The following is a 288,358-nucleotide window of genomic DNA, read 5'->3' as shown; positions in this document are numbered from 1 at the left end:
TTTCTAAGGATCAATTATAACTTCCTATTAATGTTCTTAGGAAGTGGGAGGCAGGAAAGAGGATAACTAGGGATTACAGATAGAATAGATTTGATCTTAGTAATTTTGCCTACTTTTGACAGCCATTTATCCTTCCATCCACCAATCTTAGTCTCTAATCTATCCAAAATGTGTTGTTGTACTTTACTAGATTTTCTTGCTTTTTCTAGATCAATTCCCAGGTACTTGCACATAAATTTGTTAGAGTAATTATTTGTTCTAACTTATTAATTAAATCACTTTGATTTAATTAATTAAGTTGCTTATTACTCTAGTTTTCTTAAGCTATCTTGTAGGTGCATATAATTAATATTTTATTAATTATATTGTGCAACCCTAGCTTTTTTAGGCTTTAGTTTCCCTTTTCGGGTTTCATGATTCCTTTATAAGGATTCACCTCTTTGTATTTTATTCATTCACTTATTGGATTATATGAGATATTGCTCTTTGCATGTCCATAAGATGGATCTGGCTTTTTGGCCTCCTTGATTTTTCCTTGCCTCTGTTCTTTGCTTCATCCATGTGACAGGTTTATGCATGCAAGTGTTCTTGGGAGATTAGTTTTGCATCTAATTCCAACATGGTATCAGAGCTAGCTTGCTGCTTGCTATTCGTGGTTTGTTGAAGCATTTCAGAAGCTGCATTTTTTGGAGCAGTAGGAGGCTGTACGGACAACTTTTTTGCACTTATTGCAAAAAAAAAAAAAAATTTGGAGCACTTTGGGCTCAAACAGACACTTCCATTGGATTCGAAAGGCCGTTTGCAGTCAAAATCCATATAAAATTTGTCCATTTTGGACACCGTTGGTCTGGGAGGCAAAATTTTTTGTCTGACAGGGCCGTACGATCCCTTGCACGCATTTCGAGGCAGAAATATCAAAAATTGAAAAATATATATATAAAAGTGGCTTTTTTTACCGCAGTGGTTTTTAAAAAACCCCCAACGGTCACCAAGAGTGCCAGCGGTTGGCGGCAACCGCCTGCGGTAAACCGCCGGCGGTCCCGCTGACCGCAGCGGCTCTTGGTGACCCGCCGGCGGCACCTTCCGACCGCTCGCCCGCCCTCCACCGTGGCTCCGCCACTATGGCAGCATGGCCTGTAACCTCCGCCCGTGCACCACTCCGCCGGCGGAGCCGGGGTGGCATTTTTTTTTTGGAGGTTTTTGTTTTTTTGTTTTTTTTTTAATTTTAAAAAAAAAAAAAAAAATTTGAATTTTCAGAGCCCCTAGAGGTTTTTTCTCCGTAACTTAAGCATACGGACGTATTTTTTCAATCTGAAAAATTTGCCAAAAAGATGGTTCCGAGACGGAGATGTTGGTATAGGTGTTTTTGAGTTTTGATGTAGTTTGGTTGCATGTTTTGGCAGTCAAAGCCGGATGTTCTGTTTTGCACTCCGGGAGGCGTATCTTGAGCATCCGATCTCCAATTTTGGACTTCTTTACATCGTTGGAAAGCTCTTTCTATGATCTTTCCAATGATTCTGGTTGTTGTTCCAGATTCTATTCTAGGAACATCCTATTCATTCTTTTGCATTTTAGCATTCTGGTGGATATCCTGATTGTTTCAGGTCCGGAGATCGATTTTGTTGCTTCAGTTGCTTCGTTTTGGGTTTTACCTTTTGTTGTTTTAGCCTTATGTTTTTTCTAATCATTGTTGATATTCATTGTAAGCATTTTTATGCAACGCACTGAGATAAAGTGCCACTCTTGCGTTTCGGGATCCTTTTCATCATTGTGATTCGTTGTACTCGCACTATATTATAAAGTGCCATGGGGGGGATAGTTGTTTGCCGCTTATAGGCCCTCTTTCTCTAATTCCTCATGTAGTGTCGATGACACGTGCCTTTTTTTGTGTTTGTACCTCACTCTCGATGTGTTTGGCTCCTGTGTTGTAGGAGATTTTTGGCCCATCTTTTCAGCTGCCTATCACCTCACCTGCCATAAGGTTATATTGATGGAGAAAATTTTAGATTTTTCTGCATTTACTTTTTGACCCGAGGCTGCCATATATAGTCAAATGATAGATCTAATGTTAAGTGCCTCCTTTGGAGTACTCTCTCCTGGAAAAATAGTATCATCTATAAATTGTTGATGAGTGATGTTAGGGAAATTGTCTGTGACAGTAATACCCTTGATATCCCCTTTGTTGTGAGCATTGGTGAGTACCCTTCCAAAGGCTTCTGCCATGATGATAAATAGGAATGGAGAGAGGGGGTCACGCTATCTTATCCCTCTATAGTTATCAAAAAAGCCTTGTAGGTTATCATTTACAAGGAGAAAAATCTTAGTGGTGGAGATACATTGATAAATGAGGTTGATCCATTGGCGGAAAAACCAAAAGCTTCTAGCGTTTTGCATAAGAATCTCCAATCCACCATATTGTAAGCCTTCTGGATATCTAACTTCAAGAACATACTTTTCATTTTGTTCTTAAAAGCTGAATGAATAGTTTCTTGAATGATAAGGATGCCATTTAAGATTGATCTTCCTGGCACAAACTTGGTCTGTTCTTTAGAGATAATTTTAGGAAGAATATTTTTAAGTCTATTTGCTAATATCTTGGCTAGTATTTTATATATAGTATTACATAGTGTGATGGGTCTAAAATCCCTTGGAGTCTTAGGATTCTCTTTCTTAGGAATGAGAGTAAGAAAGGTGTGGTTTATTTTAGATAGCAACAAGCCACCATTTTTGGATGTTTCAATAGCTTTCCAGAGGTCTACTCCTAGGATATCCCAACATTTCTAATAAAAAAAAGTTTGAAAACCATTTGGACCTAGGGATTTGTCTGGGTTCATATCAAATACCACCATTTTGACTTCTTCCAAGGAGATGGGTTTGTTTAATAACTTGTTTTCATCAGATGATACTACTTTAGGAATACCTTTCAACATTTCTGATTGGGCAGTCTTGTTGGAGTAATCATAATTTTTTAATAAATTCTTAAAATTATTAACTAATATCTTTGATATTTTAATCAAGTCTTCAGTCATATTGCCCAAATGATCTTTAATTTTAACTATTTACTTTTAGCTTTGCTCAGGAGAGTGAAATTGTGGAAGAACTTTGTGTTTTGATCAGCTTCATCTAACCATTTTTCTCTTGACTTTTGTCTCCAAAAGATTTCCTTCTTACCCAATATGTTTTCTTGCCTGGCAAGCAATTCTTTTTCCAACAGGGAGCTCTCATTGTTCATACCTTTCTTAATAACTTTTGTATTTAACTCTCTGAGACTTTCCTCAATTTCTAATTTTTCTTTAAAGATGTTGTTGAAATGATTTTTGTTCCATTTGAGGATATTTTCTTTGAGCACTTTCATCTTTGAGACAAAGATATACATTTTAGATCCTTTGAAATTACTTTGTTGCCACCAATCTTTAATAAGTGCTAAGAAGCTTGGGTCTAAAAACCACATTCTTTTACACTTGAATGGGTTTCTAGCTAGTTTGGAAGGTTCTAAAAGAAGTAATCTAACTAAAAAATGATCAGATCCAGTAATAGGCAGGATTGAAGATTAGATGTTAATATTAATACCGCTTAGTTCATGTTTAAAGAAGAACATGTCCAATTTCTTAGCAATGTACCCAAAGTCCTTTCTTCTATTATTCCATGTATAATTTTCATTATTACACAAGATGTCAATTAGATTATTGTTATCACACTACTATTTGAGGTCTTTAGAAGCTTGAGAGGTTTGTTGAGTACCTCCCACTTTTTCATTGATATTTAATATGGTGTTAAAGTCTCCTCCTAGGAGGATTAGATCATACTTGTGACTTTTGATGAATAAAGTGATTTCCTCCCAAACATGTTTCTTGTCATTATTATAGGTTGGACCATATACATTTACCAAAATGAACTGAAGATTAGAATTGGTGCTTTTAACTTTACTATTTAACCAGTTACTATTGTAGTTTAACATTTCTAAAGTAACTTTCCTATGGTTCCATATGAAGCCTAAACCTTTGAAATCCCCTCTAGACTCATGCAATATGATATTCTAGCTTCTTAACTTCTTGTGTAGCTTAGTACCTTCTTCTTTATTTAACTTAGTTTCCTGAATTAGAGTGATTTTAGATTTGAATAATTTTAGGTTTTGTTTTAGTAGTCTTTTTTTGCTAGGGGTGTTTAAGCCCCTAGCATTCCAAGTAGTGATCTTCATAATTCCTTGGGAAGGAACTTCCCCTTCCCTGCATTGAAAATTTGACTTATCTTTTGCTACTCTCTAGCTTGACTATCTGCTTCTCTAAACTCCTTGAGAGATTTCCTACCTCTTTTAGGTTTCACCATGCCATATTTAAGGGATTTGATTCCTTCCTGATTCATCTAGATACCCAATTGTTCTATATTTTTCTGAGCACTTAAAGCAATTTCAAAATTATTTTCTTCTTTACCCTCCCTGTCTTCACTATACAATACCTAAGATATTTGTTGTAAAATAGTAATATGGTCATCTATAGTTTTGATCTTTGTAGATGTAAACCTCCTTATCTCAATTTCCTCAGATGCCTTGTCTTGTATCCTCTCTGGAAGTCCATTAATTTGTTGTAAAGATTCCTCTTTTTTATCATCTCCTTCTATCTTTAATAAGTCTTTTTTTAGTTCTTCATAGGTATAATTATCCCCTCCTAGTTTTAAAATTTGCTGGATTAAATTCTCCTTATGCACCTCACTGCTTCTATCTATGTTCTCAAAGCTGAAGACTTTAATTAATTCCTCGGTTAAGGCTTCCAAATTGTCTACTTTAGGCTTATCTAGGTTCAAATTGTCTAGCTCTATCTCCCTAGCCAATTCTTTGTGTAAAAAATCTTGGAACTCTTGTGTTAACCATCTTTTTGATACAAATTGATCACTGCTCTTATCCTTATGACTGTTGCCACAGTAATCAGTTCTATCTAGCTTAGTTGGTGGCATTTGCCAAAATTTGGAACACCATCTAATTGGTTTTTTGGTGATGGTTGCTAATTCCTCCCCACCTTCTATTGTATGAACTTGGAGAGCTCTCAAATCCTCATTTAGTTTCATAAAAATCCCATTTTCCACTTTAGCCTCACCAAATAGAAGGAAATTTTCTATTTCTTCTATGTTGCTGCCTACCGAGCCCAACAACTTCTTAATAGGCTACATTTCTAGTTTCTCTGGTGATTTTACTTTCTCAATTGAGGCACTACTTTCCTTATTCTTCTTTGGTGTCTTTGAGGTACTCATGGCTTTCTTTTTTATAATTGTAGTTCAATGCATATTTGTTATTCCCATGTCATTTTGACTGTTTGTCCCATCTGAACTAAAATCTCTAATGCAATGTTTCTCATCTATCTTTTACTGGTTTGAAAGAGGATTTGCACTTTTGTTTTTACCAAAATTTGATTCGCCTTCTTTTAGCATGCTGGGTCCTAATGTTGTGCTATCTCCTTTTTTCATATGCTAACTGTTGATTATCTTATCTTCTTACTTTTTCATTGGCACTTTCTTTTCTATCACCTTGATAGCTGGTGGTAGATTATGACTAGGATCTGACGATGGGGTTTCCCTCTTGGGATTTTTGGAACTTACTAACCCTGTTCTTGGATCTAATCAAGATTTTTTGAAATATTATAAGGGGGCTTGAATAAATCCTTCATTTATGACTGATTATTTTGGTGCTCTCTTTGGTTCTTGATATTAATCATGGGGAATGTACTTCTAAGATCCAAGGTTAATTGCAGAGTTTTTAAGGTAATTTTTCTATCATTATCTAGTCTAATAATTTCTGATATTTTACCTTCATATTTATGTACTTTTTAGTTTATAAGTTGCTCTGTTAGTATTTACTTTAACCTAATCAAATTCCAAACTATTGACTTTACTTTTGATAAAAAGTTTGATATCATTACAGAATTGAAAAGAGTGATGCAAAGGGATCAACACTAGAACTCTCCTTAAGGAATTAAACACTTAAGGGACTCAACAGTGGTTCTTCTCTACATCTTAATAAATTTTATAATAAGGTCTTCAATCAAATCTGCAAACACACTATCAATCAATCTATTGCGGAGAAAAAAATCAATCAAACTGAAAGTAAATTCTCATCTTCATAATAACCACTACACTTTTCAACACCCCAAATGTGTAATAGCTTCTTGAAATCATTTCATATCTTAAATCCATTCTATAAACTGAAACCAAACAACAATATATGACCCATGATACGTACTACAGCATGCATAATCTATAAATTTAATTCTGTCAGAAAAAATGACAAATGACAGGAACTCTGTCAACCTCTTGTTGCAACATAAAACTTCACAGAGCCGACTCCATAAAAAATTTTAATGTAGGTTTCGAATTTCCATATATTTCAACCTCTAAAATTCCACATATATAAGAAACTTTTCCCCTTATGACATATAAACTCTGTGATCTTCCACATACCAATTAATATATGAAATATTCAATCGATTCACATATGTAATCCCGCGCAGCTGCATGTATCCATAACCAAGATAATAGAAAAGAACAAAAAGGAAATAAACACTATGTACATACTCTTCTACGATCTCATAACCGATTGCAGAGAGTTTAATGAGTCTTCATCAGCAAAACGACTCTCAAAATGAGTTTTAACATAGTTAAATATTACAAATCGATTCCCTTGCAATGAAACTCAAAAAATTAGAAAAAAAAACTTTCCAATCTAAAAATGCAAAAAATCAACACAACATGAAACTTTCTATTCCTTTTTCTGAATTATATCCCTCTTGTTACATAAAACTAGCTTTTTAAAACCACTTTCCTCTACATCAAGTAGGGAGATGAAATGTCTACACATGAAAAAGCAGGGAGTCGTTTTGTAAATTATGAATATTCCTAAAACTGCCACCAACTTCTTGTCACTGTCCAGTACTTGATTTGCTTAATTATTTAAACACTCAAAAACTCTGACTAAAATTGAAAATTAACATAACTGAAAAAAAACATACGTTGTCCTAGGTAGCTATAATTGGAGAGCTTATAAGAACGCTATTCCATTTATGCCACCACATTGTACGACATTATTACAAACATTAAACTTTAAAACATGACATTAATGTTTTGCAGAACTTCCTGTAGCAGAAACTATTTGGTCTGCATTAACTTTCTGCATAACTTCCTGTAGCAAAAACTGTTTGGTCTGCCACTACAGCAAAGAGGAGTCCAATCCTATCAATTTACCCAGGGACGACCCTAGCTCCTCAATGATATCTAGGTGAAGGAGTTATACAGGAAGTGATTGGATGCTAAACCAAGTTGGGATAGCAAAGTCTAACATCCCTTCATTACAATTCAGAGCCCAGTTACGAAATCTCATAGCATTGCCCTTAAAAAAACATTCAGAGACATAAAGAAAATCCTTCTTAACAAGTTCATCACTATAGTGCAAATAAACTATTCTATCAGAGAAGTGAGATATACTTACCTACTTCATGCAATAATCTTCTATCCAGTTGCTAAGGTTGAGCAATTCACATTTTGGATCACTCCAATATGCAAAAATGCCCACTTTTTGACATTCTTGCAATCGTTCTTCGCTAGCTCAAGAGCTAATATTGATAGACTTATCTTTAGGTTTGGGAGAATGTACAACCGGAGAAGAATCAAAAAAAAGAAGGGAATCTCTTGTGGGGCTGGCATCTAGAGATCTGTGGTAGGGGGGAACATAGAAGCTAGGAGAACTATAGGGGCTTGACAAACCTGAGGGATCTTGCCTATTGGTTAGGATCTTGCATGAGGGGTTTAAGGCATTGTTGATATGAAGCCCTCACTATTGTGGAGGTAGGTGAAACTTATTATTGCCTAAAGACTTGGTAAGATTAAAAACCCTAATTTGGTTATCCAAGTTGGTAGTAGAGAAAATAATGGGGTGAGGGAAAGAAGGTCAAGGGGTGAGAGGCTTCAAAATATGGCAATGAAACTTTGACTGCTCAATGCTATCCTCACTCAAAGAATCAATGTTGATTCCTTTTCTGGCTTGGGGAGTTGACAAAAAGGCTCAGGCGAACCTTAAATTAAAATGATTGGCTTGATTCAATTCAGGGAACACCTATTCGTAATGCTCACTGAGAATCTTGAATTGATTTGTGGTTTCAATCAGGTAGCTATTGGGAGGCGGGACGAAAATTATAGATTTCCATGGTTGTGACCTTTTTTTGTTGAAGAAATAAGTGGTTGAAGCTGTCGAAGGGTTTCCTAATCTTTTACCAGTCCTTTAGAGGTTACTCCGCTGCTTTCTTCACTGGGATCTTTGATTCAAAAAGTTCACTGAGTTGTTTCCTATTTTTTTCGATGTTTTTCGCAGGTTTTTTGACATTTTTCACAAAGCTTTTTTCATTTCAAAATTGATACTTGCATCTTGATTACAATAGTTTTTGCCTCTTAAATATATACTTTTGTTATTTATTATTTTAATTATAATTTAGAACAAAAAAATAATTATAAAATTAGAATAAAATAATTTTAAATTATTATGAAGAAAAAGAATGTATTTTTAAATGATATGATAATTAGTTTTTTAGTAAAATTTTAAATAAACTTAAACTCAAAATGTTAAAAATAATAGATTGATATGTTTGCAATCTTTGGTAAGAAATATGATTTAGTTATTATTGATTAGACATGCATTTATGTCTTAGGTAGTGAGATGGAAGATAAAATAATTACTTTTTGGAAACTTTGAAAAAGATAAAGCTATCATTAATGCATGTCATTATTTTTGTTGGAAAAATATGTGTATTTTTGTTAAGGAAATTTGATTTTTCTCCCTACCAAAAATAGTATGAACCAATAGAATGAACACAAAATGTCATTTATAAAAAAAGGAAAAAAAGAAAAATAGATATACACATTGTAGGTTCCATATAAACTTTTAAATACATTGATTTCGTAGGTTAATCTAATTGGAAAATTGCATTCAATGAATGCAATAGTATCGTGCCTTTGGCAGGAACTAATAACATGTCAAATAATTAATAATATTAATAAGTAAATATTAATCTTAGTTGAAAGGAATGGAGATTTGAAGGTTAAAGATATACAAAAATGAAGATTCTCAAGAGGGGAGAAAATTTTGAATGTTTCATAGAATTGTAGTATACGATAATATGTATGTACCACCTAATCCTATCAATATGGATTTACTAATTGTAAATTGTCATTAAAATGATATGATAGACAATTTTTATATTTGTAAATGGGGGCATGCCTCCATATTTGTACTCGTGTCTTTAAGTGGGCATGTAAACGACTAAATATCCCAGGAAAGACATGAGGTTTTCTTCACTAAATTCTTTCCTTGTAGTGCTTGCATTGAAGAAAGCTTGTAAATTCTCTTAAGAATAATAAAATAATTTGGTTTCAATCTTTTATCGATAAAAATACATAAATATAAATCATAATATAATTTATTATTATACATTATTAATAATTATCAAATGATAATTATTAATTAAAAATAACAACAACAAAAAAACTAAACTTTTTATCAAAAATTTATAAAAATAAAATAAATTTGTCTTTTATTTATTTATTTAATATTTTGTATATATTTTATCTTTTTAAAAATAAAATTCACCACAAAGGTGGGTTTTGTAGGTCGTGGCCCATGGTCTCCCCTTTGTAGGGGGCACAGTTGCAAATCATAGCCCTGCAACTCCTCCAGTATGCAAGGAAACATGGTACAGGCCATGTGCCCATCCAAGATGAGGTTACTGCAGGTGGGATATTTCCAATGCATTAGCCACCCTAAAAAACTAATTTTAATTTTTTTATAATTATTCATACATGTGTGTGTGCGCGCGCGCGCGCAACCTTATTGGAAAATTTCCAACAACATTAAATAGATATATTTCATGAAGCATATATTTTTATTTGAAAAAATAATGATTATTCCATACCTTTAATAACATTTTTTTTGGTCAAACCCTAGCTAGTTTTTATTTCGCATTTGCTAAATTTTTATATTGAATTCTCCTCCAATGAAACCTGAGGTTTTTAACCATTCAAATATAGCATAGTTTTCTAAGTTTCAAACCAAGGGTTTACCGAATCTAACATTTTACTAGAGATTTATACACAAGAATACACTAATTTTTTCTTCTTCCAAAAAATTGAAACTAATTTCACTTTTCAAATTCACAAACAAAACTATTCATAATTTGAATAATGGAATTCAACTCAACTTGATGAACACAAAGAAAATAATATTTTCATAAGGAAAGATTTGGAAAAAAATTCAAACCCTACTTCAAATCCACTAGTTAAAATCTAAGACAAGATGAGCCAAAACAGATGATCAAAAATACTCTTAAGCTTGAAACACTCTTTAACTTCAATGTCAAATCACGAAAACCTATGAATTCTGACTCTCCAAGAAGAATCCAAAAAAATTGTTCATGCAAATTGAAAAGAAATAACCGTAATATAGGAAACTTAGACCTCTAGGTTTTCTAACATACAAAATCTTAAATTGGTTACTCAACTCAAAATGAAATAATAAATATTTAAATTTATTAATTCTCTCCTGGTATACACTAATTTGATTTTATTAATTTATTTCCATGTTGACTTTATAAATGCATACACTTCTAAATTATATAATTAATGCATACACCTTATTTATAACATGCTAATAATAGCCAAGCTCATAATGAATTATGCATTACATTTTAATTTGTCTTTATTGTGTTATTCAGTTCCCATCTTCCACAATTAGACATTTTAACTAAGCCTTTTAATTAAACATAAGTATTTAATTAATTTCTCATTAATTAAATAACTTTATATTTTAATAATTTTCATATTCCAAGAAATATAATCAATTTACTATTTAAATAATCTTATTTAGTTTCCTTGGCTATTTTAATATCACATCCCACAACAAATCACATGACATACAACAAGCAAAAACACTGACTAATTTCAAAAATTCAAAACCTCATTCAAGGGAAGGGTACACGAATTCACATCACCTTTATGAGTTTAGACGGGTAGTCAATTAGATACTTGTCCACTATTTTAGGATAATGAAGGCTTATGTTGGGATTTTGACTTGAATGTTATATCCCCTCTTTTACCATTGGGATATTGTGATAGGGCACACTTATTCTAGCAATTTATGAAAGTCAATATCTAATACTTGTAATCTTGCATAAAAGATGAGCATGTACATATATAACTATATATAATTGACAATGGTAGGGAGTGGTACAAGATGTCCTGCATGTAAGTACTCTCTCTCTCTCTCTCAACTCCATCATGCACACCAAACAAAAATGTAAAACATACAAGGTATCCATACAAATGAAAATATGGTGTCAATAACCAACAAGTCCATATGCATGCATGACATTATATAAATAAATTCATCATCATGAAAACAACCATAATCATCAAGTGAGAACACATAGTATAACATCATCGCGATAACAACTATAATCACTAATTGAAAGCATATAAATAATCACCACCATACAAGTAATCATAACCATCAACTAATAACATATAATGTCTCAACCATGCAATGACTCATGATATATAAGTCCAAACATAAAGTAGTGCCATACAACCATATCCTCAAGTATCACTAAATAAACTAACAAACACATGAGAACTAGCCTAAAAGAACTTGACAATATGAACTGAAAAATAAACTTTGGGTGAGCACTACAACTTTTAATGTACTTTTCATTAATGTGGCATTATCCATCACGGTTATCATTATCTAAAGCTTCTTTAGAGTGCATCTCATTATTTTCAAATTAACACTTGTCAACAATACTCTACAATCTCTCATTCTAATTATCTATATGCCTGAGGCCTCTCTTATCATAGAATAACCAAATATGCTTTCATCAAGTCAAAGTTACCCAACATCTATATGTCCCTCTTCGCATAGAATAACCAAATATGCTTTCATCAAATATTGAGTCAAAATCACCCAAGCCATCTTCACTCCTAATATAACATTGGCTTCCACATATCCTAAAATATATGACTAGCACTAAGTAGTTTCTTCTACTCTTCTCTCTCCATACATATTTGTATCTCTCAATCTCTCCATCTTTTCTCTTTCTTTATGTCTACCTTATGAACCAAGTCTTGCATTCATAACTATTCAACTTCACCAATAGAATAATAATCCATTGACAAAACACTTTTTCCTAATAAATATTAATATGTTAATTTTTATATGATGAATCAAACCTTTTAAAAATAAGATAGTTTAATAAATATAAAAATATTAATTAAGCCGATAGGCTTCTCCTATGGAGCGATGCTCCAAATTAAATGCGTTGACTATCTCATGCATAGTCATCTATCTCACAAGTAAATTATAATGGATAATTGGATCACAACTATGACACTCCAAATTAAATGTGTTGATTGTCTCATGCAAATTATAATGGATAATTGGATCATAGCTAACTGTTAAATTATTCATTTTAGTCACCATTTACAAAATGGTAAATTATAGTGTAGCAATTTGGTAAATTATAGTCAGCTGTTCATTTTTTGTATCATTATTTTAGATTTGGATCACAACTGATTGTGCGTTAATTATTACTTGTTGTATATTTTGTAGCATTTTGTTGATCATGCACATTCTACTCCCTCTATCCACGTAATCACCTTCAACAAAAAACCCTAAGCTACACTTGCTCCAAGGCAACATGTTGGCAAAGAAATATAGATTTACCCAACATATGGAGTGGAACATGATCACTAATTTCAGAGAGTGTTTGACGAGATTCTCACAAGGGCTCGCAAATGCTAGCTGAAGTCAGAGAAGATGATAAAAAAACTATTTGTGTTTAGTGATATGGAATTCGATGAAGCGTCGTTTAATCTGTGGGCAACAAATTACATGCAGTTGTTAGTTGGTCTTTCTCCGACCTTTGCTCATCTACTCAATCTTCCTAGATTTACTGTATCTTTCCCAACCTAGGAGACTATCCTTTCAATAATAAGTTTATACCTTTGAAAATTGACGTATTTATGCAGTGGTCACATTTTAGTCATTTGTAATTATGGTCAATTGCATTGATAATTATGAAAACTATGCAATTTTTGCCTTGCATTTTGCACCATAAGAGACTTTTTTTTTTACTCCTCCACTTTGCATGGTCAATCATTGGTGCATAATTAAACTTCTCATCTTTAATGTAGTATAGCTGGTTTCAACTTTAACTCTATTATCTGAGGTGTACATGTTTACTCACCATTTACACTACAGATTTCATGACAATTGTAGTCTGCATTCAAATATAAAGGGATGTATGCCATGTCAACAATGGAAGTCTACAGAGCAACAAAATAGAAAGCCATGCCTTACTTGTTATAATTATTTAGAATAAATAAGAGGGGGAGGTGAATCAGCTATTCAAGGTCCAAATGCCATGATAAAACTTTTTCTATTTTCTCTACAAATCCTTAATGGTGCATGACTGAACTTATTATGCATGCAATTTAAATATTGAAACAACTAAGAAAATTAAACATGCATCACACCATAACACTAAGAATTTGATAACCCAAAAACCCTCCAGGAATAAGAAGGTAAAACTGGGGTGGGGATGATCCCCACAAAATAACTGCGCAATTGATTTTAACCACTTCTGATGGTCTGCCCTGTGAAAATCCTGCCCTGTTAAAGGCTACAACACATTGTTAAATGTGACCTTGTTAGAGGATTTTACCAAACTATTAGGAATGGGCCTCGTTAAAGGACTTTGGAACATTTACTTGGAATGTCACCCTGTTAAAAGATTTACAACATGGCTATTAAACCAACCTAAGTCCATAGGTTTTATCTTAACTGTTACAATTGCTAGAGAGTAACAACAATGGTTTTGATCTGATTCAACTTACAACATAACTTGTAGATTACAGATCACACTTTAGTTCAATCCTCTACTTGGCTTTTTAATCACTTCAATTTTGTTAGCTTGTCTTCCTCTCAAGCTTTGTTTCCTTGAGTCTTCTTTACTCATCAAACCAATGCAATCATATATGTGGTCATCTAGCGAAATAGAGTATTCTTTGTTCTCTTACTCCTTAACACTTTTCTTCAGCAGCTCATGATTTCATACTTTCTCACCACCACACTTCTGCTTCGTGACCTTATGACTTCTTAAATAGAAATATGAAATATCTTTCCCACTTAGTTCTCCCTCTCCAATTTTAGGGTTTCAATGGATTAGGTAGTATACAATGTATCTACCGCATTTTTCTTCTTCATCTAGAAACCTTGTCTAGCATCCAGCTGTATTCGCTAAAAAATTTTTACATGGTGTTATGTGTCACCAGCTCATCACTCTTATCTTCTATTTGGTTTACAAACTTCTAGGTAACAACCTTGCCAACTCAAATCTAGCGAATCTTCGATTTCAAAATAATGCAGCAACTTGGCATTATTGGTTTACTGATACTCAGCTTGTTCTGTGTTACTCGACACTTGTATCATGCTCGACATCTATATCTTTACTCAGCACTTGTTTCATGCTCGGCACTTGATGTTTACTTGGCACTTTTTTTTTCTCGGCACTTGATATTTACTCGGTACTTGTTCTCTGTTCAGCACTTGATATTTACTCGGCACTTGTTCTCTGTTCGGCACTTGATATTTACTCGGCACTTGTTTTCTGTTCGGCACTTGATATTTACTCGACACACTCTAAAAGTGAACTTGCTTGGCTTCAACTAAGAATCTATTCGGCACTGACTTGCTTGCTCGGCTCTCTCTCTCTCTAATGAACTTAGTTAAACTTTACAAATGACTTAGCTAAAACCTTACATCTTTGATATGTTTCAGTGTGCCCATTCTCTTTGCCTTAGAGTATATCATCAATACACTTTTTCATCAATGACTTAGTTGATCCTTGTATTTCATTACAACATCATAACTTCAACCTTTCTCTAGGTACTCTAGTTACATCTTATTGATTTCCTTCTCCATGTCAATCAACCAATTGATAGTATTTGGATCACTAAAGCAATTGTCATTCCTGCAAATAGCAAGTTTCACATCAATGACAAAACAATGATTGAGAACATTCTTTACCAGTTCCATTACTTTTTATGTATAATCTCTTCAGTCATTTCCAACAATCTCCCTCATGATCTTTTTCAATCATTTCCAACAATCTCCCTCTTTGGCATTGATGGAAAACCAAACTGATCATTTGATCAACTTAGTTACCATCAAAATTACATACATTTTTTTGCCACTTTCTATTTCTCCCTCTTTTGCTGTAGTTTTACTACTGATCATATATCTTTATTTTTTAGTTTCTCATAAGTCTCCCTCTTTCATATATATCTCCCTCATGAGTATCTTTCTCTTTTTTTTTTTTTTTTGATCAATTTCTTCATATCTCCCTCTTTGACATAAATGCCAAAGATGTAGCATCTTTAACATGTGAAATATAAGCTTTGCATCTCATATTTTCTCCCTCTGTCACCATGCTTGTGACTAATTTGAAGTTTTTGCTCCTGATGTCATCCTTTGCATCATTCTTCTGATATTTCAATGATTTATTCATGTTGATGCAAGGTAGCTTCCTTGTTATTTTTATACTGCTTGAGTTAGGGGTATTATCCCCAACTTGCCTCTAAGATATTCATAGGCATCCTTGGGCAATGGTTTGGTGAAGATATCTGCAGTTTGTTCCTTTACGTGAATATACTCCATCTTCACTTGTTTGTCTTCTACCAATTCTCTAACATAGTGATACTTGATTGCAATATGCTTGGTTTTTGCATGCATTACTGGATTCTTGGATATGTTTATAGCACTTGTGTTATCACAATACAATATCACAGGTTTGGTTACCTCTTCTTTCATTCCTTTCAATAAATGTGTGAGCCACACAATGTTTGTGCAATTGACTACTGCTGCCACATATTCTGATTCTGCAGTGGACTGAGACATGCATTTTTGCTTCTTGCTAGTCCAAGTAACTAATCTTTTTCCTAAAAATAGTGCTCTTCCACTTGTGCTTTTTCTGTCATCAATGTTACCTCCCCAATCTGCATCTGTGTATGCATTGAGCTCAAACTTTTCATTCTTTTTATAATATAGACCAAAGTTATCAATTCCTTTGAGATATCTCCTTATTCTTTTTACTGCTATGAGATGATTTTCTTTGGGATTAGCAAAGAATCTAGCCACTATTCCAACTGATAATGCTATGTCTAGTCTATTATGTACAATATATTGTAGTTTTCCAATCATGGATCTGTACATTTTTTGATTAACTTCAGCTGATACATCATTTTTGGATAGCTTATTTCCTGTTGCCATTGGTGTGCTGATAGGTTTGGAATCTTCTAATCCAAATGTTTTAATTATCTCTTTGATGTACTTTGATTGTGTCATAAATATACCATGTTTTAGTTGATGTACTTCCAATCTAACAAAGAATTTGATTTCTCCAAACATAGACATTTCAAATTCATGTTTCATTTTGTCAGCAAAACTTTTGCAAAGCACTTCCTTTCCTCCAAACACTATGTCATCTACAAAGATTTTAGATACAATAATGTCCTTACCTTCTTCTAATTTGATATACATGTTGCTGTTGTCATCAGTTTTTTCAAATCCGATTTGCACTAAATACTTGTGAAGTCTCCCATACCATGCTCTAGGTGCTTGTTTCATACCATAGAGTGCTTTTTGTAGTTTACAAACCATATCTTTGTTTTTTTCATCAACAAAACCATCTGGTTGTTCAATGTAGACTTCCTCTTCCAATATACCATTTAGAAAAGCAAACTTTACATCCATCTGATAGACTTTAAAACCTTTATATGCAGCATATGCAAGCAAAGTTCTTACTCCTTCCATTCTTGCAACAGGGGCAAATGTTTCCCCATAGTCTAATCCTTCTTCTTGACCATAACCTTTACATACTAGTCTGGCTTTATTTCTGGTAATTTCTCCATTCTCATCTAGCTTGTTTCTGAGTACCCATTTGGTACCAATCACATTTTTGTCAACTGGTCTGGGAACTAAATTCCAAGTTTTGTTCTTCTTAATTTGATCAATTTATTCTTCCATAGCTTTATACTAGCCACTATCTTGTAATGCATCATACACTGTCTTAGGTTCAATTTTGCTTAGTAGACACGATTCATTTCTTAGTCTATTCCTTGTCATTGGTCTTGCATCTTTGTCACCAATTATCTATTTAGCAGGGTGATGCCTCTTCACATATTTGGACAATCTTGGTTTTGTCCTTGTTTCCATATTTGATGTTTCAGATTCAAGATCACTATGCACTTCATTGTCAGGTAGCTCTATATCTTTGTCATGTGTACCGACTTCAGAGTCAGAATGAGCATTTTCTTCATTCTACAACTCAGCTTCTAAATGCAACTCGACATTCACTAGTTGTGAGTTAGCTGAAACTAAAACTTGTTGTTGAATCCCAGTTTGATTGATGGTATCTTTGTCAATGGGCATTCCTTCATAAGAATACACGAAGGTTCTGTAGTCATCCATTTTCTTTGGTTTTTCAACTTGCACATCTACATGCTCATCAAAGTTTACATTTGCACTTTCCACAATTTTGTCAATGTTAGTATTTAAACACTTGTACGCTTTACTTCTAGTGGAGTAACCAAGGAATATGCCTTCATCACTTTTTGCATCAAATTTTCCATTTCTAGTATCTTTAAGGATAAAACATTTACAACCAAATACATTGAAATGCTTTACACTGAGTGAATGACTATACCATAATTCAAAAGGTGTTGCATTTGTACCTTTCTTGACTTGTACTCGGTTCAGTGTATGAACAGCCACACTTACAGCTTCTCTCCAATATTTTAGAGCAACAGTCATTTCCATCATTAATGTTCTGGCGCAGTCAATCATAGATCTATTTCTTCTTTCAGCAATTCCATTTTGTGGGGGAGTTCTTAGGGCTGATGTTTGTCTCTTGATTCCTTTGTCATTGCAAAATATCTCGAATTCATTTGATGTAAATTCACCACCTCTGTCCGATCTCAGGCATTTCAAACTTTTTCCTATTTCCTTTTCAACTCTAGCCACATACCACTTAAACATTTGAAAGCATCAAATTTTTTCTTTAAAAACATAACAGTCATCATCCTGGAATAATCATCAACAAACAACATTATATATTTGTCTCCTTTGTAGCTTTGCACTTCTATTGGACCACATAAGTCAGTATGGACTAACTCAAATACTTCTTTAGATGTATAGTTTTTACTTTTAAAACTTGACTTGGTCATCTTTCCTAGTTGACATTGTTTGCACATGATATTGTCAGGTTTCTTCAGTTTAGGTAAACCTCTAACTTTCTTCATTTTACTAATATTGACTAGATTATCAAGGTTGACATGACATAGCCTTATATGCCATAACCACACATCATCAAATTTTTCAACGAGACAAGAGGTATTTTTCATATCAAGATAAAACATATTACTTCTTGTTTGATCTCCTTTTCCTATCAATCTATCATCAGTATCATAGATTTTTGCAGTTTTATTTCCAAATTCTACTTTGTAACCTACATTGCCTAACTGTGAGACACTTAGCAAATTGTAGTTTAGTTCTTCAACATAGTATGCATTATCACATGAAATTTGTTATGTAAGCTTAATGGTACCTTTTCCTTTGACTTGACATGGAGCATCATTACCAAATCTAACACAATTTCCATCATACTGAGTAAAGTTAACAAACTTACTTTTGTCTCCTGTCATGTGATGTGAGCATCCATTGTCTATGATCCATTCATCATTATTGTTCATGCATGTTACCAGTGCTATTGGCTCTTCTTCATCAGATTGGTCCTTCATGGCCACATAAACAACTTCATCATCATTATCATCAAAATCCTCTTCAGCAATATAGCACTTCTTGCCTTTGTCTTTGTAATCTCTCTTATCATATTCTCTTCTATTTTTGTACTTGTTGCCTTCCTTGTATTCCTTATTCTGTGTACACCTTGCAGCAATATGTCCTACTTCATTGCAATTAAAACAAATGATAGGCATCTTACCTTTGAATCTTCCTTTGCCTTTGTGAAATCTTATAGCAAGTAGTGCTTCCAATTGTTCCACATCTTCCTCATCAGTGCTACTGTCACTGGATACATATTTCATCTTTCTTCTTTCTTTCTTTGATTTCACTTGATCAGCATCTTTTAATGATAGCTTGGCTTTGAAAGTAGATTCAACATTCTCAGGTCTGTAGTTGTCAAAGTTAGATAACTCAAATGTAGTGAGTCTACCTACTATGCCTTCAAAACTTACATTGTTTCCTGACACACATCTTAGCTGTTGTATAGCTGATACTCTAATAGCATAGATAGGGAGCAAGGTTCTTAAAAACTTACTATTAATAGTATCATCATCTAAGTGAGCATTCAAGCATCTTATTGCACTTACCACTTCCTTTATTCTAGCAGCATATTGAACAACATTCTCACCTTCTTCCATTTTCATATCATCAAACTTCCCTCTAAGACTTTCTCTTTTTGCTCTTTGGACATTCTGATCTCCTCCATAAATGTCAGACAAGGATTTCCACATTTTGAATGCAATTTCACATCCTTTGATATCATCAAATTCAACATAGTTGAGTGCAGAAGCAATTTCTAGCATTGTTTGATTGTGTTCCTATTTGTTTTTTAAATCTTCTACAGTAGGAGCACCAGTTGGATCAACATTTTTAGTATCAATTGAGTTTTGGGCATAATCTCCTATGGATCCAAGATGTAGCTTCATCAAGCTTTTCCAAGCAATAAAGTTGTCTTTGTTGAGCTTGAGAGCTTCTCTCTTAGGCATTTTGATCTTTTTTGTTTTTGGTCTTTTAAACTAAATCAACAGTCGAGGCTCTAATACCAATTGTTATAATTCTTTAGAATAACTAAGAGTGGGGGGGGGGGGGGGGGGGGGGGGGGGGGTGAATCAGTTATTCAAGGTCCAAATGCCATGATAAAACTTTTTCTATTTTCTCTACAAATCCTTAATGGTGCATAACTGAACTTATCATGCATGCAATTTAAATATTGAAACAACTAAGAAAAGTAAACATGCATCACATCATAACACTAAGAATTTGATAACCCAGAAACCCTCCAGGAATAAGAAGGTAAAACTGGGGTGGGGATGATATCCACAAAATAACTACGCAATTGATTTTAACCACTTCTGATGGTCTGCCCTGTGAAAAGCCTGCCCTGTTAAAGGCTACAACACCTTGTTAAATGTGACCTTGTTAGAGGATTTTACCAAACTATTAGGAATGGGCCTAGTTAAAGGACTTTGGAACATTCACTTGGAATGTCACCCTGTTAAAAGATTTACAACATGGCTATTAAACCAACCTAAGTCCATAGGTTTTATCTTAACTCTTACAATTGCTAGAAAGTAACAACAATGGTTTTGATCTGATTCAACTTACAACATAACTTGCAGATTATAGATCACACTTCAGTTCAATCCTTTGCTTGGCTTTTTAATCACTTCAATTCTCTTAGCTTGTCTTCCTCTCAATCTTTGTTTCCTTGAGTCTTCTTTACTCATCAAACTAATGCAATCATATATGTGGTCATCCAGCGAAATAGAGTATTCTTTGTTCTCTTACTCCTTAGCACTTTTCTTCAGCAGCTCATGATTTCATACTTTCTCACCACCACACTTTTGCTTCGTGACCTTATGACTTCTTAAATAGAAATCTAAAATATCTTTCCCACTCAATTCTCCCTCTCCAATTTTAGGGTTTCAATGGATTAGGTAGGATACAATGTATCTACCCCATTTTTCTTCTTCATCTAGAAACCTTGTCTAGCATCCAGTTGTATTTGCTAAAAACCTTTTTACATGGTGTTTTGTGCCACCAGCTCATCACTCTTATCTTCTATCTAGTTTACAAACTTCTAGGTAACAACCTTGTTAGCTCAGATTTAGCGAATCTTCGATTTCAAAATAATGCAGTAACTCGACATTATTGGTTTATTGATACTCGGCTTGTTCTGCGTTACTCAACACTTATCCTGCTCGACATCTATATCTTTACTCGGCACTTGTTTCATGCTCGGCACTTGATGTTTACTTGGCACTTATTTTTTGCTCGGCACTTGATATTTACTCGGCACTTGTTCTCTGTTCGGCACTTGATATTTACTCGACACTTGTTCTTTGTTCGGCACTTGATATTTACTCGGCACTTGTTTTCTGTTCGGCACTTGATATTTACTCAGCACACTCTAAAAGTGAACTTGCTCGGCTTCAACTAAGAATCTGTTCGGCACTGACTTGCTTGCTCGGCTCTCTCTCTCTAATGAACTTAGTTAGACTTTACAAATGACTTAGCTAAAACCTTACATCTTTGATATGTTTCAGTGTGTCCATTCTCTGTGTCTTAGAGTATGTCATCAATACACTTTTTTATCAATGGCTTAGCTGATCCTTGTATTTCATTACAACATCATAACTTCAACCTTTCTCTAGGTACTCTAGTTACATCTTATTGATTGCCTCCTCCTTGTCAATCAACCAATTGATAGTATTTGGATCACTAAATCAATTGTCATTCCTACAAATAGCAAGTTTGACATCAATGACAAAACAATGATTGAGAACATTCTTTACCAGTTCCATTACTTTTTATGTATAATCTCTTCAGTCATTTCCAACAATCTCCCTCATGATCTTTTTCAATCATTTCCAATATTACTATGGATAGAGACATAGCATTTTGTTGATCATGTTGGATCACAAACTATTCATTGCCTTTTCCTAAAGTCTCTACATTCTCAGGTTCAATTAATTATACTTGATTTATTTTTTCTATTAACTTCTACTTTCAGCTTAATATTTTTCCTTGCCTTGACAATTTATTTGTTTCAAACTTTAACTATGTCTTCTTGATGTTTGTACTATCGAATATGTATGAGACTTGTGGAGAGAGGATACGTGTGAGTACTATATTTCAAAAGGCAATTTCTAAAGTAAACAAAGGGACATTTTAGTCCTTGAGCAAAGGAGAAAGGTATGTTGCTTGTATGTGCATCCTTTTTATTAGTCATTGTTTAATATTTTACTGTGAAGGTATTTTTGATTGCATGTTTTACACACTTACCAATTACAAATCAAATATGAGAATAAATGGTAGTTTTCCATATCAAATGGAAGTCTGCTGACTACCTAAAAAAAATTATAGGTCAGCCCATTCAAATATTTATTTGACAATATGAATGAATGAATGTTTTAATATTATTTATTTCATCTTTTACTTTTTCCAGAATTCTCATTACTCAAAACATTAGAACAAAGTCATATTAAATAAATATATTTAAGTAAATTAATAAATGACATGACAAAAAAAAATACAAATCTTTCGATTTTCATCCCTTATAACTCTAATTTAAACCCTTGATGGATACATCATTTAGTAATTCCTGCATTCTAACAGATTATACGGTCGAAGTCAATTTCTCTGTCCAGCTTACGATGGTTTAGTAGATTTGGGCAAATATATCATTACTCTAAGCTTCATTGGTCAGGTGGTTCGTTTAGTGGGAAGTTACTATTATTTTAAAATTTATTGCAATGAAATGATGTATTGAGTATTGGTTCATTTTATTTACATACAATTAAAAAATATATTTTTATTTTTCTCTATTTTAGATATATTTTGATTGACATATTTAACTAGAGACTCAATGTGCCAATAGTAGGCTACATTTAGATTTTAGAATTTGCAGAATTATTATGAGAATTGTATAAATACAATATTTTATTTTACACAAATAATATTATCTTGATTATTCTTAATTAAAGTATACTTAAACTAGATATATAAAATATAATTAAGTCTCTCTTAAAACTTTGTATGAAATTTAAATACACTTGAATGTTTAATTATAAGTAAATAACATATATTTACGTTTTAGAGTTTATAATATTGCTCAATTCATAGGTTAGCATCACATTTGTTAATGCAAGGTTCATTCGTTATCAAGCTACTTTCATTTTTTAATCTATAGTTCATTCTACTTTTCTTCTTTTTTTATGTATACTTTTCAGTTTGGTTTTAGTTTTGCATGTAGCAAATAATCATAGTAAATACTTTTTTATAAATAAATATTTGGTAATTATATATATTGATTTATTAATATATGTGCATTTAAATGTGTAAGAGTAAAAAACTATATGGTGCATTCTCAAAAAAAATTCTGGCAAATAAAGTCTATCAATTTTTTTTCCATTTTAGTATTATTATTATTTCGATTTTTCTAAACATTTTATTTATTTCTTGATAATCAAATCTAGGAAAGTTTGAATACATGATAATATAAAAATCGGTTAAAATAATATGAACTAATTAATTCAATCTTTAAAAGGTATCCTAAAAGTAGAATTTTTAATAGTAATATTAAATAAAAATTACAATGTAAACATCGAAATACAATATACATAAATTTTAATTTATAGATTAAATTAAAAAATTCTATTTTACAATGCTTAACAATAAGGTACTTTAAAAAAATAAAAATTAGTAATAGTCTTTAATAATGTTTTTATTTGGTTTTAATGTTAAGGGTAGTGTTTGGAATATAATTATAATAGGTTTAGTTACAAAAGAGTTTGGGTAGTAGTGTTGGTATTAGTATTAAAGCTCAGGTTGGAATTATAAGTAATGCCACAAGACATTCTACAATTCCAACAAAGGTTGGATTGTGATAGTGTCATTCTATTAGTGTAAAAAACTTTATCCATTTAACTTAAATTTTATTGCCTTCTACATGTCAAGATTTTAATATTGATTATAAATATAATATACTTTTAAAATTACCTTTCTAAATAAATAGATGATATTGAATTGCATAGTAATATTAATTTTAAATATTCTATTAATTGATAGGTTAAGTTAGATTTCTTTTAGATGTCTATATTTGATAGATTATGATTGAAGATAGAAAACTTAGGCCGATAGTTATGGTTAGGGTCAAGTTGGGGTCAAGGTTTTGATTAGCATTACAGTTAGTCTTGTGTTTGCATTTAAACATATGGTCAAGGTAAGTTTTACAATTATGATTAGAGTTAGGGTTTATTCTTTTACATTAAATTAATTAATATAATATTGGGTTATGATTAACCATTATATTTTCATTATGTTTAGCATTAGAGTTATGGTTATCGATAGTAGGAGAATGAGCTTGTCTACCATGGCCATAAAATTTTAAGGGCATTAAGAAATATAGCATTGCTTATCGACTAAGCTGCTCTCTAGCCCACTTGGAGAGAAAGGGCTATTCTATTATCTAATGAATAATCGCCCCTTCAACTATAATTGGAGAGGGACCTCTACAATTATGATCTACAGATGCATAGATGTCGATTGAGTATCCTTGTAGGCTTGTCATCATAAACCCGAAGGTTGGGAAGGTAGAACATCTTATTTTTCCATGTGTTATGAACATTACAATAATCATATGTGATAATTTTGTGCCTTATTAATAGGACACAATAGTTATCTAAAAGTACTCATTTTAGTTCAATATTTATATATGGTATGAAAAAAATTACTTTCTATTCAGTTAATGAATATATTATTGGCATTGTTGAGGTGTGAAATTAGAAATACAGCTTATTTAGATATGGGTAAATGATGTTTTCATAGGAAGAAAGGTTGGTTATGCATGTTGATCTTCATATACTATGTTCAATAAGTACTTTTAATTACAATATTTGATTGTGTGAATTAAAAGAAGCTATCTCAAAAATGTTGTTTTTACATTTCTTAATTTTCTTTTTCATATATATTGTTTAATTTTTTAAAAAAATTATAATTATGTATATATTGCACTCCATCGACCCAAAATATTGTACAATTTCTATTCCATCATATATTTAACATTGCAAATATTTTACAAGTCATGGCACATAATCCACTTCAAGACCAAATTATAGATATATTGAGTAGCATGTCTGATATAAGTATTCCACTTTCATCATCTGCCTCAAATTCACCCATCAACTACAAAGGGATTCCAAAAACAAGGATTGAGCATTATGCAAGTTCAATTAATTTGGCTTCTGAAATCAATATTCAACAACTGAAAGTAACATGTCGAAATACATGTGATGTCAAAGAAAGTGAAGTTTTGGCTATACATGAGATGCTTGAAAAAATCTATGCCCATTACGATATATTTACTAGATTCTATACTTTCCTGAGGGAAATGCACGTTGATGAATTCTATCAACAAGGCAATGCTCCATTCATTTGTTGTGCATTCTAGGACTACCTCAATTGCACTTAGCTATGTGTTATGGATTTAATACCTTATGTAGCCTTGAAATAGACATTGGACATTGAAGAACTCATGACATAGTTTGGTTATTCACTTCTAAATGTTGAAATTTTTTTGATCTACTAGATGGTCATATTTCTCTTCTTACATCTTCTATAAAATCTATGTGTACTCACTTCATAAAGAATGTATTTTGATTACTAGAGACTCTTCATCAAGTGTGTCATAAATAATTTATTTCCAAATACATTTTAAAAAAATCCTCCTCTGTCAAATGCTCTCTTTATATTTATACATTTTTTTTCGAACATTATGACAAATTGGAACAAAATTTCATTACCTAAACAACCTAAATAAGTACGCCCTATCAATATAGATGAATATGGCTAGTTGTTGCTACTTATTATATTTAAATAAATTGTAATAATATATTATATTATTTTGCATTTCTAAACTTTGAAAACTATAAAGTAAATGATACTCTTCATTTAATACTATAGTTTTTATCTATTACAAAATAGTTTTTTCATTTTTTCATTTTTTTTTTATAGAATTGTCATATTTGCAAGAAGTTGCATTTTCCTCTATCCTTTCCTCTATCCCTCATTGTATATTCTCCATAATAAAATTGGTCTACTCAAAAAAATACAAGCATTACTATTACTTATTAGATCATTCAAAATAATACTCTTTACACCTAATTTTTTTGGACCATTCAAATTAATTAGTCTATCATTTTATTTTGTCATAATTATTTGTTCTTTGTGGTTGTTTTGTAATTTGTTTAATTGAAGTCTTAATTTATTTTTAAATAATTACACCACTACATTAGTTATAAGTTAAAGTACATTTATTCCACACCAAATTTGGATATTTATTAAACATTTTTATTGATGGTATGACAATTTATTTGCTTTTAAATTATTTCTTTACAAACAAATACTATTAAGCTAAACTATCATAGCCCAAGTTCAATAAATGTTTTTCCATTTATTTCTATTATCTAACTTTGTTTTCCCTCCTTTTGTATTGTAGTATTTATTGTACTTGTCATTTACAAGTTCTACATCATACTTTCATCTACTTGTTTCTTGAAGGTCCCTCTTTCTATCTTTTGCTATGTTTTTCCTTACAAATTACGTTAGCCCAACTTATTACTTATTTATTATACCTGTCTGCACCAGGAATAATTTTCCAACAATTTCCAAACATGTTATTAAATATATGAGAATTTACAATTTTTCTATTGCCTTTCCCTTCATAGTCTTCTACTTGTACAATATTGTTGCTTGTGGTTCTATGTTCAAAAAAACATCTTTTCCTTGCTTTATATCCTTTGCTTCCATGCTCTTTAGTATAGAATTTTTATTTCCTTTCTATTCTAAACAATGTTTAACACCTCTCTACTAATAATATGTTCATTATGAAACCATTTAGTTATGGCTTCATCTCTCACGGAAGATGCTATTAAACTTCTCAATAGTGACAACTTAGATGTGCATCCATTTCTTCAAGTGTTTTCACTTGCACCAATTGGTCATACAACTCAATCAACAACTAGATACAAGTTAGAGCTCTCTAATGGGATCCACTTACAAAAAGTAACCTTGCCAAGAAAGTATAGTAGCCTTGTCACAATAGGACAGATTCAAAAGAGCACTATTTTCCAACTTACTGCATATACTATTCCTACCATTTGTTCATCAAGGTAAGCCACCTATTTTCCAAACTTTCTTACAAACCATTTTTGTTGTTCCAACCAATTACGATCTATACTTAATATACATTTCTTCTCTTTTCTGTAGGTGGATTGTAGTTTCCAAATTATTGGTCTCCTCGGCAACACATGCAATCACCTTGTACTTTAAAGAACCTGAGAAACTTGTAGAAAAGGAACAACCTTCTTCAATTACATTCACAAATGCAAAATAATTTCTAGCATCTGTTCCATGCACTCCTCCAAAATTGATGTTTGGATTGCATGCATCCCTAATGAAAAAATCTCCCCCCACTACTATTTCTCCTATCTAAAGCTTGAATCCATTCCAACCTGTAGTGGATGATACAAGGTTGTATTACTGCAAAGAAGGAGATCCACCACTTCAAAAACAACAAAGGAAATGGGTACATGTTTAGTTTTGATATGATAGACAAAGAAAGAATTGAAGTTCGTGTCACTTGCTTCAATGAACTAGCAAAGCTCCATTTCCAACAGATTCAACTTGGAAGTGTGTATACATTGTCTTGTGGTACTATCAAGTCTATGAACAAATTTTATAATAAGCTTAATAGTGATATAGAAATCATGCTAAATGATGATTCCAGGGTCAACCATTGTGAAGATGACTGCTTAATTCCAACACTACATTTCTCATTTATAAACATTCTAGATATCCTATCTCACAATGTTAATACTTCTCTAGTTATTATTGGTATAGTTATATGTGTTGATCCTTCCACTATAATAAAATGAAAAAATGATGCAATTGAAGTCCTTAGGTGGAGTCTCAAACTTATAGATATGTCTTCATCCATAATAATTGTAACTTTGTGGGGTAAAATAGCCCAAATTGAAGGTAGTCAACTACAAGAAATGTATCATCTACAAAAGGTTATTGTTCTTGCCATAAAAAATAGTTGCATCGCTAAATACAATGGGAAGGTGGTGAATGCGTTGGCAACATCACAATTTTTTGTCAATCTTGATATCGATGAGACAAAGCAACTACAATCTTGGTTTGCATCAAATTGCCCAGATCTCCTCCTTCCCCAAAGAGACTTTGTAGGGCCATCCACCATCCTAAAACAAAATACCATCTCATCTATCACTGAAGATCCTTCAAGGACATTACAACCACTACATTGCATTGTTAGAGCAACTTTGGTTTTTATTAAGACATAAACTACTTGCTATCCAACTTGTCCCAATGAGATTGGGGGTAAACAATACAAAAAAAGAGTAGATCAAAATGTTGACGGGCATTGGTCTTGTTCAATGTGTCTGCTTACTTTTCCAAAATGTAACTAGATATGTTCTTCAAGTAAAGATTGAAGACCCCATAGGTGGTCTTTGGGCAACAACTTTTGATGAGGTCACAACTAAATTCATTGGGATGCTTGCAAAGTGTTGCCCCACTTTTCACAATGTGACCATTTTGCAAAAGTGGAAATTTTGGTGTCTTAGTTAAGTCTAGGTATGTTTGGGTCTAGTTTTAATTTCCCTTAGGTTAAAGAGTCTCCATCAGATTTTCCATCTTTCCCTTCTCCCAAATTTCATAATTGGGTGGTTTCCCTTGATGTTGTGAGTTTATGGGTAGCTTAGTACCTAATTCGATGGAGGTTCTTACTGTTAGAATTGCTTTAGAATAATTGAGAGGGGGGGGTGTGAATCAGTTATTCTAGGTCCAAATATCCTATTCAAACTTTTCACCAAATGTAGTGAACTCATTCAGCCATTCATTCATCCAAGCTTTAACTTATCTAATCAGCAAATTACTATAAATCAACATGCAAGTATAACACACAAGAAATCAACACATGACATAGTGATTTATGTGGAAACCCAATTTGGGAAAAACCACCAGTAACATGCTACTTAATTCTCACCCTTCTGAAGTGATGTCCTATGAAAGGCTTTCCCTGTTAAAGGCTTACAACACACTGTTAAATGTGACCTTGTTAGAGGATTTAACCACCCTGTTAGAAGTGGGCCTGGTTAAAAGACTTTAGAAGTTGGAATGCCACCTTGTTAAAGGATTTACAACTGGCTATTAAACCAACCTAAGTTCATAGGATTTTCAAATCTAATACAATTGCTAGAGAGTATTACAAAATCTTGACCTCACTACAACATACAACTTATCTTGTAGATTTCATATCACTTCTTAGCTCATACCCTTGTCTGGCCTTCAATCTCTACAACTCTTGACAGCTTGCCCTCCTTTCAAGCTTTGTTCCCTTGAGTATCCATACTTAGTGTACCAGTTCAATCATCTCTTCATGACCACTTGTAGAAGTAGAGCCTTTGTGCTCTTCCTTCTCCTAGATGTCTACTCCTTGACACCCTTCTAACCACTTTGCAGACTTGGCTCTTTTGCAGCAACAGTATCAACAACTCTCTACTTCTTGGTCTATAACTTCTTAAATAGAAGTCTTGGAGTTCCTTTTCTCGCTTGATTCTTCCATTTTTCAATTTTCAATTCACATGGATTAGGTAGGATTCATTGCATCTAACCCATATTTTGTTTTCTCCAGAAAGTTCTTGAATAATCCTTTAGAATTCACCCAAAAATGGCTTACATAGGATTATGTGCGAACAACTCATCATCCTTATCTTCCAACTCATTCACAAAATTCAATGTAGCCACTATGTCATCTTAGATTTGGCGAATCTTCATCTTTTATAATAATGTAGCAGGTCGACACTATTGAAATACTGGTGCTCGACATATACTGTGTTACTCGGCATCAACTATGTTTTTCTTGATGCTCGGGACCTGAAGATCCCTCGAAACCAACTAAAAATGTTCTATTTCTCGACACCTGATCTTCAATCAGCACACAATAGAAATGTCTATTACTTGGCTCCTACTGAGAATTTGCTCAACTTCAACTAACTTGCTCAACACCCACTAAAGATTTTAGTCTAACCTTTGCAATCAACCTTGTTACAACTTCTTCCTCCAATGTTTCTAAGTGTGACCATCCTCTATATCTTTGAGGATGTCATCAATACATTACTTAACCATTGTCTTAACTGATCCTTGCACTTCATTATAACATCATAACTCAGCCTTTCCTTTAGGTACTCTTGTTACATCTTGTTGATCAAATCCTCTTCATCAATTAAGTAATAGTACTTGGATCTTATAAGCAAAATATCATCCCTACAAATAGTAGGTTTGACATCAATGACAAAACAATGATTGAAAACATTCTTTTACAACAATCTCCCTCTTTGATCTTCAACAACAATGAACTTTTCAATCAGATTTCCAACACTTACAACATGCAAGATTTATTCGCAAAGCTAGGCTTGTTCATGACTTATCATGTTTTTCAATGAAAGAAGGAAGCTTGCGAAAAATAAAGCATCGCCTTCTCCTTGGTGGGTTTTCAACCCATGAAGGTGATTTTTTGCGAAGACCAATAGATGATGCTTACGGGCCTATATAACAAGACAATGAGTTATTTTATGGAAAACTCTTATTTTTATTAGAATATTCTACCTTGGGAAGCATTTCGGATTTATCACAACGCTCAGAATCATCTTAAGCGAAAAACTCAAAAATGACTTCTCCTCGGTGGACTTTTGACCCATGAAGTCCATTTTCCACCGAAGGCAATTGTAAAGGAAAGAAACAAGGAAGTGGGCTACTTTTTGACTTTCACAGTCCTTTCAAGATTTTTCAAACCCAAAGGAAATATTAACTTAAAGGATAAAGTTTAAAGGAAAGTCTGGACAGAAAAATGGAAATTGTCTTCTCCTCAACGGGTTTTCAACCCCTTAGGATGATTTTTTGCATTCAAGAGAAAATCAACTTTGTAAGTGGATTGGGCCCATGAATTACACATGAAACATCTTAAGATGATAATAGAAACAATCTAGCCATTACAAGAAAGGTATTCTAAGAAAAATCCAATTGGGTAGGCATTTCCTTGCGGGGTACTCTATTCCTAATTCTCTAAAACTTAATGGGAAATGGAAAAGTAAGTATGAAAAAAAGGAAAGTTACCGCTAGACCAATAGAAATAGTGAAAAGATATTGAAATATTTGTTAGAGCTCCTGCATTTACTATTTCAAAGGATTTATCCTTTAATTCATTCATGTGGCACAAATCCTAAAGATCAATGGATGAATTGAGACTCTTATATAGATGGAAACATAACAGTTATTCAAACTACCACTTTTTCTTGAACTGTTATTCTATTAAATTGCACGGCGATTTCAAATAGTCTACATTTGTTAATTCAGTATTCTTTCTTCATCTACATTCGAAATTACAATTTACTTCATTCTCAGACAGAATGGCAACCAAATTTACAGGTTCGATGGGCTAAATGGAATCAAGTCCATATTGTAGAATTTCACAGATACTTCACTCTATTTTTATGACATGCAAGATTTCCAAAGGAGGTTGAAGTCGGAGCCAATTCATCCCATAACTGAGAAGCTCTAAGGAAGTGGACTAGTAGAGGAAGTTGGTTTCTCGATGGCAATCCAAGCTCCAGAATTGATTTATGAATGCATAAATCACTACAATATGGATACCAAACAGATTGTGCTACCTGATCACATAGTATTAATCTCCATTGACAGATAAACTATGATGAATTGCTTTCAGGTTCCAAAATGAGAGGAGTTTTTGGAATTGACAGTAAGAGGAGTAATCTCTGAGTTCTCTGCAAAGAAGATGGTGTAGAGGAAGGAGATTATGTAATCCTAGTTTCAAAAGCCATAGAGCGCCAAGAGTAAGGTCCCCAAAACTCTATTTGGTACTAACCTCAAACCTGAGATTGTAGACATTCTAGTTCTCCTGCACAGATTGAAAGGTGAGGTAGAGGCTCTAAATTTCATTGAACAGTATTTCTTTCTAGTACAAGTTATTTATTCAGATATACAATATATTGATTGGGACCATGAGGTAAGTGAAAATCTTTCCAGAGCTCTCAGCAATGCAAAGTTCTACAACATCTTCTATATGTCTTCCTTTTTAATTTACATGCTAGCATCTCTATAGTTATGGCCAAGCCTTCCAAGAATATAAAACTTTCCTAATGATGTGAAGTGTTATGAGTTCTATCCATGTTTGCAATTGCAAAATAGTTATGCAGAGTATGTCAAAGTTAATGATGCATTTACAATGAGAATTTGTAGGGAACTCCAAGGATGCCTGGAGAGGAGATTCAGTCCGGAGGCAATGGTGGCCATTAGTCAATTCGAAAGATATTTTATCCAGTTCTCATCTTTCTCATATTTATGTCTTGCAGCTTTTGATGGATCCCCCCTGAAGTTTCCCAAGTATCTGAGCGACATGATCATGCTGATAGAAATTGTGAGGCAAGCAATCCAGGTGAACGTGCTAAGTAGAAGCTTGGAGAAGAAGGGATATGAGTTCCCTATGAAAGTAGGAGCTTATAGTTGCAAGTCTCGCTCTAATGCAAAGAATATGCTCAAAATGTTTGAGATGAAATACAAATTGGAGATGTATGAGGTCTTGAGACCTATGTTTGATCTGAATGGATATGCTAGGGAAGTGTTGCAGATTAGAAGTGTGATCAAACACATTACCATTGTTGAAGACCATTGGGTGGATTGTCAAGATGAGTTTGAAAGCTGAGATCATGCTTTTGCCAGGCTCACAGTGGAGCAAATAAAAACATATAATATCAATCTTGATATTTGTAAGAATTTTTATTAGCGCAAAATTCACCCAAGACCAAGGAACTCAAACACAAGCACAACAATAGACCAATGAGAAAGTATGATCAGAATGATGATATATTCATTCAATATGCCATTATGAAAGTACACTAGGAGTGCCTATATATAAAGGCCTCTAGAATGCATAGAAGTCAACAACATGATAAGTCATACAACTAGGCACATGTCCACCAAATATGGGTTATCCTCCATTAAGCATGAGAGTAAGTGCGATGATGTGAGGACAAGCTTACAAATGTGTAGCACGCAAAATAATGTTGTAGACAAAATGTGCTAAAATGGGAGTGTGAATAACTATGTTGTCTACATGAAAACTCAATTAATTATGCAAACTCCAGTGTTGTCGACACCATGTGTTGAATTAGAGTTGCTTACTTCTATATTGTCAACATGACAACTCATAAAAGTATGCAAACTCCTAGGTGTCTCACCTAAATGAATAATAAAATAATGCATTAACCTAAGTAAACTTAACTAAGTGTAAATAGTAAATACTTATTTACACCAACACCCCCCCTCAAGTGCAACTCAAGGGAATGCTCTTAAGCTTATGAAATCTAGGATGCAATGCATGATGGGTCCCAACTACTAGGCCATGTTAGGTACCCATGTACATAATGAAATGCAATCTCTCATAAAGTGGAGAAAGAGAGAAAACCTCATGGGAAAAACCCTCCCCCAAAAAGAGAGATGAAAAAACTAGATGCATGGATGGATGGAGTAATCAAGACCCCCCCCCCCTTATGATGTATACATCAAGTATATACAAAGGAGAAAAATAAGAAGAGGAAGGGAGACAAGGTAGTCTCCCCCACAAAGAAGAATGCTTGCCAGTGACTACTCTGATGAAGAAATTGATCCAAGACTGTAGAATGATGTTCCTCCCCTTAGGAAGTAACAAGGCCAAGGGTACTAATGAGATGCTTTAGCTGTGCATGGAAAGAATCCCATAGGTAAGTGATGTCTCTGAAACCTACTCAAGAACCTATCTCAAAGAATTGTCTGGCTCCTTAGCTAATGAAGAACCCCTCTGCAACTTCTGATCATAAGTATCCACAATCACTTCAACCTGTAATGATCAATCATGTAGAGAATGAACAAGAGGGTCGGATGGAGCCCTCATGACAACTAAAGAAGGTGTTGCTGGATCAAGAAGAAGAGGCAGATCATCAATACTATCCCCCAAATCTGTCACCAATGTTGGACCTAGAAGATTGGATGTACCCTACTATGTTGGACCTATCACTATGGTGATATATGCATGTGGACTATACTGATGCGGTGACCTCTCACTACAACTGTCGATAGAACCCCACATGTTTGAATCTATCAAAGTACTATCGTTGGTATCACTATCAGTTTTCACATGATATGATGTGCAAAGAGGATTAGAGGACAAGTTGGTGAACTTTCCTCAAAGTGTATATCCTTCTCCATAAAGATCTCATGTGTCTTTGGATCCATGAGTCTGTATGCCTTCACACCGTCTTCATAACCAATGAAAGTACAAGGTCGAGGTGACTGTGCCCTGCATCCCCTAGAAGATTTGTTTGCCCATGCAGGACAATCAAAGACTCTAAAGTGTGTCACATTTGGTTTTATGCCACACCATGCCCCAGAAGGAGTCTTACCATCTAAGGCTAGATGAGGAGACTTGTTAAGAATGTGAGTGGCACTACTAATTGCTTCGACTTCAAGGGATGGATCTAGAGACTTGGCTTGTATCATGCAACTTGCCATAGACTTAAGAGTTTGGATCCTCAATGTTGTGGCATCTATCTTATACAAATTGAATGGTGACAGATTCTGAAGATCAATTCCCTCAAGTCTTCAAAAGTTTGTAAGTCTTCTATTCATGTATCAACTTTCATTATCCATTCGGAGAACTTTGATGGCTTTCCTTGATTTTTGTTCAACATGAGCCTTGAAGGCTAGAAATTTGTCCAACACTTCATTCTTATGATGAAGAAAGTAGACCCAAGTGTATCTTGAAAAGTCATCAATGAAGGCAAGTATATAGTGACCTTGGCTGAGTGTTGTTACTACAAAAGGACTTGCTAGTACCATGTGAACCAACTGAAGAACAATTGGTGCTCTTGAAGACTTCCCTTTCTATAACTTCTCCTCCAAATGGATATCCACTAAACCTGTTGAACATTCACCTATGGATAAGTTGATTTTTGGTAGAACTTTGACCATTTTATATGTGTAAAGTTGTCGAAGGCAGTGGAAGGAAAGATGTACATACCTCTCATGCCATAATTTGATGGTTGAATTGGATTGAGAACAAGGCCTGTGAAATAGAATTGGGTACAAAATGGGAGAAAGAGTACAACCTTTTGTCATGATTCACTTTCCCCACTGCAACCAATGAGTCATCTTTTAGACTGTGCACCTATACTGAGTCAGGAAGGAACACAACTCTATGTACATCTCCAAGGTGAGTGATTTGGCAAATCAAGAGGAGATTAGAACTTAGGTTTGGAACATAGAGAACATCTTGAAACTCTCCATTTTCCATTTCCACATTTCCTTTTCCTTCAACTTCCATTTTAGTATCATCTCCCACAAAGATGTGTGGTACCTTTGACTACTTCAACAAAGAAAAATCCTCTTTTGAAGAACCCATGTGATATGAGGCCCCTGAGTCAAGAATCTATTCCTTTGAAGAATTTGAATTTTCCATTAGTGCTTGCCCTTTGCCCTTTGAATCTGAACAAGACCCTTTCTCTTTATAAGCATTAAGTAGTGGAAACTATGTTTCTTCATGATGTTGGTCAATGAATCAATCTTCTTATGATAACACTCATGTTCTTCATGACCCATTTTCTTGCAATAAGCACACTTTTTCTTGTCCTTATTATTGTTGTCCCCCTTCTTGTTGGAATTTGAGGAAGACTTGCCTTGTTGATTGGATTGTGGTGTTGTCTTTTCTACATCCTCTATTTTTTTCTTCCAGTTCTTATTCTTACCCTTTCCTTTATTTGAAGATTGATCAGTTGAATTTTGAGAACCCTTATTGTTGGCCACCAATGCTTTAGACTTAGTTGAATTGAGAATCCCCATTGATTTCAACTTCTTTTCTTCTACATCCAATAGATCAACATATTCATCAAAAAAGACTTTCTTATAGGTAGACCCTAATGTAGTCTTTGAGGTGTTATAAGAAGAAACAATGTGGAATACTCTAGTGGCAACTTATTATGAATAAGACAGATCAACCTATCATCTTTAATAAGATTCCCACAATCAGTAAGCTTTGTCCTTAGTTCATTCACCTTAATGATGAAATCTTGTATAGAATCAAATGACTTAGGATCTAAGGAGACAAGCTCATCTTCAATTTTGAAAACATCCTCTTCAAACACTTTACCATATAGGTTTTCAAGGGTATCCCAAGCTTCCTTAGATGTAGAAGACTTCTTAATTTGATACATGATCTTGCCTTCAACCCCCAAACATATATCACCTAGGGCTTTCCTATCCATTACCATGCAAGCTGAAATATCACTTGTTGATATATTATCACCTACTAGTTAAGAAAGGGTACCATCTACATATTGAGAAACTCCATTGTGCATTAAATGATACCACATTTTGATGGACCATGTAGCATAGTTATGTGGAGTTAATTTTGGAAACTTAAAATTTCCCATAATTTAGAAAATGAAAGAAAATTGCAGTAAAAAAGGAACACAACACCAAGAGCACCCCCCCTTTTCACTAAATCAAGAAACCCCCCCAAAAGAGATGCTTTTGGCACTTTATAAGTAGTGCGATTACAATGGCCATTTGCCAATTTTGGTCTTCGTGGACTTCTAATTTTGGTTGTTACAACCTCTTGAAGGATTAAAAATCTAGAACTTTACAATGTACAACAATTTGAAGTAATACAAAGCAAAGAAAGGCCCTATGTCTGAAAGTGACACTTTTTTCCACACAACCCTACAATATAATTGCAAATTTGGAAAGTAGACAAAAAATAATGCACTTTCAAAAAAAAACAAAACCTATTTTTGTGTCCAGATAAGCCCATACGGAGCAATTAAAGTTGTAAAATGTAGGATTAAATAGGTACAGTCACCAAAAGATGCAATTTCTAACAAATTCATGCACCAAAACTACAAAAGAGATACACCACTAAAAAAATTAGAAAATTCTAACCAATTTCTAAAAAAATTGGACCTGATTTGGAGTCTAGATGACTAAGATATGGCCTCCCAAAGTTGGACTACAAAATCAAAAATCAATCTGGAGAGGGGTTGCATTAGCAAAAGACAAGGTTAAATTTGACGGTCATACAACTGTCACAACAGTTCAAAATTTCCCTAAAATGATGGTCAGATGACCATCAAATTTAGGCTTGTGGATTTAATGACGTCAGCAATTATCAGCCTGGTGATGATGTCAACATGATGTCATGATGTCATCAGCATGTATGGACTATACAAATAGATGACAGGGCAAAGTACGGTCTGCTTGCATATCAATGATGTGTTGTACGAGATTAGCTTCATGGAGGCTGACATGTCCGCTTATTGTGCAAGTGACATGGCATACAGTACACGTGTCCGAGGTAGAGTGTAAGCCACATGTCAAACTAGGATTGGATGACATGGTGCCAGTTGGATCCATCATGTCAAAATTTGTGGCTAATAGGTGGTGGGTCTGACTGTCTAATTTGGAGGGCTCTTTGGCCATGTGGGTGGCAACAGTACACTACCAGGCAGATTTTCTATTAGAGGACGTGGCCGATGCGGGCATCGTAGAGATGCCGCATGGCCACCAAATTTTCTAGATGCAGCAGCATTGGAAACTGCTTCTTTGTTGCCAGATTAAGTTGCAGATGTTAGATTCCTTTTTACAGGCACCAAGTTTTTGTCAAATTATCCCACATTCATGGGGTTAGGAGGGTCTATGCTTTTTATAAAGAAACCTTCACGGGTTTTAAAATAAACAACCCCATCAAAAGTTATTGTGGTCGGGCAAGTGGGTGAGCGCAACTAGAAATATTGGGCCACTCATCGAGAAATGAGTGTTGTTGGGGTTGGCTGGAAGGTTTAGCACATGGCCTTAGCTGAATTGTGCCCCCCGATAAAAATTGGAATATTCCTTGCAATGAAAGAAAAATATCCCTACTTGCAAGGTCGAGGTGTGATTGCCTGGTTCTACAAAAAAAAATTCTCTAACTGGGCAAAAAAACCAAAATACCCAAATCAAGATAAAGCAGAGAATTAAATTAAAAATCAAATATAAACATAGATTCGCAAATTGAATTAGATCAACTCAATTTGCAAATCAGTGCCTTCAAGTGCCGGTTTGCAAAAAAAATTTCCCCACGATCAACTTTAGCCCAACACAAGCAATTTTATAGTTGATCTTCACCGAATCAATGTTTCGGATGTAATGACAAGGTCAAATCTGGCTCTAGATGCTCCCAATTTTTGTAGATACTTTAGATTGAGGTCAAAGTGTTGAAGCATGAATGGTCTTGAATGGCTATGTGTAGATAATTTCCCCAATCTCTGATACCATGTAAGAATTTGCCTTAGGGCAGAATTCACCCAAGACCAAGGAACTCAAACACAAGCACAATAGTAGACCAAAGAGAGAGTATGATCAGAATGATGATATATTCATTCAATATGCCATTGTGAAAGTACACTAGGAGTGCCTATATATCAAGGCCTCTAGAAAGCTTCTAGAATGCATAGAAGTCAGCAACATGATAAGTTATACAACTAGGCAAATGTCCACTAGATATGGGTTATCCTCCATTAAGCATGAGAGTAAGTGTGATGATGTGAGGATAAGCATACAAAGGTGTAGCACACAAAATAATATTCTAGACAACATGTGCTAAAATGGGAGTGCGAATAATTGTGTTGTCTACATGACTACTCAGTTAATTATGCAAACTCTAGTGTTGTAGACACCATGTGTTGAATTAGAGTTTCTTACTTATGTGTTGTCAACATGACAACTCATAAAAGTACACAAACTCCTAAGTGTCTCACCTAAATAAATAATAAAATAATGCATTAACCAAAGTAAACTTAAGTAAGTGTAAATAGTAAATACTTATTTACACCAACAATGTTGAAGGATTGGAGGATGATGGACAAAATATGTATAGTAATACATATTTGACCAAGTTAAGGAATACTACTATCAATTTGGAGCCCTGTGAGGATGTTGAGGAAGATTTAGACATTATGATGGCCTGAATGAAAAGAACTGGGAAGTGGGTTGAATGGACAACCAAAAGAAGCTGAAGTAAAGGCACAACTACTCAAGCCTCTTCAGCAGCTGCAATGCCTTCTTCCTCCCATAGTTCTACACCAGGCGTAACAATAGCTACCACTCAAGGACCAACTCAACCTTTAGGAGGAGGTAATCAACCTCAAGACAAGAGCATTCCCATAGCTAAGACTTATCATGATGGCTCCCTCCCAGTCATTGGAACCCAAACTGGTGCTGAAGAGAAGAAGACAGAGGAGCCAAAGGATAGTGTTGTTACACAAGTTCCCTCTCCTCATGTTAGCTCAATTTCCTCCCCCATCATAGCCTAGTTCCACTAGCAAGTGCTACACTTCTGCAACCAAGTGGCTCCCCAATACAAATATTAGATTTGGGAGATGGACAGAGCAGTAGTAGTGAATCTACTAAATCTGATGAGGCAATGAAGAAGACCTCAGAGGTGGAGAAAGGTCAGAGCTCTTCCAACCTCATTTCTCAGGCCCTAAAGAATCCCTTCTCTTTAACTGTGATGACCATCACTCCAGTTAAGAAGAAGATGTTTAGCATAGAATCACTTGGAACGGCCTCCAAAGTGATAGGCATTGATTCTTGGTTAGAGGATACTTTGGAGAGGAATAGAAAAAGGAAAGATGAAAGCACCCCCACCAAGGATACCATATCCCTTGCAATTTTTTTTGGGTTTGCATTAACCAAGGTAAAGAAGCAAAAAACTTTGTCTACACTTGAGCAAGATCCAGAAACAAGAAACCTAATAATAGAGATAGCCAAGCCCAATAAAGAAGGAAGAATTGAATACATGACTCCTAATTGTTTCACTATGCATTTGATGGACCTTAGAGAAGCCAGACATGAACTAGCATTGGCTTGTGGAAGTCAACCAACGAAGTAATTGAGGGGCAATTGGAAAGCCTGAAATTGTCAAAAGTTAGGATGAAGGCTAAGATAGAAGAGTTGAACAGATTCATCAGACAATTGATTACTCCATTGGAAACTATCTCCAGAGTGTCAGTAACGAGAAATCCTATTGTTGCTGAAGTTCAAGCTCTTATTTCTCAACTTTAGGAAGATAGGCACTTTGGCCAAATTGGTAAAGACTAGATTGGATAGGTCAAAGTAGAGGGAGTTGCCATTATAGAACAAATTGGCAACGTTATCTTAAGATTAGATACAGAGAAGGATAAAATTTTAGCAAATAGAAATAATTTGGCTGGAGAAAGAATGAAGTGCAATGATTGTATCTCTCTTCTGAAGATGATTATTCAAATGAAGGTAAAGGAAGTTGTTGAATCAAAAATCTTGCCAAAAGGAGATGAAGCTATATTCAAATGGCTTAAGAGCATGCAGTTCAAGACAAAAATGATCTTATTAGTAGAAAAAGGACTTAAGGAAATAGAGAATAAAGTGAAGAAGACCCAGGACAGAGGATTTGAACTCATGAAGGGGCTACATAGAGATTCACATGCTAGTAGCCAAGGGAAAGCACTCATTAGGATAAATGTCATGAAGGAGAATTTCTCCAAATTCTTAGATAGTTTGGCTGAAGTGTCTTCTAGTGATCAAAACAGAGTTGCGAAGCTCCAAAAACTCAACGAATGCATACACGTAGCCACAGAGGAATTTTCAAATCAATTGAATGTTGTGAAGGAGTTGGCCAAGGAACATTCTAAATGGCTCTTGAGATACACCAACATACACGTGCCTAACCATGAAGAGCTCATCCCAATCATAGTTGCTACTAAGGCCTATAGGACAAAAGCAAAAAAGGGGAAGAAGACGAATTGATTCGCATTATGTCCCCTTTTCACTTTCTTGTGTAATTATTGTAATACAGCAAACTGGTTTCTTGTCATTTGTCAAAAAAATTTTTTTTGAGAAGATGAATCAATTGCACTTCTATTGTAACGGTCATCTCAAAATCTGATATGTTTGAAATTGAAAGATTAATAAAAGGTCGGTGAATTTTTGGTGTGAAGTACTTGATGTTGCAAAGTCAATTGAATGGTATTTTGTATCAACTATTTTCTTTTCCATTCATGTTAATTGTAGTTATATGTTTCCTCTTTAATCAAGATTGAAGCAAGGAAAGAACAGAGTTTCATTCCCCTGTTTCAAGGCAGCGAATGGATGTGATAAGTAGTGTCGTTGCATGTTCAAAGAGGACTCCATTTAAAAAAATTTCCTTTAGCTAACTTCTTCTTCTCTATAGTTTAGATTCTAATTGTTTCAATTCAGTATTATTTGTTATGTTATTAAGCTTTGCGAGTTCATAAGATGTGTGGATTCATAAACTTAATCAAATTTTCAGAAGTCTTTTTCTGCCTAAGTTAGATCCTGTTTAGGTCTGGCTTGGTTTTACCTCTTTTGTTCTCAAATCTAGAACACACCCCATATTAGTTTAGAAATAAAACATAATCCACTGCAAATCTACCATAGGGAGTTGTACCTACCAATTCAGAGAAAAGCTAGTCTATCCATAAGTGGCTTTTCAACTGTTTGTAATTAGATATTGTTTATAATTTGGGCATTCAAGAGTCATAATAAAAAAAGAACAAATCTATTTACCAATAGATTTTTGGCAAATCTGTTGGAGATACGAATAGTCACTTGATTAATAAGCCTATATCATGAGGAAAAATGATACTACCTCATAAGAACATTTTTCTAGTGCTCCAACCTAACCTTGGTTTTCAAGAAGACCAAGAAGACATAATTTCATCCCTACATCTGTTTGGAGACATAGGAGGAATTTTGAACATTACAGGAATGCTAGCCAAGTATTGGAAGAGGAAGAAAGAAGAGTCGAAGCCTTAGAAAGAGCTATTCAAAGGAGGGACATCTGAAGAGTAGAAAGACAATTGAGACAAGAGGCTCAAAGACAAAACTAACCTAACGCCTTGGAAAAAACAAGGTTCCTCAGAAGTACCAAGGAACAAGGTGGGCAAGACCCTATTTTTGATAAACTTACAGAGCTTGGCTTTCCCATCCTAGACATTCTAAAACAGAAAAGGCGAAAAGAAAAGCTGAAGTAGACCACTCTCCCCTATTAGGAATCAAAGTGCTTCACATACTACATGTTAGGTATTGGCCCTGCACTGAATCACTACTCCCCTAGTTGTCAATTTCCCACCATACCTTGCCAGAAAAATTATGGCTGCTCTGTGGGTTGCAGCAACATGACCATTAGCACTAACATCTTATCATCCACTCCCAGCCGGTTCAAGGAAGAATTTCCCTAAATTTTCAAGTGATGGGAAGGTCACTACAAATAAGCACATTAAGGCCTTCTTTGCAACTACTCACATTTTAGGAGCTGGACATGAGGATGTCGTTGTAAGATTATTTGTGGAAACCTTGACAGAAAGTGCAACAGACTAGTTCTATCATCTGGCTGATGGGTCGATCATTGATTGGGATACAATGAGAATGACCTTTGAGACAAGATTTAAGACTACGGAAGATGAACATGCCTTGTTAACACAGTTGACTTCTATTAAAAAGAAACTCACCATAAGTATGAGAGATTTTGTTGCTAAGTTCAATAAGACTATTAGTAGAATTCCAACTGCTAACTGACCCATAGCTGGTAATTTGAAAAACTTCTTCTGAAAGTGTGATGCCCCTCAGATGTCAATTATGACTTGAGAAGAGCACATCCCATGGATTTAGTAGACACACAAAACAAGGCAATTGAATTTGAAGATGATTTGATTTCCATGAGAAAATGGAAGCGAGAACTTCAAACTAAAGGAAGTTCCAATAATACCACATCATCTGATGAAATGATGCAAAAAATTTCAAAAAAATTAATAGCAATAAAAGGAAATTACCCAGATTCAATAATTACTACTAGTGGAATTATCAAAATTTGCCAGGAAGGAGCAATGATGGAAAATATCTGTAGCTCACAAGCTCGCAACCTAGGTTGCAAATTGAAGCAACACCAAAGAAAGGAAATATGTGTGTCTTTCATTTGACAATAGATCATGATAGTGAGAGTTGTCTGAAAACTACTCGTATGATGTAGTTATTATCCACCAATGAGCTGAACACTGCAACCCCTTGTCTAGAATCAGATTCATACTCAAATGGCGACTCTAGAAATTTGTTTTCAGAATATGAGTCAAATTTTGAACCAAATGGTGAACGCTATGCAACGATTGATGGAACTTCATACACAATATTGACTTGAGGTCAAAGGAAAAAGAATCAATCCTCCAGTCACACTCATAAGAATGATCCCAATCCTTCAGCAAGTAATGTTCATGTTGATCAAGGAGTATCCACATCTCAGACAGGTAAGTACAAAAATCCCTTTGATTTCATTCAATTCTGTGAAGAATCAAAAATCCAGATCTCCCTTATAGATTATTTGAAGTCTCATCTCTCTAAGTTGAAAAGGTTGGTAGATTGTTGCAAAGGGAATGCTATAGATTTAAATCATAATGTGACTATTCAAGAAGGGGATGAAACCTTGACATCTAACTTGTTTAATCAAGAGGATTCTACTATTCTAGCAACCTCTCCTAGGCAAAAACCTGATCTATTCTATATTTCACTATATATAAAAGGATGTAAATTAAGTAATTGTATAATAGATTTAGGTGTGTCAGACAACGTTATGCCTTATTCTATAGCTAAGGCCCTAGCAAGGTAAACTTTAAGCAACCCCCCTTGAAAAAGAGATATGAAAATATTGGCGAATCTTACATTATTTTGAAAAATAAAAATAATTTATATTATTGAATTGGCGAATCTTACACTATTTAAATATTTTTATAACTAAATTTTATAAAATTGTGGCAATTTTAAATATTTTTAAGAACTAAATTATTAGTCAAAATATCCTAAAATTAGCCAATTAGCGAATCTTAGCCACTAAAAAATACCCTAGGCCTTGGGTCTCAACCTCACCAAGGTACATGGAATATGTTATTCTATGGACGCTAAACAGGTACCTTTGCTTGGACAAATTAAAGATGCTCAAGTAGCCTCAGCTTCTCATCCAAAAAAGAAACTCTTATTGACCATTCTAGTGGCAGATATTCCAGCAAGCTATGGGCTTCTCTTAAGTAAGATTTTTTGTCGAGACCTAGGAGGAGAAATAATACTAGACTGGTCTCAAGCAATCATACCCATAGGGAATAAGAAAGTTAAATTAGAACATGAAGAAAAGGAAAAGTTTATTGTCTTAAAATCAGATGATCCTAAAGCTCATATCCTTTATCAAGAGCTGGAGTTTGGCAATTAAATGTTATTTACTGAAAACATTCTAAATGAGCAAGAAACTGAAGGTTAAAAAATGAGAGCCTTAAGTGAAGAACAAGAGTCATCATCTTTATGGACATTGGAGTTTGACGAAAGTTGTTCCTCATCACAATTTGGTGCAGGTGTAGTGTTAATACCCCTTGAAGGAGAACCTGAACCCATGGCTTTCAAACTGGTGGGAACACAAATAACACTGTAGAGTATGAAGCCCTGCTTCTAGGGATAGTAGCAGCGAAAGAAAGAGGAATACTGATCCTAAAAGCTCGAGGTGATGCAAAGCTCATTATAAGACAATTAAAGGGCAATACTCTATGAAGAATCACAAGTTGAAAAATTATAGAAACAGAGTTTGGGACGAAATATAAGGCCTGGATGCTTTTTCTATTGAAGTAGCACCAAGGGAGATGAACACCAAAGCTAATTCCTTAGCGGTTTCTACTTCTCTACTATTACCTCATCCAAAATTCAAGGATAAGAAATACAAGATTGAAATTTTGTATCGAGCCTCTATTCCAGATAATATAGAATCTTGGCAAGTCTTTGAAGATGACAAGAGCTTGTAGCTATTCCTAGAAAATGACAAATCCAATTCTAAACATGAATTCAATGATGATAATCATGAAAACTCTAATTTTGAGAGGAAACGAAATCAAAATGATGAAGTTCAACTGCGAGGTAATATCATTCCTCCATACTTTGTGGCTTTGGAAAAATTGTTTAATAGACATGATGCCTACATAAAGCAAAAGAGGGTAGAGAAGGGACCTACCACTGGTGAGTATGAAGGGGTGAATATTGGAGATACTCATGATCCCAAAATGACTAATATTGGGAAATATTGTTCACCTGAACAGAAAGAAACTGCAAAATGACTCTTCATAGAATATCGAGATGTTTTTGCCTAGAGTTATGAAGATTTGAAAAGCTATCGAGGTGGGAAGATAAAACATCAGATCCCCCTCAAAACTGATGCAATCCCTTTTTAGCAAAAACAAAGGAATTAAAATCCTAAGGTGGCAGATGCCATATTTCGAGAAGTAGATAAAATGTTGAAAGCAAGAATCATCTATCCCATCCATCATTCCACCTGGGTAGCTAATATAGTACCAGTTAGAAAGAAGAACGGAGAAATAAGGATCTGTGTGGATTTTCGTAATTTGAATCAGGCATCTTTGAAGGATAATTTTGCTCTCCCCAATATGGATTACTTACTACAAATAGCGGTTGGATCCGAAATGATGTCCAAGCTCGACGAGTTCTCAGGTTACAATCAAGTTGAAGTGGAAGAGAAGGACTAGCATAAGACAACATTCACTACTCCTTGGGGTACGGTTATATATCACAAAATGCCCTTTGGGATTATCAATGCTAGTGCCACATTTCAAAGGTGTATGAGTAAAATGTTTGTTGATCTAAAGGATAGGATTATAGTTATATACCTGGATGATCTCACTGTATTTTTTAAAAAGAGAAAAGATAAGATACAAGATTTGAGAAAAGTATTGCAAAGGTGTCAGGAACATGGAATCTCACTTAATCCAAAATAATATGTTTTCTGTGTGATAGAGGGGAAGCTCCTTGGCCATATAGTTTCTCAAGAAGGCATTAGAAATTATCCTAAATGAGTTAAATCCATTCAAATATTGAGCTTTCCATCAAATAAAATAGGAGTTAATTCATTCTTCGGGTAGGTGAATTTCTTTAGGAGGTTTGTATCAAATTTTGTAGAAACAACAAAGTGTATTGTGGACATGATGAAGGGAAATTCAAATTTCAAATGGAATGAGGCGAGAAAATAGGCCTTTCAGTATATAAAAATTACTATTGCTAATGCTCCAGTATTATGTCATCCAAATTATGAGCTAGATTTCATCATCTACTATTACGCTTCTAAACACACTTTATCAACAATACTTATGCAAGAAAATAATGAAGGGATACAAGCCCCAATAGCTTTCATGAGCATACCCTTGAAAATCATGAATTGAAATACTCACAAATTGAGAAACATGATTTTTCAGTGTTCAAAGCACTAAAAAAATTTTGATTTTACATCTTGCATTCGCATTCTATCATTTATGTTCTGGATGCAGCAATAAAAGTGTGTTAACACAACAGGATGTAGGGTGTAATGTTAGAGCAACATGGATGGAAAAGACATGAGTATGATATAAAAATTAAACCTACCAAGCTAGTAAGGGGTAATGCTTTGTGCAAGGCAATTACAAAAAACAAAATCACTAAGGAATCAGAAGAATTGAGAGAAAAACAACTACTTTTGGTTGTAGGTTTTCATGATCTGTGGTTTCAGAACATTACTTATCTGCTAACATATGGAGAATGTCCAGAAGGCCTAACTGCAAGACAAAGGAGGGATCTTAAATTGAAAGCAGCTAAGTATGTAATTTGGGATGGCAAATTGTTTAAAAAAGCCATAAATGGCACTTTCCTCAAGTGTGTAGAAAAACAACAGTAGGAAAAACTATTGAAAGCATTTTATGATGAAGCCTGTGGAGGGCATTTTTCATCCTCAATCACGGCTTTCAAAATATTAAGACAATGCTATTGGCCCAAAATGTTCAAGGATGCCTATTCCTGGGTAGCAAAATGCGAAAAATGTAAGATGTTCATCGAGCGTCCTCAATTAGCTACTCTTTCATTAAGACCTGTCATCATCGAGGGACCTTTTCAACAATGGGATCTTGATTTCATTAGTTCGATTAATTCAACATCTAGTGTTGGTCACCAGTATGTGATAATTGTGACTGATTACTTCACTAAGTGGGTGGAAGCCAGAGCAACTAAGAAAACTACTTCTAAAGTAGTATGCCAATTCATTAAGGAAAACATATTGGTTAGGTTTTGTATTCCCATCAAACTAGTGATGGAAAACGCAACCTATTTCTCTTCAATTGAGATTACCAATTTTTGCTTTGAGTATGGAATCACAGCCAGTCATTCATTTGATTATTTCCCACAAGGAAATGGTCAAGCCAAGTCTAATAACAAGAATTTGATAAATATTGTCAAGAAATTGGTAGCAGATAATCAAAAGACTTGACACAAGAAAATTCATGAGGCACTGTGGGTAGATAAGGTAACACCTAAGAGGGCAATTGGCATATCTCCTTTTGAATTAGTTTATGGAACTTAAGCTAATCTCCCATTACCTTTGGAATTGGCTACGAACAAACTTAGAATAGTGATTGAAGATGATATCTATAAAGACGGTTTGGAAAAGAGGATTTTGTACTTGAGAAAGCTTGAAGAGGAAAGAGAAGAAATCGTGGATCACATCACACAACATTAGATGTGAGCAAAGAATTTGTTTGATAAGAAGGCAAGACCATGAAAATTCATGGTAGGAGACAATGTGTTACTCTAGGATAAGCGAAGTGCTCCAAAGGGTATGCATAAAAAGTTTGATACCTTGTGGAAAGGTCCATTCATAATTCATCAGGCATTCAAGAATAATTCTTTCGAATTGACTTATCAAGATGGTGAAGTGCTACCTCTGACCTATAATGGTCAGGATCTAAAGTTTTATCAAACTTCAAACTGAAAATAGGTAACCCTTGTATTGTATTATAGTTACATTTAGTTCCTTTCCGTATTTTCCTAATTAGTTTTCCTTCCCTGCCTTTGCTTTCCTATTTTAGTTTTGTTTTGTTGCCACCTTTTATTTTTGTGAAACTAGAGATTTTGAGTTCCTTGCCTAGGTATAGTCTACCTAAGTCCCTAGCCAAAGCCAGTTGTTGCTCCACTTTTCACCTTGTGACCATTTTGCAAAAGTGGAAATTTTGGTGTCTTAGTTAAGTCTAGGTACGTTTGGGTCTAGTTTTAATTTCCCTTAGGTGAAAAGAGTCTCCATCAGATTTTCCATCTTTCCCTTCTCCCACATTTCATGGCCGGGTGGTTTCCCTTGATGTTTTGAGTTTATGTGTAGCTTAGTACCTAATTCAATGGAAGTTCTTACAACATGCAAGAGTTGTTCACAAAGCTAGGCTTGTTCATGACTTATCATGTTTTTCAATGAAAGAAGGAAGCTTGCGAAAAATTGAGCATTGCCTTTTCCTTGGCGAGTTTGCAACCCATGAAGGCGATTTTTCATGAAGACCAATAGATGATGCTTACAGGCCTATATAAGAAGATAATGAGCTATTTTATTGAAAAACCTTGTTTTCATTACAATATTCTACCTTGGGAAGCATTATGAATTTATCACAATGCTCAAAATCATCTTAAGCGGAAAACTCAAAAATAACTTCTCCTCAGTGGGCTTTTGACCCATGAAGTTTGTTTTCCACTAAAGGCAATTGTAAAGGAAAGAAAGAAGGAAGTGGGCCCCTTTTCAACTTTTGTAGTCCTTTCAAGATTTTTTGAACCTAAAGGAAATATTAACTTAAAGGATAAAGTTTAAAGGAAACTCTGGGCAGAAAAATTGAAATTGTCTTATGCTCGACAGATTTTCAACCCATGAGGACGATTTTTTGCATTCAAGAGAAAATCAACTTTGTAAGTAAATCGAGCCCACGAATTACACACAAAACATCTTAAGATGATAATGGAAACAATCTAGCCATTGTGAGAAAGGTATTCTGAGCAGAATCTAATTGGGCAGACATTTCCTTGTGGGGTACTCTATTCCTAATTCTTTGAAACTTAATGGGAAATGAAAAGGTAAGTATGAAAAAAAGGAAAGTTACCGTTGGGCCAACGAAAATAGTGAAAAGACACCGAAATATCCGTTAGAGCTCCCACATTTACTGTTTCAACAAATTTATCCTTTAATTCATTCGTGTGGCGTGAATCCTGAAGATCAATAGATGAATTGAGATTCCTATATAAATCAAAACATAACAGTTATTCAAACTATCGCTTTTTCTTGAATTGTTATTTAGTTAAATTGCACAATGCTTTCAAATAGTCTATACTTCTGAATTCAGTACTTGTTCTTCATTTACATTCAAAATCACAATTTACTTCATTCTCAGACATAATGGCAACTAGATTTGTGGGGTTTGATCGGCTAAATAGAATCAAGTCCACATTACAGAATTTCACGAATACTTCACTCCAATTTTATGACATGCAAGATTTCCAAAGGAGGCTGAAGTCAGAGCCGACTCATCCCATAACTGAGAAGCTCCAAGGAAGTGGACTGGTAGAGACAATTGGTTTCCTAATGGTAGTCCAAGCTCTAGAATTGATTTATGAATGCATAAATCACTACAATCTAGATACCAAATAGATAGTGCTGGTTGATCACACAATATTAATCTCCATTGATAGACAAACTCTGGTGAATTGCTTTCGGGTTCCAGAATGAGAGGAGTTTTTGGACTTGATAGTAGGAGGAGCAATCTCTGAGTTCTCCACAAATAAGATGGTGTGGAGGAAGGAAATTATGTAATCCTGGTTTCAAAAGCCACAGAGCACCAAGAGTAAGGTCCCCAAAACTCTATTTAGTACTAACCTCAAACTTGAGATTGTAGACATTATGGTTCTCCTACACAGATTGAAAGGTGAGGTAGAAGCTCTAAATTTTGTTGAACATTATTACTTTTTGGTACAAGTTATTTGTTTAGATATATAATATATTGATTAGGCCCATGAGGTAAGTGAAAATCTTTTCAGAGCTCTCAGCACTACAAATTTCTACAACACCTTCTATATGTCTTCCTTTTTAATTTACATGCTAGCATCTCTACAGTTATGGCCAGGCCTTCCAAGAATAGAAAACTTTCCTAATGATGTGAAGTGTTATGAGTTCTATCCATGTTTGCAATTGTAAAATAGTTATGCAGAGTATGTCAAAGTTAATGATGCATTTACAATGAGAATTTGTAGGGAACTCCAAGGATGCCCGGAGAGGAGATTCAGTCCGAAGGCAATAGTGGCCATTAGTCAATTCGGAAGATATTTTATCCAGTTCTCATCTTTCTCATATTTATGTCTTGTAGCTTTCAGTGGATTCCCCCTAAAGTTTCCCAAGTATCCGAGCGACATGATCGTGCTGATAGAAATTGTGAGGCAAGCAATCTAGGTGAACATGCTAAGTAGAAGCTTGGAGAAGAAGGGATATGAGTTCCCTCTGAAAGTAGGAGCTTATAGTTGTGAGTCCCACTCTGATGCAAAAATATGTTCAAAATATTTGAGATGAAATAAAAATTAGAGATGTATGAGGTCTTGAGACCTATGTTTGATCCGAATGGATATGTTAGGGAAGTGTTGCAGATTGGAAGTGTGATCAAACACGTTACCACTATTGAAGACTATTGGGCAGATTGTAAAGATGAGTTTGAAAGCCGAGATCATGCTTTCATTAGGTTCATAGTGAAGTAAATAAAAACATATAATATCAATCTTGATGTTGAAGGATTGGAGGATGATTGGCAAAATATGTATAGTAATACATATTTGACTAAGTTAAGGAACACTCCTATCAGTTCGAAGCCCTATGAGGATGCTGAGGAAGATTTAGACATTATGATGGCCCAAATCATCAAAAGAACTGGGAAGTGGGTTGAATAGAAAACCAAAAGAAGTCAGAGTAAAGGTACAACCACTCAAGCCTCTCCAACAGTTGTAATGTCTTCTTCCTCCCATAGTGCTACACTAGGCATAACAATAGCTACCACTCAAGGATTGGCTCAACCTTCAGGAGGAAGTGATCAACCTTCAGACAAGAGCATTCCCATAGCTAAGACTTGTCATGATGGCTCCCTCCCAGTCATCGGAACCCAAACTGGTGCTAAAGAGAAGATAGAGGAGCTAAAGGATAGTGTTACTACACCAGTTCCCTTTGCTCATGTTACACCAGTTCCCTCTCCTCATGTTAGTCCAATTTATTCTCCCCATCATAACGCAGTTCTGCTAGCAAGTGCTTCACTTCTGCAACCAAGTGGCTCCCCAATACAGATAGTAGATTTGGGAGATGGAAAGAGCAGTAGTAGTGAATCTACTAAATCTGATGAGACAACGAAGAAGACCTCAGAGGTGGAGAAAGGTCAGAGCTCTTGCAACCTCATTTATTAAGCCTCGAAGAATCCCTTCTCTTCAACTGCAATGACCATCACTCGAGTTAAGAAGAAGATGTTTAGCATAGAATCACTTGGAACGACCTCCAAAGTGATAGGTATTGATTCCTGGTTAGAGGATACTTTGTAGATGAAGAGAAAAAAGAAAGATGAAAGCACCCCCACCAAGGATACCATATCCCTTATAGTTCGTTCTAGTTCTGCATTAACCAAGGTAAAGAAGAAAAAAACTTTGTGTATACATGGGCAAGATCCAAAAATAGGGCACCTAACAATAGAGATAGCCAAGCCCAATAAAGAAGGAAGAATTGAAGACATGACTCCTAATGATTTCACTATGCATTCAGTGAACCTTGGAGAAGCCAGACATGACACTAAGGTTGACTTGTGGAAGTCAACCAATGAAGTAATTGAGGGGCAATTGGAAAGCCCAAAATGTCAAAAGTTAGGATGAAGGTTGAGATAGAAGAGTTGAATAGATTCATCAAACAATTGGTTACTCCATTGGCAACTATCTTCGAAGTGTCAGTAACAAGAAATCATGTTGCTGCTGAAGTTCAAGATCTTATTTCTCAACTTCAGGAAGATAGGAACTTTGGCCAAATTGGTAAAGACTGGATTGGAAAGCTCAAAGTAGAGGGAGTCACCATTATAGAACAAATTGGCAATGTCATCTTAAGATTAGAGACAGAGAAGGATAACATTTTAGCGAATAGCAATACTCTGGCTATAGAAAGAACGAAGTGCAATGATTGTATCTCTCTTCTGAAGATGATCATTCAAATGAAGGTAAAGGAAGTTGTTGAAGCAAAAATCTTGCCAAAAGGAGATGAAGCTCTGTTTGAATGGCTTCAGAGCATGCAGTTCAAGATAGAAATGATCCCATTAGCAGAAAAAGGACTTAAGGAAACATAGGATAAAGTGAAGAAGACCCAAGATAGAGGATTTGAACTCATGAAGGGGCTACATACAGATTCATAAACTAGCTGCCAAGGGAAAGCACTCATTGGGATAAATGTCATGAAGGAGAATTTCTCCAAATTCTTAGATAGTTTGATTGATGTGTCTTATGGTGATCAAAACAAAGTTGTAGAGCTCTAGAAACTTAGTGGATGCATACATGTGGCCATAGAGGAATTTTCAAATCAATTGAATGTTGTGAAGGAGTTGGCCAGGGAGCATTCTAAATGGCTCTTGAGATACACCAACATACACGTGCCTAAGCATGAAGAGCTAATCCTAATCATAGTTACTACTAAGGCCGATAGGACAAAAGCAAAAAAGGGGACGAAGATAAAGTGTTTCACATTTCATCCCCTTTTCACTTTCTTATGTAATTATTGTAATATGACAAACTAATTTCTTGCCATTTGTCTTTTTTTTTTTTTGAGAAGATGAACTGTTTGAACTTCTATTGTAACGGTCATCTCAAAATCCTATATGTATGAAATTGAAAGATTAATAAAAGATCAACGAATTTTTGGTGTGAAGTACTTGATGTTACAGAGTCAATTGAATGGTATTTTGTATCAACTATTTTCTGTTCCATTCCTATTAATTGTAGTTATATGTTTCCTCTTTAATTTGGATTGAAGTAAGGAAAGAACATAGTTTCATTCCCCTATTTCAAGGCAATGAATGGATGTGATAAGTAGTATCATTGCATGTTCAAAGAGGAATCCCTTAAATAGGTTTTCCTTTAGCTAACTTCTTCTTCTCTATAGTTTAGATTCTAATTGTTTCAGTTCAGTATTAGTCGTTATGTTATTAAGCTTTGTGAGTTCATAAGATGCGTGGATTCATAAACTTAACCAATTTTTTAGAAGTCTTTTTCTAACTAAGTTAGATCTTGTTTAGGTCTAGCTTGGTTTTACCTCTTCTATTCTCGGGTCAAGAACACACCCCATATTAGTTTAGAAATAATACATAATAGACTACAAATCTACCATAGGGAGCTGTACCTACCAATTCAGAGAAAAGCCAGTCTATCCATAAGTGGCTTTTCAATTGTTTGTAATAAGATATTGTTTATAATTTGGGCATTCAAGAGTCATAATAAAAAAAGAACAAATTTGTTTACCAACACAAAGGAACTATATATGCTACAATTTAATCACGACAATGAACATGTTGTTGAGTTTTTCATTAAAAATCTACAGTATCGTCAATTCCATTTTACCCTTTCAAACCACATGGAAACATACAACAATGAAACACATTTGAAATCAACTATAGATGATGTGACAGAATTTGGTTTTACTGATGAAATCAACTTTTTGTTACAAGGTATTTCTTCATTTTGTTTTTCGAGTGATGCCTAACACCTCAATCCTACATACCTTTATATGTACCACTTTACTTATTTCTTCTTCCATACACTATTACTTTTACTTCTTTGTGTACTATCTATATACAGGGTTTCAAGGCCCCTTCAAAACTTGTTACATACAATAGACATATAGATAACACTTTATTTATGGTTATATTAAAGCATCAAATGTAGATACTACTTCTCTTGTATACATATCTATGAGTCCATTTTAAAAATATTTGAACTTTTATTTCCACACACTTTGGAATACTTAATATTCATACTTGTTATGTTTAACTTTATAATTTTGCTTCTTTCTTCTTCTTCTTTTTTTTTTTTTTTTTTTTCTAGCTTACAATTATATAATTTTTTATACAAACTAATTCATTCTACATTCACATAGATTACTACTATAACCTTTATCCTACAATTCATAGTATAATTTTTAGTCATTTTAATCGATAACTACACATGATTAATCGTAACACATTATACCTCGCTATGAAATTTACAACTAGTTTTGTAGCTACCATACATGCTCCTACAGTTGTATATTATATTAAGGATTAGAGTTATTGATCACTTCTATTGTATCTTTTATGGACTATAGAAAATGGACTCAAATTTACATGATTCTGATGGACAACCAAACTTAACTAGCCCAGTTGATCTTCGATCATGTGAAAGAAGTAGGTTGTATTATGCTAGCCATAGAGCTGGGATTAGTGTACGACATAGGATCCATTGCATATCTTCCTCCCACGCCTCTCTTATTAATACACCCCAATCCTACTCCCATCCTTCCACTACCACCCCACATCAATTAGCCAATCCACTCATTCCAACAGTACTTCCATCACAACCCCCCCACCTTCACTTTCAAATGTGCAAACTTCTAAAAGCCTTTCACACTTCAATAGCCCCATTCAACTACATACATGTAAGAGAAGTTGCTTGTATTATGCTTGTAATAAAGAGGAAATAAGTGCTCGTCGAAAACTCCAGCGCATGCAACCACTCCAACATACATCAAATCAGCCACACAGTTTGTTGACAAAAGCTCTTCCAACCAACCATGTCAGCTCTTCCTGTAACCCCTTTCAAACACACCATCCACAACATATGCCACCCGATCCACTCCCACATACCAATATGGATTACAATGTCCCCTCTTCCTTTGTAGATGCAACTAAGACATTTAAAACTAGGCTAGATGCATTGTGCAACTTACACACATGTCATATATGTAATGAGTGCTACTCAGGTATGCTTGTGCACTCTTCACACAAAGGCATAGCTTGTAGAAGATGCATTGTTGAGAAAGGTCTTTGTCGTTTCTCACTCGCTAACAATATGGACCCACTTGAACAACCAAATGTTCTTAAAGTTCTCACACAAGTGGAAGAGATGCTCATTGCACATGTTATTCCAATCTTACAAGTAACACATGCCCACGGTGCACAATACAAATATAGTGGACATACAATAAGCTTCTCCCAAGATATAAAACTCATTGCAAAAACATTGCCACATAAGCTTCAAGAATTGGATGTTTTAATAGTACGTGAGTTGAATTAACATGGGAAGGCTTATGATTGTTATGTCAATAAAGGTCATGTCCACAATGCACTGCAATACAAAATCAAATATGACCCTTATTACAATTACGTGATAATCTTGAGACCACATTATCACTACTTCCAGATACTACTACTGATCTCTCTGAAATGCTTCACTCATTACATAGTGAACATGTAGAGCCACATTCAACCAACAATGACCTTGAAAGAGTATCGATTGACCACGAACAATTCACACAAAATTCTACCTCATTTATGGTCAGTCTACCAAACAAACAACATGAGTTACAAATCATTAAGGAATCATTGCACCTTGACCATGAACCTAACACCAAACTTGATTGGCCCCACATCAGTTCAACATTAATTAATGAGTACACCACTGAGGGATTGTTTGACATGGCATTTCCAACTCTATTCCCAAATGAAACAACACAACCCATGCAACCACGAGCAAGAGATGTGTAACTTCACGAATATGCTCTTCACCTTATGCGTTATCATGACGACAGGTTCAGTCAACACCTACAATTTACATACTTCCTCCTTAACCTTATGATGCACCATTGTAGCCAAGCTCTAGCATTAGTGTATATTAAACGCAAAATTGAAGATAATATACCTTCCACTATAGAAAATCTTCACTCCCACTTAACAAACCTGGCCGATTGTCAATTAACTAAAGAACTAATGCATTTTGGATCCACCTTGTGAGGTACATGCTCATACTAGAATAAACATTGTACAAATCTAATAGATTTGATTACCCAAATAGGTTCTCCCACATTGTTCTTCACTTTAAGCGCAACTGACACAAAGTGACCTTACCTACATGTTATCTTATCTCCAGACGTAGCATTTACCGACCTAAACAACAAACATCACATACATAATGTCATTAGGAACCCTCATTCAACAACATTATGCCTACATCAATGTTTCATGCAATCTTTCATGAAGAGGTCATGGAGAAACTAATGGGGGTAGTGAATTATTGGTACCGTTATGAGTGGCAAAATCGTGGGTTTGCTCACATTCATAGGTTTATTTGGATTAAAAATGCACCCAATATGAATACATTGGATTGGGGTAATCCAAATGAAGTAAAAAAGGCCAAAGGATTCTTTGACCAATATGTCATTGCTTGGAACCCTCGAGCCAAATGTGATATTGAAAATGTTATTCATTAGGTTCCAATTGACGATCTGTGCTTGCACAACACACATGAAATATATGCCACTAATCCACATGATGACTATGAAGAATTGGTTAATTGTGTACAACGACACACCAAATGCATCGAATGGACTTGCCTACGAAAAAAGACCACCAACTAGAATGCATGTATAAAGCGCCTTGGAAAGAATGTGATGAGTCACAATTGAAATGTGATGACTCAAGTCACAAGTCATATGTGTCCACACACAATGATGATAGGGTTAACATACATAATCCACAAATGCTCTCTATTTGGAGGGCAAACATTGATTGCCAACTAGTCATGTCATAACTTCTTGTTCTCAAATACATTGCCAAATACGCTTTTAAAGCAGAGAAGAAATCTGAGAGTTGTGTTAATATGCTATCAAGGATATGTTTAGATGTTAACAAATAAGATAATGTTGTCAAAGCATACCAAAAATTCAAGGCTGAAATTGTTGCAGAGTGCGATATCAGTGCACAAGAAACATGACACATGCTACAAAAACTTCCTCTTGTTATGTGCAACCGACATTTCATATCGCTTAATGTTGGCAAAAAAATGTTTCATCGCATTAAACCAATTGCAAATGGACATGAGATACAATCTACCTACATACAAGCCTACATAAAGCACCCAACATACTTAGAGCAAATTTCACTCATTAATTCTGCTAGATCATATACATATTCAACCAATCGTAAAGGGTGCAAATGACGTCCTATAAATGACAAAGCAGTTGTACAAGTCTTCCCAAAATTTTATATGGTTCCACCTAAAGACTCTGACAATTTTGAACTATTTTTTTGGAGTGAGCTCCTTTTGTACAAACATTTTTGATCATTGACAACAGATATTGGTCTTTCCAAAGAAGAAATCATTTCTCACTGGAAGGCCATGTCATTGTAAAAATACCATGTATGGCATATTGATCGCAAAGACCAAATTGAAAATGACTTGGGAGAAGATAATGAAAGTGAGGATGAGCCATCTCTACAAGACCCACCCCAATTGCACAAGTGGGAACTTATTTCAAATATGTCTCATTCCAATAATTTCAACTTTAATGAACTAGACTTGTTGGGAAAACGTGATTTTGACAAAGACCATAATTGGGAAGGTCACGATGTCCCTTCATAATTGCATGAAGATGCAAACCAATTTGTTCATAGAACTAAGATATCTCAACAGGATATTCACCCCCCAACACATGAGTTCAATCGCCACTACAAGTTGTCACCTAAACAACATTTGGCCCTTCAACTAATTCTAGACCATTCCATTGCGAATAGTTATATTGAACCTTTGTACATGCTCTTGCAAGGAACAACAGGAGCGGGCAAGTCATATCTAATCAATTGCATACACACGTCTCTTCAAAATAATTCCCCATTTGGCTTAACTCCTATCGTTGTTCTTGCACCAATTGGAATTGTTGCATTTAATATACATGCAACAACTATACATGCAACCCTTAAGATACCAATTAGAGAAATGAAACCACTACAAGGACAAACGTTAACAACTTTCCAAGAAGAAATGAAAAACATCAAATATATTTTGATCGATGAGATGAGTTTCATAGGTCCAAAATTGTTACTTAAAATTGATTCGAGGTTATGTGAGGCATTTCTCCACCAACAACACATTTCTTTTGGGGGTCTATCTATAATTCTAATTGGAAATTTTGCACAGCTTCCTTCTATTATGGACAAACCTATCTATGTAGCATACACAATAGCTCAAAATCTTTGGCTCAAGTTTAATATCATTGTAACATTACAAATAATATTTAGACAAGACGGTGGTGACTCAACACAAATAAAGTTTCGTCATGCATTACAAAACATGCGCAATGCTGAACCATCCGAGGATGACTGGAAATTACTAATGATGCGCACAAACAAACACCTTCCACCAATTGAGCAAGCAAATTTCAACCAAGCAATACATTTGTTTGCCTATACATAATAAATAAAAACTCAAACAACTAAATGCAGCTATTGCACTTTGTGTAGCTGTAGATACTCAATGTAATAATGTTGAAACATATACAGATGGCCAACTCTCACAAGAAGTTCTCATATGTAGATTCCAACGTGTCATGCTTACCACAAACCTACGGATACAAGGTGGCCTTGTCAATGGATCCCTTGGTGAAGTTAAGGACATTATATATGCCCCATCCTCTAAGCCTCCTTAGTTGCCAATATATGTTACTGTCACATTTGATACCTACAATGGGCCACCATGGGATGCCAACAACCCAAAAAAATATCAATCCATCCAATTACCTGAGGCAACTTTACCCAACTACCACTAGTCACTGCTTGGGCTATCACTATACACAAATCACAAGGCCTAACCCTAGAGTGAGCCACAATTGATATTGGTAAAACTGAAAGACAAGGCCTCACCTTTACAACCATCTCAAGGGTTAAATCCCTATAAGGCCTTCGAATTGAACCTGCCTTCTATTTTAAGCACTTTTGCAAAATGAAAAAAAACCCCTACAATATTATTAGAAAGATAGAAGAAGCTCAATTGTTCTTGCTCTCACTTTGATATGGTACTTTTTCATATTCACTCCCTCCCTTCTATACACTTTTCCTTTTTTTCAATTACATAAACTAAGAATGTCCTTTGTTTGTTGATAATTTTATCTACTTCTCTTTTACAAGTTCACTAGTTACAACAAAGAGACAACAAAACTTATTTTGACTTGTCATATAGATGATTGATCAATAAAATCCAAATATAAACTGCTCTAATTTTATGGATTATCCTACAAGTTATACCCATACAAATGCATTGTACTCAAATTTGGCACACTTACTTTTACTTATAAACAATGCTTCTATCAAATATCATGTATGTTTCAAATGGCAATTTGCAATTATATTTTTGACTACTATTTAGCTCCACAAATAACTTACTTGGCAAACACCTTTATCAAACATTTTACATGGTTCTAATGTTAAGTTACAATTTTATTGTAAACTACTCTTCTACTTCTAAAATACCATTATTGTTATCCATTATTGGACCACTCTAAACATCATACTTTCTTAACAAATAATGTTCACTCCCTCCCTTCTATACACTTTTCCTTTTTTTCAATTACATAAACTAAGAATGTCCTTTGTTTGTTGATAATTTTATCTACTTCTCTTTTACAAGTTCACTAGTTACAACAAAGAGACAACAAAACTTATTTTGACTTGTCATATAGATGATTGATCAATAAAATCCAAATATAAACTGCTCTAATTTTATGGATTATCCTACAAGTTATACCCATACAAATACATTGTACTCAAATTTGGCACACTTACTTTTACTTATAAACAATGCTTCTATCAAATATCATGTATGTTTCAAATGGAAATTTGCAATTATATTTTTTACTACTATTTAGCTCCACAAATAACTTACTTGGCAAACACCTTTATCAAACATTTTACATGGTTCTAATGTTAAGTTACAATTTTATTGTAAACTACTCTTCTACTTCTAAAATACAATTGTTCTTGCTCTCACTTTGATATGGTACTTTTTCATATTCACTCCCTCCCTTCTATACACTTTTCCTTTTTTTCAATTACATAAACTAAGAATGTCCTTTGTTTGTTGATAATTTTATCTACTTCTCTTTTACAAGTTCACTAGTTACAACAAAGAGACAACAAAACTTATTTTGACTTGTCATATAGATGATTGATCAATAAAATCCAAATATAAACTGCTCTAATTTTATGGATTATCCTACAAGTTATACCCATACAAATACATTGTACTCAAATTTGGCACACTTACTTTTACTCATAAACAATGCTTCTATCAAATATCATGTATGTTTCAAATGGCAATTTGCAATTATATTTTTGACTACTATTTAGCTCCACAAATAACTTACTTGGCAAACACCTTTATCAAACATTTTACATGGTTCTAATGTTAAGTTACAATTTTATTGTAAACTACTCTTCTACTTCTAAAATACCATTATTGTTATCCATTATTGGACCACTCTAAACATCATACTTTCTTGACAAATAATGCTATATGTCATTAGAAAATTATGTTTAACCCTTTCCTATTCTATGCAATTTCATACAATGATAATTTTATTAGTTCCTGCCAAGGCAGGAATACTTATGCATTCATGTCAATGCAAATATGACATTAAAACTAACTAATCAAATCAAATAATTTAAAAGATTATATGAGATTTCAAATGTTTATATCTTTTTCTAATTTTTCGTTATTTTATAAATCACATTTTTCATCTATTCTATTGGTCAATACTATTTTTGGCGGGGGAGAAAATTAATTTTTTTCAACCAAAAATACAAATATTTTCTAACTACTTCATCTTGCATTAATGAATGTATTAATTACAACTTTATCTTTTCCAAATTTGTGACAAGTTTATAAGATTTTATTTTTTCAATCATTTTATCTTCCACTTCACACATGTCTAATCAATATTAATTATCACAATCTATTAAATATTTTTAATTTCTTATTTTAAATATATTTATTATCAGTTTTACATTGATGTTTATTTTTGACTATTTGATATAATTTGTTTCTAAAACTTCATCATGATAAGTGTGTGTGTGTGTGTGTGTGTGTGTGTGTGTGTGTGTGTGTGTGTGTGTGTGTGTGTGTATAATTTCAATATGTTATATCTTTGTATTCGAATTTCTAATTTTTATTTTTATTTTATTTTTATTAATAAAAGTAGTTAAATTATTACTATTATTTTACTTTTATAAAAATAAATTAAACAATATTATTTTTTAATTATATTTTACAATAGTGTTTGTAATATGTATAATTGATAAGTGTTACAATTTATAAATTATATCATTTATTATTATTATTATTTTTTATTTAAACAATTTATTATTTAGTTTAAATACATTTAAAACTTAAATATATATTTTAATATTAAATTAATAATTATATTTTATATCAAAATGTCATGCCCAAAACTTGAAGGCAAAAACACACACACAATTTTTTTGAATTAATAATTTAACATGCCCTAGGTTTGAAATGATTGATAATAGTTTCATAATGGGTTTGCTAAAACCTTAAATGTTTAAAAATTTATACTAAATATACTAAAACGGATAACCTAAAACCAACTCAAAATTACACAACATAGTTATCAACTAACTTAATAATTAAAAGATTTAAAATAATTTCAACGTTAACTTAAAACTCTATTAATTTAAACTAAGTACACTTTAACAGATTAAAGTTTCATTCTAAACTAACTATATAACTAAGTGGTTATAAATTAACTTCATATGTAATGCTAACTTAAGACTTGATTTAAACAAATTTCTCTTTACAACTTTAAACTAAAACAACCTAAAGACACAACCATCTAATAAATACTAAAATATCTAAATCTATACTAAAACATATTCTAAAATACTAACTACAAATATAAAATACATAAATAAAATAATATGTATAAAATGATATTAATAAAGAGACTAAAACTAAGGAATTAAATAAACTAACCTACACCTAAACACAATTAACTCTACCCTACTAACTCTAGTCTATCCTAATCCCAGCTATCCTACCCTAACCACTAATCATAACACTAGCTTATGTGACAGATCGATTTGACCCCTCCCTATGCCTCACCCTAGGCCCCACGCAACCCCAAGCCTGCACATCAGGAAGAAGGTACGCAGGGAGGATGAGGTCTGAAGTTTTTAAACAAACATTCTCTAGGACATTAATACTACTCCCAAGCTAGGCCAGCGTCCAAGCATTAATGTCATGTGTTGACATTGATCTCTCCTCCCAACGTTTCCACGTAGCCCAAGGAAGGGGGACGCAATCCCAAGGGTGGGCACGTGATCATAGATGAGCAAGGGAAATTTTTTTTGAAATAAAAGTGACCAGCACCATACCCTTTTCAACATAAATGCCACTAATCCAACCTGGCCGCTAGGATGGGAGAAGGATGGGGATGGGACAAGGTGGCAGGGTGACGTCACCCACCCATCCCATCCACTATGACATGAGGCAGACATTAAAGAGCTTGTTAAAGGCAAGCTTAAACTGACGTGCAAGGCCAAGGAGGCAATAAAAAACATAAAGTTTTATAGGTGAAGAGGAGATATTTAGATATTGGCTTTATTTAAGAAAAGTATATATATATATATATATATATATATATATATATATATATATATATATATATATATATATATATATATATATATTCAGAATTATGTACCAAAGAGATTTACATAATATTTATCTAGTTTCTTTATTCACTAAGGAAGGAATCTGAACAAGAATGTGCTCTGTGGCTTGGAAGCAATGAATTCTTTTTCCCCATGTATTTTCCAGAGAGTTTTTACTCCTGGGAGTGCATGTTTTTTTTTTTGAAAGCAAAATTTTTGACAAGGCATGATCATGCTATTTTAAGCATTTCATTCATGTTGCTAAGGATTTGAATAAATCTATTATTAACATGTTTCCTTAATACAAGTATTCCAATGCAAAGGAGTACATTAGGTAAAGTCTCTCAATCTCTAGTTAAACATGCATGTTTAATATTAATTCTTCAAGGACATGGTATGAGTTCTATGTTCTGATTATTATTATTATTGATTTCAAGAATACAACCTCTCAGTCCAATTGATCATATTTGAAGATCTTAGAAGGTGAATGATACTATGCACATAATAAAAGAGAAGGTGGTGGATTATTCTCATTCAAAATTTGATTGTAACCACCATGAAATTTATCAAGGAATGAACTATCTTTGATTTCGTAATATATGGTTTTGCTCTTGATTGATCTCATCATAATACTTATACATCAAAATTGAAACTCACTATATCAATTCAACTCTTCATTATCGTAATTAAAACTTGAACATTCATAAATCAAGACATTATCTATGATTCTATTTTCCCATATATATATATATATATATATATATATATATATATATATATATATATATATATATATGCAAATTAATTTATTCTCTTTTGATGAGCACTCATACAACTGAACGTTATGAACAAATATTAAGAGAACCAAATACACCATCCATTACTTTATTGGCTAACCTGATTCAAGGGCTCAGCCAGGAAAGAATCAGGAAGAAAACCCAGCTTCGTTGCCATATACAATAAGGATTAAAATTACTATTTACAATAGGATCTCAATCCCAATTACAACAATTTTATCCAATTTTCTTCATGGTCATCATCAAAATTTTGTAATGTTTTCTGAATCTCATTTCAAGAGCCATGGAAGAAACCAATAACTGATCGGGTGACAATCAAGCATAACCAAAAGAACATCAAGCATGCATAATCATACATGGTTTACACAATAAGATTCACAGTGAATCAAGACTAGGGAGAGGTGGATTCTTCCAACTGGAGAAGTCAAGCACAACACCAATTCAGATGCCCAATCAGGGCCAATAACCAAGAACTTCCATTCTTCCATTTTAACTTGCCATACTCATACCAGGTTTGTGCTGACGGGTAGAGGCCCATAACACCCTACCCTTTATCCCTCTTCTCATCCTGAGAAGAGACTCTACACAGGTTGGAGTCCAACTAAACAGACCTCTCCCAAAATTGGTCACTTTTGCCCTCTCCTAGGGTGAGTAATACCAAAACACCCATGCAAGGAAACTCAAAATTGCAAACATAAACAAGAAAGGAAAACAACCAAAATAACAAGGTTTACAAATCTTCCCAACATACCCACAACCATACAACAGTAAAACAACAACAAGGTAACAAGAACATGAAACAAAACATAAAAACTGAATAAGGGAGATGGGAGTTTCCTACCTTCTCAAAGAGGTAATGGCAATGGAAAAATTTGAGTAGAGTATCCCTCCTTCCTTCAAGCTTCAAGAAATCTTCTCTAAATGTAGAGATTGGTTAACCAAACCACTAGACCAAGGAAGGCCTCTAATAAGCCTCCAACTCAACCACCCAAAAAGAGCAATAACTATCTCCACCCACTTAGCCACTCTAGAAACTCCTAACACAACCTACACCATGGTTAAACCCTAAAAGGAGGTGGGGTAAGACAACTCATGACAACCGCTTGCAATTTTCGCACAAAATGTCATGCCCAAAACTTGAAGGCAAAAAGGGACTTTTTGAGTGCCCTCAAAAGTCAAAGCTAGGGGCTTAGGGGTTGGAAAAGACCCCTAACCCATACCCACACCCATAGGTTAGAAAAAAAACATGTTTTAAAGCCTTAGGGAAGAGGTTAGAGTCAAAATAAAATCTAGAAATAAAATAGGTCCATCTAACAACTCTAACTAGCAAATTAAGCACATAAACATTTTACGAGTGTCAAGCGACACTGAAAGAACACAATTACGAACAATAGGGTTTCCAAATTTTAGCACATGGAGATCAGTTTTGTTCCTCCGTAGGGTTCCTCGGCTAAATATCTGCACACTCATTGCACCCATCAGTAGTCCCGTAAAATCACATGTATATAAACGTATATGTATCAGAAATTTTCATAATTTAAAACATACATCAATAAAGTTTCTTCATCCTTTATAATTCTTAACCATTTGAAATATCTTAAATCACATCTCAATCCTACATCTACTGATTTCGTCAACATACATATACATGAACATTAAATGACAATCATCAAATATATCTGGAAATAACATCACACAACATGAAATAATAAAATATATTCCAAGCATCAGATAATGTCTCGACATCTCGAGTCGTGAATAACAAAATAAGGGTAATGTATCACTATGCCACAATGGGTCGGGGCGAGGCCTCACATCCTCCCCCACTAGGCATGAACTTCCTCCTAGAGTTCATCAAAAAGGTACGGGTACTGAGATCGCATCTGCGCTGCATCCTCCCATGAAGCTGTGACCTCATTGTAACAATCCCATTGGACCCTAACTTGGTCCAGCTCTCGGCCTCGAAGTGCTAGGCTCCGTCGAGCAATAATGCAGATAGGCTCTAGTGCTAGTTTCCTGTCTGACTCCACCTGTAAAGCATCCCAATCGATAATATGAGACTCCTCATAAATGTATCCTCTAAGTACTGAAATATGAAACACATCGTGGATGCGTGACAGGCTAGGTGGCAAAGCTAAACGGTATGCAACAGGTCCTATCCTCTTAAGGATCTCGAACGACCCAACAAACCGGGGTGCCAACTTAGAGCCCTTTCTGAATCGAATCGGACTCTTGTGTGGTCGTACCCTCAAGAACACTCTATCACCAACCTGATACTCTTGCTCTGTCCTCTTCGCATCTACATACTTTTTCTGCCTATCCTGCGCCTCTTCCAGGCGCTGTCTAATCAGGGTCACCTGATGCTCCATCTCCTTTACTAACTGGGGACCAATAGATACTTGATCCTCGATCCTATCCCAACTCAAGGGTGTCCTGCACGGTCTCCCGTACAAAGCCTCATACGGCGGCATACCTATGGAAGAATGACGCCCATTGTTATAGGCAAACTCGACAAGATGAAGTTATTCCTCCCATTTGACCTGATGGTCCATCACGTACATATGTAGCATGTCCTCCAAAACCTGATTCACTCGCTCGGTCTGGCCATCGGTCTGAGGATGGTATGCTGTACTAAAATTGAGCCTAGTGCCCAAAGCCGACTATAACTCTCTCCAAAATGAAGAGGTGAACAGAGAGTCTCTGTCAGATATGATCTTACGGGGAACACCATGAAGCCTAACAATGTCCCACAAGAACACCTGAGCTATGTCTCGTGCTGTAAATGTAGTACGCATGGGTGAGAAATGGGCAACCTTGGTCAATGTGTTGACTATCACCAAAATGGCATCATGGCGACGAGATGACATAGGAAGACCAACAATAAAATCCATAGATATAGTGTCCCATTTCCACACTGCAATCTCATGCGGCTGGAGAAGCCCTCCAGGATGACGATGCTCCGCCTTCACCCTCTGGCACTTGAGGCATCTCGCAACTGTGCTAGCAATCTGCACTCTCATGCCTGGCCAATGATACAACTGCCTCAAATCTGCATGTAACTTCTTAACACCGGGGTGCGCTGCATAAGGTGCTCTGTGAGCCTCAAGTACAATGAGCTCGCGCAAACCCCCAATGGAAGGTACATAGATACGTCCCCTATGTCGCAAAAGTCCATCGGACTCCAAAGAATACTCTGCAAACTTCCCTTCCAAGGGTCTCTGAGAATGTACCAACTGACTTACTTCTGCATAAAGCTCATCAGCTGGTAAGTGCTGCAAGATCCGTTCTCTCAAGTCGGTGCAAGTGGTCACAGATGAAAGTTCATGGCGCCTTCTGCTTAGGGCATCTGCAACCACATTCTCCTTTCCCCTGATGTAATGAACATCAAAATCATACTCACAGAGGAACTCCATCCACCTCCTTTGCCTAGCATTAAGGTTCGGCTGAGAAAATATGTACTGCAAGCTCTGGTGATCGGAATGAAGCTCTCGAATCTATGACCCAGAAGGAAATGTCGCCATCTCACCAAGGCATGAACCACTGCCGCTAGTTCTAGGTCATGAGTAGGATAATTGAGTTCATGAGTCTTCAACTTCCTAGACTCAAAGGAAATAGGCCGTCCTTCCTGCATAAGGACTGCTCCTAAACCATCTAAAGATGCATCGGTGCACACCATAAAATCTGCAACAGGATTTGGTACTGCAAGAATTGGTGCACTCGTGAGGGCTTTCTTGAGCTCTTCAAAAGCTCTACCACACTTCTCCGTCCACTCGTACTTCTTCCCCTTCCTCTGAAGAGAAGTGATGGGGTGTGCCAACCTAGAGAATCCTAAAATGAAGCGTCGGTAGTAACCTGCTAGCCCCATAAAACTCCTCACTTCGGTAACACTGGTGGGTGCTGGCCAATCCATGATAGCCCTGATCTTTGATGGGTCTACTGAGACACCATTACCGGATATGACATGACCTAAATAGTGTATCTCGGGCCTGAAGAATGCACACTTCGACAAGCTGCCAAACAACTGATTCTCTCTCAGCCTCTGCAATACCTGTCTCAAGTGCTCTTCATGCTCTCTCTCATCATGAGAATAAATCAGAATGTCATCAAGAAACAAAACCACAAACTTATCCAAAAAGGTACGAAATACTCCATTCATGAGGCTCATGAATACAGCTGGAGCATTCGTAAGGCCAAAAGGTACCACGGTGAACTCGTAGTGGCCATACCTAGTACGAAAAGCTGTTTTGGGGATATCACTATCCACAATCCTCAATTGATGGTAACCCGACTTTAGGTCAATCTTTGAAAATACTCGGGCACCCTGCAACTGGTCAAAGAGATCATCGATTCTGGGAAGAGGATATCGATTCTTGATGGTCACCTTGTTCAATTGCTGATAATCGATACACAACCTCAGTGATCCATCCTTCTTCTTGACGAAAACCACCGGTGCACCCCAAGGTGACACACTAGGTCGTATATGTCCCTTCTCCAAGAGTTCTTCCAACTGAGCCTTTAGCTCACTAAGCTCATGAGTAGTCATCCTATAAGGTGCTCTCGAAACTGGCTCAGCTCCTGGCACTAGGTCTATGTGGAAATCCACTGCCCGCGGTGGAGGCATGCCAGGAAGCTCTGAAAGAAACACATCTGCAAACTCCTGAAGGATTGGAAAATCATCAAGGGATGGCTCCTTTTCTGATTCTTCCTCTCGGTCACTGATAGTGATAGCAAATAACTGACAACCCTTTCGCATGCACCATCTAAGCTGCATAGCGGAAATCATACGAAGGGACACTGGCCTCTTCACTCCGAAGATCTCCCTAGAGATACCATCATCATCCACACATTCCACCCTCTTCTGTTGACAATCCACCTTGGCGCTGTGGGCACAAAGCCAATCCATGCCAAGGACAACATCATAAGAACCTAGAGGGGTAATGCGTAGGTCAGTCCTAGTGGACATGTCTCCAATCTGTATCTGACAACTCCGCACCATGGAACTAACTGACACTCTAGCTCTTGAGGCTAACTCTACCTCCCAACTAACATCTTGTCTAACTGCCACTAGCCCGCAACGCTCCACTACAAATGGAGATATAAAAGAGTCAGTAGCTCCGGAATCAAATAAAACTGCAACCATATGGCCCTGTATAATACCTGTAGCCTCGATAACTGTGGCCTGATGCTCAGCCTGGCGGTTGTCAACCGCTGCAAAAAATTTATGGGATCTACCCATGTCACCAACTGTCGGCTCTGAAAAAGCCCTGCTCTGACCACTGGATGCCTGTCCCTGCGGACACTCCCTAGCTATGTGACCCATGCCACCACAAGTGTAGCATGGTCCGCGAGAATAAGATCGTGCGCCCTGTGACCCAGACTGCTGTGGGCCTCCTGATCTGCTAGAGCCGCTGAATCCTCCCCTAGAAGACTGCTGAGTCTTCACTGACTGAGACTGTGGAACCTATACTTTCTGCTCCTGCCTAGGACCCTGTGACTGCCACTGCTTGGGCTTAGAGCCCTGATAACCATGAGAAGGTTTCTGCTGCTGCTGCTGAGGTTTTGGCTGTTGAGACTGTTGGCCCCTAGAGGACCCTGCTGTATAATTCTGATTCCCTTTCCAAGGGGGTTTCTGCTGGAAGGAGTTTCGGTTCTGAGGCCGATCCCGTGACTCCTGCCTCCCTCGGGTATCCTTAACAACCAGTGCTATCTCCACTGCCTGCTTGAAGGTGGTAGGGAAAGCCATCCTAACTGGGCCCTGAAGAGAGAAATTCAGACCCATGATAAAGCGATGCACCCGTAGTTTCTCGTCCTTCATGTATTCCACATAGGGAAGGAGCTCGAGAAACCTACTCTTGTACTGAGCCACTGTAAGGCCTCTCTGATAAAGAGAATGGAACTCCTCTATCTACTTCTGCCGAAAATGCTCTGACAAGTATCTCTCTCGGAATCTTTCCAGGAAGGATTCCCATGTGAGGGTGTCCATCCTCACTCCACCAATGATCTCCTCCTGATGCCACCAGTTGGAGGCATCCCCTCTCAACTGATGAACTGCTAGTCATGCTTTTAGATTACTCCCATAAGGGCATAACCCAAAGCATCGCTGTAAGCTCTGCAACCATGCCTCTGCTACTGAACCCTCAGTGGTACCGGTAAACAATGGTGGTTCGAGTCGTATCAATTCCCTGATGTCATCCCCTACATGCCTAGGAGGTCTGTCAACAGGGGGTCCTCTCTGGTGTATGGACTCTTCCTTGTGATCACCCTGACCCTCTATTTGTCTCGGTGGGGGACTCCTAGTCCTCTCTCTGACTCTGGGCCCACCTCCTCCGGGTCCCTCTGCTTCCACTACTGGAATCTGCTGGACTGGCTGAACTATAGGTACCACTCTCTGTTGAACTAGACCGATCAAAGTCTGGAGTGCATCAATTATGTCCTGGTTTGGGTTCGGTGGTGGTGGAGGTGGTGGTGGAGGTGGAGGTGGAGGTGGAGGTCCACCCTCTTGTCCCGCTCTACCACCCCTAGTCTTGTGACCTCTGCCTCGCCGGTTGCGAGTAATAGGCGGCATCTACACAATTAAAAGTTTGAGTTAAGTTTAGGAAGCATAATGGTTTAAGGTTCCTAGTGTTGAAACACGGGCTCTGATACCAAAATGTCATGCCCAAAACTTGAAGGCAAAAAGGGACTTTTTGAGTGCCCTCAAAAGCCAAAGCTAGGGGCTTAGGGGTTGGAAAAGACCCCTAACCCATACCCACACCCATAGGTTAGAAAAAAAACATGTTTTAAAGCCTTAGGGAAGAGGTTAGAGTCAAAATAAAATCTAGAAATAAAATAGGTCCATCTAACAACTCTAACTAGCAAATTAAGCACATAAACATTTTACGAGTGTCAAGCGACATTGAAAGAACACAATTACGAACAATAGGGTTTCCAAATTTTAGCATATGGAGATCAGTTTTGTTCCTTCGTAGGGTTCCTCGGCTAAATATCTGCACACTCATTGCACCCATCAGTAGTCCCGTAAAATCACATGTATATAAACGTATATGTATCAAAAATTTTCATAATTTAAAACATACATCAATAAAGTTTCTTCATCCTTTATAATTCTTAACCATTTGAAATATCTTAAATCACATCTCAATCCTACATCTACTGATTTCATCAACATACATATACATGAACATTAAATGACAATCATCAAATATATCTGGAAATAACATCACACAACATGAAATAATAAAATATATTCCAAGCATCAGATAATGTCTCGACATCTCGAGTCGTGAATAACAAAATAAGGGTAATGTATCACTATGCCACGATGGGTCGGGGCGAGGCCTCACACAAAAAAATATACTAAAGAAATAATCACAAAAAAGAAATATAAATTATTATTATGTTTTTATAGACTATGTATTAAAATTAAATAGTTATATTTTATTTCTTATTTATTACATCATATTTATTCATCAACATCAAATTTATATTTATTACATCTATTTATTATTTACAAATGTACATATTAAATTATATAGATATTATTTCATAATTAAGAATTACTTAATTTTATGAAAAATTTAAAAATACAAAACATTAAATAGTAAACCTTATTTAATTGTGTAAAATTAAACAATTAGTTTTACTTATAAAATATTTTTATATTTCAATACATTTCATTTTTTCTTATAGAAATGTGAGTTTTAATATAAAAATTAAATTCTTAGTTTCATTAATTAAAATATAATATATTTTAATTATTTATTATAACCATGATTTTATTTTGACTATTTGTTTTATTAAAAAAAATAATTATATTTAATTCTCTCTCTCACACACACAACTTATGTTGTTATCACTCTATCTTACTATTTTATCTCTCTTTCTCTTCCTCCTCTAGATTATCTATCTTTTTTTTTCCCTCTGCATATATGTTTATGTTGTTATTGTTGTATATTACTATTTATCTCTATCTATATTTCTATCCTAGTTTTTGTCTAGTGCTAATAATTAAAAATAGTGCGAGTTCCATTTGATAATCAAGATGAGAATAATACATAGTTGGGGGAGTTATTCCAACTACTTATGGTTCTCTAGTAGCATGCATGGTATGCTTAAACATATAATGTGATACTCCAAATGCTTCATCACTTCTTCAAGTTCTATAATTCAAATATTGGTATGGATATCTTTCCTCATTGCACATAATTTAAGTTGTCAATGTAGAATGTGCAAATTTGTCTAAAGCATATGTATTGATTGTAGTATGATATTAAGTACTTAGTGTTATATTGGGGACTTTGGCCTCTTATTATAGGGCTTAAATGCCCAAAGATATAATAATATAGCACGAGAACTTAACAATAAAATATGAGCCATCCTATTAAATCACAAGCGCATTTCTAAGACGAGAATTTAACAACAAAATATGAGCAATCCTATCAGATCACAAGTGCATTTTTAGGCAAAAATTAATGCGTTCACAATGTTAATTTAGATTCTCACTCATCTACACTTCTACAACTATTATGCGATCAGATCACAAGTGCATTTCTAAGCAAAAATTAATGCATTCACAATGTTAATTTAGATTCTCACTCATCTACACTTCTACAACCATTATGCGTTAGGCAAGAACTATGACGCATTGCGTCTCTCGTTAAGTTACCCTTGAACCTCTCAAGGGTACAAGTAAAATCTATTTTAAGGGGACAAGTACTACATGAGATTTTCGCATTATGATTAATGAACGAAATTGTCAATTAATTGAATTGAGATTTTGACAATTGAAATCTTTGATTCCTTCATTGTCGGCAAACCACGACGAAGTATTGACATTGGATGACCGGTCAACAGAGGGGCGCACAACGACTGAGACACGTAGCAGACCATTGTAGGGAAAACAACGATATCCTGACTGCGCAACCTTTTTCCGGTCTGCTCCCAAGGGTTTCAGCTTGCTGTGGGTGGACTCCAATTTGTCACTTCTAATCCACCTCTAATATGCGAAGGCAATATTAAATCTATATTTCTACTAGCTTCAAATCAAGTGGGGGAAATTTGAAGGGCTCGAATACGGTATTTGTTTCGGCCAATTTGCTTGGACTCTGGAGTATTTTCGAATAATTTAACAGAGAGAACTCTGGAGGACTCGCGGATATTGTTTGCTTGGGCCAAAGATGGAAAACGCGGAGACTATTATGGCGGATGGAGAGGCTGGGGTTGAAATTAGAGGGGATTTAGAGAAGGGCCACAGTTTGCAGGGAAACTTAGATAAGTTAGCAGGAGATAAGGATTCGAAATGCACGGGGAAAAATATTTGTTCACACGAGAAGCCCTCGCTAAGAAGTGTACTCACAGACCCTCTTACGTATGTATTGCAGTTTATTTTTACTGCATTATGCGTTATTTTGGTTATTATTTATTTCCAATTTCCCGGACGCGAGACAACCAATTGTTGCAGATGGTTACTAGGGGTGAACAGGCCTTGGCTCTTATAACAACGATAGTTTATATTTTCTATTTATTCTTCCATTATAATGTTAATTCTTTTTGGGTGTTACTTTTTCTTTAATTTCCATAACATTTTATAAGTTAAGGGCAACTTAGAATACTACTGAGATGGGTTGTAGTGGCGAGGAATCCTTACGCTTCTAGGGCAGATGTTTATGTTTTATTATAATTTTTGCCTAATCGTTATCTCTAATTTAAACTAAGTGTAACTACTGTATTTTTATTTTTGAAGAGATGCATATTTCTTGTTGTTGTTCTTTCATGGTTGTCACGTTGCCATTCTGATTGGAGATTTTGATTTGGGTTCATATCGTGAAATTGTGATGTTGGAATCGTAACTTCACTTTTTCATAAACGCTCCGCTTAAATCATTACACTGGAACACTTCACTTCAAAGTTTTCATAGATAACTAGAAATGGCCTACATTAAATCGTGAAATTGTGATGTGGGAATCGTAACTTCACTTTTTGATAAATGCTCCGCTTAAATCATTACACTGGAACACTTCAAATTTTTCATAGATAACTAGAAAAGGCCTACATAAAAAAATTCACAGGCTTGATGCGTTCACAATATTAAAATTGGATCATATAATTGGGATTGTGATTGTTATTAGGTGATTTGATTTCATTCGCATTATTGTAATTTTAATCTTGAGATTTGGACTCGAGTCATTCTCGTTATGAATGCATCACTAGGTTATTACACCACAAACCTTTGCAACTTTTTAATCAAAAAATGCCATAAGTTAGGCCAATAAACTTCAAGCTTCTGCCATCTATAATGCCAGGAACACAACATCTGAAAGAACTGGGTACATAGTGTTGGGATTTTGATTTCAGTCAATTTCCTTACAAATGCATCTTCTTTTTCGTATGAATAATGTTTCGAATAATTTTATCGATCAATAAAAAGGGTCTGTATTATACTTCAGACAAATTATTCCTTTTTTCAAACCTTAGCCCATGAGAATTTAATAGGCTAATTAATCACTCAGGGCTACTCTACAGAAAGAGACATTACAGTAATATGTTGGAGATGCAACACACAATTCCTGTTTATCTTGTTAACCACTTACATTTGCTCAATTCTGCTGATATTGATTGAGATGTAATCATTTTTAAAATAATGAGCACCAACATTGGATCACACATGACATTATACAGGAAACAGCATTCTAGAAAATAGAGAATTTTCAGGCTAAAGACTAGTCCAATGGTTGAATGAATGAATGAATGAAAGATTTAATAACGTCCCCGAGGCCAAAGCAGCCTATGGGACCACCTAGAAAAGCACACCTCCCGAAAAGGGCGAGAGAACACTAAGCCTTTTGAAACTGCTTCTTTAGGTCTGCTCGTCTATAATGAATGCTGATCTTTAAGTTTGCTGTCCTGTCTAGCCGTGTTTCCTCAAAAATAGTATCCAAATTGCCAGTTGCTAGGATGTTCCTGTAGCTGGAGTGGATGTAAATGTACGCTGGGCATTTCCATGATATTGAAAGTGTGGCAGGAATTGAAGCTTGACTGGAGCAGGGAGAAGATGCGGCACCCAAGGATTCCTTATTCATAATGACACTGCTAAATTAGTCACAACAGTTGTTAGTAGACGATGGCGGCTAATAGAAGGAAATGGTATTTAAAAAAAAAAATCACTTTGAAATGATAAGTTAGCTGTGCTAGGTACTCAACAAATATAATAAGATAAATAATATTGGTGGTGACAAGGAATTACAAAACCTCCCAAATGGACATCAATCTAGATAGCTTGCACTGTCAATATGTTACAAAAAGTCTTCATAATTGGATATGGCAAGTTTAATGAAGCATGTATGAAGAAAAAGGCTGATTGCAACCTTATTAATAGTCAACAACCTTTCATTATCTGAATGCCATTTCCTTATTCGTGGTAGCCAACCATTGTGATCTGCTCAGACGCTAAAATTATTAAGCCACATCTCATGAAAAAGAAACAAGTTTTCATCAAAGATAAATTTCTATTCAATGAATCTTCACATAGGAAAATATGATCCTGAGATTTTTATAAAGCTTGTATAATGACAATCTAAAATACTGAAAATCGTATAGAAATATTGAAAACCTAGAGATCTAAACACATTGGAATAAATCACTCAAACTTGAAGATATATAACCAAATTGAAATCCATGAACAATTGGAGCACTGAAACTGAAAATAAACTTTGAGACCAGACACAAAATTGGAGCAGTTAAAATAAATATTGGTGAAGTCTGCTGTTAATCCTTGAATGTGATTGCATTGAAAATTAGGACTTTTTTTGCCCTCAATGTCTTGAAATTCTAGACGCTCTTTATCCCTGGGAAGAAAAGAACATGCATTCCTTGAAAAACGAAACAGCTTCTAAAAGTATGTGTAACCCTTTTTTGAAAACACTCCGCAGATGTATAACCTTTTTGAGGAAACAGAATGACATTTATTTCATTTTGACAAAAAATCCTCAATGTTTTAAAATAAATAAGTGTCCTTTTTATCATGTTTTTGCACAATACCTTTTGACAGTTTAGTTAATTGTTTATAACACCTCTTAAAATAATTATGTACAAGTTGTCTATTAGTTTTTAGTATTTGACAGCTTAACTATTAAATTTGTTTTCCCTTTTTGCCCTCTCGTTAACCAATAGGAAAATTATGGAACTAGGCTAAGAGTCATGAAGGGAACACAATAAAATAACTCAAGAGCATTACTTTGTGCTATGCCAACATTCCAGGTAGATTGGGATGATGAGGCTAGGGAAAAACGGAAACAAGAACTAAAGATTTAACAATTCATTCATGGTTGTCATCAGACCCAAAGGCATTTGATTAAAATGTTTTTAGAGGGGATTTTCTGTTGTACATAGATTGGTTATCTCTTTGCTGAAACTCAATTTAGGGGAATTTATCATTGATGTCAAATAACAGATGTAAAAGTGCTTGCAGATGTATTTGACGAGCTTTGAATTTTGTTTGTTTGTTTGTTTAACAGCATACAAATTATTTGTATAAACAACTTACAGTAATAGTTTTTAATTTTCTGTTGAAGGGATCGAGTATGAACAAAGATGTCTGATTTTATCAGACTCAGTTCGCTGATTGGAAAGGCTGCATGATTCTGTATTATTTTCAGATCAAACTGTGTGTACTGGAGTATGATATAGTTTATTTGATTCAACTACAATATACTGGGTTGTTAGAAGACTTGGTTAGATCAGCTTGGTTTGGGTTAGAAGGCTTGGTTGTAATTGCCAACCAATAGTTTAGTTGTAACTGTAGACTGTTTCCAAACAGTTTCTAGCTGTCTTGTAAACTGCCCATCTGATGGGAACCAATGCAAACTCTATTTAAAGGATGTCAAGGTTTGATGAAGGGCAGAGAATTGAGTGTATGTGTGTCATATCAAGTCCTGATGCCAAGCAAGTTGTGATTGTGAGGTTGGTTACAATTGTAAAAAACATTAGAAATATATCATGTATATTCCATTCATATTGTAAGATGTGAGAGTCATATTGTAAAATCAGACAATGCCATTGTAAAATCTGAAAGTCATTTTATCCTGTCTGATTTCTTAACAGTTAACAGTCATGAGCTTGATAGAAATGTGTAACATACCGATTTTCCTAAACTAGTTTTAGTCTTGATTCAAACTGATTTCCTTTTTCATTTCACATGACTATGATTTCCATCAACTGTTTAAACTGAAAAATAAATAACAGATGTTCTTGTAATGAATTATCTAAAAATACAAAATGAGATTTTATGTAATTGCAATCATTTAACTACTTCTAAATATTCAACTGAATTTTAAAAAAAACAGATGTTCTTGAAATGAAGTATCTATCAAATTACAAATTAAGGTAATTGCGAACATTTAACTTCTTCTTCTAATTTAAGTAATAGCTATTTGTAAAGTAAATGACTTTCATCTTGAAATGAAATAACTAAACATTTATAAGTTTAAAGAACATAAAGTATAATTTGTGGAACTTCTTTCACTTGTTGTCCAAGCCCTGGCATTGGTGAGAGGAGAAGCATTGACATAGGTTTAACATCCCAACTGCGGACCATTACTTATCCCAACTTATTCTAATTTAATAGAATGGCCCTCTCTACTTCAGAATCGGGCTTGGGATGTTCATAAGTCCAGCCATCAGAGTATTCAAGTGGGTTGAAGTCCCAACAGTTATTCGCCAAAATAATTGAAGCGTCTGAACAATCAACAAAGATCACTTGTTCAACAAATCTGCCTAATTTCACCCTGGCCAAGGATTTCAAAATGTGGGTTGACAAACTTGATCTCCACCACTCGGCTTGACAACATTCTTCATGAATGGAACATGCATGAGCTAATGCATTATTTATCTTGTTATTTATTTATTCTGATGTCATTCTTGTTTTACAGATTCTCTACACCTCCTCACCTTATTCAGGCCTCCAAGCCGGTGATTCCCAGGTGCTATCATTCTATAATTGCAGTAGAACATTTCACCTTCTTCACCATATTCTGGCATCATCCCCTAGTGAATTCATTGGTGTTTTGTTTTGAGATATTCTATTCACCCTTATGGAATATGATTGGAAGTATTTGGATTTAAATATATTTATCAGATTACACAGCAAGGTTTCCATTATATGAAGCTGATTACAAATGCATATTTGTCTATTTCTACCTATCATTCCTTGCATTCGAATGGAACTATCATGACATGGAATCGGTATTACATTCTCCTTGCTACTGTTGTTACATTATGAAAAAGAAAATTGAGAACCAGCGAAACTTAGAACATATAAACAAACTTGGTTTACTGTGCATCGAACTTGGCAACTAAAGAGAGTAAACAAGAAGCTATAGGTGGCTTACGTGACTTCGCCAAATGACTTTGAAAGGCTTGCGCTTGGATAATTCCTTGAACTTTGATCCGCGACAAGTGTGATATGAAAAGTTCAGGCAAATATGATTTCAAATTTTGATCTCTGCTACTTGGGGGTTTCGGCGGCAAGGGGTTTGAAAGGCTGAATCGAAATAATCGAATGCATGATACGATTTTGGGAGTCAAAGAATATAAACAAAAGCCTGACTCTATGGCTTCCATCCGTTACAAGAAACCATTTGAAACCATTTCAAATCGACTTAAAGAGTAAAAAGAAAGGAGGAGGAAAAAAAAGAAAGAAAGAAGATGAAAGGTTTTAAAAGTTATAATTATTTTATTATTATTATATTTTCTCATCTATGCTTGTGTACTTAATGATAGGGTGGCATCTTGGGATATTTAATTTATAATATAATGGTGTCATCTTATTATTATTTGCATATGATCATATTTGAGAATGTAAAATAATAATTAAATAATATTAATATTTGATAATTCTTTATAGGTAAGAATTTATGTTTATTTTACATTATTTATTATAATGTTCCACTTATAGCTCATGCGGTTCCACCATGGAATATGTTGCCAAGTTCTAGTAACCTTGCCAAGATAGTTTTAGGTCAAACCTGTCGATTTTGATGACTGAACTATTTGACCACCCCCTTCTGATGACCCTGTTTAGCAATGCTTCCCCTCTCCCTTTAGTCTTCTTCCTGTACTCATTCAAAACAACATTCTCGCCATGACATCAATTCAAGATTTATAAATTGCTAATTCAAAATCATCAAGTGACCGTTAGGGATTTCATCAATGTCAGAATAACTAACTCTACATGCTCATCATATATATACAACGGCTATAATTAACTAACTTACTTTCACATGATCATGAATAAATTGATACAACGGCCATAATTAACTAACTCACTTTCATATGATAAATAAATCGATACAACGACTATAATTAACTAACTCAATTTCACATGATCCCAAGCCCAATCTCGAGGTAGGGAGGGCTATTCTATTAAATTAGAATAAGTGGGGATAAGTAATGGTCCGCGGTTGGGAGGTTAAGCCTATGTTAATGCTTCTCCTCTCACCAATGCTGGGGCCTAGACAACAAGTGAAAGAAGTTCCACAAATTATATTGTATGCTCTTTAAACTTCTGAATATTTAGTTGTTTCATTTCAAGATGAAAGTCATTTACTTTACAAATAGCTATTACTTAAATTAGAAGAAGAAGTTAAATGTTTGCAATTACCTTAATTTGTAATTTGATAGATACATCATTTTAAGAACATCTGTTTTTTTTAAAAATCCAGTTGAATATTTAGAAGTAGTTAAATGATTGCAAATACATAAAATCTCATTTTGTATTTTTAGATATTTCATTACAAGAACATCTGTTATTTATTTTTCAGTTTAAACAATTGATGGAAATCATGGTCATGTGAAATGAAATTGGAAATCAGTTTGAATCAAGACTAAAACTAGTTTAGGAAAATGGATATGTTACAAAATGTGTTGCATCACATCTGCAAGTCAAAAAAGTCTGAATACACATAGTAATTTTTTTAATGAAGTTTCATTTTTCTCTAAGGTAACTCACTATTTGATTGTTAAAGATTGTTCAAACAATTATCTCCAATTTATATAATGAGTATTTTTATTGAAAGCTCTGATCAAGTCCTTGTTTTTTCAGTTTGTTAGCCTATACTCGATTTTTGAGTGTTTGTTTTGATTAATTTTACCTTTTTGTTTCCTTCAATCTCTTGCTTTTGGTCACGCCCTCGTTTTGAGCTAGCTTGGACGTTAATCGGAGTTGTCAGTCAAAAGTTATTAAGGTTTAAGTGCTTATGTAAGGGGGGTTTATAACCCCCACTGCATATTTTAAATACGGAACCTTATAATTTGATATTATATTGCACTTTATGAAATATATGACTCAAACTCACTTTACGTTTTGTTTTTAAGTTATATAGTTTGACTTTTTGGCTTTAAATTTATAACTTAAGTGATTTGAGTTATTAAAGTGCAATTTATAGTTTATTTTGATGTTGAGTTGCACTTAAATGTTTTAATTTAAATCACTCAAGTGAAATTTCACTTTGTCAACCTATTTACACATAACATATAAAAATGTTAGCGTAAATATGTAATGGACCCTTTAAAGTGAGATTCACTTAATTGAATCAGTTAAACATGTTCTAACTTGCAACTTTAAGTCCTGTAAGTTTCATGCACATGTAATTGCACCCATGAATCCCCCATTTTGCTTATATTCTCTCACAAAAAGAAGCAAATTGTGGTTAGAAGGCCAATTACATGTTGTATGTGACATGTTTTGAATGTGCAATGTGTAAATGGTTTCTTAAACCACGTTTTGGCTTGCAAAACTACTTTTTTCTCATCAAAACAATTAACTAGGTCGTTTCATATGCATTTTAAGACATGCATTTCATTGTCCAAACCCCATTTTGCTCTTTTACTTGCAATGAACAAACATGTAAATACATTTTCAAACCACAATTTGCCTTTGCTCTTGTTTTTCAAACATGTAATGCAACATTGAAACCACGATTTGCATGGAAAGAGGTTATTTTAAATATGTAAATGGGTTTTTAATCCCCCCTTTCAGTCACAAGTTTGCATTTTATACTTAATCTTTCGTCTCCATTTGGGCGTCCAAGTCTATGAGTGCATGTGTTTGCCAAATGCATCACAATGTTAAAATGTAATGGGTTCTTCAAACCCTGATTTTTCTTGGACATGGGTTTTAGTGCACTTGCATTGCATATGTTAAATATGCGTTGGCTTCCAAGAACTCCGATTTGGGCATTTGAAGGAAGACACTACATGTAAAGGGCCTTCTAAAATCCAATATAAGGCAAAAGGTTTTAGTTTGAACATTTATATCATCCCCAACACATGCATTTGTATCTCTGAACCATGATTTTAGCATTCAATGCAAAAATGTTACATGCAAGGAGGCTGGTAAAGCACGTTTTGCAGCAAGACTTCCATTTTGTATGTGCAAAGCATTTCCGAAACCCTGCTTTGCTTAGACATTGGGTAGGAAAAGGATTTGGTGTAAATATTTACTTTATTTGTGCACATGTAATGCAACATTCAAACCTCTATTTGCCTAAACAAGACATTTTCAAACATTCAAATCATTTGGAGAAGTGCAATCTACACTTAGGAGGGCATTTGCAAGCACATTTGCATCATTCATCACATGCATTTGCTATTACGAAGTAATTGGAAAATATTTGCTTGTTATTAACAGAGACTGAGAGGTCATTATATACAAAAGAATGGAACGATGTTTCCTTAGGAAACGATTGTAAAGAATACAAACATTCTATTTTATTTGAAAGAAAGCTAAAAAAGCGACAACTAACTAAAGCTAACGAAAAATTCGAAAAGTTCTAATATTTACACTAGATTACAAATAGATTACCATTAACTAATAATAGACGATTAACTATTATTGTAATACCCTCCATTAATGGTTCATCTATCTACAACACCAAACTGTCCTCTGAATTTGACAAACTTTCAGGACCAAGAGGCTTGGTGAGAATGTTTGTGGTATGATCTGTGGTAGAAACATACTGCAAATTGATTGTCCCGTCTTCAACTAGCTGTCATATGTAGTGACATTGAGCATCCACATGCTTGGTTCGTTCATGGAAGACTGGATTTCGTGCTAACTTGATATGCCTTCGTTATCAGCAAATAGAGTAGTTGGTCTCGTTGGTGACATTTGCATATCCCCAAGCATTCGATGAAAGCCAAACAACTTCACATCCTGCCTTAACGGTCCCTCTGTATACAGCCTCTGTAGAGAAGAGAGAAACTGCTTGTTGCTTCTTACTTGTCCATGTGATGGCACCGGATCCCAAATTGAACACGTATCCAGAAGTTGACTTTTTATCATCAACACAAACTAACCAATTTGAATCTGTGAACCCACAGAGTCTACGATGAGAACTTCGAGAGTAAAGAAGTCCATGCTCTAAAGTGCTCTTCACATAACAAAGCACACGCTTTGGTGCCATCCAATGATCAGCCTTAGGAGCTTTCATAAAGCGTGAGATGTAGCTGACTGTGAAGTTGATGTGAGGCCTAGTAGCAGAGAGGTAGATGAGGCTGCGTATTAGTTGCTTGTATGTAGTATCATCAACGAAAGGAGAATTAGACTTTGTGGATAACTTGAGACCTTTTTCCATAGGTGTAAATGTAGGCGTGCAATCCTGCATACAAAATTTGTCTAATAGGGCCCTGGCATATTTGGACTGAGAGATAATGCATGAGCTCAAGGACAGTCATATCAAAAGACTCGCATAATTTCTATTTGATTCCCTGAATTAAAGATGCCAAACTGCCAGTAATGATCAAATCATCCACATAAATAACCAGAAGGATGATGTCCCTATCAGTAGTCTTGATGTACGCATTTGAGTCCGAGGAACTCCTTTGGAAGCCTTGATCATTGAGGTACTTATCAATTCTTATGTACCATGCCCGAGACGCCTACTTTAAGCCATAGAGAGCTTTACCAATCTGAGAACTTGATGGTCTTTACCAACAACCTTGAAACCAAAAGGTTGCATCATGTAGACTTATTCATGGAGATCGTCATTCCGGAAAACACTCTTGACGTCCATCTAATGGACCTTCCAGCCAAACTGTGCTGCCATGGCTAGGACTAATCTGATGGTGCTCATCTTTGCAATAGGAGTAAAGGTCTCCTCATAATCAATACCCCGATGTTGAGAGAAGCCCTTTGCAACTAAATGAGCTTTCCAAAGTACCATCAGATTTGTATTTGATTTTGTAGACCCATTTGCAACCAATGAGTTTCTTCCTTGGTGGAAGATCAAAAAGGACCCAGGTGTTATTCTTTAATAGGCTTTGGTGTTCAGATGTCATGGCATGTACCCACTCTGGAATTCCTTTAGCCTCGGAATATGTTTGAGGTTCAAACACACTATGAATGTTGGCCATCAGAGCAAAGTTGATAGACTCTGTAGGTTTGCTCTTTTTTTGAGCAATTCTCCCATCAATGAGCTCATCATCATGAAGATCAGCAAGTGCCTTAGCCCACAACTTAGGCCGGCGAGGAGAATGACCAACATTAGTATCAGGAGATGCTTGGTGATCAAGTTTCTTATCAGAAGAATCTGGATCAAACTTAGGTGAAGCATCTGTATAGGAATCACTGGTATAACAGAGCCCTCCTATCAGGTATACCTAATGAAAGCCTAACTCTCAAATCATGAGCCTTCATAAGTTTGTCTACTAGATCAGGAACATGAGAAACAAGCATGAAAGGTCCTCGCTGCTCATCAAAGACTACATCATAACTGAGATGAGACGAGATGTCTTAACATTGATCAGGCGATAGGCTTTTGTTAGGATTAAACCACAGACAAAAAATAACAATTACATGCAAATATAAACAATATCAGGAAATAATAGATCACACAGAAAAGAATACAAGACACCAAGATTTAATGTGGTTCACCCAATCCTTGGGCTAGGTCCACCAAACAGCAAGTCCAATATTATTACGATCTAGTGATTACAACCTGATTACAATCCGTAATCCCTTATAGCTCAATACCGCCACAAGAGCCAATTTTCGCATCACACCAATGAAACAATCCCTAACCCTAAGCCCTTCTATATAAGTATTTTTACTGCTTTAGGGTTATAATTAATAATTACATGTCATCCCAAAATCTCGATAAAATAGGGCCCAATTTTTTTTGAAGTATGTACAGTACTTTCCTGATTAGTCACCACAAACTAACAGCTTTGTGAAGACTACTGTGTCTAGCAAGCATGAGTTTTTGACTCTTGGCATCCAACTTGGTACGTGACACATCAAGGATCCAAACAAAAGCAAGGGAGGCAAAAACCTTTAAGTGACTAATTCTGGGCTTGTGACCTGACGAGGCCTCTTCCAGAGTTTTACCTTTGACCGCCATTGTGGGTGACCGATTTAAAAGATAAACTGCAGTGTTGACTCCTGCCCAAAGCTTCTTTGGAACATGTCTGTGTTCGAGCATGGATCAAGCCATCTTGGTGATTGTTCTGTTTTGACGTTCAACTACACTGTTGTGTTGTGGTGTGTGGGGTGTGGTTAATTGGGGTTTGATGCCATGAGTATCCAAGAAGCTAGAGAAATCATTAGAACAAAATTCCCCCCCATTGTCTGATTTGAGAGTAATAATAGATTTCCTAGACTCTTTGTCAACTAAAGGTTTAAACTTTTGAAATATAGGAAATGCATCTGATTTCTTTTTAAGGAAATACACCCACATTTTTCTATTGAAATCATCAACAAACAACATAAAATATATGAACCCAAGAAAAAGGAGTGGCCATAGGGCCGCAGATATCGGCATGAACAAGCTGAAGTACTTGAGAAGCTCACCATGAATCACCACTTGTGAATGATGTACGATGTTGCTTCCCAGCCTGGCATGCATCACAAACTCCAAGTTGTTGAGTTTGAATATTTGGCAAATTGAGGACAAGCTCTTCCCGAACAAGCTGAGAGAGATAACACACATTTAATTGCCCATATCGCTGATGCAAAAGTGTACTAACAAAAGACCGCCGAGAAGCCATAGCAAAGTCACGAGAATCATCAGAATCAGTAAGTCGAAAAAGACCATGATCCTCAAGACCCACTGCAATAGTAGACTGAGTCACCTGATTAGTGATGGTGCACTAATGTGAATTGAAGGTGACATCCAAGTGTGGAGAATGTTGTGGTAACTGACTGACTGAGAGTAGATTTGGTTCCATCCTTGGAGCATAGTATACATCGAGGAAAAAGAGATTCATCCCAACAGATTGAATCTGAATGATACCTTTGCCAACAACAGTCTACTCTTCTCCACCACCAAAAATAACAAAATCTAAATAAGGCTGGTAGTCGGTAAACCAGCCTTTACGGTGAGTGAAATGACGAGAGGCACCTGAATCAATGTACCAGGCAAACGACTTGACATGATCTACAGGTCTTTTAGCCATGAAGGCATAAAAGGCAGATCTCGTCTACTCAATGTGCTCTGCACTGTTCGCTTTGGGTTGCGAACTTGTAAGCGTTTCCAACATTCAACCTTCATGTGACCAAACTTGTGGCAATAGTTGCATTGAATGTTCTTCTTTCAAGAGCCATCTGATGCTGGAGTAGAAGACTTAGCTCTGATACCATATTACAAAGTAATTGGAAAATATATGCTGCTTGTTAACAGAGACCGAGAGGTCATTATATACAAAAGAATGGAATGATGTTTCCTTAGGAAACAATCGTAAAGAATAGAAACATTATATTCTATGTGAAAGAAAGCTAAAAAAATGACAACTAAGTAAAGCTAATTAAATATAGAAACATTCTAATATTTACACTAGATTACAAATAAATTACCATTAACTAATAATAAATGATTATCTATTATCATAACATTTGCATCTTCGAACTATGATTTGGAGGTAGAGTTTGAATTCTTCAAAGCATTTGACCTACACATTCAAACACATCTCTAAAACCCGATTTTGGAGAATAGAGTTGCATTCCAACTTCTTCTTGCTCCAAGTTTTACTCTTTGCTCACCAAGTAAGTGGAAGATTTTGGTTTTGATTGCATTTCTTGATCATATTGCTTATTTCTTGCATTCTTTTGCTCTTTGTCTTCCATTTGTTTGAATGCAGCCCTAAACTTTTGTATCATCTTACGTAATACTCATTTCTTGCAAATGGAAAAGGTTCTTCAATTAAAAAAACAAATTTGAGTGCAAGATTAAAGTGTTGAAAATTATCAAATCGAGTCAAAGCTAGAGGTATGTTCTTTATTTTTGGTTTTTGGTTTTTGTATATACTTTTGTTGCTTGTTATTGTTTGTTTAGGAAGAAAAGTTGGAATTGTCATGAAAAGAATGCAAGTATACTCCATGCTTTCATCTTCCATATGTAATCTATGTCTAAAATACATCCAAACTCCACATTCCTAAATATGCAATCGCACTTTCAAAACCCGGTTGCATATTTAACAAGGTAAAAATAATGAGTTTTCACTACATGTAGTTACACTTCCAAAACCCGATTTTGATAAAAACTCATCCTATATACATCCATATGCTTCCAACCTGCATTCTTATCCATTCAAAACAAGAGCCCTAGTTTGCCTACATGCAATCCACTTTGTAAAACCTAATTTTGGTCATTTTTGCCCAAAATAAAAGCTGTTTGAGCCATTTCCAGCTTTACTAAGTGTTCAAAAAGTATCTTAATCATACTTTGAATACTTATCCTCCATGGACCTACCATCATTGTTCGCATCTTGAAACCCTCATGGATTCAATCCCATTGAAAGATGTTTTCACTCTTTGAAATTCTCATGTTGCAATGACCTCTTCAAGTCAAAATATGTCACAATTTCTTCAAAGAATAGAGACATCCTATCAAGAAGATATGCTTTGAATAAAAGAAGCAATATTCATTTGGTCTCCATTTTCTCAATGGCTGCTCTAGACCCGAGTTTGTGTGAGATTGTGACAAGCATTTTGACTAGACAATTTTTTATGTTAAAGATGTTGATGGGAAAGTTGTCCTGAGTTAACATTTGGACATCACTGTGAGGTTCTCAAAGTGCTGGAAACTCCAAAATGTTCAAATCCAACAAAAGAGAATTCACAACAACTATGGAATGAGAAAAGCTTGATTACATCAAGTTTTCAAATGACAATTCATTAAAGAGAATCATAGGCTATCAAAACATGCGACACCACAACTATCAAGGTGAATGGGGTGGCACGAAATATAGGAACTCTTGATCCTAGGGTCATCCACGATTGCATCACCAAGTGTAGTGTTCCTAGGTCTGATTTTACCAATTGGATTGCTCGTGTTGAATCTGATAGACACCTAACAACCAGAATATTGCGTATACTAGTCTTGGTAGGCGGTATGGTAGGTACAGGGGAGGTACGGCTAGTTGAGGGCCTGAACTTTGTATGTATGGTGGTGGGGGAGCAGCCGTATGGTGATGCAGGAAGGCCATACAATGTATGCAGGGAGGTCGCACAATGTATGTAGGAAGGCCGTACGGTCAATTCAGAGGGCCGTACGATGTGTCTTGGGGAGGTTGTACGGTTGAATAGTTGGCAATATGGTGGCCGTACGGAAGAGCAGCCAAGGAGTACGGTGGTAAGAGGTGGCCGTACGGTATGGATAGGAAGTTGTATGGCAAGGAAAGATACGGAGACATTTGACAACTCTATTCAAGATACAAATGTAATATATGGAATACAATAACTTGCAGATAATCAAAGACCAATTAGATACAGACTTGTGCCAAATGATAATAATATTCCACATACAAATGATGCTTTGATTTGCCAGATTTGAGCCAAACAATACATAGACGGAATAGGGTGAGGGTTGAATTCCGTTGAAACTGGAATAGCCAAGTAGGGAAGATCTTTCACTTCCGAAATGGTGAACAATAGAGAATCCCAACTGGAATTTGCAGTACAAAGAAATAATCCAAATTGCATACCCAAAGACTACCTACAAGCCGTGCTTAAATACTCGTCGGGGAAAAACATTTTGAGGGTGTACAAAGATAGCCAACGACGATAAAAATGGGTTTGAGATATATTAAATCAATCGGCCCATTAACAATAAATTAATGATTTATTTTATAATGGGAACATTACACCAAGTACAAGGCCTTTGCCGGTAATCTATAGGATTGATTCATTCTGAATCAACAGTTTCAACATTTTCTCAAGTGTATTTTCAGCTTTGTAGATACAAAAAGATAGGTTGTGTGTAATCCATTTGCATGTAACCCGATTATGCATACCTTCAGTCATGTAATCCAATAAATCTTATTTTTTGTTCGACTTAGTCAAGGTGATTGAGTTTCTTCCACCTTTTTCTCTTGTTTTCTTTCATTGCTTTGCCTATATAAAGGAGAGCTTTCATTGTAAATAAGGATCCTTTTTCATATGCAGGAGAGGTTTGCCATTTTTGTGCAAGCATAATTGTGATTTGTAGTACAAATTTGAAAGAAAAGTGAATATAAAGAGCAATTTGTTTTGAAGCTGTGATTGGAAGCAATTGTGGTAGATCGAATCAAATTGGAAGTTGTGACTGCAATTTGAGTTTACTATCTTTAATTCATGTTAAACTTGTATGTGTATTAGACAGTCAAAACCCTGGTGCACCCGGTGCGCGTAAGCACCCAGTACGGGTGCGTTACGCACCCGAGTACCCCCGCCGAGAGTTTTTCCGTTGCCGCACCCCCGCTGCACCGGTCAAGCACCCGGGGGGGACGTGGTGCTTGGGTGCTTCCTGGGTGCTCGCGGGGTGCTTCCTGGGTGCTCATGGGGTGCTTCCTGGGTGCTTCCTGGGTACTCACTTTGATATGGCTATGATACATTATTATTATTTCACTGTTTCATGCTATTCGGCTCATTGTCATCACGAGCATCTTTATGATATATGATATTCATAGAATCATATTTGAAGAATGAATTTTGAATTTTGCAACTTGAACTAAGTTAATTTGTTAAATGGTCCTTAGTAATAGTTATGAGGTTTCATGTTTCAAGTTTGAACTTATGGTTTGTGAATCACATTTCAATTTTCTCTATTCATTGTATTCGACTATATTTGGTATGCTAATGTTATATAATATATTGAAGTATCATTTCATAATTAGCATTCACTCATATATATTATATATATACTATGCAACCCCCTCCCTCCACTCCCCCTCCTTCCCTACCCCCCCCCACCCCCCCTTCGCTCCCCCATCGCCGCACCCCCGCCATCCCCAAATTGAGGCTATTTTTTTCCCGCACCCGAAACTTGTCCCGACTTCCCGCCGCACCCTTGCGCTGGGGTAATACTGGTATTAGATAAAAGTGAGTACAAGAAGCAATTTAATTTGAAGCTATGATTGGAAGCAATTGTTGTGATACAAACTAGAAGTTGTGACTGCAATTTGTATTGTTATCTTATATCCATGCAAGTTATTATAATTAAGTTACTTTCATGTCTGTTAACCGAAAGAGCTTATAGGCTTAGAATTTATAAATCATCTACTTTTGGAAGTTTGTGTGCCCCAATATTAGTGATTTGCTTTCATAGTATAGAAAAAAAAACATAGATCTGAGCCGGTACGCTTTCAGTCAGCTTGTGAGTTATTCGCTTCAGTCAGCTTGTGAGTTATTAGAGTTAAATCTCTATTTTTGTTTCTCTCTTCCGTAGATTTACCTCTATTTCTAATGACCACTCTTCTTTTATGTTTCCATATTTTCTCTCTGTTCAATATGGAAACTTTCTCATTCTCTCTTTAGAATGTTTCTATTTCTCTCTCTTTGTTCATTATACAAGCATTCTTGTGTATACTTGTATATATAGATCATTTATGATCTTTATGTAATAACACTATTTTTAAAAAAAAATAATGATTTCATTATTGAAATTTTCAGAGTTATTTTTCAACCTAGGTTTTGAAAATCTTTAATTTCTTCATGAAATTTAGACTAAAGATTTTCAACATCCTTCGCGTGGATGTGTTCAAAATTTTGTTTGCAAGGATATTTTTCTAAAATTTGTCTAGGGTTTTTGTATATGTTTTTCTCTGGGTGGTTTTTCTTCTGCAACTTGTGCATCATTTGCCTTTCCCCTACCCATGTGACCAACTTCTTCTGAAAAACAATTGACTTTTTAGCATTTTTGGGCTTGCATTTGATTTTTGTTGTGGCCTTTTTTTTGCAATTTCGTGGTCTTCTATTTGGGCATTTTCCACTTGTATTTTTTTACAAATCTTCTGCAAAGGGCGGCCTCTACTATGTCTTTGATTTTCGTTCAATAATTTTGTTTTCCACCATTTTTTTATAGTCAAATCTGCCAATTTTTTCTGGGTTTTTCAAAAATAGCTAGGTTTTTTTTTGGAATTCTCTTTTTCCAAGACAATTTTAGAAACTTGTTGCAATTTCTTGGTGGGGTTTTGCAGATCTCAACTAGGTTGGTCTTTGTTTTCTGTGGGTGCATTGTTTTTCGTGCCTCGGTTTTTGAGCTAACAGATTCATAATCTAAATTCAGATTCTTTGTGGGGTTTTCGAGCTCTCTTCTAGGTGTCCTTTCATTTTTTCTAGGTCTTTTGTCAATCTGCCTCAAAGTATATGCCTTTTCAAACATTTATTCTTTTTTTGCATAAAAAACATGTCATGGCATCTCTCATCAATCTTCTCTTAGAAAGTAGTCAACGATTCATGGAAAGAACTACTACACCTGGAAGCAGAGAATGATGACAATCTTTGAGTATCGTCACCTTGAGGCGCTTGTTTTGGGTATTGATACTCGTCCTACCACAGTCAATGCTACGACAAACCAATATTGTAGAACATATGTAGTGGATTCCTTTTATTTATTTTTGTTTTGAAGTTTTAGATTGACCATTAAGGGAGGGGATTAGAGTTATTAAATCTCTCTATTTTTGTCTCACTTTTGTGTAGATTTACTTCTATTTCTAATGGCCACTTTTCTTCTATGTTTCCATATTCTTTCTTTGTTTAATATGGAAACTTTTTCTCTCTCCTCTCAATGTTTCTATTTCTCTCTCTATTTTTGTCTCACTTTCTTGTAGATTTACTTCTATTTCTAATGGCCACTTTTCTTCTATGTTTCCATATTCTTTCTTTGTTTAATATGGAAACTTTTTCTCTCTCCTCTCAATGTTTCTATTTCTCTCTCTATTTTTGTCTCACTTTCTTGTAGATTTACTTCTATTTCTAATGGCCACTTTTCTTCTATGTTTCCATATTCTTTCTCTGTTTAATATGGAAACTTTTTCTCTCTCTTCTGAATGTTTCCATTTCTCTCTCTTTGTTTGTTATAGAAATATTCTTGTGTACACTTGTATGTATAGATCATTTATGATCTTTGTTTAATAATACATTCATTTTATGATATTGCTATTAGAATTCAACTGTGTAGTTTTTGAGTCAAACTCATTGATCCGTGTCTCATGAAACATGGGTCAATGAGTTTGACTAAAAAAACTACATAGTTAAATCCTGGTAGCAATATCATAATTTGACTTGCTGTGGAAATTATCTCCTACTTACCAACACATTCATTATTTTACCAGAATACAATTTTGAGGGTTTCTTAAAATTCATCATTGCTTGCTTCTTTTGCAAGACCTATCTCTAGTATGCTATTGTAGCTGCGATAGGGTTTCACAAAATTCTTGAGGTTCCCAAAATTTTGTAAGTCCCTTGATGGCGGTCACTTTGCATTACTTCAAAACTAATTGGCAATTTTACGAGTTCATGAGCTCCTCGAAACCTTGACAATTTACTCTTGAAATTTTTTGTATTCAAATTCTCCAATTTCCGAACTTCTAACTCCCCAATAAGTTGTTCTTTTCAAAAGTTCTAAAACAACTCAAAGTTCCAACAAACAAAGCATTGAAGGATTTCAAGGTTTGTGAATCTTTGAGAGTGTGGACAAAGTTAACTTCAAGACCAAAGTTCTAGCTGAAGGTTACCAAGACTGCATTGATAGGTTCACGAGTTTGTAAAATCATTGGAAGGCTGACAAAGGCTCCATGCCGATGATAATTGTACCAAAAGAAGCTTCAGGGGTTATGTGTTGACAAGTTTGAAGTTTCTGAAATCGTTGAAAAAGTTTCGAAAACCTTCAAATTCTCCAATGGGTGTCAAAAGATTACAATTTGTAATTCATGACAGAGCATTGGTATTTTGAGTAGTACAAGTAGCATAAGATTGGTATTGTCTAGAAGTTTAAATAATACAACATAATGATAAATGAGTAAATGACATAAAAAGTTAACAAAGCCACTTCATTAAAACTTGGAATACAAACAAAGCTTGTAGTTACATTCAAAGCACTTTAACTCACATTATCTTTACAAACATTAGATGGTACAAGCTATAGGCAGTTTTTCCATTTAAAGCTACACTGACCCACTTAACATGTACCACATTACAAAACTTCTAATATCCACTAAGAATTATTCAACTCACAAAGACACAACACAAGAGACAAAACAGTTAACAATTTGAGCAACAAAATAGTTATGTTAAATTCTATGTAATGATATTGAATAATTGATAAGGAGACTGCATATTTTCTTTTTTTACAATGTACAACATGAAAAATAATATAAAAACTAACTTTTCTGCCGTAAATGTGTAACAAGATTGTTACAAAATTCTGACCACTAACACTAAGCCCTAACTTGGGAAATCTTCAGTTCTGTTTTTGGCAAGGATAACTACAAGCTTTAAGCACTTTATATCTGCTGCAACATAACATTATTCACAAGAAAGAGGTTTCATTTTAATTTTTTGCATTTTTACTTAATCAGGGGATTACTGATGGATGATGCAATGGTAGCTCAATGTGGGCATTCATTTGGCCTTCGTAGTCTGCAGTGTGTCTTGGAAACAGTAAGTAGTTACTATTGCTATCTTTTGAATATCTTTTCTTTGAAACTGGCTGTCATATCCTTACTGTATGTAGGACTATCCTTAATATGAGTGTTGCATCTCTCTAAAGTAATTTTTCTTGATACTAGACATGCACAAGAGTTTTATGTGGAATGATAGTTTTAATTCAATTGGTCAATATGATATTGAAGATTGAGATATATTGTGAATTTTGGGATTTCCAATGGGCTAACCAGTTTCCTGGGAAGATGTGCTTCTTTCTTAATAATATTGCCATATCTCACAATGTTCGTTGTTGGAAGTTCTAAATCCATTGAGCTAAATTACGTTAAGTTTAATCATTTATATGATATAACACAGTTTATTTTCTATCTAATTAATTTCAATACATTTAGTATCCTTCCCTTCTTAATAATTGCTGCCCATTGTCTTAAACATAGTTTGCATATTTTATCAATTTTTGGAGATTTCTTTTAAAAAACTTGTTGAGGGTAAACATCGATGGTATATGTGTTCAATATGCTTGATTTTCATATTATTGAAAATTTAGAAATGACCCTTGCTTTGCTTATTAAGGACTGGGTGCTGCAAAGAATTTATAGTCTCTTTCTCAGTAGCATGTTCAATTTTATTATATGTTTCAAATGTTGCAACATGTATGACTTTGACTAGCATAGAGTATTCTTAAGTTTCAGCTTGATACTTCCTCTTATCTGTTTATCCTTCAAGAATCATAAGTCCTTAGAGGCATGGCTTCAAGGAGATCACGGTGCCTGTAGAAAATGACCCTTAAAATAACAAATTTTTATCAAAATATGAAGTATCCAGATCGTAAAATTGCATTTCAAATTCATTTCAAACATCTTGATTGATTTTGATAAATTACAGTACTTGCAACCAGCTTTAGCAAGCTTCCAAAAATGGAGTTCAGAGCAATGAAGACTTTTTTTTGGGTCATAAAACTGAAAGATAATGTAATAGAAACCTTAGGCACCACTCCCAAAAGTTAACCATAAAAGTAATGTCAAAGCCTGATTGGAAGCTCTAGAAACTCAACATCACACCCAAGAATGGTATGGCCAGCTGCAAGGATGGTACAGCCATCCAAGGAAGATACAAACAACAAAGAATTCTTCAAAATCTCCCTTCAAGGGACTCCCACAAATTTGATGTGCAATAATCTCTGGCAAAACTAAATAGGAATTCCACAAATAAGCTCAAATATGATTCGTGTATGAAACTACCAAGAAATCCTCCAGATTGGATCTTTCACAAATGGAGAAGATGTTCCTTGCAAGGATTTTTGGCCTGACAAGCTCTGAGACAGACCAAGTGCAATCTGCAGAACCACACAAGGTTTTCTTAACGATAACTATCAGAAATCATATTGCCATGTGAGCTCCAAGAAGTTCCTTTTTAAAATCACCTAAGTTATTAGGCCTTTTGACTTCAAAAAGTAATTTAGCTTATGTTGAAACATTTCTGGCTCTTGAAGTCACTTTTAACTGTCACGTTATTTGAAACTTCCCATCCTCTTTCTAACAAGCTATAACAATGGGGTCCTGATAAATATATTTAATTTAATTGTCAACCATAGTAAATTTAATTAAATATATCTCATCAATACAAGTAGCAACAATTATTAAAATGCATCGGAATTTACATCGGACTGTGTATGAGTCATCCTGATGATGAAAGATGATAAACAGACCTTCTGGGTGACTCACAAAATTATATGCTCTCTTCAAGATTGTTGGGGGCCAAACAATATGCCAAAAATAACATTTGAAAGCATCATATTGCTCTTCTAAATCCTACGACCTCACTAGAAACATCAATTTACCCCTTTGAACAAATTTACACAAGCCCAGAAAGGTAGTGACAACTGCATTGATGTATTTACAAATCTTAATTTCTTTCTTAAGTTTGATAAAGTTGGATAATATTTTGGTTCATCTTCAATTGTTTTGGATAGTCTAGTTGGGAGTCATACTTAATCCAACTAGCCAGGCTCTTATGATCTAGAGCTCCAATTTGAGGAGAACAGTGATGACATTTTAATAGCATGAGATTCAATTAATGTATGTGAATTGTCCTTTGATGATGAAACAAAATATAAATATAAATATTGAATGGCAATTATATGGCTATATTGGTTCTAAAGTAATGAAAATGTCCTGTAAAGGTGAGAAAATTGTGTCATATATATTTGTTTGTATGTTTTATAAATTCTGTATCCAGCTGCATCCATATTTGTGTGTATTCAACTTTGGCATTTTTATAACTTTTAACATCCATTTTTATCTATATATACACCTGGAATAAGAAAACGACTTTTTTTCCTTTGTTTTTACATGGAGTACGTTGTTATTTAGTTCTCAACTTTTTGCTGAAGTGTTTTCTGGTGTCAGAACCCAGGTAATTGAATTTCTTTTGTCCTTTTATGGTACTATTTCTGTGATGTGTAAATGGAATGCTACAATGCCATACACAATACAACTTGTTCGGGAAAAATGATCAATAATATTTTTAAAAATATTATCCGATTTAATAATCTGAAAACAAAAACTGTACTTGCAAAAAAAGTATTTAAATGCTTCTTTTGCTTTGTTGTATTTGCATAGTGCCTAGGGACTATTTCATCCTAGTACTTTGCTAGTATACCTCTAAATACATCTAGCCTTCCTAATTTAGACTTGGTCAGGACACTAATATTATTTATTTTATTTTATTTTCTTTCTGTGTACTGCTTCTAGAGTCATCCATACGAGAAATTCAAGTGTACACTATACTGGATATGTTCCACGTCCATTTCTTCACATTTTTAAAATATAGCATATTAACTTTTTTATTAAGTTCATGACTACTTTTTTTTTTTTGGTCAGTAATAATAGTATTTTATTGATGTTAAGAAATATACAATATAAAGTGGGCCTCATATCCATGGCCTTCTACTAAAAACTGCGGATCACACATCACCTTCCTATACCTATAGACATATTATCTATTTATATTCCTTCAATTACAAAAAGATTCAAAGGCAAATAATTGACTTAGTCACATCAGTCCGATAATTCCAAATCACCCGAGGCTTCTCTAAGAAGCTAAAGCATGCCGCTGAAGTGACCTCCCTTTCTTACACTGGTTCGAATCCCAGGCTTTCTTTTAATAAAAAGACCCTTCTACAACATTTTTGTCCAAAGCTTCGTCCTTGCTGTCGCTGCTTCCCTTAGTCCAAAAAACGCCTTGGATCGCATTAACTTTCATCAGGCGAGCAAAAAACCACCCTTTCTTCAGATTTGTTTTACAAATTTTCAAAAAACAAACAAATGGAAATCTAAAATTTTGCAGAAAATTCTGCCCCTCCCAACCTTCCCGGAATCATATTAAAAACCAAAAAACCAGTCACATCTTCGCTTACTCCTCTTTATAGAAAACCCTTACGCTCATCTTGCGGCATCGTGGAATTACAGAACGACGACGACGACGAGAGGCCACTGGGAAGCTGAAAATCTGCTTGCCCTTTGCCTCTTGAAAGCATCAAATCTCCATCTTCAACTTCTCCCAAGTCACAACAATTCCCTTCTTATAATAGGCTTTCTGATCAAAATGTGTTGGCCATTAGAGAAAAGAATAACGACCCACCTCCATTCCTTCTTCTGGATTCGCAAAGCATTCGCTATAATTGAAACCAAAGCTCGACGCTGCCCATTCTAATGACTCAACACCTACAATCAAATTACGAGGTAAAAGCGACTCCATCACGCATAGCACTACTGCCACCTCCTCATTTAATTCCAATCCTCATGCCATCATCATCGCCGCTATATCTGCATTCACTTTCCAGTGGGGTTTCGATTCTTGGAAAAGTGGCCCTAAAGTCTCCATGACTGCCTTCATTACTCCCTGTGATGGGCATTTTAGGAGTAATTTCAATCGATGATCCGTCATTAGACCAAAAAGGGCTTTCTGTTGTTTCTTAGTTTGAAAGGTGAAGGTAGGCTCCATCACAACCTTCTGTCTCCATTGTAAACAAACTTCAAACTTCTGCCCAAGGCAAAAAACAACTTTGCAAAATCTTCCTGCTTCCCAGAATTTAATGCCCTGTCTCACGCATTACCTGTCCATTAAAGCATTAAGTGCTCTGTCAGTTCATAACAAATCGCCACCATCTATTAGAAATAATTAGTACTTTCACACGAGTAAATAAATGGACACTTAAAGGGCCAATCCACTATCCTTATCCATGGAATCTTTCAAATTCCCAATTTCCTATAGATTCAAAATGCGTTGCCCTTTTAAACAAAACATCCGCTTCTCTATTATCTTCCCTTCTAACATGGCAAAGTCTAAAATCTTCAAAGCTATCCAAATTACTCCTTACCTCCTGCAAAAGATTCATCAAGTGCCAACCATGTATTTGATTCAGTCTAATAGCTTCTACCACTATCATCGAATCGCCTTCTATATGCACCTTTTGAATCCCCGTTATTTTTGCACATTGAACTGCCATCAGAGCAGCCTTGAACTCTGCCACATTGTTTCTTCCCTGCTCGAGCTTCTTCGCTGCCATAGCCAAAGTGTCTCGTTTCCAGTCTTGAACAATCGTCCTTGCCCTTGAGGGCCTTGAGTTGCTACTAGCTACCCCATCAAAATTTACTTTAACCCATCCCATTCAGAGCCTCCCAACGCACCACCTCCTTTGAAACCTTCTTTCTTTTCTGATTAAAACATCCCTCCTTTTTTAATCTTTATCCCTGGCCGCATGCTCTGAATCAAATTATCACCTTTAGTAAAACACATATGCTTCACCTTGCATCTAGAGGTGGCAGCAGACATAACTTCTTTAATTGAGTTATCAATCCTCCACATAATACGTTCCAAAGACTCTTCTTTATCCTGAAAAATGTGTCTATTCCTTTCCTTCTAATTTCCCACACCACAATTGAGGGGATCACCACCCATATGTTTGACAAAATAGATCTGGAAGTTGGTCTTGGCCAACTTACAAATAAATCTTTTACTGAATTTAACCATGTGCCCTGCCAATTTGACTTCCTTTTCACTCCATCCCAACATTCCTGAGCAGTTGAGCATCTCATGAGAAGATGATTCACCAACTCCTCTTCATGTTTACACAAAACACACCTACTTGGACCATTGAAGCCAAACTTCCTCCTTCGGTCATCTGTCAGGATGCATCCTTTCACAACTAACCATGCAAAGGCCCTTGCTTTGGCAGGCAATCCGTATTCCAACACAAATCACCACCCTTAAATTCATTATCCTATCCTAAAGCAACAAAACGATAGCCCAATTTAACCGAATATTCACCATTTGAAGACGCACACCAAAAGACCTTCTCCTCGCCTACTGTCTTACACACCTCCCTTTCTAAGAAAATGCTTTACAAAAGCTCTTCCTGCTTCTGAAAGTTCATCTCCATCATAACACTTCCACTTCCATTCAGCCCTATAAGTCCCATCTTCTAAAATCCAATAATCTGCACTTTTCGTCCCTAGTGTCATGACAAGACCCTTCTTATCTCTTCAAACCGTGGATTGTCAGCAAGGGCAGGGTAGCCATTCCAAAAGTCATCCCAAAAATTTGATTTCTCCCCGTTACCCACGAACCAAGAGACACAATCTGTTGTAACAGGTTTGCAGGAAATCACAAAATTTCAAATAGCCACTCTTGCAGGAGGATTTCTGATGGTTGAGATCCTCTTTGGTTCAAGCGAATCCAAATACGTTGCTCGGAGGATCCTTACCCAAAGTTGATCTGAACATTTGTAAATAGTCCAAACTAACTTTGCTCCCAAAGCAGTATTCATCATTTGCAATCTCTTAAACTTGCCCCCTCACTTCTTTTTGACTGGTAGATTTTCTCTCAAGCCAAGGACGCTTCTCTTCCTCCCCCACTCCAAAAAAATTTCCCCATCTTCTGTCCTAGAATTTTAATAACCTTCTTTGGGATATTCAAACACATCATTGAGAAAATCGGCACAATTAACACTACAAATTTAAACATTTAAATGCGCCCTGCTAGAGTAAGCCACCTGCCTTTCCAACCCTCCATCTTCTTTACACATTTGTCAACTAAATTCTTCCACAAATCTGCCTTGTTGCATCCTTGGGAAAGGGGAATGCCCAAATATTTACCTGGAAGAGAGCCACACTTAATGTTAAGGATTCTGCCAATGGCCCTTTGCTTATTAATTGGAACATTGGAAAAGAAAATCTTTGACTTGTTCCAGATAATCATCTGTCTTGAAACCCGTCCATAAAGATCAAGTGTTTTCTTCATCACTCTAGCTTCCCTTTCGAAAGCTTCCCCAGCTAAAAAATTATCATCCACAAATTGTAAATCCGAAACAACCTCTACTCCTTGAGCGACATTCACTTTAATCCAAGCACCAGACACTCTGTTTAGTGATCAATGTACCTAAAACTTCTGCCATTATAATAAAAAGAAAAGAGGACAGTGGATCCCCTTGTCGGATATCTTTATCCATTCCAAAGAAACCTTGAGGGCTTCCATTTACCAAAACTGAGAATCGGGGTGTAGAAATACAACTACTTACCCATCTCGTCCTCTTTTCATTGAAACCAAATCTCAAAAGAACTTTAACTAAGAAATCTCTATCTGCTTCATCATAGGCTTTCTTTATATCCAACTTTCCCATCATCTTCTCCAACTTTCTTAGCTTTATAGAGGGAATCATTTCTTGTGCTATAATCACTCCATAAATAGATCTTCCCAGGGAAAAACCACTTTGTTTAGTAGAAACCATAGAGTCTAAAATCCTTTTCAACCTATTTGCCATAACCTTAGAGATAATCTTATAAATAGTATTACACAAAGCTATCGGTTTAAAACCCTTAAATTTTGCCACCACCTCCTTTTTTGGGATTAGAGCAATGAAAGTGTTATCTAAATACTTTAAAACAAACCCATCTAGGCGGGATTCCTCCACAATCTCCCACACTTCTCTCCCAATTACATCTGAGAATTTTTGAAAAAAAGAGTGCAGAGAAACTATCAGGTCTTGGGGCTTTATCCCTACCTAGACCCCATTAAGCCTTTTTAACCTCCAACTTTGACACCTTATCTAATAACATTGCATTTTGACTATCAGACATTTGCCTCAAAATTACATCTAAGACCTCTACCTCCTCCGCCTTATCAACCTCACTTTTTTGTCCATGATTTTGAAAAAAGGCAACTACTTCCTGATTAATATCCTCTTGTGTAGTCAATAGCTGTCCCTCACCCGAATTAATAGAGTAAATATTGTTTAAAGCCCTTCTCATTCTTACCAAGTTGTGAATTTTGGTGTATTCCTATCACCATCATTAAGCCATGTCTTTTGAGATTTCTGTCTCCAAAACACCTCTTCCCTAACGAGGACCTCTACATATTCCTTACTCAAAAGTTTTTCCATCCCAAAATCCTCCTCTTGCATTCCTGAGCGAATAACTTTTATCATTTGAAGCCTTCAACGAAGCCTCTAAATAGAGCTTATAAAAAATAGCATGGTAGTGTTCTCTATTCCAAATTTTCAGCTGGTCTTTCAAGAAGTGCGATTTCTTGAAAAAAAGGAGGCTTTATTACCTTTAAAAAAGGGAGCTTGTAACCACCACCCTTTCACTAAATCTTTGAAACCCTTCGCTCTTAGCCACAGCTTCAAATCTGAAAGGATCTATCCGGGGAAGACTCTTGTAATTTTAACGTATAGGAAAATGTTCCAAACCTTGAACTGGTAGGATCTTAGCATTACAGGTTCGTTTGCAAGCAGACCAATCTCCAAACAATGAGAAGCGGTCCAATTTTTGAACAATATTCACAAAACCTCGCGCTTCAAATTTGAAAGGACACTTGTCTAGGGAAGACTCCTCTTGTAATCTTAAACCTATAGGAAAATGATCCGAAGTATGAATTGGTAGGATCTTAGCATCATAGGTCCATCTGCGAGTAGATCAATATCCAAACAAAGAGAAGCGGTCTAATGTTTCAACAGTATTCACAAAATCCCGCCTTATATTTGTCCTAGTGAACTCTCCTTTTTTGAAAGGGATGTTGAAAAGCCCATCATCCATCACGAATTGTTAAAATATGTTTGACTAGCACATACCCAACCCCTTACCCCTCTCTTCTCCATGTGACTTGGATGGCATTAAAGTCACCTTTGAGGATACCAATTTCATTTTCTATCAATTGAAGCACTCTTGTCAGAGTTCTCCAAAGATCCCTTTTATATCTATCTTGGATAGGGCCATAAATATTTAGAAGATCGAAACTCGCATTAAGCTATTTGGGAAAATCTCTAAACCATTGCCAATATTGGCCATACTGAACAACCTCGATCTTCATTGATTCCTCCTTCCATAAGAGCCCCAAGCCTCTAGAAGCCCCTAAAGCCTCAGTCCAAAAACTCTTCCATCCACCAAAACATCGACCTAAGAAAGCAAAATCATCCTTTTTGATCTTTGTTTCTTGCAAGAGAAAAACATCCGATTTCACTTGATCATCCTCATTTGATCAAGGTTTGTCAGGGGCATTGCAACCCTTGATATTCCACGATAGGAGCCTCATTGCTTCTAGGAAGAGGGATAACCCCTTCCCGATCTCAGTTTGCTTTGTCTCGTTGCACTGGCAGCCTCTATAAGCAGAGTCTTTTTACTTTTTCGACCTTGCTTCTTTTTTTCCCCAACTTCAACTTTAGAGTCCTTAGCGTTTGTTTGGGATAAAGATATTTTTTCATAAGACGCAAATCTCCTCTAAATCTAGAAGATCCTCTTCATCCTCGTGTTCCATCCTCTGAGTCTGACTCAATCATTCGACCACTAGAATCCCTTACTGAATCAAAATAACTCTCCAGGTTCCGCATAGGTGAGATCTGGATATCTTTAAACCCTTCAACATCCTGACCCACTCCATCTTCTACATCGCATCCAGATTCTACATCATCTTGACAGCTAAGCTTTTGAATATCTTCCTCTGATTTCTCCAATCTACCTGAAAGCTCATTTCCTCGACATTCCTCATTAGAAAGTTGATCTTCTCCTTTTGATTTTGAGGATGGGCAGTTTTCTTCAAGAAACCTATTTGTATCATGTCTACATTCCCCATACTCCACTCAAGCTATTTGCTCAGGATCTTCACTCCTTTCTTCCTCCTTTGCTTCATCAGGCTCGCCTTCTGCTACATCCTCCCCGACATTCTCCACATAGTTTCCTTCTAGAAAGGCTACATCATCACTTATTGGCTTCATAGCCTGCATCTTCAGCCCACTTCCTTCCCATCTATAGACATCCCTATTGTGTGCTTTCCTCTCCCCATCTTTGTAAAGTATCGCTCACTCCCACCTTGCTGCTCTCTCTAAACATTCTTTATAGGAAGTTTCTTTAGTCTTTTGGGAGGTGGAAAGAGTGATCACTCTTTGCAACAATTTCTCCTCTTCTAGGCTTTTCCTAGTCCCAAACCATCCTCCTCATGGTCTTCGCTTAAATATTCCATACACACCATTAAATTTTCCTCAATGGAAAGCGGTTGTCGCCATACACCTTCTATAGTGTAAATGGATGAAACATTCCATTGTATGCATATTTGTAGAAACATTTGCAAGGTCACCTTATGCACCATCTCGATGGACTTAAATGTATCTACCCAACTTATCTCCTATCAGCTTGTAAGAGGTTTCATTCCAGTATTCTTGTCGGAGTTTTCTCAATCCTATCCGGATCGGGAAAGTTTGAATAGCCTCATTTGCATGATCAAAGTTTTCTATCCAATGTTTCATATAAAAGCCTTTCCCTTCAAGCATGTAAGGACCAAGATTTAAGATCGAGTCCTTGTCATGCTTGCAATCTACAGTCACCATATAGAAAACATTTTCTAGAGTTTTAAATCCTTTAACCTATCCCCAATGTTTATCACACCAGCTTTTGACCTTTTCAAACACAGGCCATTCTCCACCCCATTTGATAAAAAAGGTATGGCTTTTAAAAAAAACTAACTGAATCTTCCCATACCATGATGTTTTGTTAGGAACCTGTGTGTTCCTTCTGTTTATTTTGTTACAGTAGAGTTGTTGGACGCATATGCTTTGTAAGTCGTTCCGTGAGTTTATTTTATTATCCCACATGCATAGGTAGTATTACTTTTCTAGATCGTACCCAGTATATAAGAATAGGTTGAGGCCCTTGATGGGCACGGACGAATTTATTGTATTGAGCTTGCTCAAAGGAGGTTACCCCCTCGAAGTGGCCTGCGATCAGTAGATTTATTCTGAGTTCTGCTATCACTTTGTATTCTGTTATTTCGAGCATTCTCACGATATTGCTATAAGGAGGTTCTTCTCATCTGGTATCAGAGCACTCTCCTGGGCTCGCTGGGTGGAAATTACATCAAATTTTTTTCTGTCGTGGCCTTCAGGTTCCTCTCACTTCTAATATCTCTTGTTATTGCAATAACTCTTTTCAGTTGTTCTGTCTGTGAGTGAATTTTTCTAAGTCGACTGTTCAGGAAAAAAACAAAAAAAAACAAAAAAAAAAAAAAAAAAAAAAAAAAGAGTAAAAATTTTTCTGTTTTTTAGTCGTAGCTTCCTTGTTTGCTTTCTGTTTCTGCTCATACTTCCGCAGAACGTCTGCAATATCATTTCGCATACTTCCTTCCTTGGCGATCCAACCCCAAATTTTACATATCAAAGCCCTAAATCCCTCATTTATCTAATTTTAGGGTTTGCCCTATCTTTTTCACCTCTCATCCAATCGCCACCAAACTGAGCCACAAGATTCAATTCCTCATTTTGCTCCCTTATCCCTCTTGGACTGTTCGCCTCATTTCGCCTCCCTACCCTTGAAACCCTCATTTTTCTTTTTCCCTTGTCCCCAGATAGTCTCCCACCACCCGTCAAACACCCATTTCCTATATGAGTTTTACCCAAATCCAAGTTTGCCGTAACTAAAAAAGTTTTTGTTTCTCATCTTCTACCCATTTCAAAAAAAAAAAAAAAAAAAAAAAAAAAAAAAAAAAAAAAAAAACAAAAAACCTTGTTTTATGGTTGTTACGCGTACAGGAGCAAAAATCATGGAAGAGGAAATTGCATCCCTCAAAACCAGACTTCAAGATCTGGATGACAAAATTCTGGGTCTTAACTTTCAGCAGTCAGCCATGAGCCGAAACCATTCAGGAGATACTGGGTCCTCTTCTGGCAATTTCCGTGGACCAAAGCTTGATTTTCCACGCTTCGATGGTTCTGATCCGACTGGATGGATCTATAGGGCAGAGCAGTATTTCAGCTTGCATAATACTTTGGATAACCACAAAGTCTCCCTTGCATCTTTTCATTTGGAACATGAAGCTCTTCAATGGTTCCGTTGGTACATCAAGGCTAATGTAGGCCCAACGTGGAGCGAATTGTGCACCCTCATTTTGGAGCGCTTTGGCCCTAGTTCCTTTGATGATTTCACAGGAGCACTCACTAAACTGCGTCAAACAGGCACTGTAAGAGAATACCAGACAGAGTTTGAAAAATTAGCTAATCACACAGAGGGCTTGTCTGATGAATTCTTCCGTAGTTGTTTTGTCAGTGGTCTGAAGGATGCACTTCGCTCAGAAGTCAAAATGTTTCGACCTACTACAATGATGGAAGCCCTTGGGTTGGCTAAGTTAGCGGAAGACAAGATTAGTGCTCTACAACGCTCCAGATCTAATTTTGTTCCATTCAGAAATACAGGTTCTCACAACCCTCCAGTCATACCAGCTCCCAGAACTACTCCGATCAAGCACTTGTCTGAAACAGAGATGCGAGTTAGGCGAGACAAAGGGCTTTGTTATAATTGTGATGAGAAATGGTCTCGGGGCCATAGATGTGTTCAGCAAAAGCTCTATCTCTTGGATGTGGATTCTCCACCGGAACTGGAAGAATATGTAGATGCTCAGGAAACAGTGGATGCTGAGGTTGAGCCTCACCAGCCTGAACCTCCTTCCCCAGAAGCTCCACCAGAGATATCTGTCCATGCTTTGGCAGGAGTCACTACTCCACAAACCATGCGGGTCCAGGGTTTCTTCAAGAAGATCCCTCTTACTATACTCATTGATTCTGGTAGCACTCATAACTTCATTGATCCACGAATAGCCAAACAGGCTGATTGCTTTATCCATCCCTGCTCTAGCTTTGAAGTCATGATTGCCAATGGGGGCACTTTACCTTGTAAAGGGAAATGTCGCAATGTGCGTCTCTCTATTGGAGATTATAACATGCGCTCTGACATGTTTGCCTTACCCTTAGGTGGTTGTGATGTGGTTTTGGGTGCCCAATGGTTACGCACTCTTGGCCCCATTCTCTGGGATTTTGCTGAACTTTGGATGCAGTTTTCAGCCGAGGGGCTCCAACACACTTTGAAAGGCTTACAACCAGGGTCTCTCAGCATCATCAGTTCACACCGTATGGAAAAACTTCTTAAGAAGAATTCACATGGTGTCATCGCTCAGCTCCATTCCATTCAGATGCAGCCATCAGCAGTCTCTAGCACTCCTGCCGATCTCCAACACATTTTGGACAAGTATTCTGGTATATTTGCTGAACCTGTGGGATTACCTCCTTCTCGTCCAGAGGACCACCGTATTCAGCTCCTTCCTGGCAGTGTTCCGCCCAACATCAGGCCCTACCGCTACCCATTTCATCAGAAGACCGAAATCGAGATACTTGTCCGTGACTTACTGAAGCAAGGTATTATTCGCCCTAGTACCAGTTCCTTTTCTTCTCCAGTTCTGCTTGTTCGCAAAAAAGATGGGTCATGGCGACTCTGCATTGATTTCCGAGCACTTAATCATCTCACTATAAAGGACAAGTTTCCCATTCCAGTTGTTGATGAACTTCTTGATGAACTTCATGGGGCTCATTTTTTCTCCAAGTTAGATCTTCGTTCTGGGTATCATCAAATTCGGGTTAATGAGGAGGATATACCTAAAACTGCCTTCCGCACACATGATGGTCACTATGAATTTTTAGTCATGCCCTTTGGCCTCACGAATGCTCCTTCAACATTTCAGGCAGTGATGAATAACATATTTCGACCATACCTCCGAAAATTCATTCTGGTCTTCTTTGATGATATCCTCATATATAGCAAAACTTGGGCTGAGCATCTCCATCATCTGAAGCTTGTCTTGCAACTTCTCTCTGATCATCAACTCTGTGCAAAACTATCTAAATGTGTGTTTGGCCAGGAGGAAGTGGAGTATCTCGGGCATATTGTTGCACACCATGGAGTGCGGGTGGATCCTACAAAAATAGATGCCATGAAAACTTGGCCGCATCCTAAAACTCTCAAGAGCCTTCGGGGTTTTTTGGGGTTGACTGGCTACTACCGCAAGTTTGTCAAAGATTACGGGAAAATTGCAGCACCATTGACAGCTCTGTTAAAAAAGGATGCCTTCTCCTGGACCCCTGTTGCTGAGACTGCATTTGAACAACTGAAACAGGCTATGTGCAGTACACCTGTTCTCGCGATGCCAGATTTTTCCAAACCCTTCACTATTGAGAGTGATGCTTGCGGCAATGGATTGGGTGCTGTTCTCCTGCAAGATGACCATCCTATTGCGTTCACTAGCAAAGCCCTCTCTGGTAAGAATCTAGCCCTCTCTACTTATGAAAAAGAAATGATGGCTATTTTGCATGCTGTACAGAAGTGGCGGCCATACCTCTTAGGGAGTCATTTTTGCATCAGAACCGATCACCAAAGTCTGAAATACTTCCTGGAACAACGGGTATCCTCTCCTCCACAACAGAAATGGGTCAGCAAACTCATGGGGTATGATTATGAGATCACCTACAAGAAGGGTAAGGAGAATATTGTGGCAGATGCTCTTTCTCGCACATTTGATAATCAAGCTTCCCTTTCCGCTATTTCTAAGCCCATTCCCAATTGGTTAGCGTCTGTTCAGCAGGGCTATGACAGTGACTCTTCTTTATCTCCAATCATTCACCAACTAGCCAATAATCCTTCTGCTATCCCACATTACTCTTGAGATGGTGCTTCTCTTCGATACAAGGGTCGGCTAGTGCTTCCTCAGAACCCAGCTCTACATCAGGCTATTTTTTATGAACTCCATGCTTCTCCTTCAGCAGGGCACTCAGGCTTCCTCAAAACTTATGAGCGAGCAAGGAGAAACTTCTTTTGGAAAGGGATGAAACAGACGATTCAACAGATGGTGGCTGAATGTGATACTTGCCAACGCCACAAGGGTGAAACGACCCTCCTTCCTGGCTTGCTCGAACCATTGCCCATCCCTACACGGATTTGGACTGATATTTCTATGGATTTCATTGAAGGGCTTCCTAAATCCGGTGGCAAGACAGTGATCTTGGTTGTGGTTGATCGTCTCTCGAAATATAGTCATTTTTGTGCCCTCAGCCACCCCTATACTGCCTCCTCTGTTGCACAAATCTTCATGGACCAGATATTTCGTCTTCATGGACTCCCTTCTTCCATTGTCTCTGATCGTGATGCAACTTTTACCAGTCATTTTTGGACTGAACTGTTTCAGAAAACTGGCACCAAACTGAAGATGAGTTCGGGCTATCACCCACAAACTGATGGTCAAACGGAAATTGTCAATAAATGCTTGGAAACTTATCTTCGTTGCTTCACTTCCGAACAGCAACATCAGTGGGCCAAGTGGCTCCCTTTAGCTGAATGGTGGTATAATACCTCTTACCACACTGCCTCTAAAATGACTCCATATGAAGCAGTCTATGGTCAGGCACCTCCAGTGCTCCTTCCCTACACTCCCAACAGCTCCCCAGTCCAGGCAGTTGACATAGTTCTTCGCAGCAGGGATCAGATTCTTCGTACCTTACAGGATAATCTTCACATGGCCCGTAATCGGATGAAACAGCAAGCAGATCAACACCGTTCTGAGCGCTCATTTCAAGTTGGGGATATGGTTTTTCTTCGTCTACAGCCATACAAACAATCCTCCCTAAAGCTGAAAGGGCGTCATAAGCTGGCCCCAAAATTTTATGGGCCTTATCAGGTTCTGCAGAAGATTGGTTCAGTTGCTTATAAACTAGAACTTCCTCCTTCTTCCCGCATTCATCCAGTCTTTCATGTTTCTTGTCTAAAGAAAGTTCTGGGTACCACTGTCAGAGCACAAACTACTCTCCCTGAAATGGATACGGAAGGATCCATTATCCTGGAGCCGGTGGCAATCATTGACCAGCGCACTCGCCAGCTTCGCTCTCGCTCCATCTCTGAGGTCTTGATTCAGTGGCATGGCATGCAACCAGAGGATGCTACCTGGGAACCCCTTCTTCAGATGCAACAACAATTTCCACACCTTAAGCTTTGAGGACAAAGCTTTTTTCTAAGGGAGAGGGGATGTTAGGAACCTGTGTGTTCCTTCTGTTTATTTTGTTACAGTAGAGTTGTTGGACGCATATGCTTTGTAAGTCGTCCCGTGAGTTTATTTTATTATCCCACATGCATAGGTAGTATTACTTTTCTAGATCGTACCCAGTATATAAGAATAGGTTGAGGCCCTTGATGGGCACGGACGAATTTATTGTATTGAGCTTGCTCAAAGGAGGTTACCCCCTCGAAGTGGCCTGCGATCAGTAGATTTATTCTGAGTTCTGCTATCACTTTGTATTCTGTTATTTCGAGCATTCTCACGATATTGCTATAAGGAGGTTCTTCTCATGTTTAAGTCTAGACCTACCACTGTGCATGTTGTTTGAGTTGGGTCATCCGTGATAGCTTTCTCCCATTCCTTTGATATTTTAAGCCTCCAAAACTTTTGAGCCACCACACTAAAATCCACTTTTCCTCCCAAATTTGTTGAAACAAATCGACCCTTTCCTTCCTGTGAAGCCCTTCCTTTGGTTTCTCGCATGGCTCCAAGAGAGCCTCTCTCTTTCTTTGAAAAACCTGACATTCTTGATCGTTATACCATTATGGAAGTAATTGGAAAATATTTGCTTGTTATTAACAGACACCAAGAGTTCTATATATACAAAAGAATGAAACAATGTTTCGTACGATCGTAAAGAATAGAAACATTCTATTTAAGCTGAAAGAAAGCTAAAAAAGCTACAGCTAACTAAAGCTAACTAAATATATACAATAGATTACTATTAACTAATAATAGATGATTATCTATTAGCGTAATACCCTCCCTTAATGGTTTATATATCTCCAACACCAAGCTGTCCTTTGAATTTGACAAACTTATTAGGACCAAGAGGCTTGGTGAGAATGTTTGTAGTCTGATCTGTGGTAGGACCATACTAAAAATCTATTGTTCTATCTTCAACTGTCTTACGTTGTGACAGTGAACATTCACATGCTTGGTTCGTTCATCAAAGACTAGATTTTGGGCTATCTTGATAACGCCTTTGTTATCAACAAACAGAGTAGTCGATCCTACTGGTGACATTTGCATATCCCCAAGAATCTGATGAAGCCAAACAACTTAACATCTTGCTTTAGTAGTTCCTCTGTATTCGGCCTCTTTAGAGGAGAGAGAAATTGCCTGCTGCTTCGTATTGGTCCATGTGATTGCACTGGATCCCAAACTGAACACATTTAGAAGTTGACTTTTTATTGTTAACAAAACTTGCCCAATCTGAATCTGTGAACCCACTTAGTCTAGGAGTAGAACTTCAAGAGTAAAGAAGTCCATAATTTGAAGTGTCCTTCACATAACGAAGCACATGCTTTGGTGCCATCCAATGATTAGCCTTAGGGGCTGTCATAAAGCGGAAGATGTAGCTGACTGCGAAGTTGATGTCAAGTCTAGTAGCAGAGAGGTAGATGAGGCTGCCTATTAGTTTCTTGTATGTAGTATCATCAACGGGAGGAGAATCAGACTTTGTAGATAACTTGAGACCATTCTCCATAGGTGTAGGTGCAAGTTTGCAATCCTGCATACGGAATTTGTCTAACAGAGCCCTGGCATATTTGGATTGAGATACAAATAACTAGAGGACTGTTGCCAAACCTCAACACCTAGGCAATAATGCATGAGCCCAAGGTTAGTCATATCAAAAGACTGACATAAATTTTGTTTGATTCGCCGAATCAAAGATGCTAAACTATCAATGATGATCAAATCATCCACATAAATAACCAAAAGGATGATGTCTCTGTCAGTATTCTTCATGTACAAATTTGAGTCTGAAGAACTCCTCTAGAAGCTTTGATCACTAAGGTACTTATCAATTTTTATGTACCATGCCCGAGGAGTCTACTTCAAGCCATAGAGAGCTTTTACCAATTTGAGAACCTAATGGTCTTCACTAGTAACCTTGAAACCAAGAGGCTATGTCATGTGCTAGGACTAATTCAATGGTGCTCATCTTTGCAACAGGAGCAAAGGTCTCTTCATAATCAATGCCCTGACGCTGAGAAATGCCTTTCGCAACTAAACGAGCTTTGCACTTATCCGAAGTACCATCAAATTTGTATTTGATTTTGTAAACCCATTTGTAGACAAAGGGTTTCTTCCCTGGTGGAAGATTAGAAAGGACCCAGATGTTATTCTTCAGCAGGCTCTAGTGTTAAGATGTCATGGCTTGTTCCCACCTTGTAATTCTTGCAGCCTTAGACTATGTTTGAGGTTGAAATACAATTTGAATGTTGGCCATCAAAGAAAAGTTAACTGACTTTGTAGGTTTACTCCTTTTCCGAGCAATTCTCCCATCAATGAGCTCATCATCACGAAGATCAACAAGTGTCATAGCTCACCACTTAGGCCGGAGAGGAGAATGAAAAACTTTAGTATTAGGAGATGCTTGGTGATTAGGTTCCTCATCAATAGATTCTAGATCAAACTCAGGTGAAACATGTACAAAGCGAGATGATCTTGCAAGAGAAGCTGGAGGTGTTTGTACAGGTATCACTAGTATAACTGGAGCTGCAAGAGCTATTGGAGCCCTCCCATTAGGCGAACCTAATGGAAGCCTAACTCCCAAATCACGAGCTTTCATAGGTTGGTTTGCTGGATCAGGAACAGGAGAAACAGGCATGAAAGGTCCTCGCTGCTCATCAAAGACTACATCACTACTTTAGATGAGACAAGATGTTCAACATGATCAAGCGGTAGGCTTTTTGAAGACTATAGTATCCAACAAGCATGAGTTTCTGAGTCTTGGCATCCAACTTGGTGCGTGACGCATCAGGGATCCAAACAAAAGTAAGGGAGCCAAAAACCTTCAAGTGACTGATTCTGGGCTTGCAACCTAACTAGGCCTCTTCCGAAGTTTTACCTTTGATCGCCACTGTGGGTGACCGGTTTAAAAGATAAATTGCAATGTTGACTCCTTCTGCCCAAAACTTTTTCAGAACATGTCTATGTTTGGGCATGGATTGAGCCATCTCAATGATTGTCCTATTTCGACATTCAATTACACTGTTGTTTTGTGGTGTGTGGGGTGTGGTTAATTGGCATTTGATGCCATGAGTATCCAAGGAGCTAGAGAAAACATTAGGACAAAATTTCCCCTCATTGTCTGATCTAAGAGTAATAATAAATTTTCAGACTCTTTTCACTAAAGGTTAAACTTCTGAAATACAAGAAATGTATTTGATTTCTTTTTAAGGAAATATATCCACATTTTTCTATTGAAATCATCAATAAACAACAGAAAAGACGTGGACTCAAGAACAAAAGGAGTTGCCATAGGGCCGCAGATAGCAGCATGAACAAGCTGAAGTACCTGAGAAGCTCGCCATGGATCGCCACTAGTGAAAGGTGTGCGATATTGCTTCCTAGCCTGGCATGCATCAGAAACTCCAAGCTGTTGAGTCTAAATCTCTGGCAATCCAAGAACAAGCTCATCTTGAGAAAATTGTGAGAGATAATGCACATTTAAGAGCCAATATCGCTGATGCCAAAGTGTGCTAATAGAAGACAGCCGAGCAGCCATAGCTAAGTCCCGAGAATCACCAGAATTAGTAAGTCTTAAACGACCATGATCGTCAAGACCTAGTGCAACAGTAGACTGAGTCCCCTGATCAGTGATGGTGCACTGATGTGAATTGAAGGTGACATCCAATTGTGGAGAATGTCGTAGTAATTGATTGACTGAGAGTAGATTTAGTTCCATCCCTGGAACATAGTACACATCGAGGAAATTGAGGTTCCTCCGAGCAGATTGAATCTGAATGTTGCCTTTGCTGACAACTGTGTACTCTTCTCTGCCACCAAAAATAATAGTTTGAATAAGGTTGGTGTTAGTGAACCAGTCTTTGTGGTGAGTGAAGTGACGAGAGGCACCTAAATCAATATACTAGGTAGATGACTTGACATGATCTGCAGGTCTTGTAGCCATGAAAGTGTAAAAGGCAGATTCCATCTGCTTAGTGTGCTCTGTATTGTTCGCTTTTGGTTGCGAACCTGATTACTTAGATTGTGTGGCTAAGCATCTCCGACATTCAACCTTTATTTGCCCAAACTTGTTGTAGTAGTTGGATTGAATGTTCTTCTTTTGGGAACCATCTGATGCTGGAGTAGAAGACTTCTGCTGAGATGGCTGCTGAAACTTGCCTTATCCTTCTGAAAGGATTTAGCAACGAAGGCTTGCTCTGTGGAGGCGGAGGTGGAGCTGCTACCGAATTGTTGTTTCCACTGGTCTTGCTGAAGAAGTGTGCAAAGATCAATGAACTTCAGATCAACACCGAAAGATGTGATGTTGAGTCTTGATAAAATGCTCATAAGACTTTGGTAAACTTTGAAGAGTGATAACAATGACAATAAAAAACAATGTTCTTCAAAAAGAAAGCTCTGCTTTTGTCAGAAGTCTCATGAAGACTTTTGAGATGTGTCTAGATCTCGGTCGCTGTCTTGTCAGATGGAATTTGAGAGAGTTGATCATTAGCCATGGATATCTTGAGAAGCATCACTGCCTCCGGATTATTTGGATCCCATGTATCCTAATCAGGACCAGGAGCAGTCAAACACTTTGTAACACCCAAAACAAGTTGATCGGTGTTTCGATATTAAAAAATTGCGATCATCCGCTACTTCCAAGTGCCATAATTTTGACCATTGAATTTGGAGTTGTGCTCAAGCAGAATGGTTGTCAGAGATGCCATGGCATTTTTTCAATGAAAAAAAGTGAAAATTTGTGAAGGCATGTTCTTCAAGGCAAAAAAATAGAAGACCCATAAAATTTGGAGAGTGACCCAGAAGAGAGCTTAAAAAACCCAAAAGGAATATATTGCCATTTATTGGATTTGTAGCCCCAAAAATTGAGGCACAAAAATCGAGAAACCCACCAAATTTGACAACCCATTTGAGCTCTCAAAAAATTGACCAAGAGTCTAGAACCAGAAAAAATTTCGAGGTAAAAAAACTAGGGGTTCGAGCAAAATCCTAGTCGTCGGCCATGTAGGTCGAATTAGAAAAAAATGGCAGAATGAAGGTATTTGTTGCCCTGACATCTATGAAAACTTTTGGACTGCTTCAGATGTAAAAATGAAGGGTTATGGCATGTTGGTGTTTTAAACTACCAAGCAACAAATACTTGATACCAAGATGGTGAAGAACAACTTAGTCTAAGGGTTAGCTATTTCCTATGCTCAACTAAGAAGTCCTCAGATCTGGACTCAACTTCAACAAAACCGCAAGGATTTTCTACTTTTTAGGTTCTGCAAAACTAAGGCAGGTGCATGTAAGGGATAAAAGGATACAAAACTGGATACTATCTTCACACCACATTCACTTACTAATATTCTTCTACAACACTTTCCCCTATCGTAGATATTTGGTCAAAATTCTTCGTAGATTTACATATAATTCTGAGTAACATCAGCTAACCAAAACACAAAAATTAAATGCAACGAAGTACTGATCAGCTATGATATTCTTCATACATTAAAGTAAAATTGATTTGATTTTGAGAATTTGCTTGATGCTAATCCATGATCTCTTCATACGCAAACTGAAATAATTGATTAGTGCCTCATTCATTGGGATTCAGAGTCTATCCAACTATTTTGACCTAATTGATTGCATTACAATTAATATCATTAGTAGTTTACCCTAAAACTCATTCTTATGCATATCCTTCTTATTGCCTGGAAATCATATCATATCACTGAAGCATTTACATAATTCGTTGAATTAAAAGCAATAGCAAACTGATATACAACCTATCCTAGTTGCATTCATTTGAATAAGTTTTTCCCATACAACCTCAAGATAACCAGTTAATAACAATGGAAACAAGATTTAGAGAAAATAGATGTGATATTTCATCTTTGTATTAATTTTCTTTGTAAATCATATAACATTGGAATGGAACTTAGAACAACTCAAGACAAGACAACATGATCCTTGAATGTTAATGTATTCTCGGATTTGCAGAGAAAATACATCACAAAAATTTACATCAACAAAACTGGACCAAATGTAAACATAGCAAAAACTAAAAATTACATAATAGTTCGGACCCGTTCTCTAGCCTTGGGATCTCATTTATATAGCATGAGATGCAACAAGCTTCAGGCTTAGAGAACAATGACAGCTGTCCTTAAGACAGAAAGATATTTACAAAAGGTTACTGTCACAAAAGACAAAATTTGGTGCAACAGAAAGGTCTACATCATGAATATTCCTTTTGTGGGACCACTTCTGTTGCGGCTTCTTTGTTGTTGAGGAGTTTGTGATTTGCCTTGATGTAATTATCATTCCTCAGGGTGTGTGATCATTGGACTTATTTGTGATGGACCAGTTTCTAATATTTGAAAGCTGAGTTTAACTTGTGGTTCTCCATCTAGGCCATCATGTACTGACAAACTAACAATTACACTTGATTCTTCTGCTGCCAAGTCTGCAGTTGATTGTTTGTTGTTTTCTTCTTCTGCTTCAATTGATGCATCAATTACTTGTAACTCATCTTGGTCTACCCCATCTTCATCATTTCCATCGAATCCTAACTGTTTTGAATGTATGAAATCTGCTATCCACTTGTTGAAAAGTGTATCATCTGGCCAATTAAATCTCAATATTTCATGCTGCTTCTTTAAAACATATTCTCCCAATTTATTTATTTCAACAAATTCCTTTCTCAAAGAATCATAAAATAATTGAATTTTGACAACTTCCTCAGTTGTTTTAGCCAACCATGCATTCGCGTTTTCATTTATCACTTTATTCAACCTGAGGCACAACAAATCATTTAATTCTTGGGCCCACTCCTCTTTATTCTTCAATTTATCTATTTTCTTAAGAGCACGAGGGAACAGTTCGAAATCTTCTTTAGATATTTGGAAAAACAATTTATGATCCTTTTTTGCAGAGTGACTCTCTTGTCATCAAAATCAGAAAGGTCACTAGTTATGTCAAAAGTTTTCTCTATTTGCTCATAAGACAAACTAATAACTAAGAAGCATAAAAGAGTGACATCCCTGTTCCTATTATTCTATTTATTCAAAATTGGTTTCAAAGTGGCCTTATTGCTTTTCAACTCATCCCATGTATTCATTATGCTTGTCAATTTTTCATAAAATGTAGGCCAATCAATCTTGTTTACCACATACATAATTGTTTTTCTTATCTTGTCCTCATATTGTATATCCAATTCTAAATGCAGTGCCCATAGTTTGCTCTTCTCCTCTTCAAACTCTTCAGCTATATAAAATTAAGGTCTCTATAGAGTATCTGGTAGCTCCATGAAGGGAGTTGACTTGAAAGGCTCTATTGGAGGACGAGGATAAGTAATTTTGGGTTGGCTGGATTCTCCCATTATTCTTTTTCCAAATTGCTTGTTCATTTGAGCCATTTGAGACTTGAGTCTCCAATTGATGTATCCTATTTCTTCTTTCCTCATATGCCTTTAGCATCTCTTCAAATCTAGCATTGAGCTCCAAGAATTTATTCTCGTCTTTTGCAGCAACAACTCCAAAATCCACCATTTCTTTGGTCATCAGAGATACCTTTTCACTATCTACCTCTTCTACTATGAGGCTGCCTATATGTTTAGCATTTGAGGCTTCTTGTACCTTGGTTTTATCCTTTTTCTAAATGGACCATATCACCAATGCTTGATGATCATTACTATATTTCAATTCCTTATGGGCCTGCAACACCTCTTCTTCAGTCTTGAACTGAGTATCTTTTGCTTTCCTCACAGCGTCAAAAACCATGGCATTTGCAATATCTCATTCAAGTAATATCAAAATTCCTGAATCCTTCTACAATTGTCTTCCCCCTTTAGGGGTTATATGTGCAAACTCCTCCATGAAACTGGCTCTAACTTCTTCAATTTCAGAGTCCTTTTTACCAGGTTGCTCTACTCTGATCACTTTACACTTGGCCTCAAAATTATCAATATTTCTTCTCCACAAGAATTGAGCAAATGCTCTGGACTTTACAAAACTCTCATCATCAATAAATTTTTTAGAGGCTTGTGCTATTACAAGATCCATTTCCTCACCTCTGTAATCTTCCACAGTAAGAGCTAGTGTTGGCATAGGAGGCTCCTCAGGCACTCCTTCTATATCTGCTGTTGTAACTACAATATCTCTCGCTCCTCCCATTTGTCTTAGCTGCTCTCTCAAGGATATTTCATCATCTATTCGGAGTAGGGTCTAGGTAGGGGAGTATTCTTCAGCCTTAGAAGATGATCCTTGCTCCAATTTCTATTTCTTAGGTGCAGATGCAGCAGGTGGGCTTTCAGAATGTGGTCTTTTGTATTGAGGAACAGGCTATACACTCTTGGGCATTGTATACCTGGCTTTTTTTTGCAATGTGTACTGCCCTAGATTCAAAATCATCTTACTTGCCAATCTCTTCTCTACCTCAATGGCCTTATCACGATGTGCTTGGGTTAAAATTTCCTTCTTTTCATTCAGAGTTTTCATAAACCCAACAAAGTTATCCATCAACATATCTCTTTTCATACCCCAATATTTTCTATCAGCAAGGGGATCATAGTCTGGCTCAAAAGTATTTATAAAATTCAAAATCTTGCTATATACTTTCCATTTCTCCTTCGTAAGTTCCTGCTCTTGTAATGAGAACTTATTGCTAAATATATCCTTTGGAAAGTATACCATATGTTTATGAGATTTGGCTTTAGTTCTTTCTCTGAATAAGTCATAAAATCCCTCAAGGTCTATAAATAAAATCCCTCAAGGTCTATAAAACGGGCATGGGATTGAGCCATTTGATATTTATCTAAAAACTTCTCCAAATCCCTACATCCCTTTTTTTTGACAAAAACAAAATTATGCCCAATAGTAATTTGGGGAAAGAAAGTACCTTTGGATTTTCCCAACAATTCTCTTTCTTCCACTGATCCTATCTGCCACAGAAGCTCAACAATTCCTACTTTCAAAGGCACTTGATAGGGTATCACATGTGGTTTTCCAAGAAAACCATAAACTCTGAATATAGTAGACATTGCATATGGGATGATGTCTCCCCAATTGTGACTTACTATCAACCATTTGGCATGATCTTTAGGTCTAATCAATTCTAGTGAAGGTTGAGGTATCCTAGAGCTATACCCTACTAACAACATTCTAAGCCTAGAAGCAAAATACCTGTCAAATCTGACAAAGCTTGCATAAGTTCCTCCCATGTCAAGTCCGCACTCCATAATTGAACAGGGAGTTTTTCTCCATCTCTTTCCAACTCCTTCATTTCTTTAGAGAAAAAGGTAACTCCCTTATACAAACATATGTACATTGGCATGGAGTACCAACAGAAAGGTTTATTTACTTTAGCTTTTGCAATAACCATTAACGCAATATGAATTTCTTCTAGCAAGAGAGTAGCAAAGTCAAAAATAGAACTCATAGCGTATTGAAGGGTTTGAGCAATGACGAAGACGATGGTCTTGCTCATCCATACCAAAGATCTTGCAAAGAAAGAAATACGATGCCTGTGCTCTGGGGTTGAAATATTTTTTCAATAATGGCTCTAGAGTGTTTGGTGTAACCAGGGGTAATGATCCTATTCTGACAAAATGTTCTTGTAATGGTCCTCCCCTTAAATATACCCTCTGTGTATCATACCCAGCCTGGAAGTCTTCCATATCTATCTTCTCATGGTTAGGGTTTAATTTGAAAACTTCTTTGATCAATTATGGTGAAACCCAAAAAAGATTATCACCAGCATGATTCTTCACAATCTTGGTTATTGGATTATATTTCTTTGACATTATTGCAAGCAAATCATCATCAGAGAAAATTTTCGAGATAATTAATTTGCCAATGTCAAATTCCCATACATTTTTTAGGGGAGTATCTAGTCTTCTCTTTACAAACCATTTACGGAAAAACTCTAATCCTCTAATAGATACTTCGGCATCTCTCAACTAGTTTGCTTTGTCATAAAAACCCTCACTGACCAATAACCTACCGTTTTTTGGAATAAATTCTTTTCCCCTAGCAAGCTCATTCATGGATTGTGGCATTTGCTCTAAGAAATCATCATGTACAACCCTTTTTAAGTAATCTATCTTCCCTGAAAAATTCCCTTTGTGGAGGCATGTTTAATAATTAACTTACTGTAAATATATTTTCTCAATTTTCCAAAAACCCAAGATACTCACTTGATTTTCTTGTTTCTCTCCTTTGAAAATTGCTTAGCAGCAAATCAAAACCCTCAAAAAATTTGCACCCTTAACTTTGAAAATCTTCCCTATGTGAGAATTCTGCAACTTTAGTATTCAATAATGGAAAATTGGAGTTCTTATTGCAAAATTAACCTCACACGAAATAGCATTGACCAGAATTAATGCCCCAACAGTCATATTTCATTTCGCATTGTGAAATTTGAAATTCAACTATCGATCTTCATAAATCAGACGACTTAGCTTTAAACTCAAAATGACGTTGCCTTTTTGTGAAACTAGCCACACGTCAACAAGGCGCTTCCCCACATTTGCTAAAGTTCGAGCAAGTTCAAATTACGGGAAAGCGCCAGTCGTTGATCTTCGATCATGAAAAACCTTTGGAATTGCTACGTTCACTTTTACTATTTCGGGCCCACTTATATAGTCACCCTCCAACTCATTAAACACATAGACTGCTCAACAAATTAGTATAAGACATTTCGGCATGCGTCCCAACTCAGCATTACTAGGCAACCCTTTGAACGATTGGCCCCACCTGTCCACATGTCAGTCAGGCGCTTCCTTGCTTTTGTTAAATATCGAACATCTTCATAAAACAGGACAATGCTCTCTGTCGATCTTCAAACGATTGACGGTTCCATAAGATTTACCTTGTTTAAAACCCTAGTCAGCAACAACAACCAATGAGAATTAGTTAACCTTTCTAGCGAGTCCTGACAACAGTCTGACAACTTAGAATTATCCTGACAGGTCCAAGCTTTGCGGCTTATTAAAGAACTGACATCATCAAGGTACACATGTCATGTAGGTGCTTCTCCACATTTGCTAAACTTCGAGCACTTTCAAATTGCGGGAAAGTGCTCATCGTTGATCTTTCTTTGATCAATGGTTTGTAAAGGTAAACCACACTGTGGTCAAAACACTTTCACATAACACTAGTGGGTTAACATGAGGTTAAAACCATGGTTTAAAACAAAGGTTAATAACAAAAAGAAAATCGGGATAATATTTAAAAATAAACACGGAAAAAAGTAAAAAGAAATTCTTAAACTGAAAAGCTTGCTGCGTAATATTTCAAAATAAACCAATACATTCCTCTTTTTTGAAAACTAGGGCATAACGATAAGGGTTTTATGAAACTTAAAGTTTTCATCTAGGGTTTTTTGACACACCCTACCTCTAAAATCATAAATCCACTGGGTTTTCACTATTACATGCAACAAAATTATAAAAGGTGAAAAACTAGGCTAACATGGTAGACACTTGTTTGCTCCAAACACAACAAAAAAACAGCCAATCCTGAGCTGCTCCAGATGTGGGTATTTATAACAAAATGCGATTGTGAAAAATGACGGCCAAACACGAAAAGAGTTGGTCTAAAAATTCAAGCAAGAAAAAAGACCAGAGCCATAGTTGGAGGAAATCACGATTTTTATACAAAACAACCCTTGCAATAGCTGAAGACACAATTTATCCAGTCGATTTGTAGAGAACAAAACACGTGATTTGCATAGAGGGTTGAAATCCTAGCTTGAGACTATAGTATGATTTTCATTCGAATTTCTCAAGGTAGAATCCCTAGATGGGTTGTAGAGAAACTAACTGAAATAATTTCGAAAAATTTAAACAAATAATTTCAAAAAGAAATTATAAATTTTGTTGAAATTTGTTTTAGTATTGGCTTTGATGCCATATTATGGAAGTAATTGGAAAATATTTGCTTGTTATTAATAAAGACAAAGAGGTCTATATATACAAAAGAATGAAACAATGTTTCCTTAGGAAACGATCGTAAAGAATAGAAACATTCTATTCTAGCTGAAAGAAAGCTAAAAAAGCTACAGCTAACTAAAGCTGAAACCATTATGACGCCTGAAGGGACCCCTGCCATTCCTCTATTGCATCAGATAACCATTTCCAGATGGCTGTCACGGTCTTCTGTGGTTAAACCTTAAACCCTGCAGCTGTCGTTCCGCCATTGAGATTAAGTTCACGACTACTACTGTTTATTATTACTGCAAAATCTTTCAACTCACTCTTTTCCTGTAAACTTTATTAGAAGTTGACACTTGTCTTTTTATACATGTAGCATTTATATGTTTGCCTCCTTTGCAAGGAAGGCCGTTCTTAATCTGGCTGCTATTATTCCTATTTCTTCATGATGTTCGAGAGTGCTAAGTATCAATATTCATGTACCAAAGGTTTCTCATCTTTAATTCTTTTTGTTTAACATACAACCACGATGGCTTCAAAGTATCCATGTGAAGACCACGATGGCTTCAAAGTATCCATGTGAAGCTTAGAAAGATTTTTTACTATAAGGCTATCTGTGGTTACTATCTATTTATCAAAAATCATATTATTTTTCTAACTTGAACCCTTTTACAAAATCCTACACTTGGTTATGAAGAAGTTAAAGAATCTGCTTGGTGCATATTTTGGTCTCTGCATTTGAATAATATTTGAGCTACGTTTATTTTTTGAGACCGTAATTTTGCTGGCACATATCTTGAAATTGCTATTTTTGACGTAAAACAACAAAACTTGGTATGCAAGCCAGTATGATGTTGAATGAAAGTGAAACCAACAAAAAATTGTGAATAGAATATTGAATGATGCATGTGAGTTGGTAACATTGCAGCCATTGAACTCAAATTTTACTATTTTTGAAGTTTAATAATAAAATGGGATATGCAAGTGAATGCGATCTTGCATGGAAACACTGAAAACTTACATAGATTAGATACATCTTGGGAAACAAATTTTATTTTTTTATTCATTTAAAAAAAAAAGAATTCTGAAGGGTTTTCAGTGTGGTTGCAGAATTTATGCATAAGCTGTGGTGTACTTGTTCCGCCCGAATCATTGGTTCCAAACTATGGTTAGTATTGATGACTTAATTTATTCCCTTTATTTTTCTTTTGTTCATGAAAATGGTGGGTAAAATTATTCTGAACAAGTGCAATTTGAATCCTGTTAATATTTGTATTCTAGCATGGGACAATCTTAAGAAAATTTGGAGGATTTATACATTGCCCTAAATTCTCTTGTAATTCAGTTTTACTCATATTCTTCTCATTGTCAGAAGCTGTCCATGCATCAAGGACTATTTAGAGATGCTTGGTATTTGTTGCAAGATAAGGACATGTCAATCATGTTTGCTCTTCCTTTTCATTACCTAATTTAACCACAACTAGTGAATGTTCCACAATGAAGGATGAGGAGAAACCTGCAATGGTTGTTTCAGCTGGGAGTAGACAGGAAAAATAATGGAGAAAGCATGGATGTTCTTGAATAATGAGAAATAACATAACCATAAGACTCTTGTCCAGAAAATAAACATTAACAACAATAAAAGGGAAAATAAAGATGCACAAAAGACATGAGATTATCCTAGGGAAAACCTTTCACTTAAAGGGAAAAAACCAGTCACACTAGAAAAATATAAATATCTCTTTTACTGATAATAAATGTCCAAGTACAATGCTTTCTACTTGATGCCATGCATCATTACACTAAGCAATCACATAAATAGATTGAAATGAGACTCTTTATATTTCACCCAAAGGTTTTTTCAATTTCTAAAATTAAAACTCTTCATATTTTCATACACATGCCTCTTTGCATGACACATGTCTCTACATATTATCTCAAATATTATCATAAATGTCTTATTCAGTTGAGGATGGCCATAACGGTTATATTTCTATTTCATAAAATCAGAAATAAAGATCTCTATTGCAGTTACAATATTCAACGCTCTCTCTTAGTAAGAGAGAGATCTTTAGTATGGCAGGCACACATAGTTGCTACCAAAGATGTGAATGATAAATTCTCATAAAAACATGTTATCTCAGCATAACATAATTTACCATAGTTACTTCATAAGCTCTTAAAATTACTGACATGTGTTGTCCTCCATTTTGTTATCACAAAACGAACGTAATAGTACGCAACTTTTCCAATTGAGTTTCACATTGGCAAAAATTGATGATTGTGATATTGCTATCATGATTTAACTGTGTGATTTTTGAGTCAAACTCATTGACCCATGTTTCATGAGTAGTGATTCAACATGAATCCATCTCTCATGAGAATAAATGAAACACTCAGCACTCATTGGATCTAGGTGATGCTCACAGGGGTGAAGCACTGGGACTTCCCGGGAGGTCACCCATCCCAGTACTACTCCAGCCTGAGCGTGCTTAACTACGGAGTTTTCTCCATGGTTAAACCCAAAGCTTGCAACCCCATTTGCAAAACCTTCACCAAGTGTTGTGCCTTATGAACCATTCATTAGAAAGCCCCTTAAGCTCATCAATTGATAAGTAGGAGATAATTTCCACAGCAAGTCAAATTGTGATATTGCTATCAGGATTTAACTGTGTGATTTTTGAGTCAAACTCATTGACCCATGTTTCATGAGTAGTGATTGAACATGAATCCATCTCTCATGAGAATAAATGGAACACTTAGCACTCATTGGATCTAGGTGATGCTCATAGGGGTGAAGCACCGAGACTTCTCGGGAGGTCACCCATCCCAGTACTACTCCAGCCCGAGCGCGCTTAACTACAGAGTTTCCTCCATGGTTAAATCCAAAGCTTGCAACCCTATTTGCAAAACCTTCACGAAGTGTTGTGCCTTATGAACCATTCATTAGAAAGCCCCTTAAGCTCATCAATTGATAAGTAGGAGATAATTTCCACAGCAAGTCAAATTGTGATATTGCTATCAGGATTTAATTGTGTGATTTTTGAGTCAAACTCATTGACCAATGTTTCATGAGTAGTGATTCAACATGAATCCATCTCTCATGAGAATAAATGGAACACTTAGCACTCATTGGATCTAGGTGATGCTCACAGGGGTGAAGCATCGGGATGGGTGACCTCTCGGAAAGTCTCGGTGCTTCACCCCTGTGAGCATCACCTAGATCCAATGAGTGCTAAGTGTTCCATTTATTCTCATGAGAGATGGATTCATGTTGAATCACTACTCATGAAACATGGGTCAATGAGTTTGATTCAAAAATCACACAGTTAAATCCTGATAGCAATATCACAATTTGACTTGCTGTGGAAATTATCTTCTACTTATCAAAAATTGATGAAACAATTGTTACCAATTCTTATAATGAAATGTTTTACTAAATGTTGTCATCGAGTCTTTTTTTGTTTTTTCAGTTAGTTAGTCTATACTTGATTTTTGAAGCTTTCAAAGTCCCTTTTGCATTTTTAAGTGTTTGATTTGATTGTTTTTTTCTTTTTTGTTTCCTTCAATCTCTTGCATTCGATCATACCTTCGTTTCTTATTTGTCAAAAGATATTAAGATTTAAATGCCTAGTGGGGTTTGCAAGCTCAACTACATATTTAAAATATTGAGCTTATATTTTAATGTTGAGTTGCACTTTAAAAGAAAAATAACTTAAAACCACTTTATGTTATGTTTTTAAGTTACTTTATGACTTCTCATTTATCACTTAAGTGATTTAAGTCATTATAGTGCACTTGATGTTATATTTTGATGTTGAGTTACTTTTTAATTTATCACTTAAGTGACTTTATCACTTTATAGTCTAATTTGATGTTGAGATTTACTTGAATGTTTTAATTTAAAACATTTAAGTGAAATATCACTTTTTGAATATATTTACACATAATATGTAAAATATATTAGTGTAAATATGTATTTGACCCCTTTAAGTGAGATTTGCTTAATGTTAGAAAAAATCCATATGCAGGATTGCAAGCCTACATTTACACCCATGGAGAAGGGTCTCTAGTTATCTGCGGAGTTTGCTTCTCCTCTTGTTGATGATACTACATACAGGCAACTAGTAGGTAGCCTCATGTACCTCTCTGCTAGTAGGCCTAATATTGGCTTCACAGTTAGCTACATCTCACGTTTTATGACAGCTTTGAAGGCTGATCATTGGATGGCAACAAAGTGTATCCTTCGTTATGTGAAGGGCACTACAGATTATGGACTTTCAACGTTCTAATCCTAGACTCAGTGGTTTCACATATTTAGATTTGACAAATCTCACTTGAAGGGGTCAAATACATATATTCCACTCCCACGCGTTCTTAGTAGGTGCCATTTTTGGTGTCAATATCCTCAAAATCTAGTGACATCTCTACGATTCTTGTAACGTCTTTGTGGAAAAATTGGCTGCTTGCTACTTGAAATCACCGTTTTTGTTGCAAAGTTTTCTTTCCATGGCCACTGACTAGGGTTTTGCACGAAACCCTAAGGGTCCGCTTGGCTGTGGGAATAAGAATATGGGAATAGGAATACATATTCTGAAATCGTTATTCTAGAATAGAAAATAAAAATCCATATTCCTATTCTTGTTTGGTTCAGTTGGGATTTGATGGGGAATTCACGTACTCAAAAATTTATGTTTTCTAAAATAAATAAAACTGGAATAGGAATACGTATTCCAATTCCACCTATTTAGGTGGAATTGCAAGTGCTCATTTTTGGGCCAAAATTGGAATACGTATTCCTATTCACAATTCCGATTTGGTGCACCCAAATGGAGAATTTGAAATTTTTGAGAATTTACATATGCCTGTTCCACTCATATTCTTGCTGCCAAACAGACCCTAATTTTTTAAATTACGAATTCTTGGTGGGTTTTTCAAGAACTCAACTAGGTTGTCAGACTTTTTGCGGTGCCTCGATTTTTGATCTAGCTGAAACAGAAATTGACAACATATTCTTTCTGGGTTTTTCGAGCTATCTTCTAGGTACCCCTTCAATTTGTTGGGTCTTCCGTTTTTTTTTGCCTCGAAGTACATGCTTTTATAGATTTTCACGCTTTTTCATTGAAAAATGTGCTATAGAATCTCTGACGAATTTTGCTCGAAGGCAATTCAAAATTTAATGGTCGGAATCATGACACATGAAAGCAACAAATTCTAGCAATCTTTGAATATCAGAATACTGATCAGATTGTTCTAGGTGTTGCACATCGTTTGACTGCCCTTGGTACTGATCGAGATACATGGGATCTAAATAATTGGGAGGCGGTGATGCTTCTCAAATTATCCGTAGCTGATGATCAACTTCCTTAGATTCCATCCGGCAAGATAGCTACCGAGATATGGGCGCATGTTAAGAATTTTTCATGAGACTTCTGACAAAAGCAGAGTTTTCTTTTTGAAGAACACTCTGTTTTCTATTATTATGGATGAGTGAAGATCATTCCAGGCTCACATGAATAGGTTCAGGAAATCCGTGATCAGTTGCTTGCCATTGGTCGCAAAATGGAGGAAGAGGACATTGTGCTTATTGTTGAAGTATAGCTTCAATCAAAGTAAGACTAAACATTTGAATCTGATCTTATGATTATATTGGAGGAAATAATAACAGATACATATATATATGTGTGTGTGTGTGTGTGTATACACATACGTGCATACATATATATGTGTGTTTGTGTGTGTGGGGAATTAATATCTTTGCCACCGATTATTATCGAACTTCACTTGTTATTAGTCATATTGCTATCACGGATTTATATCGGGATTTATACATTGGTTGTTATATGTATCGGGTGTGATTACTGCCACTGATCTTAGCATTATAATTACATTGTGTTAAGTGGTAGTTATGCCCACGTAGGATTTAGAGACAGATTCAGAGTCACCTTTCAAGAGGACAAAGTTCTATCTTGGCCAAAGAACTCTAACATTAAGAAAGCTATATCTATTGGGTTTAGAGACAGAAGTCTATATAAACTTTGTAATTATCAAAATTTAGCCCTAAGTCATGTAACTTCAAATTCTACCGAAATTTGGCATAGGAGACTAGGTCACCTTCACTTTCATGCATTATCATCAATAGAAAAAACTGTAAAAGGATTACCTAGTCTCAAAACTGATCACTTAGGCATTTGCAAAGGACGCGCCCTAGGCAAAAACACTAAGCAATCCTTTACTAAAAGTGTCACAAATCAAAATCTATTCTTAAACTTATTCACATTGACCTTTGTGGCCCTATGTCTGTGCCTTCCCTAAATGGGTATCTCTATTATGTAATTTTTATTAATGACTACTCTAGAATAACTTGGATCTACTTTCTAAAACAAAAAGAATTAATTGAAGCATTATCAAAATTCAAGGAATTCAAAGCTCTAGTTGAAAACCAGTTAGGATAGAAAATAAAAATACTAAGATTAGACAATGGAGGTGAATACATCTCTGAATTTTTCAAAGATTTTTGCATTACTGTTGGGATTAAGAGGGAGTTTTTTTGTAACATATAATCCTCGACAGAATGGAGTTGCAGAACGTAAAAATAGATCAATCGTTGAATCAGCTAGAGCAACGATGCACGATCAAAACCTTCATACTTCTGTTTGGGCTGAAGCATCTGACATTGTAGTTTACATTCAAAACAAATGTCCACACTTAGAATTAGAGAACACCACTCCTGAAGAAGTATTTACGGGTACCAAACCAGATCTAAGTCACCTAAGAATATTTGGTGTCCTATTTATCTTCACATTCCTAAAGAGAAGAGAACAAAACTAGAACCATCTGGGAAGAAGGGGATACTCGTTGGATACAGTGAAACAAGCAAAGGCTACAGGATCTTTATTCCGGGTCAAAGAACAATCGAGATTAGTAGAGATGTTAAATTTGAAGAAGATATTGCCTTCAATCTTTCTAAAAATAGTGATGAATCACATGCAAAACTTGTCACTGAAATAGATGAAGATCACCCAGTAGAAATTGAGAGGGAGACTAATACTGAACCTTCTTCAACCACTACCTCAAATCCTGAGGATATCGAAAATGTTAACAATAAAAAGAGGCCACTTTGGGCTAGGAGAATGATAGAAGAGAATCATGTTGAACCTGATGAAGTAATCCAAGAAAGTAAAAGAACAAGAAACCAGTCATGTTATGTAGCATTATTAACTGAACTTATCAAAACAGAACCTTCAAATATTGAGGAAGCCTTATCAAGCAAATCTTGGAAAGAAGCAATGATTGAAGAATATAATTCTATACTAAAAAATGATGTATGGGATGTTGTACCCAGACTTAAAACAAATTAGTTGTTTCTTCTAAGTGGCTGTTCAATATCAAACATGCACCTGACAACAACATTGAAAAGTACAAAGCTAGATTTGTAGCACGAGGTTTCTCACAGAAAGAAGATATCGATTAGGAAGAAACATTTGATCCTAACTTATATTTCAAGATAGATGGTGATGACATGATTATTCTTGTATTATATGTTGATGATTTATTGATAACAGGTGAAGAACATCTTATAAAGAAGTGCAAACAAGAACTAACAACAGAGTTTGATATGAAAGATCTAGGTCTTCTCCACTACATCCTAGGATTGGAAGTTTGGCAAAATGGTAACTACATTTTTCTATATTAGGGAAAATATACTATTGATATTTTGACAAAAGTTGGAATGATGGAATGTAACCAGCAATTACTCCTATGGAAGTCAACCTACACAAGTTGAAGGATGATATGATCAAATCCGAATCTACGGATCCTACTTACTATAGGTAGATTATTGGATCTTTTATGTATTTGGTGAACACTCGTCCTGATATATGTTATGCTACTAACACCTTAAGCCAGTTTATGTGTGCACCAAAAAAGATACATCTAAATGCAGCTAAATATATCTTAAGATATCTAAAAGTCACTATTGGCATGGGAATCAGATATGATCAAGTAGAAATCAACCTTCATGGATATTCAGATTCTGATTGGGTAGGCATCACTACTGAATGTAAAAGTACTTTTGGATGTTGCTCCAGTCTTGGATCTGGTATGATTTCTTGGTTCAGCAGAAAACTATCCTTAGTTGCATTAGGCTCTACTGAAGCAGAATACATTACCTCTTCCTTAGGAGCCAGAGAAGTTGTATGGTTACGAAAGTTACTAGTTGATTGTTCAAAAGGCCCTTGAAGCCTACTGTGATTCATTGCGACAATCAGAGTTGTATTAAGCTTTTAGCTAATCTAGTTTTTCACAACCGTTCTAAGCATATTGAAATTCCTTATCACTACATTAGAGATATGGTGGATCGAGGTGTTATCAAATTGGAGTGCATCAGTGCTAATGAGCAAACAGCGGATGTCTTTACCAAACCTCTTGCTAAAGTGGAGTTGGAATACTTCAGAGGAAAACTTGGTATGATTAAATTGTAATATTGGATATTGAATTTAAATTTTCAATTCATGTGTATTTATGCTTCTATGGTTGTTTAGTTGCATCAGATATGTAATGAAAAGTGACGATCTTTTATGGACATAAACATTCAAAAGGTAATCCTTTGTAAGGTGACGATCTTGCAAATGATAGGCTTGTTATTATGACGCTTGTTCCAGTTATGCCGGAAGTCATTGGTAACGAATGCATTATGATTACTCTAGATATTGTTTCGGACAATTAGAGATCATAATATATGTTATGATAGTGTTCATAGCATGGTGTTTTTAATTATTTGACTAGTCACTATTTCAGAGTGTTAAAGTTAGATAATGTGTTATGTATACACACATTTTGTATTCTTATATCTATTAAAGAATTATTACTTTCCCTTTCTAAGAGGTAGTGTTGAAGTATAGCTTCAGTCAAAGTAATACTGAACATTTGAATCTGATCTTATGATTATATTGGAGGAAATAATAAGAGATACATATACCTATATATATGTATACACATATGTGCATACATACATATATATGTGTGTGTGTGTGGAATTAATATCTCTGCTACTGATTTTTATTTGACTTCATTTGTTATTAATCATATTGTTATCACCGATTTATTTTGGGATTTATACATTGGTTGTTATATGTATCAGGCATGATTACTGTCGCTACGTAGGGTCATGACCCTACGGGGACATGACTCCTCATTGAATATAAATATTATCATGCATCGGTGGGAACTAAATATATCAATCACAAGTCATATATGCAGTCTTAGCGATCTATTCCTCTTGTAGATTATTGAAGAACAACTATCCATTATCATTTGAGTAGAAGATTCTCCAAGCATCTAACACTAGTTTGAATTGAAGATCTGCAATACACAAATCTGAGAGTAAGTAAGTTATATATTATAACTCTTAGGAGTTTACCCAAGCTACGAGCATTTTATTGAAGCTCTCAATATCACTTCTACTGGTGTTGATCTGAAATTCACAGATCTTAGCACACTTCTGCTTAAGAAAAATCAGTGGAAAGAACAATTTTGTAGCAGTTCCACTCCATCTCAATAGAGCAAGCCTTTGCTACTAAATCCTTTTAAAAGGATAAAGGCAAGTCTCATTCTTAGCAGTCTTTTCAGCAGAAGTCATCTGCTCAAGCTTCAGAAGGTTCCCAAAAGAAGAACATTCAATGCAACTATTGCCACAAGTTTGGTCACATGAGGGTTGAATGTTGGAAATGCTTAGCTACCCACTCTAAGCAATCCGGTTCGTTGTCCAAAGCGAACAGTGCAGAGCACGTTGAGGATAACGAATTTGCCTTTTACACCTTCATGCCTAAAAGACCTGTAGATCATGTGAAGTCGTCTACCTAGTACATTGATTTAGGTGCCTCTCGTCATTTCACCCACCATAAGATTGGTACACTGAGATTTTGTTATTTTTGGTGGCGGAGAAGAGTACTTTGTTGTCAGCAAAGGTATTCAAATTCAATCTACTGGGTGGAATCTCATACTCCTCGATGTGTACTACGTTCCAAGGATGGAATTAAATCTACTCTTAATCAATCAGTTGTTGCAACACTCTCCACAATTGGATGTCAACTTCAGTTCACATCAGTGTACCATCTATGATAGGGCAACTCAGTCTATTGTTGCAGTGGGTCTTTTGGATCATGGCCTTTTCCAACTCATTTATTTGGATGATTCTCAGGATTAAGCTATGGCTGCTCGGCGGTCTTCTGTTAGCACAATTTGGCATTAGCGGTATGGGCACTGAAATGTGCATTATCTCTCTCAACTTGCTTGGGAAGAGCTTGTCCTTGGTTTGCCAGAGATTCAAACTCAACAACTTCGAGTTCGTGATGCATGCCAGGCTAGGAAGCAACATCATACACCTTTCACTAGTGGCGATTCATGGTGAACTTCTTAAGTACTTCAGCTTGTTCATGCTAATATTTGTGGCCCTACGACCACTCCTTCTATTCTTGGGCCCAAGTATTTTTTGTTGTTTGTTAATGGTTTTAGTAGAAAAATGTGGGTATATATTCTTAAAGAGAAATTAGATGTATTTATTGTATTTCAGAAGTTTAAACCTTTAGTTGACAAAGAGTCTGAGAAATCTATTATTACTCTTAGGTTAGACAAAGGGGTGGAATTCTGTTCTAATGAATTATCAAGCTTCTTGGATACTCATGGCATCAAGCGCCAGTTAACCACACCCCACACACCACAACAAAACAATGTAGTTGAACGCCATAAAAGATCAATCACCACGTTGGCTCACTCCATGCTTGAACATAGACATGTTTCGAAGAAGATTTGGGTAGAAGTAGTTAACATTGTAGATTATCTTTTGAATTGGTCTCCCATAATGGCGATCAAAGGTAAAATTCCAAAAGAGGCCTGGTCAGGTCACAAGCCTAGAATTAGTCACCTAAAGGTTTTTGGCTCTCACACTTTTGTTTGGATCCTTAATGCATCACATACCAAGTTGGATGCCAAGAATCAAAAACTCATGCTTGCTGGATACAGTAGTCTTTAGAAAGCCTACCACTTGATCCTCTTGTATATTCGTGATGTAGTCTTTGATGAGCAGCGGCAACCTTTCATGCCTGTTTCTTCCGATCCAACAGACCAACCTATGAAGGCTCATGATTTGGGAATTAGGCTTCCATTAGGTCCACTTGATGGGAGGGCTCCAGTAGCTCGTGCAACTCTAGTTATACCAGTGATCCTTATGCAGACACCTCTAGCTTCTCCTGCAGGATCACCCAGATTTATAGATGCTTCACCTGAGTTTGATCCAGATTCTGTTGACAAGGAGCTTGATAGCATCTCTTGATACTAATGTTGGTTATTCTCTTCTCCGACCTAAGTGGTGGGCTAAGACGCTTGCTGATGTTCATGATGATGAGCTCATTGATGGGAGAAATGCTCAGAAAAAGAGCGAACCTACAGAGTGTTAACTTTGCTCTCATGGCTAACATTCATAGTGTGTTTGAATTTTAAACATATTCCGAGGTTTAAGGAATTCTAGAGTGGGAACAAGCCATGACATTTGAACACCAGAGCCTGTTGAAGAATAACACTTGGGTGCTTTGTGATCTGCCACCAGGGAAGAAACCCATTGGCTGCAAATGGGTTTACAAATCAAATATAAATCTGATGGTACTTTGGATAAGTACAAAGCTTGTCTAGTTGCAAAGGGCTTTTCTCGGCGTTAGGGCATTGATTATGAGGAGCCCTTTGCTCCTACTGAAAAGATGAGCACTATCGAACTAGTCCTAGCCATGGCAACACAATCTGGCTGTAAGGTCCATCAGATGGACGTCAAGAGTGCTTTCTTGAATGGTGATCTCTACGAAGAGGTCTACATGATGCAACGTCATAGTTTCAAGGTTTTTGGTAAAGAGGTTTTAGTTGAAGGATCAGTGAAAGCTCTCTATGGCTTGAAGTAGGCCCCCAGGGCATGCTACATGAAAATTGATAAGTACCTCAGTGATTAAGGCTTCTAAAGGAGTTCTTCAGACTCAAATTTGCACATCAAAACTATCGGCAGTGACATCATCTTTCTGACTATTTATGTGGAAGATTTGATCATCACTGACAGTTCGACATCTTTGAGTTAGGGAATTAAATAGAATTTATGATAGTCTTTTGTTATCACTGACCTTGGGCTCATGCATTATTGCCTAGGTGTTGAGGTTTGGCAACAGTCTTCTAGTATATTCATCTCTTAGTCCAAATACGTTAGTGCTTTGTTAGAAAATTTCCATATGTAGGATTGCAGGCCTACATCTACACCCATGGAGAAAGGTCTAAAGTTATCAACCAAGTCTGATTCTCCTCTTGTTGATGGTACTATATACAAGCAACTAGTAGGCATTGTCATCCACCTCTTTGCTACTAGGCTTGATATCAGCTTCGTAGTCAGCTACATCTCACATTTAATGACAGCTCTTAAGGGTGATCATTGGATGGCAGCAAAGCGTGTGGCTCTTTATGTGAAGGGCACTACAAATTATGGACTTCTTTACTCTCAAAGTTCTAATCGTAGACTCAGTGGCTTCACATTCTATGGGGTTATTCTCATGTGCTTGTATGGAAAGCTTCACCTTTTCTACCATGGTGTCCATGCCATCGTACACATCCCCCAAGGAAAGTGCATTTGCATCAGCAAAGCATAGCATAGTCATGATAGGCTTGGTGGAATCCAATACAAATCACAAATGAGCTACCAATGCTCATCCAAGGCCAAATCCTTGACCTTCAGGGCTCTCTCTGAGTTTGAAGCCTTCCATACACCCCATTGGTTAGAAATAACCATTTGGCTCAATGTCGTTTGCACCTTGAGGAGTCATCTCATAACAACAATATGATATGCAAATCTAGTCTCAGCAACCTAAGCAAGTTAACAATATGACACCAAATATGGAGCAAAGTTATAAACAAGTAATAATTTGATAATCGAACATGAATATAGAACTTATTTGAAATAAATAAATGAATGAAACTAACTAATTACAATTTTAAATTTACCTTCAACAACTCCAACTTGGAGAATGATCTGAATATGGATTGTGACATGTGATGGTCACACACATTTGTATCTCTTCTCCCTCTTGGTAGATTTGCTTCACCCAATCTATTTGGGGGCCAGTTTGTTGCATGACCAAAGTGAGTGTATGATGCATGATGTCCAAAAAATATGGTCGTATCGAGACTCAACCAAGTCACTTGCACCCTTACAATTTTTGGCATTATCTGTGACCACGTGGACCACATTCTCACTGCCCACCATCTCTATTGCCTCAATGAGAATTCTAGAAATGAGTTGTGAATCCTTAACTTCTCCTTCACAATCAACTGCCCTCAAAAACATTGCGCCTTTGGGGGACATTGCAATCATCAATGGTCATTTTCTTGTATCTTGCCATGCATCAGACACAGTAGTTATATCAGAAGTTTTCCAAGAAGTTCTAATTGGTTGAAGAGCTTTGTCTATATAAATATTTTCTTTTTGCAAAAGTGTAATATGCACCCTTTCAAACCTAGGACTAGTGTAATCAGCTAGCGCTTTATGGATGGTTGCAACCAATTCCTTCCAATATGGTGATCTTGCCAAATTGAAAGAAAGATCATTGGTACAAAAGCAATGTGCAATTGCTTCATTAGCAAGCTCTCATGCCTCTTTTTAGAATGCTTGATCCAATGGACCTCTTTTGCAAGTAATAACTTCTAGTTCATCTTCCTCTCCCACTTGCAAGAATGGATGTTTGGAGGATGCAACCTGATCGGTGGGCACATTAGCTTTGCTCTTTGTGGATGAAGGTCATAGTAACATGGGGACGTGTCTCCCCCCCTTTTGCCCCACATCTTGGAGATGAGGACGCAATACAAATGTGGGGACTCCGTTCCCCATCCCCAATGGTGCCCACCTCTGCCGAGGATGGGGGACGTCTCGGGGCTAACTATTTTGCGATTCAACTATTTATGTTCAATATTTGATGTTTCAATTCAATGCAATGTTCAAGTATTTACTCTTTTACATATTTATATCTTATATTACAATACATCTTTTCGTACCTAGCATTTTATGTACCATATGTATAGTATATACAACCCTCGCCATCTCCCGCAGCCGTTCCCACATCGTCCCAAAATTAAGGCCCTTTTGACCCCCCATCTAGGAAATTGTCCCCCCATTTTGCCGTCCCCCATCCCCCCATCCCCCAAGTTGGTGTAATTGTGATGAAGGTTTATACAAACTTGTTTTTGATTAGCTCACTAAACGATCAACAACTTCTTGTTCTTTTGTAAATCTGGCTAATTGTGCATTGCTCATTCTTTTTTCATCTTTGCTTATCTTGCACAATCCTATTCCTTTACCAGTAGGGCCCATAAAATGAGCTTTGATCCAAGAATATGAGCTATTGAATGGTTTACGATGACATACATTGCATTTCTAAATGTATGACCCACCCCTTGAAACCTGTGATAATCTTGTGGTGTGCCTCCATAATGGAGATGCTACTCAATATCGAAGTTATCACTTTGTTCACCTTGTCTTGCTGCTGAATTTTGACTACCAGTTGTGGCCATTCTTGCACAGTACAAACTATGAATCTAATAAGAAAATAAAAAAATAGAATTAGAAATACTTAAATAAACTATGAACATCAAACATACAAGTGCAAATATACGACACAAAAATACCCAAAAAAGATAGCTAAACTAGTTCCATAGTTTTTAAAAAAAAAAAGGAAAAAACTTGGATTTTTTTTTTCCAAAACTTCAAAAATTCATGAACATCGCAAAAAAGATTAATAAAATATCTCATGAAATGGATCAAATGCTTACCTTAGATGCTTAGACTTCCTTTGTAGAAGCTATTAGACACCCTACGGATGATCCTCTTAATAAATAATGTCATGCCCAAACTACGGGCAAAAACACACAACAATTTTTTTATTGGCCAACCTGATTAAAGGCTCAGCCGGGAAAGAATCAGGAAGAAAACCCGGCTTCGTTGCCAATCCAATGAAGTTTGAAATACCAATTTACATAGGATATCAATCCCAAATTTTAACAATATAATTGAATTTTTTTCATGACCCTCATCAAGGGATTTATAATGTTTTCTGCAACACATTTCTAGAACCATGGAGGGAACAAATATCTGATCGGGTGGCAACCAAGCATAACCAAGAGACAATCAAACAAGTATAATCATACATGGTTTACACAATAGGATTCACAATGAATCAAAACTAGGGAAAGGTGGATTCTTCCAACCACTAACAATTCTAGAAACTCCTAACTCAACCCACACTATGGTTAAACACTAGAAGGAGGTGAGGTAAGGCAACTCATGGTAACCACTTGCAATTTTCGCACAAAGGTAAAATGAGACTTTTTGAGTGATCTCCAAAGTCAACAAAAGGGGCTTAGGGGTTGGAAAAGACCCCCAACCCATACCCATACCCCTTGGGTATAATTATTTCATGTTTTGAAGCCTAAGGAATAGGTTTAGAGCCAAACAAAGACTAGGAAAAAAATTAGGACCAACTAACAACTCTAACAAAGCAGATTAAGCACTAATCTGGATTAGGGATGACTAACCTTGATTAAGAACCAATTAGCAAACTGACACTAACTTAAACCAACTTGGGTCTAAAGGTTACACAACTAACCCTAATCAACACACATCAGTAGTCCCAAAAATCACATGTACATATGTATATATACGTATTAGGAATCACATAAATTAAAACATACATCAATCAGGGTTTCTTGCATCCTACTTAATTCTTAACCATTTAAAATCTCTTAAATCAAAGTATCAATCCTACTTTTACTGATTTCATCGACATACATATACATAAAACATTAAAAGACAGACATCAAATATCTGAAAATAACATCACACAACATGAAATAATATGATATGTTCAAGTATCTGATAATGTCTCGACATCTCGAGTCGTGAGTATCAAAATGATAAAGTAATAACTAAGGCTATGCAGGGTCGGGGCGAGGCCTCAGATCCTCCCTCACTAGGCATGAACTTCCTCCTGGAGTTCATCAAAAGATAAGGGTATTGAGATTGCATTCGTGTTGCATCCTCCCAAGAAATCATGACCTCATCACAACATTCCCACTAGACCCTAACTTGGTCCAGCTCTCGACCTCGGGGAGCTAGGGTCTGTCGGGCAATAATATGGATAGTCTCTAGAGCTAACTGGCCGACCAACTCCCCCTGTAGCCTCAATAACTGTACACTGATGCTCAATCTGGCATTTGTCAACTGCTGTAAAAACTATGTGGGACTTGCCCATGTCTCCAACTGTCAGCTCTGAAAAAGCCCCTCTCTGACCACTGGATGACTGTCCCTGTGGACACTCTCTAGCTATATGACCCATGCCACCACAAGCGTAGCATGGCCCTCGAGTATAAGATCCTGTATCCTGTGATCCTGACTGCTGTGGGCCTCCTGATCTGCTAGACCCACTGTATCCACCCCTGGAAGATTGCTGAGTCTGCACTGATTGTGACTGTGGGGTATGTACTTTCTGATCCTGCTGTAACTGCCACTGCTTGGGCTCGGAGCCCTGGTAACCTTGTGAGAGTTCTTGCTGCTGCTGCTGAGATAGTTGGCCCTTAGAGGACCCTGGTGTATAGTTTTGATTCCCTTTCCAAGGGGGTTTCTCCCGGGTAGAGTTTCAATTCTGAGATCGATCTCGTGATTCCTGTCTGCCTCGAGTATCCTCTGCCACTAGTGCTATCTCCACTACCTGTCTGAAGGTGGTAGGGAAGGCCATCCGAACTGGACGCTGAAGTGAGAAATTCAGTCCCATGATAAAGCGATGTACCCGTAGTTTCTCGTCCTTCATGTATTCCACATAAGGAAGGAGTTCGAGAAACCTGCTCTCATACTGTGCCACTGTAAGACCTCTCTGATAAAGAGAATGGAACTCCTCTATCTGTTTCTGTCGGAAATGCTCTGACAAGTACCTCTCTCGAAATCTTTCTAGGAATAATGGGTGTCCATCCTCACTCCACCTATGATCTCCTCCTGATGCCACGAATTGGAGGCATCCCCTCTCAACTGATGAACTGCTAGGCGTGCCTTTAGATTACTCCCGTAGGGTCGTAATCCAAAGCACCGCTGTAGGCTCTGCAACCATGCCTCTACTACTGTCCCTTCAGTAGAACCGGTAAATAATGGTGGCCCAAGTCGAATCAATTCTCTGATATCATCTCCTACATGTCTAGGAGGTTTGTCAAGTGGGGGTCTTCTCTGGTGTATTGACTCACCTTTATGCTCATCCTGCCCCTCTAATTGTCTCGGTGGGGGACTCCTAGTCCTCTCTCTGCCTCTGGGCCCACCTACTCCGGGCCCCTCTGCTGAACTGGCTGAACCACAGGTACTACTCTCTGCTGAACTACACCGATCAAAGTCTGTAGTGCATCTATAATGTCCTGGTTCGGGTTAGGTGGTGGTGGAGGTGGAGGTGGTCCATCCCCCTGTCCCGCTCTACCACCTCTCGCCCTACGACCTCTGCCTCGTTGGTTGCTTCGAGCAACAGGAGGCATCCTACACAATTTAATGTTTAGTTAAAGTTTCAGAAGCGTAAGGGTTTAAGGTTCCTAGTGTTGAAACACGGGCTCTGATACCAAAATGTCATGCCCAAACTACGGGCAAAAACACACAACAATTTTTTTATTGGCCAACCTGATTCAAGGCTCAGCCGAGAAAGAATCAGGAAGAAAACCCGGCTTCGTTGCCAATCCAACGAAGTTTGAAATACCAATTTACATAGGATATCAATCCCAAATTTTAACAATATAATTGAATTTTCTTCATGACCCTCATCAAGGGATTTATAATGTTTTCTGCAACACATTTCTAGAACCATGGAGGGAACAAATATCTGATCGGGTGGCAACCAAGCATAACCAAGAGACAATCAAACAAGCATAATCATACATGGTTTACACAATAAGATTCACAATGAATCAAAACTAGGGAAAGGTGGATTCTTCCAACCACTAACAATTCTAGAAACTCCTAACTCAACCCACACTATGGTTAAACACTAGAAGGAGGTGAGGTAAGGCAACTCATGGTAACCACTTGCAATTTTCGCACAAAGGTAAAATGAGACTTTTTGAGTGATCTCCAAAGTCAACAAAAGGGGCTTAGGGGTTGGAAAAGACCCCCAACCCATACCCATACCCCTTGGGTATAATTATTTCATGTTTTGAAGCCTAAGGAATAGGTTTAGAGCCAAACAAAGGCTAGGGAAAAAATTAGGACCAACTAACAACTCTAACAAAGCAGATTAAGCACTAATCTGGATTAGGGATGACTAACCTTGATTAAGAACCAATTAGCAAACTGACACTAACTTAAACCAACTTGGGTCCAAAGGTTACACAACTAACCTTAATCAGCACACATCAGTAGTCCCAAAAATCACATGTACATATGTATATATACGTATCAGGAATCACATAAATTAAAACATACATCAATCAGGGTTTCTTGCATCCTACTTAATTCTTAACCATTTAAAATCTCTTAAATCAAAGTATCAATCCTACTTTTACTGATTTCATCGACATACATATACATAAAACATTAAAAGACAGACATCAAATATCTGAAAATAACATCACACAACATGAAATAATATGATATGTTCAAGTATCTGATAATGTCTTGACATCTTGAGTTGTGAGTATCAAAATGATAAAGTAATATCTAAGGCTATGTAGGGTTAATGCGAGGCCTCACAAATAATGACCTTGCTTTCAAAATGCCAAAATGGAGACCAAATGAGAAGAGAGCCCAACTACAAACAAAATGAGAAGAATAAGGAATGAATGGCCTCTTTTAGGGCTGTTTAGGGTTTTGGGGGAAAAAAGAGCAAAAATACAATTTAAAAAATCAACTAAACACATGTTTTTAAAAATCACTTAAATGATAGGGCGTTGAAAAACCTTGGATGCTCTCTAGATTTGATTGGATATTATCTGATTCTATTCGGATGCTCTCAAACGCATTCCGTGTGCATCCATAGGTGTTGGACAAGTTTCTTGTGAACACCGGTGCAACATCCAAACACATCCACATATCCGAAAGCACTAGAACCATCATCGATGATTTCCTGGACACACCAATATCTTAGTTTTAAAAGCTTTAAACATAACATCAGATTCTAGAGAAGTGCCTTGCTTTCTTTTATCTTCCCGGAGCTTGGTTTTGGGCCTAGACGCTCCTTGACGAGCATTATTAGATCTTATATTGGTCCTTTCATAGTGATTTCTGATGGGACCAATGTATAGTCTCAACAAAGAAGTTTAATGAGACCTGTCTCTTATTTTTCTAATATTGCTCAATTTATTCTCTTAAGGGATGTTGTTCTGTCTACTTGGCTATTTGTATTGGTTTTGTATAAGAGACTAGTTGGATGCTTTTCCTTATGAGGGCTTAATAGGGGCAATACCATATTGCGTGTGTTCATATTGCGGGGGTGGGGGGGTTTAAAATGGGCAAAAACTAGGGCAATAGATTACCCTACGTTGGGGGGGGTAGGGGATTGAGAGGGCTCATAGGGAAAAGGGGCATGTGGTATATTGGGTGGGAGTTCGAGGGGGTGACAAAAATGGAGTTTGGGGACATAAGTAATATGACTGAGGTTCACTATGTGAAACTCTTGTGCTTTTCATATAGAAAGTACAGTATAATGCCAAAAGTATGTTGCATTGGCATGGCATAAGAATTATGTTTCTATATGAACCCTATAGTTATGCCCATCAATAGCATTCTTTTTCTCCATGGGGTATGGTTGCTTTTTTTTCTTCGTAATTTCATGCCCCCTTTTAATATTACTTTGGAATATAAAATATTTAATAAGGTCATGGAATTAATTAATTTAGTTATTTAATGTTATCCATCAAAAGTGAATCATAAGGGTAATATTATTTAATTAACTTAACATTGTGTCATTGTGTTTATAAAGTCACTTTATTAGTATTTCACTATTTTCCTAAGTTTGAATAAAATTGAAAGAAAGTGGAAATCAAAAGACAAGGAAGATCGAGAGATAAAGCAGAGGGAAATCCAAAGGTTTCTAGATGGGCTATTAAAAAGGGGAGTTTAATTCAACGCAGACTTGATTTTTGTTATTTATCTTGGCTGTTTTGGGAGCTTTGGCTTTCATTTACACGAAAGCTTGTGGACAGAAACACTTGGGAATTTCTTGGTGGATTCATTTAGGGTTCACCATTGCAATTCATTGTTCGGTTCTGCAGTGGTTTCAAATTTGAAAAGTCTTCATTGGAGACATTTGTAAGATTTTGAGTTCTTTTCAGAAATAATAATTTTTGACTTATGTTTCTTATTTGAGAAATTAAGATGGCATATTCTGAATATTTGAACTTTGGGAGAATAACTGTGAGTGTCTGTTTTCTCTTATTTATTGTGGCACTTTATCAATTCGGAGAAATAAGTTCGATTCAGAGCAATCTTTGGAGGCTTGGCTTATATAAAGTTTCGATCTGTATTTGAGAGAAATGCTTTGAGTGCTTCATTTCAAGCTGTTTTGAAGGCTTGAATTTGGGAATAGTCTATATTCATTGGCGGAAGATTTGATAGAGTTTGTTGCTACGCGTGGGAAGGGAATTTGAAGTTGACAAGAAGTAGGAGGAATATTTGAGATTTATACGTGCTGCCGTATGTTTTGGGTGTTCTTATACCTATATTAGAATTGGAGGAGCTGGAAGACTGCTGTAGGATTGTTTGCTAACTGCAAACATGCATACTTGTGGTTTATGCAAGTATATGGGCCTGTGATAAGGGTCTGACTGATTCAATTAAGTTGCCTTGGTGTTTGGTGCTGCTGATTAGTTCTGATTCATACTTGTAAAGGTATCAGCTGTATTTTGCTTCCGAGTTTCATCTTCAGCAGAATCTATGCAATTAAAGTTTCCACGAAATATGGGTTCGAATAGAAATTTGAGCTTGCTGTGCTTGCAAATGAGAATAATTCTGAGTGCTACATAATAACTCCAGAAATAGTACAAGAATGTATGATGCTGTTTGAGGCTGAGCTATGCAATCTTTTGACTGTTACAAACTTTGAAAGGTCAGAAATCTTTGCTATCTTATCTGCTATGTAAATTTTGATTGCTGTTATGATTATATATTGAATTGATATACTTGAAACACATTGAAAAGAAATACAATTAACTGTAAGCAGACTCCTTTATACTATATGCACTCAAACCGTTTGACAAAATATGTCAAGAGTATAAAGCAAAAAAATTGGTAGCAAGCAGGGGTAGCTTATTACATTTTTCATTTTTGCCATAAATTTCAAGATAATTTTTTTGTGATCAATTGTTTATTCCACCATATGGGAAATACAAGATGTGTAAATTAAATGGTGCAATGGACAGACAACTTACACTTGAAGAAAACTATCCTTACTGGAAATTCTGACACTGATTGATCTTGAATTTGCTCGTGTGCTGTTCACATGATGCCATAGGCACAAATGCTTGCATTACATCTCCTAGAGAAGAGGCATTATCATTATATAAGAAGACTGGCTTGACTGTTAAAAAGAAACACATTCACATCAGTCAAGCTACTCTTTCAGATCCCCGGTTACTTGTATTATACATCATACCAAGAGTACAAGCATGTTAAAAATAAACTGTTGAAATTTTAGGCACGTGGCTATTTCATGTAGACCTCTTCAGGAGTACAGAATCTTGGTAAAACAAAATATTCCCAGTTACCTCATTTAGTGCCATGCTCTGTACAATATTAGAAATTACTTTGAATTCCATGACTTTTCTCGTGACCAAAGAAGCTATAATAGATCATGCCATGACTTTCTTCTGCATGCTTGTAACAAAATAAGAGAGAAAAGGAAGTAAAAGAGCCGACCTGACCTTGTTAAACAGCATCAAAAAGATTGTAGAAGAAGCAGAAAATTAGAACTCATGAGACTGGCTATTTAAGGGGAAAGTAATGCAAGTTTTCTCATTTCAAAACATCAAGAGGTACCAGGGGCCAAGAATTCCAGCTTGCTTCCATGAAATCAAAGTTGGTTTCATGTCTCCGATTGAAGGTAGAATAAGCAATTACTAAAGTTGCAGACAATATTTTTTATCTTGTTATGGCAAAAAGTCATCTCTGACAAAATAGATCAATAAAATTCAATTGCTCTCTGCAACGTGACTGGCTAATATTATCTTGGACACTATCAACCTTTTTTCTATGGAGACCCAACAGAAAATATTCTAGCCCTGTAGTAAATCATATACTTCCTCTGAAGTCAGCAGTGTTAACAAGAAATTTAGGTATTCCTAATTTATTTGATAGATGCATTTGGAATTCCACATAAAAGGTGGTGGGTTGGGTAATTGGCTGTATGTTCAAGACTTAAAACCTAGTTTTGCGATTTTGATAAATTTGGATCTTGATCCGCAGCTCAAACCTAGACTAGGTCTTTACCAGGAAAATCATTTCAAGCCATACCTATTAATATAATGAGGGATTCTGTGGCCAACAAATATTAAATGCTAATGAAGAGGTAAGATTTATGGGGCGCCCACCATATAAAAAGGTCATAGATACAGAGATCTTCATTTTGCAGATAATACATTCTATTCTTCTCACTTGTTATTCTGGAAATAGAGCAAATCATTCAGATGCTGAGCAAATGAAGACTGGGTGCAGACATCTCATCAACAATCATAACTCTGTTTCTTAAGTACATAAAGCTAGCTCTGCAATTCTCTTCTACTATCATTAGCATATCAAAATGGGTATTACTAACTCTATGACTAAGTCTTTTGGGATTTTCTTTCCTGAAATTGAGTCCAGTAGATTCTGAGATTGCAAGAAATGAACTTTGGTATGCAGCTTTGCGTGCTGCTGTGGAAGCTTATGGACGAGAAGATGCCACACCAAGCAAAGGACTCCAAGGAATTAACAGGCAGAAGCAATGTGAGCAGACTAATGTGTCTCTGTGCAAGACTGGGAGCAAGACATCACTGGTATGTTTTATGGTGCTATTTTGATGACGATAATGATAAATTTAATGTGGACCTGTCATTGTGTATCATTCAGATATACATTCTTTTTTGTTTTTACCAGATTATATTGTTTTAGTTGAATGTGACTGAATTTAATTGTAGCAAGATAAATAAAAAATAGAAGAAACTATTTTTATTTGTTTAATATTGTAATGCCCCTGTTTTTGTGTTAAACTTGTAGTTCAGTCGGATTAGACATATATATGAAATATATAAATAATAATTTATGAACATTCTAAATATGCAATAATTTTTGTATATATCTATATATATAATACAAACTTTAAAATATACATTTCATATATAAAATAAGGGCATATTATATCATTATTGCTCGCCAAACAAAAGTCTAAATTGACCAACTATCAAGTTAGTCTGTGGCAGGCTAAAACGGTCAACATCTAATTAAGGTTGTTGTAAATGTTTAAAGTGATGTGGAAAGTCACCACCCAGTGGGTCATGATTCCATGTTGGAGTCACCCCATTGGGTAGTGACTCCCCGTCACTTATTTATAATCCTCTAAACCTGCATTTTTACATAACCGAACATACACTCAAATATCTGTCTTTTACTGCCATCAGCGAACACATTAAACTTTCACTGCTTGTTACTGATTGACAGTTGTCCTTCATCAGAGAATTGAGAACTCATACATTGCAATCTTTGTGAATCTTATCTGCAGTCAACAGAGGTCAAAAAATAGTGAAGTCAAATTCATATTTTCTTAATTTAAGTCTTCAGTGCCTATATTATAAGTAGTCATCAAAGCAATAAATTAATAGTTTCTACATTAAGTCTGCAATCAGACTGATATATGTATTGAAACCAAAGTCTGAACTTAGACTCAATTAAACTCTAATTTTGTATCGGTATGTAAATCAATACTATACAATATACATATTTTTATCAATCTATATAATCTGATCTTCTCAAAACTAACATGGTATCAGAGCCAGGTTAGAAGAAAAGATCAGATCAGATTATTGGAGATTATCATAATTATTACTGAAATAATCACACTATTTCAAAATGGTAAACAACATGAGACTTCAAGACAGACTTGAAGGCGCTTCTGATTTTGAAGCTTGGAAATTACGGATTGTGAAAAAACATGACCTAATAACTTTAGTGAGTTCTCCTAAACCTGAGAAAGACAACGAAAAGAATCAATGGGAAAAGGACATCACGAGAGCAATGGAGTTATTGTTGGATGGAGTGAAAAATCATTTGCTACCTGTTATCACCAAGTTGGACTCTGCATATGATATGCTAAAAGCACCAGTAAGACATATTTGAAATTAAGAACACTAGTAGTTGTCTTACCCTAAAGAACCAACTTGCTACTATAAAAATGATTAAAAGAGAAACCATCATCTCATACTTTATGAGGATAACGGAATTAAGAAACCAACTCTTAACAATTGGTCACATCGATGATAGCAAGGAATTAACTATGGTAACATTAAATGGACTCCCTACTTCATGGGAAAATTTTAGACAAGTAGTATGTGCTCGTTTCAAACTCCCTATATTTGAGCGACTAAAGGCTGACTGCATTCAAGAAGAATGTAATCTAATATCCAAAGGAATTAGTAATGGATTCAAAAATGAAGATATTCAGATTCTCACCACTAAATTAAAAGGAAAAAAAGGCAAGTACTCTAATGGTAAACATTTGCACAAGAGACAAGGAGACTGCACCAAAGTACAATGTTACAGATGTGACAACTATGAGCACACTGCGACCATATGTCCTGACAGACTGAAACACCAAGCTTCCTTCCCTAAAGTCAGTAATCCAAACTTGGACTTGGAGAATTCTCTATTCTAAAGAAATATCCTTAAAGTTAATGTATTATTGGATTAAGAAGGAGTTCACAATCATTTACCATCCACACCAAGCCTCTGAAAGTGGAACACTATAGAGGTAAAACTTGGAATGTTGTAATTATTGAGAAGAGTCTCAAAATATTTGATTATTGTAGTAATGAATTAGTTTTTTTTCATATGGGCCCTATGTACATCATGAGGAAGTGACAACTTCGAAATGATGATCATTTGTATTTGCCGAAGTTATTTAAAAGTGACGACCTTACAATAACTTAACTTCTATTATGATGTGTAATATCTTTCATGGTGGATTAAGTTCCTTAAATAGACTGTGGCCTTCTATGGTGATGCACATATCATGATGTTCATGCAGATCGCAATGGAAGATATCTTGCATGGTGGATTAAGTTCCCTAAACAGACCATGGCCATCTATTGTGATAAGATATTTATGATGTTTGAAGTAGATCACGATAGATGATAAATTGCATTGTGGATTAAGTTCTTCAAATAGAACATGGCCATCTATTATGATGGACATATTATGTCTAAACCAGATCACAATAGATGATATCATGCATGGTGGATTAAATTCCTTAAATAGACCATGGCCTTTCTTCATATTACGATGAGGTAATATTTATCTTTTTATTCTTCATTAAGAGCGAGTGTTAAAATTTTAATTCAGTCGGATTAGACACATATATGAAATTTATAAATAATGATTTATTAACATAAATATGCAATATTTTCTATATATATATATATATATATATATATATAAACTTTACAATATACATTTCATATATAAAATAATTGCATATTATATCATTATTGCCCACCAAACAAAAGGCTGAATTGTCGGACTATCAAATTAGCTTGCGGCAGGTTAAAATGGTTGGCATCTAATTAAGGTTGTTGTAAATGTTTGAAGTGATGTGGAAAGTCACGACCAAACATTGGAGTCACCCCATCGGGTAGTGACTCCCTGTCACTTATTTATAATCCTCCAAACTTGTGATTTTACATAACCGAACATACAATCAAATATCAGTCTTTTACTGCCATCAGCAAACACATTAAACTTTCACTGCTTGTTACTGATTGACAGTTGTTCTTCATCAGAGAACTCAGAACTCATACACTGCAATCTTTGTGAATCTTATCTCCAGTCAACGGAGGTCAGAAAATAGTGAGGTCAAATCATATTTTCTTAATTAAAGTCTTTAGTGTCTATGTTATAACCAGTGGTCGAAGCAATAATTAATAGTTTCTATGTTAAGTCTGCAATCAGACTTTATATGTATTAAAACCAAAGTCTGAACTTAGAGTCAATTAAACTCTAATTTTGTATTGATAAGTAAATCAATGCTATACATATTTTATCAATCTATATAATCTGATCTTCTCAAAACTAACATTATGAAACAAGCCAACTTGAAACCCAAAACACCTACCCTACATTTTCCTTGCGTTTCAAGAATCTTGCACTAGGGGAATGGAGTTATAATAATAAATTAGGAGGGTCATATTTCCACAAAGTGACATTATAAAATGAAATTAGAATTAAGAGTGCCTCAAGTTAAGGTAAAAAGCCGGAATTGGATGACATAAATCGTCGATTCTTTGGGAGTGATTTCTCACAAATATGACTAGTGTGCAGATTTTATTTAATTTTTCTGTGTGCAATTTAAAGAATATCCTTTCAAGTCAACAACTCATAATTGGTTTGCAGCAATGCAGTCTTCAAGGTTGCAGTGATTAATATAGTCTGAAACTCATTTGAGGTATATGACCTTCTAGGTAAATTGATCTGCTGTCTAAATGGGCCGATTGTATCAATTTGCAGTGACATCAGTCATCAGCAGGTTTCAACAAACATATTGTGTAGGGGGAGATGGAGTTATTAAAATAATTAAATGTTTCATTAATGTCATCGTAGTTACTTCAGAAAGCTACTATTTATGATTGTTTTGTTTACAAACATTGTTATGTAATCTGTTATAAGGGAAGCCTTTCGTCTATAGTATATATATCAATTGGTAATGACATGGTATCAGAGTGGGTCAATGGGGTCCTTTTTAAGGTTTGATGAAAATTCAAGTCTTCTCCCTAGAATTTTTTCGAGATTTTATTTTTTGATTCTTTTAATGAAAAAATCATTGGAATTTTTTTCCAAAGAAGTTGTCTCTACAATTTCCAGGGGTTTCTGAGGGGACGCTTCTTTTGAAGGGCAGCATTTTGTGCTTTTAGAGATCTCTGATTTGCTTATTTTTCCCTTGCCCGTGAAGGTTCTCATGCTGTTTTGAAGGGTTTCTTTTTGGCTGTAATCAATCATTAATCAGAGTTTTTTGAGATGCAACCAGATTTTGAGACATCTTTTTTCTTTGCAACTTCGTTACCTGGTTCGAGCTGTTTTTCTATGTTTAATAATGTCAATTCTTGTAGAATCGAGCTTTTTATTGCGATCTTCATTTTCTTGTGCCTGCCCATCTTTTTGTTTTGTGACCTTTGTTCTGCGAATTTCTTTATCCCATGCCTAGGGTTCCGTGGGTTTGTTTTGCATAAAAAATTGTTGGTTTGCTCCCATTTGCTTGCAGCTAGGGTTTTGAATGATTTCTTTGCTGCTAGGGTTTTTCGATTTTCCTCAAAATTAACAGTGCGTTTTTTGATCTAGGGTTTTCAACCTTGGATGTTTGAAGCTAGTGCTATTCCTATAAGCACATGTATATATAAGCACATATATGTATATGTATATAGGTATATATATATATTATTCTTACGTACAATATAATGCACAAAACCAGATTCAAATGTTCAGTATTACTTTGATTGATGCTATACTTCAACACGTAGAACCTCAGATTCACGTTGACATTCAGCACAAGAGAGTTTTTGAGGTCATACCTTTGGGCATTCCCCTAGATAGAGGGTTTGAGCATATCATCGAGTTAGAGGAGGGCACCAAACTCGTCATCACGACACCTTATCGTCATCCCGGGCACTATAAGGAGGAGATCGAAAAGACGATTAAGGAACTTCTAGACATGGGACACATCAGACCTAGCTCCAGTCCCTTCTCTTCTTCAGTTGTATTGGTGAAGAAGAAGGATGGTACTCTTTGGATGTGCATCGATTACCGTGCTCTCAACAAGAGGACCATCAAGAACATATACCCAATCCCTCGCATTGATGCGTTACTGGATGAGTTACATGAGGCAATTTACTTCTCGAAGATTGACCTTAGATCAGAATACCATCAAATATGGGTTCGCGAGGAGGATGTGCAGAAGATAGCCTTCCGATGTCACCATGGACACTACGAATTCTCGATTATGCCATTTGGACTCACTAATGCGCCAACTACATTTCAGTCATGTATGAACCATATGTTTAGAAAGCAGCTGCGGAAGAGTGTATTAGTATTTTTTGATGACATCTTAATTTTCAGTAGAACGTGGGAGGAGAACTTGCAGCATCTAGATGAGGTACTCAATATCATGGAGGAGCACTCATTATTTGCAAAGGAGTCAAAGTGTGAGTTCGGATTGATTGAGATTCTTTACCTTGGTCACGTGATTGGTGCGGATGGGGTAAAGGTACATCAAGAAAAGATCCAGGCAATCCTAGATTGGCCACCATCGAGGAACGTATCGGATATGAGGGGATTCATGGGTCTTTGCTCTTACTACAGGAGGTTCGCTAGGGGTTTCTCACAGATAGAATCCCCTCACCGATCTCACACGGAAAAGGGCATTCAAATGGACAATGGAGGTAGAGGAGACTTTTAATAGGCTCAAGCAGGTGATGAGCACATGCCTAGTCTTGGCACTGCTCGATTTCTCTCGACCGTTTGTTATTGAGTGTGATGCTTTAGGGAGCGGTATTAGCGCAGTTCTCATGCAGGATAGGCATCCCATTGCTTATGAAAGCTGGAAGCTCAACGATGGCGAGAGATTGTATTCCACTTATGATAAGGAAATGTTGGCCATTATGCATGTGTTAGCCAAGTTTAGACAGTGCTTGGTGGGTGGAAAATTCACAGTTAAGACAGAACACAACAGTTTGCGCTACTTCTTAGAATAGGAGGATCTAAATGGAAGACAACAAAAGTGGGTCATCAAGATTCAGGCCTATGATTTTGACATCGAGCATGTCAAGGGTAAGAACAATGTAGTTGCTGATGAACTTTCGAGGAGACCTTCAGTAGCAGAATGTTGTGCTATTTCCGATGTAATATTCTGCAGATTCTGATAACAGGATCTGAAATCAAGATTAAAGTCAGGTAAGACTCAGAAATAACCTTGATTCAAAGCTTATATTCAGGTCTGAATATTCTGAACTGTAAGATGACTATAATCCTGGGATAATCACAAAACTGGAGTGTTGAAATTGATACTAAGAACCAGTGAGGTTATGTATGCTTGAAAACCAGACTGTAAGTGTGTTGTGTGTTCTCCAAATTGCATATAAGACCCGTCTATATATCCTCATTAGAGGCTATGTCCCTTAAGGGACATAACCCTTGACATGCACCAATTAGTTAAATGTCTCTAAGTCGGCGACTTGGAATTGTTAGCAAGACTTAACTAAAGTTAGTTAAATGCCAAACTAAACCAATTTCATCCTGATCGCTGGCACCTTTAGAGAGAGTATAAATAATATAAAATGTCATTCTTGGAGAATATAAAACAAGGAGAGTCAGGCACGATCTGCACCCATAGACCTGTAGGTTATCAGGTTAATTTCGTAACATCCAAGATATCAACAGATACGTAGTCACATGCTTATTGGCTGAAAAGATCTCGAAATCGCTAGAATTATAAGAATACTCAAGCACGTCAAATTGTGGATGGATAGCTTCCAGAAAACATGTACAAGGTAATTGATGATGTGATTTTGTATAAGGACTTACCTCGTACCAGGATCTAAACTCAAGGGTAAGATTATGGAAACTCTACATGATGCACTATCAACAGGATACCTAGGGTTCTTCAAAACCTACAGATAGATCAAGGAAAGATTTTTGTGGAAGGGCCTCAAGGAGGATGTCCTCTAGCATATTAGAGAGTGTCAGACTTATCAATAGAACAAGTTAGAGCATGAGTTTCCAGTCGGGTTATTACAGCCTATTCCCATTCTAGTGCAAAAATGGGAGAGTATTTCCATGGATTTTATTACAGGATTGCCTAGGGTGTAGGGCAGAGATTCAATGTTTGTGGTGGTGGATAGATTGACGAAATTCGTTCATTTCTTTGCCATAGCATCAACATGGTCAACCTTTCAGGTAGCTGAATTATTCTTTCAGGAGTTTTTTCATCTACATGGTCTTCCTCGCACCATTGTGAGCGACAGGGATAACAAGTTCCTCAACACTTTTTGGCTGGAACTATTCAAATTGACAAGCATGGAGTTGATACCCAGTATGAGCTACCACCCCCAAACGAACGGGCAGACAGAAATAGTAAACAAATGGGTAGAAGGTTATCTCCAGAGCTATGTAGCAGGGCAGCAGAGGGCTTGGGTTAAGTGGTTATAGCTAGGGGAGCATTGCCACAACTCCTACCACATGTCCATCCAGATGACTCTATTTCGAGCTCTGTATAGCAGGGAACCTCTATCTTTCGTAGATTTCGCTTTGCAGGACGATAGGGCACAACTAGCTGTGGATTGGATACATGATCAGCAAGACATTCTCAGGTCCCTTTGGGAGAACATTCTATAGGCTTAGAATCAACAAAAGATGTACGTTGATTGCGTCGGACAAAGTGGAGTTTTGAGTTGGGGGACATGGTTTATCTTCGACTCCAACCGTACAGACAGTTCCTTGAAGAAGAGTGGGTTTCAAAAGCTCCAGCCTAATTTTAATGGTCCCTATCGCATTACTTGGAGAGTTAGGGAGGTTGCTTATGAGCTGGACTTGCTAGATGACAGTAGGATTCATAATGTTTTCCACGTTTCTTGTCTCAAGAAAGTGATTGGTCAGCATGTAGTGCCCTCCATTGGATTGCCTCCACTTGATGAGGAAGGGAAGCTAGTATTAGTTCCAGCAGAGGTGATAGAGGTCAAAGAAAGGAAGCTGTGTAATAGGTCCATCGAGGAATATTTGATTCGCTAGAAGGATTTGCCATATGATGATGACACTTGGGAAAGCGAGTCAATCTTGTAGCATCCATCATTGCGATTGTTTGAGGGCAAGCAATCTTGGGAAGGGAGGACTGTAATGTCCCCTTCTCTTCGCTAGACCTATTGGCGCCTAGTTGGTCTATCTTTCCATCCGGATAGGCTAACTGCATTTGTTTTAGGATGCCAGCCAGTCACATAAGTCTTATGGTTTCAGTAGGGGAGATACTTAAGTGGGAAATTAGGAGTTGAATGGATTCATTTGATTTATAGGAAGTTGGAGTCCTGATAATAGATAGATGTAACAGAGTTTCCAAGGTACTACCAGTTATTAATAACATATAGGCAGCAGGAGCAGGTGGATTAGAAAGTAAAGGACAGAAGGCTAATAAGTCTATATAGCTGAGTTACGGTGGTATCTTAGCATTTGGATGCCAGTCGTTTTGGGTGATTAATAGACCCAACGCAATCAATTCAACATCAAATTTGATGGCAAGTTGCGGGTAAGAGTGGAAATCAAATAAGGGGAGAAGTGAGCGCGTGATTTATAAGGTAGCATTTGTAAAGTTTCTACAAATTTTGAACTCGAATCAGACTTAGATTGTACCTTTACTATGCTTGCTATAGATAATCTTCAATATATAGTCTTGTTTTAATGAAGAAATATAATTCTGGAATTGCTTTTAATTTCTGCAAGTTGTCTTAGGGCAGTATTGATTAAGGAGTAGACTTCTATGTTTTGTGTGTCCTTAAACCTTCAACATCACCCTATCTAAATACCATACCAAAGGGGCATGTCCCTATAAGGGACATGACCCTATCTAGGTCAGCCTAGAATGCCTCCTCAAGATCGTCGCCCAATCAAGGTAAATAACATGTAAACAAACTTAACTAAAACTAGTTAAGTTTTATACAATTAATTACTAGAAGGGACATCGATTATGTCTAGAAGGAACAATATATATTCTAGGCATTTCATAAGGTATTTTAACAATGCTAAGGTCTGTGCAATTTGCACATTCAGACCAATATGTGATCAGAGTTATAGTTTTAACACTCCCTCTTATCTTGATACTCATACTGAGAGATAACATATTTAGCATCATCAATTACGATGAATAAGCATAGAATGATACTCTATATCTATTTGAATCTTCTTCTTAGCATGTGGTATTATTGAACACATGATCCTATGTCATATTACAATATTTGTGATATAACACATCACTTATACTAGTGATAAGAGTATTGCAATGAATACAATATACAAGATAACATTTGGAGAATAAATAAATTCTTCATTTATCCAAGTTGTGACTCATAGGTATTGGCATTCCTATATCACAACATGATTCTGAGTTAAGATCTAATAGAACATAAGATAAACTCCAGAGAATAATAAAATTCTTCCTTTATCCAAATTGTGACTTATAGGCATCAAAATGTCTACATCACAATATGATCTTGAACTCATCTAGATCTGACAATAGATCTCTACTATTTAGCACATTATCTAAGAGATCGTCATCTCTCATAATGTCTTTCATATAAGTGTTCATTATCTTAGAGATCGTCACCTCTTAGATAATGAATACAAATGGTGGAGCCCATAATAGTCAATAGCTTGACAATAAAACAATTTTATTAATAATCTAAAGAATACAAACATTTCATAATTCAACCATACCAAGTCTTTTCTTGAAGTGATCTATCTTCACTCGAGAGAGAGGTTTGGTAAGAATATCTGCTGTCTGATCTGCAGTACAAATGTATTCTAATTTTACAGTATTCCTGTCTACCATATCTCGTACATAATGGTAAGGAATTTCAATATGTTTGGACCTGTCATGAAAAACTGGATTCACAGAAAGCTTGATGGAACTCTGATTATCACAATGAATAATCGTAAGATTCATGGCTTGACCAAATAGTCCCACAAGTAACTTTCTAAGCCAAATTGCTTCCCAAGAGGCCATCGCTACTTCAATGTATTTGGCTTCTGTGGAACTTTGTGCTACTAAAGACTATTTTCTACATATCCATGATATCATTGCTGATCCTAAACTAAAACAACATCTTGAAGTCCTTTTTCTATCCTTAACACTTCCACCCCAATCTGAGTCTGTGAATCCATGTAAATCCAAGTCAACTTTCTCATATTTGAGCCCAAGGTTAGGAGTGCCTTGTAAGTATGTCATAATGTGTTTGACTACAACTAAGTGAATCTGCTTTGGTTCACACATGAATTGACTTAAAGCGTTAACAACATAGCAAATATTAGGGCTTGTCTTTACCAAGTACATAAGGGACCCAATCATTTGTCTATAGAGAGTAGAATCTATGGAAGGTGATTTTGCTGCTGCTTCTTTAAATTTATATAGATTAGTCTCCGTTGGAGAAAACATAGACATGTAGTTCCACATTCCAAATCTCTTCAAGATATCTCATGTATACTTACCTTGATTAAGTATAGTGCTGTCAGAATTCTGCCTTACTTCTAGTCCTAGGAAGTAATGAAGGATTTTAAATCTTTCATCTTGAATTCTTTGATTAGATCTTTCTTGCATTGATCAAAGAGATGATCATCTCCTATTATTAGTAAATCATCAACATATAATATCAAAATTACCATATCATCTTTATCCCTTTTATAATATAGATTTGGATCAGCTACATTTTTGGAGAATCCTAAATTGGTGAGATACTTATCCATTCTTTCATACCAAGCCCTCGGAGCCTGTTTAAGCCCATAGAGAGCTTTCTTGAGTCTGCAAACAAAAACTTTAGGATCATGAGTTTCAAATCCTTCAGGTTGCTCCAAATATACCTCTTTTGTAATTTTTCCATTCAAAAATACTGTTTTTACATCCATCCGATGTACTTTCCATCCTTTCAATGTTGCAATAGCTAAGACTGCTCTTACAAAGGTGTATTTGGCAACAAAAGCAAATGTTTCTTCATAATCAATCCCTTCTTTCTGAGAGAATCCCCTGGCTACAAATTTGGCTTTATATTTTTCAATGCTACCATTAAAGCGTGCTTTATTTTAAACATCATTCTTCATAATGGATTGGTATTCTTCTGTCATAGCACCCTTCCAAGCTGTATGTTTAATAGCATCTGAAACATTGGTTGGTTCTGATTTGGACAAATCATTCATGTTTGCTGTATAACTAGAAAATCTTTTGGGTAACTTGCTTTCTCTGATTGTTCTGGATGGTGCAATGAAGTCTAATGCCTCCTCCACTGTATTAATGGCCCAAAGTGGTCTTTTTTTAGAATTTTAAGTTTCTTCAAGATTGAGATTTTGAATTTCATCTTCAATTTCTTCAATGTTCTCCCTCTGAGACTTAGATTCAGTATTCCTTTCAAAAGGAGAGGGATCTTTATAACTTAGGGCTCTTTTGAATGCTAAATCTTTTTCAAAAATTACATCCCTACTAAGTTCAATATTTTTCTGACCAGGTATGAAAATCCTATATGCTTTACAAGTTTCCCTATACCCTACAAAAACTACCCTACAAAAATACCTTTCCTCTCGGAGGGTTCTAACTTAGTTCTCTTTTCTTTTGGAACATGTATATATATTGGGCACGCAAAAATCCTAAGGTGACTTATATTGAGTTTAACCTTAGTAAAGACTTCTTCTGGAGTTTTATCTCTAAGGTAGGAGTGAGGACTTATGTTTTGAATATAGACAGCAGTACAAGAGGCTTCTGCCGAAAGATAATATTCTAGATTTTGATCAAATATCATAGCTCTTGTAGCTTCTATAATTGTTCTATTCTTCCTTTCTGCTACCTCGTTTTGTTGTGGGTTATAAGGAATGGTATACTCCCTCTTAATTCCTGTTTCTTTACAAATCTCTTTAAACAAATATGAGGTGTATTCCCCTCCATTATTAGTCCTAAGAGTTTTAATTTTATGTCTTAAAAATTTTTTAGTTAAGGTTTTAAATTCTTTAAATCTCTTAAAGATTTCTTCTGATTCTTTGCATTTTAAGAAGTAAATCCAAGTTTTTCTAGAGAAGTCATCTATAAAAGTATATAGTACCAGAATCCTTCAAAAGAAGGAATAGACATAGGTCCAGATAAATTTGAGTGGATTAATTCCAAAACATTTTTAGTTTTTCTAGTGTTATTATGAAATGGACTTTTGGTGTTCTTACCTAGAGCACATCCTTTGCATATGCTTGAGTGATCTTTATTCAGTTTAGGTAAACCAGTAACCATCTTCTCCATAGTTGATAAGGTTTTGAAATTTAGATGTCCTAACCTTTTGGGCCATATTTCGTTTATATCAGCAACTTCATGAATTTAGGCTTGAATAGGTCTACTAGGTTTTGAATTCAATTCATACAAGTACCCTTTTCTTTGACCAATCAATTTTGCTTTCTTAAATGAGTTCTTAGCCTAGGTTATTCTTTACCGTCCATGAATGCAACATTATGTCCATCATCTTCAAGTGTTGTAACCAAGATTAGATTCCTTTTTATTCCTGGTACATAGAGTACTCCTTTGAGAAGAAGAGAATTATTAGACTTCAGTTTCAAGGTGCCATTTCCAATTCCTTTGACGAAATGTGTTGAATTATCACCGATGGTGACTTCGCCATTAACCTTTTCTGATATAGACTCTAGTGCTTCTTTGTATCTTATAATATGTCGAGATGATGCACTATCAACCACTCATGCTTTGCTTGAGACTTCATTTGATAGTGTCAAATACAATACACGATTCTCAAGATCATAGTTATCTTCTTCCCTAGTAATGTTTGTATAGTTCACTTGCTGTGTAGAGTTCTCAGGGCAATTAGATCTGTAGTGTCCAAACTTTTCGCACTTGAAGTATTTTATTTTGGATAGATCTTCCTTAGGTTTGTCATTCTTTTGATTTGCCTTTTTCTTCTTGAAGTGCTTCTTCTTGCCTTTATAGGAATTTGTATTAAGAAGATGAAGTTTTTCATCTTCCTTTCTTAAGTATTCTAAATTCTTCCTGAAGACAATCTCCCTTAAGTCTATTGAAGTTAGTAAGATTATCTCTGGCACTTACTCGTGCGAATGTTTCCCATGAATCTAGTAATCCATCTATAGCCATTAGTGTCAGTTCTGTGTTATTAATGATGGTTCCTGTACTTGCAAGTTCATCTCTTAAACTAGCAACCCTTAGGAAGTAAGAATTCATTGATTCTCTATTGCATCCCAAATTTTGACCTAATTTAAAAGATAGCCATTGAGGTTCGCATGAAATCAGTTGGTAGTTTAATTTGTTGTAATCTTGCAAAATGGTAAGATGGTTAGTCATTATAATTTCTAGTAAAGATAACAAGCTAGTTGATCATTTATCACGAATTCATGTAATTGAGAAGATGGTTACCCATTATGATTATTTATGATTAAATAACATATAATTTAATTACGGAGAATTTCTTTATAGAAAACACATCGAAGGGGTGGAAGCATTGTCAGGAAAAAATTGGACATAGGAGCATCACCATCACTGGGCAAATGGGTTGAGAACCTAGCGACTTGAAACATGATACATTTGTGAGACTCGTATGAACTATTTAAATAAATAATTTGAGAAACATAAATAATTGAGTTAAAATATAAAATGTACCTCAAAAGATTTAATATGATCTTTGACCTTATTATTATAATAGATATATACGTGTGTATAAATATAAAAATGATATGGCACCATTTTATTATAATAATTTAATAAAGTGATGTTACCTTGTTAATATATTTACATGTACATAAATAAATATAAGATTATAATAATATTCAAAATATAATAACATTTGAATTATAATATTCGATTTATAATCTTCCAGCTCTATTCTTTCCATTTAAATATCTTCCATTTAAATTTCTTGCTTTTAACCGATTAACACTTGACATGAAAATCAATTTAATATTTAGCAATTCGAATTGAATTATAATCTTTCCAACTTCTCTTCCAACCTTTTTATTTTCTTTTCCCTCTCTTTTTCAAATCGATTTAATACTTGGAATTCAAATGGGCAAATAATCTTTTTGTAACCAGTGGGAGCCAAGAAGTCACGGCTCGTTCCTTTATATGGAAGCCAAGAGAAGTGTCAGACGCATTAGCTCCATAATTTCGGATTCCTTCTACAGTTTTATTTCCAGATTTCTTTAGCCGACTTCATAGCAATATACAGTGATTTACCCTTGCAAATATCAATTAATAACTTGAACAAATAGAGTGATATCTATTCCTTGCCGTGCGAGTAATTCTGGTTGAGATTCACGGCTGAGAGCACTGAAGGTGATGTCTCAAGCAGCTAAAGAGATCGAATAGAGTTCAATATCATCAAAACATTTCCGAATCATTAACAAGTCATGGGATTACCATTCCATTATGTTTATTTATTTTTATAGCAGCTGGCTAGGCTCAGGATTATCTTTCTTACCCATTATTACGTTATAAGTTTGCTGAATAATCCATGATATGATTAATGAATCTTCTTCTTACTTCATAGTTTCCTGATTCATCATAAAAGAGTTCAATAGTATCTCTTATGGGAGAGTTTTCCAATGCAATAAACCTGAAATAAAAAGTACAATAACATTGAATTTCATAGCAGCAATTCTCAGCATTTATCATAATGATATCTTGTTTGAATTTATAGATTGACCTTCTTTAGATTTAACCTTGTTCATGGCAAGTGAAAGTCAAGTAACCATGGTATGGATCCATAAATTAATATGCTAATGGATACTAGAATCAATTTTGGAATCTTTAAAGAACATAATCATGTAATCATAGATTGTCAAATGCTGGATGCATGTAATCTTCTTATTAAATTGACAGAGCCAATTGCTCTGAGATTCAAACACCTAAGATTCACCGGCTGTATAGCTATGGAAAAGGGTGAAGAGGTGAAATGGAGTTTGTAATGACTTAGAAAATGAAAGTTAGATATGATACATCTAATCTAGAATAATATCATTTAATAGCGCTTGCATAGCGCTTGCATGGTCATGTTATGGTCATGTTATTGTAATCTTCTACTGTCAAGTCGAGTGGTATAGATACCGGGATTGCTCGACAGATGACAGATGTTACAAGTCCAAATCTGGGTAGGGAGGGCCTTTCTTATTAGAGATTGTGTGAGGAATAAAGTTATGGTCCAAGGTTGGTTGGTTAAAGCCCTTGACAATGTTTCACCTCTCCCCAAGTTGTCGGAGATACAACAAACAAAGATAAGCTATGCATTCAATTGTTTTTGGAAACAGGTAGTTTTACTTTTATGTAGTATATGCAAGAAGAGGGTAAGATTAATTGAGTTTTCTCATCATTACAGTTATTTTACATTTAGATGGGAGAAAAAGATTTATCTAATGGATTGTTATATCAATCTTTCATTTATATGAATAATAAATATGAGCATATCTTCTAATCTTATGTTATTGCCACAATTAAGCAATTAGAAGGAAAATAAATGATATAGTGGTTTCTGAAACCCTAATTGAATTAGTGGTATCTGAAGCCTTAAGTGATACAATGGATCTGAAGCCCTAAATAATACAGTGGTATCTGAAATCCTAAGTGATACTGTGGTATCAGGAGCCCTAAATGATCCAATGGTAATTGATGCCTTAATTGATACAGTGGTATTTGATGCCCTAATTCTATATAGTGGTATTTAATGGTAATCGTCATTTAATTTCGATGTAGTGGTATTAGATGGTAGTTGTTATTTGATATTGTTATAGTGGTATTTGCAAACTGATCTAGATGATTGTAGAAGCATTCTTATAATGATTTATCGGTTCAAATTCCATCGTATGTGATTTTTAATTTTTACAATAAAATCATTGATGGCATTTTAAGGTCGTAGTTAAGAAATTTTATTTAACTGAATTTAACGGTAAATCCCATTCACATGAGCATGATTGGTATAACTGTCTTCATATGGAAATGAAGTAATAATTGTATTCTATGAGTATGTTAGTTGTTAATTAAGATCCGGGAAATCTGGTTGTTTACTTTCTCCCCTCTTTATTTGTATATGATTTAGTTGCCTTTTTAGTGCTAGAGCTCTAGTTGCATTGTTAACCTCATATGCATTTAGTAATGCATTCATCATATCAAATGCTGTTTGATGTTTCGTTAGCATGGTTTCTATATCATTTTTAACCCCATCTAATATGATTTGTATGGCTTTCCTGTTTCCTTTACTCTAGATAGTTTTGTTAGGTTTTTAAAGAAATTAACCTGGGTAATCCACAAGTCTATGGGTGCAGATCGTGCCTTACTCTCCTTGCTATATACTCCATTGAGAAATGGCATTTTGTAATTATTTATACTAGCCCTATGGGTGCCGGTGATCTGGGTGTAATAGGTTTTAGTTTTGTGTCTTAACTAACTTTAGTTAGAACGGACTAATAACTGTTATGTAGTCGCCGACTTAGGGTAAACTAATTACTAGTTAAATGCTGAGGGTTATGTCTATTAAGGGACATACCCTCTGAAATAGATATATAGGCGGGCTGTGAAGACAGTATGGAGACACACAGCACACCTACAGTCTGATCTCCAAGTCTTCATAGCCTCACGGGTTATCTGCAACATTTCAGTACTTCAGTTCATACATATCCCAGGATCTAAAGTTATCTCATCTGCATATTAAAACCTGAATATAAGTTTTATTGCCAAGGTTATTCCTGTGCCTATTTAGTCTTTGCATTTGAAGTCTGATCCTGTTATCAGAATTTGCAGAACTTCACAAGGTTCAATGGTAGGTTGTCTGAATGCTGAATCAACAAATTGTTTTACATCATTCTCTTCAAGAATCATCATGATTCTGAATTTGCAAGCATCAAAGTGTATTTTCCCATTAAACTTGTCCTCGGGTCTGATTGTGTATGCCATTGAAGATAGGAGAATGATGCTAGATATATATCAAGTCCGATTATTTAATTTGCAGAGCCTAAGTTCGACTACCAGAGCTCTAATACCATGTAAAGTTTCTGCAAATTCTGAACTTGAATCAGACTTAGATTGTACCTTTACTATGCTTGCTGTAGATAATCTTCAATATACTATTATACAGTCTTGTTTTAATGAAGAAATATAATTCTGGAATTGCTTTTAATTTCTGTGAGTTGTCTTAGGGCAATATTGATTAAGGAGCAGACTTCTATGTTTTGTGTGTTCTTAATCCTTCAACCACACCCTACCTAAATACCATACCAAAGGGACATGTCCCTAGAAGGGACATGACCCTATCCAGGTCAGCCTAGAATGCCTACTCAAGATTGCCGCCCAATCAAGGTAGAGAACATTTAAACAAACTTAACTAAAACTAGTTAAGGTTAACACAATTAATTATTAGAAGGGGCGCCAATCATGTCTAGAAGGAACAATATATATTCTAGGCATTTCATAAGGTATTTTAACAATGCTAAGGTCTGTGCAATCTGCACGTTCAGACCAGTATGTGATTAAAGTTATAGGTTTAACAGCATCGAGTTCTTCTCACAGCAACAGTGCAGACGTAGTATCCTCCAGCAGTGAGCCCATCCCTCCACATAGTCTGTGTCCTCTCTGGTATAGCAGGTATTGGGGGTCAGAGAGTAATATGGCATCCATCTGAAGAAGTGGCAATGGTGGTTGGGTGAACAGCAGGAAGCAAGGGTCATTCTCAAACCGCAGTATCAGCAGTTCGGGTCTGCATACACCTCTCCAGGTTTCTTCTGTTGTAATTCATTCAGCATTTTATAACTGTCATTTTATGATAAGTTAAGAAGCATCTCAGTAAAACTCGTATTTTAGTTGTTTTTTGCTATCAGCTCTTATATTAGAAGTATACATATCAATAAAATAGTATTGTCCTCCTTGTGCCACCATTTGTATAAATTATCTTGGACGTTTGCATATTGTTTGTTTGGTCAATATACCATTAGTTTTAATAACAGTCCCTGCTGAAAAATCACAGTGAGATCAGAGCTTTCATTTTGAGTTTACACACAAACTGTTTGTAAAAATGTCACTAGATGAGTTCTGAATTTCCGGCAGTTCTGAGTGTTGGGATATTACATGGCAGTGGATTTGATTCTATATGAAGTACAAATGGAAATATCATTGAACTCCTACTATCATGGATTAGAGATCACATGCAATTGGTTAAATAGCAAGAAAATTAAATACACTGAGCCCAACGAAGGACAAACCACAAAGATTATTTGGAGCAGACTAGATTCATGATTAAACAGAACATGGAAAGAATGACGTAATTCAACAACATCACAATTCTATGATTTTAATAGGGAGTTTCGAATCTAAAAGAACCAGAGATGATTTTCTATGGTGAAGGGTCTGGAATTGTTGGCTTAAAAAATATATATATTCATCTTTCAGATTGGGAATGAATGAGACATTTCCACAGGCAGCATATGAATCAATACAGAGGCAAGAAAAAAAATTGGACAGTGGTATCAAGATGAAAAGACAGATCATTCATGCCAATCAAGAGTCTTAAGCTGCACATTAAAGTAACACTGTGAACACTGAGAATTGTACGCAACATTCTTCCAAATGGAGTATGGTCACTGTTAAGAGAAGATTGTTCCAACGATGTTCATTCTACATCGATAACTGAAAGAAACTTGCACACTTCATACAGCAAGCCTTTCATGGAGGAACCCGTGGATTTGGTCTTTGGTTATATGTTTGATAGACAGGGATCCAAGAGTCAGTAGGAAGAAGATGAAAGCCGACAACTCCAATAGGTTTATAATGAGAAAACAAAATCAATCCTCAAGCATGAAAGAATGGCGACATCCATGTTGAGGACTCCCAACATGCATGATGATGGGACGGCAATAAAAAATAATATATTCATATTTGTGAATCCACGGGAATAAAAACATCTTCGACAACATGTGCTGTGAAAAATCCAGCAGTGAAGAGGTGTATTGAAGGAACTAATCCTCTTGGAGATGCTTGAAGTGAATGTGGCAAAGTTCATGTAGCCAGAAAATGAGTGCACCCATCATTCAATATTTTCAAGCCGACCACATAAGGATGATTGCGGATGTCACCCGACAAGATTGGAAGTTCTCCAAACATGATGGAAGCCTTGATTTCATTTGTTCGATTTACCTGTTGGCACAAATAGGAGGTGCATATAACTATAGCCGAGGGATGAGATGTCTATATTCAAATCTATAATGTGTGCTTTGAAGGACTTTTGTTACATCCCAAAATTTTGACCTAATTTTAAACTTGTTTATAACCGTTGGATTTAATGGATTATCCTTTCACGATCATGTGAAATAGGTAGTTATTTATATACATTGTATTAATTAGTTAATAAAGATGGTCGTTAACCATTAACTGTTATTAGATGATTAGTAGTTGCTTGATTTAAAATAACGATTATTATGTTTATATGAATTTTTATTATGGCAGAAGTGTTTTCATGGGTGATTGTAGGAGAAGATGAAGAGGGGGGAAGCATTGCTAAATGGGATCATTGGAATGGGATGTTCGCTTTGTTCAGTCAACAGGATTGGCAGGTATGACCTTAAACTCCTTTGGAAAGGACGCGATGATTTGATTATAGGATGCATTTATGGGACCTGCATGAGCTATTAAGAAAATAATCTAGGAAAACTCAAAATAATCTAATTAAAATATAAAACATACCTCGAGATTTTTAATTGATCTTTCATCATATTATTATAATAAATATTTATATATGTACATATAAATATAAAAATGAAATGACACCATTAAATTATAATAATTTAATATAATGATGTCACCCCATTGATATACTTACATGAACATATGTAAGTTTATATTATAATAATAGTGAAACTATAATCTTTCCAACTCTTCTTTCCAACCTTTTATTTTATTTGTCTTTCTCTCTTTTTTCTTAATCGATTTAATACTTGGAAACTCGAATAGTATATAGTCTTTTAACCGATGGAAGCCAAGAAGTCACGACTATACTTTTAAATGGAAGCCGTGAGGGGAGTCGAACACCCGCTGTCCACATTTCCGAATTTCTTTCTGCTGCCGTCTTCAAGCTCCTTGCCTCTATAGCACTGAACTCTATATCATTCCCAGTATTTTTACTTCCGCCAACACCCCCTGCAATTATCAATTTAAACCTTGATCAGACAGTTTGATTTCACGTTAGCCGAGCAAGTATTTCCGGCTAGAATACAATGGTATAAGTGCTGAAGGTGACGTCTTAAGCAACGAAAGGGAGCCGATCAGGTTGCAAGTTCCTCAAGCAATACTTATCAGGTCATGAGTTACCATTCAATGTTTTTGAATATGTATTCTATTGCAGCTGGCTAAGCTTAGGAGTCTCTTTCTCTATGACAGTGATCATATTATTTAACTTGCTGAATATTCCCTGTGAATTATATTGAGCTTTCTTTTTATTTCATTGTATGCAGAACCATCTTAAAAGAAGTCGAGTAGTATCTTTTAAAAAGCAGTCTCAAAATGTAATAAGAACCTTCATGAATGTTACTGATATCAATAACAAGTTTTATGTTGTCTTGAATTATGATAAAAGATATCAAGAGAAGATTGCTCATAACCTTTCTAAAACACCTGGGATTCACCGACAATATAGCCATGATGTGGTGAAGAGGCGTAAAAGGGCAGAGTGCTCATAATCTTTTAAGCACCTAGGACTCACTGGCTGTATAGCCGAGTATGGTGAAGAGGTGGAATAATCTACAAGAAAGCAAGAGAGAAATCAGAGATGAATAACTTAAATGATAATATACTTAATAGCTCATGCTCATCCCTATAATGAAACCTGTTGTCAAGTCGAGCGGTGGTGATTAGGTCGTTGAACCCATCGGAAATTCTTTGGCCAAGGTAGTTTATAGGCATGTTTGCCATCTAATGATCACTTAATGTCAGTAGCGCCAGCTATGTAAGCATGTTCGTTTCATAACTGAGCGGACATTCAAAACACCAGTATGCTTAGGTGGCTGGACTGAAGAACATCCCATGCCCGATCCTGAGGTAGGGAGGGCCATTCTAATTTAATAAAATGTACGGGAATAAGTATAGTTCGAGGTTGGGAGGTTAAGCCGACGTCAATGCTTCTCCTCTCACCAAAGTTGAGGCTTGCACAACCAACTAAAAATCCTCCGATGATACTTGTATGTTCCATTCCTTCTGTTCTTGATAAGTATTTACTTTACTTGTATGTCTCGTTATACAATGATCATGAATATAGTTATTCTAGTTAGTCGTTAATCTAGATATTTTTAGTTGATCATGAATGCAGTTGTGAATAGTTAATCATTGATCTAGTTATTTTAATTGAACATGAATACAGTTATTTTCTGTTAATTGTTAAAAACAGTCAATGTCATATGATCAGGATTCAGTTATCTATTTATGAATGATGGGTGTTTTCAGTTTAATCCGTCTTTGTTTTAGATATGAAAAGCCATTTGTTACAACTTTGCGATGGATTCAAACTAGTTTCCCATATTCGATAATGGTTGGATATGTATGCATGCTCAATGACCACGTAGAAGTCAGGAGCGAAAGAATTACAAACTGATTGCCGACAAAAGAATTAACAATGATTATTTTCCCCAAAGATATAAATTAAGAAAATAGAGGGGCGTAATTAAAGTTGAAATGTGTAATTATTTTTAAAAGATATGACTTTTCATTTGAAAAGTCACATTTTCCAAATAGGATAGATATATATATATATATAGAAATAAACGTGAATGAGAGAAAGGGGAATAAGAAGACACATTCAATATAAAACATTGAGACATTCATATATTTATTTGTTTGGAGGAATAAGGAGTAGAATATGACTTTGTAATATATTCTAATATTATATTTCAAATTTTTAAAAAAAGTTTGTTTCTTTTTTGATTATTTAAATGGCATGGAGAACTAGATTGTAGTTGATTGGTCCTATAAGTGGACGAGGTCATCTATGGCATTTTAAACTCAATCATTGTAGATATTGTAAAATATTTAATTATTTCCAAATTTGTGCCCAGTCTGTCTCCCCGAGCTTAGGAGTTAAAGCGCAATCTTGACTAGTTTAGAGTTGCATATTATATTTGATCCGTCATATCTTGATTATTAAACTGTTTATAGTTTATATAATAGAGCATTATAAAGTTGTATGTTATAATCTTCATTGTAGTTGACTCTATTGCCCGAATAAGCTAAAGCACTAGTCTTTTTTCATTGAAGTATTGGATTTATATTTGAAGTTAGAAAATCTATAACTTCCTTCTTACAAACCTCAAATTCATTGTTAAAAACCTTATACAAAAAATTCATTTCAAACTATCACATAACTCCATATTAATTGAGTTCAAAGACCTTGCCAGTCAGAGAACTCCAAAGCTTAAATTCGTTATAGAAAAGCCTTGAACCAAGCAATCAGCTTTTGAGGTGAAGGTCTACCCGCCTGGGTGTAGCGGAGCCTAAAGTGCAGGGGAATCAAGGTGATTCTTGTTCATTGGCCGAAATTGATTGCAGAATCCTATTGGAGAATTGGCAAGCTCTTGGATTTCCAATCTATGGTTTTGGGAACCAACATTAGGCACAAGAATATTAAGTAAAAATAAAACATGGTTATATAAACAAAGTTATAAAGTTTTATAAAATATAAAAACTTTTATTTTATAATTTATTTCAAGTCTTTGTTCCAACACGCGAGGTCTACAAGGGAAAAATTAATATATAATAGCTTTGGGGTTAAAATATATATATTTTAATTGTAAACTTTTAGTAGTCCCCAAAATGGCTAGCAAACAAAAAATAATCCTCAGGACGATCAACGAGATTCGGAAACTCATTGACCGATTCTTAAGTTTCGAGGAAGCGTTGCTAGTTTTTGTGACTAGGTGGGGACGGCTTGGAAATGTCCCCTGCCATCCCTCCTTCCCCAAAACCGTCCCCGTTTCCAAAACTTGGGGATTAGGGGTGGAAACGAGTCCCCAAGTAATGTAGGTTTTCCCAACATCAGGTTGAAAGGATTCTGTCAAACTTCTGGTCACATCCAGAAGTTTGACAGAATCAAGGAGGTTCTTAATTGTATGCTCATTTTGTAAAGCATTTTCAAGAGAAGTGGGCAGCCTTCCGTGCATTCATGAGCATCCTTTTATACAACAAATATCAGCTTTTACCACGCCCAAGAAGGCCGTCAAATGAAGAGGTCATTTGTTGGTGGATGTGGCTGCACTTGCAAATTGGTAAGATCATTGTAGATGGTTGCTGTCAAGGATATTAGGTTGTTGCTCATGATGTTTTGCTCAGGGTGCCAAAGATATGATAACTTGTAATGAGCCCTGCTGGCTCATGCTCAACCTATGCTGAAGAATTATTTTTTTGTATTTTGCAATTTTATGTTGTTTTTTGTGTTTTTGCAATATATGAGTTTATTTTGTTATTTTTTGGAATATATAAATGTCAATGCAAAGTTAATGATCACACTTCAATGCCAAATTTATTTGCTAAAAGAGCTTGCAAATGCTATATGCAATAATCTAATTAATTTAAATAACCTGACAAATGGAAATGTCTGACGTTGAATCCATATAGCTGATATAGGAATTAACAATTATCTTTGGCACCACTTGCAAACCTTGTATGCTCCATGCCACCTTCTAGACACCAATCGCAACCTTCCTACTGTAATGCCCCGCCAAGGAATCCAAAAGAAATTAACCTAAAGTTTTACTAAGTTTGACAAACATTTTTTTTAAAGATAAAGATACAACAACAATTATAGTATAGCGGAAGCAATAACATACACTCATACATCAACAATACAAAAACAAGTTACAGATCTCAAGGATCACAAGGCGTTGAATCACATTTAAATTTAAATAATATTAAGTCCAATAAATCACACATCCACATGAAAGAATAACTACAAGTTCAATCCATTTAAATAATATACATTTGTTCCAAATGCCACTTGGCATTAATTCGGAATGCATAGTCATCCATTGTACATGTCATAGGGTATGAGAGGTTGAAATAATATACATCATGAAATAAATTACATCATCTCTTAAGATCTTATGAAATCAAATACAATACAATAGTACAACCATCCATCATAGAAATACAAGAACAGATAGAAATGAACATCTGCACAAACACATCCAGCAGTGGCATCCGATGGTCGGATCTCAATGGTATAAGAACCACCCGACTTCTTGGAACCCAAAAAGGCCCACTCCCATCGTGCTGAGTAGATAAACTCAAGTCACAAATAGGATAATAAACTCAAAAGTCAAAACCAATAGCTAGGTTCAAGGAATCACCTAAAAGCAAACTATCTCAAGGGTATGAAGACACAAGTATCGACTAATCCTAGAGGCAACATAGACACGTAGGAAATCTACTATGCATGTGGGCAAGTGTCATCGCACGAACCAACTCTAGGGTTACTTGGCTAGTCTTTTAATCCTCCGACCCCCTAGTGGCTCTATGCGGCACTAGTATCTTTTCATATTGACAAGGCATACTAACGAAGCATGGTCACAATCAAGCGTCCTCTCTACTCTCATCCTAGCCTGCACTAGCACTCAAGGCATGGGTGAGGAAAACAATGACTCTTATTAATTAATTTTAAACCCATTTAATGAAATGTTATCTCTTATTAAATAACTTACAATGGGTTACCTGTCAGCCTCTTTAGGGCCTCGGCCTCCATTGCAAGTAACTTCCCAACATGACATACAGATAACCTACCCTAAGCTTAGTAAAATAAAAAAGATCACAAAAGACCACATACCATGCATCAATTCTTAAACAAGCAACTGACAAGTACTGAAAATCATTAAATCACAGATTCCACCAATATGATCATCCTAACAGGACTGATCCCAAGTCAAGTGCACATAAACTAGTCCATGTCATAACATAACATCACCAAGAATAAATCATACAAACACCTCAGTGCTATACAAGTGACTGGAAAGCAATCCAAAAACAATTGATCAAAGATTCAAAAGTTATATTAGATAGGTCACACCATTCACCTCAGTTTCACACAAGAACACTGGGACACAATAACAATCAATAGATCAAAACACCTTATAGAGCATACAAGACACATTATCATGGTTGAGTATAAAAGATCGTGATCAAAACATCATCATGACATCACAAAACAGAACTCCCGAGCCTTTGGTAAACATCTTGATTTGGTCAAAGTTCTAAGTCAACTCGATACCTGACAGTAAAATTGCATGTCATAAAAAGAGTACATACAAAAGTTACTTTCACAATATATTAGGTTTTGAAAATACATTAGTTCCATTTTCACTTATAGGTTTTCAAGTTTTCAGTTTCGTTATCAATATATCAGTTCATAATGTTTGCTATCTCAAACAGGGTTTTAGTTTTCATTTTCTCAAAGTATTATAATTATTAAGGTTTTCGAATAATAAAATTTCCCTAGTATTACAAATCATTTTCATATATTTGAACCATATAAATACATCCAAGTTTATAAAAGAAAATATTAATTTTCCCAATTAGTTTCTTTGATTCTTAATTTACTTTTGAATTATATTTAAATAGTAAAGTAATAATTCAAATTTTCACAATACTTATTAAAATTATTAATAATAATAATTTTTAATTATTACCATAATAATTCTAAATTTATTAAACTTTGGGAAAACTTTCTCAAAAAGGAGACTTGCTAAAAATAGAAACTTCCAAAAATAGAAACCTGCTAAAAATAGAAGCTTTCCGAAAATGGAAACCTACGAAAAACAAACTTTTCAAAAATAGAAACTTGCTAAAAATAGAAACTTTCTTGAAATAGAAACCTACTAAAAATAGACTTTTCGAAAATGGAAATCTGCTAAAAATAGACTTTTCCAAAATAGAATTCTGCTAAAAATAGAAACTTTCCCAAAATAGAAACATACTAAAAGTAGAAACTTTCCAAAAATGGAAACTTACTAAAAACAAAAACTTTTCAAAAATAGACTTACTAGAAATGAAAGATTTACAAAAATGGAAACTTACTAAAAACGAAAAATTACTAAAAATGAAAACTTTCCAAAAACGAAAAATTACTAAAAATGAAAACTTTCCAAAAACAAAAATTTACTAAAAATGAAAACTTTCCAAAAATGGAAACTTACTAAAAATGGAAACTTTCCAATAGGAATCTGGTAGAGAAACCTAGATCAATTAGTTAAAATCTATAAAATAAAATTCATTTTCTTTCCAAAACTCAAATCCCAATTTCAACATCCAATTACGAAATACCGAAATAATCAAACAAGGGTTTTCAATTTAACTTTCTCAGATGTATTCAAGAGTAGAGAATAGTAAATTTTAACATGAGGGTTTCAAAACTTTAATTCATTCACAGATATTTTCAAGAATGAAAAGCGATAATTTCCATATGAGGGATTTCAAATTTTCAAAGCATAAACAAATATTTCTCAAGCAAAGAACAATCAACTTGCATACAAGGGTTTCAACGTAATAACATTATGAAACCAGAACACACGACAGACACGGAGAAGACAAAAGTTTGAAAAACGAAAAACTACTGTTCAAATAAACCACGAGATCCTACTTGGATCTGAAAAACAATGAACTCACAAAACACGTAACAATTCCCTTTTTTTGAAAATCTTCCTCTCTGAAAATTGCTCCTCTAAAACCTGTGTAATTGCATAACGAGCTCTAGATCTTTGATAAAGAGTTCTCCCTTAATTTGGGGCTTTGATTATGCAATCGTGCGATCTCTGATAAAGAGTTCTCGCTTAATTTGGGGCTCTGATTGTGCAATCATGCAAGGGAACTCGTTGATCAATTACTGTTTATTACTTGTTATCATTTACCTTTTCATGCACAACTCTTAGCAATTTTAAAATATCTTTATTAAATTGATTTTCTTTAACACTTTATTTAATTTGTTATATTTTAATTTCATGCATTCGCTGTATGCAATTTTATTAAAATGAACTTTTATTAAATAATTGCTTACTTTCATTAATTTTCAAATCATTTTTAATAATATATTTATTAATTTAATTATTAACATTATTTAGAGTTTATTATTAAAATAAAACTCCTAAATAATTATCATTAAATTAAATAAATATAACTATGCCATGATTAGAACTATAACTTTATCTTTAAATGAATTCTTTTATTTAATAAATTCACGAGACATTTGTTGATGTGAGTTTTTGTACCACTACATAACATATTAGTAATTGAGTATTTGATACGGAGTATCAAACACACAATTCCTCTTTTGAAAAGTTAATGCTCATGGGATATGAAAATAACTCCAATGTTCCTTACACTTGTGGATACTCGCTCAGTTTATCGATGTGATTTGCTGGTAATCACGTAGCCGACCTTATGTAAATTGTTGAGGATGACTTGGGCTTTGGTGTGATGATGGAGATGGTGATTCGGGGTGAATGCTAGATGGTGTTGATGGAGAAGGTGATGGTGATGGAGGGTGAATGGTTTTTATGACTTACGCTCCTGTAACTTATTCAAAATTCTAACTCCTAAACTACTTGCTATTCTACTCCTACTCCTATGGATGGAAGATTAGCAAATGGAGTGGGATTGAATCTAATGAAAGTTAACCAGCGGCTCCACCTCCATAGATGCAATGATTCAAAGGAAAATAAACTAGTTTGCCACACAAGGCTTCCCAACAAGCCGCTAGGATGCTAGTGGCCTAGTATTGATCCCTATCAAACATCTACTAATGCTACCATGCAACTATCCATCTACTCTTAATCTTAACAACTTGAAATGCAATCCACTTTAACAACTTGAAAAGAAATTTTACTCCAACTATTCGGAAGTAGAAACCTTGCAATAATACCAAAGGCTCTTAATCACCATGCAAGTCATAACAATGAGAAAGAAATAGCGAATTTTGACATTATCTTTGCAACAATTTTCTCCGACCATTACAAATGAGAGCAAATGGCCTTATATAGAGGCCAAAATGTACAACCGACGGTAGAGATAAAGAAGCAAAACCGACGATCCAGATTGAATCCTAGAAACCCTAATTAGGGTTGCTACTCCATCGGCCAATGAGAAGATGCCACCTCACCAATGGACCAATGAAAAAAAGTGGAAAAGTAGCAACCAATGAGAAGGCACCAAAATGGTGGCCAATTAGAATTAGACACTTGTCCTATCCTAGAAGAAAGAGAAATTGCCACTTGGGCTTACATCAAATGATCTTCTAATATAAATCTCCCTTTTTCTTTCATTCTTTTAGCTAAGGCAATGACCTTAGCTAGTCTTTCATTGACTTCTTCCATGGGAGGACAAAGTGTATGCTTTATCTTGAGCTCAGCCGATTTCATCATGCTGCTTGCTACCTGTAGTGTCTTTTCATGATCCTTCTCATACTCTTTTGCATATCCGATAAAGGCATTGAGGGAGGAAAGGTTGCCCAAATGTTTCTTCTTGATAGCAACCTGTCCTAACTCATCCAATCTTGATCCAAGTCTTGTCTCATTGATATCCTCTTCTTTGGTGTCTTCAAAATCATGTGCCACCCCAATGTCGCTCATCATGGTTGAAATGGAAGTGTCGACGCTTGGGCTATGTTGTGCAACTACCTTCTGTATATCTTCTTTGCCAGGGGGGAATTGTCTTTCCTTTAGTCTGTCCTTTACCTGTATCATGTTTATTGTTTATTGTACCAATATTGGTATCAGTATCGATATTGGTATCGGTTACTCGCTTCATTTTCGAGAAAAATGTTGTTTTGGGCATCATATCCTCTTTGTCTTTCTTAGTGTTTGTTCCCTTAGGGTTCTTGCTTGCACTAACATCTACCATCTTGTCAACCTATGATGGGATGGTGAAGTGGTGGATGATGAATACAAGAAGAATCAAGGGAGACAATACCTAGACAAGAACGAAAGAGAGAAATCATTTTAAGGACCCCTTTCAACTCTAAATGATTTGAAATTACCTTTACCAATAGCTGGAGCTTCTTTTTGAAATTTAGGATCAGACTTCGAGAATTCCAAACCCCTTGCAAATCTTGAGGCCCTAGCTGAAAAAATCAGAATTTAGTGCTCTCGGAATTGTCCACCATTTGCTTCAAAAAATCAGACCTTTGATCACAATAACCTCTTCCAAATAAAATTGTCCAATATAAAGTGCAAATCTGCTCCACAAAGAAAATCGCCAAGCATAGGAGATCTCTACCATGAAGAAAAATCACCAAAAAGAATGCCAATCTGCCCTTTCAAAATCGTTTGAAGGAGAAGAAATTTGGCCCAAGTCAAAAATTGCCTAAGCAGCAAAGAGGAGTGAGAAATGAGGAAATGAGAGGAAAGAGTTTCCTCTTATACCCAACTTGCTCATCCTCCCTAGCTGGCCGATTGGGACCCTGGGAGCAAAAAAATATTAATTAGAACACAAGACATGGCCCCTAGTTAAATGCATAGCTAAAATTTAACTTTGCCAAGATGAAATTTATTTTTAAAAATTGCCAATTAGACCAAAATTGCAAAAAGAAAGTAAATAGTGCCTTGGAGATGCTAAATGTTTCCATTTAATGACGATTTAGCAATTATTATATCATTAAAATCGGATTTTGGCTAGCCAAAAGCCATTTTTTCAATAATAAATTACCAATTTCATTAAAGTTGTAAAATTTTTCAAGGCAACTTTAATCCATTTAAAGCCAATTTTTTGCAATTCAATTCAAATCGATTTTGCCAAGCAATTTTAGTTTTGACAAAAATAAAATCATTTCTAGAGTCTAAAATCGATTTTGCAATTTGATTTCATCTTCACAAAAGAAAAATTTTTCACCAAAGAAATTCAAGATTTTCCAAAAACTCAAGCCTAACAAAATTTCATTTTTTTGAAAATTATCTAAATTTATACAATTACATTCAAATTTTCAAAAAAAATCGTCGAAGTACAAAATCTACAATTTTATCCTGCCAAGTGTTGCTCTTTGAAATTTTGTCCGGCCTAAGGATGAAATTGGTTGTTCTGAAAAATCAAGTTGAAATCCAGTGAAAATAAATCTAACCCTCTCCCTCTTGACCTGAAGGCGTCCAAGAAGTAAAATTTTCTAAGATCGGCAATTTTTGGACAACTTCAAGAAATTTTGCCAAGGCAATCTAGAAAAAAAGGGGCTCCCCAAAGTTTTTGGGGCGATGGTGTGAAAACCTTACAACAACGTTTTAATTAATATATTTATTAATTCAACTAATAATATTATTTAGAGTTTATTTTTAAAATAAAATTCCTAAATAATTATCATTAAATTAAATGAATATAAATGCGTCAAAAATAGAACTTTGATAGATTCATTTAAATTTAATTATTTAATTTAATTAATTTCTCAATTAATTAAATGTAATTAAATATTGAATTTTGTTTATTAAATTATCTTTTAATTATAATAGAAAATCATCACACACCCACAAAACCAAATACGAAAACTCATCATAAAGCCCAGAATACCAAAACAAACTCTAGGGTAAAAATCACGAATTCACGTCACTTGATGAATTTAGATAGGTGAAACTAAGTCAGATACTTGTCCTACTTTCTAGGACAATTGGCTTAGGGTTTAGGATTCGGACTCAAGAGTTATCTCCCCACTTATACCATTGAAATACTCTGATAGGGTACGCTCATCGTGGCAATTCAGGGAAGTCGATACCTGGTACTTGCAATCTGCGTAAAATCCATGTATGTACAAACGCAATATTCTAAACCAAATAGGAAATGGTAGGAAGTGGTTCATCGTGTAGATCCCGACTAGCAGGTGACTACGACTGCTATCCTCAACCACATCAGAAACGTCAAACACAAAGAAAACATACACGCACACCATACACATGCAAGTATGGGGTAAGTATGCATAGAAACCGCATAAAAATCATTCATCTAACTAACATCATTCAATAATTGTAAGTCACTACATGAACATATATATCATCATTGAAACAATTATGAAATAACTAGAATAACTAGTACTAAAGTAACTCAACACATATATTAGCTGAATATGAAATACAATTAATCAATTCCGGTAACCCAGCACTGCTAATCATAAAACATAATCATAGAATAGGTCTTAAAGAATCCGGTGAAAACAAATCAGAAAAGTCAAGTAGGGGTAGGCATTACACCTACTGTGAAAAGGCTGCTCCAAATTATGGATTGCAGCCTGTAATATTCCAATGCAGGCCCTGTACTACTGATTGCAGACCCTCCAAAGTCATCCAATGGCTTCAAAGTGCAGTATATAATAGCAGATATTGGGCCGCCCTTGATAGCCATCCCTTGTCACTGTGACTGGCAGCAGATAATAATTAATTTTCAGCAAGAACAAATCTTTCAAACCCCAGATCAAATGGCAAACCAGTAATCAGATTATGTGGCACAGTTCATTGGCAATTTTAATCCAATTCAAAGTGCTGAATACTGAATAGAATTCACAAATTTCTCAACCAAACACTTTGAAGTTCTCAATTCACAATTCACAAACATTAAAACTCAAAGCTCATACAATGGTTTGAACTTTGCAAGAGGTTGTATTTATAACTTTAATTCAAAGCTTCTTCATAACACCAATCAGCTAAGGCTTATTGCTCACACCTTTCACTTAAGAGACTTCTTCATCCCACTTTTGATTTAAGTTATAATTTTGCATTTGGAAACATGTTCAACTTTTAAATATAATAACTCCTATACAACTCAATGGCTACAGTCTTCTTGTGCACACTTCCTACTAAATAGTCTTCTTGTGCGCACTTCTCACTAAAGAGCCTTCTTGGACACACCATGTAATTAGAACAACAAACACATAAAGTTGGATTTAATTAAGTCAACTTAGTAAATAACCTCCATTATGCATCTTATTGTCAAGCTGTATGAACAAACTGAGATAGCATGACCCAAGCTGTCAACACTGTGCACTGCTAAAAATATTAACTCACTCTTCTGACTTACTATAAATAGTAAGTCACAGAAACAGAGACCCTTAAATCCAAGTGCTAGCTCACAAGGGTTGCAATGATGGGCTAACATACCTGAACTCCTGAAACCTGCTAAATTGTGGACGTCACATAACTGGTACAACATAGAAATTCAAATTTTTGCATGAAGGAATGGAGAAAAGCCAAAGGAGAAAAAAGCTGAACATGGATGGCATCCAAAGAAGAAAAGCTGAGATTCTGTCCGAAGTGTTGCACTGTTTCAATGGAAATTCCAGCGGTGGGGAGCCAATTTGGCAGAAAATGGCTACAGTATGACTGTACATTGGCGGACAGCATTGCACCTGCGCTAGTGTTCAGGTACATGGGCAAAGATTTTGCAGAATGGAAGCATCCCATCAGAAGGATGCATTAGAACATATACATACTACAAACGCATAAAAAGGGCCTAGGGACATGAACATATAATTAAGCTGGCATGAAGGGGTAGAGGCCAAGGCTGGGTCAAATGAAACCTAAAGCATGTTAAGAGGAATGGATGCTAAATTGACCTGAATTTCTAGTGTCAAAATTGTAGGTATGTGATTTTGACAAGAGATTAGACACCAGAACTGATATCTTCATGCACTCTCAATCTTAGATTTGGATGGGTGGGAAGGTGAGAACTACATGTTGGATATGCATAATTCTTGGTTCTGTTATGATAGACATCTGTGTTGTGAGATTCATTTGACATGATTACAGACCCACATTTTCCTATTCATGTACCTGCCATTTCTTTTTTCAGAAACCTCAGCCAGAACTCGTTTATTTTAATGAAAGTTTCCTATTGTTTTGTTTTTGTTTGTAATAATCCAAAATTGAATGTACAAGGTTGTGGTAAGCTTTGTAGTTTCAGCAATATCATTATTTGAATTTCAGTAGGAGATGGGATTCGAGTGTCTAGCATCAGTTTGCATTTATTGTGCTCATTTGGATCAATAGGCAATGTTCCGTCCATTTGCAGGCTCATCTCAGTCTTGCTGATGATAGTGCTGAAGATGGATGTGACTCCAAGGAAGATAAGGATGCCTTTTTAGTGGATGATCGTGTAATAATAAAGGTATCTCTAAATGTTAATTAATATTCAGGTCTTATCCAAGCTTGGTTGCAGTAGCTGTTGGATATTAAGATGCATCTGGTAATCTAATAATCTTCAATGAATTAGAATTATTTTGCTTGCAAGAATGGTATGTTATATATTTTGTCAATAATTGTATACATCTGGAGTAATGTTTGGTATACAACAATGACTAGATTGGTTTTTGTGAAAATTCAGGCTAATAAGCACATACCAGAGTGCTCTGTTTGCCGACCAGCAGTAATAACTGCTAAAGCCTTGGATGGATGGTAGGTTTTCTATATTCTCTAATACGTTCTTCAGGATATATTAGTCTGTAATTTATGTTTCAAAATTTCTCTATATTGGACATGTAATTTTGAGATATGTATTATGGACACATGGCTGCAGTGTTATATAACATTTTTATTGAAGCTTTAAATCTGCTATGAACCAAACTAGACATTTTGGAATTGACATTAATGTTTTTGTAGTCAAGTAAATCTCTAGTCAGAATGCTATCAACTTGGAATACTGTAATATTTATTGAATAAGCAAAACTAACTTGATCTTAATTTTGCTCCAGGTATACAGTGAAGACACTAGATATTGGAGAAAGTATCCAGTTACCTTATCATTTTCTGCAGAAAGCAGGAGGTTAGCAGACTGGAGTTCTATCCAACTGATGGAGATAGCTCTTGAAACCCTTTATTGAACTTCTGTTCTTTCATGGTCTAGCTCTGTTTTCTTGGACTTGATCTAGATTAGGCTCCTTCAGAGAGGACTGTTAATGGCTTGAAAGAGTAAAACAATAGATGTTTGACAGCAATAGTAATTTTTTAGGTACATGCAGAGCATATAAAAGGAATAGTATGCCATTTTGCTAAATTGTTGTAATACTCTCATCTCTTCAATAAAACATTCTTTCTATTTGGTTACAGGCCACGAGTACTATTGGCCAAAAGTGGGATTTGCTTCAGGGTTTTATTGAAAACTACTTTTTTTAATTGTTTATGATCGTTAATAATTTAATTTTAATATGGTAAAATGTGATAAGTAGGAGATATTTTCTGCAGCAAGTCAAATTGTGATGTTGCTATTAGGATTCAACTGTGTACTTTTTTGACTAAAACTGTCAAACTCATTGACCCATTTGAACAATAGAACTGGAAAAGACAACTAATAGTCCCTGTGAACTATGAGGCTACATGTTATATTGCTCAGGTAATTAAAGGGATTGTTAAATAAAATTCTCTATGTTGAACACTTTCTTTTTGTCTCTGGGCTGGATGAGAAAGGAGACAGTTGCTGCTAGTCTTTTATTCCTTGAGTGTGTTTTTGTTCTATGCTGAGTGTTAGTGTAAATGTTTTGTAGGTGTTATGGTGGGTCCAATAAGTTTGGTTATCCTCTTTTATGCCCCTTGGAAATTGTGTTCCAAGTTGTGGCTGTTTCCTGATTTTCTTGGTCATATGCCATTTTAACAAAAGAATTGGGAAATACAACAAATGGTCCCTGTGAACTATGAGGCTACATGTTATGTTGTTTAGGTATCTAAAGGGAACGTAATATAAATTGCTGTATGTTGAACACGGTTGCTGCTAGCCTTTTATTGCATGGGTTGCCTCCATTTGTTCTTTTTGGTTGTGCTTTTGTTCTATTCCGTGTTAATGTAAATGTTTTTTAGGTCTAACAGTGGGTCTAATAATTTCCTTTTCTACTTTTTAGCCCCTTGGAAATTTTGTTCCAAGACTTTGCTGTTTCCTGGCTTTTGTGTGTTTCCCTGAGAGGTGAGGTGATGTGCAATGGCAATGCTATGCTGCTGGCAACAACGTCACTACCTGGTGAAGGAAGAAAATAATGGTGTTTCGGGCAAAGTTGTTGGAGGGAAATCTTTCAAGAATGCATTCGCTTTCGATGAGTGTGACAATCCCTAGAGGAGGTGCATCTGTGGAAAATGCAAGATTTAGGGAATACTGTAATGTTGCATATACCAAGCTAGTATTTAAAAAAATAGAAAGAGAATCAATTAATTATTTAATATTTTGTTAAATTAGCTGGTAATTTTGGAGTGCCTATGAAAATGGAGAGTTCATAGAGTTATGTTTGTCATACAAAATGCAATAAATTGCTGCTAAATTCCATAAAGAGCATGTTTCATGTAGTAGAAATAAGTAAAGTATTTGAAAACTGGAGTTGTATATGCAATTACTGGTTATCCCAAGGCAGTTAAAGTGTTTTCATGATATTTGTAGGGTCATTTCCCATGCAAGAGAAAGAAAGTGATTCTTTTTTTGGCCCTTGTAGACTAGATTAGCAAAATATGCATGCTTATTCCTTTTAAGAAAATTTTAACGGGCCATGAAACAAATGATTTTGGTTCACTGATGTTTTGACTCACTTTGGTTTATTCCTGGCCAGATTTGAACCACCCCATAGGAATGAATGAAAACCAAGTGGAAGAGATTAAATGCTTTCATTCCATAAATTTATAGCTAAACAATGAGTAATTGCAGCACTGGTTCAGATATTGATTTTTTTAGTAGGAAGCACGAAGATTTTGGGATGAGAATTCAACATTCATACAATAGGGCACTCCATATTTCTAGAAATAAATCTCTTGTTGAACCATATTATATTTTCTTATTTCTTTTTGGATTGCACATTTAATGCTGTTACAAGACAGTGAAGAGAAATTAAAGAAATAAATTAAATCAGACAAACATTGGTTTATAAAAGAAAGGAACTAATTCTGAAGTATTGAGGGATACATAATCTACTAACAAATTAATATAAGTTCATCTTAAGTATATGCCAAGTTGGAGTATCAAGCATGATTTGAATAAAGCTAAGAATTAGTTTTTAACTTTATGTAGGAGAAAATTGTGGTTTTACAAGAAAATAAAAATTTCAAGCCAATCATAAACACTGAAGACACTGAGGTATAACCCATCTGTGCTCATTGTCAAGAGGTTGCCATGTGCCAACACATTCAAACTTAATGTGCTTCTTTATTGGCACATATATTCAGGTGCAAATGTGGAGAATTTCATTGTCTTGAGCCTTTTGCACTAGATCAAGAAGACCTATTCTTGCCTTCTAGAAAATATTTTACACCCAAATTGAAAGAAGACGAGGACCCCAAAAAAGAGATAATTTGGGCATTGGCAGATCAACTTGCAAAGACAGCTTACATGCAGAGCTAAGTGCTGTTTTAAATGGCAAAGAAGGAAATTATAGTTTCGTCTTTTGAGTCCTGAGATCTATGGGACCAAAAGTTTCTATAGTGGAGACTTGTGATTTGAAATGAACTATTCACAATCACTTGCAATTATTTTTTGCTCGGTAATATTGATTTTATTTTATTAATAATAATAACAATTCACATACATTCAAAATATCATCTGGTTTGTCCATGCCGTATAAACCCTACTGACTTCATCGATCCATCTGCTGAATATACATGACCGAAAACAACATTCCCAAACCCTCCAAAAACCGGCACACATTCTATTCCGAACTCTTGACAGCCAACCTTCTAGATCAGAGGTAATTTAACAACTATAAAAGGCACTTGTTTACCCGATATTTTACTATCAAAAGTATGACAGACAAGACCCAACCTACTATCAAATGATAGAAGACTATTACATATGTCTGGCAGCCAATCTATCAAACGAACATCAAAATTCTATCTATCCTCCAAAAAACATTAGGAACATCATTGCGGATACTCTGAGACAAGCTTGCTCCTTTCTATCGTCATCTTTGTTGATAGGTTTCCTCACTTCATGAATTCCTGGAGCACTCCTCTTCAGCTCCTTTCTTGAGAGGAGATCATCTTTTAGAGTGTAGAACACGAATTTTCTACTTGTGAACTGGGATTGATAAACTGACAAGCATAAAAAGTTGGAACAGAATAAAAAAGAAATCAACCGCACATAGAAGCCAAAACACCTGAAGACGAAACCCAGGAAGGGTGTAAAACCACGGTGAGAAATGCTGATAGGATTTACTGTCCTAATTCAGCCTCACAAAGAAATAGTGCGTACAATTTTTAAGGGCACCAACCCTAAGGAATCACCAAATTCCTTGATTGAGAGCATCAACTGTGACAAAAGCATGAACTTCTTAAACTGAGCACCAACTCGATGTGCTTGAGGCATCAACCCTCTAGTTCTTTTGCAAACACTATGTTTAGTAAGACTTCTCTAATTTGGAGATGTATTGCATTACATTTCTGTCAACCTGATGAGTGTCGAAAATTAGACATAAGTTCTCTCTCAGGTCATACAGTGTCAATGGCACCCTCAAAGTTTACTATGTTCCAATATCTCTCAGATTTTACAATATTTCAATAGACTCTACATCATAAGCCTCTAATATACTTCATATCTGCAAATCTCACAACTACAACTTACTTTGCATTGGGCCTTGATATTTCTTATGAATGATGCACACACTTGACAAACACCTTCAACGAACTGTATCGCTGCAGCCTTTATATCATTAAGTTCACTCACAATAACCATTCCATCAGGCCTCTTCATTTTTTAAATAAATGTCTACTAGTATTGATTGTATAGTTTATTTGTCTAGGCAGTTACAACGGAAGCAGTGGTCACAGAACACCTGTAAATTTCTAATAACTCCTTTGATATTGCTGAATAGGATACCTTAAATCTCATTTAATTTCTTTGCACCACCGAATAGGAGACACTTCTTAAGTGGCGATTATCATAAAAAATAACAAGGAAGTTTGGTTTCTACCAAACCAACAAACACTTAACCCATCACAGAAGGATGCCTACAGATCAGTCAGCACATTTGATTAATACTGGATATATCTAGATCAGTTTTGAATATAATATTTGATTGGACCAACTATATCGATATTACAATATATCCACAGATGTCTACAAATTCTGATCAGTAACAAACGCATTTACAGAATAAAGACCTTCCATTCCACGGATATCAATATTTTGTTTAATACATTTAATACCATCATTTCATCTTCCAAATCTGATAAAATCAGACATCTCTGTTCATACTTGATTAGAACCGTTGATTTTCGTGGGAGATAACATTAACAACTTCAGAGCAATCACTGTAAGTTGAATAAAAAATAATATGAACATTCAGGTGCTGTTAATGGACATAAGATAAAACAGTTGTTATCAAGTACAGCATCAATGTCAAAAACTCAGATTCCCTATTATTACTTTGCTGCTAGGAGGTTATCTGCAGTCAAACTAGGGTTTCACAAAATATCTGCAAGTTACATCTAACTGCTGCATCTTATTGACACTTTTATATCTGTTATTTGACATCAACTGCAAATTCTTCTAACAATCTCCCCCTTTGTCATTGATGGAAAAATTTCAATCTGAGCACAACCCGATTTGCAACAACTCCAAAATGGAAACCACCCAATCTGCAATGACTACATCAACCATCAACAAACACCCAACCACAATCAAACTTGCATCTGCCTCAATATCACTTTTCCCCTCCTTTGACATCAATTCCAAAGAGCAAAACTTAAAAACCTCACCATCGAAGGATATAAAATAAAACAGTGAAATACTCTCCCTGAGCAGATGCTTGCTCTTGAATTGAATTAGAAATAAGCCAAAACCCCGAGCTTCCTTTAATGCCAAAGCCGATTTCCATCAACTTGCCCCAACAAGCAACTTTTGTCTTTTATATCTCTGAGATCATTGACATTGCTTTCCATTTGTTTCTCTTCAGCAATCAATCTTCCTAAATTGATAGGGGTATGTGAGACTTGGAGATGGGTTTATAGGACTGGGGGAGCAAGGGCCTAAATTTGGGGATGACAAGGGGAGGGTGGTGGGATGCTGTTAGAATGCTGGTGGGTGGGGTGGTTGATATACAAAATGAGGCGAATTGAAATCTGCAAGTCAAAATCTGCAATATGACATCTTTGTGAGTGCCCCATTAAAAGCAAACTATTTTTTTTGGAGTTAAAGGGTTTCAATTAGTATGTAATGGCTTGTGCCATATGGTAATTGACTTGGCGGGATCGTCAATGGAGGTGGCAGAGGTGGTGGTTTGTGGGGGACCATTTCCCCAACTCCAAAAGTCTCAGAAATGTCACCCTACAGGGTTCACATGTATTTTGTGGTAGATGCGTCCGTGTACAACATTGCACAAAAGCCAAAATACCTGAAGTGCGTGGAAAACCTAGGAAGGGTGACAAATGAAGGTGAGAAATGGTGCTAGGATCTACTGCCCAAGTCCAGCCTCATGAAGAAATAGTGTGTACAATGTTAATGGGCAGCAACCATAAGAAATCACCAATTCCCTTGCTTGAAAACACCATCTTGAACAAAAGCACCAACTTCTCAAACTGAGCACCAACTCAGTATCTTTGAGGCACCAACCTTCTGGATGTTACAATCTTCTTTTAGATGTATTACACTACAGATCCTTTAACTTGTTGACTGTCAAAAAAGTATAAAGAACAAGTTCACTATCATATTTTACAATATCAATGTCGTATCATACAATGTCAATGTCTTTTATATTTGACAATGTTTGAATTTTTTAATAGATTATACATCATAAACCTCTAACATACTTTACATCTGCAATCTCACAACCACAACCTACTTTGTATCAGGCCTTGATATTTCTTATCAATGATACACACACTCACCACACACCTTCAATTAACTGTATTTCCGCAGGATTTGTGTCATTAAATCTGTTCATAGCACCCATTCCGTTGGACCTCTTCACTTCTTACATTGATGCCTACTGCCATCAGTTCTATAGTTAATTAGTTATGAAGGTTTACATTGATAATTAGAAAAGATATTTCCATTGATAAATTAATCAATCTCTACTGTGGCAAGAGAAATAGTTCATGACAAAGGGTGACTGTAATGTTCATCCTAATTAATTGATGTGTTTACTTCTGTTAGGTCAAACACCATTTATATTCTTTCTGTAAAGAAATCAGTAATTACATCTAATGGTGAGTTATCTTGAAAAAAAAAAACCAGTATAGTGCTCTGCTCCGCTCTGAAATATATCGAAAATGCCGAATTTTGAAAGTTCCAATAAAGTCCACGATGCCCAAATAAAAAAGTCAAAAGCAAAACTGCACCATGGTCAGAGCTCAGAAGGAGAAACCCCAAAGTTGGCAGATAAATTCGAAATTAAAACCTCTAAAAGGTTTTCCGCATTGAAAAATATGGAAGAAGAATCGCATCCAGCTGGCTGTGAATGGCTTCTGGACGAATCCACGCCCACCTCCACTTTGACCAGCTTCCGTTTCCACCTCCAGCCTGTTGGTATTCAGGGTTACAACTATCTAGGCAGTTAAAGTTGCAGCAGTTATCAAATAACTCAATGCTTCTTATATCTCCTTTTGTATTGCTGAATAGGATACATCATATTTCAGCTAACTTATTTGCATTGTTGAATAGAATACACTTCTCAAGTGGTGATAATCTTAAACCGTAACAATGAAGTTTGTAGTGTACAACTGAATACAGGTAGGGAAGACAGGTTCAACCAATTTAACTGACACTTAACTTAATCCATGACAAAACGGCACCCACCGATTAATCTGAATATGTTGTCAATACCCTATACATACAGATAAGTTTTGAATATGATATTTGATCAAACCAACAATGTCAATTTTACGATATATCCATGGCTAGCTGCAACAAATTCTGATCGTAAACAAATGTGTTTTCAGAATAAGGACTTTCCATTCAGCAAATATAAATATCAATACTCTGTTTAATATATATATATATATATATATATATATATATATATATATATATATATATATATAATACCATCCTTTCATCATTGAAATGTTTCATCTTCTGAGTCTGATTAAAATCAGACATCTCTGTTCACATTCGATTTGAACCAATTCATTTTCGTGGGAGAGATGAACAACTTCAGAATAACCACTGTAAGTTGGATATGCCAATAATATGAGCTTTCAGGTACTGTTAATGCACAGTAGGTAAAACAATGGTCAACAATGATAGCATTGATGTCTGCAAATGAGATAACGTACTATTACTTTGCTGATAGTAAGATATGCACATTCAAACTGGGGTTTCACGTGATGTCTTCAAGTTTCATCTAACTGCTTCTTGTTATTAGCACTTTTACATCTATTGTTTGACATCAATGACAAATTCTTCTAACACAAAGCTGCTAGGTGGCACATCGATACACAATACATTTAGGTAACTTGGACCTCCCTTTGTGTGCTGCTTAGTCTAAAGCTTTTATTTTATGCAAAACATTCCTTATAGGTGGATGCTAGTATCTTTTCTCATCCTAAATATCTCTAGCATCATTGGTCAGATGAGCTGATGTTTTTTCTTGACCAATTGTGTGTGTGTGTTTGCATTAGTTATCGGTTGAAGTAGATGATCATATTCTTTTCCTAGATTGGATCTGTCATCTTTGATCCATCTAGGAGGTTGAGATTGAGGAGCATTTAATCTTGAGATGCCCCTTTAGTATGAGATCTAGGGGAAATATTGCAGACTCTATAAAGACTTAAACAACTATCTCTTTAATTTCTTAAAATATCTAGACCAATAGTGCATGGTTTTATCTACGGGAGATTTCACTCTTTAAAGTAGATCCTTGCTAGGGTTCGTAAGGGATCTTAGAGTGATGTAGGAGCTTCCTGTGCATAGGTGATCACGCATCAACCAAAAAAAATGTTGGTATGCTATATCTCAATTTTGGTTTACTTTGGTGTTCTAATTTTGAATGGATTCCTAGCCTCCTTGGCTTTGGTTTGTTCGCTTATTGGCCTCATTGTGGGGTGTGAGCATGGTGGACTACACCCGTGCTGGTTCCTCTATCATTCCCATTTTCAGATGCTTCACCACACCCGCCTTCCCCTCACTGACCATGCTCGCCTTCATGACATCCTTTCTTGCCAGCTTGATAAGAGGCATATTCGTGCAAGAGGGTGATGGGGTTTTTGACTAGATTTCCAGACCATGGACCACATCTCGACTCTTAGATCTATTATTGAGGAAGCATGTCATCACTCCTTGAAGGTCTATTGTTACTTTGCAGACTCCTGCAAGGCATTCAATTCTATGCCTAGGGCAGCCCTATTTCATAGATTGCAGAAAATCAATATATCCTTTTCTACACCATCATGAGACTTTACAAGATGGTGGTTGGCTGTATCAGGACCCCTCACGGGATGTCAAATTTCGTTCGCAACACCACTAGGGTGAAGCAAGGACACCCCCTGTCTCCCACCTTTTTTTGGGCTCTACATTGATGAGTGGGAGGTGTTCCTCCAGACACACTCGCTTCCTAGGTATGGTTAACACCAGGTTTTGATCTCTATCTTGCTATTCACGGATGATGTGGTCCTCATGGCCTCCTCCCTAGAGGGACTTTAGAGAGTCTTGGATGCCCTTGCTTCTTTCTGCGATCTATGACAGTTGAGGTGAACTTGAGTAAGACCAAGGTGATGGTTTGTCATCTTCATTTCTTATTTCAAGGTGAGGAGATTATCTCCTTATGCACTTATGTGGAGGTTAGGTTTTCGGGCCCTTGTTTTAGCTTGTGACACAATTCAACCTCGCATCAACAAAGACTACAGTGCTTTGGCCCTTGTTGAGAGACTATGCTTTAGAAATTACTTTCAGGATTCTAGATCCAAATTGGCTCTTTTGGACACTCTAATTAGACAAACTGTGCTCTACGACTCGGTTGTTCGGGGGCCATCTTTACTAGAGTCTAACTGGGCTTCTGTGGAGAGGGTCTAGACCCTTCTTCTCCAATGGATTATTAGATGTAGACAACATTCACCTCATTGTTTTGTTCTTATAGAGTTTGGGGCCCATCCCTTGAAACTTGGTACTATCTTTGATTTGATCTAGTTCTTACATCACCTGTGGGGTGTCACAGACTCCTCAGAGGGGCGACACAAATATTCTTACTTGGCTTATTGTTCTCTAGAGGCTATTTCACATTTAGACCCCACTAGTCGAGCTTGTTCTTGGTTTTCTTAGGCCTTGACCCTGTTGGGTGCTATTGGGATTGATTTTGACCATCTCTCTCCCTTGTAGTATTCCTTGTGTTGGTAAACAGATTTGTCCTTCAAAAATGAATATACAAATTGACTCCAAACGCCCAAAATGAAGGACAACGAGCACCAACTGTTGGATAGATTATCATTGCATTGATAATCTTCCTCTGAATCGAGAGGTACAACTCCCTTAGAAGATAATCAATGAATCTATATGCCTTTAACCAGAAGATACTAAGGCGTATCAACACCCACCCATAAACATGGGATGAATGTGGTTATCAGATTTATAATTTGAACAAAGAGAGAAAGACCAATAAACAGCCACAAGACCACTTATTAAGCGTTTCACATTATAGAGGAAATGAAAGGAATTAAATATCTTATTCTCCAAACCATAAGGATGTAACCCAACTAATTTACGTACACACATGCACTTGACAAAACTGTATTTAAAACATAAAAGTAAAGACCGCATGATCAGTTTCAATCCAAGAAACCCACATTTAGACCTCAAGATTTGATACATGTAAATTCCTTGTCATTTCATGTAACCACATGATTATTTTATCCCTGCATTTACAATCCAGGTGCAGAAAAAATAGAATAAATCCCCTATTTCTCTTTGCTGCAATCTCAAGACTTGTGGAGCAAAAGAAGAACCCTCTCTCCATTATTATTTTGCATATTTAAACTTCTTTCCATAGTAACAAGAATCGCAGTGATTCATGTGATTCGGTGATTTGATTCAAGCCAGACGATTTTTTGTGAATTGGTGAATTGAATCGGCGATAAAGGGTTTATGAAATAAGTTATTAAATTTCAAGGGTTTTTTAAATTTGCTGATTCGTGGCCGATTCGATTCCGATTCATGGCCGATTCGCTATTCAATTCGGCCTTGCTGATTCCGATTCTCATTACTTTGCCGTTCTTTCTCTTCAGATGGTCTTTTTCAGTTATCAAAATTGATTCCAGTAAATCATCTCCCTCTTATCACTTTATAAAACTTTAATATTTCACCCATTTTAGAGTTACAAAGATAATAACAAATATGTTTACCAAATAAAAATTAAGCCCATATATATTCTTGGACAGGTGGCACATGTTGGTGACAAAGTGCTGTCATCATCTTATGACTGTCATTGACAGTTCAGATAGTGTTGTACTCCGACATTCATAGCTTTTAATTTGTGATGAATTTTGCAAAACAGCTCGGAGAGAATTTAGAAAATTAGATTTCCCAAAACATATCCAAAATTCAGCTTGATCCAACGGTGGGATCATGAGTTATGCCCCCTGCATTAAGACTTATTTTTTTTCAGTTTTTAGAAAATCTGTTGTTACAGGTTGCTGCTGTTAAAATTGAACAGTTTGAACGTGCAGATTTTGAACCTTCAAACTTGAACTTGCAAACCAAAACTTTTGAACCATGGTGATTCTGAACTAAATTTGTTGTTTGGGGATCTTGAGTCAAATTTGGATTTTGAGACTGAACTTGGATCTGTACTTCCGAACTAGTGAACTTGACCTTTGACCTTGAACTATGCGTTCAAGGTTCAAGTTCAATATGATAACTTGCTGATCTGAAACTTTGAAGATCAATTCTGAATTGTTGGAACAGCCGAGTCTTTGAATTTCTAAACTCTTGAGCCTCAAACCTAGTTCTGCACTTCTAAACCAGTGAACTTGAATTCTGATTCATGTGACTTGCATTGCAGGCTACTAAATCTGATTCTGGAATATCTAATCCAACATTTTGAGCTTTAAAACTTTAACTTGACCTTGAACCTTGAAGTTGAACTTCTGAACTGACCAACCTGCGTTTTGAACTTTGAACCTTGAACTTTATGGTTTAGGGTTCAAGTTCAATAGTTCGCCTTCGATGTTTCTTCTTACAAACATAAGCTTCACAAGAGTATTATTATTAGACTCCAATGCAAGACATAAGAAAGTTGAGTGTACTTTTCCATGTGACTAAATTTTAAAATTTTAAAAGTTGGGTGCTAAAGGCAAGTCAACACCTTGGATGCCCTTTTTCATCTTCTGCCTCCCTGACATGAGCTTAACATACATATCAAGAAAAATATCTAAAGAGAGTATATTCATATTACTTGGACTGGCTCTTCTGGAGGACTTCCATTTGGTGCTCCTGTTGTTCAATAGGTTGCCGCTTTGTCTTTGGCAGTCCCTTGGGCCCTTATGTTGGCTCTTTGTTGGACATTAATAAGTCTTATCTTGGTATTTCTCAACATCAGGGAAGCTTTGCTTTTAGTATAAAGAAAACAATAGATATTTTTTCATTTGGATGCAGTTTGAAGGCTTCACAATCTATTTGTTTAGAGATAATTATTTATAAAACCTATGAAGGATACATTCAAATTATTTTATATGGTTATTCTTGAATAATGCGGAAAAGGTTTTGCAGCCATATCTCTCACCATTTTTGAGAATTTAATACTAGTAGTTATGCTAACGGTTCTATGGAAATTTCAAAAAATTCAAATTTCTAAAGGCTGGAGCAAAATCCTTTGGAGAGAAGCATTGTGATGTCATTCCACTTACCTTGGCCAAATTTTAAGAAAAACGGAGCTTTTTAGCAAAAGCTACATTTCAGCATTCAATTGCACACTTTGAAAGCACAATTTTGATGAATTTTTTTTGGCTTGATAGTTGTTGCCATGATTCCAATCTCCCATATTTTTTTTAAACTTCTAGGTTTTGAGTCAAGTCAAATGTTACTGTCTTGAGTCTGAGTCTAAATTGCCTATAGGGTGGCTTTCCTTCTCATCATTCCTTTGAGCTAACCTAATGCGGGGAACCATATGAGCAATGCATCGGTCCAAAGCTAGGTGATTAGGGTTTGGAGGGTTTGTTATGCGTCGTCCTGATGAGAAGAAGGTCAAGATCTATTGATTTGTTCCTAACCATGTTGAAGATATAGATTCAATAATGTGTTGCAGTTTCCATGGAAGACATTGTAGATGATCAAGGATTAGTGAGCAGAGAAAGCAATTCATGCCGAAGAGAATAGTCAAAACCCTTCTGAGATCAAAATATGGGGATGAGTAAATATGCGCCGTTGATTTAGTGCATGAATGGTTTAAATGTGATCATAATAGGCTACGTGATGGAGAAAAGTCAAATGAATGAAAGATTGCACGCCATTGGCCAGAAGAAAACTCAAATGCTTACCTGTCAGTTGGGTTTAGTCAATTCGTTTCAAGTGATGCACTAATTGTAAGATCGGAAAAGGGAAGAAATCGAGTTACGATACTATGAGGTCATTGTCAGATTGCAAACAATGGAAAGTAAAGTTAAGATGTTATGATGATGGAGATATCGTATGATCGAAAGGTTAAAGTCAAAGAGTTGAGATGCTGCTACTAGTCATGATCGCATTGTCGTAAGTTTGGAACCCGCAAGAGATACAATAGGATCGGGAAGCTGATTTGAAAAGGTTAAGATACTAGGCGGCTATCGTGTGATTGTATCATCAGCAAGTCGTAGATAATCAGATGCATCGTATCATCAGGAGTCTTGAATGGAATAATTATTCATATCATAGGATTGGGAACTTTAAAAACCAAAGATAAGATGCTACGCAGTTGTTGTGAGATCATCCTGTCGTAAGATCGTAGAATACAAAAAACTTCCGAAGTTACAAAGTGAAAGAGTACGGAGGATCGTAGAAGGTAAAAAAATGACTTCTGATCTCACGAAGTTCAAGGTTATCGTAGCATCACAAGTATGATTTTCGGAGGCTAAGATGCTATGACATAATTAGTATCATCAAATTGTAAGTGCTTTAGGTTGTCGTAAGATCAGAAAGACTGGAATGAAGAGTCTTGATTATACAAAGTCAAAGAGCATTGTAACATCATATTATCGTATCATCTCTAGATCGTAAGATTGTGAGATCGCAGGCACAATAATAAAAAAGAGTTTTCAGCTTCCTTGGCTTCTGTCAGATTTCAGTTGATCTATAGTTGGTGTTTGCACACTTTTGAACGATGACTAATGTTTAAGTAATGTGGGAAAATGATCATCTGACACATGGAATAGGCGGGCCTGCATTTCAGAATAAACAAGAGGGTTTAAGTTTCATCAATCTCAATCGTCCAACCCTGAAGATCAACGATAGTTGTATCATCGCCAGTAATCATGTAGTTGAAAACCTTCAAGTTGCAAAGCGGCGAAGAAAACTAAGGATCGCGTCATCGCGTTGCAAGAAGTGATTTCTGTTCCTTTGATAAAGAGTTAACCATGGTAGTTAAGGATTTAGATATCGCATGATTGCATAAGGCTAAATGGAACCTTGAGTTAACCCATTGGTAAAGTAAAAAACTAAATTGAATGCAGACATCGGAAGAACCATAGTTGCGACTATGCGACGAGAAAGACAATTTGTAGCTTTTATCCCAGTCGTTAGATCTTTGAGATCAATGATGCTCGCTTACCCGCTTTTCGGAGATTTATGAAAGATAACCTAAATGGGAATACGAGAACTTGACACGTATACACGGACGGACCCACGGAGCAAAGAAAACGAAGGGCTAAATGTCTTTATTCAACACCACTAGATCAAAAGATAATCAACGCTCACATTATGTCACTATGAAAAGTTGCAAGGAAAATAATCTTAGCGACATAACGATGACTCAACTCAGGGTGAGCCATCGAGGAAGTTATAAAGGAAGGTTATAATGTTTTAATCACGATTGTTGGTTTAAGATCAATGACTCAAATTCAAAACTGCAGTGACTGTTACAATATGAATAATACAAATTTGGTGCCAACAATAGAATATGAAGGAAATGAAGAGTTTAGTAGGGTTTTCTGAAACTGCGTGAAGATGAATGGTTGTTGAGTGTTCTTAGAGGTGCCATAAGATCAGGATATTGTCAGGACTGACATCATATGTCTATGCCATAGTGAAAATTAGATATTTTTCATGTATTATTTTATTTTATTTTCTATTTTGTGACTGTTGCTCTGCTAAGCTGAAAGACAACAACAAACTATAAATGTAACCTTATTTGACAATACACAGGTTGGCAAACTTGATGGTGAATTGGTCTGTAATTCCATTTACCCTATTTGCTTGTCATGTTTTGTTGCCCAATACTTAGATTAGTTCTGCATGAAGAGTTGAAGGACAATTATATGTGATTCTGTGATAGTTAGGTGGATTCTATTTCATTTTGATATTTACAGCAGGAGTGATTCCATTTACTTTCTTCATATATGATTCTGCTTCCTCTCTTGTTCAATTTATATCATGTTAGATAGTTTCATTGGGAATTGAAGAATAGATGTGTATGAATCTATTAGTAACTTGCTGAATTCCATTTCATTCAAGTCTAGTAGTTAAAGCAATTCCATTTGCCCTCATGTGCATCTCTTTTTCTATCCCTCTTTGCATTTAGATGGTTAACACTGCATTTAGAATAGAAGTAAGAGTCAGGAATCTCAAGATAGTCTATTACAGTCATTCCATTGGGTGTGATAGGTTGTCCAAATTTATTTTGCCTGAATTGTTTGTGCCTACAAACAATTTGGTTATCCTTTACTGCTCTTAGGCTAAGAGCTTATAATGTCAAGACTTCTGATCTCATAAAAACATATTCATTGCATATCAATGCAAATCATAGGGAGCTGTACCTAGTCAATTCAGAGGGTAGTGATAGAGTACATACATTGACCCACTTGTTGGTAAACATCCTTTTGTCTCTGCAAGCATTGGGTATCAAAGAGTCAAGATTATAAAATCTAATAGGAGAGCAAACTGTTAACCAACAATTGTGATATATTGTGGCAATTGAATCATTGGATTTTATTCTTTGATGCTTTAAAAAAAATTAAATACACACAATATCACAATACAAAAAGACTTTCATGTAGACCAGTCACAAAGCTTTCAGGTTTTGTCTAACAGCACACTATCATCGGAATTAGGACATTCAATGACCCACACTGCTGAGTTAATACATAACAGGATCCAAAACCTGGCAAATCTGAACCAAGATTTGACAGTGAAACATCCTAACTGTTGTCATCTACTTGATTTAGTTTCAGTGTATTTGTCCCACTCCCAGTATCCTAGTAGAGGGGTGACAACTGGTACATCTTTATTAAACCCGATCTCTATGTCAGAGTTCCTACTGGAATTGAAGTAGATTCTTTTATGCGTCATATTTACTTTGCATAAAGAAATCTAGGTATTAAATTTGTAAATGGGCCGAAAAAATATATTTTGAGAGCTCAAAAAGGTGTTTAATCCCCCTTAAAAAAAATAACTCATTTCAAAAAATGTGCTGCTCATTAGTATTACTATTTTCAAACTGTAAGTTGTATTTAAGTGAGAAAGGTAATGCAGAATTTAAATAAAAAGAAGGAAGGTAAGGGAGTGGATGTTGACAAGTGGAAATTGAAGGTACGTGAGCTTCTCTTGAAAGCTGTAATTAAAACATCAATAAAATATGAATTAGAATGACAACATGGGGGGAAGGGGCGGGGGGAGTAGATGCAAATTTGAAAGCAAAGAGGAAGCTGCATGGAGTTGGAAAGAAAATGGAGAGAAAGAGAGATGAATAGTGAGGGGATATGAAGGGCCATTTATGTATTTTGTTGCAGATTTGTGATTTGATTTATCAATTATGTTATCAAAAAAATTGGCAGGTGTTTGTATTTTTCTATTATGTCGTGAGTTATATGGTGTAGCGGCAGAGTGTCTCCTTGCATCATAGAGCCCTGAGGTCCAACACATCTAGGAGATCCACAAATCTATCTGACCTTTAGATACTGCCACTTAACACAGACACACAGACTTGGGAGATAATGTCTTGCACGAGTTTTACATTTTCCCACTCATTATCATGGTTCTATTTCTTCTCAATAGCATGGTTCAAATCCATGATGGCATATGTCTAGTCCACTTAGAATACCCTCCAACCGCAAGGGCATGCACATATTGACAGCTTCTTACTGCTATGTGAGTTACTTATGTCTTGGATGTTAGGTATGATTCTAAGAATGTCTTTTATGCCTCTTGGCCTTGGGCACTCCCTAATGAGCACTATCAAAACTTGTATTGGGCCCTTCATAGTGTACAATGATGACACCATTGTATTATCCATGTTGGGTGTAGACTGTGATGCTTAATGAGATGACCTTTTCTTTTTAGTTCTCCTTGGCTTATGCTCTTTAGAGTCTCGTTTTCCCTTTTTGACTTTTTATATTGGTTTATTGATCATCTATGTTGGCAATTCCTTATTGTTTTGAATTTTTTTTAGTTCTTCCCTTTTGTAGCGCCTTGCTAGGAATTGTCCTATAACTTTCCTTGCAAGTTGGTATACTATAGAGTCCCATTGATCTACTTTTGGTTATCTATGGACATTAATATAATCTCTTTTGATTTTCTTTTCTAACAATCACACTTGGTCTGACCATCTATGTTAGAGTTTTGGTGAGTAGCTTCTTTGCTTCCTCTAAGTTATACACATGAGAAATACATTGTTCCCTTTGAGTACGTTATTGTAAAGTTTGTTCAGCTTCATGCTCTCCCTAATTGTTGCCCTTAAGATCATTATATGGTCAATTGCATTGTAAAACTATCCCATACCATTGATGAATAAGATTTTTCCTCTCCTTTTTGTGTCTTTTCTTGTGAGAGTAACTCATCACACTTAGCTGCTTTTCCAACTTTCTATATTACTTTAACTATGTCTATAGTAAGCTTGTTGAATTTACTTTAGTTATTAAGGGTTGAAATTTGAATTTTCTATAGGCCAAGAAACTGTATATTGGTTCCATATAGGCATGAGATGTCACTGAACTAAAATATGGAACATATGAATAAGGGTACAGCCGTATCATATTTAAATATGTTGTGGGCACAAGAACAATATAAGGTGACTATCCATGAAGCGACGTTTCTTGGTGGCTATGTTGTATAGTTTATTTTTGTGTATAAACCTTCCTTTCTTTAAGCACTACTCTTATTTTTATCATCGTGTGGTCTAAAAGTCACATTGACATTGTGCATTGTATTTGAGTTATGTGTTCCTCAAAGAATATGATTTCTTTCTTTCATTCATTCATTGTTTCTTTCATTTTCTATTAGACAACATTCTAGTTTAAGGTCATTTGACACATTTTAAAGCATAGTCCTATGTGGGGGCTGTTGCTTATATTTGTAAGACAAAAATGGTCCGTTGCATACATTTTAAGCAACACACAATGAACCGTAGAATCTTTATGTTATGAGGCATAACCAGAATAACTACAAGGAGGATCACAATGGTGTGTTAAATAAAACTTAATATAAATTTAATGACAAATGATACATGCATACATGCATACATACTTATATTCTATTTTTAAAATTTGCACATTATTCATAGATTTTTTTGTGAGGGGTTGGTAATGGGGGACACCCTTCCAACATACCCTTCACAATACCCTACAATTTAACTTACGAAGATTGTACTCTTAACTACTGCTTCCTCTTCAAGGATACTATTGTATGCTCCAACTTTTGTAGGGATATTGCTCCAACTTTTCATTGCACTTGCAAGGATACCACTTCATGCTCAAACCCTCGTAAGAATGCCACTCCAATTGTGGGGAGATTGCTTCACTTGCGGGGATAACATGTTCAACATACTCTGTGCTAAGATTTTACTTTTGATATATGAACTTGGGTCTCCATCATGAGAACTCTATGGCCATGCCATTAGGTTACAACCTCTTTAACTTGGTAAGTAATTTTTAAAGCTATATAAATTTAAGCTTTAATAGTAGCGAGTCCAAACAAAGTTCAAGGGAGGATATTTGTAGACCTTGTTAAGCACAATGGTGCTAAGATATTAATATGGAGATTTAAGCTTCAATATAAATTCTTGTTCACGAGATTAGAGTGTGTTCTGTTGGAACTAAAAGGGAGATAATAGCGAGGCCAAAAAAAGTTCCAGGGAGTTTATTAGGCGACCTTCCCTTGAGGATTATATCAAACATAATTTTGATGGGGCCTCATGAGGTAATCTAAGCTTGGCAAATGAGGATTTCATTCTTAGAAACTTGTATGGAGAATTTGCAATCTAACAACGAATTGTAATGGGAAGGATGAATAGCTTGTTTGACAAAGATTTGGTAGAAGGTAATTCTTTGGTAGTGATTTAGGCCATTAGCAATAGTAAGCATCTGAATTGGAAATTAAATAGGCATATGGAAAAAGTGGTGGCCCTTCCATATATTTTGGAGGAAATCAATAGTAGATGACTTGTCAAATGTAGGTGTTGATCAAGTGCCATAACAACAATTAATGGTTTCTTGCTGAACCCATCATTAGATTTTGAGCAACATGTAAAGTACCATTACATTCTTTGGTAGTGATTTAGGCCATGAGCAACAGTGAGTATCTGGATTTGTTAGTTAAGGTCTATGCATTGATTGTATGGTAACACGTGTTATTATCACAGTTGATAGAGCATTAGGTATAAGCTTTGGTAGTTTAAGATTCCAATGATGGCATTCGGAGCATGGATGTTGAAAGCCATATTGTCATAGTGAGCTTACTGTGAATATGCACAATTTGTGGTGTATTGGTGGTTTTCTTTGTTTCATTTATTTCTTGCAAGAAGGCTAGCTAGGGAGGGCGAGGATGGTTAATAATAGTATGGATAGCAAGAGCAGAGATAACAGGTATCGTGACCACTTGGTAGATGGCCACTTGGTAGATGGCAGAATCAAGTGAATCTTTTGTTGTGATTTGTAGTGGATTGAGGTTTTTTATAGGTGGTGCTAGATGAAAAAGGTTTGGAGTGATATGCCAAATTAAATGTTAAGGGGAATTTTCATAGCAATCTTGGGCGTGCAGTTGCAGTTTGAAATTTGTACTTGTGGATGTATATATATTTTTTGAATCAATTAAAGACATGGAACCGATTAAAGATACTTTTGTGTATGGCAAAGAGAAGGAGCTTGTAGTGTTTGAAGTAGGAAAATTACCTATTGAAGGCTTATTATTGTGACATAGGTAAGATGATGACAAGATTACACATTTTGTGTGAGAATGGAAGGCTTGACGTGAGTTATTATTCCACCATCCTAGTGATTTGTAGTGCCTCTATCCATCTGCAAGGATGTTGAAGGGAGCTTAGTAACGGCATAGTTTTGGCAGGGCTGATTTCATTTTAGAGCCAAGGCTGCTTGAGGGGAGTGGCTGGCATTGCAAATGAAGTGTAGGAGTTTGTTTTGGACATGTTTGAGGGCATGGAGAAATGACAGATGACAAAGGTTTTAGGTATTACGTGTTTATGTTATGTTTTGCATGGGGTAATTTTGTTAGCATCCTGGGCTCTTCTTGTTTAGGCTGGTATATTACAGTGTATTTAGGCTGATCAGCTCTTATGTGTGTTTCTATGGTTGCCTATGTGCTGGGCTTTAGTGCTATTGTATATGCTGCTTTGCGGTTTTTAGTTGTAATATTGGATGTACATATTCGTTCTTTCAGTGGACAGGGGCCCTAGCAAACCCCACTAGATATTCTAAAAATAAGGTAATAATTATACAAATAAATACAATTTTATGTAAATAAATAAATATTTTGTATAATTAGTTTATTATATTATATTGATATCTCATAGTGTCTTATAGCTAGATGTGGGCATGGTGGATCTCTGTTGCTCCTGGTGTCTTAGTACTTCATGAATAGACACCAAGTTTTATCTGTGTTTATTTGGCTTTGTCCTGGGCTCAGGTTTTGTATATTCTTCTATTATTAATATAAAAGTTTAACCTTGTGTTCATTTATGCATTGCAGCAAAATTCACAACTAGCTGACCTCATGACACATTCAACTTACTGGATAGTTTACCATGATCATACAGTTCAGCTCTAGACCTAGGTTGGTCTGGAGCCTGCTGAATAGATTTTTAATTTTTAATTCTTTTTGTTGATAATGTTGGAAATGTTTTGATTGCCTATTTATTTACCTCCTCACTGAATATTTTGTGCGTATGGCTGAATTTGACAATTTTGAAACTAGTTTTATAATCTTCCCCCATTTGAAGTGTTCAGTACAGAAGGGTGCAGGAAAATAGGCTGACTATTTGCGAATTGCTGGCAGTATTCTGCTTGTTAGTTATGAATAATAGCATGGCTATATATATTAGCTTCCTAATTTTTCAAGAATGTTAATGGATACTAGATATGCAGTTGTTCAGCAAAAACATAGCTAATATAAGCAATCCATTTAAATCTTGCAGATGGGGAGATAGTGAAGAATCCTGAGTCTGGATCATGTCTTGGGGAGCATATAGATGTTACACCAAAAGTGGTCCCTTCTGATGTTTATAAAGGTTATGTTCTTTCCTAACATGTTTGCCAATTTGCATGTCCAGAAGAATGAAAAATTTAACTGGATACTGCTGTTATATTTATTATTCACTGTAGTTTTCTTGAGATGACAGCTTTCTTAAGATGACCATAAGCAAATTGATAATGTGCAGGGAAGGGAATAATACTTAATGGTCAGACATCTAGCAATTCCTTTCATGATTTCGTTGAAGATCAGGTCATTCCTCAATTGAACTTCTTTTTTTATTGAGGCCCTATCCAGTACAACCAATTTACTGTTTTATGAGTTCCTTATCAGCATGTCTTTTTTCCAATTATGCTCTTTTTGTGCGTTTTGCTTGCTGATTGTTTCCAGCAATTCTTGGTTGAGTTTTTGTGGATAATATATTTCCATGTAAGCTACAATGGAATGATGCTATATTTTGAGAGAAATTAAGGTGTAATATTCTCTTTTTTTGTGATTCTTTTTCGTGCTTGCTGTGCATTGCATTCAGGATGTACCGAAGTTATTAGAAATACATGTTAATGGAAACGCACGTGAAAATTCAGAAGATGATAGTGGTGTTAGCAAGATGGTGAAAGTCTCTTCTCAATCAAAGCATGATGGAGGTGGTGATGATATCGGTACAGGGATGAATAAGTTTAGCCCTGAGGGCACTTCAGGTCCATCTGGAGCAGATACTGATATTGGAGAAACAAGGAGACCGAAAAGAGCAAGAGGTAACTTTTTTATTTTTATCTCAGACTGTATTTCTTATGATGGGCAGATTTCCTTCCTTTATCATTATATTAGTGCCATGCTGTTCTTGAGGTTCGGATTGTGTTTTTAGATTCTTAATGTTTATGTTTTTGAGATAGTTTATTTAAAGCTTTGTGGACAATGTAATTTATTTTCTTAAACATTGATTATTTGTTGCCCATGTCTTTTGAGTTTAATTTTCTGCATAACATTGATGTACATTGGGAGAATCTTTCAGGGTGAGAATTATTGTTTTGAGGAAGTTCTAGATTGGAAGCTATTACCAGGAATTTGAAAGCATTTGCAGCTTGAAGCTACAATTAAAGTAATCTAAAAAGATCCGATGATTTGTGTTGAGGTTTTGGCATTGGCTAGTAAAGAATTCAATGCAGCATAATCATTTTTCAGACGGGAAAGCAAGAATATGCGTTGGACCACATTTTGTGGCCCAACCTCCTCAATAGCCTACATAAGGATCTCAAACTGAAAATGAGCATCTTTGCGATGCCTGGAACAATCAACTGCCCCGAGAATGTATGGGCCCTTTGAACATGTAACTATGATTTTGATGAATGGACAATTCCTAATGTCTGTCCACCCATCCATAACTATGCTGCATCAAGACTGTGTCCAACATTCCCTCATCTGCTCCATCAAAGCATTGATCTTGGCATAGTTTTTATCAAAGATTGTGGTCCTCAGTTTTTGCTCATCTAGTGGCAGATATGATGGCCCCCCCTCCGCCCTCTGCCAATATCAAAATTATCTCAATAAGGAGATTGAGCTACATGCTATGGGATGCCATTAGCAAAGAAGAACTTGCCAATGGAATCATCTATCTGATCTTTCAGCTTCAGATTGAACAAATCAGCTATGGGGCTACTTCCTAGGCGCCTTGCGTTTGTCCTTGCTTCAGCCCTCCCTTGCTGCACTTTGAGTGGATGAAGGTCAGGAAATAGTCTAATCCTTTGAAAGATGACACTCATGAAAGTGGGGGCATTACACTTTCAGATGGCTCCAAATTTCTTATTGGAAGGACCCTGTGAAGTTGATCATCAGTGATGGAAAATTTGATGAGCACGACAACTTTTCGATTCTGCTCATTAAATTTATCCTGCTCTTTATGAGTAGTCGTGCCCAAATCAATTTTGTCAAGACATCTGTATTCAAAGATTGTCATCATGTATTACTTCCATGTGTTGTTCTGCCATTGAATTTTTTACCGCCTTCTAACAGGATGTTGGTCAAGATGCCATTGCATGCTTTTTGAGGCACCTAGATGGTTGATTGCAAATCAGGGAAAAATTCATCTTATTGAGATGTTCTAATTTTCTGGTTGGCAGCTTATTTGATATTCATTAATAATTTGTGTTGTTTTAGTGAAACATATTTGCAGCAGATTATAAACTTTTTCTTCCTAAAAGAGCTTCATACCATTAGAGCCACTACATTTGTTAGAATCACCAACTGATGCATTATAGTATTAGAATCTGCAATGACATGTTTTGTGTGTCAATATCATGCTCTCAACAGTTTAGATTTCTTGTTGGCATAGTGATTTAGCATATGGTGGTGACATTCATGGATGTAGTATACATTATAACAGAGATGTGTTAGTAGTTTTGATGTGATTTCTGGATTATACAAATTATAGACCGCTAGCTTTGCCCATTATTTGACATGGTCCAGGCACATGTTTATCTCCTTTGTTGATTGCTAGAGTGAAGTATCTGAAGAAAATTCAGTTGTTAAGGCCCCAGATAAGTTGAATGAATATGCTATTGAGAATACTCAGAATAGATGGCTAAACTGTTTTTTCTGGACATTAGTCCTGTCAAAATATAATAGTAAAGAACCAAGTGCCAAAGCTATAGTTTGGAAGAAACAACTGCCAAAACACTAGTTTCAGTTAGTATTAATGTTGTACTGAAGATTGGTAGCTGCTGATGCTTGATAGAAAGAATTGTGTGAATGGTTTAAGAAAATAGTTAATTGATGCTTGAATGATTCAAGAAAATAGTTTTAACAGATACCTGCTTTAATCGAAATTTAAGATCTATGGTTTGCAAAATTGTATTCAGTAGACCAATCACTGTCAGGGCGAAGGTCTCCAAAACTGACATGGTATGTCCTTTCTCCTTTTGTGGTCTCATTTTACAACTGAATTCAGACAATGAATGAGGAATTCTAGAGGTCGATACATTGTGGCATTGATATTTGTATGGGTTGTAATGTCCCCAATATTTTAGTAAGTGAATTAAAGTCATTGAAATTCAATATTACTTTAAAAAGGATGACTTTAATTTAATTAAAAATAAAGTGAAATAATAAAATAAGTCACTTTATCAAATAAAGTTCTCTAGTTGTGACCAATATAAAATGCGATCTAATTTTCTCGAATTGGCGGGAGTTCTTTCTAAGGAGGCTCCTTCACCATACAAATGGAGTGGTTTCTTTGTATTCATTGCTGCTAAGAAATGATTCATGCCCCAGATAGAAACTAGAAAAACCGAAACCAAACATCCTCAAAGTATAATGCGTTTCACTCAGTCAATGAGATAGCTGTATCCCGAAGTACAATAAAAAAAAGTCAGTAATGGAAAGGTTGATGGATATCACCCCATAAATGATTTTTTACCTCCAGCCGGCCCAGGACTAGATGCCTTCCTTGTGGGCATATGCTTATGGTTTTTGATATGAAGATTATGTTTGATTCTTTATATGAACTTATTGCTGAGTATGGAAACCTTTCGATTAAAACTGAGTGAATTCATGGCACAGTTCATAGATGGGCCAAATTTGTAAAGTCTACATTAAAGACAAATTTGAAGAAGTTTGGGGTTTGATTCCTAAATAAGAAATGGATGTGTTACCAGATTATTATATTTTCAGAATGAATGGCTGAATATTTGAGATCTAATTTTATTGCTTCAGTATTATTTGAAGTTTGGTGTATCATTTGTATGGGACAAGTCCTTATTTGGGTCTATTTTTTTATAGTTTGGTTCATATAATCATTTATTTACAACATTGCCGTGAGTATGCTTTGCAGCCAACTCATTCAATATTGTGGATTCTTCCTTTTGATAACTGAATTTAGAACTTAATGAGAGATATAATTTTTTTTATGGGGCTACATTAAAAGATTGGCAATCATATCAGAACTATGAATTATATTAAATCAGAAGGATATAATTTTAGATGCTGGGCGGATATGACATTGACAAGAATTGTATTGCTGCATCCTATCAGCACACAGGAGAGTCACAAATACATATTACCTTCAAGAAAATCAAAGTCAGGAACAGAACTATTATTGTGGGCATGAGAAGATTTAACAAGTTGGAACAAGTTGGCCCTGTGATGTAGTGTATATGCGTGTTGCACCTATATCGGAGTATTGAAAACCATAGAGAGCCTCATATGTTGCGAGGCCAGGTTGAAACATATCACATCTTGCAGCTGTTTGTTGTCTTCATAGCATTCTTTCTTTGGTCATGATCAATCTTTACATTATGGTGCAGCTTGGTGTGACTGTGCATTTTTCTGTAGCCTTTCACTTATCAAGAATCAAAGCTGCATACATGGAAATATCCCTTGGCAGATTTTACTAAGGTACGGCTGAAGGATGCATATCAAGGGCCTTGGCCAATGATGGATTTTCTGGTAAATTTCCTCTCAGCACTTAGGGAGACTAAACGCTAATAATATCTTATATCTGCTTCCGTATTTTCTGAGTATTATTATGGCAATGAAATATCTTGTCTTCACATAGATATGGTACATCTCAATGGCAAAATGTTTGCTTGATTTTTAAGGAATTGTGTTAATGATTGTAGCTTCGATCGGATGATTCCAATCGATGAAATTGAATGTTTGAATGGCTATTGGCCTTTAAACATATGATATCTATCATTCTCTGTTATAATCTAACATACCGGTGCATCTAGGAAATTGTCGGATGCTGGTACTGGTGTTTTCGGGTGCGTGGATGCGTTTGGATGCTGCACAGACGCTCACATGAAGCTCATCCAATGCCTGTAGATGCACGCGGGATGCATTTAAGAGCATCTGGAGAGAATCTAGACAGCATCCGGGTGCATCTAGAGAGCATCCAAACTTTTTCATCACCCAGCCACTTTAAAAAACTTGTTTAATTGATTTAAATTTTTTTTTTTTTCCTCCTTTTTGCCCCAAAACCCTAAGATGGCACTAAATGAGGCCATTCATTACTCATTCTTCCCATTCAGTCTCCATTTTGGCATTTTGAAAGCAAGGTCATTATTTCTGAAGAGGATCATTCATAGGGTGTCCAATAGCTTCTACAAAGGACCAGCATCAACATCAGAACTAGCATCGATAACTTAGATTATTATTATCATGGAACATTATTATTATTGATAATAAATTATTAAGTAGATATATTATACATTTACTTACTAAAATATGTGATAATTAATATGAGTTAAGAAGAGACATGTTTCTATGGGAGACATGCTTTGTAGAATGGAATTACTAGCCAGATCTCAAAATACAGAACTATGTTAATCATATAGAACAATTCAATTTATACACAAGAAGTAAAACCTTGTAGATACTATCTTACCATAATAATGATAGGCAAGGAAATGATCTTTCTTTATTAATACCGAAAAACCACACCAGTACATTACCAATGTTCCAAATATTTATAGACGGTCGGTCAGTTGGAAACCAACCGATGCATTTCCTCACCGGCTAACTACCCAACCTGACCAGATTAACAAGTACTAAACATAACAAGTATTTTATTCCGACTACATCTATCCCCCCAAAAAAGAAGAAGTCGTCTTCCAGACAACTTTACAACATGAAACAAAAACAACATGAACTTCAAGAAGAAGGATTGGAGGACATCCCTGTGCTCGGAGTTCCCCTTAGCTGTTGTAGGTCGCATTCTGTTGTCTTCTGCTTTGCCTGCACGCCTTGTAATACTCGAAGTGTGTCCATCTTTTTAGCCTCCGCCGCAGCAACGGTGCACTCCAATTCAGTTTTTTCCTTTTGCTAGGCTTCTTGCTGCTGAAGATTCTTTCTTTCCTGCTCCCAATCCTTAGCTAGACTCTTCTCCCTTTGAAGTTTCAAAAACGTTCCCCAGAAGGCAACCTCCATTGCTAGTGCTGCTAGGAGAGGCAATTGTTCCTGTCCCTTGGAAGTGATAGAGTTGCCTGTCCATGTGGTAGCCATGTCTTCATAGGAATAACCACCCTGTTCAAGTAGGTTCCAGTCTGTGTGGCAATCAGTGTGCATAAAGGTGGCCAATGCCTCTGCCGTAGTGATGATGGCCTCCAAATTCTAAGCCTTGGCCTGTTGCATGATCCTCCCAGTAGAATGCTCCATGGCATGAAGCTCAGTGAGAATTAGTTCAGCCTTGGCTACAAAGGATGCTGAATCTGATGGTTCGCCGCGCTCACTTTGTATGTCAACGTGGTCCTCAGCAACTGGTGCTAGGGGTGAAGACACCAGGCCTTCCTCCTCAAGTAACTTGTCTGCTTCCTCCAATACCGTATCTGTATCCGTAGCAGCGAGTGTCGACATGCTATCCTAGGGGTGAATTTTCCCAGTTGTTTCCTTGCCTCCTACTAGCTGTACGACAAGAGCAACCGGATGGACTACCTCTGGACCACAGGGTGTTTGTACCCTTACTTTATGAACACATTTGGTTTGGCACCTCAAATCAATGACCTTAGTACCAGAAGATTGCTCCTGAAGGATAAGGGGCGCCATCTTCTGAACAGATACTTGGGAAGCCCCCCATGTTGGGATTTGTTGCCTACCATCTTCACTTGTTTTTTCCGCGACTCCTGCTTGCTCTGGATCACCAGATAGTTTTTGGTAAAGTTCTGAGGGTTTTGCTACCCCTGTTGGAAGTGGTCCCTCCGACGGTGGTAAAAACGTTACTGCCTGCAGAGTCCCCTGGAGATGACTTAAACGAATTTCTACATCCTGTGAGTCGGAAGAGGATGAATCCATATCGCTGCCTTCTTCTTTTGAACTTTCATCATCCTCATCCTCTTCTGCTTCTGCTTCTTCAGTCACCACTGTTTGTTTCAATTTCTTTTTCTTGGGCTCACCACTATTATGAGATCCAACATCCAAGGTATCTAGATGGAGCTAGTAGTTCATAGCTGGTTTATATGGTTCTACTCTACTCGCTGGAACCAGTGTTCCCTGGTGTTCACTATCCACCTACGTGTGCACTACCTCCAAGAACAAGGCCACTGTATGATGACGCATATAAAAAGCCTTATGCTTCAACTCCATAAATTCTCGAAGTCTGTCCGAAAGAAATTTAGCCTAGTTATATATCTGTCCATTGTATAATCCATCCACTATAGGCAACATCCATACTGCAATGTCAGAAGTGTGGCTGCCCGTAGTGAGCTTACTTTTGACCAAATCTACCACACAATGCCATTCATTATTTGTTAGAAAAATTTTCTTCAAACCTCGACTGTTCTTGAGGATCCCTTCCCATTCCGCACTTGTAATGTCTTTTCGGCACATCAATTTTAGCAACTTCTTCTTGTCTGCTAGTGTCATAGAAATTCTTTCCACTTCTTGTCCTCTGTTAGGAATTCCGAATGCCCTACTTATTTCTTTGGTTTCATGAGAAATTGTCACCTGTTGTTGAAAATGTTGTATTATAGATTTATGACTTGATTTCTCATATCCTGTTATTAAACTTCGTAGGATAGACTCAAATCCTTTCAATTCAAAAATGGGCATGAAAATGATTTTATCTACCTTGGTTGTACATAATGCCTTCCTCAGGGTATGGTCGGCCGCTGCCTGCTCCCAAGTCCTGCAGTTGCCTCCCAGCACACTTTCAAATGTAATATTTTCAGCAGTAATGGTGATTTTCTGTGTGCCTTTCCCTTTGTTCTGTGTCATCTTCCTCGGCAATTTCTTCTTTTTAGGATCGATTATGTTTCCCTTGCTCGGGTTTCCAATACTTAGTTTCACCATTGTGTGTTGTTGTGTCAATGCCCAGATCTTTTTAATTGATTGTAGATGCCACCAACTGAATTGTAACTGGTTGTTGCAACTTTGCGTTACCACTCGTTGATGCTGTACATAATTTCTTAGTATGGAAATCTGCTGCTGTACTGGTGTTTGCCGTACAAAATTCTCCTGACCTTGTAGTGTTTGCCGTACGAAATTCCTCTTTCCTCCAAGCTGACGTATGGACTAGTGCCACCATACAGGAATCCTCTGTACGAACTCCTTGTTTTGTTGCCGTATGGGTATCTTTGGTGTAGTATGGGTGAGAGTTTGTGGTACAAAGGTCTTGTAATAACCCCGTACGATCTGTTGTTGACACACCGTATGGAAGGTTGGCGTATGACTACAACTCTGTTTATGCTTTTCCCTTGTACGATCGTCCGTACGGACTGCCCTTGATCTTCCTTCTCCACTGCTCGTACGGCTGATGTCCATATGGACTGTTCTTGTCCTTCCTTCTCCACTGCTCGTACGGCTAATGTTCGTATGGGCTGTGCTCGCCCTTTCTTCCCCAATGTTCATACGGCTGACGTCCGTACGGGTACTTCCTTATCTCCTTCCCTTGCACGTACGGCTAGTGCTTGTTGTTTCTCGGCTGCTATGACAAGTATCTCCTTATATAGATTTCTCCTAATTTGTTTCCCTTCACTACTCGTGCCTTTTATTTCACGTACTCTTTCTTTTCCTTTTTCCTTTTCTTTTTGTTTTAAAATTGGTTGCTTGTTGACTCGTTCCTATCTTTATAGGATTTTAACTTAGACCCATTTACTAGGTCTCTGATAGGTTTGTTATCCAAAGTAGTTAACTTTATTGCTCCATTCTCCTTTACTTCTGATATTTCAAATGGTCCTAACCATTGAACTTTAAACTTTCCTGGTTTTATTTCATTTTTCGCGTTGCATTTTAGTACCAATTGCCCTTGTCAAAAATCCATTTTCTTTAAATGTTTGTCATGCCAGAATTTTCGCCTTTGCTGGGCCACTTCCGTACTCCATTGAGCAAAAGTCCTCCTTTCATCTAGTTTAAGTAAAGAACATAGCCATTCTTTGAGGCTCTCCTCATACCCCGTCCTGTTATCGACTGCCACCTATAAGCTTGGTACTACATGTTCCATGGGTACCACGGCCTCCTGCCCATACATAAGGTAAAAGGGTGTATGTCCATAATGTCCTTATACGTAGTCCTGTATGCCCAGACCACGGCCGGAATGCGCTCCTCCCAATCTTCCCCTTCCACTTCACAAGTTTTATAGAGGATGGACACTATCACTTTATTTGTGGCCTCTGCTTGGCCATTCGCTCCAGGATAATAAGGACTTGATAAAGAATGAAAAATTCTATACTCACTTGTCATCATTTTGATGGTATGATTGATGAAATGTACTCCTCGGTCACTAGTTAGCTGGAGTGGAATTCCAAATCTGGTCATGATTTGCTCGTAAAAAAATCTGGCTGTGCTGAGGGTAGTATTGTCTGGGAGAGCCTGCACTTCCACCCATTTTGTTAAGTACTCTGTTGCCATCACTATGTATTTACATCGATGACTTTTGTTCATGGGTAAGGGTCCCACAAAATCTAGTCCCCACCGTTCAAATAATTCTTGTGGTTTAGACGGAAATAATAGCATGAAGTCTCTTTTGAGTGACCTTCCTGCTCTTTGACAAGTGTCACAACTCAGTACTCATTCCTTGGCATCTGCGAACAATATGGGCCACCATAGTCCTCCCAAAAGTACCTTTCGTGCCGTAGCATCTGGTCCCATATGACCTCTTGCCAACCCTTCGTGTGCCTCACTTAGGACCCCTGGAATTTCTTCCTCCATTATGCATCTTCTCAAGATTCCGTCTGGTCCCATTTTGTATAAAAACCCTTTGATTAACTAGAATGTGCTACTTTTTAAGGCAATTTCTCTTCTTTCTGCTGTAGGCATTTCCTTGGGAAAAGTTGTTGTCGATAGGTAGTGTCCAATTTTTTCGTACCATTGGGGTAAGACTGTAATCTTAAACAGGTGTGCCTTTGGAAAATCCTCACACACTCCTCTGCTGGAGGCTTCTCCTGACTTAATCCTTGACAGATGATCAACGATCACATGAGATTTTCCCGGCCTCACTATAATTTTGAATGAAATTCTTGCAGTAGGATTAGCCATCTACTCACTCTCCCTTGGATCACCGGTTTGTTTACCAAATACATTAGCGCTTGGTGGTTGACAAAAAATGTGAAGGGTGTAGCAAGTAGATAGTGCCTGAATATTTGAACTGCATAGACCATACCAAGTGCTTCCCTCTCCGTGGTATTGTAGTTCGGCTCTGCTTTTGATAGAAGCCTACTGGCAAAATATACAGGGTGATCCAACCCTTCCTTCCCTGTTTGGGCCAATGTGGCCCCTATAGCATAGTTGGATGCATCTACATGAACCCGAAATTCCTTGTCCCAATCAGGATAGATAAGGATTGGTGCTTCCACAAGTCTTTTTTTGAGTTCTTGAAAGATGTCTTCCTGCTCCTTCCATTCAAACCGTTCCCCTTTCCTAGTTAACTTTTCTAGCGGAAGTGATACTTTAGTGAATCCTTTGATGAATCGCCGATAATACCCAACATGCCCTACAAAAGATTTGATACCTGTCACATTCTCCGGAGCCTCCATTTCCAAAATTACCCTTATTTTGTCTGGATTTGTCTTTAAGCCTTATTTACATACTATATGTCCCAGAAGTCTACCGTGTGGGACCATGAATTGACATTTCTTACGATTAAGTGCCAGTCTCGCTCTCCAACATTTCTCCAGGCATTCTCCAATAATTTTAAGGTGGTGTTCCTTTCCGCTGTAAACCGACCAATCATCAAGGAATGCTTTAAAATTTCCTATTGACATACCATGAAAGATGTGTAGTATAATCCGCTGGAAGATAGCCGGTGCATTACATAGTTTGAAAGGCATCCTATTATAAGCATATACCCCATCTTCCACTACAAATTTAGTTTTCAGCTTATCCTCGTACGCAATACTAATCTAGTTATTCCTAGAAAATCCATCCATAAAAGAGTACATCTCATGGCAAGCTACTTCTTCTAAAATGCTGTTTGTAAATGGAATGGGAAATGGGTCTTTTATGGTCACCGCATTTAGGCTTCTGAAGTCTACACATATCTGAATTTGAGTACCATCTTTCTTGAGTGATATTACAATAGGAGAAACCCATTCGCTTGTCTGAACTTTAAATATTATCCCTGCGTCCAGCATCTTTGTGATTTCCTCTCCTATCCGCTCTGCATAGTTCCTCTCCTACCCGCTCCGCATAGTTTCTATTCATTCTATAAGGCCGTTTCTGCACTGGCCTTGCTCCCGGTACGAGTGGAATCTGGTGGACACACACCTCAGGTGGTACTCCTTTCAAGTCCTTGTATGTCCATGCAAAAACGTCTCTATATTCCATAAAGACTTTGAGGGCTGCCACTTTCAGCACAGGATCCCAATCATCACCTATAAAGATTTCATTGGTTTGCCCTACTCCTAGGTTTAAGGCTTGGAGGCTAGCCTCTTTGTATTCCACTTTTTGGTAAAAAATATGGGCAGGTGTCGTGTTCAAGGCAGTTACACCTTCTTTGTAGTCTGTATAGCCTTCTGGGTATCGTTTCTCCGATTCTTGTATTTGTAACATGTTGCAATTTGCTTGGGAGACTTCATAATCGCCCATCTGCTAGTGAAATAAATCCTTAAGGGAGTCTGTGTCATCCTCCAAGTACTCTCCCAACCTGAGTACTCCTTCCTCTTCGGGTTCCATCCCTTCATACTCTTCTTCTTCAGACTCAGATGCCAAGTCCTGACTTATTGACTGGTTTTTGAGATCAATAATGTACTTCCCTCTAATTCAATAGAGGGTGTTTCGTTTCAAGTTGTGATTGGCTTTTGCTACTACTAGCCATCCCCTCCCCAATAAAGCATCATATGCTTTTTTGACCAAGGTAATAACCACAAAATCTAAAACAAATTGTTGGGTTCCTATTATTACCTTTTGCGCTATCAAGGTGCCAATCGATTTGATGCCATGTTGATCTGCACCTACCAATTGAAATTTGGGAGGCCACAAGGTAGGTTTCCTAATCGCCTTCCAAGTATCTTCTGATAGAACATTCACCCCCGAGCCTCCATCAATTATTGTGTTGGAGAGTTTGTACCCCATAATTTCCATCTCTACCATTGCTGGCGCTGTCCCTAGACCCGTTGTACATAATCTATTTTCTTCCTTTTCCACTGAAGTTTCTTCTTGTTCTACCCTTTCTGCTTCTGGTTCCACTTGTTCTACTATTTCTGGTTCCCCCTGGGGGTCTTGTTGCATTGGCCGCGTTCCTTGTGTCAATGCGACTTGTAACTGTGGTAGAGTATCCAGTAATTCCCCAATGGAGACCAAAATGGTAGTTTCTAATACTTTCCTTATGATGTTAGGTACCCCCTTGCCCCTAGGGGTCTTGGCTGGCTTAGCTGTTGTTTCTCCTCTCAACTCATTTTAGATGGTCTGCTTTGCCTCCTCAAATCTTGTTTTTTCCACTGTCACCTCCGGGTACATAGCTTTCTTGGCTTGCATCCTTGTTATTGCAAGTACCTCCCTTTCTGATTCTTCAATATCTAGCATGTTCACACCTTTTTGCTTTGGGCAATTGGCATCCTCATGGTTGCCCGACCCACACCATTTGTAGAGCATTCCTCCATTCTGTCCCCCTCCGTTTTGACATTCTTGAGAAAAATGGCCCCATTCGTTGCATCTTCTGCATTGGATCATGGGCCGTCCTCAAGAATCATATTGGATTGCCCGTTGGGGTGTGTTCATGTTGCTATTGTTATTACTATTATTGGCACTGCCTCTTCGGTTATTCCTGTACCCTCTTGGTGAAGCTTCTATATTATTGTTCTTTGGGGGAGTTGCTGGTGGTGCAGACTGTTCTCTAGTAAACAGTATCTGTGCGTTCCTTGTTTTTAGGTTATAAGGGCAGCCTTTGATTGCATGACTCCCTATCTGGCAAATCTCGCAAAACATCTTTCTCGGGCATGCTCCTTTGGTATGACCTTTTTCGCAGTCTGTACACCATAGGTCTTTAACTTCCTTCTTCTCATCCTTAGTTCTGGCTACTTCATTAGCCGTTTGAGGTCCTTTCTCAAGGCTTGGATCGTTTTCTACTCTTCCTCACTCTCCTCCGAACTCTCACTAGAGCTTCCATGCTGTCTCCTCATGGAGGTTTTATTTTCACTTTCAATGTCCATGGCACGCGTACAAGCATCTCCAAAAGTGGATGGTGGGACTATTTTCATTTTTTTTCTTAAGGATAGGGTGAGGCCTTCAATGAACCATCTTTTCTTTAACCCGTCCGTAGGCTTATTGTCCAATTTGCTGATGAGCTCCTTCAGTCGCTTGGTATAAGCCTTCATCGATTCCTTCTTGTCTTGCCTGGTGTTATAGATTTCTGTGACAATTTCATCGTCATCTCTTAGCAATTTGAATTCCTCCTCAAATGCTCCACGCAAGTAATCCCAAGTGTTCTTCTTGCCAGCATCGAGGTCTGCATACTAATCTATGGCAATCCCTCTTAATGTGGCAGGAAATGCCTTCAACCATTCATTACTATCATTCTCCCCGTTCTCTTGCCATATAGTTATATAGGTTTTGCAATGGCAAGTAGGGTCCTCTAATTTCCCCCATGAATTTGGGCAATTTTTGCTTATCAACTGCCATTTTCTTTCCTTGTTGCCGCCTTCCCAATGGAACCCTTCCTCCTGAGGGAACACCACCACCCGGTGGAACCCTACTTCCAGATGAGACACCACTTCCTAATGGAACACCCCTACCGGATGGAACCTTGCTTCCCGTTGGAACACCCCCTTCCGATGGAACTCCACTTCTTGATGGAAGTTTACCTCCCGATGGAACACCACTTCCTGATGGAAGTTTACCTCCCGATGGAACACTACTTCCCGATGGGCTAGACTCCTAACCCCTTATCTACTCTTGAGAAAGTTCTTGCCGTTCAGGGGTTTTCGGTTTTCGTCACCTAGATTGCCTTTCCGGTGTGTCTGAAATAACCAAATTGGCTGGTTCCTCAATAGTAGTTCAATCCACCCTTCCTGACTCTGATGGGAATCCCCTTGTGCTCTCCAGTTACGATGTCTCTCTTCTTGCTGTTGGAGACATAAGGTTCTTAGGGCAACTTCCTCCTTAGTTTCATCTTCTGGTACTGTACTTTGGTATTTCTTTGGAATTAGGGGCATGAAGTAATTCAGTGCCTATCTCCCTCTCTTGGCTTATTGGGTTCCTCTCCTTTGGAATTCCGCGCCCTCTCAGCAAACCGTTCAAGAACTTGTTGCCTTCTTCTTTCCCTCTCGATTTGTGCTCTTTTATCCTTGATATGTACGAAATTCCTTGCCAAAAGCCAAGGAATTTGTCCTAGGAGATCATGCACTGCTGGTGGCATAAAGAGTTCGTGGCGTACTGTGCTCTCAGGAACTGTCCTCTCACGGGCTTCCCTTTGCACATATTGCTTGACCACAACCTCCCATGCTGTCACCAGGTCGCATGTCAACGTATCCTCCCTAGTTATTTCCTCCTCTCCATCACTATTAGTAATTTGGATATAAGGTATAAATGGTCTTCCCATTAGTCCATCCTGTCAAGCACAATACCTCCAGATCCGAACTTAGGCAACGATGCCAAAAATGTAGAATGGAATTACCAACCAAATCTCAAAATATAGAACTATGTTAATCATATAGAACAACTCAATTTATTAACAAGAAGTAAAACCTTGCAGATACTATCTTACCATAATAATGATAGGCAAGGAAATGATCTTTCTTTATTAATACCAAAAAACTACACCAGTACATTACCAATGTTCCAAATATTTATAGACGGTCGGTGAATTGGAAACCAACCGACGCATTTCCTCACCGGCTAACTACCCAACCTGACTAGTTTAACAAGTACTAAACATAACAAGTATTTTATTCCGACTACATGCCTCCTCATATCATATACATATGTCAGTGTAAGAGTGCCTTGAAACACAGACATAAAAGAGTGCTATTACAAGTTACAGCATATCCAAAACCTGTGATACTTAACATGGTACTATAGCAGATTCGAACCTCTAGGAATTTGAATGTTTTTGAATGATGAATTCTTATCTGAGAATGATCTGGGGATTACAAAATATTGGACCAGCTGAGTGCTTTCCTATTAACATTTTTGTAATCACCGTTGTTGGTGGTGTAATATTGCTTGCTCCTCACTTTGTCCCACACATTGCGAATACCTCAGTGACGCAAACAGTTGTGAGCCTTAATGATGCGAGATCGACAAAATAAGTACAACAAAATCAGAATTATCAACCTAGTGTTACTATAGTTCAATGCATTTGTGATAATGCTAAGTATGTTGTTTTGGACTCTTGCAAAGAGCAAATCCCATGGTGTTGAATGTGGACACGTGTCCCTTTTTTTTGGCTGCTTGCATTTCGGCCAGCATAGCGAATTATTCATGGGTCCTCCTCAGCTTCCTCATATTTTTTGGTTATCAGATGTTACATATCTATTTGTCTGCTTGACGTTTGTATTCTATATAGACCTAGTCCATGTAAGAATGAATAACACATATATTGAGTTTTGAAAAGAGGATGAAGGGCATGGTGATGTTTTTGGTAGCGGTAACACTTTTTTAATCACATATCAAGTCTATCAGCAAATGATTCGGTAGTCATGAAATGTTCGAATGTGTATCAGTGATGATTGCTTAATGGTGTTAATTAATATCTGTTTGAGATCAGTTTAGAAGATAAGATTAGATTGCTTGAAGAAGGTTGTAATGGACAATGGTAGCACGAAGAAAACGATATATTCTGACAGCAATGAAGTATCTAAAAACACAAAGACACGCGAAGGACAGTTGTCGAAGCATATCTTTATTTGCAAACTTGAATGTAAAATATATCCTGATATATGTGCAAAGAGAGTCTCATGATGACTCTGGAGATTTACAAGGGCTGAAGGTAACATGTGCTGTGACAAATGGAGTCCACTTTCTGCATCACTGACTTTGAAAGAATACCTATCAAAGTGCATAGTATATATGAACATCGAATTCCATGGGTTTCTAAAAATGCCAATAACAAAACAACATATATGAGGATCCAACTAGGCATTTGACTCAGAGGAAGACACACAGATTCAGGAATACTTATTAAACGGTCTGCAACCAAGATGGGCAGAGGTCCCTGCAATGTTACAAGGGCAGTGATGTAAAGAAATTGATGGCGTAGTAAGGACATTAAGTGTAATATCCCTTTCCGGATATCCACTAAAAATCCTTGATATTAAACTAGCAAATTTAAAACTAAACAATAAACCAATATTTGATATAAATTCCAGAACATTAATCGATTTATAAGCAGCAGATATGCATAGGAGAAAACCCAGAAAAGTGTGTTTATTTCCTCCAATATTCAGAAGTACATATTTAAATCAGCAATTAACACCAATAGTTGCCAAATAACATTACTGTATTATACAACAGCAATACAATAACACACAACAATTCAGAAAATCCAATCTTATAAACAAAAATAACAGTCAGATTGGAAATATAGATAAAACCTGTAAAAAGCTAGGTTTGCTTACAACCTCCAAAAGCTTTTTCAAGGGTTTACGCCTTTGAAGAGATAACCAGTAACTGTTTCCAGCTCCCAGATTAGTATTTGTTTTAAATATTATAATCTTCATAACTTCCCATGTGGAGTCTGTTGTACCTTTATCACTTTTCCAAATGTGATGCACGCTCTTTTAAGCAATGTGGGATAAAACACCTTTTTTGTCCTTTAGTCACTTAAGTGAACATAGTACCTTTTTAAAATAAAGTGACAAGTTAAATGAACTTTAAAAGTCACTTAGCCAGTAAACTATATAATCATCAGGCATCAAAATAACTGACCAAATGAACTCGGCTAAACATGTGCAATAGCTCGTTGGAAAGCTCTCGGCGAGACGCTTCCAAACCAACACTGAGATATCAAGAATTCTGAGCCCTGTTTATTTACTAAAAATAGTAATCATCCGGACAACCTACCAAAACTACTCAGATGGGTCTGAAATTGGAAATGTCTAGGCCAAATCTCGAACTGAACCCCTTAAAGAACCTTTTCTAGGCAAAGTGAGCCGGCAACACTAAATTATAATGTCCCAGGAAAAAAGGGGACATTACAAAGCCTCCCTTCTCAAAGATTGCTTGCCCTCAAGCAATCTGCTCATACTTGTAGAAACCAAATGCCGGGATCCCATACTCGCCTCGAGAAAGAGGTTCTACACCTCGACCAATGTACCTCGACATGCATCTTCCCTAACTTGGAATGGTGAAATAGTACAATAGGAATCAATGTGCCAAATAATTGAATGCCAGGATCCCAAGGCTCGCCATTAAGGGACACTAGCTGCCATATGCTGCTGCCTTGTGTATCAATACCCTCAGTCAAAAAGAATGCCTCACTCCATGAGTGACCTTGCGAGTCTCTGATATCAAGTGAAGATGGGGGCTCAACAATATACCAATATCCACCTCGAGATGATAGCAACCGAACTCTCCACCTAGCTCCTCAATAAAAAGCAATACATAGGGATGCTCCACCTGGATCCCAAATGAAAACTCGTACGCTGTCTTGGATACCATTGACCAGCTCCTGTAATATCTGTGCCATTGTACCACTGTACCACTCCTGCAATATCTGTACCGATGACAATGACAGAGCTGGCCAATCTAACTCCACTGCCATATCACCTTGGTGAAAACAGAGTAATCCTAATCTTTGGAACTCTGATGTGTTAGAAAGCTGAAACACACCGATCGTAATCCTGTGACTGTGTAACACCACAACATAATCCACCAGATGTAATATACTATTAACACTTGGGTCCCTAATTACCCAATCAACATGATCCTAGGTAAAGGAAAAAGTGGTTGGTGAATCACCAACATCATGAATGCTAAAATTGTCTTCAATATACTGCTGAAATAAAAATGGAGACACCTCATGTGGTACGTAGGGTAATGTATGCTCTCCCCACTCATCTACAAATAACTCATTGACCCTTAAAGGCCAAATAGAATCAACGAATATACTACCAACATACATAGGCAAATCACTACTAGCAGGATTATACCAACAAGTAAAGTCACCAATCAACAAGTAGGCTGTGGCCATCTCATAAGAGCTAGGTGATAAATCTCTAAGTAAGTTGAAAAATCCCTTAGAGCATGCTAAGGATAAATATGAACTTCCTACTCCACCATAAGTACCCTCGCTTATGTCAAAGTCTTCATAAAAGGAAGGTTCGCCATTAATTGAAATTTTTGAATTATCCTCACTTGTTGTATCACTAACCATGTGCTTTTGTGAAAATGTACAGCCGCTTTCATAAAAATCAGAATTTTCAGACTCATCAACTTGCTGATCCATAAAATTTTTCTCATCATAGAAAGTCTCAGATGGGGAACACGTAATTGAATTACATTGTTTTCCTTCACATCTACCCGCTTTATGAATTTCTTTAATGATTTGCGTGATTTCTTGTGCCCTTGAACCACGGTTATCTTCTTCATAAGTGGCTGCCCCACTCGTTTGATTTTCAGCTTTGTGGATGGAGTAATGTGTTAAGCTCAATTGAAGGCATAGCTCATCTACCTCACTCTCCTTGTCCCTTCCAAATTTTATTGCTATATCTCTATCCATTAATAGTTGCAAGTAGTCATATTTTATCATTTTCGAAGTTTCAAAAATAGTATGTAAAAGAGGACTTGTGATACCACATGCATTCCCATGCCTCTCTTTTATCACAATCTTCCACATGAGATCCTCCATCAAATTGGAAGAATCATCCATCCTCGTCAACACTTGGACAATCTTGTCCTCTTTGACCAAAAGCATATCCAATAAGTCAAGGAGTGATAATGGTTTTTGATCATCTCCTTTGAACACAAGCGGCCTGTTCTCCATATAATCTCTTGATTTTTCATCACCTAGGGAGACAACAGTTTCAGATATGTCCTCTAACTCAATGTGTGCTAATCATCTATTTTGCCATCATTGCGGTCCATTTGCTCCTTATCAAAACTTGACATAATTTCTAGCCTAGTATCATCATAAAATTTATCCAAGTTAATTTCCATGTCACCAAATAAGATGCTGGTGTTTTTCATAACTAAATAAGATGGGGAGTTGCCAACGTTGGCAATTTGGTTAACTCTTCTACCTGGGCCATCAATATGCTCATCAAAAGGACTAGTGTAAACAACTCCATAAGATACTTCTGTCTCCCAATTACTTGTTAGTATACTTGTGCCATTATTACTACTACTATCAAGTTGATTGATATCTTACCTATGCAAATTTCTGTAACTGTCCTCTGCAAGGAGATTTCGAGCCAATTCATAGTATTTGTTTCTTATCATATCCGTCCTGTTTTGCAGCTCTAGCTGAAAGTCCACATATTCCATGAAGGGTAATTCTTTTTGAATCTGTGGAGGAAATTTGTTGTACTCATCATATATGCTCATTATTTCAGTCCTCATATCGGATTGGAAATTTTGGGCTAATTGCTGTTGCGATTTAACAATGTCTTTCTGAGTTAAATGATCAGGAACAAGTGCAATTATTTATCACAATCTGTAATGTAAGCAATATGACTCTGACTGTGCATATCATGACATCAAATTATGATTCAATAATGTCAAGAATAAGAAGCAGAGTTGTACAGGACTGTCATTCTTGATTGATGCTGACTGACATCTAAGGTTTGTAAAAGGAAGTCCCAGACCAACATCTACAGATATGATATCATTTGATAAACCAATCTTCTCAGAATTGCAGTGGCTTTCAATGAATGGACTTTGACTGTGGTGACTTGAAGAAGCCATGGCTGGGAAGTCCTTGTTACGATAACCATAATCTAAATATATCAACCCAGATGAGGATCGTGACTTGGGGAAGCTATGGTTGGGAAGTCCTTTTCACGATAACCATAATCTCATGTCCAATAGAAGTATCAATAAATATGGTCTAAACTCCTCTGGCTATGTACAGAAGATGTCACTTAGCATTTCAAACACCCAAAGACCTGTCCAAAAAGCCCTACACATCTGCACATAATATTCTAATGCCAGTACACATCCTTAAGGTGGCTATCACGGAAACGGTTCAGCTATTTCAGTTCAACAAGATGTAGTTTAACCGCTCAACACCCAACTTATGTAATCAGTTTCTTAAGTCTACCTCCAACCAATGAAAAGTCAACAGAACTATGCTTGTTGTGGAGATGCATTTGCAATCTACTATTATACGTCACTTTGTCTATTATACCTATCACTGTCTACTTCACGTGGTAACCTTAAACTCGTCTCCCCTCCTTGTATTCTGCAACTGTAACCGAGTTAATGGTGTGACAATGGGAGGTGTTTGACTGTAGTTCTGAGTGCATAGTATAAATTCAATAATACATGTGACATACGCAAATGAAAGGGATGAATGGATGAACTTTCACAGAGCGAGAATAATCTAATAATTTGAACTTCGAGGTATTATGACAAATAGTTGCCGTGAAATCATAGATTCTCAGAATTCATGCATACAGTACTCAGCATCTTGCTGAAATAATGGCTATGGTATGGTATTCAACTCGACCAAGTGGAATAATACTGTAATCAAATTTTAAAGAGCTATGCCCAACATTCATGATAGTATACTTACGTGCCTTGCTCAGACTCATATAATAGACCCACTCACGTTATAAGAGTACATAGACATGTGCAAGGAAAATGCCATTGAAACCTTTGGTCTGCTCTACGCATACAACCCAGTCTACCTTCTTGATTTCCGTCCAACCTGTTGTCGGCAACAATATGGTCTCAAACCGTGGGGAGTATAACCCAAATTGCAACGTCTGAAGCTTTCATGAATAGTGCGAAGTGTCGTTGGTAAATATTGTGTAATTGACGGGTTGATGTCGTCGGTAATTGTTATGTAGCCGATGGGCCCCTTCGGGAAGGTTCTTGTTATGTAGCCGACGGGTCCCTTCAGGAAGGTTCTTCGGAATGGTATATGTACAAATTTGGATCATGGTTGTAATCATCATTGGAAGCATTATGTAATCTCTTCGGCATATATGCGAATAATACAAGGAGTACTGCGGTGTTACATGTTCTTATTTATTGTCTGTATGCATTAATCTATTTACCCCCTATGGTAACCAATTACAACCATGATCTAAAGTTGTACATATACCATTCCGAAGAACCTTCCCAAACAGGCCTGTCGGCTACATAACAGGAATCTTCTCGAAGGGGCCCGTTGGCTTCATAACAATTACCGACGACATCAACCCGTCAGTTACACAATATTTACCGACGACACTCGACACTATTCATGAAAGCTTCAGACGTTGCAGTTTGTGTACATAACAAGAACCTTCCCGAAGGGGCCTGTCGGCTACATAACAATTACCGACGACATCAACCTGTCGGCTACACAATATTTACCGACGACATCATCCCCCCCAAAAGAAAAAGTCGTCTCCGGACAACAATTACAAAATATCTGAGACAGATTAACAAAACATAATACATTAACTGACTAACTACAACAAAATAGATATGTTTTTTTCATACCACTTTCACATTCGTCCCGTGCTTGCACCAAACTAGTCTCCAAAATATGTTGCATTTGCAACTTTTGCTAACACAATACTGTTTCCTTAGCTGACCTTGATGGCCACCTGTGCCACTTTCTCTGCTTCCAACTCCTGGGTACACTGAGCCAAGTGTCGCTGTACTGCCTTCAACTGGATGATTAGCTCCTCCCGAGCTCTCTATGCATCCACCAAGATAGCCTTACGTCCAACACCTACTCAGAGTGCCTCAAAACGTATCACCCCTCTCGAAGGGCTTGCTTCGTTGATCTTTCCACCTCTGGCACACTATGCGTGCAGTAGCTCCAAGTCTCATCAACTAGTCACACTTCCCATGACATAACTGAATCGATTGGGGGTAAATGAATTAATGCATATAGACGATAGACAAGAACAACAATACTCCTTTTATTATTCGCATATATGTTGAAGAGATTACATAATGCTTCCAATGATGATTACAACCATGATCCAAAGTTGTACATATACCATTCCGAAGAACCTTCGCGAAGGGGCCCATCGGCTACATAACAATTACTGATGACATCAACCCATTGGCTACACAATATTTACTAATGATAGTAATCATCATTGGAAGCATTATGTAATCTCTTCGGCATATATGCGAATAATAAAAGGAGTATTGCGGTGTTACATGTTCTTATTTATTGTCTGTATGCATTAATCTATTTACCCCCTATGGTAAACACCGAGCTCACCCCGTGATCCTCAGCCCGTGCTATTCTTGGTGGACACTGGAGGATGTTGATTGCTTGTGGAAGATGAACCTGATCAGCATTACAACCTACTATTAGGGCCATCATTAGCTTGAGGCCGTGGATCATTCGATTGGGCCTGTTTCCTTGCCGCGGCAACACAACTATTCCTCACGCCTTGTCATCATTGGATGATCACTGGTTTCCAAGGCCACGTTAGGAGGGAGAATGTCCTGCAGAGATGACGTAGTTGGGAGATGTATGGATGCAACTTGCCGTTGTGATATACTCGACTCTTGTGATGTTAAAACCGTCCTTCCTGTGAAAATAGACTCTCACCGGATGCAAATGCCCAGACGATAATAAAACCTCCCACTTGAGCTTCAATCAAATGCAGATGCTATTGAAAATTTGTATGCCATACCCGCCTATAGACGTCCAATCCTGAGATTTGATGTGAGCTTGCTTTGGATTCGTGATCCCTCACTGAATACTCTCAGCCTGTGATTGCAACCCACGGGTTCCAAGTAAAACTCGTCACTGACCTGACATGATGACCTTTAGATTGATGCTTCACTTTGCCAATAGGGTAATAGCAAGTTGGTAATGAACAGTCGTTAACAACCCAGTGAATGATCGGAATGTTGTTTTTCCTCCTATCTGTAACGCCCTTTAGTAGCTATGATAGTACTTCGAAAATATGAAAGAGTAGACTCATTTAATCCCTTCATTGAACATTCTACCTTGCGGCCAGTATAACAAACTTCCAAAACATGCTCAGAAAATGTATTTAAAATACATAAAGCCAGGTATTTAGTCTGCACATACCTCCAACTGACCCAGATGTGATTCTTATTCATCTTGCTGATTTCTGCCTGTATTATGCATTAACTTTGAAAAGAGAAAGAATTGGGGTGACGTCCAATCTTTCTTGGAAAACTAAACTTGAAGGATTTCGTCCTCAGAGTTTTCAGAGCAGTCACATTAAAGCAACTAGAATGTGTCAATATATTGATTTCCTATATTCATTGTGTGTGATTCCACAGGATGGTAGGATTCTTGGTTCTGATACCACTGTAATATCCTTTTTTCGGATATTTACTAAAAGCCCTTGATATTAACCTAGCAAATTTAAAAATGAATAGTAAACCAATATTTGATATAAATTCTAGAATGTTAATCGATTTATAACTAGCAGATATGCATACGAGAAAACTCAGAAAAGTGTGTTTATTTCCTCCAATATTTAGAAATACATATTTAAACTAGCAATTAACACTAATAGTTGCCAAATAACGTTATTGTATTATACAACAGCAATACAATAACACGCAACAATCCAAAAAATCCAATCTTATAAACAGAAATAACAGTTAGATTGGAAACATAGATAAAACCTATAAGAAGGCTAGGTTTGCATCCAACCTCTAAAAGCTTCTTCAAGGGTTTGCGTCCTCAAAGAGATAACTAGTAACTGTTTCTAGCTCCCAGTTTAATATTTGTTTTAAATATTATAATCTTCATAACCTCCCATGTGGAACCTGTTGTACTTTTATCACTTTTCCTAATGTGATGCATGCTCTTTTAAGCAATTTGAGATAAAGCACCTTTTTTGTCCTTTAGTCACTTAAGTGAATATAGTACCTTTTTAAAATAAAGTGACAAGTTAATGAACTTCAAAAGGCACTTAGCCAGTAAACCATATAATCATCAGGCATCAAAATAACTGACCAAATGAACTCGGCTAAACACGTGCAATAACTCGTTGGAAAGCTCTTGGCAAGATGCTTCCAAACCAACACTGAGATATCAAGAATTTTGAGCTCTATATACTTACTAAAAATGGTAATCATTCGGACAACCTACCAAAATTGCTCAGATGGGTCTGAAACTGGAAATGTCTAGGCCAAATCTTGAACTGAACCTCTTAACTAACCTTTTTGCCCCTGAAACCTAGGCGAAGTGAGCCAACAACACTGAATTATAATGTCGTCGAAAAAAGGGGAAATTGCATTGTCCAGAATGCAAATAAATAATCAGAGATACATCACAGATAATGATCAATTGAAAAGAGAGCTACGAACTTATATGCTTTGAGACGAGCTTAGGCTACAAAATGATGGTGTTTATGAATACTTATTATTTCTTAGCGTGTTTAATTAATAAATGAAAGGAACGTGATTTCTCCGCAGGAGCTTATCTATGAGAAATGAGCATATATGAAGTCAAAACTATTGGAAGAGGTTTGATATAATCATTGTTCATCATATTGGTACCGACAAATACATAGCCAGAGCGGAGATCATAGTTGACATGTTTTGATAAAGACTTACAATTATCGAGAGCTTGACATTTCGTTAGAGGCAAACATGGAAAGAGAGCGAGCAGATAGAGGATATGTTTTAGTTGACTTTTGATGAACCTAGTCATATTCATTCAAATGGAGTAGACCATGTCGAGATGAACTCTCTAGTGATTGAGAAACTGTAGTAGTTAGAGGATTATGATTCATGAGATGATATGTGCAGACTCAAAAGTCTTTATGCGAATGCCTAAACCATAGATGGGCCCTGTGTACATCATGAGGAAGTGACGACTTCCAAATGATTATCACTTGTATTTGTAGAAGGTTTGGAAAGGTGATGATCTTACAATAACTTAATCTTCTATTATGATGGATATCTTATGATGTTTAAGTAGATCATGATAGATTATATCTTGCATGATGGATTAATTTTCTTAAACAAACCATGAATATAATGTTCATATGGTAAGTATTATTGAGGATACATGTGCACATACCTTATTGACATTTTGAGTACTTGGTGAATATCACGTGACTTGATATTCTGAGGCCATTAATCTTAATATCATGAGATGATATGTAAATGGTGGGTATCTTCTAATAAAAAATATCCTTAATCATGCAATCTTGATGTTACGTTGAGGTAATATCGAATCATGTGTTTATCCTCCCTTGCTAAGAGGAAGGTAACATATAATCATGTATGTAATCTTTTTATATATCTTACTTTTCACACTATGTTGTTTATTTGGATATAAATCACTCTTCCTAGCTAAGAGGGAGTGTTAATGATTGTAGCTTCCATCGGATGATTCCAATCGATGAAATCAAATGTTTGAATGGCCCTATTGGCTCTTAAACATTTGATATCTGTATTTCTCTATTATCATTATCATGGAGCATTATTATTATTGATAATAAATTATTAAGTATATATATATATATATATATATATATATATATATATATATATATATATATATATATATATAGTATGTATGTATGTATGTATATTATACATATGAGATATATTATACATTTACAAATATTATTTGTGATAATTAATATGAGTTAAGAAGAGACATGTCTCTACGGGAGACATGCCTCTTCATATCATATGCATATGTCATTATAAGAGTAACTTGAAACACAAAGACATAAAAAAGTGCTATTACAAGTTACAGCATATCCAAAATCTGAGATCCTTAACAAATTGGAATAATGATGAATTAGTTGATATTAATTCCTGATGTTAAGTTTCGAACAGCTCTATTACCTAGAAATGCATGATATAATTGATTTTACAGGATAAGCAAATTGCCTTTTCATATATTGATTTATCTCATGTAAAAGATGTTCTCTACACAGTTCAAGAATCAGCTGCAGTGTACGTCTGGTAAACATTGAAGTGTGCTCTTTTTCCATCATCCAGGATAACTCTTTTAGATCTTGTATTTAGTATGCAAAAGAGTAATGGTTACAAATTATAATTTGTGAATATTTCATTTAGGTAGCAATGGTTGGCAAGCTGGTGGGATTCTTGGAGGCAAAGCTGGTTTAGATGTTGTAACTGTAAGATCAAAACGAAGTTCTCTTGTCACAAGAGGTTCCAACATCAGAAGTGGATGCTTATCATCAGCAGGTCCCAAGGTGAGATATTATTTAGTGCAGATCAATGTTGTCCAATTATGACTTTTGTTGGCAGAGATATCAAGTTGACAGGTTTGATATGCAGATTTTGTTGGCTGATCAATGCTATCCAATTATGATTTTTGATGGCTTATGCCCATTTTAAGAGTTCTATTTCATCTGTCTATATTTTGATTTTCTTACAATATTGCTGAAATTAAAATGTGAATCCAGGCATTTATTTCTGGTGCACGAAAACGATCTTATATTGGAAATGGAACTGCACTCCATTCACTTGTTGAGAAAACAAAGCAAATTAGCTCCTTCAATACAGTAGACACCAAAGAAAGAGAAGATGTCAAGGGTGATGTATGTAATACAAGAACGATTCAATTGGAGGTTTTGCAAATGCTTAAAAAGGGCATGGCTAATTTAGAGAAAGATATTCCTTGGATATGTTTCCAAAGAGCGTGGAGGAAACAGCGGTCTCCTTGGTATAAGGGGCTGCGAGAATCTACTACTCTTCAGGTTTGGACTTTATGATCCCTTCATGAAGGCACTTTATTCTGTTGATGGATATGGGTTCCAGAATTTATTGAGTGATTTACGTGATGGTTTCTGGTAGGATTGCCATGTTTTTCCACTTCGACAATGCCTTGTTAAGTTCACTTTCTGTGGTTTTAATTTGCACTTTACAACACTTTTAGTTCTTTAGCTGCACTAATCTACATTGGGGAATTTAAATCACAACGATAAGGGTAATAAGGACTAAGATTCTGCTGCATAGAGTTCCTTTTACTAATCCTAAGCTGCTTCCTGTTATCCTTGTTTAATTTGTGTAGCCATAACAGTGCTTTAATTTCAAATTATTTAGTAAATTTAGAAAGTTGCTATTTATCCTAGAAAGCTTAATGCCATGAAAATATTGAAGAAAGTTTAGACTGAGCTGCATTGTATGCCATTGTGCTGATACACCCACATGAATACAGCATATCTAATATGCAAAAAGCATGGATATGTATCTTATATATCAGTTTTTTGTTTGCATAAAAGCACATACGGGTTACTTGAAAAGTTTGTGTGGTAACTGGATATGTTTCACTGTATCTATGCAGTGTTCACATAGGCATAAAGGTATACCGGTTATATAAGGTTACAAGGTCAATGCACAGAATCATACAAGTATTTTGAGCTATATAAAAATTCCATTTAAAAAATTGGGTGATACCTAGATCAAAAAGAAAAACAATCATATGCAAATTTTGCTGATTCTTGTGGTCAAGACTGCATTACAGATTTTTTGTTTTTGTCAATTTATTGGTTCCGTACCTCATCAGCTTTGGACCATGGCATAATTGGATATTCTTTACACATGTTTTCAGCATTCATAAGCAAGCAAAACTGTTGTATGAAAAATGAGGCCTGAATGTGAGAGAATTAGATGGTTCACACTCCAATGAGAGCTTGTATTTGTGGGAAGTTATAGTGGTTGTAACTTAATGTAAGTTATTTTTAGATAGTCTTCTCATTGACTTCAGCACGAGCCTTTGATTAATGAATCTGAAATCATATGCAATAGCTGACTGCCAATGAACATCTGCTAATATGTAGGCATTACTAAATTGGGTTTATGGAACTAGTTGTCCTAGGACACATAAAGCGATATAATTATAAATTCAATTCAACTGTAAAACATAGGACAAAGCTTTGACCTTTTAAACCAAGATTATCTGTATATTAAAATGAAACCTTAACACTAGAGCAGCATCCATGCTGGACAGATATTCAAACTAGCCCTAGGCAACGTCCTCTGCCAAGACAGCAAGTTTTTGATAAAAAAAGCATTTGCAAATTGTCTGATCTTATAATACGGAAGAGAACCAAAAATGGGCCAGAATTCGGGATAAGGTATTACCAAAATCAAGCCTTATGTTTGGACACGGAAAATCACCAAAGGTAGCCCCCAGGTATGGACAGGCCATCTATTATAATCAGGCCTTATCTTAACCGAAGAAATATATTTGTAATATTGATGATGAACAAATATACGTCAAACAGCATCAAACAACCAAGATGACCACTATAAAATGACATAAACAAGGCTACATAAGTCCAGAGTTCAAATTCAAAATTCAAATCACCAGTTCAGACTACAAGTGTGAGCACATATGATAACCAACTGCCACCAATAGAAAAATATCATAAAAACTGTTGTACATTGGTCCTTCAATATAGAAGTTGCTAATGCAAAATATCCATCAAAAGAAACACACCAGTGGCAACAGAACTGGAAAAAGAACAACAATATTTTAATCTATAGATTTTATAGCTTTCTTCATCTTTTCCTTGGCTTCAAAGATGTCAATAACCTTTTTAGCCAACACCTGAACTAGACTATTGATTCCTTTTCTAATCCACCACTCTGAGAAAGTAAAAGAATATCATCAAAGCTGCAAAACTTTGAATATCATATCCCCTGTAACATTAATCTCATCATCCTTAAAACCATTTTCCCCAACATCGTTATCAGCTTCATGAGTGCTTGTATCATCCTTGACCATAGTTGTAATCATGACTTTAAATCTTAGGCTTAGACGCTCTTCGACCAATTGTTAGATGCCCTCTTCAGACTTGCTAATTTTCTCAGACAATTGCAAAAGCATGAGAGAAACTGCCAGTTCTTTATAAAAGTTAGTAACATTTCTGCATTCACCCTGAAAAACATGCTTATTTCTGCTAAGATGAAGCAAAGCACCTTAGCAGACAGAAGAAGCAAATCTTATGGATTGACTGATGAAGCAGCGTTGGAGCCTTTGATAGAGCCAAACAAGATATGGCATCAACAGATTTCCCAAACATTCCTATAAAGGAGCAAAACATTTTTAGCATAAAAACAATAGAAAGAAAAAAGATGAACAATTGTTTCTTGCTCTCCACAGACTAAACAAAGACTGTTATCAAGCAACCAGGAGATCCCCATCAGCAAGCCTCAAATAGAAATAAAACTATCTAAAAAAACACTTATTGGGTATAAGCAGTGAAACATGGGGACTCACATCTGCCAAAACCTTGAAGTACCCATCCCCGAGACATCCCCACACTGGGTGCTTGAAGTACCTGAGAACCCCCACCTCTGCCATTCCGCAACCACACCGCCACTGGGATGGGTACTTGAATTTCTATTTGAATTTTGATTTTTGAATGTTACTATTGGGTATGTAGTATGTTACTATGTTGAATGTTTCTAGTTCATGTTGCGATTTTTCTATGTTCAAGTATTTTAATTTTGTATGATATCCTGAAACATCATTTCATAACTAGCATTTTAATTTCTATATGTATAATATACAGCACCCCTCCCTGCTCTGTCGTCCCCTCCCTGCCATCCCCTGGTTTTTCCCCTGCCGTCCCAAAATTGAGGCCCATTCTCCCCCCATCATGGAAACTCGTCCCGATGACCCCCCCTCTTGACATACCCCAACGCCGGTGTTACATTGGGTATAAGAGAACTAGACCAAAGAAAATTGAGCCTATAAGTCCACATAGCTTTTGATTCATTCTGCTCTGGGAGGTAATGAAAAATATCCAGTTTGGAAAGCATTTGATACACATTTTTGACAACAACATCAATCAATATACAGCTAGAGTCGCAAGAAAAAATGTTCCATAACTTTGTATCATGATGAGTCTTAAAAACAGGCACACTTTTAACAACCTTCATTATCAAAGAGTAATTTCTTTACTGAGAACATTCCATTGGATGAAGCTGTTATAGTTAACAATGTTTCTGAAATTCTTAATCCCTTTGTAAAACCAATTTAGAGCAGAACAACCCTTATGCACACAAGATGCTTACCATTTATGTTGACCTGAGGGGGCACCCTATTTCCTATTTCTTATTTGAGAAACACTAATTGATTTGAGCTTTTCCAATTTTCAGCCAAGCCCACTTTCCCTCGCTTCTGCTTGTCTTTACTTTTTCTTTGTTCCTCTTGAGAAAAGCTAAGCAGCCCTCTATTCCTAAGGACAACATTTTTATATGCGTCAAGACAAATATAGCACACCTCTCAACTATCTGGACCTGTAGATGTCTTGATACTGCTGCAGAGCAAAACAAAAAACCTCTTCACTGCTGGTTTGTCTCTGCTCTGGTCTACTTTGCCCTGCTTCCAACACCGCCTGCCTAGATTTGCTGCCTGGTTCTTGTCAGCCTGTTATGTCAATTGGTGACATAAGAATTATCTTGAGCAATCTTGAGGTGTGACCAGCAAACCTCACAACCTTAAGGAATCTATCTTAAATTTTTTCACATCCCACCCAACAGAAAATCCCTTTACCTTGGTCCACGTCTTCCAAACAGACTTAAATAAATATCAGGAACTCACTAGTGTCAATGTGGACCCTTTTAGAGGACCCAAGCACAAAAAGGAAAGCTTCAATAGAAATAACAAACAGAGAAGCCAAGGGACTTCCTTCCCTAATAGATCTGTGAAGGTGAAAAGGGAGAGATAGAATCCAATTAATGTTGAACTGAGCTAAATCATCCTTGAGAAGAATTTCAATTTTCTGATGCAACTTAGCTTGTCACTTAAGGTCTTTGTTGCATCCAAAATTAAGCTCCATTCTGTTCCCATCAGACGCCTTTTCAAAATTAATCAAGACCATACAGCCACTCTGCCCAGAATCCTTAATCCGATTCATACATTTGTATCTTGTTAACAATTTTTCTGAAGTAATCCACCCTTGACAAAAGTAGTTTGAGGAAGAGAAATGATCTTAGGAGGATGACTTTTAATATATTAGCAATCATTAGAGCTGATTTCTTATAAGATACATCTAACAAAGTTTGTCGTTCTCCAACTCTTCAATTGATTCTTCAACCAAATAGAATTACCTTACATGGAAAGTAGTTTAATGATAACTTTGTTATGTCTTTGCTCAATGATCTATTCTAATGGCCTCATTATACATCTGAAGTGGAATAGGAGAGAATATAACGATTACTTGCCTTAAAAAATTGTAGGTAAGCCCCTTGGCCCAGGCATTTTGTCATTCTAAAAGAACTAATGACAACTTTTACTTCCTCCACAGAAAAGGGCCCATATAACTTTAGAGCATTTGAAGCCTCAAGTTTCTGAGACAAACTATGGCTCTACATTTTACATCTATCCTGGCCGAGGTTAGTAGATCCTTATAAAAATCACTATATGCATTGTTGATTTGAACTTTATCGTGAATGAAAAGATCATTCACTTCAATGATTAATCCCATAAATTTCTTCTCTAGCAAAACAAATGAAATCTTTTGTCACATCCTTTGTTAAACCCTAAAAGTCTTATTCTATGCAGATAATAATAGGAAGTTGACCTCAGCAAAGATACAACACATGGAGGCCACATTTTCCAAATGCAATGGAGAATGTAAAGCATTTTTACTGTGAATAAATATCAAAGCTATGGAAACGTCAAATCTTATACTACTGATCACTAGGCAGAATCGTCAGGAAGATTAAATGGTCAAAGGCCATCAAAGGACAATTAAGTTGATCAAGCAATATTATTAGTTAGATGGCAATAACAGCAATTAACAAAGGACATTGACTTGCCAAAGGAATAAACAATGATATGTAAAAGTCAGAGTCCCTTGCTGACAATCAGTGATTGGATAAATCATAAGGTGACATGATTTAGCGCAAAATCAGTGCTAAAGCAATGACAGCAACCAAAAGATGAAGGCATCTAGATTAGTCAGTTATTAATTGATATCACAAATTGATTTGATATTGCCAGAAATTAATATAAATAATAAATGCTTAGCTGAAGGGGTGTGCTTACGGATCACCAATAAGATGATTCGATTTATCGGTTAAGTATCTATTCATCGCCTAAAGGAATAACCAATGCATCAATTAGTAGAAAGGCTAACTATTAGCAAATCGATTGTGATTAAGGGAAACGTTGGAAGAAGATTGCGACCCTTTGCCTTCAAAAGCTGTCACCTTTTGGATTTGGAAGATATAAAAGAGAGTCCCAACTCATTCAAGGGGCATTGGGAAGGAATCAGAGATTGTTAATTTTTTTTGGACCATTGGATTGGGAAGAAATAGGAATTATGAATATATTTGGTATTCCTCAGTTCAGAAAGTAATGCATATCAGCAGTACTTAGAAAAAGAATTGAATTATACTTAAATGCTTACAAATATTGAGTAACAGCAGTGGTATGCTATAATTTAAGCATCATTATTGATTGGCAGAATGTTATATCAGGATGTTTTATAATAGTGATATCAAGTTTTATATATATATATATATATATATATATATGTCTCTGTGTGTGTATATATATATATATACACACATATGTATGTATGTATGTATATGTGTGTGTGTGTGTATTGAGTAACAGCAGTGGTATGCTGTAATTTAAGCATCATTATTGATTGGCAGAATATTATATCAGGATGTTTTATAATAGTAATATCAATTTTTTTATAAATATGTATATATATATGTGCGTGTGTGTATGTATATGTGTGTGTGTGTGTGTATATATATGTATGTATGTATATGTGTGTGTTTATATATATATATATATATAAAATTGTTTGTAATCTATGCAAAGTTAGTACATTTCTAGCTATTCTTTAATCACTCACTATAGCCCCTTAACATGATAGGCTGGTGTTATATAGGGAGAGGTGGAGTAAATCCTCACAAGGCAGGTAAGTCCCAAGATGGGTAGTGACATGTATTTCCTACGTCTTGAGGAAAAAGTCCTGAGATAGGTATGAATATGCATTCCCAATACCTTGTGGGAGCCTGCTTGTAATTTTTGCCCAAACCAGTGCAATCCTGAACACAGTCAAGATTGGACAGCTCTGAAACTTTGAACAGTCAAAGTACTTTGCCTCTGGTGTGGAAATGACCCAAAAGGGCTGAGAATACCAGGCTTGAAACACATGGAAAAACAAATAAAAATAAAAGCTCCAACATATACTCAAAACCCAACCAAACAAAGAACCGAAAAAATGAAATCAAGCAAAAGACCAAGTAAAGGTTAACATCACATCGTCAGACCAATCCCACCATTCGCATGTCCAGAAACCTTCTTCTGAATCTTAAATTCAAGAAAGAAATATTTTAGGATTGAGTCAATCATGGTAAATAAATTTCCAGCCAAAGAATACCTCAAACAGTATAATAGCATATTCACATCGTTATCTAATTTATAATAAGGCAAGAAATCATCACTACATGTATTTGAAAATTTGAGAATTGGTTGAACAGTCTGTGTTCATTAGCAAATTATTCATCTACAGTAGATCTAAATAGTCAACAATAAAATACTCTAATGGGCACAGCAATTAATGTAGTTAATGCAGGTACATCAGTGGTCACAAACTAAATACAGAATAAATTGGCCAGAGCATCTATCCGTCAAGTCAAACCTCATTGGGAGTTTCAATTCAGTCCTAATGATCAAGACTCAAAGCATCTCTTCAGTGACATTAGTTGTAAGATATGCTTTGAATACTCTATTTCTGTCCCTAAATTTGTCACATGTCAAACAAGAGGAAAATGGTCGAACCAGAAACTTAATGTTCTCACATGACACAAGTACCAATTTTGTCAGCTCCTGAAATGCTATAGCATCAAATGCCAATCTGCAAGCATAGACTATTAATGATCTTTATGTTCAAAATTAGGAATTTTTTGGAAATAAAATTCGATGTTGCATCTATTATTTTCATGCTGTGCTCAAATGCTATCTTTGGATTTGTCTCCCATCTCACACAGCCTTTTTTGTCCAAAGCTCTTCAAATAGTTTGAATGTACTGTTGTTTTGTATCTGAGAATTGAAGGGTTGCTGATCGCTGTAAAGTTCAGGACACTGGGAATGTTCATTGATATAAGGATAGGGCCTTTCACTATTCATCAGATATTAGCAGCCAAAAATATTTTCCTTTTAAAATTTTCTTCTTCTCTGCATAATTAATTTTATTAATATTACTGATTTGGTACCTAAATATCCAGAATAAAAAAATGAAAAGCCTAAAATTTTTCAACTATGGAAATATTGAGAACCACAGATCCATGTTTAAAGAGAAAAAAGAAGTGAATGATGTGAGGTTTAAGGTGATTCTCAGTTTGGGTTTAAAGTGTCCACTGAACAAGCAGCACGTGGGGAAACAAAGAGTGCTATATGCTCTCAATCAAATGCTTTGTGCCGATATGAAGTGTGCTGTTTGATCCAACATAGCTCCTTGAACTTGCCAGTAATTCTCCTTAATTTGGAGTCCAAATCATGGTAGGTATGTGTTAAGTGTGCATTATTGTCAGCATATTTTAAGTGCAGTTATACAGCAGTGAATAGTCACTTTTTGGGATGAAATGCTTGCACAGATGAAATTAAGTGCTATGCAAAATATAAAATTATTGGGTCACTATGGAAATATCTGTCTTTTAAAGCATAATGTTATTTTCAGTAGACATGCTATCACAGCTATAATAATGATTATTTTGGAGGTTGTTTTTCATGAAGCATTCTTTCTTTTTCCTGTGATCAGTTATATATAAGCTAATGCTTCTTGTTGCTTCAGGAGTTGGGAATCAGACTTACAGAGCTCCGCAGTTCATTGCTTTTGGCATCTGCAGGTGGGATGCCAGATGAAGAATGGGAGAAGCAATTAAATACTGCCAACAATTCAGATGATACTGATTTGTTTTTATACCTTTGGAGGAACTTCAATGATGATGTTTCAAAATGGATGACAGCAAAAGCTAAGAGAAATCAAGTGCACTTGAATGAAAAAATTGATGATGATGAATATGCCGACTTGAAGAAATTGTTTCCCACCCTTTTAATTGAAGGCTTCTCGCCTGCTGGAGTCACGGCTGCGGCCGCTATTGCTGCTGCTGAAGCCTTTTCACTCGAGGGTTCCAAAAATACAGAAGTAAGTATCTTTATCAAATCCTTCTGAGGAGATCCATGGCATGTTACTTCAGAGGAGTATTTACATATATTTAGAAAATCTATAGAGGGTTTCTAAATTCCAATTTTCATCACAGGAGGACTAATTTGTAATATTGTGAAAAGCTGAAAGATTTAAAATTTGCATTCTCTTTGGCTCTAAACTGCTTCTCATAGTTTTTTTTTGCCCTGTACAATTCTCCTCTTATTAAGGATTTATACAAATAAATGATCTTCAATTGTCAACTGAAATGTGTGAGTATTTAACTTATAAATAAATGTTCTGGAAAGCTGGTTTGAGGTCTTTTTACAAAAAATGTAAATATGCTTGCTCATTACGCTTTGTATATTTTGTGAATATTTATGAAAAATAGATGTGAACTTGATATGATGATAGATTGTCATTGTAGGGTATCATTTTGTACATGATTGATAGGTTATTTGTTTGAGCAGGTCAGTAATATAATGCGATAACTACTGGAAGATAATGAATTAGGATGGAAAAAATTCCTACTATGTGAGCATAAAAGACAGCAGTGTAACTTCGAATTATCTTTTTTTGTATTGTTGTTGTAAGACTCCACATATTACTCCAAAATCAGAAGTCAACGAATTGGAATACAGACTTCATATTGTGACAAGGTACAATAAGTAATATACACAAATGACAAGAAGGGGACCACAATAACAAACTTTGAGAGCTAAAAATGGTACCTGATATTTGAAATGAAAACCCTAAAAGTAATCAGAAACTTAAAATTCAGGAGTAATGTAAATATGAAGACCGTAATACAATCAATGCAATCTTAAGGAAGGAAGTTCCTATATTATGAATGGCAATTGAGACTAAAGCTCTAATTTGCAAAAAATGAAAGTAGAAGAGGGACTCAAATAATAGTCTCTTTGTTTTTGGAGGAAGGGAATCAAAATCATTGTGCATTAACATCATCGAAGAGGGCGTGGCTGAACAATGGCAGTGGAAGACCAAATACTCCTAGTACCTCTCCTAACATCGTGGACAAATGATACCTTATTCAACCCAATTACCTAATTTGATTTTTTTGCCAAATAGGAGTGGATGATAGATATATTTGAGTCTTTGATTGGTTAATTGTTCAATTTGGTCTGCACTTTTTGGTTTCTATAGAAAGTTTTCTTCTTTGAAATTATGGATTTTCAAAATTTTATCAACCTCCTACATGAATTAAAATTATTAAACCTGGTAGCAATGTATATGTATGAGATGAAAAAACTAGTGATATGTGCATGTGCCCCACAGTAGAATTAAAAGAGAATCTTGATTGGCAAAAACCAATATTATAACCAATAGTAACATGGGGACGTGTCCCCTCCCCCACCCCCAAAAAATAAATATAAAAATAAAAAAAAGTCTGAACATCTCTGAGACGGGGGTGCCGAAGACAGGGGGATGGGAAAAAGTCCCTTGACCTCTCCAAGGGACAGTTGGGCATCCCCTCTCCAACTCAAAAAAAGAAGTTTGTTTAAAAAAACAAACATTTTTTTAATATTCTATTGGTTGTATTGAATATCATATCATGTTGCTCAATGTAACCATCTTTATGATGAGATACTCATACTTTGATACCTATGACTTATTATTTAATATTTATATGATAGAAGTTAGAACCTTTCCATTTTCTGATTTGAGTATTTAAAATTTTAATTTTAATTTTTCAATGTTCAATGCAATGTTCTAGTATTTAAATTTTACGAAATTATTATTTTTATCTTTATGTTTTATATTGTTGTACATATTTTCATAACTATCATTTTAGTTACCACATGTATAGTATATAGTATATACACGCCCCCTTCCCGTCCCTCGCCGCCATCTCCTCACCATTCCCAAATTAAGGCCCCTTTGTCCCCCTGCCCAAAAACCTGTCCCCCCTGTCCCATCATCCCTTGTTCCCTATGGCGGTGTAACTATGATTATAATGTAAAAAAACTATTAGTAATTTTCATCTAATTAATGCAGAATGCAAAATATAGACAAAAGGAATGTTGATTATAAACAAGTGATATAATCAACATATAACAACTACTAGTATTAAGGATTCCCCTCTTATTACATCATTTTGTCAAGAGTACAAGTCAAAAAACTATCGAAAAGTTTCAAACATCACAATTGGCAATGATTTGATGAAAGTGTTGTTACACTGCTTCTAAGTAGAAGAAAAGTGTAGTTTAATATTATATTGTTCAACATGTTTATAGATGTAATGACATTGAAATTCAATGTGCTTTATATGCTCATGAAATACTAAATTGCAAACAAGTTCCAACAAATCTCTATTAATTACAAAACAAAATTGTTTGTTTCTAAAGTAATTCCCATTCTTGTTAATATGCAACAAAGTTGTGTTTCATGAACAACTTCACTTGTCGTACAATATTTTTCTTTCATGGAAGATTGCAAAATAGTGGTTTACTTCATACCTCCCAGTAAGATCAGATTATATCCCAAAAGTAAAGGAAATCTTGGAGTGGGTTTCATATCATCCAAGAGAATCTGTGGACATAGTGTCTGTGTATCATGTCAGGAAAAAATGATCAGTATTCTTTTATTCCAAGAAATGTTCCATCATACCATCCATGTACCTCAACATATGCTTCGCTTATTTCTGTTTACACACTTGGGTTCTTGAATGAACATTGAAAGATAACTCACAGTGTAGTTGATATCTGGCCTTGTGTATGTTAGGTAAATAAGACTCCAATTAGTTAGTGATAGAGAGTTAAACTGCTCTAGACACAGTGGATTTGTGCATGGTAGTTGCAAACCTTTGTCCATTTCTGTTGGTATGGTTTACATTCTACCTTTCTAAAATTAGTCTGTAATGTTTTATAAGAGAAACTTATTAACATTGGACATGATTAAAGACATAAACCCCATTTTCACTCTTGATCCACATATTCTCTTCCTGAGAAGGAAAATCGGTGCTCAAACAACAAATCTATAAGTCTAGTAGAACACCTTCCACCCTTAGGTGCTTCTCTACTATTGTTTCCTCAACCTTTTCTCTGATTTGCCAATCTATGCTAGTTGCTTCTGCCTTAGTCACCTTTGCATCTTTCAACCCATGTCTTCTTCATTCTTTGCTATTTGACTCCACCTCTGACATCATTCAACAACCTCTCAACCTATAATCCATACATGAGATTTTGCTGCACATCCGATACCACAGCTCCGGTAACCTGTTGTAACATCATCCAATTGTCACCAGTCTTCAATTCCATCAGTTTATATACACTCATCAGATTCTTCAGCAATTGTACAACCTCAGTAACCTTCTTAACCACCTACTGCAAATCCTTTACCTTCTAATTCGAAGCAGTCTGATCTCCTAAGGTGTAAGTTCTCATCACATAGGTTCTTAACTTTGCTTCCTCCCTCCCTCAAAGGAATAGAGTAAACTTTCTGCCATCTTTCACGATAGAAACAACATTTCTATGGCAATCATGAATAGTACCAATGTCATATTGGTAAGGTCTACCCAAGAAAACATAGCAAGCACTCATGCTAACCTTACCACATAATACCTCATCCCTATATGGCCCAATGTTGAAATTAACCGAACATTGTTCTTTTGCTTCCACAATATGATTATCTTGAAATGAACTTATCCCATAAGGACAAGGATGTTTGAGTCTCCTTGACCTCAGCTTATGTACCATTTCCTCAGATACAAGGTTATTACTACTTCCACTATCCATTATCACCTTGCAACATTTGCCTCTTGACTTAGAAATATTTCAGAACAATTGTCTTCTTTGCACATGCTCTAGTTCCTTCTTACTCAACACAACTTTCCTAAACAGTAGAGATTCTCCCATCTTAGGTGCAACTTTTCGACGAGTTCAGCTTTTTGAGCTTGCTACTCATGTGCCAGTAGACTTTGCTTTCCTCTGCTAGGACCAACCGTAACATTGGAAAGCTCTATGTTCAACATTCCCACATTTGAAACAAGTACCTTTGAAGTCCCCATTGCCTTTGTCCTTTCCATGAATCTTCTGATTAGGTTCCTCTTCAATCACATGTTCATCTTTGCCATTATCGAAAATTAGTTTATCCGTAATGATAGGGGTAACGTCTTCTCTTCAACTTATCTGTAATGTCCCCCGTTCCCTCGAAGGAGAGGAAATAGTCGAAACAATGTTATATGGTCCTCTGTTGTCTATTTGCAAACGTTGTATGGTATCAAGGGAATGTGCAGGAGAGTCCGTACTGTAGCATTGGAGTTGTATGGAGAAGTAAAAGGCGGTATGGACGGGATGGGGTGTGGCCGTACAATGGGAGAGTTAAAGGCCGTACGGAAGGGATGGGGTGTGGCCGTATGGTGGGGAAGTGAAGAGTCGTACGTTGAGCAAATACTTGGGACTGTCGTATAAAGGAAAATATGGAGGCTATATGTTGGAGAATGGCAACCGTATGGTGGAGAAGTGGCTGCAGGGTTGTAGTTGTGAGGGCTGAATAGTAAACTTAACTAAGCTTGGAGGCCATAACATGTGAGGCCGTGGAGTGGAATGGAATGTAGGAGTCCGTATGGACACAAAAAGTGATTGCAGAACAATTGATGGTATGAACAACAATGAGATTCAATAAGACAAACAATAGATGAAATCGCACAGAACAAGAGAGTAGAACTAATCGAAATACCAGGGTAATTTGCAATATGATGGTGCTCCGATTTGCCAGAGCCGAGCAAAGTGTTACAGATGACGGAATAGGGTGAGGTTGAATCCCATTGAAACTAGAATAGCCAAGTAGGGAAGATCTTTCACTTCCAAAATTGTGAAGAACAGAGAATCCCAACTGGAATTCGTAGTACAAAGAAATAATCCAAAAATGCCTCCCTAAAGACTACCTACAAGCCGTGCTTAAATACCTGTCGAGAAACTTTCCGAGGGTGTACAAAGATAGCCGACGGCGATACAAACTATGGAAAACAAAAAAATTGGGTCCGAGATATATTAAATCATTGGCCTATTAACAAGGTTTAATTAAATACATTTATTTTATGACGGGGACATTTCATTATCTTCTATCTTCAGAGCATACTGATAAGCATCCTCAATTGTACTAATCCTCAACATATGTAACTTATCTTGAATGTTAAATTTCAAACCATTAGCACACGTAGCCACATTCTCCTTCTGATTGTCATTTTGTAGAATTCCTCAGTGTACTTTACTGTCAAATCTTTCTACTTCAGATTTAATGATCTCTTAAACAATTACAATTCATAATCCTTAGTTATGAACTTGGCCTTAGTTTAGAAACCATAGCCTTCCACCTAGTGATCCCCTACTATCCATCATCACCATTATCTTCTCTATCCTTCTACTATTTTTTCCACCTTAAGGCAATATGACCCTTCAACTTTGTTTGTGCTAACCTAACCCTTAGTGGATCTCTAATATCTTCAAGCTCAAAGAAATCTTATAGTTCATCAATCCAATCTATTAATTCCTCTAGATGCTATGAACCAACAAAGCACGAAGCATAAATTCTGAGGCTCCTACCCATTTGTGTCATAGCTTGCAAATCTTTCTTCTTACGCGGGAATCTTAACTTCAATTGTTTCGAGATCTTCAACAAATTCCTCAAAATTCATCTTCAGTTTAAAGGTTTCTCCTAACCCTAGTCAATGCATTTTTTAATCTCAGTTCTCATCTCATTTTTGAATTCCTTCATCATTTTCTCTAGCCTTCTAGGATTCATTCTTCTAGGCAACATCCTATCAAACTTGAGGAATCTCAGGTTCTCAATCTCCTCAGGTTTGACAATCTGATCACAAATGTTGATTGCCTCACACGAACAAGCAATCTGCCAACACCAAAAATATGCCTCAATCAATGGATCTACATAGTCCTAAAATCACCAAGTTGTCACTCAACTAATTCACTAGCTCTTCCTTGTGCAATCCTCTATAATTATAGGTTAGATCTATCAGATGTTGCCCAACAATCAAGATTTCTAGGCAACGAATCCTATTCCTAATGACCTTGCACAAGCCACCTATTGATGTATGTGAGATCCACAACTTGGCCACCCCACAAGCAAAGAGTAAACAACTTCACAAGCTCAAGAATCCGGATTTGCAAACCAAGAATCGTAACTGTGCTTTGATACCACTTGATGCAGTCAAGGTCGGAGAATCCCCAAAAGGAGATGTCCGATCTTGCAACAAGAAACACCAAAGCCGAAATAACAACACAAAGCAATAGTAACACCAATCAATAAGGAAACAAGAATTTCAGTTATAATCAACTTGGCCTCCAAATGTAAATAAAAAATTTAGGACACACATTCTTACATTCCAGGCAGATAGGTCTAATTATATAAAAAATCAGATGCTAGCCTCTAAGCTATCCTTTGTTTACCAATCATCAATTCCTTACCCTAAAACAAGGATTGCTGCCCTACTTGTATACAAGATCACCAATGTAACATCTGGTTTCTCGGGTCTAAATTAACATCTATCATACTCAAAGAATACAATTATTGCTTCGTTTCATAGGAAGACAGTTATATCATTCATGTTCATGTGAATAAGATTTACCGTTAAAATTAGTTAGACAATTTCTTAACTATAAACTTGAAATACCATCAAATGAAATTACTACAGAAATTGAAAACCACATACCTCAAAAAAATTGAAATTGAAATCAAACTAGGGATGCTTCTGTAACCACTCGGGTTAGTCCACAAATACACTAACAATTTCACATGACGACTATCATCTAAAAACCGCTCTCTCAAAATCAAATGATGATCACAATTAAATACCACTATATTTAAAATTAGGGCATCAAATACCACTGTAACAATTAGGGCATCGTTTACCATCGGTTCATTTAGGGCTTCTGATACCACTGATTCAAATAGGGCTTCCCCACAAATTCAGTTAGGGCTTCTGCTACCACTGATTCAAATAGGGCTTTCGCTACCATAGATTCAATTAGGGCTTCTGATACCACTGATTCAAATAGGGCTTCCGTTACCATGAATTCAATTAGGGCTTCTGATACCAGTAATTCAATAGGGCTTCCCCACGGATTCAATTAGGGCTTCTGATACCACTGATTCAAATAGGGCTTCTACTACCACGGATTCAATTAGGGCTTTTGATATCGCTATATCAGTTAGGGTTCCTGCTATCACTCAATCAATTAGGGCTTCAAAATTCTTTCCTTCTGATTACTTAATTGTGACAGTATCTCAAGATTAGAAATATACTTATTTTCAATATTCATATAAATGAAAAGCAATCCATGAATCTATCTCTTATATCTAGGTGTAAAACAACAATGAAATAACTCAATTTAATCTTACCTCCTCATAAATAAAAGTGATAATACTTGTTTCCGTTAAACAATTGACTGCATATCTTATCTTTGTCTAACTCATGACTGACATCTTTGGGAGAGGTGAAACATTGCCAGGGGCTTAATCACCCAACCTCGGACCACAACTTATCCCACACGATCTCTAACGAGAAAGGCCCTCCCTACCCGGAATTGGCAGGGATCATCTTGCCATCCACTGGGCATTTTGGTATGTAACACACCATACGACTTGGCAGCAGGAGATCACAATAAAAGGAATATACATGAGCTATTACTTAATTCATATTAAAAATGATAAACGATGTTATGTCATATCTGATACTGAGTCATATTATTACAGATTCCTCTCTTTCACCTTGTCACCCCATTTCTTGGCTATACAGCCGGGTGAATCCTAGGTGTTAGGAATTCTCAGATCAACCAGTTCTGTCAATTATACTAGAAGATTACATACATCCAGCATTTCACACCCGGTGATCACATGATTATGTTCTTAAAGATTTCAGAATTGATGTTTAATAAATTAATTAATCATAATTGATTTCTCTTTAACTCCACCTCTTCACCATTGATGACATCATTGTTGGTGACTTCCTTGGTGTTTAATTACATGATTTCATCTCTGTATGATATGAACAATTATATACATTTTTATGTTTTTATTTCTGAATCTGAGATATTTACTACTCATGATTGATATGCTAAAGTAACTTCATTGTTTATCAGATTCCATACGTTATGATCTAAATGCTATTACTTGGAACTCGGTCTGTATGGAATCTATGCATGAATGGTGTGATTTATGGAATAAAAAAGCAAACACGTTACTGTGGCATGTGCATAGACCCTTGAACTCTATATGAATCTGATAGACTTTGCATTGTATACATTTGGAAGTGTGCGATTCACAACTCAGCATTTAAGAAGAATATATGCTATAAAGTTATGTGATTTATCAGACTTAGCAGTAAGGACATAATCATACATAATGGAAACATGCGATTTCAACAGTCTCAGTATTAAGAAAACGTAAATAGCATAATCTTGGTTCCGTTGTATTCTTATTCGGCTTCGCAGGTATATCCTTGAATGTTCTGGTTATGCAAATTCAATGACTCTGATTTCCGCAGCATGGGACGTGGAAGAGAAGGAAAAAGAGTGCAGTGATTTCAATCGGTATAATCTCAATTACTTAGAGAGAGACACCGCTAGTAGGGAGAAAGAAAGAAGATGTCTTGCCATACGAATATGAGACTCAATAATATAGAGAAAGCTCTCTACGGCTTCTTTTGGTTACAAGAACTCATTCAAATACCATACAAAATCGATTAAAAAGAAAAGAAAAGGAGGGAAGAAAACAAGAAAAATAAGTAGTTAAAGGGTTAATATTATGTTATATTCTTATCTACGTTCATGTGTGCATATTGATAAGGTGACATCATTAGATTATAATTTATAATGTATTGGTGTCATCTTATTTTTATACACATGTTCGTATTTGAGAATGTATAATAATAATTAAATATTAATAATACTTGATTCTTTAAAGGTAAGAATTTATGTTTATTTTATATTATTATTATGATGTTCCTTTTAATAGCTCATGCGGTTCCACCATGTAACATGTTTCAAATCGCTAGGTCCTCTACCCGTCTGCCCAGTGATGGTGATGCCTTGCCTAATTCTTTTCTGGCAATGCTTCCACCCCTTCGACATGCTTCCTGCAAGAAATTTCTCCGTAATTAAATTATAAATTATTTAATCATAAATAATCATAACAGTTAAGCTTCATCTCAATTCCATGAATTCGTGATTAATGATCAACTAACATGTCATCTTCACTTGAAATCACGACGACTATCTTACCATTTTGCTAGCGTATAACAAATTAAACTGCCAACTGGCTTCGTGCGAACCTCAACGGCTATATTTCAAGTTAGGTAAAAAATTGGGATGTAACAGCCAACCTCAAGTTGGCTTATTTGATCAAGGATCTCCAAGATTAAAAAAAATGTATTACAACATATAGTTTAGGACCTAAATCCATAACAACAACCCCCAATAGATACATCGTGCTATGTGAATAAACATAAGGGTCAACCACATGTATAACAACATAGAATAGTGCATGAATTGGCATTGCATGTTGTCAAATCCCATTGCAAGCCAAATCTCTCTTACTTGATTGTTAGAAGAGGAAAGCCAAAATAGGGCTGGACTGATTGTAAGATAACTTCATCTAGCAAACTCGAAACAAGATGCAAAGCGAGACATAGGATCTTTATGATGCCTAGACCACGCCATAAGGATCACATAAGAAAACAAGCCAACTGGATCGATCGCTATGTAGAACAACAGGAAACTGTCCAAATGAATAGTAAACAAAGAAGCTAACAGGAAATATTTTTAGGTGATGCAAAATTGCCCAATGACCCAAGGATGCTCCTACATCAAGTATTTGGTTGGAAGCATTGTATTCAGACCTCTATTATTTAATAAAAGATGTTTTTTGGTTGTGGCTGGGTTTTTCCCAAGATAAATATTGTGTCTTGTTGTTTCTTTTCTAATGTTTTTCTACTTATTTTCATTCTTAGTCTAATACATTAATCATAACTTCTTAATTTCAAGACTTTTTTATAATGGGACAAATCTTCTCACCATCTTTATGATCAAATTCCACTTTCAAGTTGTGCTCAAGTAATTTGCTTATTGGCAAAAGGTTCTTGGTGAGTCTTGTGATAGAATAATTGTCATTGATGTCAAAGGGCTTTCACCAGCAAGGATAAAATCAGCATAACCACCATCAATATCAAAGGCAAAACTTTTAAGCGATTGAATATTTAGATACAAACTGTGATATCATTACTCATTGAGCAATGATCAAGAAGATGCAAGTGTTAATACAGAGTAGATGGGATTTGTCAGATTAGAAGAATGGTTATAAGAACTATCTCTAATTCATATACATAATTATAAGAGGTGTGATATTACATAATAGCCAATGGAAGATAAAGTTTAATGAAAGGATGTAGTGACTACATGATTAGTTCCTGCTATCAAGCTACAGTGATAATATTTCAAGAATGAGCATTTGACATTAGAAAACAAAGAATGCATATCTTTACAATAAGGGTTTAGAATATGTATGAAGCTATGCTCCACGGAGTGTCTGAGACTGGGACATGTTTCTAGTATGGGTATGGGTCAAAGCCAAAATTTAGGGGATGGGACCTTAGGGGATGATGATTAAAAACAAAGGGGATTTTTTAATATATAGAGACAGAATTCAAATATGCATATCATAACATTGATAAACCATTCACCATAGACATTTTAGAAGATCAATACATGAAATATTATCCAATGACAAATACGAAATACTTCCATTATAACAATATGTCAATATCACATACATATATGGCAAAAATCAAAATGCCTAAAGGCTCCAAGTATCATGCTGAAATCAGAATGAAATAAAGAGAAGTCCAACTAAAATAGTTAGTAAATACTAAATGCAATCTTTCCTCACTAAACACAATCTTTCCTCATTGCTGCTACTGCTCTTATGTTTTTTTTCTTCCACTTAGCAAGTATGTCAAATCTAAAAATGATTAGAGGAGTTAGTGTTTTAATGGACCAAATATGTGTTGCATATTTTTATTATGTTTTTAAGAAAACTAGGGGCCGTGTGGACAGCAAAAATTAGAAAAAAATAATTTTTTGGGGGTATTTTGCCTTTGGCTGGAAAAAAGGGGACGGCCAGCAGTTTTGGGGATGGATAGGGGACGACAAAACTGTCCCCGGTACTGCTGGCCATCTCCAAGTTTCATGCCAAAAAAATTGGCCGTTTTAGGGACGTTTTAGAATTTGCCAAAAAGGAGAGCCAAAAAATGTCCCCGCATCCCTGTTTCGTCCTCGGTACGGGTACGACCCCAAAAACCATAGGGGACACGTCCTTGTGGAACATAGGTATGAAGTGGATATATAGAAGTGGCTGTGCAGAATAAGAGATAAATATCGGATCTATGTTGAAACTTTGACAAGATGTGTAATTTTTCGAAAAATTCAATACACACAGATTTAAAATAAAATATATAATCATCAATATCTCTTTATCAGTATATAATCAAATGCCTTTTGGAAAAAAAAGTGATTGGTGGGAAATCTTAAGTTGAGAGTTGATGGCAATGAAGCTATTAAATTAATTAATGGGAAATATGGAACAGTAGAGCAATATGAACTGATAAGAGACAAGTAACATTCCTACAAAATCTTCTTAATAGTCCTCTGTAGAAGTAACATTCCTTGTTGCTTTTGAGATTTGTTCTTCTGTCACATATTCTTCTTGTTGTTCCCTTGTGATTTTTGTTGTGTCTTCTATCAGTTAGATTATTAGTGGCTAAGAGGAATTATTAATAGTATTGGAGTGTATGCTGCTTCTTTTCATGAACAAGACATTTCTTATGAGGTATAGTTTGTTTCTTGTCTTCTTTTGGGTGGATTTTTATGATGTATAGATTGCTTTCCACATTGTTGTGATTCAAGAGCTCAATTCTCTAGTGTGTTGCCAATCTCACCTTGAAATGCTTCTTATTGAAGCAAATTCAACAAGTTTTCCAATATTGGCTTTTTCAAGCCATATTCAGACATGACACAAACAATTGAAAGGTAAGGGGTACTGCTTTCAAGACAACTGGTATAAGATTGTCAGTTGTAATTGTTTTCCCTAATGCTTGATGTGACATTTTAAACTTTTATACTCTTTTCAAGAATCCCTCCAATTTCAGACCACTTTGCATCTTTAGGACATCTAATTTACTTTAGAGGCAAAAAATCTAATTTTGAAATTTTACTTCATACATTGTTTTCAATCCATACCGTGCATCTTTTGTAGTTTTGACTGTTCTGATTCAAGTTATGCCTCATTTGTGGCATCAAATAATATGATTATTATGGCTTTCTAATTGGTCTTATAGCATATCCAATTTTCATTGGCATATGTTGTAGGTCTTCTGATGTTCTAACAACTTTATCCCACAGGTCAAATTTAAGTTGAGTTGGACCTTTGTTTTCGAATCTAGTAGTCTACTTTCAGCAATAAAAAATCTAGTATAACTAAACAGGTATTTGAAGGCATTTTGCAAAATATGAGGGTTCTCAAGCTATCCAATAGGGTCTCCTTTCAGCGTACTTGCCTTACCTATATACTGATCCTCTTGATATGCCCCTCCTTGTAATATGCCCATTGGTACGTGGAAAAGTTGGTCCCTTCTATATACTTGATTGTATGTAAAAGAGACCTGAATGCACATGAGAACAAGGCATGTGAGATAAAAGTTGTACGCGGTACCTCGATTGTATGTGAAAGAGTTCTGCGTTGTCAATTACCACCCATCACAAGGTTGCTTTGTTTGTGGAAGTGCAAGTTTCTTATATAATTTGTGATGACCTTTTTCAGATTTTATAGCCAAAAACTATTTCACAGAGGGGTAAGAAATTGAACAAATAATGTACTTTGTTTTAGCCTTATTACTATCCAACTTTTAATAGAAGTGAAGCTATAAATGTTGTTGTTGCAGCTATGTTAGACATTAGATGGTGAAATTCAAACAATGACATGTAAATGTGAATTTGAAACAACTTTTATATTGCTCATTGCTAGTTGTTACAAATTTTTTAACAAAACTTGGCTTAGCTTATATGAATGTAAAGATAAGGCTATTGTTCCTAATTGCCCCAGAAACAAATGAACCTATTTATATCTTCATTGCATAAAAATGTGTACTAGAGAATTTTAAACTTTGGTTTCCTAATAATCAATGTTTAACAAAAAATCAATCAATGAACTCTGATATGTATCCCACAATGCTTTCATGTTCCTTGTTTGTATCAAGGGGACCCAAAATTTGTCAAAATCATGTATAATATCTCCTTTTCCAATACCCTACCTTTTACCCTTAATCTCAATTCCAAGTAAGGTGGGAAATGGGATATAGTTAATGATACCATTTACCAATTGTGGAGTAAGATGGATCCTAGTTAAGACTGTGTAATTTTGTTAGGTAAGTATTGAAACATAATCCATAAATCATATGTTTCCCACTAGGGTTAGGAACATTAACTCAATCATATGATATAACCAGTTTCATTGATAGAGTTCCATGGGAAAACATATAAGGCACTTCAAGCATATTCCAAAGCTCAACAACATGGAATGACACCTATTGTTTGGCCTCCCAATCCCTCTCGGGTTACCACTACTTGAGTGGAACCTAGGTGCTACATGCATCTCTTATATTTATTCCATCATAATGTGCAAGAGGAGTTTTCTTATGACCTTCACCAATAACCATCCACGTCATGAACTACCTTGCGGGATCACGCAAGTTGCCTCGAGCTTGTTCATCAAGCCTAGGAGCACGAAATGACACTCACCATTTGGCTCACCCCTACTCGGATGGACCTTATGCTTCTTGCATTCGTCGCATGTACCCTATCCACACTCCATAATGGGATGGTTTAATGATTGTAGGTCTTAAACGAATTTTCATCATTATTAATCATGCATAGTTCCTACTTCCTCTCAAAATGGAAGACAAGATAATCAATCAGCTAGGTCAGAATGAACCATGTGCCATACCGATGCTTTGAGTAGTAATTAAACTAGTATCTAATTTATTAAAATCAAGTCTGCAAATCTCTTGCTCAATGCTTTCTTATTCACTCTTTTATGCCTTGCTGACTTATTCCTATTTTGGCTTTATATCATCCTTTTTCCCTAAAGAGATGTGATCTTTGGAAGTATCCTCTCTTCCATAAGGAATCATGTGCTTTGGTTCTAAGTGTTAGTGATGCCCTTCATAAATATTATTCTTAGTTGCCAGTTTGGGATCCGAATCTGATTTGGGCGCATGAATCGTATCTACGGATTTGTGAATTTTTTTCCCTATTATGATTCGTAAGTATTCGTGTGTGTGTGTGTGTGTGTGTGTGTATACAAAAAAGTAAGAGAATATACGTGATTCTAAAACTAAGTCATTTCGTAGTATGAATCTATGATTCTAGTATACTTGATCATTGATCTATTTTCACGATTATAAAGGAAATCAACACATTCACATTGAATTACTAAATTACAAAATGAACTTATGAAAATTCAAAATATAGATCATTAGATTTCAAAGTTTGTAATATGATTCACTCATAGAAGAGTCAAGACTAAAGTTTTTAATTTCGATAATCAAACGGATTTTCAAGAAAATCCACATCAACGGGATATTGATGAGCTGCAAGTGCCAATACATCACCAGAGGAATCCAAACCAGTTCCACTTGTAGTTGAGGGGATTGTGAACTCATAATCCTCCTCATCATCCACATCAGCCAAAGTGGCTCTAGCAAGATCCCCAAATGATCATATCTAAATCAGGAGTCTTGGGTTGTACATCCCAAAGCTTCTCGGGTCTCTTCTTGTCCCTGGGATCCTTTCGTGACAACAGACACATTGTTGTGAATGAACATAAGGTCTTCTTTTCTACAGCCAACCAATTATGTTTGACTGAGTGGACAAAGTACTCTAATTCCGCTTAGCTGCAAAAGAGCTCACAACCTAGATAGAAAGTAAAAGAATACAAGAATCAAAATAAACTAAATGAATCAAGAGTGTTAAATTTAAGAAATTAACTTCAAGTGTTAAATTTTATAAACTTGGTATAGGATCTTAATGGCAAGAGGTTGGAGGTACATATAGTCTTGCCCATGAAGGCAATGAATTCAGTCCTCACATTCACTCCAATTTATGGATCTTGGAAGATTTTAGCTAGTGCCTTCTTATACCCATTTGCAACCTCCGCATCTCTAACTGGTGCCACTCTACTTGGAAGGCAAAATACTTCTGCACTATAGTGCTTGGGGGATAACATAATGCAATTGAACATTTTCAAATATCAATAGTACACATATTTGATAACATAAGTACAAACATTTGATAAGCACTACAGTACCTCGGGGATAGAGCATATGCGAGGAGGTGGAAAGGTGTGGTCATCTTGTTCCATCAATGAGGAACAATTGCTTCCACCTTTTTGTAAAAGATGTCTTGAGGATTATTCTCTCTCTTTTGTATGACTTACATATATATGAGATATGAATAATAAATATCATTAGTGATTATGTCAATTTAAATTTAAATTTTAGAATCTAGACATCTCTCAAATAAACAATGGTAGAGGAACGTAGAACTCACCATTTTAATATTTTTCAACATAGTGTCCATGGAATCATAAATATCCTCGAGGCATGGCTCATCAATGTCTGCAAATTGAAGCATTGCCATGATTAGATTGGTGAATTCCAACACATAATCCAAACAACACCACCAATCATCATCTAGTATCATTGCTTTCACTTTTTGGGCCCTTGTATAGGAATTCTTCCAAATGCCACATTGTGAGCTAATGGCCATCTATGCCAATGTACCCTTTACCCCCACAAGTCGTTTCAAGACAATTGTGTGAGAGGCAAAGCGGGTTTCCGCCACTAAGAACATGTGAAACTTAAGTTAGTAACACATTTAAAATATGTTAATGTAAACAACACAAAAGAAATCATGCATGTTAAGAAAATAACCTGGATAATCCACAGGTCTACGTATTACTCTTCTTCTCATATATTCCATTGAAAATGGCATTATGTAATTACTTATATTAGTCGTATGGGTGTCGGCAATCTGGGCATAATAATTTTAGTTTTGTATCTTAACTAAACGTTAGTTAGGACTGACTAACAATTGTTATATAGATGCGGACTTAGAGCAAAGTAATTACTAATTAGATGCTGAGGGTTATGTCCCTTAAGGGACATACCCTCTGAATGGATATATATATGGGCTGTGAAGACAGTATAGGGATATACAGAAAACAAACAGTTTGATCTCCAAGTCTGCATACGCTCACAAGTTCATCTGCAACTCTTAATAATCTAGTTCGTACTTGTACCAGAATATATTAAAACTGAATATAGGTGTTATTGCTGAAGGTTATTCTTGTGCGTATCTAGTCTTTAGATTTGAAGTCTGATCTGTTATCAGAATCTGCAGATCTTTACATGGTATCAGAGCCTAGTTATTAGATCTAGGGCTCTACAGATTGTCACATATCAGACCTGTTCATATCCAGTTGTTATTCTTCATTCCCAATGGCATATACAATCAGGCCTGAGGACAGATTTGATGGAAAGGAACATTTTGAAGCATGGAAATTCAGAATCTTGATGATTCTTGAAGAAAATAATGTTAGATAGTTTGTTGATGGAGCATCCAAGCAGCCACCTGTTGAACCTCACAAATCGTTGAACCTCACAAATCTATATGGTCCAATGGAAACAGGAAAGCCATTCAAATCATCTTGGATGGAGTTAAGAATGACATCATACCTATGCTTACAAAACATCTAACTGCCTACGATATGATGAATGCATTACGAAATGCATTTGAAGTGAATAATGCAACGAGGGTCTTTGCACTAAAGAGACAACTAAATCACATCCAAATAAAGAAAGGAGAATCAATAAACTCCTATTTTCGAAGAGTTGCTGGCATTAGAGATGAATTGGCAAGCATAGGAACCATCATAAATGACACTGAATTAACGCTTATGGCCTTAGATGGACTGCTAGAATCATGGGAAACATTTGCACAAGGAATAAGTGCTATAGATCAGCTTCCAGATTTTAACAGACTTAAGAATGATTGTCTTCAGGAAGAATCAAGAAAACTAAAGAAAGTAGGAAAACCTAAAATGGAACATGAAGAACTTCATGTTCTTAATGCTAACTCTTATAAAGGAAAGAAAAAGCATTTCAAGAAAAATAAAGGAAATTAGAAGAACGGAAAGTCCAAGAAAGGCCTATCAAAAATAAAATGTTTCAAATGTGAAAAATTTGGACACTTCAGATCAAACTGTCCAGAAAACTCCAAACAACAAACGAATTGCACAAATATTGTTAGAGAAGAAGAAACTTATGATCCGTAGAATCGTGTTTTGTATTCCTCCTTATCAAATGAAATCTCAAATAAGGCATGGGTAATAGATAGTGGATCCTCCAAGCATATAACAGGATACAAAAAACCTCTAGATTTCTTGTCCGAGAAAGTTAACGGTGAAGTTACTATTGGTGATAACTCAGCGCATTCAGTTAAAGGAATTGGTAGCTGCACTTTGAAGCTAAAAACAGGGAATACTCTCCCTCTGAAAGATGTACTATATGTACCAGGGATAAAAAAGAACCTAATATCAATTACAGCATTAGAAGATGATGGACACAATGTTGCATTCATGGATGGCAAAGTATTAACTTGGGCTAAGAATTCTTCCATCAAGAAAGCCAAAGTAATTGGTCAAAAAAAGGGATATTTGTATGAACTAAATATAGAACCCATTCAAGCCCTTGTTCACAAAGCAGAAGATTCAAATGAAATATGGCACCGAAGATTAGGGTACCTAAACTTTAAAACCCTATCTACTATGGAGAAGATGGTTACAGGATTTACCAAAATTAAAACAAGATCACCCTAGTATTTGCAAAGGGTGTGCCCTAGGTAAAAGTACTAGAAGACCTTTTCATGATAGTACTAGAAAAACAAATAATGTACTAGAATTAATTCATTCAGATTTATGTGGACCCATGTCTATTCCTTCCCTTGGAGGATTCTAGTATTATGTCTTGTTCATAGACGACTTCTCTAGGAAAACATGGATTTATTTTTTAAATTGCAAAGAATCAGAAGAAATCCTACAAAGATTTAAGGAATTCAAAGCATTAACTGAAAATTTTTCGGGACATAAAATTAAAACCCTTAGAATAGATAATGGAGGAGAATATACTTCAGATTTGTTTAAATTTTTTTGTAAAGAATCAGGGATCAAGAGGGAGTATATTGTTCCTTATAACCCTGAACAAAATGGGGTAGCTGAAAGAAAAAACAGGGCTATTATAGAAGCTGCTAGGGCTATGATTTTTGACCAAAATCTAGAATACTATCTATGGGCAGAAGCCTCTTGTACTGCTGTATACATCCAAAACAGAAGTCCTCACTCCTATCTTAAAGATAAGACTCTTGAAGAAGTATTTACTAAAATAAAACCTAATATAAGTCATCTCAGAATCTTTGGATGTCCTGTATACATATATGTGCCAAAAGAAAAGAGAACCAAATTGGAACCATCTAGAAGGAAGGGTATCTTTGTAGGGTACAGTGAAACTTCTAAAGCATATAGAATTTTCATACCTGGACAGAAAACTATTGAACTTAGCAGGGATGTAGTCTTTGAGGAAGATCTTGCATTTAAAAGGGCAATAAATTCTTATGAGCCCTCTCCTGTATCAAATTTTGAAAGAATAAGTGAATCTGAATCCCTGAGGGAGAACTTAGAAGAGGTCGAAGATGAAGTAAACCTTGAAGAAAGTTCAAAGAAAAGGTCACTTTGGGCTATAAAAATAGTTGAAGCAGGTCAAGATTTTGCTGCACCTTCAGGATCAGTCAGAGAAAGTAAAAGACCTAAAAGGTTCTTTGGTTATACAACAAATATGATTGATTTATCCAAAATAGAGCCAACCAATCCTTCTGATGCTATTAAACATCACGCCTGGAAAGAAGCTATGACAGAAGAATATGAATCAATTATGAAAAATGATGTTTGGGAAATAGTTCCAAGGCCGAAAGGAAAATCCATTGTTTCTTCAAAATGGATATTCAAAATAAAGCATGCTGCAGATGGAAGTATTGAGAAATATAAAGCCAGATTTGTAGCCAGAGGTTTTTCTCAGAAAGAAGGTATTGATTATGAAGAAACCTTTCCTCCTGTCGCCAGATATACTACCGTTAGAGTTGTCTTAGCAATTGCCGCATCTAAGGGATGGAAAGTATCATATGGATGTAAAGACAACATTTCTCAATGGGAAGATTTCTGAAGAGGTCTATATAGAGCAGCCAGAAGGATTTGAAACCCATGATCCAAAAGCTTTTGTGTGCCGACTCAAGAAAGCTCTTTATGGGCTTAAACAGGCTCCTAGGGCTTGGTATGAAAGGATTGATAAATATCTCACTGGTTTAGGATTCTCTAAGAATGAAGCCGATCCAAACTTATATTATAAGAGAGATAAAGATGGTATGGTAATATTGATATTCTATGTTGATGATTTATTAATCATTGGTGATGATCATCTTATAGATCAGTGTAAGAAAGATCTTATCAAAGAATTTGAGATGAAAGACTTGGGTCTTCTCCCTTACTTCCTAGGATTGGAAGTGCAACAGAATGCTAATAATATCATACTGAATCAAAGGAAGTACACTTCAGATATCTTGAAGAAATTCGGAATTTGGAATTGCAAGCCCATGTCTTCTCCAATGGAGACCAATTTGCATAAACTTAAAGAAGCAGCTGCAAAATCACCTCCTATAGACTCTACTCTCTGCAGGTAGATAATTGGGTCCTTGATGTACCTAGTAAATACAAGACCTGATATTTGCTATGCGGTTCATGCTTTAAGTCAGTTTATGTGTGAACCTAAGGAAATTCACCTAGTTGATGTTAAACATATTATGAGATACCTTCAAGGTACTCTTAATTGTGGACTCAAATATGAGAGAGTGGTTTTAGATTTGCATGGATTCACCGATTCAGATTGGGGTGGAAGTGTTAAAGACAAGAAAAGTACTTCAGGGTGCTGTTTCAGTTTAGGATCAACTATGATTTCATGGATATGCAGAAAGCAGTCTTCAGTAGCTCAGAGCTCCACAAAAGCTGAATACATTGCTGCAGCAATGGCTTCTCGAGAAGCAGTATGGTTGAGAAAGTTGCTTGTGGGATTATTTGGGCAAGCCATGAATCCTACGGTAATTCATTGTGATAACTAGAGTTCCATCAAGCTCTCAGTGAATCCAGTTTTCCATGATAGATCCAAACATATTGAAATTCCTTACCATTATGTAAGAGATATGGTAGACAGGAATTCTGCGAAATTGGAATACATCTGTACTGCAGATCAGACAGTAGATATACTCACCAAACCTCTATCTAGAGTAAAAATAGAACATTTCAGAAAGAGACTTGGTATGGTTGAGTTGTAATTTATTTTGTACTATTTTGATTATTAATAAAATGATAAATTTTATTTTGTTAGGCTATTCACTGTAATGGGCTCCACCATATGTAATCATTATTTAAGAGGTGACGATCTCTAAAATAATGAATACTTGTACAATAGGCATTATGAGAGGTGACGATCTCTTAGATAATGTCCTAACAGTAGATTTTACTATAAGATCTAGGTGAATTTTTAGATCGTCTTGTGACATTGACATGTTCACGAGTCACAAATTGGATAAAGAATTCTAGAAATTCTTTAGGTTTATCCTATATTCTGGTAGATCTTAAAATTCAGGAGCTAGCTGTGATTTAGAAGTACCAACTTCTATGAGTCACAACTTGTGTTTTATCACTAGTAGCAGTGATTTGTCATATCATAGGCTTCGTAATATGACTTTGTATCATATGTTTTATGATACTATTTATTAAGAAGAGATAGACAGATATAGAGTATTAATTCTTGGTTAACATTTGCATTGATGTTGCTAGATATAATATCTCTCTGTTGGATTATCAGGTTAAGAGGGAGTGTTAAGAAAATAACCTGGATAATCCACAGGTCTACGTATTACTCTTCTTGTCATATATTCCATTGAAAATGGCATTGTGTAATTACTTATATTAGTCCTATGGGTGTCGGCGATCTAGGCATAATAATTTTAGTTTTGTATCTTAACTAAACGTTAGTTAGGACAGACTAACAATTGTTATATAGATGCCGACTTAGAGAAAAGTAATTACTAATTAGATGCTAAGGGTTATGTCCCTTAAGGGACATACCCTCTGAATGGATATATATACGGGCTGTGAAGACAGTATGGGGATATACAGAAAACAAACAGTTTGATCTCCAGGTCTGCATATGCTCACAAGTTCATCTACAACTCTTAATACTCTAGTTCGTATTTGTGCCAGGATATATTAAAACTGAAAATAGGTGTTATTGCTGAAGGTTATTCTTGTGCCTATCTAGTCTTTAGATTTGAAGTCTGATCTGTTATCAGAATCTGCAGATCTTTACAATGCAATCCAATAATATATAAATTAAATCTTAAATTAAAAATTTACCTTCAATAATTCCAAGTCTGAGAAAATCCTGAAAATTGCCTGTGACATGTGGTGATTTGTCACAAAAATTTGAATCTCTTTAGCCTCATATATCCGTTTCACCCAATCTATTTGGGTGCCAATTGCTTTCATCACCAAATTGAGAGAGTGGATAGTGCACGGTGTGCAAAAGATATGATCATATCTAGACTCTACCAATAACACTACAACCCTGTATACTTTTGCATAGCCCGTGACTACCTGGACAACATTATCAACCCCCACCGACTCTATTGCATCAATGAGAATGCGGGAAATTAATTTTGCAACTTTAACTTGCCCTTCAGAATCAACCACCTTCAAGAACTTTGCCCCCTCGGGGCATACAACAATAACATTTATTAATGGATGATTTTTACAATCTTTCTATCCATCCGAAATAAAAGACACACCCGTTTGAGCCCAAGAATCTCTTATTGGTTTAAGTTGGGCCTCTACATTTTCTCTCTCATCATATAATATGGTGGTACACAACATTTCATAACCAGGAGCGTGGTAACGAAATGGTGTTGTATTTATTGCTTGCACCATCTCCCTTTAATAAGGTGATTTCACCAAATTGAATGGAACACCATTTGTAAGTAGACAACGTCCAACTCTATGATCAGCAACATCTCTCAATTCATTTTGGAATGCCCTCTCTAATGGATCTCTTGGTGTAGGAGCAACTAGGCTTATTCCTCAAACTTGTTCAATTTTGGCTTGTACTGACCTTAGTCAAGTCAGGGATGTTGTTTTGACCTTAGAAGGTCTTGCTTGTGTGTTCCTAGGTGGATTAGACTAAGATCAATCCAACCTAGTTGATTGTTGCTTTAGTAGTGGGTCGTGCTAGGTTAGGCCTAAAGCAGGAAATGTAGGTCTAAAAGTCTTTAAGGCTTGGGAAAGGGTACAAATGTGCCTAAATTAGTCCCTAGATGTTTCTACATCATTCTAGGTCAACTAGAGACCCTTAACATTAATTTAGGAAAAATATGTAAAAGTTGTCACAATGTTGCTTGACAACATTTTGTAATTTTTGAAAATTGCATGACAACAAACAATAAGATTGGATTCTCTTCAAGGCATCATTATGGGTAGTTTCTATAATGACCAAATATCAAGGGTATGGCATATTTAATCTTCTAGGACCCCATTTCCCGATGTAGTGTGTGATGTAGTGGAGCCTTTGATGGGAATAGAACTGAGAACTCTGTTTTGGGAGTGATAGTCATCTCCCATTGAGAGTAATTGTGTTTTTTATGGATTTATTTGTGTTAGTGTTGGATTTGTGTAGAGTAGATAGATTCAAGCATTTTTTGTTCAGTAATTAAGTTGATTTGAGTTCATTAGAGTAGGTTTAGAAATTGTTTTGCAAATAGATAGTTTGTTGAGGTAGTAGTTGGCATTTTTGGTTTTATGGCTCCCTCATAGTTCTCTATCGTACAAATCATTACGGCTCAGAGGAATATGTTAGGGAAGCCATTGGAGGTTATGTGTGTGAAAGGAGGAGCTCTGAAACAAAGATTAGCTATTTTTAACATCATGCCCTTGGCGAGATCAACAAGCCCAGCTAGGTGCATGATAGTGCAAGATTGGTGTGTATGTGCACGGGAAAGAGTGAAGGCATTGAACCAAGTATGGTTTTGGAAGCCTAGGGGTCCTATAGATACCCAGGAGTGCGATTGGGACTTGGCCAATCCTTTCAGTTAGATTTCTAAGTAGAAATTAGGAATCAACACAATTTTAGCCGTATTAGTCCTATTAGCCCTATATCTTAGGAACCCACTGTACGGATGACTTAGGGACCTAAGACCACCAAAATCTTCAAGGTCTTTGAAAAGGGTATCCGAATACCTAGTTTGTTTCTGGGGTTGTTTGGAAGTTTTGAGAAAGAATTGGGAAAAACCCATTGACTAGGGCTAATTGACTAATTAGGCCTATTAGGCCAAACCAAAGCAAATCCTAAACTCGATAGAAAAACCCTAGATGCCTTGTTCAAATGGAGTTATTTGGGAGACAAGTGGATGGTATAGTGATGGATAAACCCCCTGCAACACTGGTGAAGGTCATTTGATGAAGTTGCGCTTGGAGTCAACCAAGGAAGAGTGAAGGTTTAAGGCATCATATTGATAGTCATCCCTCAAGGTGAAGCACAAAGGAACTCACTCATTGAGTTGAGTTAGGGAAGTCTTAGGATAGGTTTGTCAAGATTTGTAAGGCTCTAGAAGTGAGCTTAGGGTCTAGAAGAGACTAGTTCTAGAATAGTCTAGTCAGCAATTGTGCAAGCACACCTTGGAGAGATTCTATCACCTCTCTTGTGGGTGAGTGGAGTCTACTCAACAACTTCATCATCCAAAGATGGCATAGGTGAGAAAGGATGTGTTCTAGTGCTTTGTTGATTGGGTCGTGGTGTTGGTTTATTTTTTGGGTTATAAGCACTATGTTTTCCTTTTGCAAGTGCTCTGTCTACATCTTCTTGCCCCTTTGCTAAAGCTACTATTTGTGCAGCTAGCAATCCCTTCTTATCTTCCTCACCACCCTTGCACATGTTAATTCCTTGACTCTTAGGACTCAAAAAATGTACTTTCACTCGGGTATAGGAGCTTCTATATTGTACATGGCAATAATTACACTTCCATATGTATGCCCCACCCCTAGGACATTGTGTAATTCTTGCTGTGTCTCCATAAAGGAGGCCCCTCTTCAATTTTGAATTTTTGTGATCCCTCCCTACACACTGTGTTTTGACCACTCATTATATGATTGTTGCAATCTAGAAACAAAATGAAAGAAAAGCATGCTTCAACACTTACACAAAAAACTTGAAATTGTTTTACAAGTTTTGAGAGACTTGAAATAAATTAATAATCTATGAAAGAACTAAAGAAAATGGTTGAAATGCATATCTTAATCACTTCTTGCAAGATATTTGCAGCTCCACAATTGAACTCCTTTGAATCCAAGCACTTCTTTAAATTTGCAACAATGATAGAACAAAATAGAGAGCAAATGTGAGGTGAAATGTGTTTGGATGTTGAATAAAAGAGTCGTTTTAGTGTTAGGAGGCAAAAAAATATAAAAAAAGAAGTCATTTTTAAAGTTGAACCCACTAGTCAACTTAGCCTGCCTATGGATTCGCACGGATTTGTGTGGGATCCTTGGGGTTTCATGCAGATTCGTGCCAATCTGGACAGGGTCCTCATTTTGCATTGTGGATCTGTTTGGATTTGTGGACCCAAGGATTTGGACAAATCCATAGTGCAAAATGCGGACCCTCCCCGGATCAGCACAAATCCGGGTAGGAATCTGAATCCGGATTGGATCCGGACCTGAATCTGGGCTCCCAGGCACTAATCCAGTAACTAGGATATTATTCATTGCCAACAAGTCCTTTACAAACTTGAATTGCTGGAGTGAAATTGTTCTTCTTTCTTCCAGACAACCTTTAGGACCTGCCTTAAAGGGCGGCCCTAAATCATCTTCTGCCTTATATCTGTTCTAAGCTCTTTTGAAACTCTGCTTAAAGATATGATTATAATTTGTTCTCAGATCTGCTAGAAGTATTTTTGAAGACTGCTTTTATTAACATTTCTCCTTTCACACAAGTCTGTTTTGTGTACCCATAATACATCCCTTCTTCCCCTCTTTTGAAACCTTCTTCGCTTTATAACCCTTAATAATTTCTGCCTTTTGAAAGAGTCATGCCCTTGTTTACTTCTCATTCCTTTATGAATTTTTCTTTGATTTCCATGCTCCATTTTCTCTTTCTTTCCTCCCCTCTCCTATATCTCATCTTTGAGGGAGACACAACTTTCCAATTCATGCTATCTGACCATTCATTTCACTAAACTAAATTTTAATTATTTATAATTTATTCTTTTTTATTTTTTATTTAGTTCTTTTTTGTTTATTATTAAATCCTATTTCAAGATGGGGACACGGCATTTTGGACTCAACCAAAATTTAGGGAAAATTTTGATGAATTTACAAAACGGCAAAAACACATAAATCTGTAAAAACAGTTTTGAAAACATGCATAGTACTAATTAGGAAACATTTACATGTTTCTTTCATATAGTGTTCAAATTAGAGTTTGATGCACATCATAGACACAGAAACGAGTTCAATACATAGTAACTTCAATATCATAATGTAATTTCCATGTTCATAATCTCTGAGTCTCTTCTATGACTAAAACTCAACAAAGGTTGCTGCTATATAGGTGTCCTCAAATTTGAACTAGCGTTGTACCTTTTTTGTGAAGTAACTCTTATCATTGTCAATAGGAACCTCAAACGTAGGATCATGATGTGAATTTAATGAACCAGTTATTGATGGCTTGCCTTTAGTCTCCTCAAATATTGCCAACTTTGCTCCCCATTTTGCTGCCTCCCTCTTTTTAGATGAAAAATAACATTACTATGCATCCACATTTACTAAAATCCAATCTGAATTTTGATTGATGTTATTGAGGTCAAGTGCCTCATGGTATGCAGTTTCTGCGCTCTAGAATTTGACATAAACTGTCTTTCTTAAATATCAGTCATACCTACAATTCAGAGTGCTATTATCTGCATAAACAAACTTTTGAAAGCACAAAAAGTAAACAATTCAAATTTAAATCAGAAAATGGTTGCTGTTTTAAAAAAATAATAGTATTATTTTGGAAAATAGCTTTGAATGAACAAAGTATGGATGCCAAGGGTAATAAATGATCCACAAACTTGTTATTCCAAACAAGGTCTCAGTTGAAAATTGGAGTTACAGGTACAGTAGCTGCCTAGAATTAACATTCAAAAAAAATGCATTGCCTAAAATCTGTAAATAAAAGTCATGCATGCAGCTGCTTAAAACTATGCTAGTAATATGGTCATAGTTGCACTAAAGTATAGCTGTGCCTAAACAGGCCAGCTAAAAATTGTCTCAGAACTTTCTTTTCTAACTGTTGAATGTATGCCCACAGTGAGTGTTGAGCGGCTATCAGAAATTCAAACACGTGTGCTGGTCTACCTTTTTTGGATGTAACTGAAGGTTGTACTACACAAAAACAAGGTCAATTAAACACTTTCGAGCTAACCTTTTAGGCTTCTTTTTGTGGATGGCCTCAAGATACTCCAATTGCACTAGAAACTATAAGTGCTTTTATAGGGCAGGAACAACCACAAATCTGCAACGACAATATTTATAACTTTGCAAGGATCTGAGTAGACTTAAGAGTTGAAGACTAAAATAAATAGTAAACTAAAACTAACTATATGTGTTTTTCTTCTGTGGTAGTAGAATAGTTCTCCTTCAAATGCATAGAGGTGAAGAAAACTATCTGTTTGCTCCCTCGTAAATTTATAACTCATCATGTAGCATGTCTCCAAGGTTCTCATTGAGGATCACCCTCACTGTACATCTAAGTCACAAGGTTTGAATTCAAATCCAAGTTCGTCAGTCAAAAAAATCAGATGAAATTTAGCGAGGGTAAAAATTTGGAAAAAAATTGACATTAAATTTAACTTATATAAATTTATTTATTTTGAAATATAAGTAATAGATCCACAAAATTGTCAAATTAGTTTGATGTTGCTAAGTAATTACATTAATTAATTCAATATAATTTTAAAATAAATAAATACTATTATAAATAACAATATTATATTAAATATCATAAAGTTCGGAAGGGGAAAAAATTTGCTGAAATTCAAACTTATGGATGAAATTCATCATAACCTGTGACTTAGCTGTACATGTATTGAGGCCATTCATAAGCTCTTCTTCTTTGAACGAATTTGGGGAAATAAATACTTTTGATCAATAAATTACTAGCATTGTAAGTGAGAAAGATGGCCGTTGAAGTATAAGTTGAATCACCATACCTAATCAGAAGAGACCGGATACAGCACTAACAAAAGGTGAAAGGCCGTTTCATTGACCTTTCTCCATTAATGTTTAATTGCTTCGGTTAGGGACTTTGATTATGCAGCTGGGATGTACCTTTTAATATTGGCCTTTGAAGACAAATTGGATGTTTGCTACATTCTAGAGCTTGCTAGACATGTGTCAGCTTGTTTGCCAATTAAGAAATAAATTGTTTGCATATCGCCATCCACCTTATTTGCTTTGCAATGCAACTGCAAATTCTTCAGCCAAGATGATAATCCTGGGGCAGGAGCAAATGTAACTTCTTGCCATATAGATTTTGAAATTGGTAATCTTAAACAAATTTTTAGTGAAAGTATCATCCAAAGAATCTAGTACAAACATGTGAGTGGATGAGCAGATGGATAACGGTGGCATTCTGACTTTAAATGATCTAATACCAATGCCATTAAGTATATCAGAAGTACATGCATCTGAGTATACATTTGAACTGGTTGCATTTTATAATAGCTACTCAATTTCTTGAAATCATTGTGGATATAATGCCTTAGTGATCTGAACTTACACTATTTTGTGCAATCTTCAATGAAATCATATAAGTGGTCTCTGTTTGTGAGGAATAATATTTGTTCTTACCCTCTCTCTAGGAAGGATATGTTTCAACTTGAGGCATATGGTTTCTAGAAGAATTTGTATTACATGCGAGCTCACTGGTAGATGCCTATTTACACAGTTTCACGACTTTGGTATAAGTATAATATTCACTTTATATGTTCATTATTGTCTACTCTACATTTTAGCTATCTATATCATCTTATCTGCATCCTTTTGTCTACTTTGTACTAGACAAAGTGGGTTTGTAGATTAAAATGTAAAATGATTTAGTGATACTGAGAACGAATGCTATTAGTTTATTCAAACATTTCCAACTCATTAACATGGTATATATTACAATTCTGCATCAATTTGATATTGTGGAACTACTACTGATTTTCATTTTCTTGATATGTGGCTATAAGTAACCTTTATCACAGAGGCACAATAAAAAAACATCACTACATTATTGTTGTTTAACTTTGTCACAAAAAGCAAAGAGTAACCTGTAACTCAGACGTGCAGTAAAAACTTAACACTCACATTGGTGTTGTTTAATTACAATACAAGAAGCAAAGTTTTCATCGTTTATGTTCTTACTCCATTTATGCCTTATTTTTCTTCCATTGTTTAAGTGCATTGAGATCTTCATGTGCATTAAAAGTATATTCTTTTCTTGTAGGTACTTATAAAAGTGCCCATGAAACTTATTCGCCAACATAATCACCATGACCTGATAGTTTTGCGGGAGGCACTTGAAAGAGAAAAACGACATATATCTGCAAAGCTTGCAGTACTGGAAACAAAAGAATACAAAACCATGAATGGATTTGGAGAATCGGCCGGGAGTGAGGAAAGTATGGATATTAAACGTTGTAAGATTACAACATATGATGAAGATCCACATAAAATGCATGTATCAAACATGTCGGATCCTTCCTCTGAATTCCACGAAGATGCTATATCACAGGAGTTGTAGCTTTTTGTCATTTTGTGCAATTCAAGTCCACTGAGCATGTATTTTATGGTTCTTGCTCTTGAAGTAGTCAATGCATTCAAATGTGAGTAGCAGTAAAGCACATTTATTTTCCTGGCACTTTGGGCCTGGAATTCCTCTTGCATAACATGCAGTTTGCATGGTGAGAGGTTGTATTTAATTAAGGTCTAATTTGTATCTATTAGAGATGCTGAAAATACAAGCTCTCTACCCACAGGAAAAATATTCCTTGTGTAACATGGTTAAGCATGAAATATGGTATTATTTATCCATTCTTTGTTGAGACCTCCTTTTTGTATAATTTGTAAATTTCTGAAACATTTCTTCACCAATGGGGTTAAAGCTTTTAATCTTCATGAAGTGTTGTTAGTTACTAGAAATGCTTGGAATTGCAACTGTTATAACGAGAGTGGGGAAGTGCTTTTTCAAATAAACATAATTCAGATTTTTTTTCCTGCGTTCAGTTGGTGGCCTGGGGCATTTCCTATTTGTGTTGACAGATACAGTGGATCTATCAAAATCTTAAATTTAATTGATGTCTTTTGTTTAAATAAATTAGGTAGTTTTGTTTCAGTATCTTGATGTTTGAATATTGGGTCTAGATCATGTCCGCCTGAAGATCATACTGAATTCTAGTTTTTCCATATTGGAAATTGTTTGGGAGATTGATTTACTAAGCTACTTAAGTGTTTGGAAATAATGTTGAATTTGGCAGAATCTTTTAATTAAATTAACAGGGGTAAATCTTCAGAAGTGGATTTGAAATAGCTAGTAGTTTCATAAGAGAATCAGGCATTTTGAATGGACCTTGTAAAACATGTGATTTGTGGCCCAGGTCTGAATATCTGGACAACTCAGTCAAAGAGATGTATTTAAGTTACGAGTTCAGAAGATTCATGCATGATAAGGATTCAAGCAACATGCAAAAAAATTATTGAACATGGTCATGGTTTAAAAATCTGGACTGTAATAATAGATTATTATGGCTGTTTCTTCTTGTTTCTAGCCATTACAAAGAATGGTGATGCATAGTTGTACAAGAGGGGCGATTCATATTACTACTGCAACATTTGCAATTACAGCTGCCAAGACAAATCAAGCCGTGTTACTATGATTTGGACTAATGGTGTATTTGTGGTAGTTTTGACTGCCCTAAATCCTTCTAGCCTAATTGCCCCTCCTTGAAGAGAAAAGATCCCTATTCCAGGCAATTACGATAAAAGATGCAAAAATTTGATTTGCAACCAGAGCTTTTCTGAACCATTTCACTTGGGAAGCAACTTTAATTGTTTTCATGAACTTGACGAGAGTAATTCCTTCTTGTCTTTTACATTTGACCCTGGTTTGATGATTTCACTCAATTTTGTTTGAACGCCACATTTTGAAGAGAGCTTTGCCTCTTGAAAGGATCCAACAAAGAGTAGAGTACCTACTTGGGTTTTGTATTCAAGACTGGATGCAACCAAAGGTAGGCAAGAATATTGGGTTAACATGTGCTATCTCCTTGTTTGGTTATGGTTTGCAATGAGGTCCTGCTAGCTTGACATGAAAAGTGTGGTATCATAGCATTGCTTATATTTTATGTTAATATATTAATTGACTCCTTGCATGTAATGCCCTACTCGGAGATCCTTGGAACAAGGATAAATAAAAGCCAAGATATATTTTTTTAAACAAGTATGGATGCACGCAACAATCAACATACAAGGATTACAAAGATCGCAACAAAAGACTAATCAAACATCCAAACACCAACGAATCTCCAAGCGCCACTATTGACCAAAAATGTCGAAGCTATGGAGGTCGCAAACACATTCAAATCCGAAACATCCTGGATTTGAAAGGTCAAACAATAGGGTTCAAGAACTCCGTAGAGGGTATCCCAATCACCTCTCAAAACCCTTCGGTCAAGTCGAAAAGTGCCCGCTGGTCGCCCGAGCAAGTTTTCACACAAAGCCAGGCGACAATTCTAAACAAACTAGGCAATACTTTACCAGTATCGTACAACATTTCTCTAATGGTCATGTGATACTTTTAGGGTATGGGCGATAGAGTTACTATGGTTGTGCGATACACTTCCAATGTCGTACGATCGTTCTCAAAAGGTGTGTGATACTTTCTAGTATCATACGATGGAATTCTTTTGGGCATGCGATACTTTCCAGTATTGTACAATAGTTTTCCTTTGGCGTGCGATACTTTCCAGTATTGCCCAATATTGAAACACTATCACCTAGGAATGCAAGGAAATAATCCTTCAAACAAATAGAGGGATAAAATAGAGAGTAAGAACTTCCACACTGGGGAGTACTGGATCCACAAGTCGAGGCTTGGACACTCGAACACAAGAGTAGCATAATAGAATGCAACTATCCAAAACAATAAATAAAAAACATGCAGAAAGCAACATCACAATGTACAAAAACAACTAAACTCAAGCACAATTCCTCCAACCAAAATAACATCATGAGACCTCGATGGCCCTAGCCATCCCTTGCGCATAAAATCCCAAACTGCCAACTGGATAGTTAGAGCTGTTTTATCAGGGCGTCACTACTACAACGTGATAACATCATAAGAACAAGAACATCTAACATGTTAAACCAATAAAGCAATAGATATCCAACTAAGTGAATCGCATCATCTAACCATATGTTAAACATCATAAATAAGGAATGCATCAAATAAACTAACATCATCTAAACATGATATCCAAACATTTCAATTAAAGCATAAACCACAAGGAAATATACTTTGGAACCTAGATAAACCAAGTGAAACATCAAGCATCAGTTGCACTAGAAATAGACCATCTCTGTACACTGGTCCCCAACAGTGGTATATGTAGCTACTCCTCCCAACCACGTGAAACTTGTAGGTCCACTCCCATTGTGCTGATGGAGATGATGATCCAACCAAAAACACAAAACAAACTTACATGGCTAACACATACTTGACAGTAAAGATGACTTCAACCAAGATCATGAGACAATGCAAGTGGATTAGGTCTTGGTCAGACACTCAATGCGTTAGCTATGGAGGGACTCATTGGAAGGTAAATCACTTCGCATCGGGTAGCCCAAGATAGTATCATGCGACATCAACTCCCTTGGGGAGGCGCACACACTATGTCCTTGGACTAACACCAGGTGCTTACATATTCTTTTATTATCTTAAATTTATTACCCAGTAATTTATTTAGGTATCGCTTAATTAAGCCTTCTTCATGCCAACTTGGGAAATAGTCACCAAGGTTGCGGTAGAAGCCCTTCCATGGTGCTACCCTACCCTACCCATGCTCATCACATGATGAGTGTCTGTAGGCATGCATATTCCCAACCCAACCCCAATGAACATAATTCCACCGAATACAACTGGGAGTTCGGGCCTCACAAGTCACCTAACAAATGCATGTACACGTGCTCGTGTGTGGATGCACCACCATCACAAAGATCATAGAGCAAGGGCTAGATGAAAACAAAAGCAAAAACAACACTCAACCGAATACAAGCTCGGGAGTATGGATGCGACATGCGTCCCAATGCAACATAAAAGTGCAACAATGGTCTGACTGACATCCTACAAATAATTCAAGTCCATGACCAACATCATACCAAGAAAACTTGAGAAACTTGGCAACATGCAAAATGAGGTGAAAACCTCTCAAAAATCAATGTTGACAAAAATCAACAAAAATAAAACCCATTCACCCCAAGGATGAATAAGCCACAAAAATTCAATAAAATTCGAGTTTGAACACCGTATGCATAAACGACCAACATAACGGTGCGAAACTCCAAACTCTCATTCCGAAATTTGGGAAAATGCTCATACCCCACCAACCGGGCAGAGCTAGCAATCAAAAACAGAGGGGAACACTAGCTCTCAACCTCCTAACATACAACTCGTAGAAATAGAAGTAGAAATAGAGCACAGAAGTAAAAACAAAACTGAAACATAAAAATGAGAGAGACCTACTTGACAGCCAAAATTGCAAAAATGGGAATCAACACAATAAAATAAATAACCCGTGGAAGCTACCGAATGTCACAACAATCCAAGGTCTCTCCTAATTGGATCCAACAAGACCAATCACGTGACAATCCCATGCTTGTAGCTCCTATAACAAACAGAAACACAACCCTACAAAATAGTATTTGGAAATTTGCTCTCAAATTCTATTTTTCCAAAAGTGAGAATTAGGAATAAAATTCATTTTTGAATACTTATTCACTTTTGAGTAAATAATCGATTAGGGCAAATAATTAGGTCACCTAGTTAAAATCTAATTCAACCCAAATGAAAACAAGCTATTCCAAGTAATTGGAATGCATCTATGGCAAAGTTGTTGAGAATTAAAATAAATTAAAATAAACCCAAAATTCCTTTAAACCAAAATCACAGAATTTTTTAATAACTTTCGCAACAAATGCGAACCTCTGAATGCACAGACACGCTCACAGGTCTAATCACATAATGCAAATGAGTTTGGATTTAAAAAATCACTAGAAGGTTTAATTTAAACAATTAAACAAGATACGTCGACCATACATGAATGACATTGGCTAGATATGAACAACTAAATCACTAACTCCATGTGCCACTGCTAGGGATATAAATCCTTCACACTAAAATACATGATCAAGTGCAATTGCATATGATAACATAGCTAAAGCAATAAATGCATTAAATAACTTAATTTAATAATATTGAAATAATCTATTTACATCACTCACTTTTGCATAAAGCATCACAAAGCAAGAATGAGGTAAATAACCATAGTATTAAATCCAACACATAAACATAATCAAAGGATATGTCCAAATACCAAATAACCAGAGATCATCATAAAACATATTGTCATCTCAAAAATGTATCATCATGCAAATATGATCAACTGAACAACACAGTAATCTAACATCTATGATAATGGAAATCAAAGTATAACATCTGACCATCAGGTCATCTCAAATGGAAAATAACATAGGTAACAAGTATCTCTCGGATCAAAATATAACAAGAGCTCTAAAGGAGCTATAGTCCTTGCCTTTTTCCAAACAGGAAAAATTGTTTTTTTTTTGTTAAAGCATAGTGAAGAGAATAAGATAATTTATTAGAGAAGCATTTAAGTCATTGCAAATATACAATAGAATAGATGTTAGCAAGCATTTTTTACAAAATGAAGTTTTTACTAATAGGTATTATTTAGAATGATATGAAAATGAATTGTTAGAAGGATTATTCATATTCTAATTAGTGAAATACGTTTCACTTCTTATAGAATTTGAATTATTTTTTAAGAAAAATCAAATACTTAATAAAAATATTTTTAAAATTTTACAACTAAAATCATATTTCATATTTATTTAGTTAATTAAATTGTATTCAAACTTAATTTGTTTAAACTGTTTCCAAAATATGTTAATAATATTTTTTACATTAATCAATGAAAAATCTATTATGGTAAATTAATGTGGATGTACAGGTAATTGTTGTTTTCTTTTGTCATTGAGGCTTTTTAATTTACAAGAATTAGTTTGTAATTATCATTTAATTGTCATTCATATTTAATTGAATATATTATATATAATTTGAAACTTGGGCTTAACAAATGTGGGTTTGGCCTTTGTGAAAGGATAATTATGTTGAAAATGATCTAATGAAATATGACCTCAATTTAAAAAAAAGAAAAAAGAAAATTACAAATAATTAATAATGCTAATGGAGTGATTACTTTTTAATTTTATATGCTTTCTCATTGGGTGCAATCAATCACAATTAAAGTGGACATTTCCATTTTAGTGAGAGCTTGTAGTGCTTTCTAGAACGTCCGGAACAAAAACATGTGTCATCTAACTTGGGCTGTGATAAATTTTAAAAGATCAAAATTTTGAGAAGAACAAAATGCATATTTACAACTAAACAATTTATCTCCAAGACTAGGTAGCACATTAATAAATATAGATTAGATGGAATAATCTAGACTGTAAATAATCCTTACAAGACCTATTCTGCATCTGTAGCATTTGCTTAGCAACAAGCTTACATCCATGTGCAATAGCACGGTGACGTCCATGGAAAAATCAATAACACTGCTATGAAAGACACTTAATAGTCTCTTCGATGTAACAAAGTTTCAAGAATTAGATCGCAAATGGTAGTGAGCAAGGGAGCTTCTATGGCCTTTTCCATGCTCCTTTTGTTTTTCCGATGGCATTTATTGTAGGAGCTTTGTTGTTAGGCTGCTCATCAACAGTGACCTAAATTTTGCATGCGCTATGGCCTTTGCGGCTAGAGCTTCTATGGCATGTTTGGGTCCTTTGATGAATGTTTTCTAGCCTTGACTGACTAATGGTATGTAACATATGATGAACTCTAGTGGAGAGCAAAGGCCCAACATTGTTTGGCAAAGATGAAGTTTTATTATCCACAATGGTGGGGGTGCCAGTGGACAGGTCGGTCTTGTTGTGTGAGGGGTGTCTGTGCTGCCTACGTGTGAAGAGACCATTTCTTCCATTATTGTTGTAGGGTTCTGGGCTTCTTCGGTGGATTTGGGTCCGTCTGGGGTGTTAGCTATGTCTCCTCGCCTTGTTTTAGCATCAACATGTCTTGCTTGTCCTCCTCATCTGGCTACTACTCAAGAGGTCCTCTCTAAGACTGTTGCCTTGCTTGCAGCCACTGTAGATGATGCAAGTGTTGCCCTTGGGCATCTCCGTCACAGCTTGTTCCACCTCCTATTGAAGTCAATTCACAGAAGCAGATCGATGAATTGGCCGAATATGTCACCTCTAAAAAAATGATCAGAAATAAATAGCACTCTGCAGAAGTGACGAAGGCTTTGGAGAAGTTTCTAGAAACTTTTTTTTTTCAATTTTTGGTGTTGAAAAATTAATTATCCCTAGCATAATTGCCACCATCCAATCAAAAAGTAGTAATTATTGCTTCAAAATTCATTAAAAAATACATTGTTTTTTAAACTTAGGAATTCATTAGCTTTCGTTATAGAAATTAATTAATTGTGTCCACCACCAAAAACATTAGTCCCCTGCCTTATGCAAGGTAGGAACTAACAAGGTACAGATTGCAAACACGAGAGGCAATACATTGCAATTCAACACAAAATGAACTATATATGTTGTCACATTGCTCTTCAAACCAGAAGAGGAAACTCCTTGTATAATAAAAGCCAACAATTGTACATGCTATTAATATTTGATGTTTAGAAAATGAAGTGCTTATGCATGGGTGAGGCTCCAATGACTACATTCACCCTTGCTTCTACACCATCGACTCTCTTTGTTCAAGGAACAACTCCTTTTGACTCAAAATCTCCTACATCTCTACTTGCAATGGCCGGTGAAATCTTTGTGGATGACCTTGTTCACCAATCACTAGTTTTGCTCTCCCTACCTTATGACTTCCTAGGTTGGGTGTTGTGGATGCTTATTCCTGAAATTGTTGGGGGGAAAGTTATTATCGGAAGAATATCTATTGTGAACCCCCTCAAAGTCATGACACTAGGATTACTGCTGCCAGTGGAAGGAGTTTTTCTCATGCCGCCAAATTTACACCTCCAAAGTAGAAATCTCAACCTATTTCTTGTGTCGAGACATCCCCTACGATTATGTGTGGCCTGAATGTGGTGGAAAATTTGAATTTCTACTACCAATGTATGTTGGTTGGAAGATTTTTTGGTTTTTTGCCTTCTTCTAGATCTTCATTGTTGGGTGATAGATGGAGACCCTTGGTTATTGGTCCCAATGCTAAGGGTTTTTTTGTTGCTCTTTTTCCTTTGAAGGATGAGATTTGGTGCTAAGCAAGCTATGAGTTTGAGGGAATCACAGTCTTGGCCAAGCCTTGGATAGTTTTCTTTAGTCCTCCTATTGAACCACTTTGTGTCCATTGTGGGTTTGGCTCCCCAATCTTCCCTTTCACTTTTGGGAGAACTCTTGTTTTGAGGCCATTGACAACTCTATTAGCCATTTTATAAAGGTAGATGAGACTATGACTGCTATAGGTTTCTCTACATTTGCATGTCTTTTAGTGGACATTGACATCTCCTCCTTTCCATGGTGATGTGGTTCTTATGGCAGGGGATAAACCATGGATTCATTTGGTGGATTGTGATGGTATCCCATTTTGAGGGTATCTCTATTTCTTTTGAGCTAATTTACAATCTAGCATTTTTGAGATAAAAATATCTTTGAGATCATTTCAACCACTAATGTGTGTCTTTGGCTTAGTGTTTTAACATCAATTTTATTATTTTAGCTTTTTATCAGTTCATCATCATCTAGTTTGCATCATTTAGATTTTCTCATCTTCATCATACGTACCATTCCAGTTGAATTATATACTAGTCTTTAAATTTTTGAAGTCATTTTGTAAAGTGATTAGTTCTAAGAACACATTATCTTCTAAAAATCTCAAGGAGAACAACAAAATCAAGCTAAAAATGGTAAAAGAAAGGTATAATTTAATCTTCATACTATGTTGCCTTATTTGTGAGTAGTTACATTTGAATGCTTTTAGTGGTATAATAATAGATATATGATTGTTACAATTCATTTATAAACTATCTCCTACGAGTCAGTAATTGACAGTTGTCTCCTGAGGCGTAAAGGTGTGACCACTTTGTGGAAAGACGGGGGCAAAGAGCATTTGATTGTCATTCCAGATTATTCCTTTGAGGATGAGTCGCACATTGTTGATGAGGAGAAAGCTTTTGCTGCAACTCTAAGGGATGCTCCTGTTGCCAATTATGTGAACACCGATGGTGTGGCCCTCTCTGGCCAAGAACACCCTTCCCCTGCTACTCCTGCACTGCTCCAATCTCTATCTGGTATTGTACAACTTTTCAACACTCTAACCTTGCACTGTTAGTGGCTTGAATATAGCTCAATTGTTGCCCTGCTTGTGGTGGGGATTCTAAGTACAATATCACCTAGACAGCTGTTCAATGACGCAAGAAAAAATGGTATTTAAACTCCTGTTTTCTCCATGTGGGATGGGTGAGTTTCTCCCCCACTCTTGAGGAGGGAAAGTAGCATGCACACTACTGTATTCATTATATTTTGTATTTTCTTTTATCACTACTTTACTATTAGTGTATTGTTAGTAAGTCGTTAATGGCCTCTACTCTAAAACTTGTCCTTCTCTTTCACGTCTTCAAACTATGATGTAAGGGCCACCCCCTTGTTAGGTCAATGAATTTAATAAAAACAATACATGCTACTCACAAGTTTTATACTAATTTTCTATTGTGGCTCACGCCTATGTGAAGTAAAATTAATAACGTGTTTTTCGAAGCCTTCATGGGTAGCAGAGCTGGCTTGGCCGTGGGTTCGCTCCTCATTCATCTTGGGTTCCACTCCCCGTTAGAGGCAAGACAACTTGCGAACAAATGATCTTATCCATAGGGATATTAGTGTTGTCCTAGCTTATAGAGGGACCCAATATATTGGTTGTTGGACGTTGCGTTAGGTCTAGGGGTTACATGCTATGAAAAAAAACATCTATTGAATTTGATAATAGTAAATAGTTGGTTAACACTTCAATTTCAGGCAAATAATTGTATATAAATCTATCTTATATCAAATATTAATTAACATGATTAAAATACATTATAATTCTATATTAGGTGTAGAAATACAAAAATCTTGAAAAAAGATTGAGCTGGAGTCATAAACATTAGTCACAATATTACACAAATTTATGAGATTTTTTTCTATATTAATTATTATTCGAAGTTGTTAATATACTTAAGTATCAAGATTAATGAGGAGGGGTGGGGGTGACTTATTAATCTATTATATCTTCACCGACTTATCAATAAAGATTAACCAAAATCAAATCTAAGCACTTAAGCATTCACCACATGCATCCAATACAAAATTGTGAAGCTATAAGTAAGACAACTTATAAAAACACCCATACAAGTAACACAAAGACACTAATATTTTTCATGTGGAAATACTTGGTTAGGGGGAAAAATCACGGTGGGAATCAATGCCTGCAAATATTTGCATGCCTTTGAAATGCTCTTGGTTAGAGGCTTAGTCTTGTTAGGAGCCTACAATAATGCCCTGATAGGAGTAGACCTTGCTAAGAGTCACCCACTTAAGGTATTTGCCTGTAGTCCTATTAGGAGCTTTACCCTGTTAAAGAGTAACACCATAGGAGGATTTGTAACTCAAGCTAATGAGCCACCTGATTAAGGGAGTTCATCTTTAGACCTGTTAGGATCTTGCTCACTTTGTTAAGAGAGACCCAATTAAGGGATTTAGACTTGAGAACCTGATAGGTTTCAACGAGGAAAGTGATTGGGTAATAAAACTTCTCAATTGCTTGTACAAATTCAATTCAACTCAACATCTACTTTTGCTTGTAGGAATTCAACTATTAACTTGACTGCACACACATTCCACGATCTACACACTTGGCAACTACAACATTCTTTTATATAAATACACATTTCAATATTTAGGGCGGCCACCACTTTGACCATAATATTTTTTACTTAAATTTCACCCAAGGCCCACTAATACATATTACCAAACTGTTATCCATCATTTACTAGATCATCTTGATCACTAATTTGAACTGCACATTGATTCAACAAAGAACATCTGGCCTTTCGTAGTTTTTCCAATGAACATGCATGACTTCAATAAATTCAATCACAACAACTAATGCATGACTAATCCAACTTAACCCATTTTTGCCACATCATTACTCAACTTTACATTACAAAGGATCTATCAAAGTTGACTCAAAGATTACTGGTTCAAGATCAAATGCAATTTTTTTAAAGAGTCCTTGCACTTTCCCTTGAACATATTTCAATTGATCCAAAACATGTCTTCCCATAAACAAAATCATGTGTGACTTGAACGTTGATCTCATAATTGAGCATAGATCATAATTCCTAATTTACAACATTTGAAACATCATAGATTTGATAAACCAATCAAACCATTCACTGTCTATCACTAACTAGTCAACTTGAGTGTTGTGTCACACTTAAATCCATCATAACTTTAGAGAAACCTTCTTTCAACTTGTGTGATGGTAGACAATCATAATGAGACATCCCTTAGTCATCCATAGCTACCACACACCTTAGTTTCTACTACACAAGCAGTTTCAAACTAATTTCCACTCTGCACATACTAGAACAATGCTCGTGCTGGTAAAAAGTCAACATACAACCTTCAATTTGACATTAATGTATACTAAATAACCAATTAATGGAACATAAAAAATGCACTATATCATCTATCCAATACAATCTGCACCAATTATGTTAAGAATCTTCCCTTTTGGCATTAATGAAAATACCAAAATATTAACTTGGCAACACCAACTATCATGCATCATCAGGTTGCTCTCCTGAGCTGATTCATTTTCTAATTTACTCTAGTTGTACTTCTCCCCTTTTTCTTCTTGTACCTTCTCCCCCTTTGACAAAAATGGCAAAGGTGCCACTCAACATGAGTCAATTGTTTGTAAATCTCCAACAACTTTCTGAATTACAATCCAACTGCTTCATTTCCAATCTAACTACTCCCCCTAAAAAGTAGGCCTCTTTACACAATCCACTATATAATATGCAATGAAACCACTGGATTGATGTAACAATACCATCTTAGTTCTACTTTGGTAGAGGAATGACCCCTAACCCACGTCTTAGATACTCAAAAACATCCTTAGGTAATGGCTTTGTGAAGATATCTATGACTTGTTGAGGTCACATAATCCATTTTCACCTCTTTCTCCGACACCTTTTCTCTTAGAAAGTGATACTTGATAGCAACGTGCCTAGTCTTGGGGTGTTGCATTGAATTCTTTGATATGTTTATTACACTGGTATTATCTCAAAAGATAGTTACTAGTTCTATGATCTTCTTCTCATTAATCCCTTCAAAGATTTGTGTTATGCATATAACTTGTGAGCAATTGTTGGAAGCTGCTACATATTCTACCTTTGCTATGGATTGTGAAATATAATTATGCTTCTTACTAATCTATAATCAATTGTTCCTTGTAGATATCTAAATATTGTTTTTACTACCACCATATGTCTCTCTAGGATTAGCAACAATCTCAACTGCACGAGCAATGTTTGGTCTACTATGAACAACATAATGTAGGTTGCTTATCATAGACCTATAAAGTGTCCCATTCTATTAACTTGAATCATCATCCTTAGACAAAATTTCTTTTAGCTTGTGTGATGGTAGATGATGCATCATGAGTCATCCCTTAGCCATCCATAGCTAGCACACAACTTAGTTTCTATTGCACAACCAATTTCAAGTCGATTTCCACTCGACACATACTAGAACAATGCTCTATTGTAAATAGTCAATAGACAACCTTCAAGTTGACATCAATGACAACACAATGATTGATCAATTGAACATCAAACATGTACTATATCATCTCTCCAACACAATCTGCATCAGTTATGCCAACAAAAGCTTGCAATGTTATCAAATTATACTTGACACATAACGATTAAGTGCAAAGTATAGCTTATTTATATAATTTATAAATACACAAAAAATAAAAGAAATTAATTGTTTCTACAAATTAATGGCTGCCACAACTTCATGATTACTTTCAAACACTTGCAAATTTTATTGTAGAAAATAACTTATCCACTGATATAATCTAATAAATTCATTTGTCAGTAAAATTGGCAGATTAAATTATTTTTAATATATCCATTAAAAGCTTATCTTAGTAACATGAGCTATGACTAATTCTAGCTAAAATAGTTTTTTCGAATGTGAACTTACAACTGGTAAGACAACTAAAACTTCTTTGAATGGGCAACGTTAGAGTTTATCTTTAAATATGGATCATGGAAAAAATTTCAAAAGAAAGAAATTAATGGTTGTTACAAATTAATCGCTATTACAACTTCATGACTACTTTAGGACACTTGTAAGTTTTTTTTATATAATAACCTAACTACCAATAGAAACTAATAAATACAATTGTTAGCTAAATTGGCAAATTAAATCCTTTTCAATATATCTATTAAAGATCATGTTATTTAAAAGTAACACGAGCTATAGATAACTCCAACTAAAAACATGTTTTGGAATGGGAACTTAATCCTTGTAAGTTAGACAACTAAAATTTCTTTGAAAGTTACTCTAAATTTTAAATCAAGGTCTGCCCACCTCACTCCCTCTATGAAGCATATATTTTAAATAGAAAAGAAAGTTATGATAATCAAAATGGCATGTCTATAATAGAGAATTTTACTACTAAAACATTCAAATTTGAGTGCTTCTTAGTTGACTAACGTTATATATGATTAGGTGCACACAATTATATACCACATTCTTATAGCATGAGTTTTTAACTTTGTTTTGCGAATCTATGTCTCATCCATGTCTTAGTGTAGGATTCAATTGATTATTTAATTATTTTAGCAAGGCCAAACAAGGACCTACAAATAGACAACAAAGAAAAGAAGCACAAAAATTGGTATCATCTATTTACCCATTCTTCTATAGGTATCATCCATCTTTTGGTGTCACATTTGAGTTAATGTGAACAAGTTCTTAGCTGAGTCATCAACATTTTTGTCCTCCATTTTATTTTGCGGGTATGTGGCTCATTTGTGTATGGTCACATGATATGGGATTGAAATGTTTGATAAAGTTTTCTCTTTCCCTCCAATTTGTTCAATGGACACAATTTCTTTGAATTTTTTTTGCACACACTTTTTAAATTTTATTATTGTTATTTGGGCACTCTTTTAGGCTAATACCCCACTTATTCATCCACTTATTGTTATTTTCATCCACATTTCTTCCTTATATCTAGTTTATATTCTATTCTCAATTTTGACTAACAATGCAACTCCATGTTCTCTAATCTTCTTTGATAACTTAGCAACTAGATCACGGCCTATGCCTCTACAAGAAAGACCCCGACCTTAGCCAAGGCAGTCTCATACAAAATATGATGAATGATAAAATGAAGCAATCTTAATGATGCCTAATAGACCAAACAATCTAAAAGGGACCAAAAGACACAAAAATTACATATTTTTAAATTTCTTTCCATGAGCATTTCTACTATGTATACCACCCAAGAAGCTTGTGATTTTGCGAATCCTTGTCTCCTCACTTTTTTTGTTCACAATGTCCACCTTCAAAATGTAAACAAACTTCTTGTCAATATCCAATATGTTAACACTCAATTAAGAATGTCACTTGATATCAACCACATCTTTTCTGTAAGATGATTTTATTTTAAGACTTTTTTATTTAATGGAGCTTCAAGTCTGTGGGATATGGGAGCTCAAGTCTATAGGCTAAATCATGTTGGATTAAGAGGCAAGGACTGAGGGGTATCAATTTCGCCAAAATTGCCTTGAGCAGTATCTTGAGTTCATCTCTCATGTATCTTGAGTCCATCTCTCATGATGTCGGAGCTGATGGGCTTATTTGAAATCATTCAACTTCACCAATAGACAAAGAACCCATGACTTTTAAGATTATAGAACCCATTACTTTTAAAGTTATTTTCAATTCAATATTTTAAATATAAAACAAACACTATCCTTACACAACCAAACAAAAGCTTTTATTAACAAGTGCCACGTAGTGGCATGTACTTGCCTTTATAATAATGAATATGTATAGGAAATTTAAGTTTAAAAAAATAGATATATAATACAATTATGAATTTTTAATTATGTACTATAGAATATTTTAGTATTGTAATATGTATTATAAGATAATCTAATAGAAATTAACTTTGTATGTTGAACATTATTTTTACCATGAATTATGTATAGTAAAATATTTTTAAAAATGTAATATATAACTTGCGAATTATTATTTTTCATCAATAATTAATTAAAAAAAAAATTTTAATGGTAATATTTTAAATTTTAAATGATAATTTAAATTGTAAATTTGGGGTGATTGTATTTCAATTTTACTATTATAATTTTTTTATATATGAATATAAAATATAAAATTTAAAAAAAAAACTATGAAATAAACATTTTTAAAAAATTACATTGTGTTTTAAAGAAGATTTATATACAATAGAACAATAACTTACTTTACAGTCTTGATGTTTATAGGAAAATTAATAGAAGATATATTTTCATCTATTAGTTTCTTAATAGTAATTTGTGAATGTAATAATTGTATATATATCTATATTTATTTGCAAAATTCATGCAGTTAAACAAGCAATATGGTGGGAGCTCCGAGAAAAGGGGTCTTATAAGACAAAATGAATTCAACCAATTAGAATGGAGATAAATTATTTTTCATAATATATTATATTGATTAAAAATATGAAAACTTTATAAAAATTGAAACGAGGTAAAAATACTTGCATATAATTCAAAACTAATTCACTAATCAGACATAGTGAATGCAATAGTACATTGCCTAGGGCAAGTACAATAAGACTTTTTAAAACCAAAACTAGATACCTAAATGCCTCATGCCCTAAACACCTTTTTTTCGTCTATTTTTAGACATTTTACGTGTGATTCATGGGTGTGCGTCTTTGTTTGCTGCAATTTGAACTTGAAACGTTCTGTTTTTTATGCAGACGACTTTGTATGGCTCCTTTGATTTTTTTAAATGAATTTCCTACTGTTTAGGCACGCGTGACTCTGTTTCGGCTTCAAAATTACGCTTCCATACCCAAAGGCGTGCGCAGGATTAGGGTATGTATGTATTTGCTTTTGAAAACTTAGCATTTCTTTTCTCGAGAACATCACGAAATAAGAGCTGGAATCCCTGCTTTAGGAAAGAGTTAAAATGTGACTAAAAATAATTGAAAAATACGAGAAAATGATAAATGGATGCGATTTATTTAATCATCTTGTGTATGTGATAATCAATATTGAACATTAGTAAAATTTAATTGTAATTTTTTTATGAAACTAAATGAATATTAAATGCAAAATATTAAATTTAGAAACTTAAAACAATAACATAATGAAAGGAGTGAGGACAATTAGTAAAATAAATAAGATTAATTGTTACAAAAAAGATTATATATATATATATATATATATATATATATATATATATATATATATATATATATATATATATATATATATATATATATATATCAGTTTAAAGAGCATAAGTCGTGGTCAAATGCAATAAAAAAAAGTTTCCAACTTATAATTTTTTCTTTCAAATGATAAATTTTTAATTCTATACTTCACTTCCAATAAGATCACTAGCATCCTAGATTATATTAAAAAATATATCTTTCCAATATTATATTGATATCTAATTAATTTAATAATTATATTATCTACTTTAAAAAGGTAATTATATTATGATAAAAAAATTCTAAATAGTTATTCATTATAATTGTATTATATTGAATGTTTCCTACTAATATTATTACTTACCATGTAATATAAATTTTCAAACAAACCAATTTATCTCGTTAGGAGGATATAAAACTTTACTCATACACCTCAATAATTATTAGTTCCTGCTAAAGGCAGGAATACTTATGCATTCATGTCAATGCAAATATGACATTAACACTAACCAATCAAATCAAAAAATTTAAAAGATTGTATGAAATTTCAAATGTTTATATCTTTTTTAATTTTTCATTATTTTATAAATCACATTTTTCATCCATTCTATTGGTCCATACTATTTTTGGTGGGGGAGAAAATTATTTTTCTTCAATAAAAAATACAAATATTTTCTAACAACTTTATCTTGCATTAATGAATGTATTAATTACAACTTTATTTTTTCCACATTTGTGACAAGTTGATAATATTTTATTTTTTCAATCATTTTATCTTCCACCTCACACAACATGTCTAATCAATATTCATTATCACAATCTATTAAATATTTTTAATTTCTTATTTTAAATATATTTATTATTAGTTTTACATTGATATTTATTTTTGACTATTTAATATAACTTGTTCATAAAATTTCATGTAATGCATAAGTTAAAATTATATAATTATATATATATATATATATATATATATATATATATATATATATATATATATATATATATATATATATATATATATATATATATATATATATATATATAAAATAATAATAATAATAAATATGTCTTTTTAATATAATTTCAATATGTTATATCTTTGTATTTGAATTTCTAATTTTCTTAAAACTTTGCTTTTTTAATAAAAGTAGTTAAATTATTTTCTTTCATAATCACGAGGCTTAGGTTGAAGCCCTAAAACGACAATACTGGAATGTTGGTAAAACCTCCTTTAGGGCTTTGGCTTGGTCTCATGATGCAGTATGCGATGAAGTCATCGTTCTGTCTTCACCCAGGTGGATCATTTTAAAAGAAGTTCCACCATTCCTTTGGAAATTCCTTGCTCAATTGCTTGCTCCTTTTGGTACCATTATCAGAATCGATGAAACATCCAGGCTTGTGGCTAATCTTGATGCTAGGGTTTTAGTTTCTCTTAAACCAGAGGTTGATATTCCCCAGAAACTTACCCTGAAAATTCAAAGTGAAACTATTTCCTGCCCGATTAAACTTCTAGGGGGTCTTAACGCTTGTTTTTTGTGTAAAAAAGAAGGGCATATCCAGAAGAACTGTCCTATCATTAATAATAAAAATGCTGAACCAAAACAGGGGGACATAGCTAACGGTAACCCTATCAACAAAGAATTAGCAATTATCCCATCTTCTTTGATTCCCACTCGAAATTTTGATAGATCTTCTGGTTCTCATATTAATAACCCTATATCTAATCAACCTAGCAAGACTCAACACCTTGCCATTTCTGACTAGAATGGTAATTTGAGGGATAATGAGGGATTTCAAACAGTGAAAAATAAGAAACAAAGAAAAAAGAATACTCAACAATTGGCCCTCGATCAAATCCGTACTACTTCTAAAGCTAACCCCTTTGCTACTCTGGCATCTCCTACACTGTTGGTTGAAGATAGACCCTCTATGGATGGAAGGATCCTTGGTAAAAATATTTTGGAAGGTCAAAGCTCAAACAATGGTAAGTCTAGTGATGTTACCATGGGTGAGGTCCCTATGGACATGATTAGTGGTAAGGATTGCCATAACCTAAATGTAGTCCCCCCTTTTGATGATAACACCATCAACCTCCCCATCTCCACCCTTAAAGAGTTGGATGATGATTTTTATATTGAAGTTATTCCCGCTAAAAATAGTTCTGATAATGCTAAGTCTCAAAACCCGGTTGGATCTAGCATTATTGGGGACCATGGATATCCTAATTGCATGTTGACCCAAAACTTGGTTGGATCACATGTTATTAGGGATTTTGACTTGGTTGGATCCCAGTCTAACCACTCTCAATCTTACAATGGTCAGGATGAGGATGATCCCCTCATGGGATCTAATGCCTCTAAGAAAAAGGGCAGACCCTTAGGTTCTAAAAATAAAAAGAAGAACGGGGAGATCTTGACTCCCCTTACTGGCCCCTTAATGCACTCTTCATCATGAAGTGCATAACTTGGAATATAAGAGGCCTCGAGTCTCCTGATAGGAAATCTATCATCAAGAGATTTTTTTTGGGGCATAAAAACATAGATTTTTTTATGATGCAAGAGCTCAAAGCTGTTAACTTTCTTCTTAATTCTTCTCTGGATTTCATCTGGAGGGATGCTATTAAAATTTGCACTAATCATCCTAAAGGAAAGGGTGGTGCTGCCTTGCTTATTAATCCTTACTGGGGAAGATATATTAATTCCGCTGGAAGCTCCCCTTGTAATCGTGTGGCTTGGGTCGTGATTGATTTCAATGGCACTTCTTTTGGAGTTTGCTCCATATACGCTCCCAAAGAGGCTAAAGATAGGACCATTCTTTGGGATTGGCTTCATAATCTAGCCAACATACCCTGGATTCTGGCCGGAGACTTTAACATGGTTGAGAATCAAGATGATAAGTCTGGTGGTCTTCCTTTTGCTTGGAAACATCAAGAGAAGTTCTATTGGGATCCTTGTAAACATAAACCTAATCTATTTGATCCTATGGAAGGGCATAGAAGGGAAACTACTAGCCTGTGGTTCACATGGTGTAACTTTCAGCAGGAGTCTAGAAGGATTTACTCCAGGCTTGATAGATTTTATGTCAACTCTGACTTTTTTTCATTTTCTCCTAATCAACAGCAATCCCCTGTTTTTGCTTCTTCCTCTACTCTCTCTGATCATCTTCCTATAGTTGCTCTCATCAACATAAGGAATGCTCTGGCTCCTAGTGCTCATCACAGTGATAAGTTTATTCTTAACACATCCTTGCTTAATGATTAGGATATTGATATTGCGGTTAAGATGGTTAGGTCATTCAATCTTATTAACCATTTCCCTTCTCAAGTTGATAGATGGAATAGAAATGTCTCCTTGTGGAGGAAAATATTTCAAACCTTAGGTCAAAGAAAAGCCAAAATCTACAGAAGAGTGGAAAATGAATTGAATGATCGCCTTCAATCTGCTGAATTAAATGCCCAAGCTAATCCCTCCTCTTTATCTCATCTTGAATGTGTCTCTGTTGCCAGAGATTCTCTGAGGAGGCATCAACATATTAAAACCATTGGAGCCTCTGTTAGAAGCCGTCATCAATGGTTGAAATATGGGGATAAAGGCTCCAAATTCTTTTTTAATTACCTTAAGCAAAAACAGAGTAAAGAGAAAATTGATAGAATTGTTATCGATAATCAGGAGCTTACTAATATCAATGACATTGCTGCTGCCTTTGAGGAATTTTACAAAGCTCTTTTCAATTCTGAAGATAGTAGTAATGCCAAAGATCTTAGGAATAAATGCAAGGAGCTCATTCCTAAAAAAATTGTTGAGGGTGATGTCTCCAACCTTAGGGCTAGGATTTCTATTCAGGAAATCTCTAATGCTATATCTTCTCTTAAGAAGGATAAAGCACCTGGGCCAGATGGCCTTCCTATTGAATTTTACAAATCTAACATTGATTGGATTACTAAGGATCTATTTGATTTATATTCAAAAGCTTTTGATCGTGGCACTCTGGGTAATTCTATCAATATGGGGATTATTAAGCTCATCCCTAAAGATGGAGACAAATCTCTCATCAAGAATTGGCGGCCGATTACCTTGCTCAACGTTTCATACAAAATTTTGGCCAAAGCCTTGGCCTCTCGGCTTGTTAATATTCTACCCAACTCATACGCTTTAAGATTATCTCGCAGGTGTGTTGCATTATGAAACTTGAGAAGGACAAGCTAAAAAGATTTCTCCGTGATGGGCACGCTACTATGTTCATCTACGAAATGAAACATGGGCTTGAATGAGCTAGCATTATTGATGACCGGGCTGCTTTTGAAGAAGCCCTTAAGCGGCTGATTAAGGAGATGCGGGATACTAGAGGCCCTTTTTCTGATAGACTTGAGTTCTTTGCTCATATTCTTGAGCAGAAGAAAGTTGTTTGGATGAAAGGAGAGTTGGGATGGACTGTGTGGATTGATGATCGTGATGATATTCTGGATTAGCTTATCTAATTTCTCTTTTTGTAATCTCACTGAAACTATTACATATTGTGCTAGTTGACTGATCATGGATTACCGGTTGAACTAGGAGGTTGAGTTTCGCCTCCCCTCTTTTGATATTGTACATTTCTTTTTGATCTACCGATTATTTAATTTAAAAAGTAGTTAAATTATTACTATTATTTTACTTTTATAAAAATAAATTAAACAATATTATTTTTAAATTATATTTTATAATAGTGTTTGTAATATGTATAATTGATAAGTGTTACAATTTATAAATTATATCATTTATTATTATTAATATTTTTTATTTAAACAATTTATCATTTAGTTTAAATACATTTAAAACTAAAATATAGATTTTAATATTATATTAATAATTATATTTTATATAAAAAAAAATACTAAAGAAATAACCACAAAAAGAAATAATTCAATTCTAAAAGATATATAAATTATTATTAATTTTTTATAAACTATGTATTAAAATTAAATAACTATATTTTATTTCTTATTTACTACATCATATTTATTCATCAACATCAAATTTATATGTATTACATCTATTTATTATTTACAAATTTACATATTAAACTATATAGATATTATTTCATAATTAAAAATTACTTAATTTTATGAAAAAATTGGAAATACAAAACATTAAATAGTAAACCTTCTACAATTAGTTTTACTTATAAAATATTTTTATATTTTAATACATTTCAATTTTTTCTTATAGAAATGTGAGTTTTAATATAAAAATTAAATTCTTAGTTTCATTAATTAAAATATAATATATTTTAATATTTTATTATAACCATGATTTTATTTTGACTATTTATTTTATTAAGAAAAATAATTATATTTACTTCTCTCACACGCACACACAACTTATGTTGGTATCACTCTATCTTACTATTTTATCTCTCTTCCTCTTTCTCTATATTATCTATCATTTTTTTCCCCTATGCATATATGTTTATGTTGTTATTGTTGTATAATGCTATTTATCTCTATCCTAATTTTTGTCTAGTGCTAATGATTAAAAATAGTGTGAGTTCCATTTGATAATCAAGATGAGAATAATACATAGTTGGGGGAGTTATTCCAACTACTTATGGTTCTCTAGTAGCATGCATGGTATGCTTAAACATATAATGTGATACTCCAAATGCTTCATCACTTCTTCAAGTTCTATAATTCAAATATTGGTATGGATATCTTTCCTCATTGTACATAATTTAAGTTGTTAATGTAGAAGGTGCAAATTTGTCTAAAGCATATGTATTGATCGTAGTATGATATTAAGTACTTAGTGCCATATTGGGGACTTTGACCTCTTATTTTTGGGCTTAAATGCCCAAAGATATAATAATATAACACGAGAACTTAACAATAAAATATAAGCCATCCTATCAAATCACAAGCGCATTTCTAGGACAAGAATTTAACAACAAAATATGAGCAATCCTATCAGATCACAAGTGCATTTCTAGGAAAAAATTAATGCATTCACAATGTTAATTTAGATTCTCACTCATCTACACCTCTACAACCATTATGCATTAGGCATGAACTATGACGCATTGCGTCTCTTATTACAATCGTACCTAAATTTGTCTCAATTTAAAATATATAAAATTTGCAATCTCATTTTTAATTCTTTTTTAACACCAACGTTTCATACGTAAGCATCATATTTCAGTGTACTGTGAGTAGAACTGTCCTTGTTGAAAGCGACTTTGACAAGATTTTTTTTGTTAACAGACAAACTAGCAAATTTTTGAAACAAATTTATGGTGTCAATTTTTTTGTTGATGACAAAACTACAAGTTTCCAGTGCAAATACCCGACGCCCAACATTTAAAGATGAGAGACATCCGCTTGGTGTCAAATCAATGTTAGTTTAGTCAGTAACTACATTTAATTCATGTCTATCTTCCCTTAATTGATTTCACTCTTTCCTTTTTTAATTTCATTTATTAAAATGTCAAAACCCCAGCAAAATTAGCATAAGCCAATCAAAAATTTGAAATTTGAACAAAGAAATTAATTTTTAAATAAAAGGAAATAAAACTTTATGGTTACTGATTTTTTGAACTCCAAAAATTAATTGAACATGGAAACTTGGAACATTAGTTCCTAAAAATTTGTCTTAAAAAATCTACACTCACGTTTGTTTGGCCAACACGATAAGAATTCCTGAGCTTAAATTTCTAATTCCCTCTATATTGTGCATTTAATATTATCATATTTTCACAAATTATAATTTTTTAAAATTTGATTGTGTATGTTTTAAAGTATCAACATTTGGGATCACACTTGGTGATCTATCATCACAATAAGAAAGCTGATCAAAGTGGGGTGATTTTAGAATTTTTAAACTTTCTATTTTGTTAAAGGATAGGTTTGGCTTTGACCATATTCATTCTTGTGATATGAATATGAGCATTTAATTGTGTAGTTTTTGAGTCAAACTCATTGACCCATGTTTCATGAGTAGTGACTCACATGAATCTATCTCTCATGAGAATAAATGAAACACTTAGCACTCATCGGATCTAGGTGATGCTCATAGAGGTGAAGCACCAAGACTTCCCAAGAGGTCACAAATCCTAGTACCACTCTAGCTTGAGCGTGCTTAACTACGAAGTTTCCTTCATGGTTAAACCCATTGTGGTTGTAAACCCACTTGCAAAACCTTCACCAAGTGTTGTGCCTTGTGAACCATTCATTAGAAAGCCCCTTAAGCTCATCAATTGATAAGTAGGAGATTTTTTCCACAACAAATCAAATTGTGATATTACTATCAGGATTCAAGTGTGTAATTTTTGAGTCAAACTCATCGACCCATGTTTCATGAGCAGTGATTCACACAAATCCATCTCTCATGAGAATAAATTGAACACTTACACTCATTGGATTTAGGTGATGATCATAAAGGTGAAGCACCAGGACTTCCTGGGAGATCATCCATCCCAATACTACTCTAGCTTGAGCATGCTTAATTACATAGTTTCCTCCATGGTTAAACCCACTCTGCTTGCAACCCCATTTGCAAAACATTCACCAACTATTGTGCCTTATGAACTGTTCGTTAGAAAACCACTTAAGCTCATCAATTGATAAGTAGGAGATATTTTCCACTGCAAGTCAAATTGTGATAGTGCTATCAAGATTTAATTGTGTAGTTTTTGAGTCAAACTCATTGACCCATGTTTCATGAATAGTGATTCACACGAATCCATCTCTCATGAGAATAAATGGAACACTTAGCACGCATTAGATTTAGGTGATGCTCTTAGAGTTCAAGCATCAAAACTTCCTAGGAGGTCACCCATTCTAGTACTACTCCAAGATGAACCACTTAACTGTGAAGTTTCCTCCATGGTCAAACCCACTCTACTTGCAACCTTATTTTCAAAACCTTTGCCAAGTGTTGTGCCTTATGGACCACTCATTAGAAAGCGTCTTAAGCTCGTCAATTGATTAGGAGAATATATTCTCCACAACAAGTCAAATTGTGATATTGATATCAAGATTTAACTGTGTAGGTTTTGAGTCAAACTCATTGACCCATGTTTCATGAGTAGTGATTCACACGAATCCATCTCTCTTGAGAATAAATGGAACACTTAGCACTCATTGGATCTAGGTGATTCTCATAGAGGTGAAGTATCGAGACTTCTTGGGAGATCACCCATCCTAGTACTACTCTTGCTCGAGCACACTTAACTATAGAGTTTCCTCCATGGTTAAACCCACTCTGGTTACAACCCCATTTGCAAAGCTTCACCAAGTGTTGTGCCTTATGAACCATTAATTAGAAAGCCTCTTAAGATCATTAATTGATAAGTAGGAGATATTTTCCACAACAAGTCAAATTGTGATATTGCCGTTAGGATTTAACTGTGTAGTTTTTGAGTCAGACTCATTGACCCATGTTTCATGAGTAGCGATTCACATGAATCCATCTCTCGTGAGAATAAATTGAACAGTTAGCACTCATTGGATCTAGGTGCTGCCTGTAGAGGTGAAGCATCAAGACTTTCCAGGAGGTCACTCATTCCAGTAGTACTTCAACTTGAGCTTGCTTAACTATAGAGTTTCCTCCATGGTTAAACCCACACTTCTTTCAACCTCATTTGCAAAACCTTCGCTAAGTGTTGTGCCATACTCATTATCTTCCTTGACCAACTTTCTATCATAGATAGTTGATTCTTAAGGTAAATGTGTTAAATAGTTAAAACTAATAACTTTTTTCAAGCTTGATTAGTCCCTTAATGTGTTGTTTAAGACTATTGTTTCCATTATCTCTTCATTAATCAACCTTCACTCTTCAAAATTATGAGATAATTCAAAAGATCTTTCCTTTTCCTCACATTAAGATACAAAAATGATAGAAAAAATAAAGCTTGATTTGTTATCGTATCAAAAAAATTGTATGTCTATAACACTTTTGATTATTCTAGTGCACAATAATGGAGACACTTGTCAAATCCTTTAAATGTTCTTAATGAAATAATCAAATTTGCTAACTTCTTTCCAAGAAAAAGTTGTTACTATTGATGGAAGAACATGATAAGATCTCAATGGGTGTCACTGGTTTGAAACTTGAGAAATCTTGAAATGGTCATGCGGTATAAAGCTATGTTGATTGAAAGACATACATTCATCTCACTTGTGGTATTTTTTTGAATTGTTAGCACTATTATTTTTTTTTTTTTTTTTTTTTTGAGTTGTTAATACTACCATTTTGTTAATAACCTTATTTTATCTATAATTTATCAACTTTGCATTTAAGACAGACCAAAGAATTCTCTGGAAGTTGTTTATCAATCTAGTATGTATATTCAAAATGATAAATTTTGAGATTTCAAAGTCAATTAAGACATTGTGAAGATATCGAGTTTCAAAGTTGGGATGGTCTTTTTGTTAGAAATAAATATTTCCATTTTAGCAAATTTATCAACATTATAGTTGAACGATCATCGTTGTGTTTGGTTGTAAGGTTGAATAGGAGAAACTTGACGAAATGAGACTACCATGGTGGCATGTGTATAACCTACTTATTTTTAGCCTACTTAATAATTTTAGGTGTTGTACATAAATTATCTTTCTTGACACTTGACTTGAGATTAGCCAAAAAAAAATCTATTTTTCACAATAGAATGGTTTCTTTTGTTCTATAACGAGCCTCCATAATCATTTAATCTACCTTATGTATAATGCACAAGCTTCTAGGGTGGTAGATGAGTCCTCCTTGTAAGTAGCTTGATCTTAAATTGGTTTATTACAAAGAAAGTTTTGATAGGTTTTTGAAAAATCATTATCAAAAGGTTGTATTTTGAGCATTTGTTGACATGTTGTCCACAACGACAAGATTAGAGGGAAGAACATAAAAAGGTTGATGACTTAGATAACCTACTGGTGCATTCTTTTCACATGGTAGATGTTCAAATATAACTATTGATTCACAAAGAACATTTTTTGTATTAGTCTTACGATCATTTGTGTTGTACTTTCAATAAGTAGAGAGATTTGTAATGTGCATGGATCATAGTTTCTTAGCATACACAATGCTTACATGCTTTCACAATAGCATAACTCCCAATCATACATTGGTTAGTATTTGAGGAGTGACTACCTCATCATGGTAAATGTGATGCCTATGCTCAACGAGAATCGCTTCAAGGGCATGCTTAGATGCATCAACCATGATCATAAATGGTAGTTGAAGATTAGGTAGCACAAGGATTGGCCTAGAATGGAACTTTGCATTTTAAGTCTCTAAATAATTTTTAGTTGTGGTGTCATATGGATAAACCTTACTTTGGTCTAACCTCTTGTAACCTAGTTTAGTGGTGAGTCATATATAAGTAGTCAAACACACAATTGCTATAGAAGTTTGCTAATCCAAGATGATGTTGTAGAGCTTTGTGATATTTTTTGGTTACTTGAATAATTTGAATATATTTTTCAAAATTAATTAGTTAGGGCATTCAAATCAATCTAACAAAGGATGCCTAGAATGACTTATATATGGTGTGTGGCCACCAAATGGTTGTAAATAAGTAGTGCAGACTTACATTTTTGAAAAATGAATAAAATGATCAACAATGACCTTTCTTTAACTTTTGTGTGTTTCCTGTAATTCCTAACACATGGTATTTGATAAGTATTCACTATTATATTTTAAAAATTATTGGTGTTAATGTGGCTAGTGTTTTATCTCTTAATAAAGAATGCAAAGGAAGGTGCAATGAAGGGTTATTTTTTAAAGCAAAAAAAGTACTTAGACTCCCTATGAGTGTGCATACATACATAAACAATTTTATTTGATAATTAATCTCAATGTCAAAATGGTAAAGAGCATAA

At 35.8% G+C, this 288,358-nt stretch overlaps 1 protein-coding gene across 1 annotated transcript; it reads left to right on the top strand.

Annotated features, from left to right (window-relative positions):
• The first annotated feature begins 72,215 nt into the window (after positions 1–72,215).
• On the top strand, positions 72,216–261,737 carry LOC149541380 (uncharacterized). The gene is made up of 14 exons (XM_089796650.1): positions 72,216–72,834; positions 92,295–92,376; positions 120,797–120,854; positions 142,620–142,753; positions 175,744–175,839; positions 176,056–176,126; positions 176,423–176,493; positions 197,174–197,266; positions 197,417–197,481; positions 197,759–197,984; positions 223,291–223,430; positions 223,644–223,937; positions 232,011–232,364; positions 261,136–261,737. The coding sequence occupies exons 1-14, from the start codon at positions 72,644–72,646 to the stop codon at positions 261,430–261,432; spliced, it is 2,172 nt and encodes a 723-aa protein (XP_089652776.1). The 5' UTR covers positions 72,216–72,643; the 3' UTR covers positions 261,433–261,737.
• Positions 261,738–288,358: the final 26,621 nt, after the last annotated feature.

This window comes from Cupressus sempervirens, chromosome 8 (assembly GCF_028749045.1).
Source record: "Cupressus sempervirens isolate cs-2001-9-10 chromosome 8, ASM2874904v1, whole genome shotgun sequence".
Lineage (NCBI taxonomy): Eukaryota > Viridiplantae > Streptophyta > Pinopsida > Cupressales > Cupressaceae > Cupressus > Cupressus sempervirens.
The sequence above is the reverse complement of the archived record's forward strand: the minus strand, read 5'-3'. Positions and strand labels throughout refer to the sequence as shown.

Bases quoted from the DNA above. Each gene is read 5' to 3' on its own strand.
- LOC149541380 (XM_089796650.1), top strand. From the start codon at position 72,644: ATGGAAAACGCGGAGACTATTATGGCGGATGGAGAGGCTGGGGTTGAA. The intron at 175,840-176,055 runs GTATCTCTAAAT...GTGAAAATTCAG, and splicing joins ATGATCGTGTAATAATAAAG to GCTAATAAGCACATACCAGA. The intron at 197,482-197,758 runs GTCATTCCTCAA...CATTGCATTCAG, and splicing joins ATGATTTCGTTGAAGATCAG to GATGTACCGAAGTTATTAGA.